Below are 287595 nucleotides of genomic sequence, written 5' to 3'. Positions count from 1 at the left end.
TTCTCCAGGAGGGAGAAAGAAGAAACTTTGCTCCGGTTTCTCTTCTACCCGCATAAGATGCTTTCAATATAAATCCAGTGTATCGCTCTTCTGGCTCTGGCAAACAGCATGGATCTTTGTCCATCTCAGTGGGTTCGGGCCAGACATCTTCTGAGTTTCGTTTTTTGTGGAAATTCACACTGCGATTTGCAACAAGCAGGCAGACAGGAAGGCAGATCTCTCTCTTTCAGGCCGTGCTGGAGAAGCGTCTCTGGTGTAGTAGCCATGGAGAAGGGCAGGTTTCTAAAATCCAGACTCAAAAACGCAGATGTTAAACTCAAATCCCATATATGTGTGTATTTGTGTGTGAGAGAGGCAGAAGAAAAAGTTTAGTATAGGTTCAGATTTTGCACAAAGAAATATTATCAGTCAGTCAGTCAGTCAGTCGTCCCCCTGCCTGTCACTTCCTTTCACAACATGCATTATACTCCTTTCTAAAACAACTTTCTTTTCGACTCTCCAATGTCCCTTTTCACTTTTTTACCTTCTTTTCCGACTGATCGCAATATTTAAGACAAACGAAACTTCCTTCAGGAAAGTTTTAACTTTTCTTTTTTACTCATTTATACTCAAACTTCCACACTGTGAAAAACCAAACTTATCTTCCAAATTAAAGCACAATTAACACAATCGTCCCCACTTTGATGTTTAGGAGATGATGGTTAATGTGTAATAAAAATAGGAAGAACAATAATATAGCACTCACACAGTTAATATTTTAACATATTTATGTCCCTTCAGCAATATGTATGGTCGACCTAGCTCAGTTTATGAGATCTCTTTATTATTTAACACTTAATTTAATTCCCTTCCAACGGAATGTTACCAACCAAATTATCCAGTTCACTTTATGGCGCCTAGTCGTCTCTGATCTCCTTGCGGCGAGATCCTACCTAAATTTATCACTATTTCCTTGTGGCGAAATAACACCTTTCCAATGCAGTGTACTTACGGCGAGACACTACCAAACGACTTTTAAGTACTTTTCTTCTTTCATTTCTATAGCGCTTAATCTTATCTCACGTACTGTATTTTAAAACTGTCTCACCTCTGAGTTGACTTTCAGGTGACTCTGTCAGATCTCCCGGACCCGCCCGGCATCGAGCAAGACAATAATCCACCGGCCAGATGCGAACGTCACACACCGGGACTTTCAGCCACCAGGCCTAGATGCGGCTGTGCGGCAGCGCTTAACTCGACGTCAGGCTGTCTCCGGAGATCCACCAGTCACTGCAAAGAAAGATAAAATCAGTTTAGTTCTTATACTCTCCGGCTCGAAGGACCAAATTAATGATAGGTATTATTTAATCAACTCAGAGGTAAGGAAAGACACAGAGTCAGTTTTACTTGCAAGGGTAGCTGTGCACTACAGACTACGAAGTATTAGCCCCCTCTCTCTTTATTTATACATGCTTGGTCACACACAGTTCAAACATCATTCAGAGTGGGTGTGTGTGTGTGTGTGTGTGTGTGTGTGGGGTCAGAAAGGTTAGGGTTCATGTGTCTTGATTTTAGAGAAAGGAGTGAGGATTGGTGCCAGTCCCTAGATGTTGCTGATAATAGCATAACTCACCCTTCTCTCTTATCTCTTTGTCTATGACATGTGGGGGAAGAAAGCACTTAGAGCAGACACAAGTGATAAACAATATAAAAAGTCATAAAAACCCTAACAGTTTCTCAATAAATCACTTAAAAAAATGGTTGAGCATGTCTGTAACTGATGCTTGCACCAGAACCGAAGCCAACATAAGTATGACAGAACAATCTGGCCAGCAGGACGGCTCTGCAGCACATTTACAGCATGCCTTATGTCAGCAGGGAATTTTGTTGGGGCATCACAACTTAATCTTTCAGTCACTTGTCCAACAGCAGTCAGGTGTCCTCCAGTCCCTGGATTAGGTCTAGAGGTATTTTAAAAGAACGTACCCCTTCCACGTTCGACTAACCCTGTACATGTTCCTTCCTCAGCTCAACCTTCCATTGTCCCCATGTCAGACCTGGATTCGTTCCGGAGTGTGGCATGTCAGTCTCCTGTGCTATTCTCTGGAAGATTGAAAATTGCCAGGGCTTCATCCTACAATGCTCCCTGGTTTTTGTTGGTCTCCCTGCTCCTTTCCTGATGATCCAAGTAAGATCTCCTTATATAATCGGGTTATTCAAAGGTACAAAGCATTCTGCTGGACAAAGGCCACCATAGATGAAACCTCAGTTCATTTCTACTCTTTTAAAGAGTTCATTTAAATGTTTAAATGGACATTTTCTTTCAGGCCAAGTGATGAGAAAACAGGTAAGAGATTGTGGAACTTAAAGAAGGGAACAGAGCTGTGCCTGAGTTGACAATAAAATTCTGCACCCTAGCGTCAGAATCAGGCTGCTCAAAAAGGAGCCTTCCTCAGTTCATTAAATTACAGACTTTAGAAAGAGTTAGCTAGCCGAGATGAGCCTAAGACAATTGTTGAACTTATTCATCTTTCCATGCATATTGATAATGGTCTTAGAGAAATAGCAAGGGAGAAGAGATGTCATCATCCCCTTGATTCATTGCTTGTCGACAGTTAACCTCTTGTGACATCAGAGAAAAAAAACATTCGTTCTCTTCCCCAACAGCTTACTCCTGAACCTATGTAGCTGGGCCACATCCGATTGACTCCTGATGAGAGATATAGATGACTTTATTCTGGTTTATGTCTCTATTGTGGCTCTTCCAGTCATCTCTGTCTCTCCTGTCCAGTTCGCCCAAAAGACTTAGCCTGCTGTGCATCACATTGATAATCCCCGGTTACAACTGGATATTACTTTGAACATCCGACAGTATTCCTTCCCATTAAAGCTCTGCTTGATTCAGGTTCTGAGCAGAATTAACCAGTCCCTCTCTAGTGCAGCAGCTAAAAACTCCTATTCAGCCCCTTCCTTCACCTGTCAAAGTATTTCCTTTGGACGGAAGTCCTCTTCGTACTATCATGCAGTGAATTGTTCCGCTTCACTTAATTGATTCAGTAAATCACCATGAACACCTTACCTTTGTTTTCTGCACCAGATAATTCCCGGTCGTATTAGGACATCCCTGGGTGCAGGAACACAATCCACACATTAATTGGGCCGAAGCACGAACTGAATCTTAGGGTTCTAGTTGCCGGTCAAATATTGATTGGATATTATGATAGAGATCTTTACTACCATATTTTCCAAACAATGAGATAGAGATAGAAAGAGTTAAAGATATAGATAGATTAGACTGAAAAATAAAAGTTTTTGTGGACACTACAAATTTATTTTTTTAATAAAGCATCTGTAATCAGTGTAGGATAATTCTGTCCAAACCAGACCAGCCTATACATTGTGCTTTTCATGCTCATCATCATTCAATATGGCCCTCATGCCAATAAAGCGTTAAAAATGTGTATTTTCTTAAAATAAAGGTGTATACATTCCAAACAGTATCTGTGTTCAGTGTTGAAATATCCAGAATAAGGTCTGAGCAGGCTAAATATTAAAGATTTTGATCTACAGATGGTAGTGGAGGAAGACTGTCCCCTAAACTCAGAGGTCCCTCACAAACTCAATTCTCAAAATCAAATATGCCTGCCACTAGCATAAATGGTGGTAATATTAAATTAAAACTAGAACAGTTGATACAATTCTCAAGTTGAGTTGTTTTTTAACATACATTGAGACTGGACTAGTGCTGTTGAAAAGCATATTTAGATTTAGGAATGAAGTCCTATCAAACTTAATTGTGTGCCAGTTGCAAGTCAGAAAACCAGAGAAATGTGTGATCTGGTTTGCCTAGTGATCAGACAATAAGCAATGCAAGATATCAAAGGGATTTTTCAGATTTTCTTGTGAAGTTCTGTGAACCTATAATAAGTAAGTTGCCTTACCTGTAGAAGATAACTATCATTCCTTAGTGAGCATTTTTAAAATGGGAGCAATCATTAGGCCATGTCCACACCAACGTTTCAAAGTGGAGATTTCTTTTTAATTTACACCTGCTTACTCTTGCTTTCTTTGCTACAAACCACAACATGAGTAAGTCAGTTTTTTATGTTTTCTTACCACGACTGTGAGGCAAAGCTTAACACTGTAAGGAAAAGCCTAGCACTGATTTAGTCGTGAACAGTATCTTCTTTTTATGAATTTTGACATGGGCAATGTCCATATTATCACCACTTGCTTGCACCGCATAAATATAAATATTTTTCATATGAATCCTACATATACTTTACTAAAAACTTTAATATCTACTTTAAAAACTATGGGATACATTGTTAAAGTAGTAATTATTGTATTTTACATTGGGAGTAGACCTATCCAGGGTGTACCCCGCCTCTCGCCCATAGACTGCTGGAGATAGGCACCAGCTTCCCCGCGACCCACTATGGAATAAGCGGTAGAAAATGACTGACTGACTGACATTGGGAGTAGCCACAAGTTGTTTTTTAATTAATGCATTTTTTGCAAACATTGTACTTTATATAAAAGTCATAGACCCAAATAAGGTAAGTTGTTTTAGTGTTGTTTTATTTTATGAATGTAAACAATACTGGAGTATTGAAAATTATGAATTATTGTCTTTTAGTGAACATCTGCCAAGGACCATTTTAAACTCACCATGTATCAATTTGTACCCGCTGATGTGTAGGCCTACCTATCAATGCACTGTACTTTGTATGAATAAAATAAAAAATTTTTGTGGATAGGGCACCAAAACTGACTCCAGCCCAGTGGTCCACATCCTTTTAAATTGGGCCCTGATTACACTTTCACAGCCATTGCTAATTTATCCACTCTCTGCCAAGTTTTTTTCATGTCACTATGAGAAAATGTTACGGCTTGTGAAATAGGACCCCAGAATGCAGACGAGCAGGCAGCTTGACGGTAGGTGAAAAAAGATTTAATAACAAAAAAACAAAAACTCACTCACGGAAGGAGGCAGGAACCAAAACAACAAACGGACAGGCAAGATAGGAAAAAACAGACATGGGCAGGTTGGCAAAACAGGCTTGGCGTGAATAACAGGACAAGAGCATGATCTGAAAACAAGACTTGAGCATGAAAACAATTCCACGAGGAATAAACAGAACAGGTGTGTATATATGGAGTGTGAACCAGGTGAAGCAAGACAGATTAACTAGAATCAGGTGAACCAAATAAAGTTGTTTAACAGACAGGAGAGAACAAAACATGACTGGAGCAAAATAGACTCTTGAATACAAACTAACAGAAACTAGAAAAACATGAAACTAAACATAACCAGATCCGGAAACCAAACTTGACAAAACATGTACAAGACTAAAACATGACCAGAAAAATAATAAACAGAAGCATGATTCAATAACTGAGAGAAATATAAGAAAAACCCAGAAACCAAAAACCAAAGAACCCCAAATCATAACAAGAAAAGGTGTTTGCTGAGGCTGCCAGCTGTATTAATCTGCCTGATCAGTCCACTGTATAAATCTAGGTCAACCAAAAGCGTTCTCTTCAACAGTGAATCGCTTAAGCAACAACATCAAAGATAGTAAGCTCCTGTGTCTTTCCCGATTGCACTGATAATGCAAAACCCTGGTCACCATTTAGATTCCATGGTATTCAGCTAATTTATAAGTCGTAACTGATTAAGCACATTGAGTTGTTTTGAATTGAAAATTCATGTGATGTTTGTTAAAACTCCTAGTGCACCAATTCAACCATTAATCTTTTATGTGCGGAAGCCCAGGGCCTATTCCAATGGCTTGGGGCACTCAGCAGGGCACCTTCTGTAAAGGTATCCCCACAAAGAAGAAAACAAGATTCCACCCAAAACAGTTGCTTGCTTGGGGTGTTATCATAAGACACTGTTTAGTATGAGCAGCAGGCGAGCCAGTGAGTTATCAAGCATGTTGCTGCTTGGCAGTTCTAGAAGACAGTGGAGAGGGAAAGTACAAGGTGCTACTGTGGTTACACAGTCTCCAAGCAAGAAATTACTTAAACTTTACTTACTAATTAAAAAGTTTTAGACCATCGATTCATTCTTAAATCATATGTTTAAGTCATGTCACTTTGGTTTGCTGAGTAGTCCAGTTATATGCCTACTGGAAGCAAAAAACACCAGCATGCAATTGAAACCAAGGCAGACATTTTTCGGCAGAGGTGTTAACTTGTTTGGTGCAAGTTCAGATGAGTTTTCGCACCTGCCAAAACAAAGTAGATTATCCGAGGAATCAGACTATGATCTATTTAAAACAGACCAAACACATCTGATCTGAATGCACTTACAACATCCAGGTTGGCACTACCAATAAACCTGATATGTCTTTAGATTTAGTGGCACAAAACTGTGCTAGGTCACTGCAACATCTTGCTACTGACGACATAAGTATGGTGTGTTACCTATACATGTAGGAGAGAGGGAGCAGATGGATTCGTGTGAAGGCGTTCGTAGAAAAGTGCTTGCCACTGACTCTATTGGCAGCACAGAAGATGACTTAGAGAGTCCCCTCTCAGACCATGAGGTTCGACTTAGACTCTGGCAAGCTGATATCTTCTCCAAAAGAATGACTTAGAAAAACTCTGTTCTACTCCAGGGTGTGCTTCGTCTATTAAGAACAAATTTGCTAAAATTGATAATGTGCACTCGAACACAAAATGAAGACATGGTTCTTGGGAAATCTGGGCTACTGTCCAAGTTGCTGTTGATTGCATTTGTTGTGTCCGCTACTGTTGCTATAGACTTCAGCAAATCCTCCTCTGGCATAAGGAACATAATAAGGCAATTCAAAAGACTTTTGAAGAACAATGGTTTAAGACTAAGTTGGTGCCATTTTGATCTTTGCTTTGGAAGAGCCATACACAAACCCTTAGATGTGTACAGGAAATTTGACATGTAAACTTGCTCATCAGACAAAGTTAGAAGAGTTGTCATATTGTGGGTATGGACTTGGACTGGACTGGGACTTAAGTGTTGAGTCTTTTCACCTTGCTGGACATAAGATCTTTGAGAACAACACCTCTCCTCGTGCGATGAATCTGAGCTTGATGAGCATGAAGTACAGTGGGAGCAATGGGAGGCATGGGTGAGGCAAGACAAAGCTGCATCATGGTCTTCTGCCACATCAGCTGGCACGTAGAGTCTTTGAAAGGTAAGGCCTTACTGTGGTCGAGAGATAGGGTTCTTATGGCGGTGGATGAGTCTGCAGAATCACTTAGGAGGCTGTCAATTAATTGGCTCTGCCATCACACCCTCTTGATGTTGTTCTTTAATCTGAGAGACTAAGCCAGAAGCACTCCAGAAGTTTAGGATCCTGGATTCTAAGGCCTTGCTTGCTGTCAACTACAGAAAGTCAGAAAAGTATTAGGACAGTAATTTTTAGTTTTAAGACATGAGCAGCGGTTTAAAATTATTTGCTTTGTGTCTTTGCATTAGGTCTTACAAATAAAGGACTATCTAAACCAGAAGACCCTGGAAGAGACAAGATGGGCCAGAGATTTCTGATTGGCCATGGTGGAGATCCTGCTCCACCAAGTGAGAAACGGAAGAGGGAGAAACTGGCATTTCTACTGAAACCTGGAAAAAAGAAACATGTAACTACAATTTTAACAAGAACTTCATGATTTATAATTTATTTGAATGTTAATGTGAATATAAACAGACTGATCCATCACTACATTAATTATTTGAAATTAGGACTCAATTCCATACCTCTCTGGGTTTTACTGAACAAGAAACAGAAGAAACACTGGAGAGGAAAAAACAGTAAGGTACAGACCCACAGCAGCGATCTATATGTTCATCAGTAAACTAGCAGACACATGTCCACTTGAGTAAAAAGGATACAAATACTTTCATCAAGTAGTTCCTTCAGTGTCCATAGACTGATTTTATCATTAATCAGTCAGAAGAAAAAAATGCCCATATCATGATGCTGCCACTAGGTTTCATGATGGGAATGGTGTTTTCAGTCTTCATGTGTTGGTTTTCTTCCACAGACTTTTTTGTTTTAGTCTCTTCAGACCAGAATGCCTTCTTCAATAATCTTTCAAGTTCACTAGCAAACAAATATCCTTTGTACTTTGGACATGGACCTCTGGACCTGAAGAGGACAAATTGAACAACTGAAAGGTATAACAAAAAAAGAAATTACACTCTCCAGCCACAAACGGCGTTACTTGAAAACAAAACAGCATGTCCCATAAGGGGTTTGTGGATCATAAAATTAAGGTATGTTAGCATAGCTTACATGTGGTTAGAACTTCCCTCTTCACAGTTCTGTTCTTCTGATTCTTGACAGAAAGCCAGTCATCCTGCTGGAAGAAGAACATATGATCTGTCCAAGAGTCCCATACCACCAAATTTTGAACTTACCACAGCGGGTCTAAACCTGTGTTTACATAACTGACATTCAGACTGTTGTATTGAATGAGACTGTGAGTTTGATCTTCATTGAAAAAGTATGAAATGGTCTCAGAGACTAGTTTGTTCCCTGAAAATGATGCCTTCCTTTTTGCAATTAAAGTAGTTTCCAGTCTGTCCTTTTAAGCACTGAGACGTTGCTGGACTCAGTTAATCCTTTCACAACATAATGATGTCCTTTAATATTTATAGTTTAAATTTAAGTCACTGTGTAATTAATGTAACTCTCAGGAGCTTAGTTACTAAAAAAAAAACAGAAACATAATCACCAAGCTTCACATAGCATCAGAGTTTTAGCTCAGAATTGAAACTTTCATGGAACTGCTGAGGTGGTATTAGTCTGAAGAAGCAAGCCCAATTAGATCATGCTAAAAAAAGTGCACCCTTTGCAAATTAGATGCATGTGTGGAGAAAGTAATGTAACAACATTATTGGTGAAATCTTTTAAATATGATATTTGCCTAGATCACAGATAAAAGATGTCTGTATCAGTCTAAAAGTCAGTTTTCGTCAGTTGAAATCTTTGCTTTGTGTTTATCACTTGAATGTTTACAATAAAACCTCTTAAGGCACCAAATTATGCTCTGCTGTCAGAGTTATTATTGTGTCCCACAGTTCTTTGCTTTTTCAGTTTTGTCTTATTCCACTTTGAATTCAGATTATTTTCCTGAAATTTGCCATGTCACTAGTGCTCAGGAAACCTTTCTTTTCTCAGCTTTTTTTCCCCTAATGTTGTCGGAGGATATAACAAACCACATGCTTGTGTACCTTTGTATTTCAGATAAATGTTTAAACAGCAAGCTCAGTATTATTGGTTTGTTATCCTAATCACACCCTCTACTAGTTTTAATATTGTGGCTCAGTGAGAAGAAGTTATTTTTGCCATTCCTGTTACAGGTGTTGCCTCAGGCTGTCCAAATGGTCCGCTTGTAGGCAATGAGCCCTGGGAAAAGGTGAAGCACAACCAGGAAAGCAAATATAATCCCTGCCATCACGTTCTGCACAGGCCTTTCTAACTGCAGACATAATGCACATTGATAAACATAGTTCCTTTCTAAACTTTGCACTGGGTAAAATTATTTTATGATTTGTGCACTAAACCAAGAAACATTGTTCTTTTAAGTAAAAATAGTAAATAGTTCCTACTAATTGTTTGTGTTCCACACACTGGCAGCACCAGAACAACGGCCACAGGATGAACAAACAGACTAGCCCCAAACTTGGTGAGGTGTTGGGTGAGACAGCATGCTTGTATGCAGTGTACTGCCCTCTAGTGACCGAAGACACATAAACTGGGCCGCTGTTGTTCAGATAAGACGTTAGCTTGACAGAGATAGGCTTATCTGTTTTATTGAAGCTGTTTTTGGGGTCAAGTACAACACATGTTTCTTTATCAACGTGAGCAAACGGTACAACAAGCTACAGCGAGAGGTTCAGTTACAGTGGGGACAGAAAGATGGTTTCCTCTGGGGAGCATAGAGCTCACAGCAGAGGCTACAGCCCATTCTCTCACAGGGAAATTCTGGAATGCATTTAGTCACCAGCCCTGCTGAGAACACTTCTGTCTTGACTCGATCGTCCCAAATTTACAAGAGTATTTCCTGAAGATGCATAATGCAACTGAAAAACTGTAAATTAATAAGTAAAGCAAAAACTTACAGATTTACACTAAGGTTAACAATTATTGTGTGCGGGGTGTATTACGAGCTCAATTGTCCTGGAATGTAGTTCTTTATGTAGGCCTTTACTTGCCTGTTATAATTTCATACAAATGTATGAATGAAATTCGGGACTCAGATAGTCATTGGCTATTGTTGTGACTGGATGCTTCGTAGTTTGTCACCATATGAGAAACAGAACTGGAAGCACTGGCTGAGTCAGACACGGCAGCCAGAGTTTTACCTGGAAAAACAGAGCACCTTTTAATTCTAACAGTCTGTACCAATTGACTGGTTGCTGCTGGAGACAATGAGTGGTCATCACCTATAATGTCAAGGATGTTTCTTCCTGTGTCCAAAGGTTGCAAGGTTGCAAGACTTATATGCCTATCAATAGCATAGATAATTTTCCCTTCAGCTTCTGACACTTTTCACACACCAGCTCACTTGGAACAGCCTGCAATACAGTGTAAAGATAGGTCGGCAAACATGTGTTCCCTTTTGTTATTGCAACAGTATTATTTTAACACCAAAAGTTGAAATTCTGATTGATATGGTATTTTCTTTAAAATATTCTCAAAATAATATTGAGGGCATGTGCATAAAGAAGTTGGATGAGGCGTGTTTGGCTTTCTCACAGTGGACTGTACAACCACTGAGCTGAGCTTGTCAACATCCTGTAAGGAGGTGACAGGGACTGATGGTAGAGGTTGGGTAACATTTTTGCATATCTACCTACTGTCTGCGAGTTCCTTAGTGGTCTCCCTGAACGTCATATTAAACATCATCATATTAAAACACCAGATGACAGGCACCAACTGTTACGGTTTACTTGATATAGGACCCCAGAATGCAGATCAGAAGGCAGTATGACTGTAAGTGCAAAAAGGTTTAATTACAAAAAACTCACTCACTACAGGAGGCAGGAACAAAACAAATGGGCAGGCAAGACAGGCATGGCATGATCAAAAAGACAAGACTTGGTTTGCAAACAAGACATGAACATGAGAATGAGAAATGTTTCCACGACGACTAACTGAACAGGTGTGTTTAAATGGAGCATGGTACAGGTGGAAAACAACACTGATTAACATGGTGCAGGTGAACCGAATAAACCTAATTGACAGACAAAACAAAATGTGGCTGCGGCAAAAACAGAGACTCTAATATACAAACAAAACTTGACAAAACATGAACAAGACTAAAACATGAACAGAAAAATAATAAACAAAAGCATGATTCAAAATCTAAGAAGAATAATAACAAAAGAACGAGTCAAAACCTTAACTGTGAAAAACATAAGAAAAAACCAGAAACCAAAAACCGAACAACCCTAAATCATAACACCAACTCAAACAGTCCATCTTATCAATTAAATACTAAACAGACACTTACCTGATTAAGTTTGCTGGTCAGGGCAAAAGAATTAGGGATGATCTCCTGAGGGTTGTCATGCTGGACCAAGTCCACAGTTCTGCCTCACTCTTGTTTCTGAGCAACTGTACGTCAGCTTCAACACTCGGAGGTCTTTTTACTATCAGCAGTCTGAAGAATGGAGGGATCAGGACAATATGAAAGCTTGACCTTGTCATGGACACTGTTCACTCTGACAAATCCTAAGGCATATTGTACAACTTAACTTTCATATTTTGTGTAAAACATAACTTTGATTGTTTAATTGTGAGAGGCAACATTTTTCCTTCATAAAAAGGATTTGTGCTTGTAATAGTTTTAATTTATAGGAAACCCATGTTCCAGCTGCTAGTCAGAAAAACAGCAGGTGCCTAATTGTTGTACACAGTGACCAGACATAACATTATTAACAATGATAGACAATAACATGAATGTGTTAACACTTGCAGCAAGACGGTCCTCAGTTCAAATGGCAGCCCGGGGTCTTCCTGCAAGTAGTTTGCATGTTCTCCATGCATAGGTTCTCTCTGGGTACTCTAGCTTCCTCCAACAGTCTAAAAACATGAATGTTAGGGTAACTGGTCTCTCTAAATTGTTCTAAGGTCTGAGTTTGCATGTGGATAGTTGTTTGTCCTCTGTATCTTTGTTGCTCTGTGATAGACTGGTGACCTGTCCAGGGTGTACCCCGCCTCTCGCCCATTGACCAGCAGAGCCCCCCAACGTGACCCTGCATGGATAATTGGGTATAGACAATTAACTGATAGTTGAAAAATAATAACTTTCCTTGTTTTTTAACATTCAAAGGCTGAAGGAACATGTTTACAGGAAAGTGTTGTACAGTGCTATGTGTGCAACTGATGTAAAGACACAAACTGTTAGAACTGCAAATAAACAATTACTGAAAATTAAATATTGAAACTAGCAGCCATGTTGCACTGGTACACAATCTCAAAGTTTCCCATTTCAAGTTCTAAATTCAAGGAACAATGCAGAAGATGTTTCTGATTTGTAACTTAGAAATTCTGACTTTAAATCACAAAAAGAACACACCACTTGGTTGATGCTGATGAGTGTGGTGGTCCTTACAGTAACCAAGTAGGTGGCTTTTAGAACCAGGACATGAACATGCTTTTTGTACTACGGATTCACACTTTTTTTTTTTAAAGTACAAATAGTAATGCACAATTGCTAAAATCATTTATACTTACACCCATAGGATAAAATTAAATATTTGTCGGACAAAATCTGTGTTTACCTGTGGAGTGTAAGCACACAGCAAACAGTGCTGGCACAAAGTCCTCTGAGAGGTATAGAACAGCTCAGAGTTGCTTTCGTCATCCTGCCATCCTGCCAAAATTCATTAGACAGACACAAAAACTGTTTTAAAACAATATCAAGTTCCGATCACTTTCCCAGTATTGTAAATAACAGCAGATTACTTTGAAGAAACAACGGTATTAATGATGAGTTGATATGTAGAAACATTTGGTGGGACGGCTGTTTTACCTGAACAGCTACCTGAACAGTCAAAAGTTTGGACGCATCTTTGTCATTCAATGGCTTTTCCTAATTGTTTAGTACTTTCTACATTGTAGATACATAATGAAGGCATCAAAACTATGAAGCAAAATAATATAGAATTATGTAGCAAACACAAAAAGTGGGAAATAACTCAAAACATCTTTTATATTTTATTCAAAATAGCCCTACTTTGCTTTCATTACTGCTTTGCACACTCTTGGCAGTTTCTTGATGAGTTTAATGAGGGAGTCACCAGAAATGGTTTTCCAACAGTGTTGAAGGAGTTCCTGGAAGTAATAATAAAAATAAAAACTAACCATTGAATGAGAAAGTGTGTCCAAACTTTAACTGGTAGTGTATTTACACAGAAGTTTCCTCTTTTAGGGTTACCATGCTTACCTGGACTTGATCAGCGCACAGACCACACTGTGATTCAGGTACACGAGGGCTGGTGGAACCAATGTGAAAAACAAAGGGAACGACAGAACAGGATACCCATTTCAAGGCAACAGGAAGCACTGCAGTTTCTGTCACAGTATCACAGTTACCTAAAATAGAAAAGATTGCAAAAATTTTCCAAATGGATTTTAGCATCATCGTGTTGCTCATGATAAATGGATAAAATTGAAATGGCCCTTTTTTGGTCATGCTGACCACTTGAGCTTTACACTAGAGCAACATACACTTGAGGAAGCTGGAATCGAACCCCAATCTCTGATTGCAAGAAGACTACCCTTTCCATTGAGACACAGTTGACCCCTCATCATCTATGGTTGAGGTTTGCAACCTGTGACTCTATGGGCCCTGAAAATGGGCTGTTAATACTGTTGTCTAAAATGACTTATAAAACTGAGCAGCACACACTGCTGGTGTGCAGGCTAACAAAGAGCCACTCTCTGCCTTACTGGCCTGGTTTAACCGTCCAATACCACTGCAGATCACTACCCTGATGAGTTTACCCATAAAAGAAAGTAAAGCACTTGCATTAGCAAAAAAAAAAAAATTATGTTCTTTTCTATTGATTTGAAAATCCACGTTTTTGACTTAGGCAAGAGCCAAAAACTTATTGGTGTCATTTCTTTGGCTGAGGACATTTTCAACAGTGACAAGGCTCTGGACCCAATTTTGAAAAGCATAGACTAAAAATGGCACTTTGGTCAGTAGACGTGAAGCATCAGTACTTCCATACCAACAGTATTGTAGGTTCCAACCTGTATCTGCAATCACAGACAGGTTGACTACTTCGCCAAGTGCCACGATATTTGATAGTTGCTATGTGCACATTTGTACACGTTCTACTGCTAGGACAGAAACACTGGTCACAGCTTCCCCCAGGATAGTTGAGGCTTTAAGCTCAATTATCCTCCAGCAGATGGCACCAGTACTGACCTGCACTGCAAGCCCTGCACAGTGGCACACATAAACAGCAGCTAAATGTATTGAGGAAACTGCAACCTGACCCGTAAGAAAGGGCTTAGGAACACACACAGAGCACCTGAGAAGAAAGGATAATCTGAAGGAAGATCTGCAGAGTACCTTGAAGTACCAGGTGGTGGTTGGGACTGCAGTAGGATTGGGGAATCTGAACAAGGGCCAATGAGGCTTTAGGGATAGGTTGGACCACCAGTTCCACTGATAACAACTGACCTACATGATTGAACCACAAGCCTGGGAAAGGCAGCATGTCTGTAGATCATAGTAACATTATTAGATACACAAGAATTCATTAAAACATTTTGAGAAAATATCATTAATCGTAACATTGATTTTTTTAAAACCCTTTTTTTTTAAATGCAGTCTTAATTAATAACTTTCAACTAAATTATTGTGTATTTTCTAGTTTTCTAGCATTTACTAAGGTTATTGACATTTTTCCTTCTTGGCTGCTATATTCAGTGTTGCCAACTCTGTGGATTTGTTGCTCCATTTAGTGCGTATTCAGGTCCCTCTAGTCACCCATTAAACAAAAAAAGGAACTAACGACATATCTAGCAACTTTCTTAAGTTTTATTGGAAAGTTTTGGAGGCTCTGACCTAAACACATATCATTTCTATGCTTCTGAACAAGCAGCCGGTGTTCCTTTGGGCTCCATTCTGACCCAGTGCTCGCACAACAGTTCACCTGAGTTGCATCTAGAGGAGATGTTCACCCCTCCATGCCCAGATGACAACTAAACCACACCTGTGCGAAGCCACAGATGGGCAGGTGTTTGTTGTTGTAAGTTCGACAAAAAAACGTTTGCTGGCCAGATAAAATCAAAACCTACATCTATGATGCCCACACAGTGCTTCAGATGGGAAATATGAAAATACAGATGGAGATTCAGATGAAATCGTGCTTCTGCATTTCTATCATCTCTATTTTTGTAGATAATAGTGCTACATTTAACATTTACTTTTTGTTAATGTCGCTTGAAAAAAATGTGTTCTTTGTTTCTGCTATTTATGTTAGTGTTAAATTTTTAACATCTTGTTAAACATCAGGAAAACATCAAGCTTCAGCTAACACTAACTTCCACTGTGCATTGTCCAGTGGCTGGTGCACTGGGTAGAGGCTGTGTATTGGTGTAAGCGTAGACACCAGTCATGTGCACCAATCTAGTCGGATAATTCTCTATGGCGGTCGAAGAGTCTGCATGAAGAGTAATGAAACAAAATCACTGAGGTGCAATTAGGAAGCCTTTCCCTTTGATTATTAACTGTGAAAAAAGTAAAATGGTACAGTTTCAGTCTCTAAAAATTCTGTCATTAATTTATTTTACCCAGATTGGATCAAAACCTGCCATTGTGCCAGATGGCCTAAGCTGATGAGTCTGTCCTACCCAGAAGCTTATCAAAGGTCTTCACCTCCGTTAAGTTTGAGTTTGTCTAATTTCTAATGGCTAACAGGATCTTTTGAGAAGAAAAATCCAGCTTTTGTTTTATTCTGGTCGATTTTTTGTTGACCTCTTGACTCTTTTGGATGTAGCTGTTTGCTTTCCAATGGGCGGTGTTCGTTTGACAGATGATACAAAGTATTTGTTTTATCTACTTAGTTTACTGTACTGTAAATGTGGTTATGTATCTTCAGTAAATATCTACAACAGCCGATGAAAATGTGGGTCAATATAAATCTTCAGGAAGAAACATGCAATTAAACAAAATTAAGCATATATATAACTATTCTACTGCATAATTAATCAGAATGCTTAATAAACTCATGCACCCTGATTAGGTTGCACATGGGTATGAATAGGTTTGCTGTTGAAGTAAGTTGGAATGTTAAGGCAACACATGGGCCCCAGGTGGAGGTACAAATTGGCAATAGGATGAATTGACCTGAAGAGACATTAATAAAACAAATACACTGCTACTTGGCCAATGTTTGCTCTCTTGGCCAAATCCTCTGTTTTCTGCTTTTCCAAATATGATATCATCCCCAAAGCCAGATTTTTAGGCCAGGAATTAGCTTGTCCAGGCCCCTGGGCTCGTCTGCCACCTGGCTCACACTGCACCTGACACTAACCCTTTTAGGTTGTGGTTAGCCGATGTGGGGGTTTCCTCCTCATGCTTCTTTGAATTGAGCACAGCCAATCCCTAGGACCCATAGTTCGACCACCTGGCGGTTACTAGCTGAAACCCCAACCTTCACCTTACTCTCCATCCTGGTTCTTGGACTTACCCCTTCCCTGGGTCCAGTAGGTTCAGGAGATGCTACCAGGAGCCAAAGCTCTGGACAACATAAAAACACATTATAGGTGGTGATTTGACAGAGTCAAAGTATGAAGCTATGGTACCCAACTAGAAAAAGGTAGATTGCTCCTTTTAGGTCGGCGGGGTGGAGGAGTTGAGTTTTCTTTGTGTTTTGTTCACAAGTGATAGTAGAATGTAGAATGACATGGTTAAACCCCTTGGGCCCTCATATGCAGTTACTGCAGACACTGCTCCGGTCTGCTTTGGTGAAGAAAAGGTTGAGCCAAAAAGTGAAGCATAGTTTTCATTACATTCAGCTTTAGAAAGATGATCTCACACTAGTTGATACATGAGCTCCCTTTTGTAGGACAGGTTATTGCCCTGATAAAGCACACACACTTAATCAGTGAGGTCTGAATACTTTTGCATGAAACAAGATTGCTAGCTATGTCTGTAGACATCTGAACCAAGGAAATGAAAGTGTACCCTGTGTTGCTTCTGTATAAGTTAAATGGTGGCAGTTTGTTAATTGTTTTCAATGTAATGAGGTCATAAGGTAGTCTGAAATCAAAGGAACAGTACTATAGTATAAACGTATTTAGTGGCAAACTATGTAGTTGTAATTTATTAAAACACTAGCAAAATCAAAAAGCATGATTTCATGGTGACTTTAAATATTGTGTAGCATAAGAAATAGTGTATCATTAACCCTGACACCTTTCCTGTAGGCAAATTTGCGGATGTTCCCAAAATGTTGTCTCCTCCCAAGTCCTCTTGAAATATTTTATTGTATGCAAAGTCATTGCTAAAGACCTTAAGTTTGGTAGTTTGCAAGATATGCTGGCTTTCTTGGAAACCATGATGAAACAAGACATTTTAAGAAATAAATTATCTTAAAGACAAAGGAAAGCTGATCAACACAGTCTTTAAAAATTGCTTGACAGACACCATCAGGACCTAACACCTTATTTTAATTCATGTAAACCACTGACACGCTGTCTCATTATTCATAACTACGAGTATGCCACATTTCTACAAAGCCCTCTGCTTAAGAGAGATGAGGATATAAAGCATTTATTTATTTATTTTATTTATTATTACTTTGATTCTAACAATTTTTTTTATTTAGAATTGCAAAGTAGAGGAGGTCTAAGAATCCAAGATTTTGTTTTTGCACATAATGAACACTAGACGGCAGCAAAGATACTCTAAATTAAAAACAACAAGGAAGCGGAAGAATGAAGAAGAGGAGGAGGAGGGATACACTGTGACACATCAAAGGTAGTATAAACATAAAACACCAACATATAGGCGCAAATAGAAAACAACGCATTTTAAGAAAGAGCAATTCAACGTTTTTAGATCTTTCTATAGGTTGTCTATCAAACCAGACGTGTTGGGCCGTTGTTTTAGCTGCATATGAGCTACAGGGTTTTTGTGACGAAACGACTATTTTTGCCGATACAGAGTAACACGTGACCGTATCAGCGTCTTTCTGAGCTTTAAAAGTGATTAATCAAGACTTAAAATAATGGAACATGGTTCGGCATACGAGCAGCTCACCAGAATCTGACCGAATGTTTCGTTTTTCAGCATTTTTCTTACGGCAGAACGGATTAATGAAAGAAGACAACCCCGAAATGAAAACTTTTATTTAAATGTGTGGTTTATTTTATATGCCGAAACATTTAGACGATCATGAACACTGATGTGGAGACATTGGTCGCTGTTTATCTGTAGCACCCACAAGCTGCTCTGATGTTACACAAAATATTTTGAATTTTTTCGCTAAAGGTTTGCTTAAACTATACAGTGCTGTGGAAAAGTATTCCCATCTTTTAAACTATTTCGCATTTTATCACGTTGAAGCCTCCAGCTTCAATGTATTTAACAGAGATTTTATGTGAATACAAAGTAGTGAGTAATTATTGATTAATGCTCTCCTTGCCTAGTCTTGGTAGGTTTGCTGTTGTGTCCCTAACATGTCCCTAACATGTCCCTAACATGTCCTTAACATGTCCCTAACATGTCCCTAACATGTCCCTAACATGTCCTTAACATGTCCCTAACATGTCCCTAACATGTCCCTAACATGTCCCTAACATGTCCTTAACATGTCCCTAACATGTCCCTAACCCTTTTCATGTTCAGATTGACTGACCAGAGCTCTTTGAGATCTTTAAAGCTTGGAGTATTGTTATATAACTTAACCTTGCTTTAAACTTCTCCATAACTTTACCCCATTTCTATGGTGTTCCTTGGTCTTTGTGATGCTGTTTGTTCTCTAATGTTCTCTAACAAACCTTTGAGGCGTGGACAGAACAGCTGGATTTATGCTGAAATTAAATCACACACAGGTGGATTCTGTTGACCAATTCAGTGACTTCTTAAGGCAACGACTTGGACTGGATTTGAATTAGATTGAACCAAAAGCATGCTAGTTTTTCTATTTTTATTTGTAAAAATTTTTTAAAGCCATGTATTGTTTTCTTTCCACCTTACAATTATGCACTATGTGGTGTTAATCTATCTCAAGTATTTCCAGTCGAATAAAGTGTAAAATAAGAGTTTGTTTTTGTAATGTAACAAGTTCAAGGGTTGTGAATACTTTTGCAAGCCGCTGGGGTTGATTTGCATATCCCCGTGTTTAACAGGTTGAATATCAATCCTGAATATTATTTCTGGTTTTCTTTTTTATATATTATGTTTTCCTAACTCGGACTCGAGTTGATTTAGAGGTATATTTTAGTCTGTTTGAATCACGTGGAACTTGTGGCATGAAAAGTTACACGTCACACATTATACTATGGTAAGTCCACCCAAAGTACACCCAAACTAGTGCTTAAGACAAGTTTGACTGCATGTAGGATGAACTGTGTTGTTAAACACTTGTTCTCTGCGCAAGTAATTGTGTTGTTTGTACAACCCCATCCACACCGTTTACCTTCTCTGTTAAAGAGTGTGAAATACCTCCAAATAAATCCACCAATTATTGAAAAAATGGTTTGATCCCCTTGATAAGTACATATGGTTGCATGGTTAGTATGCACCCCATGGTAGAATGTACCATTTCATAATGGTTCATAATGCCATGCACTCGAAAATATTTTCCTGGGAATTTGGTGCAAAAATAGACCTCACCGATCCCCCACCATGCTTAAGAGTGGACGTCAGACCACTGATTTTTGACATAATCATACTTTGTCTCACATCCAACCTACCTGGAGTGTTAGTTTCTAAGAGCGTTTGGTCTTCATGACATCTGACCAATAGGTTCAGGTTCAAGACCAAGTAGCATGTAGCACCTCCATGTTTGTATTTAACGTGGTTGTCTGGCCTAACTAACATGCCAGAAAACCATTGTCCTTCTCTGACTTTTATAATGTCTTTCAACAGGTTCTATGTACCGGCTGAGGACCGCTGAGGAAGGAGAGTACAGTAACGAAATCTCCCAGCTCAGGCAGGTGGTCTTACAAAACGATGACAGACTCCTTGACAAGATGCTCTGCCAGGAGATCTACAAGAAAGTCATCAACTGTAGAGGGGGCTGGGGCATCGCAGGCACGCCTCTTCATGCTGCTGTGTCTAAAGGCCACCTCAGCTGCCTGCAGGTTCTGCTAGCCCACGGTGCTTTAGTAGACTCTGTAGATGTCAAAGCCCAAACGCCTCTTTTCACAGCTGTTCGTGGGAAATACCTGGACTGCGTTCTTACCCTCCTTAGAGCCGGCGCCAACCCCAATGGGAGCAAGTCCAATAACAGCTCCCCGGTACTCACTGCTGCCAGGGAGGGCGACGTGGAGATCCTCAGGCAGCTGCTGGTTCACGGTGCTGATGCAAACTCTCGTTCTAAAGTCCTGGTGTGGCCCTCCTGCAACAGGATGAGCAACGGACCGCTCTACCTGGCTGCAGTTTACGGACATATGGAATGTTTTAGACTGCTGCTCCTCTATGGGGCAGACCCGGATTACAACTGCACGGATGCAAGGTTCCTGAGCTTAGTCAAGCAGCCCAAAACGGTGCTGGAGATGTGCCTCAGGCACGGCTGCGGTGTGGAGTACATCCAGCTGCTTATCGACTTCGGTGCGAATGTCTACCTCCCCACGCTGATCATCGAAAAGTCCACAAAGCAGAACGAAGCCGTGGAGCTGCTTCTGAGTGAAAGAGGTACAAAAAACCCATTCAGTGTCAAGATATTACAGTGCCTTGACAATGTAGTCATACCCCTTGAACCTGAATGTATTTTAACTGATAGACCAACACAAAGTTGTGCATTATTGTGAACTAGAAGGAAATGAAATATGGTTCTCAAATCGGTTTACAAATACAAATCAGGTGTGGTGGCGTGGTTTTGTTCTCAGCCTCCCTGAGTCAATACTTTGTGGAACCATCTCTCTCTGCAGTTAGAGATGCAAGTCTTTTGGATCTTCTCTGCTGGCTTTGAATGTCTAGATTAAAAATTGAGATGATCCAATCCTATTTCAGACCAGACACTGACATAATTCCACTAATCCATCCAACCTTCCATTCTCCATGGTCCTGTGTTGCTGTAGAGCTGAGTTTTGTCCCAGATGGGGCGACGATGGCGAGAGTGGTAGGGTTTTGTCCTTTAACTGGTGGGTTGCCGGTTCAAACCCCTGCTCTGGTCTGTCTGCCTCTGTTGTGGCCTTACGCAAGACACCTCACCCTACTTTCCATGTACTTAGCTCCTTCCATCTTCCTATCAACTCTCTCCAACTTCCCTATCCCTGCTTAAGAGAAGGATCTCCACAGCATGATGCTGCCACCCCCATGCTTCATGGTGAGGGATGGTGTTTACAGGGCGATGTGCAGTGTTTGTTTTTGTTCATACAAAACATCAATTTTAGGCTGATACCCTAAAGGATGTGAGTGGAGGACTGAAGTGTGAGTGGTTAGAAAAGCCTTAAAACTGGACCACAGGGGGATTGTATTAGTAGTTTAAATCAAATACATTCAGACAACACGAGGGCAGCATCCATACTGCTTACTTTTACACCCCCCTTAATGACTGTATACAATACAAATCAAAGCTTAGCTGGAGTTTTTCTATGTGTAAATGTACTACGGAAACGTAGATAGGCAAGACAATTCACAGAATGAATATGCAATCTGTTCTAATGGCAGATTTATTTAACAACACGTATTTCCCCCTGTTTTCAGGAAGCCCCAAAGCCTTGACTTCACAGTGCCGACTTGCTGTGCGGAGACACCTGAAAAGCATCAACAAGATCCACCGTATGGATGAGCTGGAAATGCCAACCAGTCTGAAATACTTCCTGCAGCATAAACCAGTCCCTGTCCATGTTCAATAAAAAAGGAAGCGTGTGTTATTTTATCATGTTTATATCTCAGCTTGACTGGTTGGTTTAACTGTTGGTCTTTGCATACATGTGTCTTAAAACTGCTTTTGTCTCTTCATGGGCTGCTCTGTTCATACTGTTCAATTAGAAGATTAAATATGTAAATATGTAGCATGTTCCTCTGTTTCATTTTTTCGTTTTACTTAACAGCAGTCTCCTAAAAGATGTGGCTCCTTAGAAGTTGCTAACTCTGCTGTGTACAGGTGCATCTCAATAAACATAATTAGAACATAGTTGAAAAGTACATTTATGTCAGAAATTTATTCCCAAAACTAAAGCTCATATATATTTTCAAGTACAGCACAAAAATGTGAATGTGGTGAAAAAGGTCAATATTTTTTGTCACTCATTTCAGAAAGTGAAACTCGTATAGATCAGCTGGCTTACAGATAATAAAAACACATTTCAGTGTCTCAAAAAATCTGAATATTGTAAAAACGTTATAGCAAACTCATAGAAAGTTAAGTGGAAGCAAACGGTGCAACAGGGATAACCACAGCCTTGAGAGGATTGTCAAGCAAAGTCCATTTAAGAATTTGTGGGAGCTTCAGAGAATGGACTGAGGATGATGTCAGCGGATCAAGAGCCACTACACACAGATGATTACTACACATGGTACGAATGTCGGGTTGCTCGTGTCAGTCCACTACAGACCCAGAGAAAAAGCCAGAAGCGTCAAACCTGTGCTGAGGAAAAAAAAACTGGGCCCATATTCACACAAAACGTAGCTCATAGTGATGTCATGCTAAGAAAAATCTTAGAATTTCTCATATTTTAAGTTTTTTTTTACAATTTTTCCTCAGTAAGATAAAAGTTATTTACACTACCGGCTTGATTGCACAGGGATCCACCCCCTTAATAGTCAAGGAAAGGAGCACATAAACTTCTATAACAATAATACAATTATTAATATAGATATGAGATTAACTTTATCAGCTCCCTGGAGCGAAGGTAAATAGTTTCAATGACAGGAAGGTGCACCTATAGTGAGGTAATATTAGGAAGGATATATAAATAATAGAAACAATAATAAATAACCACGAATAAAAAGTAAACAAAATTACAAACAATATAGTACAGAATTATTTAAATATTTACAGTCTGTAAATTGCTATCAAAAAACAAATTTGGAAAAACTCGAAAACATATATACATACATAAATACAAACTCGGATACAATAATCTAAGCACTATATACATTGAAGAAATATGTACATTATATCTTATAAACACAATTTGGCATTTGTGAAAGCTTTATTTGATATGTGAAAGTTTAAAAAAGGGCTATATTAGTGCTTTTTTGCATCTGGACCACAGTCCTCACAGATACTTGAAGAAGGTCACAAGCAGTGAAGAGTCTCTGTCTCACTTTTTACAGACACACTGCTTTTCCCAAACTGCTAATGGTGATTGTACCAGCCCACTACCTGCTACACATAATTATCATGAAAATAATACGTGGTTTTCAAAATTCTTGAAAAATAACAATCTAAAAAGAATTGAATGCACTAGCACTCAGCAATACAGATCCAGTATTTTGTAGAACCACATTTGGCTGCAACTGTAGCTGCAAGGTTTTGGTGTATGTCTTTCCCAGCTTAGCCAGTGACGGACTGACATTTTCCCCATTCATCTTTGCAAAAATAGCTAGTCAGTTTGGATGGAGATAATCTGTGAACATATATTTTGCCACGTGTTCAATTGGAGTTAGGTCTGGACTTCAACTGGACCATTCTAACAAATAAATGTGAACTGATCAAAAAACATTGTAACTCTAGTTGAATGTTTGGGGTCATTTGTCTGGTAGATATTGAACCTCCACCCCAGCCTCATGTCTTCTGCAACCGGGTTTAATTAGCTCCATCCATCTTCCCATCAACCATGATCAGCTTCCCTGTTCCTGCTGAATAAAATCATGTCAATCTCATGATGCAGTCATATTACCTTGGGGAAGGTGTTTTGAATGACAACCAGTGTTAAGTTTCTGTCATCGATAGTAATTTGCATGTAGGCCATAACGTAACATTTTGATGTCCCTTACATATCTTGTGGCAAACTGTCAACAGGGCTTCTTATGGCTTTGATTCAACAATGACTATCTTCTGCTACGCCAGGAAAAAGGCCAGATTTGTGGAATGCATGACTAATATTTGCCCTTACGATAGTTTCTCCCACCTTAGCTTTGGATTTGTGCAACTCCTCCAAAATTACCATGGGCCTCTTGGCTGCTTCTCTGATTAATGTTCTCCTTGCCTACCTGCTCAGTTTATGTGTAAAGCAATGTCTCAGTAGGTTTAGAGTCATGGGAGCGAGCATAAATTGTAGCTATAAAGGCAAGACTGAACTATTCATAAAACACATAATCTTAAAGCTGTCAGGGGGGGCATTTGACTGGACCTGAAATTACTTTGCAGCAGGATTTGATTCCACCTAAAACCGGATGTACAGCGGGGAGAACAAGTATTTGATACCGTGCCGATTTTGCAGGTTTTTCCACTTGAAAAGCATGTAGAGGTCTTTCATTTTATCATACGTACTATTCAACTGTGAGTGATGAAATCTAAAACAAAAATCCAGAAAATCCCATTGTGTGATTTTTAAGTAATTCATTTGTATTTTGCTGCATGATTAAATATCAAATATTTATATTTATCAAATGTTGATCAAATACTTGTTCTCCCCACTGTAACTAAGCTTTGTGTTTTCTAAGATGTTTGGAACAATACCTGCAGAGTTCACTCAAAGAGCTGTGTGGAAGTGCACCCCATACACCCCCCAACCACACTAGAAGGAATATATTCCATTCTGTGACGTGACTAGCTACATGTAACTGGCGAAATAACACCTTTCCAATGCAGTGTCCTTACGGCGAGACACTACCAAACGACTTTTAAGTACTTTTCTTCTTTCATTTCTATAGCGCTTAATCTTATCTCACGTACTGTATTTTAAAACTGTCTCACCTCTGAGTTGACTTTCAGGTGACTCTGTCAGATCTCCCGGACCCGCCCGGCATCGAGCAAGACAATAATCCACCGGCCAGATGCGAACGTCACACACCGGGACTTTCAGCCACCAGGCCTAGATGCGGCTGTGCGGCAGCGCTTAACTCGACGTCAGGCTGTCTCCGGAGATCCACCAGTCACTGCAAAGAAAGATAAAATCAGTTTAGTTCTTATACTCTCCAGCTCGAAGGACCAAATTAATGATAGGTATTATTTAATCAACTCAGAGGTAAGGAAAGACACCGAGTCAGTTTTACTTGCAAGGGTAGCTGTGCACTACAGACTACGAAGTATTAGCCCCCTCTCTCTTTATTTATACATGCTTGGTCACACACAGTTCAAACATCATTCAGAGTGGGGGTGTGTGTGTGTGTGTGTGTGTGTGTGGGGTCAGAAAGGTTAGGGTTCATGTGTCTTGATTTTAGAGAAAGGAGTGAGGATTGGTGCCAGTCCCTAGATGTTGCTGATAATAGCATAACTCACCCTTCTCTCTTATCTCTTTGTCTATGACATGTGGGGGAAGAAAGCACTTAGAGCAGACACAAGTGATAAACAATATAAAAAGTCATAAAAACCCTAACAGTTTCTCAATAAATCACTTAAAAAAATGGTTGAGCATGTCTGTAACTGTTGCTTGCACCAGAACCGAAGCCAACATAAGTATGACAGAACAATCTGGCCAGCAGGACGGCTCTGCAGCACATTTACAGCATGCCTTATGTCAGCAGGGAATTTTGTTGGGGCATCACAACTTAATCTTTCAGTCACTTGTCCAACAGCAGTCAGGTGTCCTCCAGTCCCTGGATTAGGTCTAGAGGTATTTTAAAAGAACGTACCCCTTCCACGTTCGACTAACCCTGTACATGTTCCTTCCTCAGCTCAACCTTCCATTGTCCCCATGTCAGACCTGGATTCGTTCCGGAGTGTGGCATGTCAGTCTCCTGTGCTATTCTCTGGAAGATTGAAAATTGCCAGGGCTTCATCCTACAATGCTCCCTGGTTTTTGTTGGTCTCCCTGCTCCTTTCCTGATGATCCAAGTAAGATCTCCTTATATAATCGGGTTATTCAAAGGTACAAAGCATTCTGCTGGACAAAGGCCACCATAGATGAAACCTCAGTTCATTTCTACTCTTTTAAAGAGTTCATTTAAATGTTTAAATGGACATTTTCTTTCAGGCCAAGTGATGAGAAAACAGGTAAGAGATTGTGGAACTTAAAGAAGGGAACAGAGCTGTGCCTGAGTTGACAATAAAATTCTGCACCCTAGCGTCAGAATCAGGCTGCTCAAAAAGGAGCCTTCCTCAGTTCATTAAATTACAGACTTTAGAAAGAGTTAGCTAGCCGAGATGAGCCTAAGACAATTGTTGAACTTATTCATCTTTCCATGCGTATTGATAATGGTCTTAGAGAAATAGCAAGGGAGAAGAGATGTCATCATCCCCTTGATTCATTGCTTGTCGACAGTTAACCTCTTGTGACATCAGAGAAAAAAAACATTCGTTCTCTTCCCCAACAGCTTACTCCTGAACCTATGTAGCTGGGCCACATCCGATTGACTCCTGATGAGAGATATAGATGACTTTATTCTGGTTTATGTCTCTATTGTGGCTCTTCCAGTCATCTCTGTCTCTCCTGTCCAGTTCGCCCAAAAGACTTAGCCTGCTGTGCATCACATTGATAATCCCCGGTTACAACTGGATATTACTTTGAACATCCGACAGTATTCCTTCCCATTAAAGCTCTGCTTGATTCAGGTTCTGAGCAGAATTAACCAGTCCCTCTCTAGTGCAGGAGCTAAAAACTCCTATTCAGCCCCTTCCTTCACCTGTCAAAGTATTTCCTTTGGACGGAAGTCCTCTTCGTACTATCATGCAGTGAATTGTTCCGCTTCACTTAATTGATTCAGTAAATCACCATGAACACCTTACCTTTGTTTTCTGCACCAGAGAATTCCCGGTCGTATTAGGACATCCCTGAGTGCAGGAACACAATCCACACATTAATTGGGCCGAAGCACGAACTGAATCTTAGGGTTCTAGTTGCCTGTCAAATATTGATTGGATATTATGATAGAGATCTTTACTACCATATTTTCCAAACAATGAGATAGAGATAGAAAGAGTTAAAGATATAGATAGATTAGACTGAAAAATAAAAGTTTTTGTGGACACTACAAATTTATTTTTTTAATAAAGCATCTGTAATCAGTGTAGGATAATTCTGTCCAAACCAGACCAGCCTATACATTGTGCTTTTCATGCTCATCATCATTCAATATGGCCCTCATGCCAATAAAGCGTTAAAAATGTGTATTTTCTTAAAATAAAGGTGTATACATTCCAAACAGTATCTGTGTTCAGTGTTGAAATATCCAGAATAAGGTCTGAGCAGGCTAAATATTAAAGATTTTGATCTACAGATGGTAGTGGAGGAAGACTGTCCCCTAAACTCAGAGGTCCCTCACAAACTCAATTCTCAAAATCAAATATGCCTGCCACTAGCATAAATGGTGGTAATATTAAATTAAAACTAGAACAGTTGATACAATTCTCAAGTTGAGTTGTTTTTTAACATACATTGAGACTGGACTAGTGCTGTTGAAAAGCATATTTAGATTTAGGAATGAAGTCCTATCAAACTTAATTGTGTGCCAGTTGCAAGTCAGAAAACCAGAGAAATGTGTGATCTGGTTTGCCTAGTGATCAGACAATAAGTAATGCAAGATATCAAAGGGATTTTTCAGATTTTCTTGTGAAGTTCTGTGAACCTATAATAAGTAAGTTGCCTTACCTGTAGAAGATAACTGTCATTCCTTAGTGAGCATTTTTAAAATGGGAGCAATCATTAGGCCATGTCCACACCAACGTTTCAAAGTGGAGATTTCTTTTTAATTTACACCTGCTTACTCTTGCTTTCTTTGCTACAAACCACAACATGAGTAAGTCAGTTTTTTACGTTTTCTTCCCACGACTGTGAGGCAAAGCTTAACACTGTAAGGAAAAGCCTAGCACTGATTTAGTCGTGAACAGTATCTTCTTTTTATGAATTTTGACATGGGTAATGTCCATATTATCACCACTTGCTTGCACCGCATAAATATAAATATTTTTCATATGAATTTAAATTGGGCCCTGATTACACATTCACAGCCATTGCTAATTTATCCACTCTCTGCCAAGTTTTTTTCATGTCACTATGAGAAAATGTTACGGCTTGTGAAATAGGACCCCAGAATGCAGACGAGCAGGCAGCTTGACGGTAGGTGAAAAAAGATTTAATAACAAAAAAACAAAAACTCACTCACAGAAGGAGGCAGGAACCAAAACAACAAACGGACAGGCAAGATAGGAAAAAACAGACATGGGCAGGTTGGCAAAACAGGCTTGGCGTGAATAACAGGACAAGAGCATGATCTGAAAACAAGACTTGAGCATGAAAACAATTCCACGAGGAATAAACAGAACAGGTGTGTATATATGGAGTGTGAACCAGGTGAAGCAAGACAGATTAACTAGAATCAGGTGAACCAAATAAAGTTGTTTAACAGACAGGAGAGAACAAAACATGACTGGAGCAAAATAGACTCTTGAATACAAACTAACAGAAACTAGAAAAACATGAAACTAAACATAACCAGATCCAGAAACCAAACTTGACAAAACATGTACAAGACTAAAACATGACCAGAAAAATAATAAACAGAAGCATGATTCAATAACTGAGAGAAATATAAGAAAAACCCAGAAACCAAAAACCAAACAACCCCAAATCATAACAAGAAAAGGTGTTTGCTGAGGCTGCCAGCTGTATTAATCTGCCTGATCAGTCCACTGTATAAATCTAGGTCAACCAAAAGTGTTTTCTTCAACAGTGAATCGCTTAAGCAACAACATCAAAGATAGTAAGCTCCTGTGTCTTTCCCGATTGCACTGATAATGCAAAACCCTGGTCACCATTTAGATTCCATGGTATTCAGCTAATTTATAAGTCGTAACTGATTAAGCACATTGAGTTGTTTTGAATTGAAAATTCATGTGATGTTTGTTAAAACACCTAGTGCACCAATTCAACCATTCATCTTTTATGTGCGGAAGCCCAGGGCCCATTCCAATGGCTTGGGGCACTCAGCAGGGCACCTTCTGTAAAGGTATCCCCACAAAGAAGAAAACAAGATTCCACCCAAAACAGTTGCTTGCTTGGGGTGTTATCATAAGACACTGTTTAGTATGAGCAGCAGGCGAGCCAGTGAGTTATCAAGCATGTTGCTGCTTGGCAGTTCTAGAAGACAGTGGAGAGGGAAAGTACAAGGTGCTACTGTGGTTACACAGTCTCCAAGCAAGAAATTACTTAAACTTTACTTACTAATTAAAAAGTTTTAGACCATCGATTCATTCTTAAATCATATGTTTAAGTCATGTCACTTTGGTTTGCTGAGTAGTCCAGTTATATGCCTACTGGAAGCAAAAAACACCAGCATGCAATTGAAACCAAGGCAGACATTTTTCGGCAGAGCAGTTAACTTGTTTGGTGCAAGTTCAGATGAGTTTTCGCACCTGCCAAAACAAAGTAGATTATCCGAGGAATCAGACTATGATCTATTTAAAACAGACCAAACACATCTGATCTGAATGCACTTACAACATCCAGGTTGGCACTACCAATAAACCTGATATGTCTTTAGATTTAGTGGCACAAAACTGTGCTAGGTCACTGCAACATCTTGCTACTGACGACATAAGTATGGTGTGTTACCTATACATGTAGGAGAGAGGGAGCAGATGGATTCGTGTGAAGGCGTTCGTAGAAAAGTGCTTGCCACTGACTCTATTGGCAGCACAGAAGATGACTTAGAGAGTCCCCTCTCAGACCATGAGGTTCGACTTAGACTCTGGCAAGCTGATATCTTCTCCAAAAGAATGACTTAGAAAAACTCTGTTCTACTCCAGGGTGTGCTTCGTCTATTAAGAACAAATTTGCTAAAATTGATAATGTGCACTCGAACACAAAATGAAGACATGGTTCTTGGGAAATCTGGGCTACTGTCCAAGTTGCTGTTGATTGCATTTGTTGTGTCCGCTACTGTTGCTATAGACTTCAGCAAATCCTCCTCTGGCATAAGGAACATAATAAGGCAATTCAAAAGACTTTTGAAGAACAATGGTTTAAGACTAAGTTGGTGCCATTTTGATCTTTGCTTTGGAAGAGCCATACACAAACCCTTAGATGTGTACAGGAAATTTGACATGTAAACTTGCTCATCAGACAAAGTTAGAAGAGTTGTCATATTGTGGGTATGGACTTGGACTGGACTGGGACTTAAGTGTTGAGTCTTTTCACCTTGCTGGACATAAGATCTTTGAGAACAACACCTCTCCTCGTGCGATGAATCTGAGCTTGATGAGCATGAAGTACAGTGGGAGCAATGGGAGGCATGGGTGAGGCAAGACAAAGCTGCATCATGGTCTTCTGCCACATCAGCTGGCACGTAGAGTCTTTGAAAGGTAAGGCCTTACTGTGGTCGAGAGATAGGGTTCTTATGGCGGTGGATGAGTCTGCAGAATCACTTAGGAGGCTGTCAATTAATTGGCTCTGCCATCACACCCTCTTGATGTTGTTCTTTAATCTGAGAGACTAAGCCAGAAGCACTCCAGAAGTTCAGGATCCTGGATTCTAAGGCCTTGCTTGCTGTCAACTACAGAAAGTCAGAAAAGTATTAGGACAGTAATTTTTAGTTTTAAGACATGAGCAGCGGTTTAAAATTATTTGCTTTGTGTCTTTGCATTAGGTCTTACAAATAAAGGACTATCTAAACCAGAAGACCCTGGAAGAGACAAGATGGGCCAGAGATTTCTGATTGGCCATGGTGGAGATCCTGCTCCACCAAGTGAGAAACGGAAGAGGGAGAAACTGGCATTTCTACTGAAACCTGGAAAAAAGAAACATGTAACTACAATTTTAACAAGAACTTCATGATTTATAATTTATTTGAATGTTAATGTGAATATAAACAGACTGATCCATCACTACATTAATTATTTGAAATTAGGACTCAATTCCATACCTCTCTGGGTTTTACTGAACAAGAAACAGAAGAAACACTGGAGAGGAAAAAACAGTAAGGTACAGACCCACAGCAGCGATCTATATGTTCATCAGTAAACTAGCAGACACATGTCCACTTGAGTAAAAAGGATACAAATACTTTCATCAAGTAGTTCCTTCAGTGTCCATAGACTGATTTTATCATTAATCAGTCAGAAGAAAAAAATGCCCATATCATGATGCTGCCACTAGGTTTCATGATGGGAATGGTGTTTTCAGTCTTCATGTGTTGGTTTTCTTCCACAGAATTTTTTGTTTTAGTCTCTTCAGACCAGAATGCCTTCTTCAATAATCTTTCAAGTTCACTAGCAAAAAAATATCCTTTGTACTTTGGACATGGACCTCTGGACCTGAAGAGGACAAATTGAACAACTGAAAGGTATAACAAAAAAAGAAATTACACTCTCCAGCCACAAATGGCATTACTTGAAAACAAAACAGCATGTCCCATAAGGGGTTTGTGGATCATAAAATTAAGGTATGTTAGCATAGCTTACATGTGGTTAGAACTTCCCTCTTCACAGTTCTGTTCTTCTGATTCTTGACAGAAAGCCAGTCATCCTGCTGGAAGAAGAACATATGATCTGTCCAAGAGTCCCATACCACCAAATTTTGAACTTACCACAGCGGGTCTAAACCTGTGTTTACATAACTGACATTCAGACTGTTGTATTGAATGAGACTGTGAGTTTGATCTTCATTGAAAAAGTATGAAATGGTCTCAGAGACTAGTTTGTTCCCTGAAAATGATGCCTTCCTTTTTGCAATTAAAGTAGTTTCCAGTCTGTCCTTTTAAGCACTGAGACGTTGCTGGACTCAGTTAATCCTTTCACAACATAATGATGTCCTTTAATATTTATAGTTTAAATTTAAGTCACTGTGTAATTAATGTAACTCTCAGGAGCTTAGTTACTAAAAAAAAACAGAAACATAATCACCAAGCTTCACATAGCATCAGAGTTTTAGCTCAGAATTGAAACTTTCATGGAACTGCTGAGGTGGTATTAGTCTGAAGAAGCAAGCCCAATTAGATCATGCTAAAAAAAGTGCACCCTTTGCAAATTAGATGCATGTGTGGAGAAAGTAATGTAACAACATTATTGGTGAAATCTTTTAAATATGATATTTGCCTAGATCACAGATAAAAGATGTCTGTATCAGTCTAAAAGTCAGTTTTCGTCAGTTGAAATCTTTGCTTTGTGTTTATCACTTGAATGTTTACAATAAAACCTCTTAAGGCACCAAATTATGCTCTGCTGTCAGAGTTATTATTGTGTCCCACAGTTCTTTGCTTTTTCAGTTTTGTCTTATTCCACTTTGAATTCAGATTATTTTTCTGAAATTTGCCATGTCACTAGTGCTCAGGAAACCTTTCTTTTCTCAGCTTTTTTTTCCCTAATGTTGTCAGAGGATATAACAAACCACATGCTTGTGTACCTTTGTATTTCAGATAAATGTTTAAACAGCAAGCTCAGTATTATTGGTTTGTTATCCTAATCACACCCTCTACTAATTTTAATATTGTGGCTCAGTGAGAAGAAGTTATTTTTGCCATTCCTGTTGCAGGTGTTGCCTCAGGCTGTCCAAATGGTCCGCTTGTGGGCAATGAGCCCTGGGAAAAGGTGAAGCACAACCAGGAAAGCAAATATAATCCCTGCCATCACGTTCTGCACAGGCCTTTCTAACTGCAGACATAATGCACATTGATAAACATAGTTCCTTTCTAAACTTTGCACTGGGTAAAATTATTTTATGATTTGTGCACTAAACCAAGAAACATTGTTCTTTTAAGTAAAAATAGTAAATAGTTCCTGCTAATTGTTTGTGTTCCACACACTGGCAGCACCAGAACAACGGCCACAGGATGAACAAACAGACTAGCCCCAAACTTGGTGAGGTGTTGGGTGAGACAGCATGCTTGTATGCAGTGTACTGCCCTCTAGTGACCGAAGACCCTCAGTGCTCCAGTGTCTGTCTCGCACGCTGTAAAACTGACACAGAGAGCTGAACACGCACACAGACACATAAACTGGGCCGCTGTTGTTCAGATAAGACGTTAGCTTGACAGAGATAGGCTTATCTGTTTTATTGAAGCTGTTTTTGGGGTCAAGTACAACACATGTTTCTTTATCAACGTGAGCAAACGGTACAACAAGCTACAGCGAGAGGTTCAGTTACAGTGGGGACAGAAAGATGGTTTCCTCTGGGGAGCATAGAGCTCACAGCAGAGGCTACAGCCCATTCTCTCACAGGGAAATTCTGGAATGCATTTAGTCACCAGCCCTGCTGAGAACACTTCTGTCTTGACTCGATCGTCCCAAATTTACAAGAGTATTTCCTGAAGATGCATAATGCAACTGAAAAACTGTAAATTAATAAGTAAAGCAAAAACTTACAGATTTACACTAAGGTTAACAATTATTGTGTGCGGGGTGTATTACGAGCTCAATTGTCCTGGAATGTAGGTCTTTATGTAGGCCTTTACTTGCCTGTTATAATTTCATACAAATGTATAAATGAAATTCGGGACTCAGATAGTCATTGGCTATTGTTGTGACTGGATGCTTCGTAGTTTGTCACCATATGAGAAACAGAACTGGAAGCACTGGCTGAGTCAGACACGGCAGCCAGAGTTTTACCTGGAAAAACAGAGCACCTTTTAATTCTAACAGTCTGTACCAATTGACTGGTTGCTGCTGGAGACAATGAGTGGTCATCACCTATAATGTCAAGGATGTTTCTTCCTGTGTCCAAAGGTTGCAAGGCTGCAAGACTTATATGCCTATCAATAGCATAGATAATTTTCCCTTCAGCTTCTGACACTTTTCACACACCAGCTCACTTGGAACAGCCTGCAATACAGTGTAAAGATAGGTCGGCAAACATGTGTTCCCTTTTGTTATTGCAACAGTATTATTTTAACACCAAAAGTTGAAATTCTGATTGATATGGTATTTTCTTTAAAATATTCTCAAAATAATACTGAGGGCATGTGCATAAAGAAGTTGGATGAGGCGTGTTTGGCTTTCTCACAGTGGACTGTACAACCACTGAGCTGAGCTTGTCAACATCCTGTAAGGAGGTGACAGGGACTGATGGTAGAGGTTGGGTAACATTTTTGCATATCTACCTACTGTCTGCGAGTTCCTTAGTGGTCTCCCTGAACGTCATATTAAACATCATCATATTAAAACACCAGATGACAGGCACCAACTGTTACGGTTTACTTGATATAGGACCCCAGAATGCAGATCAGAAGGCAGTATGACTGTAAGTGCAAAAAGGTTTAATTACAAAAAACTCACTCACTACAGGAGGCAGGAACAAAACAAATGGGCAGGCAAGACAGGCATGGCATGATCAAAAAGACAAGACTTGGTTTGCAAACAAGACATGAACATGAGAATGAGAAATGTTTCCACGACGACTAACTGAACAGGTGTGTTTAAATGGAGCATGGTACAGGTGGAAAACAACACTGATTAACATGGTGCAGGTGAACCGAATAAACCTAATTGACAGACAAAACAAAATGTGGCTGCGGCAAAAACAGAGACTCTAATATACAAACAAAACTTGACAAAACATGAACAGAAAAATAATAAACAAAAGCATGATTCAAAATCTAAGAAGAATAATAACAAAAGAACGAGTCAAAACCTTAACTGTGAAAAACATAAGAAAAAACCAGAAACCAAAAACCGAACAACCCTAAATCATAACACCAACTCAAACAGCCCATCTTATCAATTAAATACTAAACAGAGACACTTACCTGATTAAGTTTGCTGGTCAGGGCAAAAGAATTAGGGATGATCTCCTGAGGGTTGTCATGCTGGACCAAGTCCACAGTTCTGCCTCACTCTTGTTTCTGAGCAACTGTACGTCAGCTTCAACACTCGGAGGTCTTTTTACTATCAGCAGTCTGAAGAATGGAGGGATCAGGACAATATGAAAGCTTGACCTTGACATGGACACTGTTCACTCTGACAAATCCTAAGGCATATTGTACAACTTAACTTTCATATTTTGTGTAAAACATAACTTTGATTGTTTAATTGTGAGAGGCAACATTTTTCCTTCATAAAAAGGATTTGTGCTTGTAATAGTTTTAATTTATAGGAAACCCATGTTCCAGCTGCTAGTCAGAAAAACAGCAGGTGCCTAATTGTTGTACACAGTGACCAGACATAACATTATTAACAATGATAGACAATAACATGAATGTGTTAACACTTGCAGCAAGACGGTCCTCAGTTCAAATGGCAGCCCGGGGTCTTCCTGCAAGTAGTTTGCATGTTCTCCATGCATAGGTTCTCTCTGGGTACTCTAGCTTCCTCCAACAGTCTAAAAACATGAATGTTAGGGTAACTGGTCTCTCTAAATTGTTCTAAGGTCTGAGTTTGCATGTGGATAGTTGTTTGTCCTCTGTATCTTTGTTGCTCTGTGATAGACTGGTGACCTGTCCAGGGTGTACCCCGCCTCTCGCCCATTGACCAGCAGAGCCCCCCAACGTGACCCTGCATGGATAATTGGGTATAGACAATTAACTGATAGTTGAAAAATAATAACTTTCCTTGTTTTTTAACATTCAAAGGCTGAAGGAACATGTTTACAGGAAAGTGTTGTACAGTGCTATGTGTGCAACTGATGTAAAGACACAAACTGTTAGAACTGCAAATAAACAATTACTGAAAATTAAATATTGAAACTAGCAGCCATGTTGCACTGGTACACAATCTCAAAGTTTCCCATTTCAAGTTCTAAATTCAAGGAACAATGCAGAAGATGTTTCTGATTTGTAACTTAGAAATTCTGACTTTAAATCACAAAAAGAACACACCACTTGGTTGATGCTGATGAGTGTGGTGGTCCTTACAGTAACCAAGTAGGTGGCTTTTAGAACCAGGACATGAACATGCTTTTTGTACTACGGATTCACACTTTTTTTTTTTTAAAGTACAAATAGTAATGCACAATTGCTAAAATCATTTATACTTACACCCATAGGATAAAATTAAATATTTGTCGGACAAAATCTGTGTTTACCTGTGGAGTGTAAGCACACAGCAAACAGTGCTGGCACAAAGTCCTCTGAGAGGTATAGAACAGCTCAGAGTTGCTTTCGTCATCCTGCCATCCTGCCAAAATTCATTAGACAGACACAAAAACTGTTTTAAAACAATATCAAGTTCCGATCACTTTCCCAGTATTGTAAATAACAGCAGATTACTTTGAAGAAACAACGGTATTAATGATGAGTTGATATGTAGAAACATTTGGTGGGACGGCTGTTTTACCTGAACAGCTACCTGAACAGTCAAAAGTTTGGACGCATCTTTGTCATTCAATGGCTTTTCCTAATTGTTTAGTACTTTCTACATTGTAGATACATAATGAAGGCATCAAAACTATGAAGCAAAATAATATAGAATTATGTAGCAAACACAAAAAGTGGGAAATAACTCAAAACATCTTTTATATTTTATTCAAAATAGCCCTACTTTGCTTTCATTACTGCTTTGCACACTCTTGGCAGTTTCTTGATGAGTTTAATGAGGGAGTCACCAGAAATGGTTTTCCAACAGTGTTGAAGGAGTTCCTGGAAGTAATAATAAAAATAAAAACTAACCATTGAATGAGAAAGTGTGTCCAAACTTTAACTGGTAGTGTATTTACACAGACGTTTCCTCTTTTAGGGTTACCATGCTTACCTGGACTTGATCAGCGCACAGACCACACTGTGATTCAGGTACACGAGGGCTGGTGGAACCAATGTGAAAAACAAAGGGAACGACAGAACAGGATACCCATTTCAAGGCAACAGGAAGCACTGCAGTTTCTGTCACAGTATCACAGTTACCTAAAATAGAAAAGATTGCAAAAATTTTCCAAATGGATTTTAGCATCATCGTGTTGCTCATGATAAATGGATAAAATTTAAATGGCCCTTTTTTGGTCATGCTGACCACTTGAGCTTTACACTAGAGCAACATACACTTGAGGAAGCTGGAATCGAACCCCAATCTCTGATTGCAAGAAGACTACCCTTTCCATTGAGACACAGTTGACCCCTCATCATCTATGGTTGAGGTTTGCAACCTGTGACTCTATGGGCCCTGAAAATGGGCTGTTAATACTGTTGTCTAAAATGACTTATAAAACTGAGCAGCACACACTGCTGGTGTGCAGGCTAACAAAGAGCCACTCTCTGCCTTACTGGCCTGGTTTAACCGTCCAATACCACTGCAGATCACTACCCTGATGAGTTTACCCATAAAAGAAAGTAAAGCACTTGCATTAGCAAAAAAAAAAAAATTATGTTCTTTTCTATTGATTTGAAAATCCACGTTTTTGACTTAGGCAAGAGCCAAAAACTTATTGGTGTCATTTCTTTGGCTGAGGACATTTTCAACAGTGACAAGGCTCTGGACCCAATTTTGAAAAGCATAGACTAAAAATGGCACTTTGGTCAGCAGACGTGAAGCATCAGTACTTCCATACCAACAGTATTGTAGGTTCCAACCTGTATCTGCAATCACAGACAGGTTGACTACTTCGCCAAGTGCCACGATATTTGATAGTTGCTATGTGCACATTTGTACACGTTCTACTGCTAGGACAGAAACACTGGTCACAGCTTCCCCCAGGATAGTTGAGGCTTTAAGCTCAATTATCCTCCAGCAGATGGCACCAGTACTGACCTGCACTGCAAGCCCTGCACAGTGGCACACATAAACAGCAGCTAAATGTATTGAGGAAACTGCAACCTGACCCGTAAGAAAGGGCTTAGGAACACACACAGAGCACCTGAGAAGAAAGGATAATCTGAAGGAAGATCTGCAGAGTACCTTGAAGTACCAGGTGGTGGTTGGGACTGCAGTAGGATTGGGGAATCTGAACAAGGGCCAATGAGGCTTTAGGGATAGGTTGGACCACCAGTTCCACTGATAACAACTGACCTACATGATTGAACCACAAGCCTGGGAAAAGCAGCATGTCTGTAGATCATAGTAACATTATTAGATACACAAGAATTCATTAAAACATTTTGAGAAAATATCATTAATCGTAACATTGATTTTTTTAAAACCCTTTTTTTTTAAATGCAGTCTTAATTAATAACTTTCAACTAAATTATTGTGTATTTTCTAGTTTTCTAGCATTTACTAAGTTTATTGACATTTTTCCTTCTTGGCTGCTATATTCAGTGTTGCCAACTCTGTGGATTTGTTGCTCCATTTAGTGCGTATTCAGGTCCCTCTAGTCACCCATTAAACAAAAAAAGGAACTAATGACATATCTAGCAACTTTCTTAAGTTTTATTGGAAAGTTTTGGAGGCTCTGACCTAAACACATATCATTTCTATGCTTCTGAACAAGCAGCCGGTGTTCCTTTGGGCTCCATTCTGACCCAGTGCTCGCACAACAGTTCACCTGAGTTGCATCTAGAGGAGATGTTCACCCCTCCATGCCCAGATGACAACTAAACCACACCTGTGCGAAGCCACAGATGGGCAGGTGTTTGTTGTTGTAAGTTCGACAAAAAAACGTTTGCTGGCCAGATAAAATCAAAACCTACATCTATGATGCCCACACAGTGCTTCAGATGGGAAATATGAAAATACAGATGGAGATTCAGATGAAATCGTGCTTCTGCATTTCTATCATCTCTATTTTTGTAGATAATAGTGCTACATTTAACATTTACTTTTTGTTAATGTCGCTTGAAAAAAATGTGTTCTTTGTTTCTGCTATTTATGTTAGTGTTAAATTTTTAACATCTTGTTAAACATCAGGAAAACATCAAGCTTCAGCTAACACTAACTTCCACTGTGCATTGTCCAGTGGCTGGTGCACTGGGTAGAGGCTGTGTATTGGTGTAAGCGTAGACACCAGTCATGTGCACCAATCTAGTCGGATAATTCTCTATGGCGGTCGAAGAGTCTGCATGAAGAGTAATGAAACAAAATCACTGAGGTGCAATTAGGAAGCCTTTCCCTTTGATTATTAACTGTGAAAAAAGTAAAATGGTACAGTTTCAGTCTCTAAAAATTCTGTCATTAATTTATTTTACCCAGATTGGATCAAAACCTGCCATTGTGCCAGATGGCCTAAGCTGATGAGTCTGTCCTACCCAGAAGCTTATCAAAGGTCTTCACCTCCGTTAAGTTTGAGTTTGTCTAATTTCTAATGGCTAACAGGATCTTTTGAGAAGAAAAATCCAGCTTTTGTTTTATTCTGGTCGATTTTTTGTTGACCTCTTGACTCTTTTGGATGTAGCTGTTTGCTTTCCAATGGGCGGTGTTCGTTTGACAGATGATACAAAGTATTTGTTTTATCTACTTAGTTTACTGTACTGTAAATGTGGTTATGTATCTTCAGTAAATATCTACAACAGCCGATGAAAATGTGGGTCAATATAAATCTTCAGGAAGAAACATGCAATTAAACAAAATTAAGCATATATATAACTATTCTACTGCATAATTAATCAGAATGCTTAATAAACTCATGCACCATGATTAGGTTGCACATGGGTATGAATAGGTTTGCTGTTGAAGTAAGTTGGAATGTTAAGGCAACACATGGGCCCCAGGTGGAGGTACAAATTGGCAATAGGATGAATTGACCTGAAGAGACATTAATAAAACAAATACACTGCTACTTGGCCAATGTTTGCTCTCTTGGCCAAATCCTCTGTTTTCTGCTTTTCCAAATATGATATCATCCCCAAAGCCAGATTTTTAGGCCAGGAATTAGCTTGTCCAGGCCCCTGGGCTCGTCTGCCACCTGGCTCACACTGCACCTGACACTAACCCTTTTAGGTTGTGGTTAGCCGATGTGGGGGTTTCCTCCTCATGCTTCTTTGAATTGAGCACAGCCAATCCCTAGGACCCATAGTTCGACCACCTGGCGGTTACTAGCTGAAACCCCAACCTTCACCTTACTCTCCATCCTGGTTCTTGGACTTACCCCTTCCCTGGGTCCAGTAGGTTCAGGAGATGCTACCAGGAGCCAAAGCTCTGGACAACATAAAAACACATTATAGGTGGTGATTTGACAGAGTCAAAGTATGAAGCTATGGTACCCAACTAGAAAAAGGTAGATTGCTCCTTTTAGGTCGGCGGGGTGGAGGAGTTGAGTTTTCTTTGTGTTTTGTTCACAAGTGATAGTAGAATGTAGAATGACATGGTTAAACCCCTTGGGCCCTCATATGCAGTTACTGCAGACACTGCTCCGGTCTGCTTTGGTGAAGAACAGGTTGAGCCAAAAAGTGAAGCATAGTTTTCATTACATTCAGCTTTAGAAAGATGATCTCACACTAGTTGATACATGAGCTCCCTTTTGTAGGACAGGTTATTGCCCTGATAAAGCACACACACTTAATCAGTGAGGTCTGAATACTTTTGCATGAAACAAGATTGCTAGCTATGTCTGTAGACATCTGAACCAAGGAAATGAAAGTGTACCCTGTGTTGCTTCTGTATAAGTTAAATGGTGGCAGTTTGTTAATTGTTTTCAATGTAATGAGGTCATAAGGTAGTCTGAAATCAAAGGAACAGTACTATAGTATAAACGTATTTAGTGGCAAACTATGTAGTTGTAATTCATTAAAACACTAGCAAAATCAAAAAGCATGATTTCATGGTGACTTTAAATATTGTGTAGCATAAGAAATAGTGTATCATTAACCCTGACACCTTTCCTGTAGGCAAATTTGCGGATGTTCCCAAAATGTTGTCTCCTCCCAAGTCCTCTTGAAATATTTTATTGTATGCAAAGTCATTGCTAAAGACCTTAAGTTTGGTAGTTTGCAAGATATGCTGGCTTTCTTGGAAACCATGATGAAACAAGACATTTTAAGAAATAAATTATCTTAAAGACAAAGGAAAGCTGATCAACACAGTCTTTAAAAATTGCTTGACAGACACCATCAGGACCTAACACCTTATTTTAATTCATGTAAACCACTGACACGCTGTCTCATTATTCATAACTACGAGTATGCCACATTTCTACAAAGCCCTCTGCTTAAGAGAGATGAGGATATAAAGCATTTATTTATTTATTTTATTTATTATTACTTTGATTCTAACAATTTTTTTTATTTAGAATTGCAAAGTAGAGGAGGTCTAAGAATCCAAGATTTTGTTTTTGCACATAATGAACACTAGACGGCAGCAAAGATACTCTAAATTAAAAACAACAAGGAAGCGGAAGAATGAAGAAGAGGAGGAGGAGGGATACACTGTGACACATCAAAGGTAGTATAAACATAAAACACCAACATATAGGCGCAAATAGAAAACAACGCATTTTAAGAAAGAGCAATTCAACGTTTTTAGATCTTTCTATAGGTTGTCTATCAAACCAGACGTGTTGGGCCGTTGTTTTAGCTGCATATGAGCTACAGGGTTTTTGTGACGAAACGACTATTTTTGCCGATACAGAGTAACACGTGACCGTATCAGCGTCTTTCTGAGCTTTAAAAGTGATTAATCAAGACTTAAAATAATGGAACATGGTTCGGCATACGAGCAGCTCACCAGAATCTGACCGAATGTTTCGTTTTTCAGCATTTTTCTTACGGCAGAACGGATTAATGAAAGAAGACAACCCCGAAATGAAAACTTTTATTTAAATGTGTGGTTTATTTTATATGCCGAAACATTTAGACGATCATGAACACTGATGTGGAGACATTGGTCGCTGTTTATCTGTAGCACCCACAAGCTGCTCTGATGTTACACAAAATATTTTGAATTTTTTCGCTAAAGGTTTGCTTAAACTATACAGTGCTGTGGAAAAGTATTCCCATCTTTTAAACTATTTCGCATTTTATCACGTTGAAGCCTCCAGCTTCAATGTATTTAACAGAGATTTTATGTGAATACAAAGTAGTGAGTAATTATTGATTAATGCTCTCCTTGCCTAGTCTTGGTAGGTTTGCTGTTGTGTCCCTAACATGTCCCTAACATGTCCTTAACATGTCCCTAACATGTCCCTAACATGTCCCTAACCCTTTTCATGTTCAGATTGACTGACCAGAGCTCTTTGAGATCTTTAAAGCTTGGAGTATTGTTATATAACTTAACCTTGCTTTAAACTTCTCCATAACTTTACCCCATTTCTATGGTGTTCCTTGGTCTTTGTGATGCTGTTTGTTCTCTAATGTTCTCTAACAAACCTTTGAGGCGTGGACAGAACAGCTGGATTTATGCTGAAATTAAATCACACACAGGTGGATTCTGTTGACCAATTCAGTGACTTCTTAAGGCAACGACTTGGACTGGATTTGAATTAGATTGAACCAAAAGCATGCTAGTTTTTCTATTTTTATTTGTAAAAAATTTTTAAAGCCATGTATTGTTTTCTTTCCACCTTACAATTATGCACTATGTGGTGTTAATCTATCTCAAGTATTTCCAGTCGAATAAAGTGTAAAATAAGAGTTTGTTTTTGTAATGTAACAAGTTCAAGGGTTGTGAATACTTTTGCAAGCCGCTGGGGTTGATTTGCATATCCCCGTGTTTAACAGGTTGAATATCAATCCTGAATATTATTTCTGGTTTTCTTTTTTATATATTATGTTTTCCTGACTCGGACTCGAGTTGATTTAGAGGTATATTTTAGTCTGTTTGAATCACGTGGAACTTGTGGCATGAAAAGTTACACGTCACACATTATACTATGGTAAGTCCACCCAAAGTACACCCAAACTAGTGCTTAAGACAAGTTTGACTGCATGTAGGATGAACTGTGTTGTTAAACACTTGTTCTCTGCGCAAGTAATTGTGTTGTTTGTACAACCCCATCCACACCGTTTACCTTCTCTGTTAAAGAGTGTGAAATACCTCCAAATAAATCCACCAATTATTGAAAAAATGGTTTGATCCCCTTGATAAGTACATATGGTTGCATGGTTAGTATGCACCCCATGGTAGAATGTACCATTTCATAATGGTTCATAATGCCATGCACTCGAAAATATTTTCCTGGGAATTTGGTGCAAAAATAGACCTCACCGATCCCCCACCATGCTTAAGAGTGGACGTCAGACCACTGATTTTTGACATAATCATACTTTGTCTCACATCCAACCTACCTGGAGTGTTAGTTTCTAAGAGCGTTTGGTCTTCATGACATCTGACCAATAGGTTCAGGTTCAAGACCAAGTAGCATGTAGCACCTCCATGTTTGTATTTAACGTGGTTGTCTGGCCTAACTAACATGCCAGAAAACCATTGTCCTTCTCTGACTTTTATAATGTCTTTCAACAGGTTCTATGTACCGGCTGAGGACCGCTGAGGAAGGAGAGTACAGTAACGAAATCTCCCAGCTCAGGCAGGTGGTCTTACAAAACGATGACAGACTCCTTGACAAGATGCTCTGCCAGGAGATCTACAAGAAAGTCATCAACTGTAGAGGGGGCTGGGGCATCGCAGGCACGCCTCTTCATGCTGCTGTGTCTAAAGGCCACCTCAGCTGCCTGCAGGTTCTGCTAGCCCACGGTGCTTTAGTAGACTCTGTAGATGTCAAAGCCCAAACGCCTCTTTTCACAGCTGTTCGTGGGAAATACCTGGACTGCGTTCTTACCCTCCTTAGAGCCGGCGCCAACCCCAATGGGAGCAAGTCCAATAACAGCTCCCCGGTACTCACTGCTGCCAGGGAGGGCGACGTGGAGATCCTCAGGCAGCTGCTGGTTCACGGTGCTGATGCAAACTCTCGTTCTAAAGTCCTGGTGTGGCCCTCCTGCAACAGGATGAGCAACGGACCGCTCTACCTGGCTGCAGTTTACGGACATATGGAATGTTTTAGACTGCTGCTCCTCTATGGGGCAGACCCGGATTACAACTGCACGGATGCAAGGTTCCTGAGCTTAGTCAAGCAGCCCAAAACGGTGCTGGAGATGTGCCTCAGGCACGGCTGCGGTGTGGAGTACATCCAGCTGCTTATCGACTTCGGTGCGAATGTCTACCTCCCCACGCTGATCATCGAAAAGTCCACAAAGCAGAACGAAGCCGTGGAGCTGCTTCTGAGTGAAAGAGGTACAAAAAACCCATTCAGTGTCAAGATATTACAGTGCCTTGACAATGTAGTCATACCCCTTGAACCTGAATGTATTTTAACTGATAGACCAACACAAAGTTGTGCATTATTGTGAACTAGAAGGAAATGAAATATGGTTCTCAAATCGGTTTACAAATACAAATCAGGTGTGGTGGCGTGGTTTTGTTCTCAGCCTCCCTGAGTCAATACTTTGTGGAACCATCTCTCTCTGCAGTTAGAGATGCAAGTCTTTTGGATCTTCTCTGCTGGCTTTGAATGTCTAGATTAAAAATTGAGATGATCCAATCCTATTTCAGACCAGACACTGACATAATTCCACTAATCCATCCAACGTTCCATTCTCCATGGTCCTGTGTTGCTGTAGAGCTGAGTTTTGTCCCAGATGGGGCGACGATGGCGAGAGTGGTAGGGTTTTGTCCTTTAACCGGTGGGTTGCCGGTTCAAACCCCTGCTCTGGTCTGTCTGCCTCTGTTGTGGCCTTACGCAAGACACCTCACCCTACTTTCCATGTACTTAGCTCCTTCCATCTTCCTATCAACTCTCTCCAACTTCCCTATCCCTGCTTAAGAGAAGGATCTCCACAGCATGATGCTGCCACCCCCATGCTTCATGGTGAGGGATGGTGTTTACAGGGCGATGTGCAGTGTTTGTTTTTGTTCATACAAAACATCAATTTTAGGCTGATACCCTAAAGGATGTGAGTGGAGGACTGAAGTGTGAGTGGTTAGAAAAGCCTTAAAACTGGACCACAGGGGGATTGTATTAGTAGTTTAAATCAAATACATTCAGACAACACGAGGGCAGCATCCATACTGCTTACTTTTACACCCCCCTTAATGACTGTATACAATACAAATCAAAGCTTAGCTGGAGTTTTTCTATGTGTAAATGTACTACGGAAACGTAGATAGGCAAGACAATTCACAGAATGAATATGCAATCTGTTCTAATGGCAGATTTATTTAACAACACGTATTTCCCCCTGTTTTCAGGAAGCCCCAAAGCCTTGACTTCACAGTGCCGACTTGCTGTGCGGAGACACCTGAAAAGCATCAACAAGATCCACCGTATGGATGAGCTGGAAATGCCAACCAGTCTGAAATACTTCCTGCAGCATAAACCAGTCCCTGTCCATGTTCAATAAAAAAGGAAGCGTGTGTTATTTTATCATGTTTATATCTCAGCTTGACTGGTTGGTTTAACTGTTGGTCTTTGCATACATGTGTCTTAAAACTGCTTTTGTCTCTTCATGGGCTGCTCTGTTCACACTGTTCAATTAGAAGATTACATATGTAAATATGTAGCATGTTCCTCTGTTTCATTTTTTCGTTTTACTTAACAGCAGTCTCCTAAAAGATGTGGCTCCTTAGAAGTTGCTAACTCTGCTGTGTACAGGTGCATCTCAATAAACATAATTAGAACATAGTTGAAAAGTACATTTATGTCAGAAATTTATTCCCAAAACTAAAGCTCATATATATTTTCAAGTACAGCACAAAAATGTGAATGTGGTGAAAAAGGTCAATATTTTTTGTCACTCGTTTCAGAAAGTGAAACTCGTATAGATCAGCTGGCTTACAGATAATAAAAACACATTTCAGTGTCTCAAAAAATCTGAATATTGTAAAAACGTTATAGCAAACTCATAGAAAGTTAAGTGGAAGGAAACGGTGCAACAGGGATAACCACAGCCTTGAGAGGATTGTCAAGCAAAGTCCATTTAAGAATTTGTGGGAGCTTCAGAGAATGGACTGAGGATGATGTCAGCGGATCAAGAGCCACTACACACAGATGATTACTACACATGGTACGAATGTCGGGTTGCTCGTGTCAGTCCACTACAGACCCAGAGAAAAAGCCAGAAGCGTCAAACCTGTGCTGAGGAAAAAAAAACTGGGCCCATATTCACACAAAACGTAGCTCATAGTGATGTCATGCTAAGAAAAATCTTAGAATTTCTCATATTTTAAGTTTTTTTTTAAAATTTTTCCTCGGTAAGATAAAAGTTATTTATAAAGCTTCTTAGGCCTTAAGAGAGCTCCTAAGTTGAAAAAAGTTAAGAGTAGTAAGGAGGACCTTAAGTGAGCCTGAGAGTGTCTTAAGCAGAGAAGATGGCAGAAAGACAGGGAGAGAGGAGATATTCTCTGAAAAATGAACAATAACGAATTAATAAAACACTACCGGCTTGATTGCACAGGGATCCACCCCCTTAATAGTCAAGGAAAGGAGCACATAAACCTCTATAACAATAATACAATTATTAATATAGATATGAGATTAACTTTATCAGCTCCCTGGAGCGAAAGTAAATAGTTTCAATGACAGGAAGGTGCACCTATAGTGAGGTAATATTAGGAAGGATATATAAATAATAGAAACAATAATAAATAACCACGAATAAAAAGTAAACAAAATTACAAACAATATAGTACAGAATTATTTAAATATTTACAGTCTGTAAATTGCTTTCAAAAAACAAATTTGGAAAAACTCGAAAAAATATATACATACATAAATACAAACTCGGATACAATAATCTAAGCACTATATACATTGAAGAAATATGTACATTGGATGATCAAGTATTTGTGGTATTGTACATGATGATGTCAGCAGCCTAAGCGGTCATCTCCAACGCTCCCCGTCTGTGGAGAAGTTCTTTGGTGTGCTGCAATCTCCTCTAGCTTTTAAATGCAGCTGGAACCGGAGCTGCTCACATTCCAGGCTGGTGCTGAAAGCAGAGGGAATGACTCATTGCTCTGGAATGCCTGTTGGTTTCCACGGTGATCCAAGGATCAAATCTACCTTTTCACACTCCTCTGCACCAGCAGACTGCTCCTCTCCAGCAGTCTATGGGCAGGTGGCGGGGTCACCAGTCCATCGCAGGGCAACACACAAACAACCATGCGGTGGGAGGAAGCCGGAGTACCCGGAGAGAACCCACGCATGCACAGGGAGAACGGCCAGGAGTCAAACCTAGGACCTTCTTGCTGCAAGGCAACAGTGCTACCAACTGCACCACCGTACAGCCCAGTTAACAAAGTGCTGTACATATTCCAAATGACACGTACAGGAAACCGACAGGTTTTTAAAAACACAGAATACACATTCTAGAAATTCAGATTAAAATGGAAATAAAAAATAAAACTAAATAAAAGCCATCCTCTCAGGAAGTACAAAACGCTTGTGCAAATGAGAAGGTTTTGAAACTCGCAGAATGATGAGGCCTGTCTAACGTGATGGCATCTCATTCCATATTTCTGGAGCAGCTACAGAAAAAGCACAGCAACCTCTAAGTTTACACTTTGTTTTTGGCACTTTAAAGAGCTGCTGATCGGCAGATTTGGCAGACCTAAGGGAGTGGGAGGGTATAAGTAGCTGTAGAAGCTCAGAGAGGTTAATGGGGGCCAACCCATTAAAATATTTAAAAGCAAATCAAAGAACTTAAAAATGGATCCCCAAATTTACAGGTAACCAATGGAGTGACATTAAAACAGGAGTGATGTGCTCAAGCTGACTGAAACTGGACGGTGTATCTATAAAACTGGGTAAGACAAACTAAGATTATAAGATATGATATGCCCTTCATTTTTTGTGTTCATCAGTGAGTGAGTTTTTATTTTTTATTTTTAATAAGAACTAAACCAAGCATTATTTAAAGTAATAGCAACTACCAAAAATAGTGATCTCATTTTTAAATGTAATAAGGACTTACTTTATAAAAAAAAAAGATAAAATAAAGTCCCCAATAAAATAAAATATGATAAAAAAGAATAAGAATTCGGAAAAACAGAGGCTTTAAACCTCTGCAGGAACAGCACTGACACTGTCGAAAGTAGATCCTAATACAGGAATCTGGAAGCTCATTCTGGCGTGGATAGTCAAAGTCCATCCAAGGACACATTTAGATGAGGCAGAGGGACAAGTACAGGTCTTAGCTGAGAGCAAAGAGAGCAACATGCATCCTGCCCTATCTGTTGTCCCACCTGAACTGTGGTCCCAATCATCAACTGATGTAGGGCTTATAAAGGGGTTCCCACCATACAAGGTTAAACTAATATCTGAAAAAAGGCCATTAGTCCGCCAATACCCCTTCAAGCCAGAAGCTGAAGAAGGTACTAAGCCAGTAATATAAGATGTGTTGAAGTCAGGAATAATAAGAGAAGCTCCTGAAGCTCAGTGTAACACCTATTTTTCCAGTGCAGAAAGCCAGCACAGGAAAGTGGAGAATGGTCCAAGATCTCTGACAAATAAATAATATTGTACAGCATGCAGCTCCTGATGTTTCAAATCCACACACATTGCTGCATTCACTGACCCCAGATAAAAAGTATTTCTCAGTAGTAGATCTTAGCAATGCTTTCTTCACAGTACCATGAAGAGTCACAGCATTTGTTTGGTTTTCAGTTTAAAGGAAGAAATACACTAATACTAGGCTTCCACAAGGTTTCAGTGAAAGCCCACATGTATATACACAAGCATTAAGATACTCAATGAGCACATTGTACATGGCAGACCGTTCCCTCTGCCCTCTGACATGAATGAAATAGAGAAAGTACAACAGGAAACTTCATTAGCTGAATGGATGAATAAAATGTTGCAGACAAAAGAAGCACAAATGTCCAGTGGTCTGCCGATTACCTCTGCTCCTATCCAACAGAACGACCTGAGGCCTGGAGACCTGGTCCTGATTAGGGCCGTTTCAAGTACTCCTGACAACGCCCACAGGTCTGAAAATAGCAGAGGCCTTCCTGGATCCATAAAAGCCACTGTAAACCAGTTTTGCCATTACAGGAGCCAGATCAACCGACGGAGTAGCAGAGGAAGCCCGGCTACAAAGGGACTGGAGGACCCATAGGGCCCAGCGTCTCAAACCGGTGAAGAAAACAGCTGATCTGCGCCCACTCATACAATGGCTCTCTGTAACATGTGGACAGGACTGATAAGCCTGAGCTTTATACTGGCAGCAGTACTTATTCTTCTATCACTACAGGACCCAGGAGAGAGGACACCACAGAAAAGGTGGACAACAGACGGGACGCATCTCAGACCACTGACGGAAGGACATGACGCACATCCATTTCTGCAAAATTACTGGTACCGTTACGTGTTAGATACAGCTAAAACTCAAAATAAAACTGATTGTTATGTGTGTTCCATAATGCCTGTGCACTCCCAAGGCCCCACCATATATGTCAAAGCTATGAATTATTCACAGGCAAATTGCGCCTCCTCCTTTGGAGCACTAGGATATGCACGTCACGATCAATGTATCTTACCAGGTCAGTTTCCAGCAGCAAACCAGCGTTCGTTACCATGGCGAGTCCTCCCATTGCAGCACCAACCCTCTGCACAATGCTTGCTGTCTCGGTTAGTCCTCCACTGTGTAAGACCAGGTCTCTGTAATTATTCAGCTCAGCAACAGAGTTGTGTCCAGAAAGCTTCTGCAGGGAACTGCATAGAAAACAATCAAATATCTCAAGTAACAGTTTTCATTAGATGCAAGTTTTACAAGCTTGATAATTACACAAAATCACCTTCCTCATTAAAAGCACATCCCACACTATTGCTACTAACTCCTTGCTGTTGCCAAAGGATGGTTGTAAAATGTGCATAAAACTGCATTGAGTGAGTGTTTTTATCCAATACATCTTTACCTTTCAGCATTTGGCAGTTATTCACAATTATTGTGGGTCATTGAATGTGTTCTAAAAGTTTAGACACAACAGAAACAGAAAATCAAAAGGACTCCTGCTATATCCTGTCTATGCAGACTTGATAAGAAGTGGCAAAGGTTACAAACACAGAATAAATTGACCCTTTTCAGTCAAACTTTTTTTTCTGTTGATGAAACTATTAAAATGTGTAAATGAGTGCAGTTCTTTGGAAAGTCTGCCATTTTAAAATACAGTTCATATGTGCAAAGACAAAAATAAAGAATAAAATAGATGCAAGGCAATGCATAATCCATATGCTAATTAGTGAAGGAAGTCCTGATCTGTAAATCTTTTTATAAACTTTTTTTCAGAGAAATTATGATTAATGAATGAGAACTAATTCAACATGGAGCTGTAAACTTTGATGAAAATATTCAGGTGGATTGTGATGCCTCGGCATGATGCCATGACTTACTGTTATGATTAATTTCACTGATAGTTATCTGACCACTTGGGGGCACTCCTAGATTTAAATATCATTCCCATAGGTCAGTTGATCCCTAAATATCAAAATTAGATGAGACAATGACATTACAGCAAAGTAACATACCCTACTTTGAATTCTACAGCCTCGATCGCAATAAACGTACTCTATTCAAACAGGGAGTGCATTAAATGTGACACACGTACTTCAAAGACACCACAGACCTACTGAAAATCTTATTTTACCACGAGACATTTTGTAACGGAACTGAAGTGAATATCTAAAGTTCTGTATTTTCCTACTGTGCTCCACAAGAAAGTTGTTTTTCTGTGTTTGGTTAGCAGAGAAATTTGAAATGTTAGTCATGTTTAATATTCTGCCCAGTGGGTTGGATAAAGAACTGTTTCTGCATGCCATTAAGAAATAACACAAAGTAGAAAGCCAGAGAGAATTGTGGCCAGCGTTCTCACCTGTCAATTTCAAATCCTTTCCACTGTGGAGACTTGAAGAATTCATTAGCATACTGGTCCAGGTCTTGTTGTTTCTGCTCTTGAGAAACTTTGTGACCCATTTTCCGTTTTATGCTTTTTTATAGGAAAACGAGAACAAAGAGGTATGTTATTACAATAGTTTTATATTATATGTTCCAGGTAGAACCTTCAATGTTGTTCAGTGCAGTTAAAGGGACTAGATTAATAGAGGGACTTCCAGCCAACAAATTTAAAGACTGTATATGAATGATTAGTTCTGATTTACCAACTAGGAAAAGAAGAAATGGCCTCATTTGACAACACCTTAACTAAAGCTATACATCTAAATGCATGATCGATATTCATTGGGAGGCTCAATCAGTGACCTGTTCTAAAACATGTTTATTTGGAATCATTTAGTCAGAAACTTTCAACAAACATTTTTTTCTACCTCAGACAAATGTGATACTAAAAAAAGATGATGTGCTTATATTTTCAATGCAATCAAGGTCTTGTTAATAAAGTATTAGCTAACAAGATGTAAAAAGCAATAAAAGAAGAAATTCACTAAAAGATATCGCTTGTCTGTGGTTGACTGATAATCTGCTTAATTAAACAGAAGCTGAAAGGGGATTTACTCACCACGCAAGAACAGAATAAGGAGAGAAAATCAAGCAGCAGCTTTGGTCCTGGTTGGGTTTTCTCAACCCAAGAAAGGTCCGGTTGTATTTATGTACAGACAGTTTGGGCAAAGTTCATAGAGCTTTAATGTAGCTTTTTTTTATCACTGGGTAACGGATCAGAAAACAAACACAGACAGAAGATAAGCGAGAGCAGGAACATAGGGACATACATAAATGTTAGAATAACAAAGTTGTTTGATGGGGGACCTTTGTTAGAACCCCCAAACAGCCAGAAAGGAAGGAAGTACAAGCTTTATGTCGTACTCGTACTCGTACTCCGCTTATCCGGGACTGGGTCGCGGGGGCAGCAGACTCAGCAGAGACGCCCAGACATCCATCTCCCCAGACACCTCCTCCAGCTCCTCCGGGGGGAGCCCAAGGCGTTCCCAGGGCAGCCGAGAGACATAGTCCCTCCAGTGTGTCCTGGGCCGTCCCCTGGGCCTCCTCCCGGTGGGACGTGCCTGGAACACCTCCCGATTAAGGCGTCCAGGAGGCATCCGGTATAGATGCCCGAGCCACCTCAACTGGCTCCTCTCGATGTGGAGGAGCAGCGGTTCTACTCCGAGCCCCTCCCGGATGGCCGAGCTCCTCACCCTATCTCTAAGGGAGTGCCCGGCCACCCTACGGAGGAAGCTCATTTCAGCTGCTTGTATCTGGGATCTCGTTCTTTCGGTCATGATCCAAAGTTCATGGCCATAGGTGAGGGTAGGAACGTAGACCAACCGGTAAATTGAGAGCTTTGTTTTTCAGCTCAGCTCTCTCTTCACCACAACAGACCGGCACAGTGCCCCCATTACTGTGGCAGCCGCACCGATCCGTCTGTCGATCTCCCGCTCCATTTTTCCCTCACTCATGAACAAGACCCCGAGATACTTAAACTCCTCCACTTGAGGCAGGAACTCCCCTCCAACCTGAAGAGGACAAGCCACCCTTTTCCGGTCGAGTACCATGGCCTCGAACTTGGAGGAGCTGATCCTCATCCCAGCCGCTTCACACTCGGCTGCGAATCGCCACAGCGCATGCTGTAGGTCTTGGCTAGAGGGGGCCAGCAGGACCATGTCATCCGCAAAAATAAGAGACAAAATCCACTGGTCCCCAAACCAGACCCCCTCCAGCCCTTGGCTGCGTCTAGAAATCCTGTCCTGGGGACCACCACCCCAGTCTGCCAGTCCAGAGGCACTGTCCCCATCCGCCACGCAATGTTGAAGAGGCGTGTCAACCATGACAGCCCAATAACATCCAGAGGCTTGAGGTACTCAGGGCGGATCTCATCCACCCCCGAAGCCTTGCCACCGCGGAGCTTTTTAACCACCTCGGTGACTTCAGCCTGAGTGATGAAAGAGCCCAACCCCGAGTCCCCAGCCTCTGTTTCCACCACGGAATGCGTGATGGCAGGATTGAGGAGATCCTCGAAGTACTCCTTCCACCGCCCGATAATGTCCTCAGTCGAGGTCAGCAGCCTCCCACCCCCACTATAAACAGAGTTGGCGAAGCACTGCTTCCCCCTCCTGAGGCACCGGACAGTTTGCCAGAATCGCTTCGAGGCCAACCGGTAGTCCTTCTCCATGGCCTCACCAAACTCCTCCCAGGCCCGGGTTTTTGCTTCTGCCACAGCCCGGGCCGCAGCACGCTTGGCCTCACGGTGCCCGTCAGCCGCCTCGGGATTCCCACAAGCCAACCACAGCTGATAGTACTCCTTCTTCAGCTTGACAGCATCCCTTACTGCCGGTGTCCACCACCGGGTTCTGGGATTGCCGCCGTGACAGGCACCGCAGACCTTACGGCCGCAGCTACGGGCAGCAGCATCGACAATAGATGCGGAGAACATGGTCCATTCGGACTCTATGTCTCCAACATCCCCCGGGATCTGGTCAAAGCTCTCCCGGAGGTGGGAGTTGAATACATCCCTGGCCAAGGGCTCCGCCAGGCGTTCCCAGCAGACCCTCACTATGCGCTTGGGCCTGCCAAGTGTGTCCGGCTTTCTCCTCCTCCAGCGGATCCAACTCACCACCAGGTGGTGATCAGTGAACAGCTCAGCCCCTCTCTTCACCCGAGTGTCCAAAACATGCGGCCGAAGGTCTGATGATACGACAACAAAGTCGATCATTGACCTCCTGCCTAGGGTGTCCTCGTGCCAAGTGTACTGATGGTCACCCTTATGTTTGAACATGGTGTTCATTATGGACAATCCGTGACTAACACAGAAGTCCAATAACAAAACACCACTCGGATTCAGATCGGGGAGGCCATTCCTCCCGATCACGCCTCCCCAGGTGTCACTGTCATTCCCCACGTGGGCGTTGAAGTCCCCCAGCAGAATAATGGAGTCTCAGGGAGGGGCACTATCCAGCACCCCGACAGGGACGCCAAGAAGGCCGGGTACTCCGCACTACCGTTCGGCCCGTAGGCTGAGACGACAGTCAGAGACCTATCCCCAACCCGAAGGCGCGGGGATACGACCCTCTCATCCACTGGGGTAAACCCCAACACGAGACGGCTGAGCTGGGGGGCAACAAGCAAACCCACACCAGCCCGCCGCCTCTCCCCGTGGGCCACTCCAGAGTAGAAGAGAGTCCAACCCCTCTCAAGGAGATGGGTTCCAGAGCCCACACTGTGCGTGGAGGCGAGCCCGACTATTTCTAGTCGATATCTCTCGACCTCCCGCACAAGCTCAGGCTCCTTCCCCCCCAGCGAGGTGACATTCCACGTCCCTAGAGCCAGCCTAAGCATCCGGGGATCGGGCCGTTGAGGTCTCCACCTTTGTCCGCCATCCTATCCTCTTTGCACCGGTCCCTCACGGTTCCCCCTGCAGGTGGTGGGCCCACTGAGGGATGGCCTCGCGTCTCTCGTTCGGGCTTGGCCCGGCCGGGTCCCGCGAGGAGCAACCCAGCCACCAGGCGCTCTCCGGCGAGTCCCGACCCCAGGCCTGGCTCCAGGGTGGGACCCCGGCTCCGCCGTACCGACGTCACGTGCCTCAATATTTTCGTCCTCATGAGGGATTCTTGAATTCTTGGCAACTTCTCCCTCCAACCCACTGGAGAACTCTGAATCTGGAATTCTTTATGTCGTAAATGTTAAAATAGATTCAGGAATCAGTTAAAGGGCAATTCCACCTCATTTTTCATTACCTTGAGCATCTTTAATCTGCTCCAACTCAAAAACTACAGTACTTAGAGACTTCAAACCTGAATCTAGATTGTTCTACACTAATGGCAGTATCTTATAAACACAATTTGGCATTTGTGAAAGCTTTATTTGATATGTGAAAGTTTACAAAAGGGCTATATTAGTGCTTTTTTGCATCTGGACCACAGTCCTCACAGATACTTGAAGAAGGTCACAAGCAGTGAAGAGTCTCTGTCTCACTTTTTACAGACACACTGCTTTTCCCAAACTGCTAATGGTGATTGTACCAGCCCACTACCTGCTACACATAATTATCATGAAAATAATACGTGGTTTTCAAAATTCTTGAAAAATAACAATCTAAAAAGAATTGAATGCACTAGCACTCAGCAATACAGATCCAGTATTTTGTAGAACCACATTTGGCTGCAACTGTAGCTGCAAGGTTTTGGTGTATGTCTTTCCCAGCTTAGCCAGTGACGGACTGACATTTTCCCCATTCATCTTTGCAAAAATAGCTAGTCAGTTTGGATGGAGATAATCTGTGAACATATATTTTGCCACGTGTTCAATTGGAGTTAGGTCTGGACTTCAACTGGACCATTCTAACAAATAAATGTGAACTGATCAAAAAACATTGTAACTCTAGTTGAATGTTTGGGGTCATTTTTCTGGTAGATATTGAACCTCCACCCCAGCCTCATGTCTTCTGCAACCGGGTTTAATTAGCTCCATCCATCTTCCCATCAACCATGATCAGCTTCCCTGTTCCTGCTGAATAAAATCATGTCAATCTCATGATGCAGTCATATTACCTTGGGGAAGGTGTTTTGAATGACAACCAGTGTTAAGTTTCTGTCATCGATAGTAATTTGCATGTAGGCCATAACGTAACATTTTGATGTCCCTTACATATCTTGTGGCAAACTGTCAACAGGGCTTCTTATGGCTTTGATTCAACAATGACTATCTTCTGCTACGCCAGGAAAAAGGCCAGATTTGTGGAATGCATGACTAATATTTGCCCTTACGATAGTTTCTCCCACCTTAGCTTTGGATTTGTGCAACTCCTCCAAAATTACCATGGGCCTCTTGGCTGCTTCTCTGATTAATGTTCTCCTTGCCTACCTGCTCAGTTTTTGTGTAAAGCAATGTCTCAGTAGGTTTAGAGTCATGGGAGCGAGCATAAATTGTAGCTATAAAGGCAAGACTGAACTATTCATAAAACACATAATCTTAAAGCTGTCAGGGGGGGCATTTGACTGGACCTGAAATTACTTTGCAGCAGGATTTGATTCCACCTAAAACCGGATGTACAGCGGGGAGAACAAGTATTTGATACCGTGCCGATTTTGCAGGTTTTTCCACTTGAAAAGCATGTAGAGGTCTTTCATTTTTATCATACGTACTATTCAACTGTGAGTGATGAAATCTAAAACAAAAATCCAGAAAATCCCATTGTGTGATTTTTAAGTAATTCATTTGTATTTTGCTGCATGATTAAATATCAAATATTTATATTTATCAAATGTTGATCAAATACTTGTTCTCCCCACTGTAACTAAGCTTTGTGTTTTCTAAGATGTTTGGAACAATACCTGCAGAGTTCACTCAAAGAGCTGTGTGGAAGTGCACCCCATACACCCCCCAACCACACTAGAAGGAATATATTCCATTCTGTGACGTGACTAGCTACATGTAACTGGAGACCTTGTGAGCTTTAAATATTTGATTGTGGGATGAAGGTTGCAAGCAGTGCTGACCTCCATGTGTGAGTGTATGCGTCATACCATATTTGCTGCTGGGAAATGCTCCTCTCCCCTTCAGTGACAGGAAATCCAAGCAAAAGATGGCAAAACTCTTAGCCTTTTAGATTCCAGCAAAATTTTCCAGGCAAACAGATTTGCACACATGGTCAGAAATTTCTTGTAGTTCTCAGCTGAATCCGGATTATCTCCCAACTCAGAAGAAAATGAAATGCTAAATTCCAACCATATTGAGTTTTTCACACAAGTAATTGTCTAAGATACCTAGCTGTCTGATTCTCAGTGTGCGGCTGTATACTGCAAAAAATGTGTCCATTACATACTACATACATACATTGTTAACAGCCATGTGTCATAGGTAGAACAATGTTTTTCTGTTTCAAATCTTCAAATAGTTAAAAACTAAACAGCTGTACAGGGAAAAAAGTTCAATATCAGATTTGATAAAACAAATAATAGGCAATTAGAGCTGAACTGTTTTTTTTTTCTTTTCAATGCTGATTTGGAGTCCTTCTTGTAATCAGATTATGACAACGTTTTGGGTATGAACCTTTAACAGATGCTGTCAGACGTTTAGATGCACTCTTCATAAACATGGATGTCATATTGGTTTTTTACTAAAAATGGAACAGTGGGATTTGAAAATGTGTTTCTTCTGCCTGAACTTTTTTTTTTCTAATGACATTATTTATTTTTGCTCAGTTTTCATTTTATTGTTTAAAATACTAGAATTAGCACCTAATCTTAAATTTGTGTATGTCTAAATAAATCATTTTCACAAATTAAATCAATGTTATGACCAGTTACTTTGAGTAGCCTTTCAACCAAATAAATTTTAAGTCATAATTCATTTTGCTGACTACTTTTTACTTCTACTTGAGTTAAGATATACTGAAGTAGTGCTACTTTTACATAACACACACATTTTTTGCCTATTGTACCACCTCTTTTTAAATCTAAATCCGGTTAGAAATTCCAAATAGACAAGGTGTGATTTCCACGTCCGTCCACTAGATGGCAGCAGCAAAACTTCCTGAACCATTTCTCTCCATTTTGAAGAGAAGTCAAACATATGAATTAAAGAAACAACAGTTTCAGTAAAACTCACACAGCAACAGTGAGCACGTAATATTCACAGTGGGCCTTTTTGATTTATCACTGCCTGACACTTATGGAGGCAGTAAGATGTAATCATTTCTTGGAAGTCCCTACATGGCATATTAAATTTAACAAAAGACAAAAGAAACACATTTTTCAAGCTTTCATTTTAGAGTTTTGTATTCCTCAAAAAACATTAGCAGACTGAACAAAACCTTCACCAGTTCTTGAATCATAACATCCTTATCGTATCCTTATGTATTCCTGAATAACATGTTTTATTTATCTGCAAACATCTCTTAGAAAATTTATCAGTTCAAGTACAGGAAGCATTGCATTTAAAAAATTGCAAACCATTCAACTTCAAGTAGCATTAATTAGACTAAACTATGGTGTCTTAGAAAAAACACATTTGGTCCCTTTTTTCGAAATTGAGGTCAGCGGTGCTTCTGTGAGCCTCGGTTTTTCTCTGTCCCCATGGCATCCTCAGCCCAGCCCCACATCTAGTGACATCATCACGACAAATCCTAGAATGGAGGTCCAGGAAGCCAGCCTGCCGTTACCACTGGTGACACCAACACAAGGACAAGAAATATTAGCAAAAGACAGATAATTAGACAACTGATTAGAGCTTCACTCTTCTGTTTAATCAGCAGCCTTCTTTTTCCACTAACCTGACTTGAGCCTCAGGTATGATATCATCCACCACCACATAGACCATCGCTCCGGCAGCAAATGCCAAAGCATACGGCAGAAGAGGTTCTGCCAGAACAACAGCTACGGCGCCCAGCAGGCCAGCAATGGGTTCTACCATTCCACTGAGCTGACCATACCTGATGGGGAGAAAAGCTAATAGTCATGGTGGAGGTCCAAACAACAGAGAGTTGTTAAACCATTAGATGAGATGGATGACCTACCAGAAGGCCGTCCATGTTGAGACCCCTGAACCCCTCAGAGGCAAGCTCACTGCCAAGCCTTCTGGAAAATTCTGGATGCCAATGCCGATAGCCAAATTCCTGAAGCAATACAAAAGGAATACATCAATAGTCAGAGGAATGTTGACAACAAACGGAATCAAGTGAAATACTGGTGCTTAAGAACAGACTTATTTTCCTATGAACCTGAAAATGTAGGAAATTAGTAAAAAGCATAGGCACAGTAGTAGCTTCATGTAGTTGTAGGAGTGTGGTTCTCATCTGTAAATTTGTTGGCCAAGAACCACCATCTTGACATTTTAAAGCAGACGTACAACTGCACTTTACAGTTTTTGTGCTTTAGAAGCAAAGAATGAGGAAAAATCTTGAGGCACTGCAGTAATGGTTGATGGACGGCATTTAATAAAGTTTTATTTTCACTTATTTTCAAAAGTAAAAAAAAAAAAAACTATATAAATAACAGAAAAATCAAGTTTGAATTCCAAGTAGGAAAGTTTGGGTTTTCTCATGAACCCTAACTTCAAAATCAAATGTGGCTACCTTGTAAAAGTAAAAAAGACTTTACATTGCTGCAGAATCTTGCAAAAGTATTCAAACCCAATGAACCTTTTCAGATTGCAAAAAACCAAAAAGGATCAAGGTGTTACAGTGGCTTTACAAAGTAAAGTCCAGAACTCAATGAAATGTTTTGGTGAGATCTTACAGAGCAGAATATGTAAAGATCACTTCTTTCATGGTATTGCTGCTGCAAGCTACTGGATTATTAGATGTAACTGTTCTGCATTGTGCTGTGAATTTAGGAGAGAGCAGAGGTTTCTTTTAATTTAGTTCTTTAAGATTATTTTGACCAGATCTGTTAAGTGTTTAATAACTATATACCACGTCCACTGATATTACTATAATTATAATCCACACCAACTTGCACTGAGCTCCATGATATGACCTTTTGGCCTAAAATAAATGCCAAAAGGGGTTACCAGTGGTAAAGGAAATTTTTATCTCAAAGGACTTCATCACATGAACTCTCACCTCTTTTTCTTTGGGGTATTTTTTCTTATCACCCACGTAAGACAAAAGCAGAAGCTCTGCTCCTCTGGTGCAGCATCAGATTTGAAAAGAACTGTTCAAACTTGCTGTGATAAGATTTACAGATGCACTCATGAACCAACCACATCCACCGCTGCTGCGTGATTGTTCTTTTAGTTCTGTTATTGCATCCTTAACTAACGGTCCAACTCTTGCCTTCTGGTCAAAATCTATCCAGGGAGAGTTTATGCAAATTTTTAACAAAGGTAACACATTACACTGTACAGAGGTACTGTTTTTGTGTCCTTACCAAGCAGACAGTCAGTAAATTAGGCTAAATTAGCTTGAAAAAGAAGGAGGAAGTAATTTCTCTCTAAAAGTAATGAATGTGAACAAAAGGCATTTGCCATTTAACCACATTGCAACCACATCTTCAGTATGTTTTATTGTTTTTTTATGTGATAGACAAGCACAAAGTGGGGAAAAAATACCCATATGATGTTCAGAACATTTTGCAAATAAAAATCTGAAGACTGTGGAATGCATTTGTATTGAGCCTCCCTAGGTCAGTACTTTGTAGAACAATGTTGATGCTTCCACAACATAATTCACAGAGGAGATACTGTGTTCATGGCGATGTGCAGTGCTATCTTTTAGTATCTGTTGCTCCTACATAAATATCAGATGTGTGAAATGCATGGCTAGTAAATAACCTGAGAATAGATTCTCCCACCTGAGCTGTGGATATCTGCAGCTCCTCCACATTTACCATGGACCTCTTAGTTGCCTCTCCGATTAGAGATCTACTTACCCAGCCTGCAGGTTTAGGTGGACAGCCATGTCTTGCTAGGTTTGGGGTTGATGATGGATTGAACAGAGCTCAGTGAGATGTTCAGGATATTGTTTTATAACCTAACCCTACTTTGAACTTCTCCATGACTTTCTCCCTGACCAGACTGCTGTGTTCCTTGGCTTTCATGAAGCTGTTTGTTTACTAATGTTTTCGAAAAAAAACTCTGAGGCCTTTATAGATAAAATGCAATTACACTGAGAATAAATTACACACAACTGGACTCTTTTTATCATGTGTCTTCTAAGAACAAATGGCTTAGCCCAGTGGTGTCTAAACTGTTATTGTCACGTGGGCCAAAATTGGCAAGTCAAAATAATATAATAAGAAAGTATAATCACAAAAAACTATTGACATTTTCTTTACCTGTTCAACATTAAACAAAGCGTGCAATAATTAGAAGTAAACAGAGTAGTCAAATTTTGTGTAGTAAAGGAATGTGTCAATCATTTTAGATCCAAAACGTAAAAAGGGTTTTCCACATTTATCTTCTTTACAGAAAGGCATCCAGTTTGTAAATTGTTTGGGGCAGTAAGAACAGAATTTGACTTGCTCTTGAAAACGCTTGTAGCTGCCCCATGATAATGAATAGGAAGGATGAATCACACACATTATTTATTCATAGTGTAAACATATCTGTAGAACCATGTAGCTCTGCTGAAGAGCATGATTTGCTGCATGTTCATGAGATTAAATGTGCAGGAAAAAAGTCCAATTTTATTCACAGTGTAATTATGTAACCACCAGATGGCAACAGCAGGCCAGCCTGAGCATTTTGGAAAAGCAACCTTGACCACATACAAAAAAAAGTCCTTTTAAACTTTCACATATATAGAATTATTGTATTTTATATTTAAATATCATGGACGTGTCATACACACCCTAATTCTTCTGATATGTTTTAGCCAAACAGCATCAAAAACTAATATATATTATTTATTGTGTGTTGATAGAAGTCTTACCTGGCACTCTCAAAGGTAGCAGAAGGAGTCTTTCCTATGGCTCCAAAACCAACCCCTACAGCCAAGCCCTCTGCAGAGGCAGAAAGAAAAAACAGACAATTGATATCCATCAGTTTATGTAGTGCATTATAGGAAAGAGGAGGAAAAAGTTCAATATTGGAAAAGAGATAACAAGAGCAGAGAATGACTCAATATAGCAGGTGGAATGGTGGTGGTGGTGGTGGGGGGGTGTTAGAGAGGCAGTTGTGGGCAGAACACTCATTTGGGAAGACATGGTGGCAGTTGATCTGTAGGCTGGCAGGTATTGCAGGATCCCTTGTTCCACTACAGTTGGTTGTGGCGAGGTATTGCACTGTGTGGATGTCAGGCGCGGTGGGGGATGGTGGGGGTGGGTTCGCTCCTGTTTCTCATCTTTGTGTCTTCATAGTTGTAGTTACTTGTTCTCCTTAATGTCTAAACCATATGTTGTGCCATCAAATCATTTAATTCAACTAAGCAACAGGAAAACATCCCAACCCCCTCCCTTTATTGTTGATCAAATCAGAACCGACGGTAGGGGAACAAGACTCACTATACTGTTTACACAGTTAAAGTAATTATTTCACAGAATTAGCAATAGATCACCAAATAACCTTACAAACACAATATTACACAAGCCTCTCACCTGCTGTCTGGGTGGTGAGAGGCAGGGTGGTGCCCCCCAGCAACCCTGCAAGGATAAGTACAAACAATGGATGGATAGATGATTTGATGGTTACACATTTGAATTTCCACCCATTGATTTCACTGAGAAAAGATTCTATTTTAAGACATTTAACTGCTTAGATGATTAAAGCGGTGAAGCTGTATTTAGGAGGGATTTCTACAGTTGTGACCACTGTAACAAGGCTGCTGCTTTTCCATCTCTCTGTGGTCTGACCACCCTGTGCAGCATCTTCCTCCTCTGTCGTCCTATTTATCTCATTTGTTATGCCTGTCACATAGGCTTTAAGCACTCTTCATTCAAAGCAAAAGCGAAAAGGTCACAGCGAGCAATGTATCTATGAGCGCATTCGTGTTTGAGAAGTTTGATAATGTGTTTGTGTAACCTGTGAAGACAGATCTACTGGCTGTTTTGCATTTCACGCTGTCATGACACCTCTTCACACTGATTACAGGTTGTCGGGCTTGAGGACAGGTGTGGGCTGGTCAACCGCAGAGAGCCTTATGTGCTGGTAGATTCCCTGTCAGGGTGATATCTTTTTAGCCCTTGTCAGGCATTTACTAAACCTGAACATGAACGTATGGACATCATGCCTGATGCTTTTCTGTGACAGTTAAGAACAGCAACCCTGCTAGTGTCCAGTGGTGGATTGGCAACCCATGCCTTTACCACACCTGTCACCCACAGACAGCTGGTGATGGGCACAAGCCCCCAACTCCCCTGTAAGGATTAAGTGGGTATAGAAGCTTAATGAAATCTTAAATGTTCACCCCAGTGAAGATGCACATCTAATGTACAGATTTGCACTAACTTTAATAAAACACCTACTTTAAAAAAAAAAAAAACACACCTTATGCCACTTAAAAACAGACAGCCCTTTAAACTTCCCAGCATTTTGTGTCTTCAGTTGCAGTGCCTCTAATGTGTTTTTGTTTTTTTCAGTTCTTGCACCAAATGAATAGAAAAGGAAAAACATGAAATATTCCACCACATGTGGGGCTGAGAGCTGCAGCTGCATCCTCTATGGCATTTAATTAGTCCTCTAAGCTGTGCACATGAAACCAGGAGGATTGTAAACTACTCAATGCAGTTATAGTAGTGACAGATCACCACTGTGCACAACTGGGGGTTTTTGAGAAGTTCTGAGTACTTGTAATACAAACAATACTGTATAAACATTTTAAAAGTTGTTCTGGGTAAAATAAAGTTTACATTACCTATAATATACAACTAAGTAGAAAGTGGCCATCTGGTATCAGTAGTGGTAGAGGCAGTTGTAGAAATATTTTGGACAGTGACCCTTAACTACAGACGTGAAAAACCCAAGACACCCTACAGCAGCCTGTGTTTATTTAACATATTCAGATATATAAATATCTGTTATAAATATGAACAATAAAGAGAAATTCAAGTAATAGGAATATGCAATAGAAAATGAAGAAAATAAAATTTTCTGTAAAATGTAGTCAGAAGAACTGCAATCACATCAGGAGCACATGATGAGAACATTGCTGCTTTGCATATGAATAAAGTTTTCTCTGTCTAAACCTCAGATATTTAGATTGGTGTGTTACTGACTGCTTCAATGAGAGTGATCACCATAATGAGATCTAACTGTTTAAGGCCTTCAGAAAGAATACTGTAACAGGCTATGAGTCTGGTAAGGGATTTAAAGAGGTCTCAGTAAAATTTGAAATCAGCTGTTCCACTGTTCAGAAATAATCTACAATCCAAGGAAATTCAAAACAACTGCCAAAATGCCCAGGTCTGGCCTTCCGATCACGTTAAACCTGAAAGCAGACTGCTAGATGCTAAAAGCAGTCAGAAATATAATCACAGAACCTACAGCAGTATCTACAATACACTATTATAGTTTTAACTTGTTTTTTTTCCAGGGGTGTTTGTCTTTGTTGGTTAGTTTTGTGTTTTCAATTTATGTATGTATCTATAAACATGATATTGTATCGCAATGGGAAATTTCTAGTTAAATAAACTAAATCAGTCCAGCAAATTTACCAATAAATGGCTGAGAATTAGGAAATGGAAAGCAATGGGCACAGTGAAATCTTAGATCTCATGAGATGCTATGGGATGACTTGAAATGGAACTGTACATGCAAGAAACCCCTCAAACATCTTAGAACTAAAGATGAGGAGTAGATGTCCTTAATCAATAAGATTTGTTTCCAGTCAATGGGGGTAAGTTACAAAGTTAGTTAAAAAAACAATTTTTTGTAGATATATTTTGTTAAATGTGAATGTGAACATCTTTTCAAAGAACTAAATATAATAATGGGGTACCCTTAGTTCTCCCATGACTGAGTATTAGAAGCTGCATTGGTATTTCCAGTAGTTAGGTTATAATGCTTGGCCTGGCTAAAGCAAAATACTGGGGGCTTGGTGGTGGCGCTGGGTTAAGCACCCATATACAGAAGCTCCAGTCCTCTATGCAGTGGTCCCGGCCCCGATGACCTTTGCTGCATGTCTTCCCCTCTTTCTCTCCACTCTTTTCCTGTTGGTTAACTTACAACTTACCTTTATTTTATCATAATATTTACATGCTTAGAACTGAAAAAAATGTATCTATACTTTTGTACTCTATGTTGGGTAGTCGTTTTCTTCTCTATCAGAACAACCTGCCTGATGAAGCTTATTGAATGTTCTTCTATTGTTCTTTACTTTGACAGAATTCTTGTTATATGAATTGCTTAAATTAGTTGGTCTGAAAATAAGCAAGAGTGAAAATGGAAACAGAATAAATAGAAAGAAAGAAGATGAGACATCTGCAGGTTTGAAGGGCCTAGGAGACACTTCATCATAATCTAACATCTGTAATTACCTCTGACAACTGTGCTTTCTGCATCCAATCAACTTCCATCCGGCTCACTGAAGGCAGACATCCGACAGCTAAATTATGTGAATAAACAACCTTGGGTGCCTTTTCGATTCCCTTAACTATGTATTTTCAATCTTAGTATTGTCTGCAATGCTACTGAGTCAATAGAAACTATTTTATGTATACAAAATAATGTTCTACTGAGCCTGAATAAACCATGAGCTATGAGAGTTAGGGCTTTGGATCAGCTTGTACATGGTGTTGGTTACATTAGCAAATTCTGTAACTGCTAAACTGGCTCTTATTTGATTTTTTTCTAAACTGAAAGCTTATAAGGGACATATCCTGGAAAATCCACTTTTTTAGCTCTTAAATACATTTTGTTGTGTAGTTGGAGTCTGTAGGAGTGTAGAAAAGTTGAATTTAGTCTCTCCAGGTGTTGCGAATATAATGTTATGTTCTGTTTAGGTCGCATTTTTCAGTTCGTTCAGTTTTCTAAATCCGTTTTAATTTTTCCAACTGTTATGTCACAGTATTTGCTGCGGAACAGCAAAATAAGGTCATGGACTTACGGCTGACCAATTTTGCGTATCTGCCATATTTATTTCTCGCTGCGATTTTGTAGTCCAAGCTCAAAATATGCCTACACTGCAAGGGGATAAGTTCGGTTCGGTTGTTGCACTGTCCCCCAGCATCAGAACCTCTTTAATGTGCATGGTTAAATTTTGTTTTTCATGCAAATCTACCCACATCAGTGGGGAAATTCCTATTTACCCACTTCAAGGACGAGTGGCTTCAGCAACCTTAGCCAGTATCAAGAAAGATTAACCGAACGACTTCATCTGATTAAGGGGTATGTTTTTTCTCTCTATGGAAATGACCAACAAAGCAAAAGTGGTAAGCTGCAAATAATGCTAAAATGGCAACAAACTTTATTTGAGACATGAATTTATTGTGTGTTGATATGACTGGCTATTGTTTGATAGCAATAGCATCGTGCCTTCTGCTTATTTTAGAGTTGTGTGCTGCTTTTAGCTCCTTGATGACAGAACCATACTGCGTGTTTTGAATAGTATTAATACATAAACAGTTTTGCATTGTTTTTGTCTTGTTTCTGCGGTGCAAGATAATTGTTATCAAACTACAAAATGGCCAAGAGAGTAAAGTTCAGTGCTCTTTGACCTGAAGGGGGAACGGGGTGTGAAGCGCCTTAGTTTAATTTAAAAAGACCGCACCGAAACGAGTTGCTCTCAGATGCACCTCAGAACAGGGATAAAAGAGGCACCTGTGGAGCTACAATAACTAGAAATGCAAAGCATTATTGCAGTTTCACTATAAATAGACCACAATTGAATAATTTAAGGGTGAAAAGGAAGAATTTAAAAGCACATATGTCCCCTTTTAAAACAAAATAAAACTCAGAGAGATTCATCCTTCTATATAAGAGATCACCAATGATGCTGTCTGATGGAATGTCTGGAAAAGTGAAGAGCAAGAAAGAAAATTGGTTAAACAATTTGCTCTTTTGGTCTAGACTCAGGTTTTTCTGTCAACAACTGCTTAATGTTACGCAGCTGGAAATGCAAGGTGGAAGTTTTGGAAATATTTTTCATGACCCAAGACAGAAAGTTTTTTTTTAAACACAGAGCCCAATGTGAGCAGTACACACTGGCACATACACTTGTCAGGTTAATTTCGCAGCACTTGGATTTAAATGTCTTTTCATTATTCGGCTGTCAATACAATAAATGCTTTAGAAGTTGAAGATTCTGCCCCAAAAAGAAATCAAAGACAAAATGTAAAGGTTAGAACCTAAAGTTTCAATTGCAACAATTCAAGATAGGTTACAGGTAGTGGATTCATTAGCTTTAGTTTAGTTTAGTTCACCTCAGTTCAACAACTTATTCAGGAGGTCACAAAACAACTCAGTATCAGGATCTTACGCACTGCAGGCCTCACCTGCTTGAGCAAAGGTCAGTGTTCATAATTCAATGACAAGAAAGAGACTGGGCAGAGTTAGTATCAATGAGAGTTTGAAGGCACTAAACCACTGAGTACAAAAAATAACAGAAGGGCCTGTATTACATTTCCCCAAAAAACATCATAATCATCCTCACAACTTTTGGGAAACTTACATGTTGACTGACCAGGCAAAAAGAATGTCACATCAGGCATAAAACTACGCCAGCAATTAAAAATAAAAAAAAAGTACATTACACTGACAGTAAACATTGTGGTGGTAGTGTCATGGTCTGGGACTGCTTTGCTTCTTTAGGATCAGGATACTTGGCTACAGCTGATAGAACCATACCAGAAAATCTAGAAGGATAATGTCCAGTCATTAGTTTGCACCCTTAAGCTCAGGGGCACTTGGGTTATGAAGCAGAACATTGATCCAAATCCCACAACTACAATGACAGTTTGGGGTATCAAAAGAGAGTGGGCCAAATTGCCCCACAGCAATGTAAGACTCATTGCCAGTTATTGCAACTAGATGATAGCTGTTGCTGCCAAAAGTGGACTAACCAGTTATGAGGTTTATGGGCAATTACATTTTACAAATGGTCAGGTTGTTTTGGAAAGTTTTTTATTCCTTGATTAATGAATTCCTAATTTGAAATTGCCATGTATCTGCTCAGGTTATCTTTGGCTGATATTAGAATTTGTCAAATAATCTGAAATATTTAGGTGCGACAATGAAGCAAAAAAAAAAAAGAAGACATCTGTAAAGAGGGAAATACTTCTACTGGCACAGTACATTATTTGTATTTCCATTTTTTGTTAAGCAAAGAAAGGTTTAATGTTGGTTGCATAACTGTTACCTTAAATGTATTTAAAGAAACTGAAATATAGGATGATAAGTAAACATTTAAAAACTTGAATTGTTGATAATTGTAAAATGCTTGTAGTTTGTTTTACTTCGAATGTCAAATCTTTTGCATATCTTTTAATTTATGCATTGTGTATGAGAATCCATAAAAGTCATAAATAAAGAAATGGTTCCTAAAAGCTTAAATTTAGATAACCTTCCTGCTGAAACTGCCATTTGGTAACCAAAAATGACTAATTTTCAAAATAACTACTTCTTAAATTTAACCATTTTACTGAACATTTTTGCTGATGTAATGTTTAAGCCATTCCTAGAACAAAAAATATTTGTTTCACCTGCAAACAAAATAAACTTTTGTGTACTACACAACATAAATTATAGGAAGATCAGATGTACAAAAGGTTACATTTAGATTCCAATACTGAATATTGTGGGTGTCCAGATTCAATGTCTTTGAGATACTTCATCATTAAACTTCACAAATTATTTTCTGTTTATCAAATAAGCACTGAACTACTTATAAACAATGCATCCTATCCTTCAACCTGCAATTTTGAAGGCATCAGATTAGAACTTATAGTATCAAATGCCTCATTAGAGCTATACATAATTCCATTGTGTACTGCTGCTGCAATGTGTTTGATACACTCAAGCAAATCATAGAGATCAATTTATTGTAAATCCATAATGATTCTTACTAACAAAAAGAAAAAATGGATTAGATAAATAGATAGAGGGATTGATGGATAGATATATTTATGGATAGTAATAAAAGCAATGTTAACAAATGATAATAGTAATGATAGTACAGGTACTCTGAAAAAGGTGACAGGTAGTATTTAGTCAAACACTATAGTGGCTCTAACAGGGATGGATGATTTATAAAATTTGACTGCAGTTGGGAAGAAGGATTTTCTGTAACATTCTTCAGAGCAGCAAGGTTGAATGAGTCTATTGCTGAACCTCGTCTTTAATTTAACCAGTGTTTTGTAGCGGGGGTGATAGAAATTCTCCCTGCTTTCCCAGCATCCACCTCCTGCACGGTGACCAGTTTAGAGCCTACAATAGACTTTGCTTTCTTGATGAGTTTTTTCAGCCAATTGGCATCTTTTGCTTTGATGCCTCCACCCCAGGCCACTGCATTAAAGAGGATGGTACTCGTCATAGACCGATAGAAAAAACGCAGCATCTTGAAGCAAACATTGAAAGACATGAATCTCCACAGGAAGTAAAGCCAGCTTAGGACTTTCTTAAAGACAGCCTCTAAATTTATGGACCAGTCCATTCTGTTGTACAGTGTGACACCCAGGTACGATTATTAAGCTACAAGATTAACATCCGTCCCACCAATACTGACAAGAGAGGGCAGGGGCAAAGGTCAACCATCATCTCCTTCGTCTTTCCAAGTTCAGTTGTAGGTTGTTCTCCCCACACCACTTTACCAAACAGTCAAACATGTGCCTATACTCAGCCCCCCCAAAACACCCCACAGTGTCTGTGTCCTCAGAGAACTTCAGCATGACATGACTCCGTGCAGTACTAAAATTCAGCTGTGTATGTGGTGAAAAGGAAGGGGGACAGCACAGTTCCCTGGGGAGCACCAGTATTACTTATAAGGTGGTCAGACACACAGTCCCATAATCTCACGAACTGCGATCTGCCTATCAGATAGTCCCTGACCCAACTGACTAGGGGAGCACCCACACTGGGTCGCGGGGGCAGCAGACTCAGCAGAGACGCCCAGACGTCCCTCTGCCCAGACACCTCCTCCAGCTCCTCCGGGGGGAGCCCAAGGCATTCCCAGGCCAGCCAAGAGACATACAGTACAGACCAAAAGTTTGGACACACCTTCTCATTCAAAGAGTTTTCTTTATTTTCATGACTATGAATATTGTAGCTTCACAATGAAGGCATCAAAACTATGAATTAACACATGTGGAATTATATACTGAAAAAAAAACTGTGAAACAACTGAAAATATGTCTTATATTCTAGGTTCTTCAAAGTAGCCACCTTTTGCTTTGATTAATGCTCCACACACTCTTGGCGTTCTGTTGATGAGCTTCAAGAGGTAGTCACCTGAAATGGTTTTCACTTCACAGGTGTGCCCTGTCAGGTTTAATAAGTGGGATTTCAAGCCTTATAAATGGGGTTGGGACCATCAGTTGTGTTGTGCAGGAGGTGGATACAGTACACAGCGGATAGTCCTACTGAATAGACTGTTAGAATTTGTATTATGGCAAGAAAAAAGCAGCTAAGTAAAGAAAAATGAGTGGCCATCGTTACTTTAAGAAATGAAGGTCAGTCAGTCCGAACAATTGGGAAAACTCTGAAAGTGCAGTCGCAAAAACCATCAAGTGCTACAAAGAAACTGGCTCACATGAGGACCGCCCCAGGAAAGGACGACCAAGAGTCACCTCTGCTGCGGACGATAAGTTCATCCGAGTCACCAGCCTCAGAAATCGCAGGTTAACAGCAGCTCAGGTTATAGAACAAGTCAATGCCACACAGAGTTCTAGCAGCAGACACATCTCTAGAACAACTGTTAAGAGGAGACTGTGGCAATCAGGCCTTCATGGTAAAATAGCTGCTAGGAAACCACTGCTGAGGACAGGCAACAAGCAAAAGAGACTTGTTTGGGCTAAAGAACACAAGGAATGGACATTAGACCAGTGGAAATCTGTGCTTTGGTCTGATGAGTCCAAGTTTGAGATCTTTGGTTCGAACCACCGTGTCTTTGTGCGGCGCAGAAGAGGTGAACGGATGGACTCTACATGCCTGGCTCCCACCGTGAAGCATGGAGGAGGAGGTGTGATGGTGTGGGGGTGCTTTGCTGGTGACACTGTTGGGGATTTATTCAAAATTGAAGGAATACTGAACCAGCTTGGCTACCACAGCATCTTGCAGCGGCATGTTATTAAACCCGGTTTGCGTTTAGCTGGATCATCATTTATTTTTCAACAGGACAATGACCCCAAACACATCTCCAGGCTGTGTAAGGGCTATTTGACCAAGAAGGAGAGTGATGGGGTGCTGCGCCAGATGACCTGGCCTCCACAGTCACCGGACCTGAACCCAATCGAGATGGTTTGGGGTGAGCTGGACCGCAGAGCGAAGGCAAAAGGGCCAACAAGTCCCAAGCATCTCTGGGAACTCCTTCAAGACTGTTGGAAAACCATTTCAGGTGAAGCTCATCAACAGAATGCCAAGAGTGTGCGGAGCAGTAATCAAAGCAAAAGGTGGCTACTTTGAAGAACCTGGAATATAAGACATATTTTCAGTTGTTTCACAGTTTTTTGTTCAGTATATAATTCCACATGTGTTAATTCATAGTTTTGATGCCTTCAGTGTGAAGCTACAATATTCATAGTCATGAAAATAAAGAAAACTCTTTGAATGAGAAGGTGTGTCCAAACTTTTGGTGTGTACTGTAGTCCCTCCAGCTTGTCCTGGGCCGTCCCCTGGGCCTCCTCCCGGAGTGACGTGCCTGAAACACCTCCCGATTAAGGCGTCCAGGAGGCATCCGGTATAGATGCCCGAGCCACCTCAACTGGCTCCTCTCGATGTGGAGGAGCAGCGGCTCTACTCCGAGCCCCTCCCGGATGGCCGAGCTCCTCACCCTATCTCTAAGGGAGCGCCCGGCCACCCTACGGAGGAAGCTCATTTCAACCACTTGTATCCGGGATCTCGTTCTTTCGGTCATGACCCAAAGTTCATGGCCATAGGTGAAGGTAGGAATGTAGACCGACCGGTAAATCAAGAGCTTCGCTTTTTGGCTCAGCTCTCTCTTCACCACAACGGACTGGCACAGCGCCCCCATTACTGCGGCAGCCGCACCGATCCGTCTGTCGATCTCCCGCTCCATTTTTCCCCACTTGTGAACAGGACCCCGAGATACTTAAACTCCTCCACTTGAGGCAGGTACTCCCCTCCAACCTGAAGAGGACAAGCCACCCTTTTCCGGTCGAGAACCATGGCCTTGGAGGAGCTGATCCTCATCCCAGCCGCTTCACACTGGGCTGCGAACCGCCCCAGCACATGCTGTAGGTCTTGGCTAGAGGGGGCCAGGAGGACCACGTCATCTGCAAAAAGAAGAGACGAAATCCACTGGTCCCCAAACCAGATCCCCTCCGGCCCTTGGCTGCGCCTAGAAATCCTGTCCATGAAAGTTATGAACAAGAACAAAGGGCAGCCCAGCCGGAGTCGGACATGCACTGGGAACAGGTGTGACTTAGTGCCGGCAATGCGAACCAAACTCCTGCTCCACTTGTACAGAGACCGGATGGCCCATAGTAAAGGGCCCCCGATTCCATACTCCTGGAGCACCCCCCACAGGGCATCACAAGGGACACAGTCAAATGCTTTCTCCAGGTCCACAAAACACATGTGGACCGGTTGGGCAAACTCCCATGAACCCTCGAGTACCCTGTAGAGGGTATAGAGCTATTTTAATGATAATGGCATTAAAATAATGGCATTAAAATTTATCAGATATGTTAATGGATAAACGGACAATATAACACGCTAAAGAGCTCTTTACTTGACTTTTAGCTTTTTATGACAAAGTTTAATGGCCCTATAACACCACTGTGTATCTGTCTTGCATTTCAATGGCCAAGGAAGATGCTTAAAAATGCTTTAGTATTACATTTCTACACATTTTACCCTGTAGCATCTACAGTTTGATCTCATGTTAATCCAGGCAGCCACATATTGTTCGAACATTTTAAACGTTTTGCAGCATAAGACATTTCTGAGACGCCACATATACTGCCACATATACAGGGGTTGGACAATGAAACACCTGTCATTTTAGTGTGGGAGGTTTCAAGGCTAAATTGGACCAGCCTGGTAGCCAGTCTTCATTGATTGCACATTGCACCAGTAAGAGCAGAGTGTGAAGGTTCAATTAGCAGGGTAAGAGCACAGTTTTGCTCAAAATATTGAAATGCACACAACATTATGGGTGACGTACCAGAGTTCAAAAGAGGACAAATTGTTGGTGCACGTCTTGCTGGCGCATCTGTGACCAAGACAGCAAGTCTTTGTGATGTATCAAGAGCCACGGTATCCAGGGTAATGTCAGCTAACCACCAAGAAGGATGAACCACATCCAACAGGATTAACTGTGGACGCAAGAGGAAGCTGTCTGACAGGGATGTTCGGGTGATAACCCGGATTGTATCCGAAAAACATAAAACCACGGCTGCCCAAATCACGGCAGAATTAAATGTGCACCTCAACTCTCCTGTTTCCACCAGAACTGTCCATCGGGAGCTCTACAGGGTCAATATACACGGCCGGGCTGCTATAGCCAAACCTTTGGTCACTCATGCCAATGCCAAACGTCAGTTTCAATGGTGCAAGGAGCGCAAATCTTGGGCTGTGTACAATGTGAAACATGTATTGTTCTCTGATGAGTCCACCTTTACTGTTTTCCCCACATCCGGGAGAGTTACGGTGTGGAGAAGCCCCAAAGAAGCGTACCACCCAGACTGTTGCATGCCCAGAGTGAAGCATGGGGGTGGATCAGTGATGGTTTGGGCTGCCATATCATGGCAATCCCTTGGCCCAATACTTGTGTTAGATGGGCGCGTCACTGCCAAGGACTACCGAACCATTCTTGAGGACCATGTGCATCCAATGGTTCAAACATTGTATCCTGAAGGCGGTGCCATGTATCAGGATGACAATGCACCAATACACACAGCAAGACTGGTGAAAGATTGGTTTGATGAACATGAAAGTGAAGTTGAACATCTCCCATGGCCTGCACAGTCACCAGATCTAAATATTATTGAGCCATTTTGGGGTGTTTTGGAGGAGCGAGTCAGGAAACGTTTTCCTCCACCAGTATCACGTAGTGACCTGGCCACTATCCTGCAAGAAGAATGGCTTAAAATCCCTCTGACCACTGTGCAGGACTTGTATATGCCATTCCCAAGACGAATTGACGCTGTATTGGCCGCAAAAGGAGGCCCTACACCATACTAATAAATTATTGTGGTCTAAAACCAGGTGTTTCAGTTTCATTGTCCAACCCCTGTATATGTACTACTGTATGTAAGTGCTACTCAAATGTCACGGCAATCACCTACCAATAATGTTACTTAATCTCATGCTAGGCCATGCAGTCTGCACTGATGAAGATTTATCCCCTTGACAGCCTGAATGCTTCATGTGACTCCAATGTTTTTTCTGAAAACTTCAGATAATTATTTGACTTGTTGGGGGAACTCATAGAACATTGCACTTCCATGCCAAGATGGACAGTAGATCCATAAACTGGGGGAAAATGTTAGGCAAAATGAGATGCTGAAGTCACAGAAAAAGCATTATACTGCATCCTGACACAGTATGACATGGTTAATTGCACACTCTTCAACCCACTACATGTGTACTATACAAAATGGGGGTTCATCAGAAGCAACATGCACACTGCAGCGATGCAATAGACTTGAAGTTTGACAAAATGTTTTTAATTTCCTCAAGCTTAAACTCATGTTTTCATGCTTTGTTTTGTATTTTCACGAATTAAATTGGTGAAGTTGTTAAAGTGCTTTAGATTTTGAGCTATAGATGCCATCCACATTTCTTGAAAACTGTGAAGTAGCACTTTAAGAAGCCAATGAACAGTAGTGTTAGGTGTTACCAATTAAACAGTTGCTGTAATCTCACAGTGTTGACAAACCATCTATCTATCTGATTAGTCACTCTCTTTTTTCTACCATTTACCCAAAATTCTGCCACATAAACTATTTGAAAGTAGTAGTAGTAGTTTTTTAAATTCCAATCCGGCAAGCAGTCTTTAATATGAAGCTCCATCGAAACAACAGCGTGACTTTTTTGCTACTAGTCACAAATCTGAAACACATACCTCCATATCAAGGGGTTACAATATTAGCTTGCAATTAACTAGATAACGTCATGTGTGCACAGCGATAGTGCTTACCCAGACAGACTTTACTCTGACGAGAAATATTTTGCTGTTTTAACACTGTGAGATCTCATGGCCCTATTAACCTTTGTTCAATAATGAAGTTATCAGAAAAAGGCTGGTTTCTTAACATGCCACAGGGGGCATTCGTGGTTGATGGTCTTGTGGCTCAGCAGAGGGTTTCCTTTAACATCATCAGCTTACATAAAAATGCTGCATTAACAAATCTTTAAGTACAATAAGGTAATGTGTTACAGTGGAGCAAAAGAGACTATGCTTATGATTTTACGTTGAAATAAAAACATTTGAACGTAACCATGGTCTGAAGATCCAAGACTGACAGCATCTGCTGTGAAACTTTGTAAGAAATGTGACCTTTCAACACCAACAGATCTTTACACCCAAGTGGATTATCTGAATAAATACAACCAGAGATTTGCAACATTCAGGAACTGTATTATTTCAGCAGGACATGTCAAGAGCTCATGAACACCACAAAGAAACTCTGGAAATATAACCAGGCAGATAAATAATTATATTCTAAAAGTGTCTGAATTTTATAATATGGCTTTCAAAATGATGTTTTCCCATAATATCACAGAAAGGCTGGCAAGCGAAAACAGGTCTTTACAAATTACCGATGATTATTTACCTTTATTAATTAAGGCTTTGACACTGATGGATAATACACAGTACATGACAGTTGAAATTGCATGGTTCATCAGTCAGTTCAATTGATGGTAGACAGTCTTTCAGACACTATCTACGTGGCCTTCAGTTCAACCTGGACAGTGCAAATGACAGATTACTACAGTGTAGATTGGATATTAAATCATTCAAGTCAATCAATAGAATTTTATTTATTTATTTGCGATTTACTAAAAAATCAATGTCATAATTGATGGTTTACCTGCGCTACTATTAGAGTGCCTGTTATCAACTCAAAAAATGTCATATTTTACCTTACAGAATATCTTTACTGTCACAAAAACAGTGAAGCAGCATTAATGGTCAACAACACCTTGGTAGATGGAAGTAGAAGAAAAAGCCCTTACATTTAACTTAAAAAAAACAAACAAAAGCTTAGCTGCATCTCAAACACCTTTTAAGGGAACACATTACGTACTTTTTCACAATGAGGTATCCGTGGCATGTGATTCTCATGACACTTTGTGAACCTTTTGTCAAAATACTATTATTTCAGTGTTTACAATAAAAAACAAATATATTCACTTTTACTTGGAAAAGGGGAGCAACAAATATTCCCACTTATGCCAGTATAAATATAGCATTTATTATTATAGTTATTATAATTTGTTTATTGTCATTTTGATTTTGTTATAAAGATCTAAGCAAAAATAACAAATAAACAGTCAGTAAATTTAGTAGTAGTTTTCAAGTGCTTAATATTACCCTGTTTCCTTTACCCTACAGAATTTATTGCCAATACATTTAGTTCTACTCTGTATAGAATAACAAAAAAGCTTTAACAACCTGATGTAAACTGGAGAATTAGTTAGGCTATCTGCTCCAATAGTGCCAGCAGTTGGCTGCTTTATAGATATACTGATTATCGTTAGCCAGCTTTAGTTACAAAATACTTATCTTGGGTGGAAAAAACTTATAACCAATCAAATTTGTCTTTCCTGTAAGCAAGAAAACAGAAAGGTCGGCCTTTTTTTTCAGCCAGTTGACAGTGCTCAACAACAGGTAGAAGGCGGGTGGACAGGGAGCGGGTGCTGGTCACTCTGACACTGCTTTTGCTTCTATATGAAAAGGACTGCAGGAATGAAAAGAACCTTTGAGACGTTATGATGGAATATTTTATCAGTTTCAGGGCTCTTGAAATGTTTGTGACATGTTCTGGTTTTAATACAAGGTCAGAGTACAAAAGCTTTCATAAAATGAATGACTTCCCTTTAGAGATTTTAGATTTTTTTTGCAGATTTTGGGTCGCATGCCTAAAGACTTAACCTTTCTGTTCCCCCATAAACACAGGGTGACGGATAATGGTGAGAGTAAATTATTTTCAGTAACCCCTTAAGAAGGTTTATAGTACCTGTCAATAAAAGCACCCTCTGCGAACCAGTTGTATTGTCAGGGTTCTTTATACCCAAAAAGTCAAACACAGCAGCTACTCAATTAATTATAAAGGGTTCCTACAAAGACGTTTTAATTAAGGCCCTATGAAAAAAAAAAATATACATTTAAAACTTTTTTCAGCTTATCAAAGTTTAGCAATGTTATTAAGGATACATTTAGACAGCCTGTTAAGTGATCAAATATTAAGCAGGCCTACCACTGAAATTATGCATGTCAATTTAAATGAAAGCTGCAGTTTAATTGATGAATGAGATGGTGCGTATATTTTATAAGGTCTCTGCCAAAGCAGAATATATAAAAAAAAAAAGCTTCAGTGATCTATTAAAACTATCGCACTGACATGTTCAGGTCTTGGCTGTTTCCTTTCTATTCTGGTCCTCCAGGGCATGTATCTGGCATATTTTAGAGGTGCCTCTCCATAAAAGCAATCAGTCATTAGTAGGCCTCTACTAAATTTCCTGAAAGCAGGCTGAAAAGGCAATTAAACCATTTGTGTGTTTTTTTGGAAAGGAGAACATGTTTAAACTGTGTGGGACACTGGCCTATAAGGACTAGGATATGCATGTCAGAATGTATTGTTTTCACTTCAGAGCCAGCTGTCTGCACTCAGCTGTCCATCAGATTACCAGTAGCTCTTCATTTACCACCAAAACTCCCTAATAAACTCTGAGCTGCAATGATTCTGAAAACCAGCTTTGTTGTATATCAATTAGTCCATTAAAAAAGAAATATATAACTAAGTAGTTATTAATTACAACAGTCAATGCATTGTGCGTAAGATGAAGTTAAGTTATCCGTATCCCTACACTACAATAGAAATGGGACAGTAATTAGCAAGTCTCTTCAAAGGACCGACTGAAGAACACAGACAGATCTTCTTATACCTGCAAAATTTATTCTTTTTAGTAGGTACTCACACAGTCACCCTCTTTGGGCCTCATGCAAGCAGGCCTCATTTTGTCTTCATGAAAAGTCTCTTTGTACAGCAACATGTCTTGCATAATTAATGGACGGACCAATGTTTTCATCCTTTAATGAATATGCTTTTTGGTATCATGTTCCATAATGATATGCAATTGGGTTTCATAAGCAGCATGATTATTTAATATGCTTTTTATCTAAGGTTAACGGATCATTCCTAAGGTGCAGATAGAATATACCTGATCCTGATGGAAAAAATGAAAATCAATCAAGTCTGACGCAAAAAATTGTTTCAAACAAGTGAGACTGGGTATCCTCTATAATTTTGTGATTTGATTTAGGTAAATGGCTAATTGCCCATAGATCTGTGCCCACTCATGTGGTCTGGAATTCATATTTGAATAAAGTAATCAATGTAAATAATGTGTTAATTTTCTTACTAATAAAGGAAAGTAAAAAGGAAGGAATACTTAGCTCTTAGCAGTCATGACTTTATGGAATTCTTCTTAAAAAAAATTGATTCTATTAAAAAGAAAATATTTGACATACTCCCGAAGATGATTACTTCATCCTCAGCAAGTGAGACAACATTGGAAATAACTGCAGAACCTAATCTGTGTTTGGACTGTTTTGATCCTGTGAAGCTTCCTGATTTATCAGAAATATTAGCTTCATCTAAACCTTCAACTTGTATGTTAGACCCAATCCCAACCAAATTATTTAAGGAAGTGTTCCCTCTGATTACCAGCCCCATTTTAGATATGATTAATCTATCTTTAGTAAATGGATATGTACCACAGGCTTTTAAGTTAGCTGTAATTAAACCTTTACTTAAGAAACCTTCGCTTGATCGAGATGGCTTGAAAAATTACAGACCTATATCCAATCTTCCATTCTTATCTAAAATTCTTGAGAAAATAGTTGCCAATCAAATGTGTGAGCATTTATACAGCAATGACCTGTCAGGCTTCAGAGCTCATCGCACCGACTACGCCAAAACAAATTCCTTGTATGTCCAAAAATGTACTTGGCAATAAAGCTTTTCTGATTCTGATTCTGATTCTGATCATAGCACTGAAACAGCTCTGCTGAAAGTCACTAATGATATTCTTATGGTCTCAGATAATGGACTTGTGTCTGTACTGGTTCTGTTAGATCTCAGTGCTGCATTTGATACCGTCGACCATAATATTCTCTTAGAAAGGCTGGAATATGCTGTGGGGTTCAGGGGAACAGTGCTAGGCTGGTTTAAATCTTATCTGTCTGACAGATTCCAGTTTGTTCATGTAAATGATAAATCATCTTTAAACTCCAGGGTTAATTGTGGAGTCTGAGGTGTGCCAGGACCAGTCTCTCCATAACCTTCATGGCCTGTAGTCCTCCAGTGCAGCTGGACATCCGCTTTTGGACACTGGGACCAGAGAGGATGGTTTCCAGAGCACTGGTCAGACAGACTCCAGTTTGTTCATGTAAATGATAAATCCTCTTTAAACTCCAGGGTTAATTGTGGAGTACCATAGGGTTCAGTACTTGGGCAAATTCTCTTTACTATATATATGCTTCCAATAGGTGAAATTATCAACCAGCATAGGATACATTTCCACTGTTACGGTGATGATACTCAGCTTTACTTATCCATAAATCCTGATGAGCCCAACCAGTTAGATAGACCACAAGCATGTCTTGAAGATATAAAAACTTGGATGACTTTAAATTTTTTGCTTCTAAGTTCAGACAAGACAGAAGTTGTCATCTTTGGACCAGAGTCTTTAAAAAAAGAAACTGCTTAGTCAATCACTTAACCTGGATGGCATTAAATTGACCTCCGGTAATAAAGTGAAAAACCTTGGTGTTATTTTTGACCAGGACATGTCATTTAAATCCCATATTAAACAGGTTTCTAGGATTTTCTTCTTTCACCTCCGGAACATTGCCAAAATTAGAAATATCCTATCTAGGAGTGACGCTGAAAAACTAGTCCATGCATTTGTTACTTCAAGGCTGGACTATTGTAATTCTTTACTATCAGGATGTCCACAAAATGCAGTTAACAGCCTTCTGCTGATTCAAAATGCTGCAGCAAGAGTTCTGATGAAAATTAATAAGAGAGATCATATTTCTCCTATTTTAGCTTCCCTTCATTGGCTCCCTGTTAAATCCAGAATAGAATTTCAAATTCTCCTCCTCACATATAAAGCCCTTAATGATCTAGCTCCATCATACATCAGAGATCTGATTGTTCCATATGTTCCTAACAGAGCACTTCGTTCTCAGACTGCAGGTTTACTGGTGGTTCCTAGAGTCTCTAGAAGTAGAATGGGAGGCAGATCCTTTAGTTATCAGGCTCCTCTCCTGTGGAACCAGCTCCCGGTTTTAGTCCGTGAGGTAGACACCCTGTCTACTTTTAAGGCTAGGCTTAAAACTTTCCTGTTTAATAAAGCTTATAGTTAGAGTCGCTTAGGTTATCAGGGAGGGAGCTTTCTTCCCTTCCTGTTGGTTGGAGTAAGGGGGAGTCAGGTTTAGCCTAAACCGGCTCAGTTATGGTTGAGGTGCAAACACACCCTCCATTTCTGCTATCTATATGAACCCTTCTTTTCCAATGGTTATGATCAGTCTGACAGAGAGAGGTATCCCAATCATTGTGGTTTTTAGTATAACAATGACCATCAGTGGGACCTTTTGTGGGGTGCCTTGAGACGACATTGTTATAAATAAGCGCCGTTTAACTAAATAATCTGAACTGAAACTATCTGTGTAGTTATGCTACTATAGGCTTAGGCTGCTGGAGGACATGATGACCACTTTCACCCTCTTCGCTACATTCTCACACTACTCTCCAATTTTGCATTATTTGCTGTTATTTCAGTTTTGAACCTTGTTCTCTCTTTTCTCTTCCAAGAAGCTACACCTGGCCTGGCTCTGTGTCTACATGTGACACCTTTCTGGAGAGGGGAATCGTCCAAGCTTCTGCTGGCAACAACTTAATGCTCACCCTCTACCGATGATCCACATGGCCCTGTCTTTTAGTGTTTAACCCTTTCTCTCTCCTAGACATGGCGATTAACTGAGCTTAACTGTAACTAACTGTATGTGCTCTCTTTCAGACTCTGAAAACTGGCTCTGAGTTTATCTGTTCTTTCTAGGTGAAACGACTAAAGGAGCTACATGTATTAACATTTACATTTCCTTCCCATAGAAAGTACTCCTGGATCAGTGCTTCTTTGTTCTCTTTGTGTCTCTGCTGTGTTCTCTCTAACCCTCAGTCGGTCGTGGCAGATGGCCGCTCACACTGAGCCTGGTTCTGCTGGAGATTTCTTCCTGTTAAAAGGGAGTTTTTCCTCTCCACTGTCGCTACATGCATGCTCAGTATGAGGGATTTCTGCAAAGTCAACGCCAGTGACTGTCCACTGTCTCTACATACTCATCCAGGAGGAGTGAATGCTGCAAGTCACTGACTGGATGCAATCTGCTGGGTTTCCTTAGACAGAAAAACCTTTTATCCAATTTGAATAAATAACTAACTTTGACTGCACTGTTCAATGGTTAGGATTAATTGGAATGTATGTACCTGACTTTTGTGAAGTGCCTTGAGACAACATGTGTTGTGAATTGGCGCTATATAAATAAAACTGAATTGAATTGAATAAATCAAAAAAAATACCAAACAAACTCCAACTTGAATCTTTAAACAGTGCAAAATTATTCCTAAAAAGTGAAACAATTACCTTAAACATCTGATAAAGTAAACAATTAATACTGTGAAGAAAATATTTCTTATTAAATTTACAACGTGAAACTTGTATGGAGAGATTTCTTAGTAACCATATTATTAATTTTTGCATTATAGTTAAGATTACAAAAACTTTTAACCTCCATTAATAGCAAAGTTGCCTTTAAGTTTTTCATTAGTGTAGCACGTTTAAAGAAAAAGCAAACATGCTTTTAGGTAGTTTGGTTTTGTTGTCTGCACCACACTGAACATGGAACAAAAATGCAAAGGCAAGAGGAGTCTGAGGAACTCACAAAGAAGATTATAGGTATCCATGTCAAAGAGGAAGACTGCATAACCATCTGTTCCTGTTACTACAACTGCCAGTATTATAAAATGGGAATTTAGGTGACCTTTCAGGACATGGATATAGTTGATTGTGGAAATGGCCAAAAGAACAGTTTAAACCCATTTAAGTTGAACTCCCATGTTAAGGTGCATCATTTTGTGATTATACCATTCATGGCATTTTGAAACATAATGGGCTCCACAGAAGAAGACCCAGGAGGGTTTGACTACTGAAAAACCTGACTGTAATCTACCAAAATTCATGGTCACAAGCCCTTTTTTAGTCTGATGAGACAAAACTGGAGCTTTGTGACCAATTGAGTACGTTTATGGAAGGAAAAATAAAGCTTTTAAAAAAAAGAATACTTTGCCTACTCCAATACATTAATGCGGCTCCATTTGGCTGTGGGTCTTCTTCGCTGCATCTTGCACAGGGAACTCTGAATATGTGCAGGGCATAATAAAGAACTACCAAGGTATACTAGAGCAAAACATATTGCCCAGAGGTAGAAAGCTGCAGGGTAATGTGTCCTCCACAAGTAAAATGACTAAAAAATACAGCTAACAGCCCTAAAGACAGGCTATAAAATAACATGGGACTGTTCTTAAATGGCTGTCCATGAGCCCATACAGGGCTGAGACTGAGTTTGAGCAATTTTCTCAGTAGGAGAGGGCCAGACTACCTGTTGGCAAACACAAATATCTTCTTACATGACGCAGAGACAGCATGTTGGCAAAAGTTGCTGCAACACATTATTAATAAAAGTGTACCACCCATTTTGTCCAAGAGATATTGATTTGTTTCTTGTTTCTGCTAAAAAACACAAAAGAAATGATAAGTGATATGCATGTGTTTTGGATTTGCCTGTAAAAGCCTTTTATGTTGTTGTAGCAAACATAATGACAGAAGTTTAATAATTATGTACAGTACAGACCAAAGGTTTGGACACACCTTCTCATTCAAAGAGTTTTCTTTATTTTCATGATTATGAATATTTTAGCTTCACATTGAAGGCATCAAAACTATGAATTAACACACGTGGAATTATATACTGAACAAAAAAGTGTGAAACAACTGAAAATATGTCTTATATTCTAGGTTCTTCAAAGTAGCCACCTTTTGCTTTGATTACTGCTCCGCACACTCTTGGCATTCTGTTGATGAGCTTCAAGAGGTAGTCACCTGGAATCGTTTTCACTTCACAGGTGTACCCTGTCAGGTTTAATAAGTGGGATTTCAAGCCTTATAAATGGGGTTGGGACCATCAGTTGTGTTGTGCAGGAGGTGGATACAGTACACAGCTGATAGTCCTACTGAATAGACTGTTAGAATTTGTATTATGGCAAGAAATAAGCAGCTCAGTAAAGAAAAACGAGTGGCCATCATTACTTTAAGAAATGAAGGTCAGTCAGTCCGAACAACAAGCTCAGATTAGAGAACAGGTCAATGCCACACAGAGTTCTAGCAGCAGACACATCTCTAGAACAACTGTTAAGAGGAGACTGTGTGAATCAGGCCTTCATGGTAAAATAGCTGCTAGGAAACCACTGCTGAGGACAGGCAACAAACAGAAGAGACTTTTTTGGGATAAAGAACACAAGGAATGGACATTAGACCAGTGGAAATCTGTGCTTTGGTCTGATGAGTCCAAGTTTGAGATCTTTGGTTCGAACCACCGTGTCTTTGTGCGGCGCAGAAGAGGTGAACGGATGGACTCTACATGCCTGGTTCCCACTGTGAAGCATGGAGGAGGAGGTGTGATGGTGTGGGGGTGCTTTGCTGGTGACACTGTTGGGGATTTATTCAAAATTGAAGGCATACTGAACCAGCATGGCTACCACAGCATCTTGCAGCGACATGTTATTACATCCGGTTTGTGTTTAGTTGGACCATCATTTATTTTCCAACAAGACAATGACCCCAATCACACCTCCAGGCTGTGTAAGGGCTATTTGACCAAGAAGGAGAGTGATGGGGTGCTGCGCCAGATGACCTGGCCTCCACAGTCACCGGACCTGAACTCAATCGAGATGGTTTGGGTTGAGCTGGACCACAGAGTGAAGGCAAAAGGGCCAACAAGTGCTAAGCATCTCTGGGAACTCCTTCAAAACTGTTGGAAAACCATTCAGGTGACTACCTCTTGAAGCTCATCAACAGAATGCCAAGAGTGTGCGGAGCAGTAATCAAAGCAAAAGGTGGCTACTTTGAAGAACCTAGAATATGACATATTTTCAGTTGTTTCACACTTTTTTGTTCAGTATATAAATCCACATGTGTTAATTCATAGTTTTGATGCCTTCAGTGTGAAGCTACAATATTCATACTCATGAAAATAAAGAAAACTCTTTGAATGAGAAGGTGTGTCCAAACTTTTGGTCTGTACTGTATGAATATAATATCAATTTAATACAATAGCTTTAGTCTTTTTTTAATTGCAGAACATAGATGAAATACAAAAAATACATTTATATTATAAAGTCTTGGTACTATATGTATGCTCCTGACCCACTACAAAGACTTCAAATTCAGTCAAGACTTCCATCATCGCTATCAGGCACAGAGACTTTATATACTTAGAGCCACATCTGTGCTTTATAATTTTTGATCAAAATAAACTGAGTAACTTTATGGCAGCTGAAACATGAATAGTGAGGGGAACTGCGCAGCTCCAAAAAGTGACTCTATTGCAAAATGAGGGCTTGAAATAAATGCATGACTGTAGTATTAACTTTGGAGGTATTTAGGTATTGGGTTTTATTGGAATACATGGGAACAAAAGGTCTAAATTAAACCCAAAGGATTTCTAACAGGATTAGGCTTTCATATATTGATTTACATTTCATTGGTTCTTTTTGAAAAGCCCTCTTCAGTTCTCAAACTAATCATATATCTGACAGTCGTTTTACTGCAGTGCTGTCAGCCAAAACTCAATGCTGCCAAAATACCACAAAACACTTCTGACTCTGATTTCATCAACAGGCTGGTAACCCATTGTTATCTATGAAAAAAGAGGGAAAGAAAAAGAGCTCAATGAGCAGCTGTGATGTGGGGATGTGTGAATGATTTTCCATCAGCACTACGTGACCAAATGCCTCTGGCTTTTTCACCAAGAGATTTTTTTTTGTTTTTCTGGCAGAATTTCTTTTTTGTTTTTCTTTTTCTGGTGCTTATTTGAGACAATAATTACAGGCACAGTTACTGCTGCAGTTACAGAAAGTTTAATTGAATTTTTAACCTAATCTTTTAGTGTTATGAGGTAGGCATGTAGCAAATCAGCTCAGCTTTTTGTACATTGGAATTGAAGTAGGAAAACAGTGCAAAATGCTGAAATGCAAGAGATAAAATAGTGCTGTGCATAAAATGTTCATCCAATTTGAACCTTTTTTACATTTTTTAACACAAACTACCAAGCATTTTATTGGGATATCTTTGTGATTGACCAACATAAAGTAGTGCATGACTGGGAAAAAAAGAAAAATGATTGCAGGTTTTACTTTTTTTAAAACAAATACAAACTGAAAAGTCTGGTGTACTCATCCAAACTGGATCCATATGTGACAGAATAGATTAAATATAGTTACATTCCCCCTACCTGTTGGTTTGTTTTATTTTAATACAACAATTCTGTTTTATGTAAATAGTTAATCAGGCTCCATTTCTGTTATTGATACAAAGAGTTGGAAGAAGCATGTAGTGGTAGCAGTTCGCCAACAGAGGGCGTCTCAAATTCAGTGGGCTCTCCTACCGCAGCAAGCCAACGGCAATAATGCAGTGAACGGCTGCGGGAGGGAGCGTTCACTGATACTTTAACAGGTAAATATAAAACAGACAACTATACACAAGTACAGCAATATGTAAGAAAGTGGTGAGTCTAGCTGCTGAGGGGAAGTAGGCCGGTTATCCCCGAAATTGTAGTGTTGTTAGCAAATGTTAGTTAATTGTTTGAATGAACTAGCAGCTAAACTAACTGATCGGAGCAGCTAAACCAACGGTTACTAGGGAGATGAGAATTACAGTATAGTGCCGCTATAATTGTTGTGTATTTGGAGAAAGGAACTATGTTGAACTAATTCGTTAATTGTTGCAATTGTAATTTGTTTATTTAATTTGTTTGTTTGTTATTTGAGCCAAATTGTTAAAAGCCAACAGCAATAAGCGTTCACTGATACTTTGTATCTGTCTTTAACAGTTGTGAAGAATAAAAGAACTCGTAAAATCCACACGGAATGATTATTTAGTGTGCAACACATACTGTGTTAAATCACCTTTCCCTGCAATTACACCTGCAAGTCTTTTGGAGAACGTCCTTACTTGCTTTGCACATATAGACACTGCAGGGGCCTTTATTTCGTAAGTTGACCGACAGAAAATGGGGTGGAGAGAAAGAGAGGAAGACATGCACCAAAGGTCAACGGCTACGTCTTCTTATTGTTGGGTGAATTCCTTATACTATGACTGTACTGCAGGTGTTCAATGGTCTTTTAGCCAGATAAACAGGTTACATTACAGGCTTCTTTAATGGTGTTTCAAATATATTGTCAGCGTTGTGGATTTGGTGGCAGGACCAACATGCAGATCATGGCGAGGAGGCCACATGGTGAGAAGAAGACGTTTTTAATATTAAAGCAACGACTTACAGGCAAGTAATCCAGGCGTATAGTCAGGAGATAAACAAACCATAAGGAGAAACTCAGGAATACAACAAGGGTTGTCAACGTAGGGAATCAGCGAGGAACAATGAAAACTAGAGAGCTTATAAGCTGAGGGAAGTGGAGTATGGACCAATGAGACAGGGAGGCAGGTAATCAGAGGAAACATGAAACAGGTGTGGACCAGGCCAGGGAACTGAGGAAATATGTTACTATGGAAACGCGAGCTAGAGAACACAAAGAGAGAAGGGGAAAACTAAAGACAATTCTAGGGAACATAAATAGTAATTCTAGGAAGGACTAAACAGGGGCATGGGGGAAAGCTAAACTAATGGAAAACAGACCTAAGGAACCCTATATATATATAATATAAACCCTAACATAAAACACAAGGCTAAATCTGGAAGGAACACTAACTAGACAAAGTAGGGACATGAAGAACTATACTAAAGAGCTAGGCTGGGAAAGAACAACTAATCTTAAGGGGAACAAGCTACTGGGTAGATAACAAAAAGGGGTCTTAGGCCAAAGGGAAAAGGGCAACTAATAAACTAGAACAATGCAGCATGAACAAATAATCTAACAGTAAACAAGCACAGAAACACTAAGCAAAAAACTAAACTAGAAAACCCAAAGAAGCAAAGAGAACTGTTCTAATAATAATTATAATAATAACCAGAAGAGAAAACTATTCTAAGTAATAAATGAATGAGAAAGCAACCACCAAGGGAACTATGGGTGAGGGGAAAAATAACTACTAAAACTAGGGGGCAGGAGAGAGAACAAAACTAAGATTAGGGTAACAGAAGGAATAAACAAACATAACTACTAAACCCAAAGGAATAGAAACACCTAACTGAAAAGTAAACAAAACCAAAACAAAGTCCAAAATGGCAGATCCTGACATATATGTTTAAAGTTCCTGTTATTAGGGGCCTTTTTAAAAAAAAAAAAAAAGCTCTAAGAACTACCTGAGGGCAACTGGGGATAGGACAACTCCATACTCAGATGGTTCTGGTCAGTAGTAACAGTTTAGGGCTGGTAACTAAAATCTGGAGTTTTATTCAGAGTGAACAGAAATAAAATATTTCAGTAATTTAAAGGTACTGATTACAACATAGTTGGAGTGTGATACTAAACTTAGTTCAGAAGACGATACATAAAGTTGGGTTCTTGAGATACTTTGGGTTAATCTAAGAATCCCAATTTTTTGGTTTTCCAAAATATAGTAAAGATTTAACCGCCTAAAAAATCCATAAGGAGTGTACAATAACAAAGTCCAGATTTGACTGGATCACAAATGTAGTGCTGTGTACAGAAGAAAGGTTACACGAATCTCAAACTGTGGGTTAGAGAATCTCTGTTCAGAATTATCATCTTCAAGTTTAATAAGTCACAGCATTGACTTGACAAGCAAGCATCTAACATTAAGCCAGTGGTGGTAAAAAATAACTGTCATTGTCTTTTTTTTCCAAGTAACCTAAATTCTGCCAGAAAAGTAATTAAACACCAAATGGTGTTGTACCGACTTCTTTATTCACCAATTCCTTCAACACAAGTGGAAAAAAACTCAAGAACTACTTTCTTTCATAGTCAAAATATGAATATGACAGATAGATGCAAGGTGTGGAGCTTAATGGACTCACAGCCACCTCCAGGGCCAATAACAATTGCTTAAATTTTCTAAATGTACTTTATGACAGTAACTGGGTAGCACTTTGCAGGACAGACTTACATTTTTTTGACAAATATGCTGTTATAGCAAAATCTTGTTACACTCCTTATTCGCTTAAATTAAATGAATATAAAGGCACCAAAATCTAGGTGTGCGTCCCCAAGGAAATCTTAGCTTTTTGTAACACTTCTGGTATAATCTTGGTTGGACATTTGACTTCTCTTCAGGGCAGAATTGGTAATTAGTCAAAGTAGTTGGCCTCCTGGAATGGACGAGGCTTTTAAGGACAATCCACAGGTTTTCAACAGGGTTAAGGTCTGGGCTTCAGGAAGGTCATCCAATCTAATATTAGCCTCCTTAATCCATTCAAATACCCGTGAATGAGCATTCCTCTATGTACAAACACTTCCTTAAGAAAAAAACATTTGTTGTTCTAAACCAGTGTGTAATGATGTTTAAGGTTACACTTGTATCCTATAAATATTAAACCTTGTGTTGAATCAGCGCAGACAGTATAAATACATAAAATACCTCGTGGCTACTGTTTAGCACTTCCCTTTGCTGAAAATAATAAACTTAAGAGCTTTTAACTTTTGTTGTCTCACTTTTAGTTTTTCAAGTACACCTTGAACCCTCCATCAACCTTCTTGTCAGCCTGCCCCAGACAACCCTGAAGTGCTCTTGTCTCCCTGTCGAGCTGGTGCTCCATTTATTTACACTTAACCCTGTAGGTCGACTATAGCACTTCCTGTCCAGCTTTTTTTTGCCTCATACAGAAACAAAAGAGCAGACTTTCTTCAGTCTTGTTATATTTATAATTGCTTTTCTACCAATATCAGTAAAAACAGCTTTCAAACTTCCTCTTTTTTAAATGATCTCGAAGCATATTTCCGTTCAGAGTCTTTCTGTTCAGTATTAAAATGTACAGCAGGTGAAGCATAATAATATTGTACGTGACTTTGTTGCACTGTGATAGCTCTTTATGGAATACAGGAACTGTCACATCTGAGACTACACCAATCAGCTAACTCAAATCTGTTAATATTAAAAGACCTGTTGTGGATTTTACACTTGAACTGAAAAAGAAAGAAAAGGAGCAAAATGGGGTAAAAGGAGATTTGACAATAGCCATTTATCCACTCGGGGCATATGTTCCCAATTGGCTTCCTCTATGAAAAGAGAGTTTGTTTTTAAACTCATGTGCTACAATCCAGTTGTTTTTTTTTGTGTTTTTTTTTTGATGAGATGAAGATAACCTTGAATGATTTGTGGAAGAAAATAGACAACTTTTGTTGTGAACGTGAAGCTGCATGGCCAACTGCTGAGGAGGAAGCCAATTGACTGAGCTGACCAAGTGAGGAAGCACTGGTATACGGTGTGCTGGGACATGGAGGCTGGGGGTCGGAGCCGTTTGCCACGCACAGTTTAGAACTTACCTGCAGGAAAAAATCACACCATTGCTTTTTGCTACTTGTGTTGTTGCCATGTTGTTACCATGGATAAAAGGAGGGATTATTTGCAGAGAAAGCTGCTTTTTGCTTTTGATTGTCATTACAGCAACATCCAGCATTTCGTAAACTGCAAAAGTATTCAAATGCCCTACACTAAAAAATTTTTCTGCATTATACAACCACAAATTTCTGTATGTTTTATTTGAATTTTATGTGATAGACCAAATCAAAGTATTGCCCAATAGGGAAGTTGAAGGAAAGGAATGTTTGCTTTTCAAAATTTTTCACACTTAAATATCTGAAAAGTGTCATGTATACAGCAACTACTCTTTTAGTTGTAAACTTCAGCCAATCTATCCTTTATGGAAGGGTGGCAAGAAGAAAGCCATTTCTGAAAGAAAGCCACAAGACGTCGCATCTGCAGTTTGCCACAAGCCACGTGGCGGGCACAGTAAAAGACCAGCTCTGGTCAAATGAGACCTAAACCAAACCTTTTGACATGGAAATTGTTGTGTGTCAAAAATCTAACACTGCAGATCAGCTCGAACATACCATATCCACAGTGAAAAATAGCAGGGGCAGCATTATGATATGGGGTTTTCAGCAGGGACAGGAAAACTGGTCCGAGTTAATCGGAATATTGATGGAGTGAAGTACAGGGGTTGGACAATGAAACTGAAACACCTGGTTTTAGACCACAATAATTTATTAGTATGGTGTAGGGCCTCCTTTTGCGGCCAATACAGCATCAATTCGTCTTGGGAATGACAGATACAAGTCCTGCACAGTGGTCAGAGGGATTTTAAGCCATTCTTCTTGCAGGATAGTGGCCAGGTCACTACGTGATACTGGTGGAGGAAAACGTTTCCTGACTCGCTCCTCCAAAACACCCCAAAGTGGCTCAATAATATTTAGATCTGGTGACTGTGCAGGCCATGGGAGATCTTCAACTTCACTTTCATGTTCATCAAACCAATCTTTCACCAGTCTTGCTGTGTGTATTGGTGCATTGTCATCCTGATACATGGCACCACCTTCAGGATACAATATTTGAACCATAGGATGCACATGGTCCTCAAGAATGGTTCGGTAGTCCTTGGCAGTGACGCGCCCATCTAGCACAAGTATTGGGCCAAGGGAATGCCATGATATGGCAGCCCAAACCATCACTGTGGAGCTCCCGACGGACAGTTCTGGTGGAAACAGGAGAGTTGAGGTGCACATTTAATTCTGCCGTGATTTGGGCAGCCGTGGTTTTATGTTTTTTGGATACAATCCGGGTTAGCACCGAACATCCCTTTCAGACAGCTTCCTCTTGCGTCCACAGTTAATCCTGTTGGATGTGGTCCGTCCTTCTTGGTGGTATGCTGGAATTACCCTGGATACCGTGGCTCTTGATACATCACAAAGACTTGCTGTCTTGGTCACAGATGCGCCAGCAAGACGTGCACCAACAATTTGTCCTCTTTTGAACTCTGGTATGTCACCCATAATGTTGTGTGCATTTCAATATTTTGAGCAAAACTGTGCTCTTACCCTGCTAATTGAACCTTCACACTCTGCTCTTACTGGTGTAATGTGCAATCAATGAAGACTGGCTACCAGGCTGGTCCAATTTAGCCATGAAACATCCCACACTAAAATGACAGGTGTTTCAGTTTCATTGTCCAACCCCTGTATATGGCAATCTGTGAAGAAACCCTGTTGGAGACTGCAAAAACTTGAAACTGGGGCAGTCTCTAAATGTACAAACATTACTACACTGGAATGGCTTAGATCATAGCATATTCATGTGTTAGAATGGCCCAGTCAAACCTTTGACCTTGATCTAAATAATCTGTGGCAATACTTGAAAACTGATGTTTACAAACACTCTTCATCCAGCCTGGCTGACCTTAAGGTAGCTTGCAAAGAAAATAGGCCAAAAATTCAGTCCTTTGATGTACAAGGCTGGTAAACATACGCCCAAGTTTTTACATTATGCCTTTTTACAATTGCGCACTACTGTGTTGGTCTGAAATAAATTACATTCCAGTATGTGGTTGTAAAGTGAAAAATAAAGGGATTTGAGTACTTTTGTAAGGAAAGTTCTCCTGCTTCATCAAAACATTTGAGAGGTGCTGCTCATCATCCAAATGCTGTTAGATCTCCTACATCTACAAGAAGATTCACAACAAGGAAATTCACTGGTATGTTGTAGACCCAAGAAGGCCATTTTGCTCTCATATATTTTAACATGTATGAAATGACAAATGAATTACTTATAACTTGTAAGAATACTGAAGAAAATAAATAGGCTACACAGTAAATAAAATAATTCTGGTAAATTTCTTCAGATGCTGTCATAGGACACTCGTAATTTGGGAAACAGTTCTGTATCAAGTTAGTTCATCACAAAATGTTGTGTAAAGCAGAGCTGTAAATTACCCTAGTAATTCAGCTTCTCCTACTTTTAAAACCTTTATTTCTTGTAGCTTCGTGTTACCTGGGATGTTATGGATGGTGATGGCTAGGATAAGCAGCAGAATTCGGCGCCAACTGTTGCCTGTTTGACCAACTGCTTCTGGTGTTTTACTTCCTGATTCTTGCCCATCGGAGTGGCCCAAATTGGTCGCTCTTCTTCTTTGGTAGACATCACCATTGTCAATTTTGTCTGTATGGAAAAAAAGCATAAAAAAGATTAAGCAACATAAACATTAGGCAAAAGTCTGCACAAACATAAGATTACCTGACAATAGCCCAAATCAGACAAGCCGTTGTTGAACAAATGCACCTAAAACGTAAATTTACCAACTTTTCTTCCCCCAAAAACAAGTAAAACTGAGTGCATCTGTAACTCAGTTTTGAGCAGATAAGACCGAGCAGCTTCCAGGTGTGAAAATGTGCTACTGAAAGCTGAAAGCTCTCCTCGTAGTGAAGTGCCCCCAAATAAAGGTTAGAAAAACCCTAAAGGGCTTCAGCATGCCTCAAAATAACGCCTTCAGTTTACTCCCAACAGGAGTGCTTGTCAGCTGGTGGGACAATGCCTGAAAGCTGCACACTGCCAGCTGCCACCGACGATGTCTATTAGGCTCCAGAGTAGAAAATCAAATGAGCAGGCCCATTTCACACAGTGAATGGGCAGCTGTGTGGAGAGTCATCTGGGTTTGAGCTCCTTTCTCAAGGCCCCTCCTTTCTTTAAATACAAAAAGATTCTGGATGACTATCAGGGAAAAGACAAGGATATTTACGTATACCACCTCGACTTGTAAAAAATTTATTGAGGTCTTCACATAGCTATTGATGTTTGCGTTCTAATATGGTCGGATCACAAGTAAATATTAGCTCTTTGTGTGTAAAAGCTGCCATTCAGTGATCACTGGATTGTGTGACAGACCCAGAAAGCCCGTTTGTCAGTGGAAGTCCCAAGGGAGTAACAATTACATGGTGAAATATGCATTTCTAATCAGCAAACATCAAAATGGGCTTTACATGCATTTAGCAGATATGCATTGGCTTCTGTATTACTCGAAGCCTTGGTGGCTTTAAAATAAATTAACCTTTTACAATTATAGCACAACAGTGCACTGAACATTTTCAAATTGAGTTCAGTCATTTAATGGCAGCTGAATGGTTCTGTAGCAAGAAGGTTGACCTGTGGAGAAACAAAGGTTTATTTTGAAGAGTGGATGAGAGAAATGATTGTAGGTGTCTATATGTCTCCAGGAAAACAGAAATCATGGATTACCGATTGGATTAGTGACACTCTAATAAACGTAAAACAATAGTACTACAAAAGAGCGCTACTAATGTATGATATAGTGGTTGAGTTAATTTATTTTATATGAATTACATTTTGTAAAAGAATAGTAATCTCTTATTCATTTTACTGAGTTTATACTACTGCATTAAAGATGAATTTTATGTCTTTTTGCACATCTTTTCCAGACATGCCAAAAATTGTGGAGGGTGCTATGCTCATTCCATTCAGATTATGTAGAAGAAGTTCAATATTTTTACTCAAACCTGGTTCGGTCATTTGTATTTTATTTGCTTCAGTTGCTGAGAGCTCCACTTAAGCTACAAACTGCTCTGAGGGTGTGTGTTTATGCTGCAGTTTGCCAGGTGTTTGGAGGTGTTAAATCAGAGAGGCTTTCAAATTTGTTCCATTAATTTTCAACTTATTTCTCTTATGTTCAGATTTTTTTCAATGTTCTACATCATCACCTTGATGCAGCAAGAACCACAGTGAGAAGGGTGCATGCCATGAATCAGCGCAGGATGTGAGTTAACTTTCATGGCTATCTCTAGACGGTCAATTGTTTTAAAAAATCGGCAGTGCATCAAATACTTGTTCTCCCCACTGTATGTGAGTTCAGGGCACGTAAACAGTGGTTGGAAAGATGGATTTATCCGCTCCCTTCAAAAGCAGACTTTTTGTCTTAAGGTAATAAAATGATTGAATCCTGGAATGGCGGTGTAGGGGTTAAGTGCGTGACCACATATAGAGGCTATAGTCCTCGACGCACCCTCCTAAATAGTCCTGGACCCGGCGACCTTTGCCGAATGTGTCACCCTCTCTTTTTGCCCCTCTGTCCTGTCTGCCTACTGTCGAAAAATGAAAAATAAAGGCCTCTAGTGCCAAAAAAATATCTTTAAAAAAAGTAAATAAATAAATAGAGGGAAAACCCCAAAGGTGGGAGATTAGGGCACAACACAGTTAATGACACATTTCGAGTGTGGAGTAAACAGCCAGATCACTGAGCCACCATGTGTGTTGTTTGTGAGCATAAAGTTTATCTGGTATGAAAATGCTCTTTGGCAATTTATATAACTATTGTGTCCTACAAGCCTCAACAGAGTAAAAAGTCAAATTTATATCTTATCTTGGTTGATATGCCCTTTAAGTACTCTGTAACAAACACAGAACCTTTATATTGTTGGTAGACTAAAAATGAATTTGTCTCATTTGAAAATCAGGTAATTCACCTGATTTTCTATTAAACACTGAAGAGTTGCTGTCAGGCACTGGATTCAAATAAGAAAAATGTTGAGAAAACAATTTAAATAAACAGGATTTTAAAAGATTAGATCAAAATATACTGTCCAAACTAATTTGCAACAATGCCAAAAAATATTGATGTACAGCCAAAATACAGGCCAGCTACATTTTCCACAAAGGCAAATAGATTATAATTGAATACAAATACATTTACTGGTTCATAATCTGCATTACAAAAACTGTTAGTATCTTGAACACAATTTAATTTGCACCAAGCCTTTCCTGAGATTACATAAAGGAAAACAAATTACTACATCCATTGTGAGTGTCATGATAGACGGCTAATAACAGTAAAATGACAGAATATTTCCATATGTCATTCCAAATGAGATGACTCCATTATGTAAATGCAGAAGTCACAAATAGAGTTATTTACTCAGCGAGTCCTCCGCTGCACTCATGAAATGTAATGCCAATAAGCAGTTCATTATTCATTAGGCACTGCTTTTAAATAGCTAGGCTTGTTCCACTTTTATGTACATTCACCCCAAAAAAAAATTATATATATATGTTAGCTGTTTTCATGAAATTTGTGTTTATTGCATCTCCCTGTACACTTTTTGTTCCTTTGTTTAATTATGTCAGTCTCTGTCCTTGTGTGTAATTTAGTCTTTTGCTTCAAGTCTTCGTTTCCTTTTTCAGTCCTGCGGATTTGTTTGTATTACCCTTGGTGGTTCATGCCAGTATCGTGTGTCCTAATTAATGCTAAGTGTATTTATAGGCCTGATGCTCTCTTTTTCCAGTCAGTCTGTCCTGTGAACATTTCCCTGTATACCATCTTTTTATCTGTCCTCCCACAATCCTTGTATTTCACTGACCCGATACCTTCATTTGTCATTTATGTACATAAAATCCACATGCAGTTACAGCACCATACATAATAATTGGCAGCCCTGGTAATATAGTACACTACCGGTCAAAAGTTTTAAATACACTTTCCCACTTAATGGTTCTCTTTATTTTCATGACTATTTGCATTGTAGATTCTCACCAAAAGCAACAAAGCTATGAATGAACATACATAGAATTATGTAGTAAAAAAAAAGGTGTGAAATGAATATAAACATTTTTAGACTTTAGATTCTTCAAAATAGCCACATTTTGCTTTGATGACTGATTTGCTCTCTTAGCATTCTCTCCATGAGCTTCATGAGGTGGTCACCTGAAATGGTTTTCCAAAGAGTCTTGAAAGAACTTCCCAGAGGTTCATTGAGAGACGGCCAAAGGTTAATATTTCAGTCACAGTCACAGCAAAAGGCGGCTACTTTAAAGACTAAAATATAAAACACAAGTCCTTTTACAATTTTTTTGTTTACTACATAATTCCACGTGTTCATTTAATGTTTTGACGCCTTCAGTGAGAATCTATGTGAAATTTAAATAGTCATACACATAAAGAAGACCATAAAATGAGAAAGGTGTTCTAAAACGTTTGACCGGTAGTGAAAGTTAAGAATTAATCCGTTGCTGTTTGCCTCTAGCAGTTATTTAACACATGGCGATTTAACAATTATCTTTAAATGTTTTATTATTCAGCATGAATTATCTTTCAATCTTAACATTTAAATTAGCATGTAAAACATTGTTACAGGCTGCTTTATCTTATTTTAAAAACTGATATGATGTGATTTTTATAACATTGGAAATTATTATGTATACTTAGGTTCAAAGAAAAATAATTTAAACAGATTAAAACCTGTTTTATTTCTGATTAAAACAAAGCATTTTCTTTCTTTGCAATAACTTCTGTCTTCATATTTTCCGGTCTTTCACTATAAATTGCTTCATACAAGGTTTGGAGGCTTTCTCCGCCACACTGTGGAGAACATTTTGAATAATATTGGGAAACCATGTTCTAAATCTGAATGTTAAACCTTTGTTGTAAAATCTAAATAATACATACAGGTGTTAAAAAATGTTATAAAAGACAACACGACTGAGGCACAGCATAGGGACTAAATGAGAGGGCATGCTGAATGTCTGAATGAGCAGAACAGAACACCTCCTCGTAATGACGCAACTAGCTAAATAGCAAGATGGATGTTGGAGCGGAGTTATGTTTATTTTCTTCTGAAACAACCCAATGTCCTTCATTATAGTGTTCAGTTGGAGAGTCAGGCATGTGGTCATAATGACGAAACTACAGTTTAAACAGATTTTCCTTTTTTTTCAAAAATAACCCACGGTGTCAGGACATCGCTGGCTAAAAATGCAAGTGCATCTTTTTCCATATTAGTCTCACTCTTACATCCTGGCTTGTTTGCACTACTGATTACCCAGGATAAAGATGTTGATAAGATTCAAGTCTAAGTCATGTCATGTGCCTACAGGGCTCACATTTAAGGTGAGTGTGAAGTCTTTTTTGCAATTTAAGTGCAACTTGAGTCCGTGTCTCAAATAGCCGGCCACATCTCTGCCAGTGTCACATCTACTCTCGATACTTTACACAATCAAAGATCAGACTTTGGTCTTCCTTTATAACATTTCACAAGCTTGGAGCACACAGTGAGAGGGATCTTTAACTTTTTCTCTTTCCACAAACTCAATCCATGTGAATTTAAGATGTTTAATAGAACCATGCCAAAATATATATCAGATTAGTCTTTCCATCGTTTAATTCTTTTTTTAATTTATTATTTATTTCATTGGTACTTATATAAAGTACCTGACTTTTCACTAAACACTAAAAAAGCAACTGTGAATGCATTTTGTAAAAACGTAAGTGTTACAGGAGTCAAGTTGCTAATCATTGCCTGTGTGCCAATATATCACTGCTGAAAAAAGACAATATGACAATGTGTGTGCAGAACTACTGATATTCTTTATGTAATTTGCACAAAAGAATGCTTACTATTTTGGAAAAGGAAGCAAGAAACACAGTGGTAAATCAGTTCTTGCCTGAAGCCTTCTGAAAACTGTAGCTGCTTTAAATGCTTTAATCATTTCTTTTTACTTCACTGGCTGTAACAACATTAAACAACGATTCAGTGTTAACGTCCAAACAGTTAATCCTCCTATTTTGTTGCTTTTTCTCCTCTTCTCTACCCCTCTGCCCATCCCCATACATTCTCGAACGTGAGCAATTGATCTCGGCAAGAGCGTTCCAACTGTGTAAGCTGTGCAATGTAGGCGGCAGTAAAAAGGAATTATCTGGCCTGGAAATGTCAAATGATCTGCACTTTTGCTCGGGGTGCTCTGGTTACACCATCAATCAGACAATGCTTTCAAAGGTCAAAAACCCTTAGTCCATTTCTCTCGAATTGAACTTCCCAAACTATTAGGTCATAACAAATAACTGTGTGTATACACCCCCCCCGAACACATTGCTGTATCTCTCACTGCTAATGATAGCTGGAGGGATGTAGCTGAATTTGTGTTTCTGAGCAATGCTCTCTTTATGGCATGTGATTACCAAATCTTGAATTTGAATCCAAATCTTGTTGGTTGGCTGTTAGACTCTCTGTGGGTCACAACGTGTGAGAGTTAATGGTGTGCTGTCATCCAAGTCACTCTTGTCAAAAGGCGAGAAGAGCATTCAAAAAATGTTCTTAAAAGTGATACCGTACACCATTTGGCCAGGGTAGGATCTTTTACAAGAGGACACAGTGTTTGTGATCAACTGGAACCTTTTTTAAAACGTTGCAAGCTTGTAAAAACCATGTCCCACATAAAGAACACTAGGGATGTCCCGGGACAGTCCTGGAGTCCTGAAAAAAATTGGTACTGGAGTCTCTAAAAAAACACCTTCCACTACCTGTGGTTCATGTTCTGTCTCTAATTTTATGTCTGCCACATCTCTAGCGGTAGAGGTGTCATGTCCTGGAGGTTTACCTCCACAGATATCACTCTACTAGGTGACATTCTCCAGCTCATTTTAGGGAATCCCAATGCACTTCCAGGCCAGAATTAAGATATAGTCCCTACAGTAGATTCTGGATCTGAATAGAAGAGCAAATAAATAAATAATCAATAAAATAACTTATTTCATCAGCAAGTCAGTGAACAATAGTTAGATACGTATGGAAAAATTCACCTTGGAGGCATTGTCAGATGCTTGAACGACCTCAATAAATTTCCACTGTTATGCTGATGATACACAGCTTTATTTATCTATAAGTCCTGATGAATCAAACCAGTTAGATAGACTAAAGATGTAAAGACCTGGATGAGAAGATAGAAGTTGTCTTCTTTGGTTCAAAGTATTTGAAAAAGAAGCTAATTAGTCAAACAAACAACCTGGATAGCATTAAATTGGCCTCCGGTAATAAAGTAAAAAACTTTTTTCGTTATTTATGATGAGTACATGTCATTTAAATCCCACATTAAACAGGTCACATTTCTCTTATTTTAGCTTCCCTTCACTGGATCCCTGTTAATCACAAAATATTATTTAAAATTCTCCTCACATATAAAGCCCTTAATAATCAAGCTCAATCATATATATCTGATTGTTATATGTTCCTAACAGCATTTAGTTCTCAGACAGGTTTGCTGGTGGTTCCTAGAGTTTTAAAAGTAGAAAGAAAGGGAGATCTTTTAGTTATCAGGCTACTCTCCTGTGGAACCAGCTCCCAGTTTTAGTCCGTGAGGCAGACACCCTGTGTACTTTTAAGGCTAGGCTTAAAACTTTCCTTTATGAAAAAGGTTATAGTCAGAGTGATTTAGGTTATCATGAGCTATAGCTATAGTTCTGCTACTAGATGTTTAGGCTGCTGGAGGACATAATGACCACTTCTTGTCACTCTGCTACATTCTCCTACTACTCTCCAATTTTACATTATTTGCAGTTATTTCAGCTTTTAACTTTATGTTAAATGGGAGGCATTGGCTGAGCTACTGCTGCCAATAACTTAATGTTCTCTTTCTACAGCCGATACACTTGGCCCTTTCAGTGTTTAACCCTGTTTCTCGCCTAGGGGTAGCTATTGGCTATGCTTTTACTACTACTTTTACTTTTACTTATAATAAACATAATTGGACTGCATTGCTTGATAACTAGGACCAACTGGAATTTATGTAGTTGACTTAGAATCTGTATGATTCGATTGGATTGAATTCACTCTGTGAAGTGCCTTGAAACGACATGTTGTGAATTGGTGGTATACAAATAAACTGAAAAGGTCAGTCAAAATGCAACTTAGCTTTTTATTGTAACACAAACCAAACAGGCAGATGAACAAGCACCAATGATAAACTGCAGATAAAAAGCTAAATATATTATATTAGAAAGATACATTTTTGCCATAGTTACCTTTTGGAATAACTACTCTGGTTTCCTCAGACCAATAACACATTTTCCCAAAAGGTTTTGGGAGATGCCAACCAGGCCTGGATATTACAATTGGGAAGGCCTCTGTCTTGCAAACTTGTCACACTGTTCAGAAATTCAGCAGATTGATGTCACACATAGAACAAAAGAGATGATTTTTAATCTAAATTTGTGTTTCCTGTTTAAATAAATTTGAAATGAAATGAATATGTTTTGTAGTTACCCTTGTATAATGCGATCCTTCAGATCCCTTATAACCTCACTGCAAATCATGGCTCTAGCTAAAGGATGCACGATGTCAGGAAAATCCTACTATGGAAGCTAAACTTTATTTTAGGTTAATCTGATTCACTATAATTAATATGGGGGCTGAAGAAGACTGAATAGCAAAATTTAATTAACAGGTACTTCAAAAAGGTATCAGCTTAAGGGTGTAAACACTTATGCAACCAGATTATTGCACAGTTTTTTATTTGCTTTTTATATTTTCCCCCTAAAAAGATGTGTTTGTTGGTCAGTTGAACTGTGAAGGATACATGTCAAATTAAAGGGGAAAAGAGACTGGAAACTACCATAGTTCACATTTTTTACATCACAAAAATCTGCCAGCATAACAGGGACGTGTAAGCTTAGCAAAATAACTGTATTAAAGGGCCACAACTACCTGGTTTGTTTTTACTGTAGAAAAAAAGAAAAGGACTCAGATGTTTGGACACAGAACTAACAAACGGAATATGGTTAAATGAAATGCTGTTTGACAGCCAGTCAAACTAAGGTACTTTATGAGACATAAATAGGGTGCTGCTGACATGAAAATATGACAAGTTATAACAAAGTCAAATAAATGAGCCTTTCACACAAACAGTATATATTCATGTCTTTTTATAAAGAGTAAATGTATGACTTGGTATATTTGTTCTTTCAGTTCCTCTGTAACACATTGAAGATTCTTTTTTTGGATTTGAGGAGGGCTGCAGAGTGAACAGCTTGCAGGCCTCTCAGGAAAACAGATTTATCTAATCTGTGGTGTTAAATGTTCCAGAGAAATGTGACATTGGTGGCCTTATACATAGGTGAGCAAGAACGAAATAAAAATAAATGACAGAAATCTTTCAAACTTCTTGCAACGGATTTTAGGGGTTGTATCTGACAGAAAAGAAACTAAGACCACCTCTGTTAACTTTATAATTACCTGTCAAAGAGAAATATTTCTACTGGTGAGTAAAAGCACACATTCGTATTAATTTTGCAAGTGGAGCTGTATAATGTTTTCTATGATAGGATAATGAGGAAAGACAACAGGGTAACATCGGCCACGTCTTGATATCTATTTCGGGACAATGTCAGCACCGAGAAACAGTATATGCTTTATACAAGCAACTTATATCATGTTTGCTTCTTTCTTCTCAGGACTTTTGTACTTGTATTACTTTCAGAGAGATCTACAGGGGTTGGACACTGAAACTGAAACACCTGTCATTTTAGTGTGGGAGGTTTCATGGCTAAATTGGACCAGCCTGGTAGCCAGTCTTCATTGATTGCACATTGCACCAGTAAGAGCAGAGTGTGAAGGTTCAATTAGCAGGGTAAGAGCACAGTTTTGCTCAAAATATTGAAATGCACACAACATTATGGGTGACATTATGGGTGAGTTCAAAACAGGACAAATTGTTGGTGGGTCAGCATACCACCAAGAAGGACGAACCAGATCCAACAAGATTAACTGTGGACGCAAGAGGAAGCTGTCTGAAAGGGATGTTCGGGTGCTAACCCGGATTCTATCCATAAAACATAAAACCACGGCTGCCCAAATCACGGCAGAATTAAATGTGCACCTCAACTCTCCTGTTTCCACCAGAACTGTCCGTCGGGAGCTCCACAGGGTCAATATACACGGCTGGGTGCTATAGCCAAACCTTTGGTCACTCATGCCAATGCCAAACATCGGTTTCAATGGTGCAAGGAGCGCAAATATTGGGCTGTGTACAATGTGAAACATGTATTGTTCTCTGATGAGTCCACCTTTACTGTTTTCCCCACATCCGGGAGAGTTACGGTGTGGAGAAGCCCCAAAGAAGCGTACCACCCAGACTGTTGCATGCTCAGAGTGAAGCATGGGGGTGGATCAGTGATGCTTTGGGCTGCCATATCATGGCATTCTCTTGGCCCAATACTTGTGCTAGACGGGCGCGTCACTGCCAAGGACTACCGAACCATTCTTGAGGACCATGTGCATCCAATGGTTCAAACATTGTATCCTGAAGGCGGTGCCGTGTATCAGGATGACAATGCACCAATACACACGAAAGATTGGTTTGATGAACATCAAAGTGAAGTTGAACATCTCCCATAGCCTGCACAGTCACCAGATCTAAATATTATTGAGCCACTTTGGGGTGTTTTGGAGGAGCGAGTCAGGAAACGTTTTCTTCCACCAGTATCACATAGTGACCTGGCCACTATCCTGCAAGAAGAATGGCTTAAAATCCCTCTGACCACTGTGCAGGACTTGTATATGTCATTCCCAAGACGAATTGACGCTGTATTGTCCGCAAAAGGAGGCCTTAAACCATACTAATAAATTATTGTGGTCTAAAACCAGGTGTTTCAGTTTCATTGTCCAACCCCTGTACATGAAAGGGAAAAATAATCACACTGCACATAGTCAGAAGGTTTACTGGACATTCACCCTGACTTTGTTATGGTTTGCCAGAGGGCTAAATGCCCACATCTTTTATTTTTTTTATGTCAGCTGGAGGCCTTGCATTAATATTTATGGTGTTTTAAACCTTTTATGTTCAAACACGAAAACAACAAAAAAACACTGGACAGACTCTCAAGACACAAGGCATTGTGGCATTGGTGCAGTTTCTGTTGCTTTTTGACATCACTTGGAAGTTTTATTTATTAAATATCTGTGAATGTTGCAAACTTCCTCTGACTTTGAAGTGATTACAATACAGTTTCACAGTGTAAACGCTGTGAAATGAACGTAGGTTTAAAGCTAAAACACTAGGTTTTCATCACTGATCTTTTACCCCTGCTATCACTCCGAGAGCCATGGAATGTGGAAGTCTGCCATGGCAAAACCCTTTTAAAATCTGTTACAGTTGCATCTTTTCATGGACTTTGTTGTGAATCTAAGTGGAATCCCTACCAGCTGGAGCAGCTTAAGGAACACTGTCCTTTTGGTCAGCGGCGGACAAATAAATATGGTTTGTGTGATGCTGGTCCATTATTGTGGAAGCAAATACTCAAGGTCATTTTACTTGAAGGGGTTAGTAAATTTATTTTAAACAACATATTTAACCTCCTGCTGATGACTGAGTGGCTTTTTACTAGAATTTCTTGTCTAGATCCTGTGTGACTTACTGTGTTTTAGGGCCTGTATTTACTGGTTACTCTGAGTTTTTTTGCTGTTAAAAGACCAGACAGATGTTTGATCTCTAGAGAGGTGTTACATTTATACCTGTATGTCAGACTGACCAATTGCTGAACTTAGGAAGAAGATATTTAAGAATTTGCCATCAACTGAATGCCTATAACTAAATGTCAAGTCAGGGTTAACTAGAAGTCTCGGGCTAAGTATAAAGAAAGCAAGTTTACACCCAAATTATAATTCTATTATTTATTTTAACAACAGAGGAGAAGGAAAAGATTTGATCAGCTAGCTTTCAGCACTGGAACCACTAGAAAAGCTTGCTCTACTGGGTCCAAAATTGGGCTTTTGTTTTACTCCCTGAAATGACTAGACTTCTGCAGATATGTGGTCCTGGTTCCTTGTCTATCTGCTAGGCTGACAGAGAAATTGCAGCACAAGCAGCTATTTTTTGGCTCAGACAGACAGGTTGTCAGTTCTGGCCAAGGTTGTCGAAGGGCTGAGTTGGATAGAAAGGGAAAAGTTCTTAAAGATAATAATTAAATGATGCTAAAAACTGGAATCATGCAAAACCGTATACAAAAATATACAAATGTAGTGTGAATAATACAATGTAAAGCATTTTAAAAACACAATTTGAAAGGATGTTTAGTGCTCTCTCAGGAGTGGCCGATCAACCAATCAAAGTTGGATAAGTGGTAGCGTAAGATTTACGTCAGCTTAGACGGACAATAAAAAATAAATTGAATTATTTTTGGAATAAACGTATTCTTTTGACTGAACGAGACCAAAAATATCCATATAGTACTATAGACATAATCATTATCCAATGACTTAAGTTGCTTTCTTACTACTTGTTTTCTAGAACAGGTAATTGTTTCAATGCATAAAAGGTTTTCATTTCAGGTTTAACAAATTCATAATCAATATTTAGGGTTATTTCTAATTATAGATTACTCAAAGCCTTCTAAGTTTTTAAGTAAGCAGACAACTCGGAGTGTGTTACACAATACCATACAGAGTCATCTGCTAAAGTATTAAAAGAACTTAAAACTCTACAGTTTTCTGAAAGTAGAATTTCTTCCTAAGTTTCTTCAGCTATGTCAACGGTTATGAGCGGAAGCAGGCTTGGCAGCAAAGAAAATAGCCAAGGAGGATTTTACAAAGCTATAGAAAATTCAAAAATGTTAATATGCCAACAGGCTTTCGGACAGAAAACTGTTTTTGAGCATAACAGCTGATGAGCATAACAACTGACCTGGTCAAAAGCGCTAAATTGTTTCAAGATCCAAAGTTATGGTAAATCCATTAAAAAAAGGCAGTTCTTGTAGGTGGACGGTTAAATCTGAGGTGTTCGTGTCCACTTCAGAAATGTATGAATTTAAAAGGTTTTAACAGAAATTTAACTGATTTCTTTATTCACTCAAAAGCAAAATTAGCACAGATTCCTGTTTGGAAATATTTATCAAACATTTCAAAGTAGCTTTCAAAGTCTTTTACACATGAAACTCTGACTGCACCAATTTGACCAAAGACTGGACACTGTGGAGATATATTATGTGTGTGCATCATTATTATTTTGTTCATAACCAGTGTGGGAAATAAAATGTATAACCTGTGTTAGTATAAGACATTGTGTGGCCTGCAGAATTGTTATTGCACAAACTTGGCCTTGAGTGTGATGAAGCAGAAAAATACTGAGAACTGTAGGGATGTGAAAAGATTAACTGGCAGAGTACTCCCTTCTCATATTAGTAGAAAACATGGTGCAGGTGCAGGACAATGACTGTCTAAATATGGTAAGCCGGAAAAGTGTGTACGTGACTACATGTGAGAAAATATTGTAATCAAGGGCGCTGCCCATTTTCGTGTGTGTTTTAATAAAAGACATGAGCCCAGTGAGAAGCTCAGAAGACATCTCGGTGTGAGCTCTTCCCCTGGGCCCAGGTATTTTTGAATGACATACAGCTGTCTCCGTGTGATTTATGCTAATGTGTTGTGAATTCCTCCAGGTTACGGTGAATAAACGAATGCGAAGAAGGCCCCTTTAAAGGGGAACTTCAACAACAGGAATGAATGGTATGCATGTCTGAAAAGAACTTTAGTGATGTGTCACTGCTGACCAATGTCTGTATCAGCTTAAAAAAACAAAAAACACATTTGAATTGGCTTTCCTGAAAAATAATGACTATTCCTTTTTACAGGCAATAGCTCCTTGGAACAGGAGGTAAATACAGCTATCATTTAGATTTTGATTGAACCGGACAGTGTTGTACTGTGGTTAGTTTATCACTGCTATTTGTTAGTCCAAGTGTCTGCCTTAGATGACATAAACATGGGGAAGTAAGCCATGCATCGCACACACATTTCATTATGTCTCTGCCAAACAGCGAATACAGCGGCCTTTTAGTCAAATTGACAGCTTGGTTGAAGCCTTCATTGAGATGATTAGTGTTCTCCCACTGGTCTCTCTGACCTTGGAAATCTCAGGCACAGACATTGGATCCTTATGTATCAAATGTGAGTATGGCCGAAAAATGGATGTAATTTTTCCCCTTACTTTTGGATTTGTCTATTTTGACATGGATGTTTGATACGCAAAAATCCCACAAAAGGTCTTAGATCATACATGCAAGTTCATGTCGGTTTGACTTGTAATGTAGAAGTAGAAATGGACCCAGTTATTGGCTAATACGCAACAGAAATTTGTCTGAAGAAAAATCTGCCTTCAAATCTACAGTAGATTGTGTTTATGTGGCTCACTGACCAAAACTTGTTCTTCAAAACTAAAACATTTTATGCAACGTGTTAGCATCTTTGAATTTCAGTTAAATCTGACTGTAGTTACTCCTTGTGTCATAATTGTTTCTACAGTATTTTGCAACTAAACAGCTGCCCTCTGTTTTCCACACACACAGAGGACTGAGTGTCCTGACCTCCGTCTCTCATTTTCACCCTGCAGTAAGGCCCAGTAGATACAGATCAGCCCCGTCCACCAATTGTCCATGCCGATTATGTTTTCTCCATTTAAATGTTGCAAGTCTAACTCATTTCTCTCTTTGGCACTGGCCCTGCTGACCCTAAATCATTCTTTTTCCCCACTCCGGCGCACAGCAGTAATCACCTTTATCCTTATCCTCCTCTGAGTCCCCATGCTTTACCAAGTCACGCTTCACCTGCACAGCTGAGCTGTACTTCTCTTAGGCAGCAACACAAATGCAATGTACAACAATTCCGATTTATTTATCATTTGTCTCATAACAGAACATGTCACTTTTACATATTCTTCTATGAGTAAAACCCTAAAACAAATACTTATGTTTCCTCCTTCAGGCTTGATACAAACAGGCAGGTATGAAAAACAGAAACAAAAACTCTTAGGTATCAGGTTTAATGTATCAGGACAAAATAATTATCTAGTCTTTGCAAGGTTCTAAAAGAAGTCTACAGAATCTACATGCAACATGTTAAATATTCAGAAGAAAAACTGCATTTAAAAAAGAATGAACAAGTAAGGCTTCTCGACAAGGTTCCCAAGGGCAACCATAACCTTCTTCCCCCTAAAAGGAATATGACAGAACAGCTTACAGTTGCAAAGTTGTATTTGAACAAACCACAACAGTTCTGGAACAATGAACAAATGAGTCCAGAGTAGAGATGAACATAATAGACAGCTTAATGTTTAGTGAAGTCCAAAACTATCAGCACAAACACCTCATACCAACTGTAATGCATGTTGGGTTATCCCAACATTTTTTAAGTCAAATGTGAGGCAATCTGTGTAAAGCTAAGGCTTGTCTTAAACAAGGTAGATCAACCAGTAATTCAAAGAAGAGCAGACAAACTGCAACACAATAGTTTAAAACAGAGCAATGTTGCAAAGGACGCATCAAATTTTAGACTTTAGCTTGAGTGGAATGAAGAGGGCTCTTAAGATAACAGTTAAATGCAATATTTAGAAATAATAGTAAAAAATATTTAGATTTTGATTTCTATAGGAGGTAAAGATCTTAAAGAAAGAAAAACTTGCCAACGTGCCATATTTCAACTTGGGGCTTGTCGACTGGGTTTTTATTGTTATGCAAATTATATTTTGCGAGTATTGATCTGAAAAGCGTGTGATGTTTCATTTAAACAACAAGATTAAAAATCCTTTTGCAATGACAAAGCTGACAGGAATGATTGATTGCATCCGTTCTGGTTGTGAGACACAGATGTGGCTCAACACAGAAACAGAGAATTAACCAAAATAGTGAGCAATACTTTAAAAATAATCTTCTAATCTTTAATTCATTTTAATAGAAAAGGTGAAGGACCCTTGTAAAATCGCTAAAGCCCTTAAAATCACACTAGCAACTACATTATTAGAAAATTTGAGGTACCCTCTATACCAATTCCTACTTTTGTGTTGCATTTTTGTCCAAATAAATGAATGCAAAGAACAAGTTGTTAGTTTCCAGGTCATCTGCCATGCTTCAGTGTGTACGTGCTCTGTTACACAACCACGTGTCTACTAAAACATGCCAGAACAAGCACACGTCTCAGACACATCCTCCATTCCCACCTGTCATCTGTCATCAGCTGTGTTGTCATTAGCAAAAGCCTCCCAGAGCAACCTTCCCAACGTCATTCTACTAATTAACAATAAACAGTGTGACACCTAGTGATTTATTACCACTGTCCCACATTTCCAAATTTGTCCAGCGCTGACAGACTGCAGTAATCCTCACATCAACACAGACTGAGAAGTAGGAAAGAACTTCATCGTTTTCACTGCAAACTGGCTGTCCAAACAATACTTTACATTTATCTTTTCAGATCTAATTCAAATAAATTATCATAGGGTGTAAATTAACTCTCTAGCAGGCCTCATTGTATTTCCTAAGCCAATTTGGCTCTTTCAGTGTTTACCTGCTTGTCTAGTCTGTAAAAGTGTTCATGCCAGTTGAAAGTGTTCACTATTTGAAGTTGTTTGTCGTAATGTGACAATGTATTTAAAAATAGGGAAACGTTCTGAAGTAGAAGTGAAAGGAAAAGAATGCATGGTTTAGCCAATTCTTAGCAAAAAAGAAAACATCTAAGAGGTGTGGTGTCCATTTGTATTCAGTCCTGACTGAATAAATACTTTGCAGAATTGATTCTTGGGGTTTGTCTTTACCAAACCAAGAGACTTAAATTGTTGAACATTTTTCTTTCCAAAACAGCTCAAGCTCAGTCAGACTGGATGCAGAGCGTTTGGCACCAGTAACTTTTAAGCCTTGCCACAAATTCTTAAATTGATTTGACTGGGACATTCTAACATACAAAGATGTCTTATATAAACAATCCCATTTGAGCTCTTGCTGTATGTTTAGGGTTGTTATCCTGCTAGAAGTTGAACCTCCATCCAGTCAAGTGTTCTGCAGCTTTTAACAGGTTTTCTTCTAGAATTGCCTTGTTTTAAGCTCCATGAGAACTACCATGGGACCCTACCATCATAGAAATTGTGACATAACAACTCTTAGTCGTGCACTCAACAAATCCAGCCTATAGGAAGTTTCCATTGCATTTTGCCACAAGCCATGTAGGAGACACAGCGGACACATGGTAGAAGTTGCTCTGGTCAGATGAGACCAAAATTTTACTTTCTCACCATATATGAAATAGAACCTGTTAAGAAAAAATAATGCTGTACATCACCCTGAGCACACTATCTCCATAGTAAGACATGGTGGTGCTGCTGAGATGTGTGTATTTAGCAGGGATAGGGAAGCTGGTCAGAATTGATGCAAAGATAGATGAAAATAAATGCAGTGCAATCCTGAAAGAATACCTGTTTGAGGCTGTTGAATACTGGGATGAAAGTGCACCTTTCTGCCCAAAAAACAACGTAAAACATACAGCCAGAGCTACAACAAAATTCTTTACATCAAAGCATATTCATGAGTTAAAATGCCTGGAAGAGTCCAGACCCAAATTATTTTAAGAATCTGTGGCAAGAATTTGTTCATAGACACTGACTGAGCTTCTACTGTGACTATGTGCTTTCTTTCAGACTCTAACCTTGAAAACTGGCTCAGAGTTTATCTGTTCTTTCTTTCTAGATGAAACGACTAAAGGAGCTACATCCATTAACATTTACTTTTCCTTCCCATAGAAAGTACTCCTGGATCAGTGCTTCTTTGTTCTCTTTGTGTCTCTGCTCTGTTCTCTCAAATCCCCAGTCGGTCGTGGCAGATGGCCGCTCACACTGAGCCTGGTTCTGGTTCTGCTGGAGGTTTCTTCCTGTTAAAAGGGAGTTTTTCCTCTCCACTGTCGCTACATGCATGCTCAGTATGAGGGATTGCTGCAAAGTCAACACCAGTGACTGTCCACTGTCTCTACATGCTCATCCAGGAGGAGTGAATGCTGCAAGTCTCTGACTGGATGCAATCTGCTGGGTTTCCTTAGATAGAAAAACGTTTTATCCAATTTGAATAAATAACTGAATCTGACTGCACTCTTCAATGGTTAGGATTAACTGGAATGTATGTACCTGACTTAAAATCTATATGATTCGATTAAATTGACTTAGCCCATTTTAAAGTTACCCACCTTTCACACAATGCAACAGGAAACAACACTCTCCTATTATTTCTACCTCTACCTTCCTCCCTCCATGTTGGATGGAGTAATGGGGAGTCAGGTTTAACCTAAACCGGCACAGTTATGGTTGAGGTGCAAACACACCCTCCATTTCTGCTACCTGTATGACCCCCTCTCTTTTCCAATGGTTATAATCAGTCTGACAGAGAGAGGTATCCCCAATCCTTGTGGTTTTTAGTATAACAATGGCCATCAGTGGGCTCTAGTTGGACAAACTTTATCAGTTTATTATTTTACTTAGTACCCCTACACATAGCCTATTCTAAAATGGCCAAACGAACACTCAGTAGTTCATTCTTACCTCCCCAGCAACCCTACACCATTCCAAACCCTTTGTGAAGTGCCTTGAGACGACTTGTGTTGTGACGTGGCGCTATATAACTAAAACTGAATTGAATTGAACTTTTCAAATTCATATTTGTAGAACATTTTGAAAACCATGTATGGATGTCAACTGAGTAAAGCTAAAATCATACTCTTGATCTCTTTCACCTGCAGTCTTAACTCTTCCCTTAACTACAAACAACACCAACTCCCCATGATTCGCACCTTAACATTAGCCTAGTGAACAGCTCAATGTGCAGCAGAAATGTTTAAAGTAATTTCTCATCTTGCCTTCTGAAAACCAGCAAGGTGTTCCCATTACTCATTCTCAGGTTCATATTGGGTCCAAGGCCTGATTCTCTGAAAACAAAAAGGTGATTAAAACTACAGAAGCTGTTTAGTGAATAAGTGAGAAAATGTTCAAACATTTGAGGCTATGCCTCAAATTAATCACTACAGGAGTTTTTCTGGACAGCCTCCATTTATTATGGTTGTTCAGCTGCCAGACGCACTGATTGCTCGCATTATGAGCAGTAGAGAAACTAATGGTCCTTTACATTATGTGAATGATGCCAGTGCAGACTTTATCAGTACCGTTGGAGAGACAGGTCAGATAGATGTAAAACATGGATGAAATTAAAATAAAATGTAGGAAAGAGAGAAAGAACGTTGAGGTGGAAAAATAGATTTATGGAAGTCCTAAAACAGGGAAAGTGAGGTTAAGAGAAGAGGTTGTGGGATTAGATATAGCGCGATTTAACGAAGGAAGAAATAAGGAATTAAGGATAGTAAGGATTTAATAATGTAAAAAAAAGTCCTGTATCAGAATTTGATTAGATCTGAATGACAGAGCCCTCAGAGTAAATACAAGTCATAATTGAAAGAGGACTGTTTGTGTGTGCAACAAGTCACTTGAATATTATAAGAATGTGAAGACGGAAATACTAAAGATGGAGCCGCACAGATAGGTGCAAATGAAAAACGGCCTCGGACAAAGTCACTCATTGTGCTTATTAACTGCCTGACAGAGCAGCCAAAATACCAGTGCCACACATTATTTCAGGCAGGAATGAATATCAAGTAATTACTGACTGCAAGGACAAAGCAGTACATTTATCAGCTGAAAGGAACAGCAGCTGGACAAAGACTTGCCCACTGCTGTTTCTGAAGGGCCATTTATCCCATTTGGGGTCATGTTTTGTCCTGAGAAAAAACTTTTTTCCAGCCTTTATTGTTCCATTTCCTCCATTTTGTGTCCAAAGTAAACATTTTTTTTACAACAAAGGCTTGAGAACCTTGGGTTTTGTTAACTACTGGTTTAATTAATCATGGTAAATATTAGTACTGGTACTCAGCAACCACTGAGGATAACATGCATACACCATGGGGTGTGTGTGTGTGGTGGGGGGGGGCAAATAGCAAATGTCAAGTCAAGGTACCTTGGTTATGTTTAGAAAGGGGAAAAAGCTATCAAAACCAATCTGGTCTTATGTGATGAAGTTAGCACCAAATGTTTTTGTTAATTAAAAATTGTAATTATGTGAGCTAATCAAATAAGTTAAAGTCTAGGCAGAACAAGCTGAGAGTAATGCAATTAAAGTACTTTTCATCCATGAAGAAAAGGGACATGCCTAGTTTTTGAAAACAGTAAAAAGTATGGAAATCTTGGTTAGGGGGTGGAATGCTAGACTGCTTCTCCACAGTGGCTAATCAGATAATATACATGTTTGCTTAGCAGATGAAGGTGTAGCAAATGACAGAGTTGCACTTGGGATCATGAATGCTGACACAGTGACTATGAACCCTTTCACTACTTAAATACTACCATCCTAAGTGAAACTGATTTAATGAGATTCAAAAGCATCAGCCAATTTCACAGAACAGGTTCTATATAAAGCAGCTAAGACAAGCCCTTCTCTAGGCTGCTTCTGGTTGTTCATAAAACACCCAACACGCTTTCAGGAATTAAGATGGCACAGCAGAACCAAAAAGGTGTATAACTCAGCATGGACATCATAGAGGACAGTGGATAAAAAGAGGGAAATCTTATCCTTAAGGTTTAAACACATTGGCGGGTGTACTGCCTTATCTTGTTTGTCACAGCTACTGAACAGAATACTCTTGGAGTTACCTGAAGTTCGGTAAATGGTTTTGTCTTGGCACACTTCATTGCAACTTGTCCAGTTTGTGTTAATGACAAAATGGATCCATGTAATAAACCTTGTGGCAGTCCCCATGTATTTTTGCTATGAATCCACCAGCCAGCTGGTGGCATACACTGTCTGTAGTTCTTACTGGACTTTTACAGCTCTGCTTGGTGGCCGAGACAGTGTTTAAAGTTAACAAAGCAGTAGGTTGACTTCAACCACCTTTGTAGTCTCAGTCTTTTCAGAACACACTCATGGACAGTGAGAATGCATCTAAGTTTTGGCTAGAAGTGTTTTGTGAAAGAAATTACAAAAGAAAGAACTGTTTCTTATAGCAGCTATACTTTCCAAGTTGACATTATAAATTTGCCGGCATTTAGGCAATTTCTCGAAAGCAACTAGGGGATTTTATTCAAAATTCCTAGTTTCTAGGAGGGTTAGTTCCACTTTGAGGGACCAAGAGGATCAAAACTGACTTAACATTTTAAGGTACTGCAAATTGTAAAATATAGTTAATGAAAAGGATCTGGAAAAACATATTTGTTTAATGCTGAAATATCCAGGAATTCAACTTTAGTGTTCACTTCATAAACTCCATTAATAAATTATATAAACATTGAAATCATTTATTTTACCTTTATTTAACCAGGTAACATCCTGTTGAAATTAACTAAGTATTTTTATATGAATATAGCCAATGCATAAAAAATAGTCAATTAATGAATTTGAATAGATGGGAAATCCTGGGTGGATTTCGGCTTTTCTTTACAAAGGTGGTAAAGAAAGCAGTGTCAGTACAGTGAGCAGCACTAGTGCTGCAAGTGCGAGATAGAGAAAGAAAGAGAGAGGGATATGGGGAAAGAAAAGAACAGCGATGGTCATGAAAGTCAAGAGAAGCCATTTCATTATTTTTCTCACCCTCACTCCAAGGATTTGGAAGTCAAAAAGTAATTCCAAATCATTTGTTGTATACTGTGACTAATTATCATATTAATATGTTTAAAAGGGTTTATACATAGCCTAATGTAGGTGAAAATAATTTCAGTTTATGTGATTTGAGTTCATAATATTGCATCACATCAATGTTACATGTATTTTGTAGGTATTCAGTAGATGACGTCATGCATTCAAAGTGTGCTCAATTTAACTCTGTCTTGGTAGATTGCCTTAGTTTGCTGGTGGTGGCCTGCTGGGATTGTATCAAATTCCTGGCCTGGATTATCGTACCAGTCCGCCCCTGGCATAAGATGTACGCTGCTGTGCACTTCAGATGAAACTACACTTTAAAACTCCATGCTAACCCACTTTAAAAGAAAGGAGGAATATATTTAGGAAATTAGTTATGAGATAATGTTTTGACTATCTGACTAAATGCCAAAATGGGTGAGGTTGTGATAACATTAAGACTGAGGTAGCATGACACCTTGTCAAGATCAAGACAACAAAACATCAGACAAGATTTTAATGTCATGATTTCTGAGAGTCTCAAATGCTCCTGATTAGCAGGATTCTGACACAGTGGAAGAACAGGTTGCATCATTCTGATGTTGGCAACATAATACATTCAAATATGCATAATCATAACATTATCATGACACACAGCTGCAATATTTGACTTAGGGTTTTTATACATCATTTAAATTTCCGCCTGCTATAAAGCCGGCTACATCAAACACCATCTCTTATCAGTGCTTTAAATAAACACAATTGATTTGTCCTGCAAAAATTGAAATATTGACTTAATCAGACCAAAAATTGAGAAAATACAGCCTTGACAATTTTTATTGAGTGATATTCTCACAACAGTTTTAACTACAGATAGTCTTTGCCAATGTGGTTCATATAAAGCAGTAAAATATGCAGTTAGCAATTAAAACCTGGCATATCCTCTGATTTGATTTGGGTGACAACCAACAGAATGTGTCAGACACAGAAGACTGATGATGAGGAGAAGGAGATGAGTGAGAACAGAGTGTAATGGTGATCGACAGAGAAAGAAAACAGGCACAGCTCCATTCTCATATGTTCATTGGCCATTGTTGCCTGGCAACAGTTTGACCCTGATGTGGATATTATGTAAGAGCGAACCAATGAGAAAGTGATCACACGTCCACAAAGCAGTAAAATTAACTACAGCACATTGATAAGGCCATCTACACCTCCGTTAGGTAAGAAATGTCTGGTCTCATTAGAAGTGAATGTGTAAAAAGTGAGAGGTAGAAAGATGGAGACGGCGTGTGACAGAAAACCATTTCTCAGCAGAGACTATTGATCCAATTAAGTTTAAAATGGCATTCCCTACTTGGAGACTTCTCAGCCATCAATAGCACTCTGTCTTACAGTCTCTGTTCTCTTAGGGAAAAAAAAACACATACACTATAATTTTTTTTCTGAGCAACTAGTATGGTAATTGCAAGCCAACTCCAAAGCTGAAAAATTAACCTGACCCAACAGTTCTGACTATTTGGGTACTGGTCAGGGATGATCCAACTAAAAATGGGCTGATTTTTTGGACATGTCAAAACTCCATTTTTGTTTGGATATAATACATTATATATTATACTATATAATCGGTCCAACTGAATTGTAATGATTGGTTTGCAAAGGAATTTATGTAAACAGATTTCAATCTGAATCTGAATTCTAATTGGATTAATTGGAACTCACTGTTAAAATAGGCCTGCTTTGTTGTAAACCGTCACCTTATAATGAAACTAAACAATAAAGAAATAGTTTGAACCACAATTAAATTGCATGAAAACAAACAACAAATATATTTTACTATTGTTTGCAGGAAAATGCGTATAGGATTTAATTGTGTGTATACTGTCTAAGCATCTGGTCCTTGAAAAAGGGAAAAAAACAAAAACTACCTTTTGGTTTTGTCGCATAGAAACCCAGACAGGTCTGAGAAACAATTTTTGAGGTACTGCTTTCAAAATCCTTTCAGAATACATCGTGGTAGGAAAAGTGGCCATGTTCCTACAGGTGAGTAAGAATTGTTCTTTTGCCGGTCTGTGATAACAAAATGGCTATGGGCATTTCTTAGAAATTGTCAGGCAGACCAAGGTGGGTGCAGTTTGGTCACGAACATCAAGGTGTGAAGCGTAGAAGGCACAACAAAAATGCTCAAACTACTCAATCTCCTGGCTGCCTTGTGACTGTTTGACTAAACCAGATCTACACAACCTATTTGGAGTGGCTCTTTGGACATTCAACAATGGCTTAACAAATGTTAAGAAACAACTAGCCAAAATGCCATTTTCTTGTGGTTAGGTGCTTTTGTTATGTGCTTTTTTTAACATAACTTTCCACAATCAGTATAAGTAAATGATTTGTTTTTCTTTATTTAAAACCCTGAAAAAAAAAAGAAATAGAAATCAAACACATTCCCTATCATAGATATTTATACAAAATTATCTTTTCTTTTTTCAGGTAACATTGGTTAACTGAGCTTTTATCTCCCTAGATTAAGGGCAAAAACCATCTCTTTGTATTGTAAAGGTTGCAGACCCCTGATTAGGCCCTTTAACCCATGGTCACAATCTAACCAGTGTCTTCAGTTTGACTTCCCTGCCATTCCCTTGCATCCATTTTCTTCCTGCAGTCCCTCTCATTTCCATATTGCGGTTGAGGAAAATTAAATGAGTCTTCTGTGGTTGAACACATAAATATAGCAAACTGCCCATCAACATGCACAACATAACCTGCGATTGCTGCACACAGTTCCTAACGCCTGCAGTAAACATGAACACCAGATTCCCTCTGCACATTTCAGTGGGTCATTACAGGAGAGTTATCTTCCAGCAGGGCCAGATGAGTGCTCATTTTCCTACCTGCCTGTCCATCTGCCTCTGTTTTTTCCCCCGGACTAACACCATAACTCTAAGATGTAGCAGAGAGAAAACAACACGTTTAATCGAAGGAAAACTGCGTTTTTAATATTTGTTTGCTGTCAGGTAATGTTTTGTATGCACTTATCTCCTTTTTCCACATGTAACAGGAATAAATAACTGTCAGACTATGAATTATAATGCCATGCAAAAGTATTCACACAAAAAAGTATTCAACTTCATTTTCATCAGTCAGTCAGTCATTTTCTATACCGCTTCTTCCATAGTGGGTTGCATGGAAGCTGTTGCCTATCTACAGCAGTCTATGGGTGGGAGGCGGGGTACACCCTGGACAGGTTGCCAGTCCATCACTGGTCACACAAACAACCACGCACACACACATTCACACACCTAAGGGCAATTTAGAGAGGCGAATCAACCTAACAGGCATGTCTTTGGACTGTGAGAGGAAGCCGGAGTACCGGGGGAGAACACAGGGAGAACATGCAGAAGACCCCCTGCTGGGAGTCAAACCCAGGACCTTCTTGCTGCAAGGCAACAGTGCTACCAACTGCACCACCATTTTCTTCAGATTGTATGTTATACATCAGAACAAAGTAGCACATAACTGTAAAGTGGAAGGAAAATGATACATGGTTTTCACAATTGAAAATCTCAAAAGTGTGGTGTGCATTTGTACTTACCCTCCTGGAGTCAATGCTTTGTACAACAACTTTTTCTGGAATTACAGATACAAGTCTTTTGTGGTATGCCAGTATCAGCCTTGCACACCTAGAGATTAATGCTTTTGCCCATTCTGTTTTGAAAATGGATGAAGACCACCTATAAAGAACAGTTTTAAAGTATTGCTACAGATTATTAGTTGGATTTAGATCTGAGCTTTAAGCTGACCCTTCCAAAAAGCTCAGTAGCTCAGCGTTGCCCTACTGGAAGTGAACCTCTGCCTCAGTACCGTATCTTCTGCAGCCTCTAACAGGTTTTATCCCAGGATTACCTTCCATTTAATTTGAACCCTTATCTCATCAACTCTGACAGGCTTCCAGCTCCCTGCTTAAAAAAAGCATCCCTACATTATGATACAGCCACCACCATGTTTCCTTTTGGGGATGGTGCTCCCATAGTAATATGTTTTGTTAGTGTTTTGAATTGAGGCCAGAGAGTTCAGTTTAGGTCTACAGAACACCTGTTTCTAAATGTTTGCTGTTTTTCCTATATTACTTGTTACCAACTGCAAACAAGACGGGCAAGGCTAGATTTATGGAGTGCACAAGTAAAACTTGTCAATACATGTATTCTATTCCTTCCTCCTCACAATTAAGCAGTACTTTGTGCTGGTGTATCACATAGATTCCTTGAAAAGTCATTGAGACGTGTGGCTGTAACGTGCCAAAATGTAAACATGTTGTAGGGGTATGAATACATGGTCAATGCACTGCACCTCCAAACTGCTAATATGCTAATATTGACAATTCTGGTATATGGATAAATTATTGTGAATTGTGACTGCCTCACCAAATGTATTAATTTTCAAATTAGTGCAAAATGCAAGTATATCCAAGATTGTGTATGTGCAACAACTTTGGTTTTGCAGATATTAGGAAATAAAAAAGAATATATATTAAAAAGTTGTAACCGTGACCAGATGGTGCAAGAGAAGGCAGACAAAATAGCTTGTCCCATGCTGTGAACATGTCATCTTTTACAGTTTAAGCTAAGAACTCTAAACACTAGTATAGTACACTGCGAAGAACCAATACATCTATGTTAGATTCAAACCATGAACATAATACATTTCATTGTTATTGCTTTATGTCCTTTGAGGCCCTGGAACTTAACCAACAAAAAAATGGCGCTGCTCCCTACTGGTCAGAGGGAAGAAGACACCTTGAACACCATGGGTCTATGGGGTGGGTGGATGGATGGACAGATGGATGGATGGATGGATAAATGGATGTTTTAAGAACATCTCTCGGTTAAAATCAAAGCGAAATACATCTTTAAGAAGTACTAGCAGAACACATTCTGTTTATAAAAAAAAAAAACTGTTTCTGACACTTACACCCACTCACTAACACCACACTTGGAAATTAGATTAATAACAGTCACTGTTTTCTAAACTGAATATGTTTCCAAAAAACACTGGGACAAGAGAACCAGTTAGCAACATATCCAACTCATGCTTCCAAGTCAGTTAAGTTAGCTGAGGAATAACAAGCTATATTTAGAATGAAGACAACACATTTTATCTGTGAAAGGTCTTTGAAAATGGCTGCACTCACTTATTCTGATTTAGTTCGCTACGCAAACTGTATCTAATATTTCATAACAATAAACCTTGGGTAAGTTAAATTACAAAAATACACCCAAGACCCATATTAGATAAATTCATTTGCAATTATGATAATCAAGTAAATCAGCTTAGAAACCATACACATGGTAAAACTGAAAGATATTTGCATCAGATTTGAGTAGCTCTAGTGTGAAAAAAGAAGAAATGATTGTAACAATTGCCCTCTTGGTGAGAGAACAGTTATGGACTTACAGTGTTTTATGTTGGATAGCCTGCTGATTCAGTGGCTGTCAAACAACCCACTAACTGAGCCGAGAAACTTTGAAGACACAATTTCACAGCGATTTCTCCATCTAATTAAATGCTCCAGTTTACATTTCTGAAAAACTTCAAACGGACACAAACCTGTTAAGATAGGGTGGAAAATAACAAACAGCTGAATTTCTTGCCTCTCTTTAAAATCATTTGCCAAGCAGAGCTACAGAGGGCTAAAAAGAAAGAAAGAAGGAAATGAAAAAAAGATGACTTATAACAGAAGAACAGGAGAGAGTGGCACACGTGGCAGAGCATTACAGTAAGATCAGAGTGTTGACTGTTTTATTCCCCTTTGGTCTAACTCTACAGTTTCTCTAGGGCCCTCATAAAACCTTCCTTCTCCTTTCCTCAAAGGCTTAACAGAAGTTGAGAAAGCATTAGTGTCCCTCATCATGGAGCAACAGGACCGGGTGAAACACACCAGTAGGAAATTCAATGATAGGACAGAAATGACAGGAGCGGGCAACATGTCAGAAACTTGTTTAACTCAGACATGAACCAAAAAGCCCAGAAGCTAATCATTGCCCTCATTTTCTGAATGGTTTACTGTGTAGATTTATTTTCTGTGCAATCAAATAGGCCTCATGAGCGAATGTTTGAAGCGATGGTAAAGCTAAAATCTGATTTCAGCTACATTTCAGTAGGTATTAAGAAGGGATGTCCCAACCCAATCCCAAACCTTTCATATTACGCAGCAGAATGAGATAAATACAAGTTAGTAGTGATGGAAACCCCTGATGAAACTACAATGGGCAGCACCTTCTGCAGTGTGGACACTCTAAAAAGGACGAGCAGTTTCCAAATGCCTACAAAAACATACAAAACAGTTCCTAACATCTGAAAGGACCTGGTGACTTCAAGATACCTTCATCAAAAAGGTTCAGTTTGAGTAGGAAAGCTGTCACAGTACCAAAGTCCAAAAAAACTTAAATTTTAACAGGAATCTTAATACCATAAAATGTAATAAATATGTAAATACACAAATTAAACACAGGTACGTTTAACAAGTTTTAAGTAATGACTTTAAACTGTAATCTCAGATGCGTTTCAGCTATGTTGATATCTGAATAATATTGTAACATAAATGACTGAATGTATCTGTAATTCAATGCCAGGTAGGAACTGACTTTGTAAAGCTTGTTCACTGACATCTGTATGGTTGGTAATGCCATGTGTGGACAGGGTCTATGTTTTAATATAACTGAGAATAAATACATTTCATAATGTGGATGTGAATGCTGAGAAGAAACCAGCTACAAACTGCAAGCTAACAAAATATGTGAAATAAACCTTTTTATACAATCTGATAATGAGCCATTCAAACAAACTATTCCAGCTAAAATAAATACAACACTGAACCTTTTCAGGCAAATCAGTTTAAAACATTAAAGCTAGTAACATGGAGATATTTTAACATATTTGGGCATGAAAAAGTGACCTATTTAAGCATCATCACTGATTTAGCATTTCTTTTACCTGTAATTTTCAAGTATTTTTTAGAAGAAATAGGAAGCAGAAGTAAATTACCCCCAAAAACATGACCATCCGTGATAGTTTTCAGGCAAGAAATATAAACCTATGAGACACATAAAAATATGAGACACAGCGTCACCTTCTAGGTATCTAATCTGATCTAATTAGTTAGTGGGAAAGCATAGGTAACTTTCCTCACTGAAACACCTGGTTTTAGATCACAATAATTTATTAGTATGGTGTAGGGCTTCCTTTTGCGGCCAATATGCCGTCAATTCGTCTTGGGAATGACATATACAAGTCCTGCACAGTGGTCAGAGGGATTTTAAGCCATTCTTCTTGCAGGATAGAGGCCAGGTCACTACGTGATACTGGTGGAGGAAAACGTTTCCTGACTCGCTCCTCCAAAACACCCCAAAGTGGCTCAATAATATTTAGATCTGGTGACTGTGCAGACCATGGGAGATGTTCAACTTCACTTTCATGTTCATCAAACCAATCTTTCACCAGTCTTGCTGTGTGTATTGGTGCATTGTCATCCTGATACACAGCACCGCCTTCAGGATACAATGTTTGAACCTTTGGATGCACATGGTCCTCAAGAATGGTTCGGTAGTCCTTGGCAGTGACGCGCCCATCTAGCACAAGTATTGGGCCAAGGGAATGCCATGATATGGCAGACCAAAGCATCACTGATCCACCCCCATGCTTCACTCTGGGCATGCAACAGTCTGGGTGGTACGCTTCTTTGGGGCTTCTCCACACCGTAACTCTCCCGGATGTGGGGAAAACAGTAAAGGTGGACTCATCAGAGAACAATACATGTTTCACATTGTCCACCGCCCAAAATTTGCACTCCTTGTACCATTGAAACCGACGTTTGGCATTGGCATGAGTGACCAAAGGTTTGGCTATAGCAGCCTGGCCGTGTATATTGACCCTGTGGAGCTCTCGACAGACAGTTCTGGTGGAAACAGGAGAGTTGAGGTGCACATTTAATTCTGCCGTGATTTGGGCAGCCGTGGTTTTATGTTTTTTGGATACAATCCGGGTTAGCACCCAAACATCCCTTTCAGACAGCTTCCTCTTGCGTCCACAGTTAATCCTGTTAGATGTGGTTCATCCTTCTTGGTGGTATGCTGACATTACCCTGGATACCGTGGCTCTTGATACATCACAAAGACTTGCTGTCTTGGTCACAGATGTGCCAGCAAGACGTGCACCAACAATTTGTCCTCTTTTGAACTCTGGTATGTCACCCATAATGTTGTGTCCATTTCAATATTTTGAGCAAAACTGTGCTCTTACCCTGCTAATTGAACCTTCACACTCTGCTCTTACTGGTGCAATGTGCAATCAATGAAGACTGGCTACCAGGCTGGTCCAATTTAGCCATGAAACCTGACACACTAAAATGACACATGTTTCAGTTTCATTGTCCAACCCCTGTAGATCTAAAGCCAAATGTCCAATTAACTGGACTGTTTGAACTGTACAAAGAGCTCCAAGTAGCAGACTTGCCTGACTGTTTTCTGCAAAAAAACTGCTAAGAACAAGAGAAACATAGCATAAATGACTGGATTAGAGTTTTCTAGATATTCAAGTTAAGTCATTGTTACCTTCTAAGATGATTAGATGAATAAAACCTTTCTATTTGTTATCACAGTTTTTTACTGATTTTCTGCTTTACCATGGCAATCTACTGTGAATATTTATACACTGCTCAAAAAAATAAAGGGAACACTTAAACAACACAATATAACTCCAAGTAAATCAAACTTCTGTGAAATCAAACTGTCCACATAGGAAGCAACACTGATTGACAATCAATTTCACATGCTGTTGTGCAAATGGAATAGACAACAGGGGGAAATCTTTGGTGATTAGCAAGAAACACTCAATAAAGGAGTGGTTCTGCAGGTGGGGACCACAGACCACTTCTCAGTACCTATGCTTTCTGGCTGATGTTTTGGTCACTTTTGAATGTTGGTGGTGCTTTCACACAAGTGGGTTAGAAACCGACTCTATGAGGATGGTATGAGGGCCCGACGTCCACAAATGGGGGTTGTGCTCACAGCCCAACACTGTGCAGGACGCTTGGCATTTGCCAGAGAACACCAGGATTGGCAAATTCGCCACCGGGGCCCTGTGCTCTTCCCAGATGAAAGCAGGTTCACACTGAGCACATGTGACACACGTAACAGAGTCTGGAGACAAAATGGAGAGCGATCTGCTGCCTGCAACATCCTTCAGCATGACCAGTTTGGCAGTGGGTCAGTAATGGTGTGGGGTGGGGTGGCATTTCTTTGGAGGGTCCCATGGCCCTCCATGTGCTCGCCAGAGGTAGCCTGACTGCCATTAGGTACTGAGATGAGATCCTCAGACCCCTTGTGAGACCATATGCTGGTGCGATTGGCCCTGGGTTCCTCATAATGCAGGACAATGCTAGACCTCATGTGGCTGGAGTGTCTCAGCAGTTCTTGCAAGATGAAGACAGTGAAGCTATGGACTGGCCCGCACATTCCCCAGACCTGAAACCGATTGAGCACATCTGGGACATCATGTCTCGCTCCATCCACCACAGACTGTCCAGGAGTTGGCGGATGCTTTAGTCCAGGTCTGGGAGGAGATCCCTCAGGAGACCATCTGCCGTCTCATCAGGAGCATGCCCAGGCGTTGTAAGGAGGTCATAAAGGCACATGGAGGCCACACACAATACTGAGCCTCATTTTGACTTGTTTTAAGGACATTACATCAAAGTTGGATCAGCCTGTAGTGTGTTTTTCCACTTTAATTTTGTGTGTGACTCCAAATCCAGGCCTCCCTTGGTTAATAAATTTGATGTCCATTGATGATTTTTGTGTGATTTTGTTGTCAGCACATTTAGCTTTGTACAGAATACAGTATTCAATGAGAATATTTCATTCATTCAGATCTAGGATGTGTTATTTGAGTGTTCCCTTTATTTTTTTGAGCAGTGTATTAACATGATTTTTTGTTTTGTTTTCAACATGTTTTCTCAAGTAACACTTTAGCTTTAACAGGTATTTGTGTATTGTGTGAGAGTCATATGTACTTCATCATACATTTCTTGTACAAATCAGATGTCCTGTTGTGAATAATATTCTCAATAAGAACACATTAAGCTTTAATCATAGCTTTAGGTATTTTGAGAGCAAAACAAGTAATCTGAAAGGCATGTTTTATGTAGTTGTGTCAAAACATTTTCACTAAATCTAATAAACATAATCAGACATGCTTGGTAATGTGTACTAAGACATCCCTCTGATCTCAATTATGGCATCTCCACCTCCTCACTTGTGAAGACAGGTCATGTTGACAGCATCTTGTTCCTGGGGGTGCATGAAAATGCATGTATATGTAGGGCATGTGCATTTACCTCCTGGATGTTTTCTCATTCTACTTAGCTGGATTTCTCAGAACCTGTCTGATCCTGTTGGAGGTAATTGTCTGTGCTTGACCTCCTTGAATTCTTGTTGAGTACCACAGGGGTGTCCCACAGTTTGTCTTCCCAACCTTCCTATTGGGTGATGATCGCACCACTTCTGAATTTCTATCTGTATCAGTTACTTGTGTTGATGTGATTGTACAAGCCAAGCACCACAGAAGCAACAACAGTATACACTTGTAATCAGTCCACTTAATGGTGAAATGTTGGAGTTTGCTTCTAGTCTGAGCAATGCTGGCACCATCGTGTGCTTAAGATTGTTCTGCCTTCTTTTAATCTGTGCAAGGGCCTGTTTTAAGGAGTTTAATTGTTTGTGCCAGGCAGTCACGTAGCTTCTTCAACTAGTTTTCGTACTTGGTAGACCGGGAGTAGTGTTTGTATTTGGCCATTTTAAATTTGACTGAGCAGAGATCCAATGTGGAGGTCTTCAAGGCTCCATTCCCAGGTCACTTTTATTCAATGTCTACATAGTACCCCTTGTTAGGATTAAAGGGTACTATGACAATTCTCACCTAGGCTGACATACAACTTTATTTTTTTCTGTCACCATAGACTCATAGTCCTTTACAATTACTGAGTGTGTCTACAATATCAATAAGTGGGTGGTTCAAAATTTCATCCATCCATCAACAAAAAACAGAAGTCTGCATTTTTGTTTCCAAAAACAGGTTAGAGAACAAAAATTGATTGGACTCAAAGATGCTGCATCAAAATGCTGGAAACTTAAGTTAGGTACCCACACATGATATCTATTTTGAATATGCCTTATCTAATCCGAAAACATTCAAAAATGTTATAGATACCTGTTAAATCAGGTCACTGAAAAACTGGTCCCAGCTTAATTTTCATTAGGTAATTCATTTTAATGAAGTTTTTCATAATCTCAAGGTACAGATGTCAATTGGAAAGCTCATCCAAAAGATAGCATTACGTTTATATGCTTCTTATCACTGCAGCGTTTTCTGTACTCCTCTGGTTTTGAGTGAGCTCCAATGATGCTCGTCATTAGAGCAAAGTGAAAATGTGCAGTTTAAAAACATTTAGTTTTTTTTTTTAAACGGGAGCAAAAGCATTATAATTTAATATGGGTTTCACATAAAGAAAAAAGCTTCTTTCATCATTAATTTTTCTCAGTTCTTAGTTTGATTAAAATTTGCATTTCATTGCTTCTGCTCTTTGAACTGACGAAATTTTAATTACTCTTACATATTTCATTTTTTTTATATAACTTTTAGTCTAAGACGATTCTTTACTTTTGAAAAGCACTATTTCTCTGTGTTTAAATGGTGCATCAGTAAACATGCCTCGGTCTTACATGAACCTTGATCCCTTGTCTCACATATAAACATGGAGGAGGCAAAGGTCAACAGGCCAAGCACTGCAGAGTCCAAGACATTTTTTTAGCAAAAGCATAATATATTTTTGTATGTCTACTATTTTATATATTTGTGCTTATATGTGTTCACAATCTATGTCTGCGTATATAGTGTGTTTTTCATAGTATTATTAAAATAAGATGAACTTAGCAGAGAACATATTACAAGCATGCGGAGGGTAAAACTTTGCACGCTTCTTGGTGCTTGGCATACACAGTAAATTTTAGATCTATTCTCATTTGCTATTTTATATTACATTCTAAGATTTAATCAGAAGAGCTAAATAAACAGAAGATCATACGACACAGTTTGAATCACCCCAGTGCGGTCTGAAATATTTAGGGCACCGTGCATACAGTATGAGAAGGAACTGGAATGGTTTTATGTGTGTCCAAGAGATTACTTGCATCCTTAAGTGGGTACTTGCTTACAAGGGATTTCTTAAAAATTCAGATGCAAGAAGATGAAACTATATGATATATTAAACATGTTTTCACCCCTTCTAGAGAAGGAGAAGTGGCCTGGAAACTTACTAAAGCTAGCACAGCGGAATATTATTATAAAACCTGCACATAAATTTGTGATCATTGTTCAACCTACTGCAATTTAATTCTCAGTGATTTTTACAAGGTCCTTAACACACAACATACGGATTTAAATTATTCCAAAACAATAGCTACAATGTTAAATTGGACTGAAATGCCATATGAGCTTTTTACATACTTGTAACCTTAAACAACCAAGATCTGTATGCTAATTGTGTTCAGTCAGTGTACATACAACAGTGCAGATGGTTTAGGGTGTAAAGTTTCAGTCGGTATCTAAAACTTCATCACCTAGCTGCAATTCCACAGAAATCATGTGGGGCTGCAAAGGAAAATGTTAATGAGAACAGTGTGCAAAAGTATAAAAACATGTGGTTCCCTTTTGTTGCTTACAGAATGACAATAATTAGTTTCCAGGTAATTGATGAAGGAAAAAAAAAGCACTAAAATACATAAATTTAAGGAACAAGTAATACACTTAAATAAAACCTGAGAGATGGAATTGAAAGTCCTTGTCTGTTAAGAGTAAAGAATCTGGAAACAATGTTTTAGACTGACTGAGCAGAAAAGAAGCCATATTGCTGGGGTTCAAACTTTACTAGAGTTTGAAAACCATCCTTTTGTGGCAAAACAAGCAAATAATATATTTTGCAATGTCAAAAATTAATCCTATTAATATGCAAAGCTAAGCAGAAACTAAATTAGATGCTCAGTCATTTTTAGGTCTTGCAACAGATTTTTCAATATTATTTAGGACTGGACTTTGACTGGGCTACATTAACAGTTAAACTTGCTCTGAACCAAACCTTTCTATTTTAGCTCTGGCTGTAAGTATGTTTATTTTTTATATACTGGAAGTTGAACCTTTTCTACCAGGGTTTTTTCCAAGATTGCCCTCCACCTATTTCTTCATTAACTCTGACCAGCTTTACAGTTCCTGCTATCCACCACTGTATTTCACCATGATGATGGTGTGCACAGGGTGAATTGCACTGTTGGTTTTTCACTAAAAGAGCATTTTGTTATGTAGGCCTAAACATTTTTTCTCATCTGACCAGAGCAGTTTTTCCTACATGGCTTGTGGCAACCTGCAAACATGGCTTGTTATGGTATATTTCTGACACTCTTTCAAAAAGGTCAGATTGTGGATTGTACAACTAACAGTTATAAAGTGGACAGATTCTCTCACCTGAGATTAACCTTTTGGCAAAACACCGGGAGTTATAATAGTCTGGCTGTCTACTTAAGTAATGCACTCTTGTTAGTTTGGATAAATGGCCGTTTCTTGGTAGGTTTGCAGCTGTGCCATACTCTGAGCTGAACAGCACTCAGTGAGATGTTCAAAGACTTGGGTATTATTTTATTACCTAACCCTGCTTTGGACTTTTCTACAACTTTCTCCCTGTCTTGTCTGTCATGTTCGTTGGTCTCCATAAGGCTGTTGATTCACTAATGTTCTGTAACAAAACCTCTGAGGTCTTCACAGAACAGCTTGACTTACTGAAATGAATACCGAGTTTAAAATGGACATTTCATGCAAAATCCATCATTTAGCCCATAAATACATTTCAGTGTGTACTTAGAGTCCGTCGGAGTGCTGAAAAGTTTAATTTAGTCTCACCAGGTGTTGCAGAGATATCTTTTATTCGGTTTGGGTCATATTTTTCAGTTCATTCAGTTTTCTCTATTCTCTGTTACATTTTTTCAACTGTTATGTCACAGTATTTGCTGTGGAACAGCTAAATAAAGTCATGGATTTCCAGCTGACAAATTTCACCTGTGATTGTATAGTCCAAGCTCAAGAGGATCCAAGAGGATAAGTTCGGTTCGGTTGTTGGGTGTAATAACCAACACAATTCATTACACCGTCCCCAGGATCAGAACTTCTTCAAAGTGCCTGGTTACATTTTATTTTTCATGGAAATGTTCCCACATCAGTGGGGAAACTCCTATTTCCCCCCACTTCAAGGATGAGTGCCTTCAGCAACTTCCGAAGGATTTGCTGCAGGACTTCATCTGATTAAGGGGTCAGTTCTTTCTGTCTGTGGAAACGACGGACACAGCAAAGCAGTAAGCTGCAAATAGTGCTAAACTGATAAACATTATTTTAGACATAAATCTATTGTGTGTTGATATGACCTCCTGGCCATTGTTCTGATTACAGTAGCATTGTGCCTTCTGCTTATGTTAGTGCTGTTTTTAGCTCCTTGAGGACAGAACCATACTGCCTGTTTTGAATATTATTATTACATAAAAAGTTTTGCATTGTTTTTGCTGATTTTGTCTTGTTTCTGCCCTGCTAGATATTTGTAATCACAATTCAAAAATGGCCGAACGGGTTAACGTGCAGCACTCTTTGACCTCTAGGGGGTGGGTTCTGAAGTGCCCCAATAGGGTTTAAAGAGACCGCACCAAAAGGAGTTGTTCTCAGACGCACCTCAGAACTGGAGTAAAAGAGGAACCTGTAGAGCTACAATAACAAGGAATTCAGATCAAAGCTTTGCAGTTCCACTTTATACAGACCACAACTGAATGGTTTTGGTGTGAAAAGGAAGAATTTAAAAGCATGACATGTCCCCTTTAAATTACACACCGGTAGAATATACTAAGTAGTTGATTTCCACAGGCAATAAGTTGCACTGGAATTGATATTGGTTAAAACCATGTATCCTTTTCCTGTTGCATTACAATTATGCAGTCTTTCCTGTCATGAATTTTGTGGTGGCAATGTGAAAAAATGTACAAAAGTTAGTGTGAATGTTTTTTCAAGGCACTGTATTTCATGATTACTTCTACAACTGTTGCCCTTACAAAAGGTGAAACTACCATAGAGAAAACGATCCAGTTACTGTAGCCATCATTGCTATATTTGGGAAAAAATGTGATGTAGGTTCTCACATTATGAGAAAAAGCTTTAATTAAAGGATCCTATGAAGACATCAAAATTGGCTTCTTTCACCCTTTTTTTTGTTTTTAATTTTCATCGGCTGTTGTTTAACCCCTTCACCAACCTACCTCCATATCACTCCCTGATTAGTCCTTTCCATATTTATTTCAACAGGTTTAAAATAACATCTCAGCTCCATTTAGTTTGTACTTCAGTTCTCTTTGGTCTATCTGAACTCCATGAGCTTTTTAGAGTTTATAACATGACTGTCACAGGCAAAAAAAACAAAACAATTCAGTACTTATTGAGCTTAGAGAAGCAGAGAAATATGTCAAAAAGGCAAAAGTATACCATCCACATTCATATACCACACATCTGAACAACTTGATCCAGTCTTGAGTTTATCTTCTGTGATGGCTAAAAAAAATCATTGACTGCTGGTTCATAAAAAGAGTCAGAAATCAAGAGAATGTGTGAAAAATGATATAGAGATTTCAAGCAAGATGAAGCCCAAAAGCAGATAAAATAGCCACAGAATTAATTAGACTTTAAAGTGAGAAAAGATTTCAATCACCAATTATTCAGAATAATTAAAACAAAAGATGTCTGAAACAAAATTACTTAAGGAATCTGAAAGATAAAGCAAGTCCGATGCTAATGTCCAAGTTTTAATTTTAGATCAGGGAACATTTTTAATTCTGAAAACTAGTTCTTGAACGTCCACATTCAGTCTTGCAAATACTGTCAAGGACTACTTGAGTCCTCATCAGTGAGCTGAACACAGCATAGTGTTGTTTTTTCTCTGTTGTCATATCTGTCATCTCACCCAGCAGGTGCAATGTTCTAACTCGCTCCTAAGGTTTAAACCAATATCATCAGCAGAAGCAACCAGGCTGCAATCCAGTCCTCCTCTGTGGGTGCTTCAGTGAAGCCAAGGAACTGCAAATCTGACACTGATGAGCTTTGACTAAAATGCATTTACTATTTTGACACTTGAATCAGATTTTGTTGCAGTAGCTTATTTAAGGATGACTGGATTAGATATCGGAGATCGCCACTCGGTGAGGTTTAACTGACAGTAGGGTGAAACCCTGTGAGACGTCGTTAGTTTAACCGTGGCTTATTTGTAAACTCGCCAGTCCTGTTCTGGATACCTCCAAGCTCAGCATGTTGTTGGAGTAGAACAGAAACTTTGTATATAGACTCTTGATAAAAGTTAACTTTAAAAAAAAAAAAAAAAAGCAGAATCAAAGTGGAGATCAGTTTGCTGGAGTTCAGCTGGTTTTAATTTGTGCGACCACACATCAAACAGTGAAACCCTGTAATTGGTCTTTCAATGTCAGCCTTTTTGTGAGAGAATGAAAAGCTTAATCTCTATTGGTCTTACATGCTGATGTGAGCCTTTGGATGTTTTCGTTTGTGTCTTATCAAAATAGGCTAAAGGACAATTTCAAAGGGGTTTAAATCAAATTAGGATGTGTTACTAATAGACCATGTCGTCATTTCCTCCATCATGAATGTTAGCCATCCAGCTGACATCCTGCAACTTGATCCAATCTACCATTATTTCTGAGGCCATGACCATTATTTCTGCTGGTTTTAGAATACTATTGTCAAGTTCATTCACAGCAGAACATTCTTTTGGTATTATTTCTCCACTCCAGGAAAGGTGGTCACATGGTTTAATAAGTAACTAAATATATAACAGTATGAGGGTCCATTTATCCGAAATAAGGCATATTCTTCAAGCTGACCATGTTACAGGAAGGGAGATGGTCACAAGAATGAGTTATGCTTTTATTATTTTATTAGCAGCATCTGGGGGCTATTCACCAGGTCCCCACTTCCCACTTCCTCTGTTTGTTTATAATCAAGACAAATGAACCGTAACCTTTCTGACCCCACACACACCCACCCTAAATGATGTTTGAACCATCAAGGACAATGGCCTCTGTGACAGTGCTTCATGGACTTACTTGCACACACTCACAAGCACACACACACATGCTCAAGATAAACATATGCACCCCTCACACCACCTTCACCGTTCCCGGCATGATGTTGTTTTGTCAACTGTTGCTTCTTTGTGCTGAGGTTTTTTTGCAATCTCAAACTGTATCCTGCTAAGGATAAAGTGTGAAATATGATTTTTTTTCCCTCTACTTACCTAATGTGGCCTCTTTTCTCATCTAGCAAGGACAGTGCCTGTGAGTGGGCAGCAAAGCCTCAGTGACCCGTCCCCCCTTGTCTTGTGTCATGATGTATGTTTAGATGGGTTGTACTGGAATTCTAATTTCCCCTCGGGGATCAATAAAGTATCTTTGAATTTGAATTGAATTGAATTTGGAACTGTGTGTGACCAAGCATGTATAAATAAAGAGGGAGGAGTGTTAATACTTCGTAGTTTGTATTGCACAGCTACCCTTGCCGCAAGTATAACTGACTCTGTCGTTCCTTACCTCTGAGTTGACTAAATAATACCTAACAAGAACCCTGAACATCCTCTTCATGAGACTGTCCTACAACAACAGAGTGTCTTCAGTCAGATGCTTCTTCAGATCTGCTGTAAGACGGAGCGCTACAGGAGATCCTTCCTGCCCACAGCCATCAACATCTACAACGGCTCTTTGAAGCAACCTGCATTTTATGAGCTACATCATTTAATTTCCCTTTGGAATTAATAAAGTTTCTTTGAACTGAATTGAATTTATTTTTTTACAAGTTGCTGTAGTATTTCCACACTTTTTTCTCAGCATAGCATCAATTTTGTAAACTGCACCAATCTATCCTGCAGCCAAACACTCACACAACATGATTCCCCCCACCCTTTCCTCTAAATGTAAAGTTTTAACTTTTCAGATGCCAACAGATAATAACTGCATATGACCTCACTTCAAAACCGTCACTTTAAAGCTCTTCAGCGATGAAATATTTTCTTTCTTTTTAGGCTCATTTGTGTTGGGTCCTCTAAATTTACATCACAGCAAATGAATACTTCTGTGATATCAAAAAACAGCAGCTGTTCCTAACAATTTACAAAACCTCCCTATCTTCATCATTATGAAATCTCTTTCCAATTATACAGACACTAAAAGCGGAACTAAAGTGGTGGAAACAAGTCGCATAAAAAGGTCTCTGAAGTGCTTATACGCTCACAAAAATAACTCAAATCTGCAGCCATTTGGAATAATTAGCAATGTTTAGGTTGCCAGCAAACAACCCATATCTGTGTGGGTTAATTAAATGAGACACCCTTTTTTCTTATTAGGCTAATCTGTGTGTCAACAGAAAATAAATGGATATAATTAGAAACGTCTGTAATGTCTGTGTTCCGTCTAGATGGAATTTTTAAGGCCCTGCCTTTAGAAAGGATTTCTTCATGCAGGGTCTTAGTCAACAATGGACTGAAAAGAATAAATAATTTCAAATGAGCTCCACCAAAACCTTATCTGCTTGTAAAGGTGAGTCAGCTACGTTTTACATAATTAAAATGTAAGAATGTTCAAAAATGTAAAAACCACCATCAACTTCTGCGTTCTTCTCATTTACAAATAAAACCTCAATAAACAAGACTACTGTGATTTGACCTTAAATGTCTCAGACAGAATTCAATGCCTGCTAGCAGTGATATTTTTCCTCTTCTCTTTTCTCCCATTGTTAATTAAGCACTGATGGGATACTCCAGGGGAGATGCTAATTGACACAGATTGTGAGTTATACTGACAAGCAAGTCAGATAAGGTGTTACTTTTGTCCCATTGGGGAAAATTATCTTCTTCTGTTTTTTTCCTGTCTGACTCAAACATTATTAAATCTATGCGGAAAAGAAAACCCTTTAACAGCATCTAAGGTTTAAAGGGAGATGCCCAAAGATAAAAGCACCCTTTAAATGAGCTATAGTTATGGGAGGTTTATTATTATCAACCTCTTTATAAACTTAATTTTGTTAAAGATTATAATCCTTTGAGTCTGTTGCCTTTTCTAAATTGTTTTTTATGTGCAGCCTACTGAATTTCTTACAATCACTGGCAACTTCATTAGATACAAGAGGACTTCCTCATGGTACAGATTCAACAAGGTACATGATCCGTATCTCCAGTTTCTATGCATCCAAAAGAGGATCTGGCGAAACAATACTTAGGAAGGCTATGGGATTTAAAGGATGCTGGTTGGCACTAAGGGGCCCAAAGTGTACCATGACAATTATCCGTGCCCTATTACACCACCATTGGCAACCGGAGCGTTTGCTAAAAGGCAGGTTGTACTTATCTGAAAATTGCAGACGACATTGAGAGAAATTAGACCAGTTTTTCTTCCCCCAATCTGTAATTGTCCAATGTTCTCTGGAGCTATGAAGCATACATCTCTGTCTGGAACCTAATTGATGACACAAAGCCTGCAGGCTTTGTGTCATTAAATGCAATGTTTGGTGCAGAGTGGATTAGGGTTTTATGAATGTCTATCAGGAGCTGGACTTGGCTCCTTAGTTGCAGTGGAAGTAAATCTAAATGCAAGGATACCAAGACATTTTGGCTAATTTCATGCTGCCACCTTTTGTGGGAACAATTTGGGGATGGCCCCTTCCTGTTGCATGACTGCCTACAAGTGCACAAAGAAAGGTCCATAAAGACATAGATGAGTCAGTTTGGTGTGGCAGAACTTAAAGGGCCTGCACAAAATATTGACCCCAACCCAAGAGAACCCCTTTGGGATGGATTACAGCAGAGACGATGAGTCAGGGCTTGTTGTCCAACATTAATATCATAAATATACTTCAAAATAAATGGTAATAGCAATGCCATAACCATACACCTAAAACTTGTGTAAAGCTTCCCCAACAGAGATGAAGCTGCTATAGTTGTAAAGGCTGGGAAACATTATATTAAACTCCACAGATTAACAATGGGATGTCCACCAAGTTCATATGTGTGTGAAGGCTGACTAGCAAATACTTTTGGCAATATAGTGTTTTCAGGGTGAAAGTTTTTACTATCTAAAACCAAACTCTTTGTGGTCCCAGTTTTTGCTGTTTAAATGTTTTTTTTACAAGTTTTTTAATCATGTTAATTCACTGGAAAGAGCTCAAAAGATTTATTTTATAGGAAATGGCCATATTTAATTTGCATTTGTCTTGCACAATTGGATAAGCCAACTTCAGTTTATTATAGTCTGTATATCAACAGCACAGGTAAAGCTGTGAAAGATTTTGGTTGAAATCACAATCAATCTAATTACCAGAATAATTGCTTTAAAAGAGGAACAGCAGTGATTGAATGTGTTGTCGACTTGCTTTAGCAACTCTATAGGAAAGCAGGCAGCTGCCAACACTTTGCACCAACGCTGCCTTTTATTGCTGCTAGTAACACTGGAGCTGAAGGAATAGTTTGCTGGATCTTAAATAACTTTAATAGAAGAGATTTAGTTGTACCTCAGAAGGCTCTAGAACATCTGACTTTGTCTATTAGGCTATTTGGTAGAGAAGAGAGAACAAAATAATCATGTTGCTACTAGTGCAGAGATTGCACATCTCCGGCTCCTTGTAAGTATGAGTGTATCTACTGTATATCAAAAGATTTTTCGACAACAGCCTTGTGACAAGAAAAGTAAAGAGGTCAAGAACATACTGAAATTTGTTCTTGAGAGATTTGCCCTTGAATTTGAGAAACATTCATGAGCACATGATGCTCCCGTTGCCATGTTTCTCAAAGGGGATGGTGTGTTCAAGATGAAGCATAGTGTTTGTTTTGTGCCACACATGGTGTTTTGCATGTATGCCAAAATGTTGGAGTGGCACGCCATGCTTTTCTGAGTATTAGCTGTGAAACAAATTTGAAAAGTTTATAATTTCCTTCCACCTTAAAATCATGTTCTCCTTTGGGTTGGTGTATTTATGTATTAACTGATTAGTTCACTAGTTCATTCATTTCTTTGATCTTTTTGTTACATATGTTTAGTACCTTTTCCCCTTTAGTGGAAAACAGCAAAAAATGAGACTTCGATTGTCTCAGACACAATAGAATGTGATTTGAGCTTATAAAGTCATCAATGTTTTTAGTGTCAGAGAGATAACATGCATCCATGAAATGATTACTTGCAGGGCGATAATTGTTACAGGGGCAGGATAATTTCCCAGGAGATCTTCTAGAACTAAACATCGTTCAAAGGAGACAACATGTTTAGAGCGAAGTCAAAGTAGCAAACAGAAAATTGTTAAGAAACTGTTTTATTCTCATATCTTTTCTCTGCTCCTCCTTTACAAACAGGGGACCGTTTACACTGACATTACTACACTGCTCCACAACTTCAAAACTTCCAGTAGAACTTGGCCAGCTTAATCCGATTGCGCTCTTTCCATCACAATTTAGATCTGTGATTGATAACATCGGACTCCTTTGTGTTTTTAGAGCCTGAACTGTTGGCTATCACAATTTAATATATATATATATATATATATATATATATATATATATATATATATATATATATATATATATATATGTATATATATATATATATATATATATATATATATATATGTATTATATATGTATATCTTTTTACTTTCATTTCAGCATTTAGGCCTAACTTTATCCCTATGCAGAAGGGCAAACTAAAAAAAAACAAAATATATCAAGCACAGAAAGATAGATTTTTGTTTACATAGTATTTCCCCAATAAAAGTATGAAATCAACCAAACCAGTTGCTAGGAGAAGAAAGGTGAGACAAAGAAACAAGAAAGGCACCACAGAGAGATCTGGTAAGTAGCCATCAGAGAAGGTTAAATAAGGTTTCTCAGCCAATGCGGTCACTCTTTGTGCCATTATTGTGGTTGTCAGAGCAAAATCATTAATTTCCCTCATAGAGGCAAAAAAGTGTGACCCCAATAGTTGCAGGCGTAAACTCTTACATTTCCATGCAATACATATGGACTTCTGAAATTGAGCACAAAATAGCTGATGTGGGTATATGAAGGGGGGGGGCTTGCCTGTGAAAGGTCCAGCTCTACCTATCCTGATAGTCATCTCATCCGAGCCTGGGAGCTGGAACAATGGATCCTCTGCTTTTTCCTTTGCCAGCTTGGAGTCAGGGGGCAGAGCCAAGGCAGTGTGGGGGTTGGCGCCGACACCCTGATGATGGCAAAAGAATACAGAAACACAGAGGTTGGTTAAATCAATTTTACACTCAGCAGATTGATAAAGAACAGAATTTTCTAAATATTTTATTCAAATGTGTCATTTTGTCTTTTCAGGGGTTTACAGAAAAATGTAAGCGACTTACTGTACAGCACCTTGCAAATGTATTTAGGCAAAAGTTTTTTCTTTGTCCAATATAAAAAAGGGCTATGTGTGCAGCAAAACTAATACTGTACATCACCTTTAACACTGCACCCCACTGGGAAAATTGGAAGTGGCAACATTATGCTGATCTTAAATAAAACATATTCTGTGTGGAAACTGCTTATATGACAATTAATAAAATACACATTTAGATGTGTATGACGCTGTGATAGAAGCGGCTCATGCGCCCTGAATCGTATGGACCACATTCTGCAGGAGGCTGAGCCTCTCTGAGCGCTAGGTATCTCCTGATTGCCCCTCCCGCCTGGAGGAGCGCATCCTCCCACGCCAGCTGCCACGGGCAGGACCGCTCCTCTTCAGAACGCCGGAGATGTACACTGTTCTGATGGAGGCTAGTTGTGCACTCCCAGCACAACTGAATAAATATGGAAAATAAATATACAAAATAAATGATTCCAAATCTGTATGTCAGCAACAGAAGAATTTTAATGAACCGTTATTTACTCATCTCCCAACCCAATTCGAGTGTGTTGTTTCTGAACCTTGTTATACTCCACAATTTCTCTGTATATCTCAGGGACTGTAGCTGATCACAGTTAACCCATACATCTCAGTTTCCTGTCACTGCATTCAACTTCAATTTGAACAACAGACACACTGACACATGAATCAACAATCAGATTTGTCTATATAGTTGTAAAAACATATAATGAATTCAACCTCCTTATATAAACTCAAGCAATATTACCTTCTATCTACAGGGCTTTGCAAAAGTATTTATAATCACTGTACTTGTACAAATCAACAACGAATGTCAATGTGCTTAATTGGGAATTTATCTGAAAACCCAACACAAAGTAGCACAATGCAGTGAAGTGGAAAGAAAATTATGTGAAGTTTTTATGAATATTTACAATACTTTAGAAAACTTTGGTGTGCGATTGTCTTTAGACCCCTTTATTCTGATTCTCTTGAATAGAAACATGGAATATGGTGGTGGCAGCATCTGGTGTGGGTATGCTTTCTTCAGCTGGTAAACGTTTCAGGTTGCAGGTTTATTTATTCTAAAAAAGGGCAATTGCAAATTAGGGAACAAATACACAGTATTTCTAAATATACCCAGAATGTAGCCCAATAATGATTTATATCTGCATGTCCCTTAGCAGGTTGATGGTAACACATAACACATATAGTAAGCATCAGAGTTAATAGGAAGATGGGAGGAGCTAAATACAGGGCAATCCAGAAAGAAAACCTGTTAACGGACTGGGGATGAATACTTAATTACAAAGACAAAGGCAATGCTTGTGGTTGCCTGGATTAGCGAGGAATAATTTCCGAGTCAGCACTATTCTCTGCCTGATTCAGAACAGATCAATTCAGATCAGCCTAGCCTCTGCTAATATTATATTGTTTTAGGCTTACAGCTTTAATGGAAAAAAACAAGTTGTTTGTTAGAGTGTACACAGCATCTGAGTCTAAGAATATTGATAATTCTGATGTAAGATGTCAAGGTTTTAATGTTTACAATGAGTGATTGAACTTAAACCAATTAAGAGTAAAGAGTTCAACAATCGAATTAGCTTCAGTTCTTCATATATCTAAGAAAAAGGTCTTCACTTCGCTATGCTAACATCAGGTTGGCTGTAAAGGTTAGATTCTCTTGCAATACCAAGTAATTCACAATGGCATATGTTTGGTAAGGGATTGAAATGTGCATCATATTTCTTCTTTGGCATCCAACACCGATCAAGACCATGAATAAATTTTAGCGTCTATTTCTAAAAGGAACTGTATTCATCTGGTGGTTGCTTTTGACATCCCTTCGGACAACTGTATTATTCTGCAGTTTCAGCACTAAATTTTTGTTCTGGCAATATATTATTTCCGGTGTTTAGAGAAATAAATGCATCCACAAATTAATGAATCAGAAACATTACATTTCTAAAGTTAATAAGTCTGGTTTCACAGAAAATCAATTAATGTTCAACCACAAATGTCTGTTTTGAGTTTCACAAGATTGAAATGTCATGTCGTTTCTACTTTCTACCTCATGTATTGTTGCACTCAATGCAACAGAATCATGTAGCATAAAAGAAAAAGAGCTAAAGACTGCAATTATGATCAGAAACTGTGTGACATTTTCAGACAGTGCTTCTTCTTAATGACCGTTTGGATATCTTGGTATGTTTTTGGTGCTAAAGTACTAAATGTCAATCATAGCTGTTCACTGAGACCAACATCAGTGTTTTAACATGTTGATATACAGTGGTGCTCAAAATTTTGCATATCCTGGCAGATTATATTCTAGTTACTAATATTGCATATTATCCTCTTTAAGTCTTTTTGTGGTAGTTGTGGATGATGCTCTTTATTTTCTTAGATGGTAAAGCTGTCCGCTGTTCTTGGCAAAAAGCCACCAGCTCCTGTAAATTCTCGGGCCATCTTGCATGAACTCAATATTTGAAATCTCTCCAAAGTGGTTCAATGATATTAAAGTCAGGAGACTGAGGTTGCCACTTCTGTAACAAATGGTGATCTAGGCCTTGAGTTTTGGATCATTGTCATGTTGCAGCATACAAATACTACCTGAAATTCAACCTCAGCTCCCAGGTTAATGAGTGCAAACAATATTTTTGGATAACAAGCTGCATTCATCTCGCTATCAACTTTGACCAAGCTGGTGCCTTAGTAGCTTACACATTCTAAAATCATCAGTGAGCCACCTCTGATGGACTGCAGTTATGGATTAGCTAAAAACTATAATGGTCTTTAATTCACATACATAGTGACATTTATAATTGAGTTGTACATTGTCCCTTTTTTGAATAAGGTCATAGTCTATGTTTCCCAGTAGGAATGATATACTTTTAATCATAGGCTTCGTTGAATCCTCTCGAAATATAATGTTGATTGACGTTTAATTATAGTCTAATCAAGTTTTAAGGCTTGTGTCTAGGTTGTTTGGGGTATTGTATGAGAACTGCTTGGTGGTAGTTATGACGTGATGTTTTTTTCTATGGTGAAACAACCGTACAGCCATTTCTCTTAAAGGATAAATGGCCTCTATGGTCTGTAATAGTTTCTTCCAGGGTATATATACATTTGATCAAAGTCATTTTGGCAGTTTCTGTTGTCAAAAGGATGTCAAACACAATCATCAAACACAATTGTTTGATGATAAATGGCTTATCCAATCACTAACCATGAGCAACAGAAATGTTGTTGTATCTTCATTGCTATTCTCTGAAGATATGTACACTTATGAGCACATTGCCAGTCATATGAAAACTAAAGTTTCTAAGACTGTGTAGAACTATACCGTTTCCATTAGATTTGAGAGCGAAAGTGCAGCCAGGTTTTGCTAATCAAATGCACTTGATTAGGTGATCATGAGCATGTGTGAGAACATCTATAAGAGCAGGAGTTTTGGCAATTTGCTGGTAAGAACCATAAAGGTGTGTGCTCAGAAAATGGCAAAGAGCAAGAACATCTGATAAGTACCGAAGCCCTGAAAGGCAAGTGAGAAAAGAAAATCTAGAATAAAATATTTCTAAGCGGTTGCTTTTGTTCTGAATGGCAATTGAAAAAAAAGACCAAATAAATATATATTTTTTTCACTTGCCTTTCCAGGCTTGACACAAGACAAAAAAAAAAGACTTAGGAAATAAACCAAGATTTTTTTTTCCCACTTCTAAAACACTGTTATTTTTCCCAAGGAGTTTTTTTTAATTCAGATGGTGTCACCAAAATATAAATACAGTGCTTTGCGAAAGTACTCGGCCCCCTTGAACTGGTCAACCTCTTGCCACATTTCAGGTTTCAAACATAAAGATATAAAATTCAAATTTTTTGTGAAGAATCAACAACAAGTGGGACACAATCGTGAAGTGGAATGAATTTTATTGGATGTGTCAATTTGTTTTAACAAATAAAAAACTGAAAAGTGGGGCGTGCAATATTATTTGGCCCCTTTAGTTTCAGTGCAGCAAACTCACTCCAGACGTTAAGTGAGGATCTCTGAATGATCCAATGTTGTCCCAAATGACTGATGATGATAAATAGAATCCACCTGTGTGTAATCAAGTCTCCGTATAAATGCACCTGCTCTGTGATAGTCTGAGGGTTCTGTTCAAAGCGCAGAGAGCATCATGAAGACCAAGGAACACACCAGGCAGGTCAGAGATACTGTTGTGGAGAAGTTTAAAGCGGATTTGGATACAAAAAGATTTCCCAAGCTTTAAACATCACAAGGAGCACTGTGCAAGCAATCATATTGAAATGGAAGGAGTATCAGACCACTGGAAATCTACTAAGACCCGGCCGTCCCTCTAAACTTTCATCTCGAACAAGGAGAAGACTGATCAGAGATGCAGCCAAGAGGCCCATGATCACTCTGGATGAACTGCAGAGATCTACAGCTGAGGTGGGAGAGTCTGTCCATAGGACAACAATCAGTCGTACACTGCACCAATCTGGCCTTTATGGAAGAGTGGCAAGAAGAAAGCCATTTCTCAAAGATATCCATAAAAAGTCTCGTTTAAAGTTTGCCACAAGCCACCTGGGAGACACACCAAACATATGGAAGAAGGTGCTCTGGTCAGATGAAACCAAATCGAACTGTTTGGCCACAATGCAAAACGATATGTTTGGTGTAAAAGCAACACAGCTCATCACCCTGAACACACCATCCCCACTGTCAAACATGGTGATGGCAGCATCGTGGTTTGGGCCTGCTTTTCGTCAGCAGGGACAGGGAAGACGGTCAAAATTGATGGGAAGATGGATGAGGCCAAATACAGGACCATTCTGGAAGAAAACCTGTTGGAGTCTGCAAGAGACCTGAGACTGGGACAGAGATTTATCTTCCAACAAGACAATGGTCCAAAACATAAAGCCAAATCTACAATGGAATGGTTCACAAATAAACGTATCCAGGTGTTGGAGTGGCCAAGTCAAAGTCCAGACCTGAATCCAATTGAGAATCTGTGGAAAGAGCTGAAGACTGCTGTTCACGAACGCTCTCCATCCAACCTCACTGAGCTCCAGCTGTTTTGCAAGGAAGAATGGGCAAGAATTTCAGTCTCTCGATGTGCAAAACTGATAGAGACATACCCCAAGCAACTTGCAGCTGTAATTGCAGCAAAGGGTGGCGCTACAAAGTATTAACGCAAGGGGGCCGAATAATATTGCAATTTTCAGTTTTTTATTTTTTTGAAAGTTTGACATCCAATAAATTTCATTCCACTTCATGATTGTGTCCCACTGTTGTTGATTCTGCACAAAAAATTAGAATTTTATATCTTTATGTTTGAAGCCTGAAATGTGGCAAGAGGTTGACCAGTTCAAGGGGGCCGAGTACTTCCACAAGGCACTGTACATAAACAAATAAATACATATATAAATCATCCAAGGGATCATATTTAATTTTTGCCTGGTGATTAATCATACCCCTTTCAAATTTATTGTGAAAAGTTACAATAAGCATGTACTGACAGCATGTTGTAAGGCCATTTGCAAGAGTCTTGGTCCCAAGAAAGAGCAGTTATGATGGGCAATGGTCATTTGTCCTACAGATATCCTTGACCAATACTGTAGTTAATTCTATTTCTCACATGAATAGACAAGCTTGGTATGATAACAACAGAGGATGGCCAACAAATACACTATATGTGTGCGTTTACTGTATTTTATTTTGCTTTACAAAAATCTCATTTAGGAAATGGGACATTGGTTCTTGGAAACCATCAATTTGAACAATACAGCTGTTAGTGAAGGCTAGTGGTGGCTGGTTATATTCCAGCCTCTCAAAAATATTTTTTCTCACTTGCTTTTTTGGGCAGAACAGAAAAAAAAACAACTTAGAAATACTATAATCTAGTTTTTTTTTCTCACTTTTTTTCCGTAGATAGGCAACCCTCAAATACGAAAAAACAAAACAATTTGACAAATTTAATTTAGAAAACTAATCGCTAATATTGCTAAGAAATAAATACTAGACCAAACAACACATTAACCACATAGACAGATGTGGGACTAATTAAGGGATTTTTGAAAACTGGTGAATTTAATGAACACAGAGGCAACATAATTATTAAGCCATTAGCTGAGTAAGGTCCAAAAGTGTGGATTAAAAAAGATGGAATAACACTTGCAGGCATTTTTCCTCTCCTATGTTTAGAGTATTTCTCCAACCTGCTTCATGCTGCAGTGTTCACGTCACAGCTGGTCTAAAAGCAGGTAGAGTGATTAAGAGGCGTCAGTGTGCACAGATTGTACTGTGTACTGAAATGTCAATGAAATGAAAGTGAAATATTGGGTAGGGACATCTAAGAGATTTGTTTGTTCATTAACAAATCCCACCAAACTAGAAAGTAATGAAGTAAACTAAGGCAAAATTCCTCTGCAGTGCCGTGACAAACCGATCATGCAGCAAAGAACTGTAGTTTGGATCCTTAGGTAGGGGTGGGTGAGATGATGATCTCAGGTCCTGAAAGATTAGAAAAAGTTCATGAGCCTCCAAAGCACAGATTATAAAATCTTTTTTTCCTTGAACCCTAAAAAACTAATTTATGTAGCTGGGATGAAATGGTAACTGCTTTAATGACTAGTGGGGTACTAGTATAGTATGAGTATAATTAAATGAATATAAAGTTACCATAACAACTATATTTTGTGGTTGCCCTTTTAAAAAAATATGGGTTTTTTGATTATCCAACAAGTGCAGCACATGACAAACTGCCATACACAGATTACCGGGCTCACACTCCTCACCGCGATATGCATGTTTCTGGGCTGGTGGTTCACATGCTGATAATTTCAATAGACAGCACAGTGGTTCATTACACTACAAGTATGAACAAGTAAAATAAAACATAATATAAGCAGGGCAAACTCTAACCCACATTTGATGTTGCATTTACTGGTAAGAAAAGGCAAGGTGCATTTGCTGAAGTGTGGATAACTAAGCTTCAGTCATCTAAGGGGATTACCACATCTGTGGGGGGCACTGGGGTGGCCAATGTTATTACCCAGGAAGGACCACAGCCCCCCCTGCCCCAACTCAGAGACACAGTGTACTTGATGTCTTACGGATTTAAAGATATCTCCTAATTATTTAATGTGCTTGGCACAAGTTGGCTAAATTGTGCAAACTGATTAGAATATGTTTAAAAATGTTCTTTGCCCTAAGTTATGGTGTGTACCTCCTCTTTCCTTATCCAGCGACATGTTTCATAAAAATTTTATCTGGTAGACAAACACAAAGTAGTGCAAGTAGTGCAAAGAAAAGAAGGTATGGTATGTATCTGTATTTATTCACCATCAATCAGATACCCCTACAATGTCCGTCAGTAAACTTTTCCTTCCATTGTACAATTATGTGATACTAAGTGACGGTCTGTCACAAAAAATCCCAATAGAATAGAATGACTCTTGTGGCTGTAATTTAATAAGCTATGAAACAATATCCATACGTTTACAGGACACTGGTAATGATGTTGTTCATCTGAGGTTGTATTAATTTATTTTAAAACCTATTTAAAGTAATCTGGGCGGGTGTTACTTATCGTTCTTTCTTTCCATTCTTTTCCTTAGATCGTGGAAAAAAGGGAAAGATAAAACTGGACATTCGGAATGTGGCCTGATCACCAGTCAACAAATGGCGGCTGTGTATGAATTCATCAGTTCACTCATTTATTACTTTTAAACATTTTAAACCAAATTGTTGCTACCTTTTTAATGAAAGCAAACCCTGCTAAATGCTTGTTGTTTGTGTTAATTGTCACTTCATGCAGTGTGCGGCTATGTGAGTGGGCAAGAATGATTAAGAGGGTGTTCATCTGAAAATAGGGCTGTGTATGTGTGTGTTCTGTATGTGCGTCACATCATAGATTAGCTCACATACCCTCTCTAAGAATGTTATTAACCTACAGTTGCCTTTGGTGACAGCCTACGATACAATTTCATCAGCAGGTCTTGGCTCTCCATTTACAAACCTCCAGCAGCAGCAGTTCAACTCAGTTTATCACTAAAAAGTCCCTACCACTAATTTATTTATTTCTTTCTTTCTTTCTTTCTTTCTTTCTTTCTTTCTTTCTTTCTTTCTTTCTTTCTTTCTTTCTTTCTCTCTTTCTTTCAAAGGGTTACCTAAAACATTGGAAAAGTACACCTAAACTTATGGACCATAATTCCAAAAGGTAGGTTTGACACAAGCAATGCTGTATATCAACTAAAGAATTGCATTCCCACAGTGAAACAAGGCATTGGTTGCATCATGATCTGGAGTTACCTTTATGCAGTATCACTGTGAGTCTAAGCATACACTCAAATCAACAGTTTTCTGCTGAAAAACTTGAATGTTTTTGCATTTTCTAGCCAGAATCCGGAACTAAATCGGACATTAACTCTATGAGCTCACCTGAACAGGGGTGTGGACAACAGATGTCCTCACAATCTGACTGATTTGGAAAATCTTTGCAAGATAGGGTGAAGTGAAGACTTGATGCTGGAACTCAATCAAAAGAGCCTTCAACAAGGTATTAGTTCAGGGTGTCATTAAGCCACTATGTTATTGCAGAATCTTATTTTATTTTATTAAAAAAATATATATATATATATTTCTTTTTATGTTTATCTTAAACAAAATCATTACATTTACATTTTGAACTGATTTATCAAGTTCTCCTTTTTTAAATAACGAAAAACTGGCATTCTAACAGGAGTGTGTGCACTGCTGCTTGACTACTTCCTCCTCTTCTCGTCAAGTTGAATGCACTGTAACAGGTCTCTGTAATAAAAAAAAGTCCACTATCTGATGTTTACATGATTTGTTGTGTGTGAAATCCGGAGAACGGTCCCTGAAGACTTGTCATACACTTGGATGAAGGTGAGAAAGTGAAGGAGACAAAGTGTAGAAACTGTTCTGTTTCCATCAAAGACATACCAACATCCTGTCACGTATTTACACTCACTGAAACCCACAGGAATACACTCACCCTCTCTTGATGACTACTGGTGCTCTTGTGCTATCGCTTCCTCAGACTGGCTGTGCTCAGTCTATTCAATCAAGGTTTCTCAAGCAGAGCTAAATCTAACTGACGCTCAAACATAAACAGAAAAAAACTCCAGTCTCCAAGAAAAACAGAATTACTGTGTGCCTCAGGGATTTCAATAAAAAACACAGAAGAACCTCCAGGGTCCCATTATCCCCACATGGATGACTGCATATAGCAGATTGCATGAGTCTGATGTGCTGCCATTTGTCAGTGAGATCCATAATAATCGTTGACACCAGTGAACAGACATAAGCTGAAATTATTTCCTCTGGGAAAAAACAACTTTCAAGTTAAACCTACAATAATCTGAAATAGTAAAATGGATCAACAGGTCAATGAGGACGTCACAAAAGAACCCAGAACAACTTCTGAACTAGGGATGCTGAAAAAAATCAATTTAAAGGATCGCGATTCCTAGTCATGGAGATTCTCAATCAATTAAAAATGCCTAAAAATCAATTTTAAAGTCATTTAAGTTCTACTCCAGAGCATACTGCACATTACACGTCCACTCGGGCATCACAGAAGAAGGCCATCTAGGCCACCGTACAGCAAGCTAGTTGGCAAGCTCAGTCTTTCTGTATGGAGTCTGCTAGCAAGGAACAGAGGGAGAACATATTTCAACCTGCTCCGTTGTCGTTTAAAGCCAGTGTCAGGGCACACGTTGAAATCTATAATGCTCCAGGAGGGAGACAGCTCGACATGAGTACAATTGATTGCAAGCAGTGTAAAATTAAATTGAAGTACTGTAAAAATACGACAACTGACAGCGCCCATTGGCGAGCTAAAAAAAGTTACAAAGAGGCCAAAACCAGCAGACCAGCGTACTTTTGAGCAATGCAACAAACTTTAAGCTAATTCCCCAGGGGCTGTGAAGATTTCTCACTCCATCGCCTGCTATATCACAAAGGATTTACAACCAACACGCTCAGTCGAAGGCGAGGGGTTTGGGTTTATGGTTAATACGCTGGACCGAAGGTACAGTAAGTTATACCTTCACGTAGCTTTTTTAGCGATAAAGCAGTGCCACAACTTTACAATGAAACAAAGAATAAAGTGGAAGAAGCTCCAATTATTGCTACTGGAGTTGCACTAACGTGTGACTGCTGAACTTCAAGAGCCACCGAGTTGTTTATGACATTTACGGCAAACTTCATTACAAATGACTGGCACATGAAGTAGTGTTTGTGGCAGACATGAGTAATGAGCGAGAGACAAACTGCAGTAAATCAGAAAGCCGTGTTTCACTCTGTAGCAGAAGAATGAGGGCCAAGCATCACTGACATCGTCATTGTCACTGATAATGCAGCAAATATGCCTGCTGCTGCGCAGCTGGAGAAACTGACACATATCACGTGATTTGTCCATTCGTTAAACCTTGTTGCTCAGCGAGTTCTGAAAGTAAACACTGTGGCATGACTTCTTGGCAGGATCAGGAGAATCAGTTCATTTTTCCACCGCAGCCCACTTACAAGTCATGTGCTGCAGGAAAAACAAAAACCTTTGGAATTGCCACCATACAAGCTAAAATCTGATGTTGGCACAAGATGGAACAGCTGTTATAGATGCTTGAAAGATTTCTGGAGCAGCAGCCTGCAATCTGTGCCAACCTACTTTCACCCCAGGTGACAAAATGTGGACATGTAGATGACATTTGCACTCTCAATGAGGCTGACATCAAGCATACTGAAAAAAAATTGTTATAACCCTCAAGCCTATGGAAGATGCCACCAACATCATGTCAGAGGACTCCACACCAACTCTGTCAGTAATCGCTCCATTGCAGGCTCAGCTACTTTTTGTCACACAGGCAGACTTCCGTGATACAGTTGTCCGTAAAGTTAAAAAAAAGAAATCAACGAAGTTCTGGCAAAGAGATACACAAGTGAGCAGAGTAAAACACTTCTGTATATTGCTTCTACCTTGAATCCGAGATTCAAAACATTACCATTTCACAGTTAAGAAACGTCAGGAGATCCACGGGAAAGTAACAGATGAAGCTGCACCTCAAGAAGTAACTGTTTTTTTTTTTTCTCACATTTATTTATTACACTTTTATCCAAAAAGATTTATATGATTTGTCTTTCTAACAGGTTGTGGAGAGGCCAGATGAGACACCTAGGCAAGAGATGGCAACAAGCCAAGATGAAGGTCCTTCTCAAAAAAGAAAATCAGCACTGGTTAATCTGTTAGGAAAGACATTTACCAAGGTCAATGTCCTCCCTAAATCATCCAGAAACACAACTGAAGATGAACTGGAGAAGTACCTGGAAGTCCTCCCACTGCCTCTCTCAGAAGGCCCTCTCCATTGGTGGAGATTTCATTAAGGACAGTTTCCTCTACTCTCTAGAATAGCTAAACATCACCTATGCATCCCTGGAACCAGCATTGCCGCTGAACGAGTTTTCTCTACAGCAGGGTACATTGTGCCAGCACAACGTAGCACTCTTACTTCTGACCATGTTGATCAGCTCCTTTTTTCAGCAAAATAATCTTGCCATTACTGATTAACGCAAGTTTTAGACAATATAATTTAGGTTATTCCTAAATTACATACAGTTTGAAGTGTTCTGTGCAGACATGCACATGGTTTTCATTTTTTTTTTCAATATTTACATGAATATGGATGCACTGTGGTTAAGACTGTGAATACATTTTTTTAAGCAAAGTTTTGAACATTTACCAAATGCAATATGGTTAAAAACACCATTAAGTCTGTATCTTATTTCTAAGGTTAAGTTTTAAAGATTTACAAGACATAAATGCACTATGACTGTAAAGTCTGTGTTTTATTCTCAGTTAAAGGTAAAGGCACAATGGTAGACTGAAGTCTGTTTACTTTTTGTATTTATTTATTTTGAATTATTGCTTATTGATACTATTTTATTTAAGTATATGCAGGCAGCTAAGCTAACCCAGTAGTGGCAATTTAAGTTACAGAATTTTATGCAAAACCCTAATTTTGTGTAAATATTAAATGATGCAAAAAGATTTGGTACAGTAAGGAACCTAAAAGAATTGTTTTAAATAAATGTTCCATTTGTGTACATTGTCTTTTCATCTTGTGAATCACATAATTTAAACATTTTTAGACCAGAATAGAAAAATCATTTCTGAATCGTGACCCCAAAAATCGAAAGACTCAGAGATTTGCATCCCTATTCTGAACTACTGCAGGCTTCACTGGCCTCAATTAAGGTCAGTGTTGATTAACTAACAATAAGAGACTGACTACGTTTCTGGCCCTCGAGTACTTTCAACTTTTGCTCACCTCTGATCTAAACCAATCTGACCCTATGTGAAAAACTAATTCCCCCCACCCCCATTGTTAAATCATTAAATTATTATTTCCACACCTTTTTCAGAAGCATTTCCATTTTAAAACCAGGCCTGATTACTGTTGGACCTACAGTAGGCTACTCAAAATCTCAAAAACCGGCTCCATCATGCCCTTATCTAAAGAAACTGTTACAGGAGTAAACCTTTCCAAGGGGTTACCCTCGTAACAAAACACAGTGAGAGGCATTATCCACAAATTGAGAAAAACATGGAACAATAGTGAACCTTCCCAAGAGTGTCAGACATACTTCAAGTCTACTCCAAGACTGCACCAATGACTCATGTAGGAGGTCACAAAACACCCCAGAGCATCTAAAGCACTGCAGGCTTTAGTTAAATCCTCATTAGAAAACTGCTTTTTTCTTCTACTCAGGTTACCTTCATTTGATCACCTCGTCAAAATGCACATTCCAATATACTTTTGTCATACCTGTAAGTATGACAAAAATGCATTAACACAAGAAATCTGTAAGGGTTTAAATACTTTTTTGCAGCACTCTAATTTGCTAGGTAGTAAATTTCGGAATGTGAGCACCTGATTTAGGTGAGAGAAACATACAAGTAACAAAAGTGCCAAAACCTTTCCTTTTCAAACTTTCCAGACCTTCATGTTCAATTTTTATAGAATATTTAGCAGGCATTTGAAAACTTGTCTTCTGGGGAGTCTGATAATTTACAAGCTTGAAAGTGGCACCAGGGTAGCCTTCTATTCAAGCTAAAGGAAGTTCAGCAGTAATTTTAGTAATTTTTCTAGCAGTAGCCCTCTCTCAGCTTGATCTTTCTAACTTCCACTTTGATTCTGAATGAGTCCGTGTATAAACAGTTCCTGTGGTCCAAATGTTCCCCTTTCAGCAGACAGACAGAACAGCAGGGCTGTTATTAAAGAGCCCCCAGTCACTGTCATCATAAAAATTTTACTCATTATGCACACAGCTGTTAAAATAACAGCTCCCTGTGTCACACATATGGTAAGACCAGAGAGCTGTAATGCACCGACTGCTATCATTTTCCTTTTAATAAGTTCATTTGTATCTAAATAAATGTAAACCAAAGCTTTGTTTTCAGCAATTACTGCTTACTCTGTCATCGTCCTCACAGATGAGCACTTTACCCACTGATGCTGTTCGTTCAATGGCCTTTTCTACCCACACTGACATTTAAAATAATCAGCAGTGGGGCAAAATGAAGCAGAACAGCTTTTACCATTGCTGTGTGTCACATAAACTCACGTCAGACATTTGTTCAATCAAAATGCAAAAAGAATATCATCTTAAAACATGTTTGGTCACTTATTTATCTGTATTACTCCAGCAAGAGTTGATCAAAGCTAAAACATTATGTAAAATTATAAAAACATTATTATAAAATAATATTATTACAAAAGAAGCTTTGACAAGGAGGGTAAATGACTCTCTGCTGGATGCTAATGCTTGAATGGTATAGTGTGGCTCTCTGGGAATCTGTGGAGCACTGAAAGATAACCCACCCCCAACAAACACCATAAGTGGTCCTCCATGGATCATCCATCGCTACTTCTGTGTGGCCAGCGTATCATCAGCCAATGTCTCACAGCGATGGTAGTACCAAGTACTGCACACTGAAGTTTGCAAATAAGGGATAAAACATTATAGAATGTGCTAAGGCTTATTTCTCACTATGATTTGATGTTGAGGCTAACAATGATCAAAAACAGTCAAAATAATGCAGTCACACTATTTGCTTTTCAATTTATTGGTATGGGAAGCATCAACACAATAGGAAAATGATGCTCTGGCATCACCTTACCATGCATTGGACTCTGTAGCATACAGTGTCTCACAAGATTCTCTCTCTCAATATTTTGTAAATATTACATTATATATTTTCAATGGACAAAAATTACGATATGAAACTTTGATACAATGTAAATCATTCTGTGTGCAGCTTGTCCCCTCAAAATAAATCAACACACAGAAACTTATGTAAAAACTGCATATATTTTAAAGGGGATCTATTATGCAAAATTCCCTTTTTGATCGTTTTTATACTTCCATTTGGATCTCTAACGCTTCTACAACAGTCCAAATGCAAATAAAAACAAACATTCAGCCGTTTATTGGCTATAAATGAATGTGTTAGTTTTTCTAGAAAACGCACGGTTTCAAAAGCTGTGTAATTGTGATGTCACAATTACACTGGCACCTAGCACCGTTACCGGAGTCCCGCCCCTGAGTAGCAACTGAAGCAGAGCTACACCTACTTGATTTTCAGTAGATATCATGTCTCGGTGGCTGGTTTTATCTTACATGTGCTTTACAATGGCTACCCTCAAAGGCAGATGTTCTGTTGTTGGCTGCAAAGACCCACATGTGTCCATGCACATTTTCCCGCTGTCGGATAACAGAGATTCGTGGCTTCGTTATATTTTTGAGGGTAATGTTTCAGTCACATTGCTGAAGACAGTGCTAGTTTGCTTCACCATGGACTGCTTTGAGAACTCCCATCGGTACACATCAGGATCTGAAGAAAGACTTAGGCTACGTTCACACTGCAGGTCTTAATGCCCAATTCCGATTTTTTTGTGAAATTTGATTTTTTTGCGTGGTTGTTTACATTTACAAATATATGACTTCTAGTGATCTCCTGTGAGAACTGCATTCATACAACTTAAGTGTCCCGCATGCGCAGTTGGCGACGCAATGACGTCACATGTAGCGAGCGTGCTTAGTGCTTGCGGAAGTAAATATGGATGGAAATATTGGACAGTATCTTGTGATTTTTATATCGGGTAAGAACGCTGTCAAAAACAATGTGTATGTAAAGACGGAAATGTGTGCATATTAGTCAATAGTTGTGCATAAGTAAAATCCAAAAGAGGTATTGTATATTTTCTCTATAAGAATACAAAATAAAATGTTACAACTTCAAGAAATTACAAACACAAAGTTCAAGTTAACAGCTGTGGTTTATTCTTTATGAATACAATATGCTATAACAATTTGTGAATACGATTTCTTTTCTATGAGAATACGAATTTACATAAGCGACTTGGTGTCACGTGATCTCAGGCTCAGAATATAGTGGGTGGAGTTATACAATGATGTACAGTAGGTGGCAGTATGCACCTCTGAATTTGTTGCGAACCGCCAGCAGAAGAAGAGAAGAAGAAGAAGAAGAAGCACTAGCGCCAAGATGACGGACCAAGAGCATATATTAACGACATTAAGAGATATGTAAACTTTTAAACATTACCTGGCTTTGTACCGTAGTTTATTGGTCCGTTCTTTTGGCGCTAGTGCTGCTGCTTCTTCTTCTTCTTCTTCTCTTCTGCTGGCGGTTCGCAACAAATTCAGAGGTGCATACTGCCACCTACTGTACATCATTGTATAACTCCACCCACTATATGCTGAGCCTGAGATCGCGTGACACCAAGTCGCTGATGTAAATTTGTATTCTCAAAGAAAATAAATCGTATTCATAAACTGTTATAGCATATTGTATTCATAAAGAATAAACCACAACTGTAAACTTGAACTTTGTGTTTGTAATTTCTTGAAGTTGTAACATTTTATTTTGTATTTTTACTGAGAAAATATATAATACATCTTTTGGATTTTACTTATGCACAACTATTGACTAATATGCACACATTTCCGTCTTTACATACACGTTGTTTTTGACAGCGTTCTTACCCCATATTTTTATGCCAACTGCAGCCAGCACATTAAAAATGCAATATTTTTTAGAAGATCGAAAAGAAAGTGAGCCACGTCCGCCATGGTTGTTTTTCTTCCAGCTTCCGCGTAGCAGGACCCAGAATAGTGACGTTTTTTCGAGTATCAATGACGTACAGGTTGGATGAATGGGACCTGGCCATACAGACACAGGTCGCATTTGAAAAGATCAGATACGTATCGGATTTAGGACCACATATCCCAGTGGCCTGGGTGGCATTTGAAAAAATTGTGCCTGTGTCGTTCAGACTGTCATGAAAAGTTTTGATAAGTGCAACAAAAATCATATTTGGGTCACTTCAAGCTACAGTGTGAACGTAGCCTTAGACTGAAGAAAAACTTAGTCTCTACTGTTCTTGGCAAATCCGCAGATGACAGAACTGTAAATACTTATTGCTGTGTCTCATAAGTTTCGTTTTTTGTTTTCACGTTTACGAAGTGGTGGTTGGGTCCGCAGCTAGATAATTTGTAAGAAAAGCTAATTGGCATGTAAGTGACAGAGCTCTAAAACAGCTCATTCTGAAAGGAGATAAAAAAGGGGAAACTGAGGAGGTGAAATCTCATTATTTGAGAATGATTTTGTGCGAAAAATGTTCTGTATAGCATAATATCATGTATATTATGTATTGCGAAGTCGTTTTAGCAATTGTTAAGTATATAGGTAAAATATTGCTTAGTTAAATGCATGTAAACCAAATTTACCAGTATGTGAAGGGACAATAAGACTTAAAACTGGAAAACATAATACTTATAACTTACCAAGTTCCAAAGATCTGCTTTAATGTAATATGTGGACAAAGTCCATTTGTTTTTAATAAAAAGTAATTTTACAAAGGCATTGATTTGTGTTTTCAACAACTACCAAATGTAATTCAAATGAGAATGCTGAAAATGTATGAAATAAAGTGCTGTAAAAATGTACAAATACATATTGTACACAACATTTTAGCCAAGTTCAACAATCATCTTTACTTCACATGTTCCTGAGTCTATGATAGCCCTTCTGTAGATGAACACACACACACACACACACACACACACACAGTTTCATGGTAACTTAACATCAGCATGTGTAAATGTGCAAATGGGCTGACATCCTGTCAAGTCTGGTATCCTGCTCTTAATTGATGAGCTATTAGTCCAGCAGAGAGGACAGTACTGTTCTGACATCAATGAGCACATATACAACTCCAGCACACACACATTAGCTTGGGTAACAAGGTGTGCATCCTGTTGATGTCTGAGTGTGAATTTTAGTTAGGACGATTATAATGTCAAATTGACATTCTGTAACACAAAAACATAAACATTACCAGAACATGTCTTCTTACATCAATTATTTTAAAATCGGAGATAATTAGGATTAAAAGGCTAAGTTTGCAGAACCAAGTCCATGAATAGCATTCCCTTAAGAATCTGAAAGTAGTACTTATTAAAGAAAGTACAAAATTAGCAAATATTTGTAAAAATCACTTTTGAGTATATTTAGCAACTAACCACAGTGGGAAATAGGTTCCGTTTATTCATTACTTGCATTAGGCCACTCGCTTTTGTGTAAAAACACTTACGCTGACCACAAACTAGAGTATCCAAAAGATCTGCTTAAGTGTGTTTTGCTAAATGTGATGCATCACTTTTTGATTAGATGATTGTGTTATAACTCATGTGAAACGCCATACTCCTTGAGCTCTAAAGCATATCAGATGAGAATTTAAAAGCTTATGGTCATGGAGTTCATAGTCATACAGTCTCTGCCTAGAGGTGCCTATAGCATAGAAGTATTGTGCACACACACAAAAAAAGACAAAAGGAGCTAAGTGAAAAATTAAAAATACCAGCCTGAGAGAGAAAGTTAACAACGTCTGTCCACTCTTAAAATGCGCCACCCCACAAGTCACTGCTTGCACTAGGTGTGATAATAAAAGCTTCAAATTCAACACCCACACCACCTGCACTAGCTAACATAAAATAGAATAAATATTGTTTTAGACCTGGCACATGGGTATATAGAGGTATATGTCTACAATGGTTAAACTTGCTACACAGTGAACGATTTTGGTTATATAAAAGAACAGTTCAGGACTTTTTGAGGAAGGTTCTGTGAAAGATTATAAGCAGTTACCTGCAATAAATAACACTCAGTCTCCTGAGGCTGAAGCTAAAAGCTAGTATGAAAGGTGGCAACACCAAAGCAGACTTCTTCAATCTCAAAAGAACTCTAATCTCAAATGTAGAAGCAGTTTGTACAAACGCTTCTTTAGGATCCTTAAAATAGTTGTCAATTTGACCGTGAGCAGATATTTTCACAGAAGCTGCTGATTACTTATATGGGAAATGAATGTAGGAGGCAGTGCACCACTGGTGCTATTCCTGTGTAAAACAAGTACTAGAAAAGAGCATACAAAGGTTTTTCAGTCAGATATAAATTTAATGTGGTGTACAGAGCAAAGACATTACAAGGATCAGTGACCATTGTACCGTAAATGCTGCCCACACAATTTTGTATTAAATAATTTCCATTTGTTTATTTTTCAAAACAAATAGGATTCACAAATGCAAACAAAGACCTAGTGAAATGACAAAAAAGGTTGCCAATTTCACCCTTGTCTCAGTTTAAGGTGGTGTTAATTAAGATTCCATAAATGTCAGGCTTTTTTTAAGCACTTGTGCCAATCTCTGACACAATGGCACTCTGGGCGGTGAATTATATCACCCAGAACAAAAAACAATACAGAAAACTGTTTAAGAGAATTACTTTTTATTGTTATTTTCTATGTGGAAGTAACCAGAAAGACTTTACATGATCCATTCTCAGTTCGTTTTCTAAAAGATCAGTGGTGGCATGTCTCCTTCCAGCATTTTCACTGTAAATAATCAATGGGGGAAATTTACTGTCAAAAATCAAGAGCACATATTTTCAATTTCAGAGCAGGATTTCATTCTGCTTGCACTCAAACTTAGTAATGCTTGCACTCAAAACTTCTGCTTTCTTTCAAATATACTCTGTTCAAATCTTTGTTTCTGCGTTCTGATCTAATGCTTCTTGCATAGATAATTTCTCCTGCTTGCTTCATCCACCATGTAAACAACCGCATCCCAACCAAGCCTGTGACCTAGCAGTTACACACTGTCATTCTATTGGCTGATATGGTTGCTAGGAGATGATACAACTTTAATCTGAGAGAGAGCAAAAAGAATTTGCGAGCAGGGAATAAACTTGAGAGCGCAGTGTTGATCCGAGCAGACAGCAAGTTTGCGCGCATGAAGGATGAAGCAAGCAGGAGGAGAAATTATCCTCCTCTCAAATTGAAAATATGTGCTCTTGATTTTTGGCAGTAAATTTGCCCCATAATAATGACTGGATTCTGTCAATTTAACTACAAAATGCAAACGGGATGATGGTATAAACAATAAAACAGCGGCTGCATGAACTACTATAACATTTTTAAGGTCAGACTTGTTTTAAGACAGTAGTAGTTTGATTTTGGTTTTAGCCCTTCTTGGATTAGCCACTATCTTCAGCTTCCCAGAAGACCTAATCCAGATTTATACTAAGGAACTAAGTTATCAACTGCAGGTAAGATATTAACTGCTTATAACCTCTTAACAGAACCTCAATTAAAAGAAAATCCAGAACTATCCATTTGAACAATACAAACAACATTTTATGCATCCTTAAAAGAAACTATCCACACAACATTTTGGTGATAACACTATGTGTAAATAAATGCTGATTAGTTTACATTTAATTTAAGCCTGTAGGGCACCTAATATAATTACAGAAATGTAAAGAAAAATAAAGAGAAAAAAACAAATAACGTTATTATTTTTAACACTTTGGTTCCCTTTATTTTAAAGCTTGTTTGGACTTATTTAAAGGCTTATAGTCACTCCACAGCCAAGCACTTCTCCACAAGTTAATCCCTGGCCTGTGTTAACTTTATTTATCCACTAACATTCTCTAACAAACTCCTAATACCTTCACAGAACAGCTAAAGCTAAATTTACACTACGATGGCCACCACTGCATTGGATTTTATTTAAGAGCATTAGAGTAATTTAATTTCACGCCACACTGTTTTTTATTCAAGAAATAAAAATATTTCATGTTTACTTTTCCCTACATTTTACAACTATGAGGTACTTTGTGTTGATTTTGCAATTAAAATCCTAAACAAAATTCATAGACGTTTGTCATGTATGATTTTTTCAAATTAGTAAAAGCAAATGTTTGGGGGAAACACCCACAAAAAGATTGAGCAGAAGGATAAAATAATTTTTTGAAAAGGAGTGGCTGTACATCAGTTGACTTTGAAGCCTTTGCACCAAATGCTACAAAGAGATACAGCCTTAGAGCTTTAAAGATAAGGCTTTAAAGGCCCCTAGAGACAGCATCAACTAGGGTGCATTTTTTAAACAAGGTTGTCTGATGGAAACACATACTGGGAAGTAGCCCAGCAAGACTAATAGCAGAATGCCAACTGGAATATATCATCAGCTTAATGAAAGTGAAGTTTGGACAGTCTGTAAACACAAGTCTTGGAGGTCCAGTATCCAACCCACACAGCTTTCTGGCTTTTCCCTGTAAACACTGACATTATCACATCATCTGCACACGTATTCCAAACTGGGATAAACATGGAAGTGTGTGTGACTTTTCCACCCATTAGAGACAGTTTGTTCACTGTTACGGCTGTTTATGCTCAGGAATGTGACTCGTTATTTGGCTCAGGGTCATGCATTTAATTTCTCATGTGGTAATCCATAAACAAGCGGTATAAATATTATCTTAGTGTCCTCGGCTTTTCTCACCATAATGAGGGAAAGATAGTACAGGAAACAGATGAATCCCATTTCGAAATACTGACTAGACAACTTTTCTATAAAATAAACCTGTAAAGTAAATCATTTTAGTCCTGGTGGATTCTGATTATACAATTACAGGATTTTAGCATGTGGAATAATCATATTCTTACAAAGACATGTGTAAAATGTTTTATGACACAATATAAAATGTATTAGTGATCAGCCAACATCTGATCAGGTTTTTACAGTCACTGATTTCTGGGCAGCTAACGACTGCAGAGCACACACACCCTGGACACAAATTGTTTAGACTTTTACTGCCTTTATTTTCTTCCTTTTGTTTACATAAAAAAATGTCTGTACATACTCATACATGTACGTCCTATTCCTTTTTATCCATTATTTTATTATCTCTAAAAGTTATGTATATATGCTTAACATCTGTATATTCTGAGAGCTTGAAACCAACGTAAAATTCTTTGTTTGTGCTCTCAGTCTTGGCCGAATAAGCTGTTTCAGGATCTCTGTTATTTGAAGAAAGCTTTGAATGACAGCTGTGGTAATCTTAAGGCAATTAGCATGTGCTAATTTACATAACAGCACAGACCAAAGCTAAACTGAGGCAATTTCTAAACCACAGTAGCTATATTCATAGCTTGCTGATTGCATACACAGAGCACATACTTCATTTGCATGAATAAAACATTTTTAGCTTGCTGAAAACCCAGAATCAGTGCCTTATTGAGGGAGACAGCTACACAGCAGCACTTTGCAGCTTCTTCTGGGCTGCATGCAACAAAATTACAGATGTGTGGTTTATTTCGATTAAAGAACAATTACAGTATTTGAAAAAGCAGTTTTAATTCAAGTTTCTATTTTACACAATTTTGTGCCAGTTATACTTCTTCAATGTTATGCTAATTTTACAAAAACTGACAAGAAAATATTTCCTAAATCTTTAAAAACTTCACATCTTGTAGCTATATATACCCAGTTCGAACCTGGCATTGAATTTCATCATGTAGAAAGAAAGTCAGGTATGTGTCAGGTATTTTACTGCACTGGAGTAGTATGAGTTAAAGATCCACAGAGTCTTTGCTCTGACAATGAGTTATGTGAAGTCATAAATATCTCATTCTTCTTTTCTTTCTCTCATAGGTTTAAGGACAAAGCCTGGCAGTGAATAGTTTACTGAATATAACTGAATAACTAGCTGAAAAGCAGAAAAGTGAGCTCATTATCTAGTCTAGGCTGGATTCAAACAAAAGAAAAAATGAAATAAAAATGCAGAAGTCCACATCGTCTTCAGAACCCCCTCCATTTATGTCACATTTTTTGCTTAAACCTTCATTGTCATGTAGTCTATTACCATATTGACTTTAAAGTTCTTTAAACTTCTAACCCTCACAACCTCGGTGCTCCATATCTCACTAAACTTAAACCTTACTCACCCACCCCTAGGCCAAGGTCCACCTCTGAATCCCCCCAATCCACTTTGGCTCATTTGTCCACCACGGGAGCCAGATCTTTCCCCAACTCTGGAATCCCCTCCTCTTGGACTTTTGTACAATTTCATCGTTCAAGACTTGTGTTGAAGTCCCACTGTTTAAAATTCCTCTAAATGACTCCTATTTTCACACTAATAGCAAAACAACTTCCACCCATTTTTTGTGTTTACTTTTTATGTAGTGTGATTGTTACTTTGTGGCTTTTGTGTTGTGTATTTATATTTGCAATGTAGCTTTAATTGTCGCCCAGAATGTATGGTGACTTTGAGATTTTTTACAGGCACAAATATGTATGATGACGATAATGATGATTATTATTGAATAAATTAAAACTCTGTATAAATTCAAGCAGATCTAAAACAAATTTTGGTGAAGTCTCAAAATTTCAGATGAAGGACATGATTTATTAATATAAAGGGATGAAAATAAATCATTAAATATTAAATAACAATGCAGCAACAAAGCAAAGTTCAACTCAAAGAAAGTTTCACATTATAGGCCATTTATTTTGAATAGTAAAAGATGCCCCAAAGAGGCTCAAATAATTGGGGAGAAGCACAGTAAAGCATTGCCACTCATGCTTTAGGCAACTTCCAAACACACTTTGAATGCATCACTCCATTCATGAACAAAGACGTTGTTTAAATTCATGTGGGTGAAGTGCATTTATTCAGACAAACCTAGCAGTGGCTCTTCCTAAACGAAGAGTTTGCTGTAAGATCTGAACAAACAAAAGTCAATGCGGGACAATTAAAATAAGACAACCAATTCCCTCTTACTCTGATGGAAAGCACAGAGGGAAGCCAGTCAGTCACTTACATTGTTTATTTTGCCAGAGAGAAAATTAAAAGCGATTGCAGTGGAGTTAGCTGGTTTTTCATTTAATGAGTGCTGTCTCTAGGCAGGTAAAGAAAAAAAAACAAGTAATAGCAAAAACAGAATAAATCAAAATAATTATTAAAATCAAGACACCATCGGTAAAGGTGAAACGCTTGTCTAGAGGTTAGTTTAGCCTCATCAAAAGGCCTGTTTTAAATACCCTTAAAGTTGTCTGGATCTCTAATTTGCAGGATATAAAATTCTTTACCTAAGAAAACAGACCCGAATGTAATGGAGTCCTACTAGGAATGTGACAGTACATCCAGCTGATGCGACAAGGCGATACACAATATTGTGTTACCAATAGGAAGACATAATGGGGAAAACCTGGAAAAAAAGTTTTTTGTTTTTTTTATTTACACACAGTTGAGCTTAAAGAAACATCAGACAAAATAATTCTAGTTAATTTTTGAATAGTCCACGTTTTGCCGATTTGCTGTCTTTTAAACAAGCTTGGTTTAGTGTGAAAATATCAAGTTAAGGTTTCATCAGGTAGTTCATTCTTTAAACTAAAGATAATCAAATGTAGTCTACATTTATGAATAAAACTGTGAAAGAGGCCAGTACTCTACTGTCCAGATGTTAATTTTAGCTTAATTAGCAGTGGACTGTTAGCTAGTCGCAGTATTCTCTAAAAGCTTAGAAATCATTCATTTTTCATCTGTCACCGGTTCCTTTTTCCTACACAAAACCCAAAATGCTGCCAGAAAAATTATTACAAAGTGGTGGAGGCTTCTTCAAGTGCTATATTAACCGAGTGTTGTTGATCCGCCTGACAACTTCATTAGCAAACTGTCTGTCCGCCCTGTTGTCAACACAACAGTGCATTCTTATAAAGAAATCAGTGTAAAACATAGTTTTTTTTTTGTATGTTTTTTTACGTGTCCTCTCGTGGCGTTTCAGGTATATAATATGGAGCAGATGCTTGTCTACAAGTGCCAGGGGAGTTTTGCTCTACAGGAAGAGTATCTCAAGACAGAATCCACATTGCACGACTAACAATATTAATTAATCAAAGTAGGGAGGCCACATTGATGTTATCGTAACATGACCTTCCAACATTTGAAGTAATTGTGGTTTTGTGTATGTGTGTGATGGTGAGTTGGCATAGGTGTATAAATAAGTATCTTTGTGTTGAGTGGGTGTGTGAGTGAACGTTTGTCAACTAATATTCACCTAACTACCTGAATATTTGACGTTTTTGATCGTTTTTATTTTTTTATTTTAACGGTGACGGAAGAATCTGAATGCCGTGTCATTTAGACAGATTGTAATTCACAACCCTGATCACTTGGCAGCGAGATAGCATATTAATTAGCTGTTTTCCCACTTGATGCTTCACTAAGAAGAAAGTCACAGCAGCCGAGTGTCAGACGTTTCTTCAAAAAGCCCAAAAACAACAATGGTGTTGATAAAAGAGGTGAAAAAAGAGGGACTGATGCAGTGGAACAAACAAGTAATAAGCCCTCGGCAGCTACGGAGCAAGCAAGCGGCAGCAAGGAGGTTAGGCCACTTGAAACATTTGATTACGCACAAGTTGCTGCACAATTCAGGTTCATGCAGACCAAGAGGAAGTTGTGAGACTGTGGGTGCAGGCCACAGCAGATGATCTGTTCATATTTTAAGTGCAATAGTTTAATTTCATTGTTTATATGTAGTTAAAGGGACCACAGTCAGTGTTTTTGTCACTGCAGAGAGAAAGTTAAATGTGTTCATCTGGTTGATATGGATTCTCTGTTCAGCTTGTTTGGACCGAAAATTGTTTAAAATGAATGAAAATAAATGCTATTGATGTTTAATTATTAGAATTTAAAACAACAAAGTGACAGGTAAAAACTGTGACAGGATTTTTTTTGACCTGTTAGTCAAAATGACAGACAATGAAAAAGTCTAGTGCAACCTCTGCCTGGAAGTGCACATATGTAAGTGTGGTGAAAACAGTAGAAGGTCTCCAATCTACAGCACCTAAGAGCAGCAAATGGCAGGTAGACCCAGCTCCAAGATCTCGCTACTCCCATAGTTGTTGCTACCTCAAGGAGGCAGTAGTATCCATGTTATTTGCCAGTTGCAATCACACTCCCATATCTGATGTTGCTGGTGATACCACAAGGTGGCAGAATTTCACAAAGTTGTTTGTATAGCAACTGAATTAAAGATGCATGTACAATTAGGCATAGCTGCAAGGCATGGATTCTCATACCAACTGGTGAAAGCTCAGGTGTTAATGAGCTCAATTATCTTTGCTTTACTCACACAAATGAGCTATTCCTGTGTTGTAAAGAAGCCCATCTTTAAAATTCCAAGGTTTATCCAGTACCATCTCGAGTCACCTAAAGTGAAGCAAACCATGCTAATGTCTATGGATTGGTACGTTGCAGGCTATTCATAGGTGTGTTTTCATTTCATTATTTTGGCAGTAGGACTGTGCATATTCTTTGTCTTGACTATGTGAAGAAAGCAAAACACAGAATAGCCTCTGTTTACCACTACATAATAGGGCTGAACATTAAGAGAGATTAAGAACCGAAAATACAATGTAAAGTCCAAATATATCAAGATTAAATTTTTAGGTCATAGCATCAAATTCTAAAGGTACTCAAGTTTAAAATCACCATGAGCAACATGAGTACATATGGTCCAAAATCAAAATGGCACATCCTTAAAATAGCAAACAACCAAAACCAACAACCTAAATCAAACTTGCCATCCCAGATCAATTTATCTGGATTAAAAATGGGAACTGAGATGGTGAAAAGTGTAATGTCAGCTGCAGTTTCATTTGTTTATATCTGGCTCAATGGTGAATTTGTTATTAAGTTTGCATTGTAATGAATCAGGTCTACCATATTGAAAGAGAATTATTTCACGAGATGAGTAGAAAATAAGGAAATCTGAACTGATATTCACTGAACGTGACAAAATTTGCTCAGGAAATGCCAAATTATGTTTTTTAATGTAGGAAAGGTTTCCAAATTATTTACATGCGACCTCCTACTTATAATTTGTGCCCAGCTCTTCCTTATCTGAAGCCAAACATGTCTTTTTCTGAATGTTTTTGTCAGTTCCATTTTTGCAGCATTCTGTTAAAGAGTCGTGATGCCTGTCTGGTGTCTTTATGTCCTTTGATTCAAAGCAACACGAGAAACGGCCTGCTTGAGAGGGCTCCAAATACATCACACTCTCATATCCTGGAAAGAGACAGCTCCTATTGTTAGAGAAAAAATATCGACAGGGAAAAAATAGCAAGACTGTAGCTCAATGTATCAACAATAATCCTACTCTAATGTGCTTATAACTGTTTTGCTGATCCCAAATCCCTTTTTCATTTTACAACATTTCCTCCACTCTCCTAGTCATACCAATTTATCCTATCTAGCATATTATAATCATTTATTTGTTATGCATACAAATCCTGCCAACAATTGGCAGTCATTGGCTTTCGCAATGAAAGAGGCAGAGCAGTAATAACGGAGGGAACCGTCTACATACAAAATAAGCACCATAGAAGAGAAGGAAGTCATTTAAATGTCCATTAGGATGTGGAGGAGTTTCATTTGCATGGATAATTGACCTGGCACAAATAAAAAAAATTAAAAACAACAAAGAAGGGCTCACATAAAATATTACATTAGGGCCCAGGAGGCACAAGCCAAGAGGCAGGCATTTGTTTCTGACATGCTAGATGTTTAATTATCAAAGGGAGCTGATAATGTAATCAGAGATCTCAATTCTGTCAGGTAATCGGTTCTAAGTTGATTAGCGTCTCTCATAACCCTTTCCTTTTCTATCATCATTAACACCTCCTGTTTTGTTGTCCTAGTGCAAAAGACTAACATCCAAAAAATGTGGAATACAACTGAACGCAACAGAAAGTTGAGCAGAATTTTAAAGATGATCTGACAGTTGAAAATTTACCTCAACACTTTCTTCTGAGCAGTCCTAGCCATGGCTCACACATCGTGTAATGTGCTCTATTATTACGTTTTTTTTGAAAACACCCAGGTGTTGGTGATGTTAAAAATTTGATCATTATAAATCATTTCAAATGTTTTTACGTGTTCTGTACAGATAAACTAAAACAAGGGGAGGGAATGTAAACACAAAATGTCCCGTAACCTTGTTAAGTCTAAAAAAAACCTAAATCAGTTTCAGTTCACTCTGCCATAGTTCACAGAAAGGTTACATGGGATAAGAATGAGATGATTGTACAAAGGTAGCAGACAGGAAAAGAGTATTTACTATGGCACAAGGAAGATAGTCATTAACAGGTAAATAAAATGTGGGACAAAATGATGTTATAAAAAGTGGCAATATCTCTAAAATTATTGAAAAGCCAAGATAGAAACTGGAAGGGGAGGATGCCAAGAGGCCGACAGAAACCATAAAGGAGTTTCGGGAACTTCCAACAATAATTGCATGTGTTCTACATGTGACAACAATCTCCATTATGTTCCATATTCTTAGACTAAGGACGAAGATTATGAGAAGCATGGTCTTTTAGAAGTCCAGGCCTGTCTGAAATCACCTAGGACAGTGTGTTAAGGTTGGATGTAACATAACCTGAATGTTACAATTCCAGAAAGTAAATTTGACACAAGAACACCATATGCACTGGAAAACATGGCGGTCGTAGCATCTGGAGTTCCTTTTGTCAAGGGGGATAAAAAGAGATATGAAATTATTAATATAGCCAGACACCAGTTAATTTTGACCCAAAACCATCAGCTATCTGGTAGAAAATAGAAGATGAAGGCAGGTTTAACTTTCAGCATTACATTAAGTCCTAGCATACATCCAGATTAACAAAACAATGGTTTCACGATAGGAAAGCAAATGTTTTTGAGCTCAGAGCAAAATCTGACACAAAATCTCAGGGGTCACCTGAAGAGGACTGCAGACAAGAGATGTCCTCACGACCTAAAAGGACACAATTTAGGCCCCCCTCTAATTAATCCCCCTGCACGCAACAATAACACTACACGCAAATGTCAAGACTTTGTCATAATTCCATCTTCTTCCAGATTCAAATTTTTGATACTTTTTATCCAATTTGTAAAGTATGCAAATAAAGTTCTCTACCTATTTATGGCAGAAATATCAGGCTTATGGAACCTATGGACAGACGGACGGACAGATAAACGGATTCTAAGTTTTAGACAATGAGAAAAGGAATGCAGTCTGGAAATGCCAGTATTTAAAAAAAAAAATCGAGACTGCGTAGGAAACCTGGCAGAGATGCCTTGTGGTAAATACAGTGGCAGTAAAAAAAGCACAAAGGGCAAAACAGTAGCCGTGAGAAGGTCAGGTAACTTAGTTTTTCTTCGGCTAAAAACATTCTGTACATTAACAAAATGTGTTTGCAGCTGAAGAAACTCTTTCATGAGTAAAACAAGAATAATTCTTTTTTGTTTAGACATAAATAAAAAAAGAAGATTGGACATCAACCTATAAATCATTATTAATAAAGAACTGAATATTTAATAGGGTGTCCTAATATTTTTACCTATGAGAAGACATAAAGGTAAATTTCAATGAAGAATAAATCTTGTGTATAAGATTTACTGTCATGGATGAGTTGCGTCAGAGTGCAAAAACAACTTTTTAAGCAGCTCAGACACAAGAGTTGTTTGGCAGCCTCTTATTTATATCAGCTCTGCTGGTGCTTGGCTAAAAAGAATCAGCAGAGCTGGTTAATACTATTTGTAGTCATACAGTTGGCTTGTTTTAGTGAAAGAATTAGAGAGCAGGAGTCACTGGGGAAAAGTATAACTAAATGAAAATGTTGAAATTGTGCCTGCATCTATACCTGTACAGAACACTTATCAGGACCAGCACACAGCCTTATAAACCTGCCCTCTCATTCCTTACTTAACACACAGCAACCTGTTGACCAATATAATCTACCAAAGATAATGTGCCACTGAAGAGAGAGAAAGTATTCCCTAAACAGCAAGGCATTTGACTACACCTTTGATCTGATGATCCCTTTTCAATACAGATCTGCCTGGAACATCTGCTGCAAACTCTGATGTGATTGTAAGGGCTGAAAAGTTGAAAATGTGATGATTTTTTAAAAATAAATAAATAGCAAGCAAAGACTCTGCTTGCTTTGGGCAAGGAAAAACAATCCTGTCCAAGAGTCAATGTGCCTAAATCTTTTCATCTTTAAAGACTTTCTGCTCATCTGCTCACTTTAGTTGACCGCTAGTTTTTAATGTATAAACCAAATAATGCCTTACATCAGACAAAACTAAGTGTCTTTCTCAAAGCAATAAGCTAGTCTCTTAAAATAGGGATGTTTGTTTGATATTCTAGGGTATTTTTGTATTGTTTTGTTTATATGAAAACCACCAGGAGCTGCTTCAGAGTTTTTTAAAAGAGAAAATACAAGATCATAAAAGGTTAGCCATGTTGTTTCCTTTTAATTAAAAAAATATCTACAATTATTTTTGGAAGGTTTAATGCTGAATGTATATTAGGTCAGAATTGTGACAGTAAACTGCATTTATTCAGTAGAGTGACCGCATGCATTGAATTGATTGAATATGCCAAAGACACAGTTTGTTTCAGCTAATATGAAATGTTGTGGGAGGATGTGACTTCTGTAAAGTGTCATTACAGAAAAAAAAACCTTCACTCACTGGCTATAGGATGTCACATAAGTCTCATGATACGTCATAAGTCCTTTCATGTCCTTGAAATGTGTGCTGTCCCATCCTGAATAGTGCATGCACAAATGGATCAGTGGAGTAGAATTCACAGGGTTCTGCTGCATCATGACCAGGTATGTCACTTTTCTTTTCTGTGGTCCCGTGAGCTAAAGAGAATTAGACTAATTAGACCATCAAAGTTGCCTGCCTTTTGACATTGGAGAGTTAAACATATTTGAGAACTTTTAGGTTTTAATGACCTTCATTCTAATTGGAAAAAATAGCTCTGTTCCATTTTAACTCTTAATCAGCAAGTAGTGTGTAGTTTACAGTTGTTTGTCTTATTTATTGCTTGCTTTGTTTTATTAGTTATTTCAGTTGCCTAGTTCTATTTTCTTTGGTTGTAGCTGAAACTAACTCAGATTTAATGTTTTTTTCTATGACCTTTAATACAGTTTTGCCACATGTTCCATTTGGATTTAGGTTTTTACTTTGTACTAATATGCATTGCTGTTAGATGTTCTATGTTTGTTCTTTCAATTAACAACAAATCTAAAGATTATAGAAAATCTACAGTTTTTTTAGCGCTGCCTAAAACTCCACGGAAAGGTGTTATTTATTTGTCATCTGAAATATATATTGCTGATTAGTGATGACATTGATTTGATTTAAATAACCACTGAGACTGTTCAACTTGTGACATTACAATTAAAGTGGCTAAAGTCACTAGAATGGGTAAGCTTTTTTTATTCATTTATGCAATACTGCAGTGCTTTAGACGTCCTAAAAGTTCAAACTTTTAATGGGCTGTTCAGTTGGGAGGATGTATTGTTTCTTTAATGGGAGCAGGTACTAAAGGGCATTCATTGTGCACCAACAGTCGGATTTAAAATTACGTTTCCATGGCAACAATGCCCCTCTTAAACACGAGTGTGGAGACAGAAGCTGAAACAAGGGCTGTAGAGCCGCTATCACCTTGTTTCCACACACATATTCTTAAGATGGAAGACTCATTTGTATATCTCCAGTGTATCAGCTGAGACTCAGAACCTGGCTTTCTCACTCTTTAATACAGCCACAAATTCAACACATACACACACACACACTTACACACACACAGCAAAACCCTACACTCTGATCAGCCTGGGGCCACTGAGTTTGGAAGGTGACATTTCAAAGGGAAATGATTATTCATAGGTAAGCCGGAGAGTAGCCAGAAAGTAGGAAAAACACCACCCACACACATGCACACACAGCATCTTGCGTGTGTTTCGTCATGTGATATTCAGCATGGACAATGAGCTGTGTGTCCATTTGGTGAATAAATAAGGTGGAGAACTGCTGTTGGCTGCATGAATCATGGGGCTCTGTTGGACCTTTGCTACCTGCAGAGCATCCCAGGCTGTTACCGCCAGGAAAGAACTCCTGCTTCAGTACACATACACAACGGGAGATAAACATGTCCACTGTAGCTACGAGGCATCACATTCATTTTCTACTGGGTAAGAAAAATCTACAACCTCTGCATTCAGTCAAGGCTGCTGATGATACAAGGTTGAGCACGATTATTGAGAAATCTACATGAAGAACGCTAAGGCAATCAGAAATTTCCCTAGAACAATTAAAATACTTTTATTCATGGTCAGATGAGCAGTTGGGCTCACATTAACAATTTCAAACTATTAAGAACTACACAAAGTTGGTGTTTAAAATAAATAAATCAGTTTATATACAATGTGCTAAGACCTTTTCACAAGACAGTTCCAGGATATTGATCTTAACATGCCACCAATGCTATATAAATCATAAATTTAGGCAGATGTAAATGTCAAGATCTACGCAGATGACGCTGTGATGTAAATCCATGCAAAATCTAAACAACTTGCTTCAACCAAACCAAGCTGCAAAGAAAACAGGGCGGCATAGACAAGCCTATTTTAACCTGATAATTAGTAGGACTGATCTTAATAATTATTTTATTGAAACCAAAAGTACTGAAACAGAACCAGAAATCTGATCTAGCAGCCTTTCACACAAGAAAGTGCCCATTGGCCATTTACAACTTAACTTGAGCTGGCCATGTCCAATGACAATGTGTGCTTACATAACTGAAGGTGACATCTGGGACGCTTGCTCAATTTATCCAGTACTTCACACCCACTCTCCAGCTTGGCTCTGTGCCAACTCAGAAGTGTAAAAGCAGTGGGTCAACTTCAACACTTCATTTTATTTTGGGTTTTACACTTACCACCCATTTTATTTGGTACAGCTGTTCTATTGTTTTCTTACACAAATGGCAAGTCCACTATTTACATGTCAATGTAAGTAGTGGATTTGTAGCAGAATACCACATCAGGTGTCACTTCTGTCAGCTAAGAACAGCAAACTGAGGTTATAATGAGAAGAATGTTCGTTGATCTGATGATTCTCCAAACCAGCTCTAAAATTCAGATGGAAGCTTTAGAATTTGGCTTAAACAACATAAAAGCATGGATCCATCATAACTTGTATCAGTGATTCAAAAGGGTGCTATGGGTATAATGGTGATATTTACTTGGTACACTTTGGGCCCTTTAGCACCATTTGATTATGGTTTAAATGTCATTACCTTCCCAATTACTGTTGCTGACCAGAACCATTCCTTCAAGACCACAGGGTCCCCATCTCCTGATAACTACTTCCAGCAAGGTAATGCAGCATGTCACAAAGCTCAAATCATCATCATAAACTTATTTCTTGAACATGACAATGAGTTCACTGCACCGCATTGGGCTCTGCAGTTATCAGATTTTGATCCAATACAGCAGCTTTGGGATGTGGTGGAATGGGAGATTTGCATCAATGATGTGCAGCTGACAAATCTGTTGTTAAGTCTATGACTAGGCACTTCTGAAGATAAAAAGGACATCAACGTTTTTACCAGCAATTTATTCCTAAAAAGTGGCCCAAAAGTCTGGTTAGGACATGCTTAGATCCAGGCGTGAAAGGTTCTTTAAAGAGGCTACTGACACAAATAGGTCACAAGAAACAGGTTCGGCAGTATGGGAAATGTACAAGAGTACAACACAACATTGCCAGTTTGTGGGCTCAGGTAGAGTACCTATGCTTAATGGAAAATTGATTTCTTCAGTAGTGAGAATACCCAAGCCTTTCATATGAAAAAGAGAGCTGACCCAATATCAGTCCTTAGAGAATTGCCAAACTTAGATTAGGTTGCTTTAAAAACCTCCAAACCCAGTTAAACTGAAACTGATCCAAACAGTTGTATATGATCCCTTTCTTGTGCAGTGCAGTAAAAATGTTTCGAACTCTTAATATGATTATATCTGTAGTCTGACAATCAATCTGACAATCATTAATCATTTCAAAGCTTCAACATTAAAAGAAAATCAACACATCTAATCCACCTCATCCCAACCTACAGACAGAGACTAAGAACTTCCAAACCCAAGGTTCACACTGTTAAGAAGTGGACTGAGGAATCAAAGCAGATGCTACAGGCCTGCTTTGAATGCACAGACTGGACTGTTTTTGAAACTTCAGCCACTGACTTAAACCAACTAACTGATGTGGTGACATCATACATCAGTTTCTGTGAGGACATGTGTGTGCAGACCAAAACCTTCTGCACCTTTGGGAACAATAAGCCATGGTTTACTCCACACCTCAGGAATCTGCGCAGGGAAAAGGAAGAAGCTCACAGCAGTGGAGATTGGGTGCGGTACAAGCAGGCCAGGAACAAACTAACAAAAGATATCAAAGCAGCTAAGAGAAGCTACAGTGAGAAGCTTAAGAACAGCCTTTCTACTGGTGACACTTCAGCTGTATGGACTGGTCTGAGAAACCTGACTGCCTACAAGAGCCCCTCCACCCATCCTGAACAGAGTCGTCTCCTGGCCAACTGTCTGAATGGCTTCCACTGCAGACATGACAAGAAGCCATTCACACCTCAAATCATCCCCTCTACATCCCATTCAGGAACAAATTCCTCCCATAAAGCAACATCAGATCCTCTGCTTGCACTAAAGATGTCCGAGGAAGAGGTAAACAGGCTCTTTGAGCGCATGAAAACAAAGAAAGCTGGAGGACCTGATAACGTCTCCCCATCATGCCTGAAAGCCTGCGCACATCAACTCGCTCCGATCTTCACAAGGATCTTCAACAAGTCACTGGAGAAATGTGAGTTCCCCTCCTGCCTCAAACGATCCACCATCATCCCGGTTCCCAAGAAACCCACCATCGTAGGATTAAATGACTACAGGCCTGTAGCCCTGATGTCTGTGGTCATGAAATCCTTTGAGCGGCTGGTGTTGAAGCACCTGAAAGACATTACAGGCCCCCTGCTGGACCCCCTGCAATTTGCTTACCGAGCAAACAGGTCGGCAGATGATGCTGTTAACTTAGGTCTACACTTCATCCTGCAACACCTCGACCATCCAGGGACGTACGCCAGGATCCTGTTTGTAGACTTCAGCTCGACCTTCAACACCATCATACCAGACATCCTCCACCAGAAGCTCACACAGCTCAACGTCCCAGCCTCCACCTGTCAGTCAATCAACAGCTTCCTGACAGACCGACAGCAGCAGGTGAGACTGGGGAGCATCTTCTCCCGATCCAGATCAATAAGTACTGGTGCCCCCCAGGGGTGTGTTCTATCCTCACTTCTCTTCTCTCTGTACACAAATGACTGCACCTCATCGGACTCATCCGTGAAACTCCTTAAGTTTGCAGACGACACCACTGTCATTGGACTGATCCAGGACGGTGATGAGTCTGCATACAGACAGCAGGTGGATCGGCTGGTACACTGGTGCGGTCAGAACTACCTTGAACTGAACCCACTCAAGACTGTGGAAATGGTGGTGGACTTTCGGAGAACACCACCCCCATACACCCCCCTCACCATCCTCAACAACACTGTATCGGCTGTGGACCACTTCAGGTTCTTAGGAACCACCATCTCTGAGGACCTGAGATGGTCTTCACACATAGACATTGTTCGAAAGAAGGCCCAGCAGAGACAGTACTTCCTGAGGCAACTCAAGAAGTTCAACATTCCACAGGAGCAGTTGGTCATCTTCTACACTGTCATCATTCAATCTGTCCTGTCTTCATCCATCTCAGTGTGGTTTGGCTCATCCACAAAACAGGACAGGTCCAGACTGCAACGAATAATCAGGACTGCAGAGAGAATAATCTGGGCTGACCTTCCCTCCATCCAGGACTTATACAGGTCTAGGGTCAGGAAAAGAGCTGCTAAAATCTCTGCCGACCCCACACACCCTGCACATAAACTGTTCAGAGCTTTACCTTCAGGCCGCCGCTACAGAGCACTGTTCGCTAAAACCAGCCGCCACAGAGACAGTTTCTTCCCCAAGGCTGTTTCTCTGTTGAACATTCAATAGAGTACAAAACAACAGCATACAGATGTTGCAAATGCACCTTTTTATTATATACGTGTAAATTGTAAATTTGTATATTCTGTAATGCAGAATATTGCATTGTACAGGTCCTTCTCAAAATATTAGCATATTGTGATAAAGTTCATTATTTTCCATAATGTCATGATGAAAATTTAACATTCATATTTTTTAGATTCATTGCACACTAACTGAGATATTTCAGGTCTTTTATTGTCTTAATACGGATTATTTTGGCATACAGCTCATGAAAACCCAAAATTCCTATCTCACAAAATTAGCATATCATTAAAAGGGTCTCCAAATGAGCTATGAACCTAATCATCTGAATCAACGAGTTTACTCTAAACACCTGCAAAAGATTCCTGAGGCCTTTAAAACTCCCAGCCTGGTTCATCATTCAAAACCCCAATCATGGGTAAGACTGCCGACCTGACTGCTGTCCAGAAGGTCACTATTGACACCCTCAAGCAAGAGGGTAAGACACAGAAAGAAATTTCTGAACGAATAGGCTGTTCCCAGAGTGCTGTATCAAGGCACCTCAGTGGGAAGTCTGTGGGAAGGAAAAAGTGTGACAGAAAACGCTGCACAACGAGAAGAGGTGACCGGACCCTGAGGAAGATTGTGGAGAAGGGCCGATTCCAGACTTTGGGGGACCTGCGGAAGCAGTGGACTGAGTCTGGAGTAGAAACATCCAGAGCCATCGTGCTCAGGCGTGTGCAGGAAATGGGCTACAGGTGCTGCATTCCCCAGGTAAGGCCACTTTTGAACCAGAAACAGCGGCAGAAGCGCCTGACCTGGGCTACAGAGAAGCAGCACTGGACTGTTGCTCAGTGGTCCAAAGTACTTTTTTTGGATGAAAGCAAATTCTGCATGTCATTCGGAAATCAAGGTTCCAGAGTCTGGAAGAAGACTGGGGAGAAGGAAATGCCAAAATGCCAGAAGTCCAGTGTCAAGTACCCACAGTCAGTGATGGTCTGGGGTGCCGTGTCAGCTGCTGGTGTTGGTCCACTGTGTTTTATCAAGGGCAGGGTCAATGCAGCTAGCTATCAGGAGATTTTGGAGCACTTCATGCTTCCATCTGCTGAAAAGCTTTATGGAGATGAAGATTTCATTTTCAGCACAACCTGGCACCTGCTCACAGTGCCAAAACCACTGGTAAATGGTTTACTGACCATGGTATCACTGTGCTCAATTGGCCTGCCAACTCTCCTGACCCGAACCCCATAGAGAATCTGTGGGATATTGTGAAGAGAACGTTGAGAGACTCAAGACCCAACACTCTGGATGAGCTAAAGGCCGCTATCGAAGCATCCTGGGTCTCCATAAGACCTCAGCAGTGCCACAGGCTGATTGCCTCCATGCCACGCCGCATTGAAGCCGTCATTTCTGCAAAAGGATTCCCGACCAAGTATTGAGTGCATAACTGTACATGATTATTTGAAGGTTGACGTTTTTTGTATTAAAAACACTTATTTTATTGGTCGGATGAAATATGCTAATTTTGTGAGATAGGAATTTTGGGTTTTCATGAGCTGTATGCCAAAATCATCCGTATTAAGACAATAAAAGACCTGAAATATTTCAGTTAGTGTGCAATGAATCTAAAATATATGAATGTTAAATTTTCATCATGACATTATGGAAAATAATGAACTTTATCACAATATGCTAATATTTTGAGAAGGACCTGTATTGTACATTGTAAATTGTAAATTTGTATATTAGGTATTGCAAAAACAGAACAAAAGAGCAAAGTGTACCGGAGGCAAATTCCTTGTTTGTATGTACGAACTTGGCAATAAAGCTGATTCTGATTGTGATTCTGATTCCGACACATACAGCTCCAACTCCTACTAGTCATATTCAATCAAGTGTTTGCATGAGGAATTTTTTTGAAAACCATATGTTTAAGTGCATTGTTTAAATTATACTAGGCCAAAGGTAAAATAGATGAGAAACACTAAAAGAAATCATGTTCTGACTCTGTTGAAAAGAAAAGACAACTTCCTGGTCTTCTTCATTTAATAAAAACTTACTATTGGATGTAGCTTCAAGTTTTAACTTATTCATATCTGGTGAATGAATTGTTTAGGATCACTGCAAACGCAGAATATTGAAGTAATAGCATCTTTATGGTGGGACCCCAGCCATGGGTTACAGCATTAAAGGCCAGTAAGAACTTTTCTGGTACTTTCAAAATAAATCACATTAACCTACTCCAGGAACAGGAACAAGAAGGGAGTAACAGCGGACTTCCCTTGACGTCACTGTTTGAATAAAGACTCCACGTTCCAATAAAACAGACCTCTTCTATGCAGGTCCAAAGCGGAACTGGAAGGAGGGACAAAGCACGCTAATGTCTCCTTGCTGGCAAGCAGACATAACTATTCAAACTGGATCTAAGTGTCCTATGATCACGCGATCATATGCACTAGTTAAGAAGGAATGAATTGCTGTTTGTGTATCCGGTATTCATTCATGAAAGGGGTAATTAAGGTACAAGTGTGGCTTGACTTTTCTTTCTGACGTCTACAGAAGCAAACTGTGTTCCAGAGAGTTACCAGCACAGACCCTGTCTCTACAATGCAAGTGGAGCGGTTTTAAACACAGATCGGCCATAACATGCTATCCACGCTTATGCATTTCAGCCCTTTTATTATTCAATTCAATTCAATTCAAAGATACTTTATTGATCCCCGAGGGGAAATTAGAAGTTAGTGTTAGTGTTATTTTGAAGGTATGTGTTTGTTTCTGATGACAAGCTATAAGTTTATTTTGTTAGCTCCAACCGCTAATGGCAAAGAACACGTGCTCGCCTACTTTATGAGTCAGCTGGAGATCATTTACCCAGAAAGGTTGTTGTTCCAATCAAGGAAGTAATATTTCCTTAAATACTATTTTACTAAACGTGATAACTAATTAAACACCATTAAGACCCATCCATCCAAATGGTTTGTTTCTTATTCAAAATAATATTTCTTTAAATATTATTTTAATGTTTACTTAATAATGTTTCTATAAATATTTTAATAAATAAACGCAGCTAATTAAACACCATTAAGACCCATTTATCTAAAAGGTTTGGTTCTTATTCCAAATAATATTTCCTTAAATATTATTTTTAAAAATAAAGGCAGCTAAGTAAACACCCGTTGAGAATTGGTCATCCAGAAGGTTGATTTTATTCAGCAAATAATGTTTTATCTGATCTTGCATTGTGAATGGTTGCTTGAAGGTATACCAATTATTGGTTGGTTAAAAAACTAACTCAACTTCATCTCCAGATTCTTCAAGATAATCTTTAGTTCTTAAATATAAATATTGCATGGTAATATTGCATCACTCTTTCAGTCATGGTTTCAACCATCTTTGATCAACTTGTTTATATTGTACATAGCCCATTAGCCTTCCTTATTCTTTCATTTTGTTTGGTAGTTTAGTTGGGTTGTTTTAGCATAGTAAAGAGTTTGTTGATTGAAATATGTTTGACTCTGAGTTGACTTATTTTTCTTAATAAATTCTTGTATTTTAAGAAATTATGTGAATTCATTCCATGTGTGTACAGAGTTTATGCTGTTCAATAATGTCAGAGCTTGGCTCAACCCTTTCAATTTTTTCCTAATACCACCGCCTTATTGGGCTGGTATTCACAGGACAACCCTTAACAGACCAAAATATTATTTAATAAAATATTAAAGTATTAATATTAAATAATATATTCATATTCATTATCACATTTAGAAGGCTTTAAAACTGCACGAAAGAAGACAATAAAGAATAGATTGTCCCTGACAGTCAGCCATGGTGGTCCTTCGTTTATCTTAAATGGCTCCCATAAAATAGAAGGAACACTTAAAGCTATAGTAATACAGAAATGAGGGTGAAAATACTGGTGGGAAAAATTTTGCTACAGACAATGAGATTAAAAATAAAGAACATGAGAACAAATGGAGTAAAGACGAAAATTCAATCTGGGGGACTCACCCCTCCTCCAGCTTCATCTAATGGCTTCTCCGTGCATCTCCACGCCAACCAATCAGCTTCAAGTCTGCAATAATTCTCAGCCAATGATCCTTCAAGGCTCCGCATTTAAAGTCTCCCATTCATGGATCTCTCTGCTGTCAGTCGAGCTTCGATTCTCCTTCTATGCATCAACGAGATACTCCTGCCTGTAACCCAGCTCCTGCTACCACTTCACCTGGTCGTCCCCGGCAGCAGCTTCTCTTTCGAGCGATCATCCGGCACCCCAGGCTTCCTCGTCTTCTTCTACTCCGGTTCTCCCTCAATCCTCCCTGCTTCGTTCATTCCGTTCATGGATTCTCTCCAGCGCTCAAACTGTCATCCATTACTCAGCTTCTTCAGAAGTTCGCTTCCATCTCTGCCACGTCAGCACTTCCTTGTCTCCGCTCTGCCGACGCTCAACCCATTCCTTGGCTCCTCCCACTGTCATTACCATCGCAACGCTTATCCTAGCTAGTCTCTAAAAGTGAGATGTATCACTCCATTCTCTTTTCTCAACTATTCCTCATTCATCTGCAATTCAGGTCGCTGGGGTCCACTCCTCTTTCACATTCAGGTAGATCATATACTCCCACGCATTCTATCATCTCATTTAGGCTCTGCTCCAAATCTTTCAAGAGCAGCTCATTAATCTGTTTTTTCTCATTGTTACCATCTCCTGAGGTGTACTACTGTGTCACTTCCCCTGATGGCTGTACGGCTAAGTTTGGATCATCTCATCTCCGCTTCTAACAATCTCCCTTTCGGCGAGCTCGTGGCGCCTTTAAGCATTTCAGACGTCTTCTGCTCTTAACCCTAAATAAGCTCGATCTCATCAGTCCCTCATCATCGACATTCATTTCAAATATGGCTTCCCGATTTTTCTATTATATCACATTCCTTCTCTGTCAAGCGGCATCCTCTTTCACGCAATCAGGAGTGTGCTAAACCGTTCATTCTCGTCAATAAAAGTTATATCATGACGCAAACCACATCTGATTCTAGCGGCTCGTTAGCCATCAGAGCGTTCTTTGTTCTCGTCTTCCTTTCTCCCAGCACTCCTGCCCAGCAACTCAAACTGCTGGCTTCCCGCCCCAGTTTCCTCTCGATCTGGATGGTATTTTTTTCTTTTACGGTGATGTCGTTCTCCCGGCTGACTCGCTCCAGTTTTCGGTCTCTAGTCCCGGTCTAAAAACCAGCCTCTCGAACGGATGATTCACAATCCTTTGTTTGTCAAAACTTACATGTGAACTCATCATTATAGCTAAGAATATACAGAACCTATTACCTTTGTATTTCTAACAATATGCTGCTTTAACTTTTTGCCTTTTTCCTTCGAGTTCTTTTACCTTATTTACCACGCATATTAAACTTGTAAATTCTGCCTTCTTTATTTTCTCTGTAGCATTAAGTCAATGCTATATATAATATTTCTATTGTCTGCGACTTTACTTCGCTTTTAAAAAATATTTAAACTTCCATTCTGTGCTCTGCTTGACGATCTATCAGCTCTTAGTAGAGCTTTTGCTTTAACAAGTGATGGTTGGCATTTTTAGTTTTAACTTATCCTTGTTTCCTCTACTTGTTCGTCAGGCACGACCAAGTCCTTCTCTCTGCTCGCATAGTTTGGTTTACCGTTTCCATCCTTCTGCTCGTCAGCTATCACTTATTTTCTCCCTTCGCCTGTTGGGCTCGCCCACATTTGCATCCACCAGGCTTAGTCAGGTTTATCATGTCCCATCCACGCCGTAGCAATTTATTTCATTCCCTCTCCAGCCAGTCTGCTTCATCTTTCTCCTTCACTCGTTAGGCTCAGCTTAGCTCTCACTCAATAATTTGTTATGTTTCCTTTCCCTTGACTTTGGCCAGATTCATGTCCTTCCCCTTCTTTGCCTGCTAGGCTCTTATCATTTTCCCCCCACCCTCGTCCTCCATCCATATCACTTTTGCTCAGTCTTGGCCTCGGTTTTGGGGGTTGAAATATCTAATCCTATCTCCAGGACATTCAAGCCCCCTACGGGTTTCAGGTTTAGTGCCTTTATTTCCTTTATCAACTTTCGTTCCATCTAAATATTTAGTCTTCTCAGACTTTAGTTCTACCCTGATATTTCAAACCTCATCTCTACATGTCAACGCAAGTCCACGTTTCATCTTTAGTTTTCGCTCCGATGACCCATTCAACTAATTTCAAGCCATGATCAAATTCGCACTCAAACATTTCCCATCATTCTTCTCTTTCACACGTCTGCCTCCTGTTTTCTCACATTTTAGACAGACTCTAATTCAATGCTACCTGGCCCAGTCAATTTTCTAGCCATTCACTTAAAATTGGGGCTGCAATTACTGCATCTACCCAAGGAATCTCTACAGATTCCTTTCAACACCATGCCTCTGATCTTCATATGCATCATATGTTCAGACTTCCTTTTCGTTTTCAGCTCAACAGTCTCTCAGTTCCTATAGGGTTTCATGTAATAACTGGTGATGGATGGCCTATTAAATCGTTTTTATCATCTCAGGTATGATTCATCTCATTCATTATCAGTTTTCCAAGGTTTTTGTCAACATCCTCAATCCCTTTCATTCATTCTCTTACATCCTCGTCATCTCTTCATTCTCCTCCCAAGCAGGTAGAACCTCCATCGAATGGTTATATTCAACTTCATGCAGCTCGCTCATCATTCGCATGTTTGTCAAACACTCACGCACCACTGCAAGCTTTCGAAAGCTCACACCACTCGCAAGCCTACGCAAGAGAAAGCATACGAAGGCGCACGCTCCAGCATTCATTCATCGTTTTCATGTTTCTTTCATTTATTTTGGGGCTCTCTCCTACTCACCTATTGGGCTCATGTTCCATTCCTATGCCTAACGTGGGCTCACCACGTGCATCCATTCATCATTTTCATGCCTTCGTGGCTCCTTACATTCATGCCTACGCTGTTCTTACATTATCTAACTCGTTTCTCTCGCTCATCATTCTATATCAACTTCACAGCCCGGTATTTCCGGCATTTTACTTTTCCTCTCCTGCTGTCATCTTTTACATTCTATTATATTTCAGCCTTGGTTTGCCCTCGGCCTTTTGGAGGAAGACAATTCTAATTCTAATCCTAAGACGTTCATCAGTTCATGCATTATCAGCATTCATGTCTTCCTCTGGGGTCTGAGCGCCAAACAAATAAACGTCCATTGTGTAACTTCTCTAATCGCATTTTGAGTTTCTTATTGTGAGTCTCTACAGGATTGAAATACAGTATAGATAATGGGATATTATCTGCATTTGTCTGGTTCATAAGGTTCAGTAGAGCACTTAAAACCATAGTTAGGAAATAATTTAATTTCATACATGTCTTTTGGATAACACAAACAAATGTTAAATAAATAAATCATACTATCAGACTAAACTTATTACAATCAGGAGTTCCTGATGCATTTTTTAATTCCAAAACATTAGTTGTGCTGATAAATGCCTACTATTATCTAATTAAAGAAGATTTGGGATGTTATTAAAATCTTTCTCAAGTGTTTCACAAAAAGCCTGTATGACTCATTCAGGAAGATTTGAGCAAATATCCAAGCAACTGTATGACGGTAAAGGTCAGTTTTCATGACTACACACCCACAAAGACATAAGGTAAAAACAGACGTCAAGGACAATGGCAAAATAAGGAACTGCCAATCAGAAACAGTTGTAACAGGTCTGGTTTTTGCTGATGACATCATTCAGCTAAACAAAACTATTTGAAAGAAAGTCATCTGGCTAACTAGAGCATTTATTAAATGCAATTTAGAAAAAGAAAACTGAATTATGTCAAGAATAGTGGTTTTAATTCCCATGCTTCAAGAAGAAAAATAAACATTGTTATAGTAAGCACTGCCAGGTCAAGTTTTATTCAATAATGTTTACTGTGGAAGACGTTGCTAAGTTAAGATGACTCCATGTTAATTATTTTTGTATTAGTAGGGGGAGCGTGGGGTGATTTGTGTCAATGGGGAAGTTGTGCCACCCCCTGTTTCTAGGTAACCATAGAGGAAATTGGTCATTTGACCACGTTTTTAAAGAGTTAGCCATCTTCACTTATCCTGCAAGGAAGAGGGCCTCATTGCAGGAGAAGCAAGCACATTTAAGTTAAAAAAAATGTTTTTTGCCCTTCAAAGTAAAATTTCTATGATCAAGGTTTTTTGATTGTAGTGTCTGAACAGTTATAGACTGTTTGGAAAACATTTCACATAAGTTGTTGCGCTTTGTTAAGCCACACTATGAGTCTGTATAGCTAGCATAATGTTAGCTCAAAACTGCTGGATAATGCATGTTTTTCCAAAATGGTGGGGTTTGGGTGCATAGGTTAAGTTGTGCCAGTGTTAAACCAAAAATAGAAATTGGCCATCATGCCACAGAGGAAGACAGGCAGGGCTTCCACTCCTCTAGAGGACATGGGCAGAGCAGTGAAAGAGCTGGAGAAGGGGACTTCTGTTAGTCAGGGGGCAAGACAAATAAACATATGCAGCATGACATTAAAAAGTTACATGGAAAAGAAAAAGATTGATGGAAATGAAATAAGGCCAGAATATAAAAGAATTATATCTGACTTAACGCATAAAGGAAATTGTTGTGTACAGTAGCCCAGAAGAAAGTGACAATGCTATTCCACTTGACAACACTAATTTTGAGAGTTCAGATGTTCAGAATGATGATGATAATGATTATGGTGACAAGGATCTGTCTACTGGGGACTTTGTCATTGTGAACTTTGCTGGCAAAACCAAATCCAACAACTATGTTGGACTGATTGAGAAGGTTAACGGTTCCAACATCTGTGCAAGGTTTCTTAAGCAAAGTAGTTAGAGGTCTGTGGAAGGAAAGCACAGCTTCACTTTCCAAAAAAATAATGGAATTATCCCTAGAGAAGATGTGCATAAGAAACTACCCACATCGCAAAAACTTGGTGGTACAGCCAGAGGGGAGCAACAATTTATATTCCCCTGTAAGCATTGTTCTGTGAACTCAATTTGGTCTTTATAAATTTTATTTTGTTCTGAAAATGTGTTCATGTGGGGTTAGCCCTTGTTTAGGAAAACTGACCTTTGAGGTGCTCTTGTGGTGCAATAGGCTTGTAGAAAATTGTCTTTTGATGTAATAAAACTTAAATGGGCCTTAAATGAGTAATTCTGGAGTGAATTTGTCTAAAGTTTATATGGTATTACAGTCACTGGGAAAATTTTTTATTTTTTATGTTGATAATCAATGGCACAATTTAATCCAACGTATTCTCTCCAAAGGCACAACTTATCTCGCACTGGGGGCAAGTTGTGCCACGAAACCATTTTTGTTTCTGACACCAATATTTCTAAAAAAGACTGTATTTGAAATCCAGAGTGATTGTTCCCAGGGATGAACCACATCCCTATGCACATATATGTGCATATTTTATTTGAAGGCATTATTGTCATAGCCTCACTTTAAAGTGAGTTTAAGTAAAAACTGGCACCATTCACCCCAGTTGCCCCTATGGTATAAAATAAAGTCAGGGAAAGCATGGGGATGTAATAAGCTATTTAAAAGGCCAATGACAGTGGGGTCATCTGCAAACAGCAGGGGTTTCACGGACGTTTCGCAGTCGTTTGTGCACAGGGAGAAGAGGAGTGGGGAGATAACACACCCCAGGGGGGCACCGGTGTTGATGGTTAATCTCTGACCAGGGCACCTTCTTTCACATGTTTAGCTGTCTCTTTCATTACTGCACCTAGAAGACTGCAAACAAGACTGGGTTTCTTCTTGCCTACAGACTTGACAAATTCTCCCACCTTAGCTGTGGATCTCGGCAGCCCTTCCAGAGTTCCCAAGGCCCTCTTAGCTGCTCCTCTGATCATTACTCTCATTAATTGGCTTGTCAGCTGTATATACTGAGGTTAAGTTACACATTCATGAACTCTATACACTAATTCGGTGACTCCTTAAATATTAGACTAAAGGGGGCTGAATACAAAGACATATCCCACTTATCAGATCAAAAATGAAAGTCATGTATCTTTTTCCTTCCACCACACAGTTATGCACAACATTGTGATGGTATATCACATAAAATCACGTAAAATCCTAATAGAATAAATAAGTTTGTGGTTGCAGCTTGCAAAATTCTAAGGTACTATAAATGATAAATGATAGTGTTACATGCACTTATTCAATTCAATTCAATTCAAAAACACTTTATTAATCCCAAAGGGAAATTAAATGTTGTTATAGCTCATATTATGAAGGTTTCCTCAAAGGGCCGTTGTAGATGCTGATGGCTGTGGGCAGGAAGGATCTCCTGTAGCGCTCCGTCTTACAGCAGATCTGAAGAAGCCTCTGACTGAAGACACTCTGTTGTTGTAGGACAGTCTCATGAAGAGGATGCTCAGGGTTCTCCATAATGTTCTTCATTTTATGAAGAATCCGTCTTTCCACAATGATCTCCAGAGGTTCCAGAGGAGTCCCCAGAACAGAGCAAGCCTTTTTTATCAGCTTGTTGAGCTTTTTTAAGTCCCTGGCTCTGATGCTGCTTCCCCAGCAGATGATGATAGAAGAGATCACACTTTCCACAACAGACTTATAGAAGATATGCAGCATCTTGACAAGCTTTCCCCTTGAATTCCAGTCTGTTCTGTCACCTCTGATTTTCTTGTTTTAGTATGCCTTCCCTTCCACATGCAACTCCATTCATTCTCCCAGCCAGCAGCCCAGGTAGGCACAAGTAGTTTTCCCCTCAACATCAATAAGCAAAGTTTTGTCTTCAAAAACCACTTTAATTAGTCAAGCTGGGATATTCCAACCCAATAAATAAATAAATAATGCAAACAGAAAAAATGGTTTTATGAAATGATGGGTGTTCCTTTCTTGTTTTCTTCACACAAGCAATGTGACAGCAATTTGTCAATTCAAATTTTTACCAATAATCTACATCTAATTATCACATTAAACTGAAGTTACTGCAATTGAAGAGAATGGTTTATATTGTTTTAAATAATCTTCTGGGTGCATTGTTTATATTGATAATCATTATTAATAAACAGAAGGACCTGCAAACAGCAAGATTAACTCTTGTAAAATTCTCTCCTTCTTTGCTTGCACTTAGACACACACACATTCAGCGATAGGAAATGCTGTCCAGTGACGTGAGAAAGCCAAGAGGTGGTCTCAATGTGGGGCAAAGGGTCATTAATAAAGCACGATTCAAAGCATCATCTTCACCCTGACTGAAAGATACAAATCACACAAAGAGCAGTACAGAGTGTGGGATTTTAACCTTTCCTTGGCCTTCTGTTTTCAGGCATAAATCCTGCACTCAACACACAATGAGTGAGACCTGAGCTACACTGAAAAGCAGAAATGTGCAATGAAAGTGTCAGGCATGACACAGAACTGAGTCAGACATGATTCATAAATCTTATGAGTTCAGACTATGAATGAAACTAACAACATCAGTCGTCCTTAGTCTCCCTTCTGCAAAAGAAAACGATCTTATTTCATCAGTGCAAAGATTCAACCAAATCAAGCATGACTAAAAGTATTCCATCTATTACTGTCATCTGAAAATCTATAACTACAAAAAGTACAGTAGCTGTCCTAGGATGACTAAAGGATTACAAAACACATGTAAAAAGAAAAATGCAATTTATAAAAAAATTCATAAAACTAAAAACTAAAGAAGCCAAAACTAAATATAAGAGATACAGGAACAAATTAACAAATATTTTAAGAATATGTAAATAATTACTTTTATAAGGAAATAATAGCCAAAAATAAACATAATATGTAACAAATATGAAATATCCTAAATAATTATATAAAACAATGTCACAAATAAATTAGAATACCCAAATTACTTTAGTGATGAACTGAAAATTATAACATGAAATAGTTGAAAGATTTAATAAATTATTTGTAAATCTTGGATCACATTTGTCTGAAAACCTCCCTGAAACATCAAACACTGCACAAGAGTGTGATAAATTAGTAGAAAGAAATCCAAACTCAATCTGTCTTAGGGCAGTAAAAGGAAAATAAATAACTGATACTGCTAAAAATGTAAGTATAAAGGATCCACTGTTTTACATGACATTGATATGTCCTTGGTAAAAAAAAAATATATTTTGTGGAGATTTTGAAAATGCTACAATATATTAATAACCTATCATTTCAAACTGATTCATTTTCTAATTAAAGAAAAATATCAAAAGTAATTCCAATATTAAAAAAATGGAGATAAACATCAGTTTTCCAACTATAGACCTGTATCTCTGTTACCACAAGTCTCACAAGTTTCAGAAAAACTCTTTAATAGCAAACTGGAAACATTATTAGAAAAACACTGGAAGCCAATATGGTTTCAGATCAAAATGATCAACCAAACCAGACATATTGCCACATTGCTGTTAATAATAGCAAAATTGATGTCGATATGTCTGTTGATATTAAAAAAGCTTTTGACACTATAAATCATGATTTACTGTTAAAAAGCTATAGGATCACGGAGCTTGTGCTTTTTGTGATTTATAATTGACGTAAATAACAAAAGCAAAAAATCTAAAGTTATGACATTTTTATTATTTGCTGATGACATGAACATTTTCTGTGTTGGACATACCCTTGAGCAGTCGTTAAACTATGTCACTGAAAAAAAATGCAAAAGCTAAAAATATGATTTGATTGTAAAAACTGACTTTAAATGTGAGCAAATCCATAGTAAAGTTGTTTGGGAACTGTAAATCGGACAAGGAACTGAAAATAAAGATGAATGAAGTGAATGTTGAAATAGTGCATGCAGTCAAATTTCCTGATGTTATTGTTGATGATACACTGAACTGTAAACCTTACATCAGATATGTCCAAAATCAAATATCCAAGAGTATTTCTGTATTTTACAAAGCCAAAGACATTATAGATAACAAACAGAGAACTGCAAAACAGTATGGCACTCATTAATCATGCTTCAAGAAAGAGCATTAAGAGTAAAACTGGATCAAGCAAAATTATTAAAATGTACTGACATAGTTAATCTACAAACAGCTCTAATTATGTGTAAAGCTAAAAATGACAATCTGCAAGAAAATATTAAAACATCATCCAGAGAAAGAAATTAGTTTATCAGTTAAGAGGTCAATGTTAAACACACATGATAAGAACAAGACAAACTTTTTGCATTTCTGTCTTTGTGGCTTTGGAATGGTCTTAATGTCAGAATTAGGATTATTCAATAGGTATGGGCACACAAACAAGGAATCTGACTTTGGTTCCACTTGCTCTCCATGAAGACATTTGAAAAGAAAATATATAACACTTTTATAATAGTTGTTTTGGATTATAATTTTGTGTGAAATTAGACATGTCTTTCTTGATTAATAAAAAGTGATAAATATAATGTTGCAGGAAATGGGGTGGCTTAATATAAGCTGATACTTCGGCAAACTTCTTTGATTGTGTAGATATTGTAGAATAGTAAATATTGCTGTTACTGTCTGCTGTTACGTTCAATAACATTTGACTGAATGAAAACCTTCACCTTGATGAAGGGACCAAGAGGAAACCACAAATGTTGCCCGAAAGAAATAACTTAATACTTGCCAACTGGATCTCTTTGAATGTCATTTTAACAAGACGGCTTGGTATTCAAAATCATGGCATTACTTAGACGTAAATGGACCAAATTCAATACTTGTGTCATAAAATAGGAATTCAGTGTTGGGAATTTAGCAAACCAGAGCTAAAACAGGATAAAATGTTTTGACACCCAGGGCACAGCGCTGGTGCAGGGGTAAAGCACGCATCACGGGTTTGAGTCCCAGTCTGTTGACCTTTGCTGCATTTCTTCGCCTCCTCATTTGCAATTTTTTCAGCTTTAATTTGAGCCATAAAGCATTCCGTTAAAGCAACACTCAAGTGGTTTACAGGGAAACATTTACATGTGTTACAATGGCCTAGTCAAAGTCCAGACCCCGATCCAGTTTCCAATTTCTGGTTAGAGTTAAAGATTGCTGTTCACAAGCAAAAACCAACCAACATGAAGGAGCTAGAGCAGTTTTCCTTAAGGAATGAGTAAATATCACAGTAGCAAGATGTGGCTAGCTCATAGAGACATATCCAAAGTGACGTGCAGCTTTATTTGCCACAAAAGGTGGCATTACAAAGTATTGACTTTAGGATGTTGAACAGTTACATACTGTTAATGAGTACAAATATGCCAGAATGGTTTTAGATAACAGACTGCAGTGGGACAAATAAGCAGTACTTAAAAGGGCACAGTAAAGGTTTTATTTTCTGAAAAAGCTTGATTTGATGTTAACTCTAAAATACTGACAACGTTTTATAGAACTTTTGTTTTAACTAGTTCTATGACATTCTGGTTTGATGGCATAACTGAAGAAAAATGGTGAGCACTGCCAGTAAGTTGCTGAGCAATAGTCTGGATAACTTGGAACACATTTATAAAAAGAGATCTTTTAACAAGGTCAAAAGATTTTTGCTGATCAGATGCATCCACTTATTACTGCTTTTAAACTGTTATCCTCAGGTAGAAGTACTGCTACTCAGTCCTTTAGAAAAAAAAGAAACAGTCCTTCGTACAGAAAGCAATTAATTTTTTTAAACACATGTTGAAGCAATAGGTTTTGAAAAATAATGTATTTCATGGTCAGCAGGTCTATAACTTTTATGTTTCTTTTATGAGAACATTATGCATTTATTGTATTTTTAGAAATTGGATAAAACTGGTGCATAATTAAGTAGTATGCATAGAAGCCATGTGCTGCAGAGGATGTTGTTGGTAATTTTGTCTTTACATGGTGTGCTATTGAGTGTGTTTTGATGGAGATTGTGCCTCTACTTATTTTGTTTGTTTGTTTTCCTATAAGTTGATGTAAATGCCTATTCTCATGCGTTCACTCACTGAGCAAAATTTCACTATTGTCCCAATTGGGACAATAAACCATTTCTATTCTGATTCTATTCTGTTATTTTGTCCTATTTGTTATTTGTTTCGCAATAAAACAAATGATACATCTTCAAGGTTGTAGACATTTTCTCTTAATGAAATCCCTCATGAGGACCAAAATATCGAGGCACGTGACGTCGCCCAGTACGGCGGAGCCGGGGTCCCACCCTGGAGCCAGGCCTGGGGTCGGGACTCGTCGGAGAGTGCCTGGTGGCCGGGTTGCTCCTCGCGGGATCCGGCCGGGCCAAGCCCGAACGAGAGATGCAAGGCCATCCCCCAGTGGGCCCACCACCTGTAGGGGGAACCGTGAGGGACCGGTGCAAAGAGGATTGGGTGGCGGACGAAGGTGGAGACCTCAGCGGCCCGATCCCCGGATGCTTAGGCTGGCTCTAGGGACGTGGAATGTCACCTCGCTGGGGGGGAAGGAGCCTGAGCTTGTGCGGAAGGTCGAGAGATATCGACTAGAAATAGTCGGGCTCGCCTCCACGCATAACGTGGGCTCTGGAACCCATCTCCTTGAGAGGGGTTGGACTCTCTTCTACTCTGGAGTGGCCCACGGGGAGAGGTGGCGGGCTGGTGTGGGTTTGCTTGTTGCCCCCCAGCTCAGCCGTCTCGTGTTGGGGTTTACCCCAGTGGATGAGAGGGTCGTATCCCTGCGCCTTCGGGTTGGGGAGAGGTCTCTGACTATCATTTCAGCCTACGGGCCGAGTGGTAGTGCGGAGTACCCGGCCTTCTTGGCGTCCCTGTCGGGGGTGCTGGATAGTGCCCCTCCCGGGGACTCCATTATTCTGCTGGGAGACTTCAACGCCCACGTGGGGAACGACAGTGACACCTGGAGAGGCGTGATCGGGAGGAATTGTCTCCCCGATCTGAATCCGAGTGGTGTTTTGTTATTGGACTTCTGTGCTAGTCACGGATTGTCCATAACGTACACCATGTTCAAACATAAGGGTGTCCATCAGTGCACTTGGCACCAGGACACCCTAGGCAGGAGGTCGATGATCGACTTTGTTGTCGTATCATCAGACCTTCGGCCGCATGTTTTGGACACTCGGGTGAAGAGAGGGGCTGAGCTGTCCACTGATCACCACCTGGTGGTAAGTTAGATCCGCTGGAGGAGGAGAAAGCTGGACAGACTTGGCAGGCCAAAGCGCATAGTGAGGGTCTGCTGGGAACGCCTGGCGGAGCCCTCGGCCATAGATGTATTCAACTCCCACCTCCGGGAGAGCTTCGACCAGATCTCGGGGGATGTTGGAGACATAGAGTCCGAGTGGACCATGTTCTCTGCATCTATTGTCGATGCTGCTGCCCGTAGCTGCGGCCGTAAGGTCTGCGGTGCCTGTCGCGGCAGCAATCCCAGAACCCGGTGGTGGACACCGGCAGTAAGGGATGCTGTCAAGCTGAAGAAGGAGTCCTATCAGCTGTGGTAGGCTTGTGGGACTCCTGAGGTGGCTGAGGCCAAGCGTGCTGCGGCCCGGGCTGTGGCAGAGGCAAAAACACGGGCCTGGGAGGAGTTCGGTGAGGCCATGGAGAAGGACTACCGCTTGGCCTCGAAGCGATTCTGGCAAACCGTCCGGCGCCTCAGGAGGGGGAAGCAGTGCTTTGCCAACACTGTTTATAGTGGGGGTGGGAGACTGCTGACTTCGACTGAGGTCATTATTGGGCGGTGGAAGGAGTACTTCGAGGATCTCCTCAATCCTGCCATCACGCATTCCGTGGTGGAAACAGAGGCTGGGGACTCGGGGTTGGACTCTTTCATCACCCGGGCTGAAGTCACCGAGGTGGTTAAAAATCTCCGCGGTGGCAAGGCTTCGGGGGTGGATGAGATCCGCCGTGAGTACCTCAAGCCTCTGGATGTTGTAGGGCTGTCATGGTTGACACACCTCTTCAACATTGCGTGGCGGTCGGGGACAGTGCCTCTGAACAGGCAGACTGGGGTGGTGGTCCCCCTTCCTAAGAAGGGTGACCGGAGGGTGTGTTCCAACTACAGGGGGATCACACTCCTCAGCCTCCCTGGTAAGGCCTACGCCAGGGTATTGGAGAGGAGAGTCCGACCGATAGTCGAACCTCGGCTTCAGGAGGAGCAGTGTGGTTTTCGTCCCGGCCATGGAACACTGGACCAGCTCTATACCCTCTACAGGGTGCTCGAGGGTTCATGGGAGTTTGCCCAACCGGTTCACATGTGTTTTGTGGACCTGGAGAAGGCATTCGACTGTGTCCTCGTGATGCCCTGTGGGGGGTGCTCCAGGACTATGGAATTGGGGGCCCTTTACTAGGGGCCATCCGGTCCCTGTACGAGCGGAGCAGGAGTTTGGTCCACATTGCCGGCACTAAGTCGGACCTGTTCCCGGTGCATGTTGGACTCCGGCAGGGCTGCCCTTTGTCACTGGTCCTGTTCATAACTTTTATGGACAGGATTTCTAGATGCAGCCAAGGGCCGGAGGGGGTCTGGTTTGGGGACCAGTGGATTTTATCTCTTCTTTTTGCGGATGACGTGGTCCTGCTGGCCCCCTCTAGCCAAGACCTACAGCATGCGCTGTGGCGGTTCGCAGCCGAGTGTGAAGCGGCTGGGATGAAGATCAGCTCCTCCAAGTCCGAGGCCATGGTACTCAACCGGAAAAGGGTGGCTTGTCCTCTTCAGGTTGGAGGGGAGTTCCTGCCTCAAGTGGAGGAGTTTAAGTATCTCGGGGTCTTGTTCACGAGTGAGGGAAGAATGGAGCGGGAGATCGACAGACGGATCGGTGCGGCTGCCACAGTAATGGGGGCGCTGTGCCGGTCCATTGTGGTGAAGAGAGAGCTGAGCCGAAAAGCGAAGCTCTCGATTTACCGGTCGGTCTACGTTCCTACCCTCACCTACGGCCATGAACTTTGGGTCATGACCGAAAGAACGAGATCCCGGATACAAGTGGCTGAAATGAGCTTCCTCCGTAGGGTGGCCGGGCACTCCCTTAGAGATAGGGTGAGGAGCTCGGCCATCCGGGAGGGGCTCGGAGTAGAGCCGCTGCTCCTCCACATTGAGAGGAGCCAGTTGAGGTGGCTCGGGCATCTATACCGGATGCCTCCTGGACGCCTTCCTCGGGAGGTGTTCCAGGCTCGTCCCACCAGGAGGAGGCCCAGGGGATGGCCCAGGACACGCTGGAGGGACTATGTCTCTCGGCTGGCCTGGGAACGCTTTGGGCAGTCTGCAGTATAAACACACCAGCTTCTCCTAGACATCCCAACATTATTGATTTGTACAATAAATCTTACCTTAACCTTACTTGACTGCCCACATGTGCTTGGGGATGTTTCTACTGCTTTACAAGCATGTATAATGGGAAAAAAGCACTTTGAGTTGTACCTGCAGTAAAAAGGGGATGTACAAAAACTTTTATCTACATGAAATCAGCCAATTCAAATTCACTACAGCAACTACTTCCTGACATCTAAAGAGGTGCAGCATTTAAAATCAAGAAGACATTAATAACAAACATAAGTACACAGAGTTTTAGCATGAAATGAGCACTTCATATTATCATTACAGGGAGGTTGTATTTGCATCCATTATGCAAAATGTTGCCTTGCACAAACAGAAGTAATTGTAAGCAGGCTGATAACTGTGACTAAACTGCAGTTTTTAGACTAGGAACACCACAGGCAATTCCAGGTGCTGATTGCATAATAATGTCAATTACATGCAGACTGACTCTAAACTCAATGGACGGTGGTGTCATTTCCTATACTTCTATCCGGATTGTTAATACATTTGTGTACCTGCGTTCACAAATGTGAATTAAGGAATTAAGGCCAGAAGATCTAAAGGACTGCAAACAGCAATTGCCCGAGTTAGGATCAGTGTTCATAACTCAGGGGAAAAAAAAAAAAAAGACTGGGAAGAAATTTTATCCATATGAACGTTTTAAGGCAAAAATCACTGCTGACCAAAACAAACATTAAGGACCATTTCCCATTTACAATAAAGGATGTAGATGATCGCTATTACTTTTGATAAAATATTCCATTGGCTCACCAGACAAAAGTGGAACCTTTCTGAAGCTGTGTTTTCCATTATGTCTGGCATAAAACTCACACAGAATTTCAGAAAAGAAACATCAATCAAACATGTCTACTGACAGTCAAAAATGGTGGTGGATGGGTGACGGTCTGGGCCTGTTTTGCTGCTTGAAGACCTGAAAGTCTTGCAGTAATTAATAGGATCAGGAATTCCACTCTCTACCATGAACATCTTGATGAAGAATATTTCAACATCAGTTTGTGACTCTTAAGATTAAATGCTTTGGGTTATGAGTCAGGACAACACATCCAAAGCATACAACCAAGTACTGTATGGCTAAAACAAAACTGAAGGTTTAGGAGTGGCCTAATCCAAGTCTGGACTTAAATCCAATTGAAATGCTGTTGCATGAACTTAAACAGGCTGTTCATGCTGAAAAGAAACTCTTCAATGAGGCTGAATGAACACAATTATTTGCATTTGTGGCAGAACAGAACGAGATTCCACCACAGCTATTTAAAAGACTGGCAGTTAGTACAAACACTTTTTGTTGCCGTCAAGGGTGGCACGACCAGATATTAGGCTTAGGGAGAACTTACTGTTTCACACATGGGCAGGCTAGACTAGATTGCTTTTAAATAAATAAAGTCATCATTTTAAAACTATCTTCTCTGGCAATCTGTGTCTATTATTAAAAATTGTTTGAAGACCTGAAACATTTAGGTTGGTCTGTACAGCAAAAATAGAAGAAATCTGAAAAGCAGCAAATCATAAGCAAATGTTACAGCATTTTTTAACCTCTAAAAAGGGCTTTAACTGCAAGTTAAAGGTAAATTGTTCTCTTATTAAACATTTAAAGCCAGGCATACATTTTTTATGAAGCTGTATTGTGTAAGCTTTTTCCATTTCCCTTCATACCAACCAAAGAAAAAGGCAATGCTTAAAAAAAAAAAGAAATCTGCATAACGCTAGAACTAAAACTTCCAACTATAATAAGAATAATCTTTTAAGCTAATTTTAGGAAGACAAGCTCTTTCCAAAGAAAGCTCTCCCTCTAAGGTACAGTTAGAGTTTATGAAGATCACTAATCATTGGCATTGAGTCATTTAAGCAAGTTTTAGGAACAAATAAGTGACTTACATCAAACACTTTTCATCTGTCTACATAAAATTTTAACCTTGTGTTCTAGAATCTTATGTTAATGCACTAGTAAAGTAAAAATATAAATGGTTCCTTGAGGGTACGGGAAAACTGATGAGGACTGGAGTGTGTGTGCCCATGTGAAAGACCAAAATAGAGAATTTCGCAAAGATGTTGACAAAACAAAATAACTGCAGGCGTTTGTAGCAGAGCAGCAAGTGACCTGGAAAGTTAATTTTCACATTTGCTAAACTTAAGGCTTAATCATACCTTAGTGAGGTTTGAAAGAGTTTGTTGTTTACTTAGATTGTTAAATTCATATTTTATGTAATTCTCAGAAGGCTGGTTTGGCTACTTTTTGTAATGAGTGGTCCTTAGGTATGGGTAGGTGATCATTTACATGACATGACATAGGGGCAAAGCAGGCTAGCACTAAACACCCTGATTGAGTCTCTTCCTAAACAATGCCATGCTCATTTCTGACCTGTCAAGACTTCCATGAATCAGACAGCCCCCAATGGTTTTACTTTGCAAAATAACAAAGTATTTTCCCAAATGCTCTGCTAGTTTTATATAAGATGTAGGAGGATGCACATCTTCTAAACAGTTCCACTTCCGTCTAATCAGTCCAAATAATTTTTTTGTAAAATATCTTTGGACATGTTCTTGCCAAATGTGAGGCAGGCCTTTGTGTTCTTTTTAATCATCTGTAGTTTTGGCTTTGAACTCTCCCATGGAGGCCATTTTTGCCCAGTCTATTTCACGGACCTTAACTGAAGCAAGTGAGAGCCAGAGTATCTGAGATGTTGTTCCAGGTTATTTGGTAACCTCCTGGATGAGTTGTCAGTGTGCTCTTGGAGTAAATATGGTAGGACAGCCACTCCTGGGAAGGTTCCCCACTGTTTCATGTTTGCTCTATTTATGAATGACTCTCAATGCTGGAGTCCCAAAGCCTTAGAAAAGGCTTTAAAGACGAATAAATGCCAATGACTTTGCTTTTCATATGCTCTCGATTTCTTTAAATCAGAGCATGATGTATATATTTCTGATATGTTTAACCTACTTCAAGTTGTCAGACAGGTTCTATTAAAGTGACCGCATGATTCTACAGACCTTGCAGGGATTAGGCCTGGGTTTGAGGTAAAACTGAACCAATTACATTTTCACTTAGGGTCAGGATGGATAGCTTAAATGGAATTATCATTTTGAAGCAGATGCTTGCATTTACTATGTTATAACTGTCTGGCATCAAAATTTGTTCGTTGATCGAAAAGATTTAAGTGACCACAAAGCAGAAATATAAGAAATCCTTATGGAGGCGAGTGAGTTTTTACTGCATTGGTCACCTAATAAGTCTCTGTATGGCCAAACAAGTAAGCAAGAGATGCCAGTAAGTCCAGGAACTGTCAGTATACACTAGTATACACTAAAATGTTACAACACAACGTATCTTTTTAAACAATATCTGGACTTACTATACCCAAAGACTAACTGGGATGGTCAGTTTATGGAGACCAGATTGCTGTTTATAAGCATTACAACTTGACTTAGCATTGCAAGACTAAACTCACAATAAAACGGATGGAAAAGGGATCTTTCTTTATGTAAATTTAGTATTTCTTATTTGGGCTTTTGGGAAAATGAAATGCGCATCCTTTGTTTTCTTTGCTACTTTTTAATTATCTGCTGTTGCAGGAAATGGTGCGTTGAGAACAAATGAGAAAAGCAAATCAATGAGCAAGAAAACATCACAGCACTCTGCAAAGCAGAAGGGAACGGCAAAGGGTTTTAATGCTATTCTTTTATAGCTCTTCCAAAATGAGGCACTTCTTCAAATCACCTGAGAAATTGGATCTGTACTAATATTGGTAAAAGGGAATTGAATACAGCATAAAAATCTATAATAGTTACGGTCTTAGTGATGTGGATGGCTTTTTTTTAATCAAAATTATAACTCCTAACTTCATCTCAAACTCTCATAGCCCTAAGTAAAATCCAGTGCAACCTTCAGATATGATCCCAGTATAAATTTGGATGTTATGTGAAGGCATCAGAGGTTTGTTAGAGAACATTAATGAAAAAAACAGCATCATGAAGACCAGGGAAGGCAGCAGACAGGTGAGCGAGAATATTAAGGAAAAGTTTAAAGCAGGGCAAGGTTCTTAGGATCTAACAAGAGTTCTGCTTAATCTGAAAATGTAAAGTGTGGCACAACTGCAAACCTACCAAGACATAGTCATCCATCTAAACTGACAGTGCAGTTAAGAAAAAAACTGCGGAGGGGTCGTAGGGATCCACAACTCATTTGGGTGAATCTGGTGACTTGACAGTTGTTAGCCATGTGTACTCCAAAATCTGGCCTGTAAGCAGTTGTAGAAAGAAAGTAACTGTTGATAAAAAAGCCAAAAAAGGCATAAAAAAGATGTCTTATTGCAGTTTTCCACAAGCCATTTAGGAAACATGATAACTATTTGGAACAAGAGCCTCTGGTCCGAAGGAACCAGACTTGAACCTTTTGGCCAACATGCAAATCACTATAAATGGTGGTAAACTGACAGGGCACATCACCCTGAACATATCATTCACCCGCTAAAACATGGTGGCAGACTCATGCTGTGAGGATACATTCTTCTGTAGAGACAAGGAAGCTGGTCCAAGCTGTTGCGAAGATGGAGGGAGCTCAATACAGGGAAGTCCTGGAAGAAAATCTGCAGACTAGGGTTGAGGTTTTTCACAAATGCACCCCATCCAATTCTACAGGTCCTTCTCAAAATATTAGCATATTGTGATAAAGTTCACTATTTTCCATAATGTCATGATGAAAATTTAACATTCATATATTTTAGATTCATTGCACACTAACTGAAATATTTCAGGTCTTTTATTGTCTTAATACGGATGATTTTGGCATACAGCTCATGAAAACCCAAAATTCCTATCTCACAAAATAAGCATATTTCATCCGACCAATAAAAGAAAAGTGTTTTTAATACAAAAAACGTCAACCTTCAAATAATCATGTACAGTTATGCACTCAATACTTGGTCGGGAATCCTTTTGCAGAAATGACTGCTTCAATGCGGCGTGGCATGGAGGCAATCAGCCTGTGGCACTGCTGAGGTCTTATGGAGGCCCAGGATGCTTCGATAGCGGCCTTTAGCTCATCCAGAGTGTTGGGTCTTGAGTCTCTCAACGTTCTCTTCACAATATCCCACAGATTCTCTATGGGGTTCAGGTCAGGAGAGTTGGCAGGCCAATTGAGCCCAGTGATACCATGGTCAGTAAACCATTTACCAGTGGTTTTGGCACTGTGAGCAGGTGCCAGGTCGTGCTGAACAATGATATCTTCATCTCCATAAAGCTTTTCAGCAGATGGAAGCATGAAGTGCTCCAAAATATCCTGATAGCTAGCTACATTGACCCTGCCCTTGATAAAACACAGTGGACCAACACCAGCAGCTGACACGGCACCCCAGACCATTACTGACTGTGGGTACTTGACACTGGACTTCTGGCATTTCCTTCTCCCCAGTCTTCCTCCAGACTCTGGCACCTTGATTTCCGAATGACATGCAGAATTTGCTTTCATCCGAAAAAAGTACTTTGGACCACTGAGCAACAGTCCAGTGCTGCTTCTCTGTAGCCCAGGTCAGGCGCTTCTGCCGCTGTTTCTGGTTCAAAAGTGGCTTGACCTGGGGAATGCGGCACCTGTAGCCCATTTCCTGCACACGCCTGTGCACGGTGGCTCTGGGTGTTTCTACTCCAGACTCAGTCCACTGCTTCCGCAGGTCCCCCAAAGTCTGGAATCGGCCTTCTCCACAATCTTCCTCATGGTCCGGTCACCTCTTCTCGTTGTGCAGCGTTTTCTGCCACACTTTTTCCTTCCCACAGACTTCCCACTGAGGTGCCTTGATACAGCACTCTGGGAACAGCCTATTCGTTCAGAAATTTGTTTCTGTGTCTTACCCTCTTGCTTGAGGGTGTCAATAGTGACCTTCTGGACAGCAGTCAGGTCGGCAGTCTTACCCATGATTGGGGTTTTGAGTGATGAACCAGGCTGGGAGTTTTAAAGGCCTCAGGAATCTTTTGCAGGTGTTTAGAGTTAACTCGTTGATTCAAATGATTAGGTTCATAGCTCGTTTAGAGACCCTTTTAATGATATGCTAATTTTGTGAGATAGGAATTTTGGGTTTTCATGAGCTGTATGCCAAAATCATCCGTATTAAGACAATAAAAGACCTGAAATATTTCAGTTAGTGTGCAATGAATCTAAAATATATGAATGTTAAATTTTCATCATTACATTATGGAAAATAATGAACTTTATCACAATATGCTAATATTTTGAGAAGGACCTGTACTGTGTTTTAGCTGTTTTGCAAAGAAAATCAGGCAGAATGTCAGTACCTGGATGTGAAAAGCTGATAGAAACATAACCCTGAAGACTTTTAAAAGTTTAAATATGCAAGATGACTGAAAAGGTTGCTAAAGCTAACCACAGGGATCATGTTGAGTCATTACCTCTGAGATTGCTTCAGTGTGACAGACAACAGATTGATTTTTAAATGTTCTTCTTTGAGGCATACACATATTTTTCTCTCAGGCCTGCAGTGCACACAGCAGCCATCCCTCTTTAGATACAAAAACAACAATCAGTTGCAATCAATGTTGCTGTAGGACATGTAGCCCGTGCAGGACATCTTTTAAAGTTAAAGTGATTTCATATGCTATAAAATGCATCAGATAAACATGCGGTACACCGGTTTCCTCCAACCACTGACAAGATAGCATATCAGTGTTTCACCAGCATCATTCACTAAACATACGCTCAGAGAAAGATGCTCCACAAACCAGGCCGACACCTCAGATAAGGAACGCATCACTTATTCACAGGGTATCATAAACACAAAAGAGGGGAGATCACAAACAAATTGGAAGGAGCGCGCTGAGACGACGCACACTCATTAAACGGTTGTCGTGATACACTGTGCAGAAGCAGGGCTGATGATATATTGAGGGACAACAGAGAGCAATGATATTCAGACATGCAATTATACGGGTCTGACATCAAAAAGGCAGGTGTAGGAGCGAGTCAAAGAGCAAGAGCCAGACAGGGCCTTGTAGAGTGGAGCAGTGTAAACAGATGAAAGCCTCTGTGACTAATTTAAAAAAATAAATTATAAAAATGTGGCCTACAGTACAGAAGAACTAACTAACACGGTAATAAATGAGCAGAGAAAAGACATGGGGCTCCCAAAGTGTTTCCGTTTGGCTGTATTTCTCCCTGACTGTGTGTCACTACCTTGGCTGCGTTTCAAAAAAGCCCAAACACAAGGCGATTAATTGGAATATTAGTGGTAGCAGATTAGTGACAGGAGCACCCAGTTGTTTACAGATGCTGCAATTCTTCTTGCTTAGAAACTGTCCACAGAAAGTAATTTGACTAATGGGGTTGGGCAAATGACATCATGCCTGAATTAGCATAATACATTTTTTGTAACAAATAATTATAAAAGGTAAAAGCTGTTGTATTTTGCTATTGATCATATGGATATTTTTAAAACAAACTAGAAACTCAACCTTATACACCTGCAGTGCCTTTCAAAAGTTTTCATACCCCATTAACCTTTGCACATTTTATCACATTACACAAGGCCATTAAGAACTATCGTCAGCATAAAGAGGAACAAGAAGTGATCGCGTGTGTCTGGGATTACACGAGGGGACAGAAGGATTTGAGGAAGCCTATATCCACAGGAGATTTGTGTTTACTTCTGCAAAATATTTGGAAAACCTACCAGCTTAATTCTGTTATGTCTCCTTCCATTCAGTCACTTCATTTTCTTAACTGATGAAAATAAACTATTCATACTTCCACTCTTCAAGGCATTCTTAGTTTACAGCATTTAGCATACCTGTCTTGAAAGCTGGAGCAAAACATGAATGTTTCCTATAATTCATTTAAAAGTTTTGTGTTGGGGCACGGCACTGATGGTGTAGGGGTTAAGCGCGCGACCATATACGGAGGCTACAGTCCTCGAAGCGGCCGTCCCGGGTTCGAGTCCCGGATCCGGTGACATTTGCTGAATGTCTCCCCCTCTCTCTACCCCTCTTTCCTGTCTGCCTACTGTCAAAAAAAATAAATAAAGGGCACTAGTGCCAAAAAAATATCTTTAAAAGTTTGGTGTTGTTCTTTTTTCATTTCACTGTAATAACCCTACAAATGAGTTGTAAGGACAACTAATAAAAAAACTATAAATGGCTGCTGTAATGTCACCCTAACACTTGCAAGTGTTCCATATTAACTGCATATACTATAGCAGCTATTGGCCTATTTATGTGGCCATCACTAGTAATTGATCATCAAAATAATTTTCATGAAATAAATAAAACATTAATCAAGCATTACTGAACTATTTAATATAATTTCTATTATTGACAACTTAAACAGAAACACTATTTCAATGTTTGTCCACAAACATTAAATCCATAAAATCAAACCGTTTCCTAAGTATCATAGGGAGACATCTAATTTCAATATAGGTCTATTTAACAATAGAGAAGAATAAAATAACAAAGAAATGGTTTTGGAAGGTACTGGGACATCGGATGAACAAGCCAAAACTTCAGGATTGGAAAAGTGATAAGGAGTACCACTTGGGTCAGAAAAAGCTATTTAAACTCTTCTACCCAGCTCAGTGGTACGGCCACCCTAACCCCTATCTGGCTGAAGGGATAGGTGCTTCAGCTCCCATAGCGAATACGTCCACACTAAGTCACTCGAAGGGAAGCTGGCCTAAAATCTCCAAGTATTGGCTTTTGAGATGTCCAGAGACTCCCTCACTTTGGATTAGGAGCCAAGTCCAGTTCCGAAGAATGTCAGTCTAGGCTGATCATAGGCAGACTTTTAGGCAATGAGGGAGTTGCAACATATTATCCAGCCAATGAGATAAAGGGTCTCTTACACTAGCCAATCACAAAAGATCTCTGTGATATTGAAAATCCCCTCTGCACCAAACCTTGCACAATGCAAGTGCCATTCCCTTTACAACTGCCAAACCCAAACTCAGACAGAGAGGCATTATTTATCACAACAGAGAACATGTCTCCGCTGCTCGAGTGTTTATTGGTTCAGAGCTCAGCTTCAGCGTCTCACGTGCTTTATACCACTGCATCCGACACTTTATGTTACCCTTGGTGATCTAAGGCTTGTTTATGGTTAGGTTTAAGCATTTGGATGACACTTTTACCCAAAGTTACTTACAAATGAGGATGTAACACTGCAGTTAATATCAAAATCAACAATAAGCTTTTTGACTATGATTAACCTTGGAAACCAATGAAGCTCTCTACGTATTATTCTTAATCTAATCTAAAGGCCAGATGAAAATTGGATGTCTGTAGATACAGATTCTGCAGGAAGTTGCTGACATCCACTGACCTTTCCATGCGCATGCGACCTACCAATTTGTGGTTGAGTTACTGTCATTCCTAATCATTTCCTATATTTTAGAAGACTGCTTGTAATAGACTATGAAATATTTAGTAGTGAGGAAGTTTCATGACAGGACATAATGCACAGGTGGCATTCTAATACAGTACCATGCTGGAATTCACTGAGCTCCTAATGGCGTCCAGTCTTTCCTAAATGTTTGTAGAAGCAGTCTGCATGTATAGGTGCTGGATTTTATACACCCACAGCCACCAAAGTGACAAATACCTGAATTAAATTATTTAGATGGCTGAGCAAATATTTCTGGCAATATGTATATAAGTCACTAAACGGAAGCAGGTAGAAGATAAAAAGAGCAGGTGAAAATATACCACCTCGTTAGACCCCTTTACATACCCAATAATGGTGCAACTACAGTATTTCTACACATTATTAAATTTGCAAAGTCAAATGTGATTATCAATAATAGAAATTCTTAGCAGATATGAAGGAACATTACAGTTTAAAACCCAACCATTCATTAAGGATTATCTTTTGTGATAAAATGCATGAAAAATTATCAAATACAGGTTTATCTTCACCAACTGATTGCGTCTAATTCTCACACTGTAAAATGTTTATTTTTCAAAGACTTAGAAAAAAAAATACATTTATGGCAAAGGCCAGAATGTCACATTGTTGAGCAACTCGTAATGCAACAAAATAAGAAGAAACCTGAACTACACTTCACAAAAAAAAAAAACAGCAATAAAGTTGAGTTCTGTTGACATGTAAGGTTCTTAGTCCCCATTCCTTACAGTAAAAGTTAAATGTAGTTTTAAATACATTCAAATTTTTTGTGAAATTCTGTTGTGTTTTGTGAAATGTTTGTTTTGTCATCTTTAGTGGTTTTGTCTGAAATGTTAGTTGCATTTCTGTACCCAAGAGTCGCTGCAGAAAATTGTCCACAGAATTGATCAGTGAGAATGGACCAAACCAAAGCCAGAGGGAATGTTAAGGAACAATAAGTAAGGTTAGGGTTGGTTTACATGATGCTTCCATGATATGGTCCTAAAAAGAAACATACTGAGTTACATCTATGATGGTTTGTCCTGATGGTGGCAAAACATCAGGAGACAGCTAATAAATGCCAAGATTTAGTTTCTCAAGCTGATGGAAGTGGTTTCAAACTACCTGCTGTACATTAAGCTAAATGAGGCTCCAACATTATCACAAGGTTACTGCAACTGAAATAAAAAGACAAAACTGCTATGGGTTTTAGAGATAATCCAAGTTAAGTTAGCTTTCCAAAGCAACAAACAAACCTCATAAGGAAAGCAAGGGTAATGTTCAACAATTCTCTTCTTCAGCAGCCAGCAAATTTCACAGCTGAAGACTTCTATCCAAGGCATGTACTTGGAGGTGTCACTCGCCACCTCTGTAGTATTTAGTTTTTGTTTCCCTGTTTTTTTTTTTTTTGTTCTATCTTCAAAGGCTTGCAAAGGTAAAAAAAAAAAAAAGCAGTGATATGTTGTGTCTTATAAGGTTCCATTTCTGTCATTTACAAAAGTTCTGTCTAAAAATGTACTTTTAAATATTTTATCTACAGTAACTATGAAATCAACATAATGAAAAAATTAAAAACAGGTAACTAAATAAACAATATCGATAAAAGACTTTTTTAACTGTAGCATTTCAGTTCCTTCTATTCTGCCAATCCAAATAAAATGCCACATACATACAGGGGTTGGACAATGAAACTGAAACACCTGGTTTTAGACCACAATAATTTATTAGTATGGTGTAGCGCCTCCTTTTGCGGCCAATACAGTGTCAATTTGTCTTGGGAATGACATATACAAGTCCTGCACAGTGGTCAGAGGGATTTTAAGCCATTCTTCTTGCAGGATAGTGGCCAGGTCACTATGTGATACTGGTGGAGGAAAACGTTTCCTGACTCGCTCCTCCAAAACACCCCAAAGTGGCTCAATAATATTTAGATCTGGTGACTGTGCAGACCATTGGAGATGTTCAACTTCACTTTCATGTTCATCAAACCAATCTTTCACCAGTCTTGGTGTGTGTATTGGTGATTTGTCATCCTGATACATGGCACCGCCTTCAGGATACAATGTTTGGACCATTGGATGCACATGGTCCTCAAGAATGGTTCGGTAGTCCTTGGCAGTGACGCGCCCATTTAGCACAAGTATTGGGAATGCCATGATATGGCAGACCAAACCATCACTGATCCACGCCCATGCTTCACTCTGGGCATGCAACAGTCTGGGTGGTACGCTTCTTTGGGGCTTCTCCACACCGTAACTCTCCCGGATGTGGGGAAAACAGTACAGGTGGACTCATCAGAAAACAATGCATGTTTCAAATTGTCCACAGCCCAAGATTTGCACTCCTTGCACCATTGAAACCGACGTTTGGCATTGGCATGAGTGACCAAAGGTTTGGCTATAGCAGCCCAGCCGTGTATATTGACCCTGTGGAGCTCCTGACGGACAGTTCTGGTGGAAACAGGAGAGTTGAGGTGCACATTTAATTCTGCCGTGATTTGGGCAGCCGTAGTTTTACGTTTTTTGGATACAATCCGGGTTAGCACCCTTTTAGACAGCTTCCTCTTGCATCCACAGTTAATCCTGTTGGATGTGGTTCGTCCTTCTTGGTGGTATGCTGACATTACCCTAGATACCGTGGCTCTTGATACATCACAAAGACTTGCTGTCTTGGTCACAGATGCACCAGCAAGACGTGCACCAACAATTTGTCCTCTTTTGAACTCTGGTATGTCACCCATAATGTTGTGTGTATTTCAATATTTTGAGCAAAACTGTGCTCTTACCCTGCTAATTGAACCTTCACACTCTGCTCTTACTGGTGCAATGTGCAATCAGTGAAGACTGGCTACCAGGCTGGTCCAATTTAGCCATGAAACCTCCCACACTAAAATGACAGGTGTTTCAGTTTCATTGTCCAACCCCTGTATATTTTGAAGTGGACCGCTTTTGCTTTGTTTAATGCAGCTACTCGCCATGGCATTGTTTCAATAAGCTTCTACAATGTCACATTTATTTCCATTTAGAGATGCATTCAATTTTCATCAAGCTCTTGTAGAGATGATAAGAAAGTCGAACTGCTGTGCTAACTGTTTTTGAACATATCCCACTGAGGATCAATGGGTTTACGTTCTGGACTCTGCGGTGGCAAATCCACATGTGAACATGATGCCACATGCTTCTTATACAACTCTTGAACAACCTCAGCCCAATAAATTGTTGCATCCTGTTGTGGAATTTTCTTAACAAGTGGAGAGAAGTTGACTCACAAGAAGAGAAAATCCGGACTTTGTCTTTATAAGTTTTATTCAAAGGCATTCAGCATTTGAAGACCCTGACACTGAGGTTAGTCAGTGAAACAGAGCCCCGATCAACAGTTACACACAGTATTTATACCAAACATGACAGTGTTATCTCAACTTCAAAGAGTCTGTGTTTTATGGCCCAGACCCTCCTTGGGTTCAGAGGTGACAAAGTTATCTAAGAACAGACCTAACTGCTCTTTCAAAGGCATCACCCTAAATGATGGGTGTTAACCACTAAACTTCTGATAATGGCTTTTACAGCTTCCTCCTCTAACACAGATGTTCTGAGGAGTGAGGTAACCTAAAGGTCATACACTTTGGAACATTTAATAAAATAATTTCCATTACAATCCACATCTTTGCTTGTGCCTATGCCATCATTGAAGAAGAAATTCCCTGATTAAATGATCTCATCAGTCAGTATATTCAGGCAGTCAGCTGACTCCATTCTTTGGGCACATGACCTGAACAACTGCAGCAACCCCGGATTATAGCACTGTCCCAACGGGCATATACAGTAGGTACTAAGGGATGATGTGTGCATGACTTCATTTACTTCTTTTCATACCGTAATGTGACCATAACTCTAGAACAGGATAAATCTGAACTCTACAGACCGCATGGCCTTCTTACAATGCTCCAGAGTCCAACCTTTAAGTTCGCTGGCAAATTGGAGTGCTTTTTTTTTATTTGCCTCGTTGATCAGTGGTTTTTCTTAAAGCTACACAGAAGTTCAGCCTGAATCTTACTGTTCCTTTCACTAAATAACATAGCAGCGAAACATTTGAGATTTTCCGTCCGCATTTCTTACACAAAGACGGTGCTTCCTCAATATCCTTTCAGTTTTCATAAATGTGATAGATGAGAAGCTATGCACTGTTAGGATGGAATTACTCATTCTGTAACTATCTAGTGGGACGCTCTTATATATTTGCTTTGTTAATCCAGGCAGTGACTGTTCTTTTTTGGACAGGCAGTGTTTTTGTAGTTGAAAGTTTCCCAGTTCGAAGTTAAAACATTACCTGAATGCCTCCTAAATCAATATTCCAACTAGGGAAGTTGGCAGTCTGCGAGGAACCTCAAGCATAAAACCAATATGGCAGCTGAATATATAGATTGTAATAAAAGTTGCATGAAATGCAGAGAAATACATTAATACTGGCTTGTGTTGCTGAAACTGGACCATGGTTAAGTTCAGTGCAATGCCATTCCCAAAACTGATTTAAACAGTACACAGTTCTACACTTGCTGCAGTGATTCTTCTAGACAATAAATGTCACTGCTGAGAAAATAACACTGCTACAGAGATGAAGTGGTAGTAGAAGTTTGCATTAAGCACATTATTCATGAACAGCAAAGGCATCACACCAAGAGCAGTACTTTGTGAATCTTGTTAACAACCTCAGAAACAAGCTATCTAAAAACAAAGGTAGAAAACCAAAATGTTTTAAGCTTCAAGGAGAAGTTGACAATAGATTGCTAAAATGCTTTGGACCTACTGAACCTAAAGAAAAAACATAATTATATTTACCCGGAACATCTCAAACTATCTTAAGTAACACCTACTATTCAGTGTAACTGGAAAAGTTAAAGAAACTTTGGTAAAGACGAAAACAGCCTTGTTGTGTAATGATGAAAAGTTTTAAGCATCTTTTGAAAATCATGGACCCCACATCACTGAATGCTCTCTAGTCATTAGAGCACATTTTGAAAGCCTGAATCATGATGTTTAATGTGTGCATTAGTGCACATGACAAAGGTAATTTTCTCCTGTGTGAAGGCACCATTAAAGCTGCACCATTTACACAGGTCACATCCGCAGCCATTCAATCAAGCATGGCAAACCACATTCTGCCTGCAATACTTCTTGCATTTACGCCGTGTGATTGTAAAGAGATATTCCAATTACAAATAACACACAACATGAATGCATGATTTATTTATGCTTTCATGTTGTATGATTGTAAATATGTATTCTAATTACAAATAACAACCAGCATAACCAATTACCCTGCTCCCTGTTGCTTGACTGGTGGCTGACCCAAGCCAGAGTCCTGCAGCTCTTCACCTACCTCACTCTGTCTAATTTGTTTTAACATCTGTTTTGTCGTCGTTAGATTTGCTTGATTGGTTTAACTTTACAACCTCAAAATAAAAATGCACAGCATTGATTTTAGCATAAATGGTGCATAACCTCCCATTTCTGAATATGTAGGATGTACTCTAATGATTTCTAGTATTTCTCAAACACTCTCAAATTCCTTCAAAGATGGCCACTCACACTGAGCCTGGTCCTGCTGGAGGTTTCTTCCTGTTAAAAGGGAGTTTTTCCTCTCCACTGTTGCTACATGCATGCTCAGTATGAGGGATTGATGCAAAGTCAACGCCAGTGACTGTCCACTATCGCTACATGCTCATCCAGGAGGAGTGACTGCTATAAATCTCTGACTCGATGCAATCTGCTGGGTTTCCTTAGATTGAAAAACTTTTGATCCAATTTGAATAAATAACTGAATCTGACTGCACTGTTCAATGGTTAGGATAAATAAATAAACTGAAATAAATAAACTGAACTAGTATGTGACCGGTTAGAGATGATGGCCCATTTACTTGTGTATTTAGGAAAATTTTGTATGACTAAAATGTGGCCATTTTCTTCAGAGGTATAGCTTACACAACCAAGCTCAAGTGTTTTATTATATATGCTAAATGTGACACTGCAAGTCCAGTCATGTAGCTTCATTGAAAATTCAGGAGTAAATCCTATTTCACCCACCAAAATATAACTTAAGGTCTATTGGGACCTCCATTTTTCCCCAAAGTACTGCCATTTTCCACTCCTTGTGTCTACTGGGGATATACATTTGTATCAGGTGGATAAGTATTGGGATACATAATTATTAGCACCTTCAACGTAAAAAATTGTATGCTAAATAGGAGAAGCTGTTGCTGTTGGCTCACCTCTTCCTGGTGTTAACACTATTGGTATCTTATGTTGCTCCTTTCTGAGCCGTTGCCAGCTCTTTAATTGCCCTATGAAGCGATGTCCTGGTCACAGCGAGTGCTCTAAGCAGTTGGCAAGTGTCCCCTGACCTAACAAAAGCTATGAGCTGGTGATCATGCCCTGAGGCATTGTTTGCTGCAGCCCTTCAATCCTCCAGCAGCTCTATAAATGTCTGCAACACCTGGTGGTACAGGCATCTGAACTGGCCCTGGGCCAGTGCGACCTTGCACCCTGACAGGATGGCACAGGGATGAGTTAACCCTGCTGTACAATGGACATTAGTCCTCAATCCTGAACAATCTGAAAAGGTTGTGGGTTTACTGCATTGTATTGTATACTGCATTTAAAAGCACAAAAATCTTGTTTTTCTCCATATAAATGAAAAATGAATACATGCAAAGAGCAATATTGTCTTGCGAACTGGAATGTTTTGCTGGCTCAAAAAGCAACTGACGTATTTGGTCAAATGATACACGCTGGGTTTTTACTCGACTGGACATCGTAAAACATCTCAAAAAGGGCTACCTCTGGATTCCTCCTGTCTCGAAAACAAGCAGGGTAAACAAACAGGAAACCAGTGGGATGAATCATTTTGTCAAGTGACTCTGTAAAAAAGCATATATATCATATTTGCTGTTGGGCCATGCTGTCAAAATATATTAAATAAATGATAGTACAGCTCTGTTTTCATTCTTTCATTTCATGCTTTCACATAACAGTGTCCTGATTCACATTTCATCTTCATGTGCGTGCATGGACCCACCCAAAAATATGTAAACAAATACATGTAAAGGAAAATATGCTTATTCTGTTAAAACTTTAAGACTATTTGGAGAGCAGAGCAGATCAAACTGCATATGTCACATTGGGAAAGCTGAGTTAGATCTAATAGACACGTCAGACATACAGCTATTAGACCAGCTGCAATGCCTCTTTTCATTATTATTTGTCACGGCTGATGACTCCCTGCATAAGCCATTTAATGTAATGGGAAACGAGAGACTGTTAGAACAGCAAGAGCTTCTAAAGAAGTCAATCAGAATATCTGCAGCATTTGTTTTATTATGCTCTTACCTGGGTTTTTAAATTATCGAAATTTTATGTTAGTCATTTTATTATTATTTTACTGTTGCAAGCAAATTGCTTTTACAAGTTCTCTTATTCTTTCAACCATTTAAACATGTCTTTCATTTCCTTTCCTATGTTCTGCTTTCATTGTTTTAAGAATTCTGAAATGGATCGAGGCTTGAAAACAGTTACATATACAGCTGAGGTGAGTTGCGTTTGCAGCAGAAAAGAAGTGTAGAAAAAACCCTTGCTGTGATATCAAACCATTTCCTTTTCAGCAGGTGTATTTGGAGCCACTTCTGTTTTTCCAAAAGTTGTTTTATTATTTCTAGTCTAGTGATAGAATGTATTAAGAAAAACTGGTTGTCATACATTAACTTTTGCTAAAATTATAATTTGTCTAAAAGTATGCTCATTTGCCCACAATTATGAATGACTCCAACAGTGTTTTTGCACCAAACCTTTGGAACACTTTGTACCATAACAGAATCTGGCTTCTTGAACAGTACCAGTGTAAACCCGTTGAGCATTACACACCTTCAAACTACTCCAGACCAGAAAAAACTGGTCTGGAATGTACATAAATAAGATCTAGGCCATGAATAGTTAGGACAACAAATATCTGCATTCCTTCCATCCAATACAAAATATGATTTGGAGTTAGAGGGATTACATTTATTGTACATTTCACTTCAATGCCTCATCTGCATCTGGACAAATTAAATTAGCAATGAATAAAACATTTATTTAAATAAGAAAGTTTACATGACTCCTTTTTGTCAGGATTTTACAGTTCCAGCAGTGCTCTGTTACACAATCTCAGTGGGTGAAATTGTGTACCCAGTCATAGCACAGACACTGCATTGAAGATGTCATGTGTTTGCTTTGGTCAGGAAAGGAAGCATAAATCAGAAGATTTACCACATCCCACGATCCAATACTCTAGTCTGTCAAGACTTCCATTGCCTCCCTTGACTCTATGATGTTATAGTGATATGCCATAGGGTGGGAGACAGGGGGTTATAGGTGAGCAGACACATTTGTTCCTCTGCAAATGAATTCAACAAAATCTTCGCACATTTTAGAGCACAAAAGAAGTTTCAAAACAATAGGTGTCAAAGGAACATTGGGTCTGTCTGTGCCATCATTCATTACTTTTTTCTGTAGATTCTCCTGGCCTTTAAACTAAATCTTTTCTTCCAGTGTGTAGAATCCTCCTTATAAAACCACTTTATCTTGCAACAGCTTGCTCCCAAATTATTTGTCCTGTATAAGTTTGAATAAAAGACAACTGAAAGTCAAAATAACTAAGGTTCATACAATGCTGTATTCAGGAATCCTTGCACATTTTTCTGCACTGTTCTAAATATATATAAATAAACACCAGACACTTGGGGAAAAAAACAAAAAGCAGAAAGTGCAACTAGTTAGTGTCTTACTGATGTCAGCCACTGAAGTTTTAACCCAATGTCAAAATACCTTGACAATGGTAAATCATATGAAACAATAGATTTGAAACAAAAAAATAAGAACCGACGTTTACATGAGTGTGTTTTCTCTGGGTACTCTGGCTTCCTTCACAGTTCAACAACTTTCTATTTAAAAAAAAACTGCCCTTAGGTGTGAGTGCTTGTAAATAAGGATGTTTTTGCTGTATGTTGCCTTGTGATGGTCTGGTGACTTGTCAAGGGTTGACCCCACCTCTCACCCAACGACCACTGGAGAAAGGCAACAGCCAACTACACCAGCATGCACCTGTTCCTCTGTTATCCACCCCAATAAAAGGATAGATGGATGCATCACATGCCTACTTTTCTATAGACTCGGAAGAAGAAAAATAAAATCCTAAGGAAAACCTTACACACTTCAGTGATGCAAAAAACACTGAAGAAGTCAATACTATAGAATGCAGTTCATGTCTACTCGTACTCGTCGTCATCCGCTTTATCCGGAACAAGGTCGCGGGGCCAGCAAACTCAGTAGAGACTCCCAGACTTCCCTCTCCCCAGACACCTCCTCTAGGTCCAAGGTCCTCTGTGGAAAGCCCAGGCGTAGTCCCTCTAGTGTGTCCTGGGGCATCCTCTTGGCCAATTCCCAATGGGATGATATGGGATCTCCCAGCGGGACATGCCTGGAGCACCTCCCGAGGGAGGCGTCCAGGAGAAATCCGGTACAGATGCCCTAGCCACCTCAACTGGCTCCTCTCGATGTGGAGGAGCAGCGGCTCTACTCCGAGTCCCTCCCGGATGGCGGAGCTCCTCACCCTATCTCTAAGTGAGTGCCCGGCCACCCTACAGAGGAAGCTCATTTCAGCCGCTTGTATCCGGGATCTCGTTCTTACGGTCATGACCCAAAGTTCATGGCCATAGGTGAGGGTAGGAACATAGACCAAGCGGCCCAGTTTTAACTGTGTTTGGTGTTTGTAGAAATAGTTTCTATTAGATTTTAGCCAACATTCTAACATTTCTGTGGATACCACACATGTCTATGTTTATCTAAGGAAAATTACATTAATGAAAGTAGAAAAAAGTTAAATTCCTGCTCCAGTACAGGAGGCTAAGACTTGAGGATGATCATTAAATTTGTCAAGAATGTAAATTGAGATAATGAAATCAAAGCAAATCATATCCTGTTCTGACACTATTAAGCACCGTGAAATATGTACCCTTCACCCTAATTACTATGCACTATGCAAAATTCAAAAACTCTTTTCTTCTTAACTCAATTTAAATAATATTTGCTGCTTTTTCCTCGTACTTTCACCGTTTCTTTTTTGCAGTAAGTCTACCTTGGCATGTAGCCAAAAGTCCGACTTAGAACATAATAACTGATAAAAAAAACCCATCTGATCTACATTTTACTGCGCAACATTAAACATCAAAAACAATCTGTGTTCTGTCCTTTGCTTACAGATAGGACAGCATGGTTAGAGCTCTCTCTCTTTCAGTATTATGGAAACCTAATAACTCAACATTTACTTTGCTACCACAGATATTCATGTTTTCATTCATTCCTTCATTATTCCTAATCAGACTTTGGATTCACTCACAGGCTTTTAACCCCTTATTTACCCATATTTCAATTTTGTACCTTTAAATGATCTTTTCAGGAAAGGTAGAACACTAAAAGCTGCAGGAAATACTAGAGAAACAATAAAATGGATTACTAGAAGAGTTCGACAGCATTCTGGTTACCTGGTTTCATCACCACATTAAAAGCCCTTTTGTGACCCTTCCTGCTCTCTACCAAACTTGCTTGCCTACTTACATCCTCCCCCCAATTCCCACTGTTAACTTACTGCTCTCATTCTTCTACCCCGTCTACCTCCTCTGTGTTCATCTTGCGCTTCCTTTATCATTCTTCTCATTCAGCCCTGGAGTTTGCTTAAGAGCCCATAAAAGTGAAACCAGCAGCTGTTCAAACACTGATTGCCCCCCACGGTGTTTGTGGGGGGCCATCTTGCCCAACACTTACCACCATTTTTCCCGGCTGATTTTCTGCTGTTATAACAGCTCAATGTATATACTAATGTTACCATGACACACCACCTAGACAGGAGACGGCAAAAGCAAAGGAAAATCGAAGGAGCTGTGGAATATGTGGTAAAATTGAAAGGGTAAGAAGGATTAAATGACATAAATGATTGCAAGAAAACATAAGTCAATTGGTAAATATCATTTTAATTGTCTAGACACTCTTTCAGGTGTCAACTGTGACAATTTTAAGAAAACGTATATCCCTACATACATGCTCTATGTTTACTCTCACTCACTTAAAACTGTGCACATATATTTATATTATATTGTAGATATGTTTATACTGTTTAATTTGTACTATATTGCACCGACTACGCCAAAACAAATTCCTTGTATGTCCAAAAACGTACTTGGCAATAAAGCTTTTCTGATTCTGATTCTGAAATATGGAAACGCTAAAATTTTAACCTAAACTTCTGGGTGTCAATATTTTAGCAAAAATTAAAAATTATAAACTTTTACAGCTATGCAAGTTTGACAACAACCAATGCCTTCTGTTGATGTAAAATCCTACCCATCCCATACCTTTAAAATAACATGGAATCTATTAATTTAGCAGAAACTTACCTAAAAATATTGCTGATAAGGGTGTACCAGAGGTAAACTCTCATCAAATAAAAAAAATTCATAAGATATGCAATATGTCTGTTCTAATAGTGTTTTCTTTACCTAAAAAATATATGATATACACTTCTGACTTCAGTCATTTTATTTTTAGAGCAGAGGGTAAATTTTTCCCTGTTTAAGTACTTTAGTAACCTTCTTAAAAACATGAGAAAACTATGACAAAACAATCTATAACTATCCGGCTTATCTAAAAGTTTACAGGTGTTGACAATTTATTCTGCATCATACAGTATCATCTGTCGCCTATTTATCACCCTTTCTTTCACCTGGTTGCATTGCATAAAGACTGTCTTAGTCAAGTCTGAAGTCCTTGCTTCTGAAATCTTAGGTCTAGGACTCCAGCCACCATCTTTGAAATCCTCTAACCTATATCTAATAAAACTGATTGAGTACTGGTATAACAAAGGTGGTACAGAAACAATTTCTGTTTATTTAGCTGCTGGCTGAAATGACAAGAGAGACATATCTACATGACATAAGAGAGATCTTAACAACTACAAGCAAGACTGCACCTCATAGGGTGGTGCTATTAGAGTTGTATTTGTGCTTCAAAGCAAAAAAGAAACCAGAAGATTGTTTCATTTGCATCTAATGGGTGACAAACATTTAATCATTTAGCTAGTTACACTGACAAGTACAAGTGTGCGTTAAGGCATGAAATATGTAGTAAGAGATGCACCAATTCTTGGCTTTTGGCCAATATCCCATCTCTAAAGCAATAATCTGCAAATACTAATTTTAGCTCATTTCAAATTCTCCTTAGTAGCTTTTCTTAAAACCCTTTGATATTTTTTTCAACTTTCTCGTTGAATTGAAAAAATTACAGAAATGCCTCATAAGACCTGAGAGCCACCTTGCATGATCTGTGTAGTATACTGTATTAGCATGTGAAAGACTGTGTCCTCTTCTGCTTTCAATCCCCATTGTTGCCACTGGACTCCATGTGGATGTCATGTTTGTTAGAGTGTGTGTGGCATTGTCCAAGCAGTCATGGCGTTGCCTGCTCCCTCATATGTAATTTGTGTCACTGCTGCTGTCCTGGTGTGACTACAGGAGCTTAAGGCAACATCTGTTCTCTGCTGCTCAAATTCGAGCAGCAGAGACGCATCTCTGCCCCTCTCAGTTTGCATATTTGCCTCTTTCTGTTGTGCTCAAGTCAAATAAAGGCACAAAAATGTTTTGATAAAAATGGTCAGATCCCCTTAGCCAAAAACGTAAAGTTATTTATAGGGAAGTAATGATACATCAATAAGTACAAAATATTAGGTTGATGAGATTTCAGCAAGAAAACTAACAATCCCCACTTTTTCTCAATAGTCAGATCAGATCAAAGGTGTCAAAAATCACAAACTGTTTTATATAATCTGTAATAATGGAAAAGAGTTCATGTATTGCAGTTGTTATGCTCCTCTAATTGTACAGAGATCCTAATAAAATGGATAGAGTTTCCAGCTTTCTTAAATAAAGCAAAGATTATTTAAATCTCAAAATATGTTTTAAAAAATCTGTGTTAAAAATAGAATATTTCCGATATAATGTAGATATATTCTAGATTTTAAACTAGAGATCGACACATTTTGTGAAAAAATAGCGCTAATAAGAAGTGTCGGGGGAGGACTGAGGGTCGGACCAAAGCGCAGACAACAGCTCGGTAGCCGCATCATAATTTATTCCACACTCCAGGTAGTATGGCAAAACGTAGCAAAACGAAGCATGAACAAAACATAGTCATGGTACACGTAGCATAAACGAAGCATAGACAAAGCATAGACATAGAAGCATAGACATCACCGACATAGAAACAAGGAACCAGCGAGGAACTAAACAAACAGAACAACTAATATACACAGAGCACAGAGAGGGGAACAAAAGGCAGGTAATCAAAGAAACAGGGAACAGGTGTGACAAGGAACAGGTGAAACAAATACAAAGGCTGAGGATGGGTGAAACGACTAAAACAGAAAACACAAACTAAGCAAGAGAATAAATCAGAGGAGGAAATAAAGAACTAGAATAACTATGAACTAAAGAAAACAGAGAAACTAGAGGGGAACATAGAAACAATAACTTAAGAAATAAACAAAGAGCCATAAGTAGAATCAATATTACAAAATAAACCAACAAGTCCAAAATGTCACTCCATGACAAGAAGATCCAAAGCAGATGCTAACTGAGCTGTTAACAGTCAGCCACTTGGAGTATTTTTACTGTCACCATTTTGTTTTTCTTCTGAGTACCTAAATGCCACCAGATAAATGATTTTAAAAATGCGTTTGTAACCGACAGTTGTCGGCCAACTCAACAAGGACTCTTTTATAGTCAACTCTCAACACAACAGTGCAATTCAATAACTATTTTCAAGTTTTACTTTAAAGTAAAAGCATTAAATACACAGTAAATGCCACAGCATGTCAAGTTTTAATTACTTAATTGTGTATCTTCGACTCAAAATAGGTTAAACTTGCCTTACCAGTGGAAGTCATATAATGACGATTTGTGTACTTCCTGGCTGTAAATTATTGCAAAATCTTGCAGCACCTTTTACACTCCTAGCCACTTCCCACCACAGCTTCTTCACCTTCTTCAACAGGCTACTGGAGCACCATCTAGACGTTTTTACTTGGTGAAGACAACGGGACAAAATTATTTACAAAATCCTATCCAAACCTAACCAAACTTTTATTTTTATTTTTATCCATAAAACTTAAAGACTGAATTTAAGACAAAACTGTTCGCTACTTACTTCTGCCAATGCAAAATCAAGATCTAACTACTAAAAAAGCACTGGCAGGCTGTTAGCAGGGGACCTGACAAACAACATGCCATGTCAGGTAAATATTATTTACTATTTCCATTTACTATTTTCAGTACTATTGAATGTTTTTGTTGTATTGTAGGTAGAAAAACCAGATGGATTTGGAGTATGGTTAACACTTTATCAAACTTCTACAGGCCCACATATAGGTTCTGTCCCAATACTCACACTTTCACCTTGTGTCCCTCACTTGCACATTCTTGTTGACGGGTTCGAGTGCGTAGTGTGTCATAATTTTCCAGAGTGGTCTCTCGCCCCGCCCCCCTTTGCGTCCTAGTTCTACACTTTGACTAAGCGCACATCTAAGTGGACTTCGCCAAAGAATATTACCCACAATTTATTGCTGCATGTGACGTCTTGAGCAAAAAACAATCACAACCAACAATGTAATCATCCATCAAATCAGAATATTAAGAGCTGCCTAAACTTAAGACAGCAAGCCGACAATGTATAATTTTTTTAAAATGGTTTTAGATTCTGGGTATCCCTGCATTCTGTAGCCCATAAAACTGAAATTAGCTTTCGAAAAAACACTGGTGCCACGGCTTATACATCCCCCCCGCAACGTAAAAAAATCACTTGCCTCTCCAGTAACAACTTCTGCAACATTAACTAAGCAGGAGAATAGAAAATATTCTCATAACTTTTATCAAGCTATAAAGCACAATCACCTAACTGAAGACATTCACTACCCTTTGGTGTACTGTCTACTGTACAATTCAGCTTGGACAATGGTGGCTTGTAAACAGTCTTTAAGTACACAGTTAAAATGCACCATTAGACGCTGGATGGTAGACAGATGTTTTACCATGCACAATGTTAAGCTCTTTTAAAAAGGCTGAAAATGCAGCACAAGTCAGCTGAGGACCATTGTTAGTCACAACATATTCAGGGTTGGCATAGCTAAAGGTAGTGTTGAAAAAGTCTATCAAAACCTTAGTGGTAACATATGCTGTAAATACAACCTTTGGCAATTTGGAATAGTAGTCAGTGAAAGCAGTAGCATACCTACAGTTCCATGGTGCAATCTGAGAAGGTCCCACTAAGTCTAGGCCCACCTTAGTGCACAGTACAACCACCTTGGGCTCTGGCTCTTGTACATGCACAACAGGCGTAGGTAGTGACAATTTGGACAAACTGTCTGCCAATTGGTACAGTATGCCAGCCCGATAACTTCCTAGTTGAAGCACAATAATAGTGTTGACCACCTGGGGATGCATAGTCCTGCTCAATCAGCACCTTTTGTGAACAGGAGCATTGTGAGGCCCTGGTGGTCAATGCGCAGAGGCTCAGCCGTCCACTTGTACTCAGAGTCACTGCGAAAAGCTGCAGGTACAGATGCTAGCCGTAGGGTACACAGCAGAAATGGAAAAGACGTTCAAGAGTTATGTATGCAGTCAAATCCCTACTATCAGGGTAAAGCGGAAGTTGATGGTAAGCACTCTTCAAGTCAATTTTGGAAAAGAGTGTCGATCCACCTAGTGCAGCAAGCAGTTCATCCATTTGTAGTAGTGGATGACAATCCACCACGATGTCTTTGTTTGGTCCGTGTAGATCTAAACACATTGTTTTGCACCCATTCTCTTTTAAGTCACTACATTGGATGAAACCCAGGGCCATGCATCAATCCGTTTGTTCATCCCAGCAGACAGTAATCTGTTTAGTTCATCAGACACATCTGCACAGACAGCTAAATTTCTGTCAGAGAGGCACAGCAGATTTAGAGGTTTTGACTTGGTGCATGAGCCCTTTAACACAACCCACCGCTAGTGGTCCTTTACTTGCTGTGGAGAGCTGTATGACTGAGTTGGAAGCAGGTAGATTGGAGGCAGGTGAAGCAGAAAGCACTGTAATTACTTCAATGCGCAGATTAAGTGCAGTAATTAGATCCAACCCCATTAATGTGCTTTCCATCTCTGTCACAAAAAAAGTTCATTTTACAACTGTCATAGTGTCTTAACACAGTATCAGGCATGCATCCCAGCACTTTGATTGGAGCTTGGGAGAAGGTCCCAAAGTACGGGTGTGTTTGCCAGATGTTTGCCGGATACACAGAGCAAACAAAAATGAGAGTATGCAGCTGGAGTGAGAGTGACTGGACTGACACGTCATTGACCCTGATCGAGCGTTCTTCAGAGAGTGTTTACATTTCATTTTGTTTTGCACTTGGACTGCTTGTACTGGTAAGCTATTTTGAAGCATGCACTTTGGCTGTTCCCCCGCCAACTCTATCAGATTATCAATAGTAACAGCATCATCCAATGTTTTAGCAACAGTCTTTTCCTTATGTGTGGATTTACAACTTGTTCCACTAATTGGTCACGTATCATGTTATCACAGTTAGCAAACTCACAGGTAGCAGCTAGCTGTCGAAAAGCTGTGTGCCAACATAGGGCCTGGGCCCCCTGGCTCTGTCTGACTTTACTGGGGGGTGGTGTGCCCTTGGGTCTTGGGTCTCTGTGTCCATGGCCGGATCTGCTCCGGCATAGCCAGCTGCTTGGGGGGCCTGTGGGATCGTTGCTGCAGCTCCCTGGAGCTGCTGCACTGTGGCTGCTGCGTGGTGCAGTTATCTTAGTGGTGGTCGTCCCGGGGCTCCTGGGCTCTGGGGGCCTTTGGATTCTGTGCCTCCAATCTCCTCTGTGTCTGTGGCTCCTCACACTCGCTATTGAATTTTCCCATGAAGATACCTTAAATACACAAGCCCGCTCACACAAACACCCACAGCTGTTTTGATTTAGGTGTTTACAGACACAGATATACTCTGTACTGAGCTGCGGTTGCTACTAAATACATCCTGTATTAATTAGTACCATGTACCTTTCTGTAATGTTGTTGTTATATATGCGTTTGTCCCTGTGATTGTTTTTCTTCTTTCTCCTCTCTTTCTGCAGGTGTAGAAGCAGGGTTCTAGGCTAGTATCTTATATTCTTTTAGTCCTTTTTTCTCTCCTCTATTCTTATCTCTTCTCCTTTTTAACTTTGTGTCCCTTTCTTTGTTTTTTCTTTCACTTTCGTTTCCGTCTCCGTGTGCGTTGCATTTGAAATAATGGCAATGCAATTTCTAAACGTTTTTTCTTAATACATATCAAGCAGAGCATTATAGCAATCATCTGCTCCTCTGTGCCTAAACAGTGAAATAAAAGAGCATATGTTGTCTTGCCTCCATCCATTTTTGTCCTTCTACATCAATTACCAAGCAATAGTCTTTGAAAATCATCTCCCATGCATTAAATGGAATGGCAGGCTACTCCGGGCGCATATAAAAGTAAATCTGGGAATAGGGCATTGGCAGCCATTATTTTATAAATAATACAAGTGGATTGTAGAAGTCAGCAGGTAACCGTTGTTGCTGTCATCACCAAATTGTTGTACCGTAGGTAGAAAATCCAAACTGAGTCAGAGTATGCTTACCTTTTGTTTGAAACGTGTTGCAAGCATCAAATTTAAAATGAGTGAATATTTGCAAGAAAAGGGTTTGAACATTAAATATCTTGTCTTTGGGGCGTTTTCAATCGCATTTAGGTTGCAATTCATTGTATTCTGTATTTATTTGCATTTTACACAACATTCCAACTTCATTGGAATCGGCGTTAACAGATATTGTTAACTTTTGCCATCTGGCATGTCTAACAACTTGCTGTGTAGATAGAGGAACTTTCATTCTTCGTACATAGTGTGTCAATTTTTAAGGTGCTTTGCCAAATTCATAAAGGTAATAAACTTTCTAGCTACCGCTCGTAGAAACACTTTACAAAAGAGCTTATCAACATCCTTCGGCTTGTACGTTCTGATTCCCCAATAGTGAAATTACTCTGAACAATGTGTTTGTTTTTGACTTATAAACTAGAGGGTTCCCCCAAATGAACATGCCATTTTGTTTATACTTAAAGCACTGCCTTCTTTGAATCTCAGCCTTAATTTGAGCTGCTAAAAGGAAGGAGAGAGGAAAAGTGTCTGTGTGTTCAAAACACAGGGGACACAGAGTTGTGTGCCAGCTTAGGAGGATGATGGCTCAGTTTATATGAGAAAAAGTGATTTGTGTAGTACTGATTATACATTACTCACAAAAAGTTAGGGATTTTTGGCTTTTATGTGAAATTTCAGGATGAACCTAAAATGCCCTATATTCTTTACAGGTGGACTTAATGTGACCTTCTCTAAACATTTGAATGCACATTTCTAACTGTTCAATATTGTTTAATGCTGTTCACAGCTTGGTGTTCTCTAATAAGGAGCTTAATGGCAAAATTCACAACAGGTGTTTCATCTATGAACTGACCAATAAATTCCCTGGTTCTATCAGAATTGGTATTTAAACAGTCTTGCTAAACATAGATTAAAGAATTTGACATGATGAGACCTGGATGACATCTAACAATTGATTAACAGTATCCATTGCAAGGCTTCAAAAGAGAATGTCCTCAGACGGAAGAGGACATCAGCTGGTTGCAACAGAGATGCAGAGAGACTAGAAGAATCACAGAAAGGCACAGAAAGCCATTTCTTCATAGTGAAACCTGATGAAAAATGCTACTCAACTCCAGGCATACTTAAGACCATTCGAAACCATTTACATCAGCGTGGTCTGCATGCTGGATGACTTACAAGGACACCAGACCACACCACCAGGTGCAGACATTGTCTTACATGGGCCAGGAAGCGTTTACGCTGAACAAGGGACCAGTGGGCCTCCGTGCTGTTCTCTGATGAAAGTCAATTCACACTGAGCAGAAATGATGGCCGCTAACGATGTCGGAGACGTAAAGGGGAGCACGATGCATTAGCCACTGTTGGCTTTTGTTTACTAAATTGAGGATATAATCATTGCATGCTTCTACTTTCATGAAATAATATCACTGTAGCTTGAACTTTTTACATGTTTCATAAATTTCACCTGAAAACCAAATATCCCTAACTTGTGAGTAGTGTAAAGCAAAATGAGTTTGATTTGTAGAGCCCTAGTCCCTTAACATGTTGCTTCAGGCTGTTTTTAATGTTAGTGTTTACTCATTTGTTATGTTCATTTAGGGCAGGGGTCTGAAACTCAAAATCCTGTAGGGCTGGTGTTTTGTAACTTTTACATGTAACCCTGATAAAATGAAGTCTTGTTCTACAGAGTCCTGCTAATTGTTTAATTATTTGACTCAGGTGTTTTGAAGCTGAGACTCGTCTAACAGCTGCAGGACACTGTCCCTGTAGGTCAGGAGTTTAAGACCCCTGTTGTAGGGGTAACGTCTCTGATTACAAAAACGTCAACATATAAACAGCTTTTAATGTCATTATGTCTTGATCCTGTGATCTTTAATCTAATCTGATCCATACACAAGAGTTGTGTGGTACCTAGGGGCGTTAAAAGCAAACTTTAACGCACGTCAGCAAACCTTTAACTATTCCTAGAAACTTCTCAGAGAATATGGACTGCTGGAGAATATGTGACCAAAGCATAGGGTAATTTACAGTATATATGTACAGTACTTTCAGACAATTTGATGGAAAATGTGATCTCTGTACATGTCAACAGCACAGTGCTCTTCATGTCCTTTTAGACATAAACATGATGCTCTTACCAGCAAAGGCAAAACCAGGTCAGCAAAGTAAACAAAAGCTGCTCCAAGTGTGAATCCCACAGCCACCGGTAGGAAGGCAAATGAACCGTACTTCCCAGAATCCTCTGCCATGTCGATTGCTGGTGCCAGTAATGACCAGTAGGAAGCAGCCAACATTACCTGAGACATGCAAGAAAAGAAAATAGAAAATATTATTTATAGCTCTGTACTGGTGTTGTTAGACGACACATACTATAAACTCATAATTAGTGCACAAATATTTTTCTATCTTTTTAAAGCCGCTACACAGAGAATTTGAAAAATTTAATTGTTTTATAAAGAGCTACAAACAAAACATGTTCTAAAGGAAAGATGCCAAATTTAGGTGTAACCATTTATTAAAACAAAATAAATAATGGAGTGACTTTCCCAAAGACTTCCATCTACATAGGAAAAGTGGTGACGTTCAGGGAGGCAAAAAGAGTGCACCTCTCCTGACTCCCAAAGGACTTTTGGAATTTTTTTTTTGTTACAGTATTAAGAAACAAGTCTTGTGCAGAACCTGGGTTCCCATTCCCCCAAACAGCGCTGGGAGAGGGGAAGGCACAACAGTTTGTGTGTTGTGACTGCACCAGTCTTTTAACGTCTCCCATTTGCCGCAAGTGTAGAGAACACTTCTCTGCAGAACATTTTGACCTTCACATTTCTTTAGTGCAGTTAATATACAGACTAATATGTAAAAAAGGACAGACTTACAGGTACTTTTATTTAATGCTAGTATGTTTTGAATATGACTTGCAAATATAATGTGTTTCATCTTTCGTCTTTCATTCATTACTGAGAAGCAAAACTTCAGCATGCATATCTGTGATCTGGACTTTGACTAGGCCTTTACAACACCTTTTAATGTTTCCCTTAAACCACTCAAGTCTTGCTTTAGCAGTGTGCTTCAGGTCCTTGTCCTGCTGGAAAGTGAAACCTCCGACCTGGTCTCAGGTCACAGGCAGACTGACATGGGTTTTGCTTAAGATTATTCCTGCATTTATCATTATCCATCTTTCCCTTGACTCTCATCAGTTTCACAGTCTCTGCTGCTGAAAAACATCCCCATAGCATGATACTGCCACCAAGATGTTTTAATGTGGGGATGGTGTTTTTGGGGTGATGGGGTTCATTGGGTTTGCGCCAGACATTTCACGTTCCTTGTTGGGGGAAAAGTCTAATTTCAGTCTCCTCTAACCAGAGTACCTTCCTTCAAACATTTGGGGAGTCACCCACATGCCTTTTGAGAAACTCAAAACATGCCTTCTTATTTTTAACAATAAGAAATTGCTTTTTTCTGGCCACTCTTACATAAAGGCCAGCTCTACGAAGTGTATGTCTTATTGTGGTCCAAAGGATAGATACTCCAGTCGCTGCTGTGGAACTTTGAAACCCCTTCAGGATTACCTTTGTTCTCTGTGCTGCCTCTCTGATTAATGCCCTCCTTGCCTGGTCTGTGAGTTTTGGTGGCTGCTTTCTTTCAGCAGGTTTGTTGTGGTACCATGTGCTTTCCATTCAAAGATGATGAATTTGATGGTGCTCCACGGGTAGATCAAAGATACGGGTATTTTTTTTATAACACCACCCTGACATGTACTCAACAACCTTGTCCCTGACTTGTTTGGAAAGCTCCATGTTCTTCATTGTGTGATGACTCTTGCTTAGTGGTGTTGCAGCTTCTAGGGCCTATTAGAAATGGCGTGTTTATACTGACAGAACATGTGACACTTAGACTCCACACAAGTGCACACAAATGTGACTTTTGAAGGTAACTGGTTGCACCAAAAACTTTTTATGGGCTTCATAGGAAAGGGGGTGGAGACATATACACAAGAACCTATAGTTTTTGCTTTTTATTTGTTCATTTTTATATATTTCTTTCTCATTTCTCTTTACCAGCGTGAATAACTTTGTGCAGGTCATCACATAAAACAAGATAAAAAAATATATTTAAATTACAGGTGTAACTGTAATAAAATAGGTAAAACGCGAACGGGGGTGAATACTTTTGCAAGGCACTGTAAGCAGCCAATCAAAAGCAATTTCAGCATATTGTTAGATCGCAACCAACCTGGCGCTCAAACATAATGCAACATCGCAGCCTCAGGCATTCACTTTTGCATAATAATTTCCAAGTTGATTTTACATGGTTTAGTATAATTCTGGGTGCAGAAAACCCGTTTTATTCCAATCTGATTTGTGTCAAAGTGTCAAAAGTGAACACCAATCAAATTCTGTTTATAAGAAAAAGACACCTCACTTTCCCGGGGACTGCCAGCTGGTTTCTCATGAACCTGTCAGGGCTTCCATTTTTTAAAGCTACGATATTTGTTATAGAAATATAAGACAGAGTAAGGACTTTACTCAAAGTTTGATTCTGTTTTGTATGCAGGCATGTATCTGATAAGCTTTGTGACTATGTTAAAATTATTATGTGTTTTATGCTGGTTTTATTAAGTTGTTTAAAAGGGGGATTTTATCATACTAAATTAGGATCCCGTAAAACCCTGTAAAATCTATCTATTTGGTTTATATACAATTGTCTACTGTTACTATAAGGGAGTCTCCTATTTAAGTAAAATAGTCAAGAAACATCTGGATTACATTTATTCAGAAGAGAAGAAAATTTAGTGAATAAAGTCATAGGATTTCACAAGTGCAACAATCAGTGACTAGGATTCTCTACCTGTATATGTCTGGAGGTCCACAATAGCTAGCTTTCACGTGAGGTCACATAACTATGCCGCGAGAGCGCGGAATGCAGATGGAGGGCAGGAAGTGAAGTAGCCAAGGATTTGCCATCTGTAAACACGCCCATGTTTTGTGCCGTTTACGGCTGCTCCAATCGCTCCAGCAGAAAAAAGGAAAAGCATTATTATCGAGTGCCAGTTGTCATTCATAATGGTGAAAGATGTAAAAAAACTAACCGAAAAACAACGTAAAAAGTGGATTACAAATCTACATCTGCGGTCGGGAGGAGCAGAGTCTGCTAATGCGAGTGTCTGTAGCGACCACTTGGTCAGCAGTAAGTAGCAGTCCAACTGTTTTTTTGTGGTTCTGTTTACCATTAGTTTGTCATGAAATGCCTATTTATGTAGTAATGATTGTTAAGCTAATGTAGCCGTAGAGAGGCGTTGTATGTTTGTTTTAGCCACTACTCCTAACCGCTAACATGTCCACTAATATATGAATATATGAACTAACACTCACCTTGACAAAGACCAAAACGATAATTATCGCGGAGCCGTTTGGTGCCAAGGTTCTGGATCCACCCGCTGACAAAAAAGTTTTATGCCTCCAGACTTTTGTAGGCTTTCATCTGCTGTTTAGTGTAGTAAGACGTTTGAAGTGCCAGATAGTTCGTGATATCAACAGCCTCGATTAACGGCGAATCTTGAGGTTCTCTCGAAAACTCACTCATCTTGATGAGATACGGGACACATCCAACATATCTGTGAATTAACTGTTTGTATCTTCGCCTGGAAAGTAGATCTAAATCCCTACAATACGGACTCTCCACAACTGTTGCCTCCATTGACATTTTACTTCATGCCCTCCATCTGAAATCGCGCCCTCTTCGCGCGTCATCAAAATCACGTGACTGAAACCCGGCTATGGACTGTCAGTGGAATTTTGTCACTATATGTTTTTAGGTCAATCAAACTTTCAAGGAACCTTTATTTGTTATTCCGTGACTTCCTGTTTCCTTCGGGTATAAATGAAAAGATAAAGAGGGTAATTTTTTAAGCCACTCTTCAAAATGGGAAAGATAAGAGAGTATGACATTCAAAAACGGATATCTGAGTTTTCCACTCATTTCACTACTCACTATCTGAGTAGTGAAACTCAAACTTTTTTGGACTTTTTACAATAATCTACCGCAGTAATGAGCACGAGCCACTGTAAATTTACTCGTACACGTACTCGTCGTCTTCCGCTTATCCGGGACCGGGTCGCGGGGCCAGCAGACTCAGCAGAGACGCCCAGACGTCCCTCTCTCCAGACACCTCCTCCAGCTCCTCTGGGTGGAGCCCCAGGCGCTCCCAGGCCAGCCGAGAGACATAGTCCCTGCAGCGTGTCCTGGGCCGTCCCCTGGGCCTCCTCCTGGTGGGACGTGCCTGGAACACCTCCCTAGGAAGGCGTCCAGGAGGCATCCGGTATAGATGTCCGAGCCACCTCAACTGGCTCCTCTAGATGTGGAGGAGCAGCAGCTCTACTCCGAGCCCCTCCCGGATGGCCGAGCTCCTCACCCTATCTCTAAGGGAGTGCCCGGCCACCCTACGGAGGAAGCTCATTTCAGCCGCTTGTATCCGCGATCTCGTTCTTTCGGTTATGACCCAAAGTTCATGGCCATAGGTGAGGGTAGGAACGTAGAACAACCGGTAAATCGAGAGCTTTGCTTTTCGGCTCAGCTCTCTCTTCACCACAACGGACCAGCACAGTGCCCCCATTACAGCGGCAGCCGCACCGATCCGTCTGTCGATCTCCCGCTCCATTTTTCCCCCACTTGTGAACAAGACCCCGAGATACTTAAACTCCTCCACTTGAGGCAGGAACTCCCCTCCAACCTGAAGAGGACAAGCCACCCTTTTCCGGTCGAGTACCATGGCCTCGGACTTGGAGGAGCTGATCTTGATCCCAGCCGCTTCACACTCGGCTGCAAACCGCCCTAGCGCATGCTGTAGGTCTTGGCTAGAGGGGGCCAGCAGGACCACGTCATCTGCAAAAAGAAGAGACGAAATCCACTGGTCCCCAAACGGATCGCCCCTAATAAAGGGCCCCCGATTCCATACTCCTGGAGCACCCCCCACAGGACATCACGAGGGACACAGTCGAATGCCTTCTCCAGGTCCACAAAATACCTGTGAACTGGTTGGGCAAAGTCCCATGAACCCTCGAGCACCCTGTAGAGGGTATAGAGCTGGTCCAGTGTTCCACGGCCGGGACGAAAACCACACTGCTCCTCCTGAAGCAAGCTTGGCCTCACGGTACCCGTCAGCCGCCTTAGGAGTCCCACAAGCCAACCACAGCCGATAGGACTCCTTCTTCAGGTTGACAGCATCCCTTACTGCCGGTGTCCACTACTAGGTTCCGGGATTTCCACCGCTGAGGTCTCCATCTTCGTCCGCCACCCAATCCTCTTTGCACCGGTCCCTCACGGTTCCCCCTGCAGGTGGTGGGCCCACTGGGGAATGGCCTCGCGTCTCTCGTTCGGGCTTGGCCCAGCCGGGTCCCGCGAGGAGCAACCCGACCACCAGGCGCTCTCCAGCGAGTCCCGACCCCAGGCCTGGCTCCAGGGTGGGACCCCGGCTCCGCCGTACCGGGCGACGTCACGTGCCTCGATGTTTTTGTCCTCATGAGGGATTCTTGAACCGCTCTTTGTCTTACCCATCACCTAGAGCCTGTTTGCCATGGGAGACCCTACCAGGGGCATTTAGGCTCCAGACAACGTAGCCTCTAGGATCATTTGAGCACTCAAACCCCTCCACCACGTTAAGGTGGCGGTTCAAGGAGGAACATGTTTAAACTGTAAGTTTAAACATGTTATAATGGGTCATTTTTCAAATAACTGCGGTGTCAGAGCTACAATCCAATATATCCTTGTGGCCTGGCAGTTGCATTTCCTACCACCTCACGGTATTTTAAAATAGAAGCTATTTTATTATATAGCTGATAATCATGTCAACACAAGCATCAGTTTTTACCTAAATTTCAGAGGTTTTCACAACTTGACCTCATAACACAGTCGATGAACCTATAATCAAGGATTCATTTTATCATGCACTTGAGCCTTTGTCATAATTACTTTCATTCGCCAGCGAATCAGCGACACTGTTCTCCAATCTGAGGCATATTATGCACTCCTTATCCAATTGAGTCAAGGTATGAAGACCTACATTTAATGAAAGTGCAGTGTGTGTCTGTGTGTATTGTTTTTTTATGTTATAAATGTATTGTGTTATAATGCAGAATGATATGATTCATAATATACCATTTTCAAAATACAATAATTCTAACTTCCTGGTCTTGTTTATGGACTGCATGGTGAACTAGTTGGTAGCACTGTTGCCTTGCAGCAAGAAGGTCCTGGGTTCGAATCTTAGTCTGGGCTCTTTCTGCATGTATTGTGTATGTTCTCTAAACTGTCCTTAGGTATATGTACTCGGACATTACAAAAAAATGGATTCAATCCAATGATAGAGTCAATTTCAAAGTCAATCACATTCATTCCAATTTGAACCTAGAGATCAAACGATGCAGCCAAGTTCAGTTTATCAAAGAAAGCTACATCAGGTAATATACTAAAGAAACAAAAACTCCCACCAAAACCTCACTTAGAAAATCTGAACAACACCTTTAATAGCCAATACTTGCATAAATCTGGTAAAAATCAAAGTTTCTGGTATTTAAGCTACTTTACGGCTGGATGTCATACATTTAGATGGGCATAACTCAGAGTCACTGCCTATTATAGGCCTGCTGCTGTGTTGGGATGAAAACATTCCATTATCTTGCTTTGCAAAGAGTAACACATAAAGAATCATGATATAACACAACTAAATATATATTTTTATCTAACTAACTGGATCAGTGATGGTGTCTTTAGTATCTGTCCTGTTTCATCTATTGCAATTGCATTAGATGTTCTATTAGGCCTTTTTTTCCTACTCACCTTCCTTAAAAAGAAAACTAAAACATAGATTGATCTCTGAAAAAGCAAAAGATGTAGATGAAAGATGTGGTGTGGATTAAATTTCTTATATGTGAGAGAAATAGAGGTGAAAGATTACTTCAACACTTCAGCATTTACTAATGACACAAAATATAAAATATCCAAGTTAAATGTCAATTATGTGACATCACTTAACCTCATGGAGAACACTGAATTGACCTTGGATGACCTAAGATATGAAAAAGACAAGATATCAAATTTTACAGAACCTAATATCAGTGGAAAATCTGCAATACTTAGAAAAAACATATGTACCAGTGTCTATATAGTAGGATCTGATTGAAGCTTTGAATGTCAATTTATTTTTTTAACCTTTTATTCAACCAGGTAAGTCCATTGAGAACCAATTTATATTTGCAAAGAGAACCTGGCCAAGAGGCATAAGAAAAAGTGAAACTGTCCAAACAATCATAATATAGCACTCAGAAAACAGCAACAATCCTAAAAAAACATTGACACAAAATATGAGCAATACAATTCATGGAGATCTTGTGAACTATCAGAAGCATGTGCACTGATCAGACACCGTTGCTCATAATGAAACAGTAAAGGTAGATTAACGGAATGTAGGTACAGAGGATCTAATAAAGGTTTGAGTGTTGACTGATTTATTTTTTTTAAGTTTATAATTTATTATCAATGCTTATAATTATTCCTACCAAATGGTAAGCAAATGATAACCAAAATCATTTTTGTTCAAATTCTAAATGGCAGAACACTAAAATAAACCATTTTCAGACCTCGTTCACTTTCTGGATTTGGTCTGACTTTTGCTTCATTATTTCCACACAGGGGTTTATTCCTCACTATATCATCTATTTAGTGAAGTGTATTAGCCCTCTCTGCAGCAAACACCCATACAACATGATGCTGCCATCCCTGTACTTCACATTTGGAATTGTGTCCTCACACTTGCAAGCCTTCCTCTTTTTCCTCAAAATGTAAAATGGTTCATTATGGCCAAACACTTCAATTGTACTTTCGCAAGACCACAGAACGTCTCCAAAATTTCCCCCCTGAGTGCATTAGCAACATTTAATCTGTCTTTCGTGTACTTTTGGAGTAATAGCTTTTTCCTCACTGAGTGGCTTTTCAGATGATTTTGGTTTCATGGATAATGACACTGCTTACCAGCTTCATCCAGCATCTTCACAAAGTCTTTTACTCTTGTTCTGGGATTGATATGCACATTTTGCACCAAAATACATTATTCTCTGAGACACAGATGTTTACACTTGCATATAACTGTTTGAACAGATGAACTAGCACCTTAAGGCATCTGGAAATTGTGTCAAAGGATGAGCCAGACTTGTGAAAGTGCACAGCTCTCTTCCTGAAATCTCGGCAGATTTGATTTTTCCATGATGTCACTAATGAAGCAATGTGTCTGAGGTGTAGCCTCAAAATACACAGTTGTCCCTTTGTTTCCCTCAAAGGTTGTGAATTAAACCAAGTGCACAGAAACAAGACATCTTCACCTGGCCTTTCAAAGATAGTTCAAAGGTATAGTAACTTCTAACTTTGAAGAAAGCGTTAAAAACATCTAAACAAATTTTTATTATTCAGCTTTTAGCAAATAGAGAAATTGTGGTAATCTGCACTGACCTAAAACAAGAAATGTTTAGTCTGATTTTAATGTCAGCATTGAGCAAAATGGTTACGTCTTTTTATACAGTTTATTCAACTCTATCTGACAAATGAAACAATAGTCAAATACCTACTGTGTTTTTTGTGCAACTGTATAACCAAAATTTCTTTCTCTTTTTCATTATGTTTCTATCCAAGAACCTTTGTTCCATTTTCTTAGCAGCTGCCACACCGCAGGCCCATTTCACAATATCCACTTTCACTCATTAAACTTGAATTGAACAGTCTCTCAAGGCAACCGGAACTCCTGTTCCAACATCTAGTTCAACTTTTCTTTTTTAGTTCTTAGCAATGGCCAAATATTGGGGTTCTTGCTTTTATGAATGATAATACCTTTTTGCTAATGCATATTTTAATGTCTTTGGGTATAGCATTATATGTTTAAATGTATTACAAAGAATACTTTGCTAAATCCTGCTCTTGAAATGAAATGAGAATGTAGCTGCTTCTATTATATTTGGATATGCTGACATTTTCCAGTCAAGGGATGTAATAAGCACTCCCTCACTTTCTGTGCCTTAAATTTGCATTAGTATTCAAAAACACATCTAAGACAAAGGCAATGTGAAACAGAGGAATGTAAAGCCATTCAGGTCTGAGAGAATTTATCCAAGATGATGCCTGATGCATTGGTAACTGGCTTCAACATGGCAGCAGACAAAACTCTTGTTTTCAGAAACTTACTTTTTATTTTAATGGTGACAATTTCCATTAAGAATATGTTGCTATGAGAAGTTATCAGATAAAATGTAAGTAATTACAAAGTTAATAAAAGGTAATATAAATGTACCTTTATCACAGAAGATCATTCTATTTTATTGTGTTTTTAGATGTGTCATATATTTACCTGCTGCAATGATTTTAGCATGGGAAAAAAGGGAAAGGATATTATGTTGGTCTGATTGAATTAAAAGAACAGAAAGTTTGGTTTAAAAGAGAGTGATGTTTGAATTCAGACTTTTTTGTGTGTAAACCTCCCAGAAAATATGCTATTCTGATTGCACCCAAATCAACCACTTATCAAATCATCCAAATGTCCAAGGAGAGAGGTTGAGGGGCTGTAAAGCAATCTTTAGGGACACCCAAATAAAGCCCAGCAAGTACCAGGGCTGTCTCCTAAAAAGAATTCAAATGAGGAATTGGGTTGCCACCAGGGCAGATCTTCCTCAGGTATGACAGTAAGCAGATCACAGTGTGTTTCCACCTGCAGTGATGCAAATAATGCTGGATGCTGCTGCAGTTGGCACAGAAGATTGGGGTAACATAAAAACAGTGTCCAGATGGTAAGTTCAGGTTGAAAGGGGTTTATTTACAAGGTTCTGAACATAAAGAGACTAGATTTACAAAATCAAAACCTTCCAAAAACAAACTCTCCACAAGCTATAGACCAATATTAGCCAAATCACAAGAGACCAAATTTACACAGCACAGGCAAACAGGAGGCACAAGGGGGCAAACAGTGTGCACAGTTCAAGGCTGCCCCACCGAAGGAGTCTTCCTCAGAGCTTCTTAAAGGATCAGATGGTGGATTGGCAGACGTGATTGGTCCAGTGTCCCAAGGCCAGTCCAATGGGAGATCTGCAGGAAGGAGGCGGGCCCAGAGTCAGAATCAACCAATCCTATCAATGTGCTGCCACAGTCAAATCTGCATGTTGAAGGCTGCACCACTGCATTGCAGGTCAAAGGCCGTAAGACAAGGGCAGATCGTGCTCAGTTATGACAGTAAGCAGGTTCACACTGTTTCTTCTCCTGCAGTGGTGCAAATACTTCAGGATGCTGGCCTGGTATGAAGAAATGCATCAAAGAATCCACTTCTCTCCAAGAAAAAGAGCAAAGACAGACTGATAATCTGCAGGATAGGGTTGTCACATACTGTGTAAAATGCTCGATACTCAATACCATTTTCAATATCCCTGCAACCTTTTTTGAGGGCACATCTTTCTAATACAGATTACAATAAAAAAATGACAACATGTTGTGTCAATTTGTTGCTGATAAACTTACATCTTCAGTTAACATTTACTACAATGGAGACCCAATGATGACGTTTGCTGTAGGACATGTTCCTGCTTTAATTCACACCCACAGTTGAATGGAACCACTGCATAGTATAAACACCGCACCGGGGAAATACATCTTGATGGGGGAACTATGGCCAGCTTAACGCCATAATGGTCCGTCCACAAATAGCTAACATTTACGCAAATAAAGTTTGCTTGTGCCGTCTGGCATGTTTACTCCTTTAATGTTGCAGGTACAGGCACGTTGCTGATTTTTTCAAATTGTTATATAGTTATATATTGCTAGCACACCTAGCATCAGGGCTTCAAACCTTTTGCGTTTTCCTTTTCATCTGCCTTATAAGAAAATACTTCCAAACAATGCTTTTGCATTTGCCCTGTCAGCCAAAGAGGGTCCTAAACGCTCATCTCTGGAAGTCTATGCTATATTAGCGGAGTTTAAAACTTCGAGCAGCAGTTCTTTTTATTTTTATTTTATTTAGCCATGCTCAGCTTAACTGTAGCTCCTTTTTAAAGAGAGTTTTCTTGTAGATGTAGTATGATTGTATGTAAGTATTTTGACTTTCCTTCCTTTTTGTCAGGGTCCTTAGGGGCCAAGCTACTGCTCTCAGACATTTCGTCTGACTCCTTCTTTGTGTTAATAATTGTCCTGATCTCCTCCTCCTTACTGTACGAATCACTATACAAGTCTTCACTTATTTCACTTGGAGACTGCAGCCATTGTATTGGTTTCTGGATTAAAATGATTCAATACCAAATCTATTTTAAAACCACAGTTCAAGATTTGTGAAACCTTTATTATACTGATGAAAACACACAAAAAGAGTATTTCAAATGCTTATTTTGGAGTTATTGTTTGGTAACATTCATGCAAGATTAGTCTATGGAGTTTAAGAACTGTTCAATGCAATGAATGCAATTGTTCAATACCTCTAACAGTTGGTGAAATCCAAAGAAAAATAAGTAAAAAACTCCCAGAAGTGTTTAGTAACAATGATAATAGAATTTCCACAGGTAACGTGAAGACCACTCTAGGCACTGGACTCAAGGTATTTGTGTCCTTGGTTTCCTTTCAATATATTTTCTCCTTTCAGTGCTAATGGTCTCCATCTGTGTTGATTTGTGACACCAGGCGTTTTTGATAAAACAGAGGTACGTGACTCTGCTGGAGGGAGAGTAGGCTGGACCACGTAGGTGAAACAGACAAAATGAGGTTCACTTAAAGTGAAACACAAACACACTTTAAGACTGCTTCAATAAATCAGGTACACCTTGTTATCTCTGAGGTGCAGTAAGAGTTGCACATTTGAAATGGAACCAAAGAAAGAAAAAAAGTGGGAGGACTAAATGTATGTCCTGCTACCAAAATCAGTGTCTGTGTATAGCAATTAGTAAGCAAAGATTTTACACAGCAGTAGGTTTTCTACTACAACCCGAATTGCTGAATGGTTACCCACTGACTGTACTTTGTCTCACTTTTTGCATAAGTTTAAATTTTAAACGTACCAAAAGCATTTCAGATCAACAGCAACTAATGATTACCATTTTGAAATAAATAAATTAGGTCAACCAAAACTATAAAATAAAGGACATCCCCAGTGATCATGAACATTCCAAGTGTATTTTGGAAGCATTCTTTCAGTGTTTTGAAAATGTCAACGGAATGATCAGCAGGGTATTTCCCAATAAGTGCCATGCCAGGACACTTACAGAATAAAAAAAAAAAAAGACTAGATGACAGAAAGCATAAATTAGCTAAATCAATATTGCCACCATTAACGCCACTCTTTCAAACACCATGGGGTGCTCTGGTCCTACAAAACTTGTAAGCAATCATCTGGGTGCAGCATGATCAATTTTGTAATCAGCAAACTCCAAGCTGAACAGCAGGTTCCATCTAAGTGATAGGAGTCGATTTTAGAAAATAGGAGCAAGCTTTACATAGAATGTTAAGTGCAAGTGTGGTCGATGGTTCTTGCAGTAAAACAAGAAGTTATCATAGGATGTATGAAGAAATGTAATTTCGACTGAATTATTTTATGGGCTCACCCGTTCTTACGTACCGAAATATAATCGTAGCAAAAATGTAAACTTCTGTACCAAACCCGGACTCACAGTGACTCTTTCTTGTCTTATAGTGCTAGTGATTGGAGAATAAACTACACACAGTTTTACCTTCAGATGCTGTGCAATAGGCAGAAAATTCAAAGAGGTGGAAATTCTTCAGGAAGGACAAATTGCTTAACACAGGATATCTACTTCACTAAATGAACTTCAAAAACACATTGAGGCAAATATGACCCTGATATAGAAAGGGCAAATCAGATGGTATTGCAGGTTTCCATCCCACAATCAATAAAGTTTTGCTTTCTACAGCAGTGACCAAATGCAAATTAATCTATACTGAAGGTGAGAGGAGGCCAGCTTGGGCAGAGCCACACTGTGAGTATGTTCTTTTTTAATAACCTGAAATTCCACTTCAATGCTCTCTTATCAGCAGATATGCATGTTTATCTTTGTCTATTTTATTTTAATCTCTCAAAGTACCCTGATTTTGGCCAACCTGATATGTCTCATCCTGGCCTCCTTAGTTTTTGTATCTCAGTGCCCTTCTTCTCACAGAAAATATTGGTCCTTCTAGACGTCCACCATCATTAGGTACAGTTCCTGACAGTACTAGTGATGGTATTTTGTCTCTAATGCCAGGTGGCCAAAAATGTGGTTAAATGAACAGTTGTGGTCATTTAGCAGCATTTCAGATAATTACACAGTATAGTATAGCACGTTTCCTGTAATTGCTTTCTGTAAATGCCTATAGAGTGGCAAAAGTGATGTACAAAGCACTCTTTAGCTACTTTAAAGTGTACACTTTAATCCATGTAATCAATGAGTGGAATGAAAAGGCTATAGTTAAAATAAAACAAATTTAAAGCGATGCTGGCTAAGTCCATAAGATGTACCAGAATGTGTTTCTATTTTCTCAAGAAGCTCTTCCAGTGTGATTCTGAGGCATTTCATCAGACTTAAAAACAGCTTTTAGCAAACTAGATCTAGGGCAGAGACAATTTATTTATGGTCTGAAAGCTGCAAGATTTTGGGGAGTGGGACTTTAGTAATCATCTAGACTAGGGGTCTGCAGACTGCAGCTCCGGAGCCACATATGTATATTTAATGCTACAGAATTGAGCACTGAGATGTTTTAAAATGTATAACAAATAGTGTCACAAATAGTGTAAGAAATATTGTTTTTTATCAAGCAATTGTTTTGTCAATAGGATGTCATTAATTATAAAAAATTAAATGTCCCGTTAAGGAAAATGTGTTGAACTTAAAAACAAAAGTAAAATTGTTCTTCTTTAAATTAAAAATCTACATACATTTGCCATAGTGGGTAACTAAAACTTTGCGCCCACCACATTTAAATAAATCAAGCCAGTAGTGATACCGCTATGACACCTACATCAATGGTGCAGGACAATGTGTATCTTTACAACAAAGAACACTTCAGCATTGTCTTCCTACTTACAGTATTTGACACAATTTTTAGGCATGTGGAAGAATTTCACAGGATGAATGCCAAAACTTAAGAATGCCTTGTCTGCCACACGCACTGCACCGCTGCAACAGGATTTACTCAAATGACCCAGCAATGACCCAATAACAATGTTACTCAAACCGCTATACTCTGCTGACTCTTTGTGTGTACTGATAAAGATGTGTTCATCTTGGTATGCTGAATGCTCAAACTAGCTTTATTCAGCTAATATTTATTTGACCAATTGAGGACATTTAACAGAGTAAAAATAAAATCATTCAAATTTTGTTTTCAGATATTTTATAAATGGAAACTGAATTAAACACAACAGTGTTGTCACGGATAAAATGACTTATTCTAACATAGTTAAACAATTTGAATTCTAAACTTTATATCCCACATCAAAAACTTTACAAATACTTTACAGATGTGACAGGAACTAATGTCCCCCAAAATGTGCTTTATTTCTTAACATATTGACCCACAAAAAACATGTTTAGATAAATTGACAAACATGCTAATATAGGAAACTGTGTGACAGCAACTTAACATTTAGTTTGCCTGTGCTAAATAATTACCATTTAAAAGAAAAAAAAAACATCAACCATAAAGATCAACAACATAGCAATAGTGTAGGTCCCAAATTTCATTGTTCCTCTCACTTTAAAAATTAAAAAATGTAATTTTTGCAAAAGAGGAAGAATAGACAGAAAAATCGACAATCAGTGTGTGCTCAAAAAATGTGGCCGGTCACATAACAGATCAAAAGACAAAAAGATCAAAAGAAAACCAGTGGCTTACCAAATATTGCAAAGCTCTTACATTAGTGGGAACCTGTAGCACTCATGATGAACCTTTTGTAGCACTAATGAGAGCTAGGAGAAGACGCTCGTTTGTATTTTTCAGACATTGTATTTAAGTTCTGTCATTGTTGTCCTTGCTTTGTTTCTTTTATTTCTGCCCAAAAACTGATTGGCTTTAACTTGAACCAAACTCAATATTGACCTGTAAAGTTAGTAAAAAAGCATCACATAACATAACTTGGACATTTTGGGGAAATTAAATGTGGGTTACCGGACATATGATCTCTTTCATCAAAGACTTTGTTAGTTAATGACTTTGTGATAATCATATATATTTTTTCTCTCACAGAAAACCACCTCTATTTTGTATTTTGTTTTGTATCATCCTCCAGGCCCTTACTCTCAGTTTTTTTTATCAGTTCTCAGACTTTGTATCTGATTTATTGTTAAATACTGAAAAAGTCATTATAGTGGGGGATTTTATCATTCATGTTGACAGTGATAGCCTAAATATAACCTTTAATGCTAAATTGGACTCAATTGGCTTTGCTAAAACCATCTGTAGACCAATCCACTTTTATATTCATACTGTGGACCTTAGGCTGGCATATGGCACTGAGTATGAAGAAATAACAGTATTTCTTCATAACCCCGTCCCATCTGACCATTTTAAGTAACATTTGAAGTTTAATGTAACTGAGTACTCCACCCCGAAAGAAAATTTCATTATAGTAGATCATTTTCAGACAATGCTGTAACAACTTGTATTTTTATTTCCTCTTCGTCGCAGATGGCAGAAATATTATTTCTTTGCTTTTACAAATAATGTTCTTGTTCATTGGCAATTTAGCCCCATTGAAAAGCACGCTCTCTGGTTTGGTTCAGAACTGTGTATTTTAAAGTACAATGTTATAAAATTGGAGAGAAAAGGCTGCTCTACCCACCTAGAGGAGTCTTAATTAATCTAGAAAAATAGTCTACTGTTAAAAGGATGCTTTGCCAGGCTAGAACAGCTTGTATCTCATCATTAATAGTGGAGAATAAGAATAATTCTAAATTTCCTTTTGGTACAGTTGCAAAACTGACAGAATCATAGCTCTGTTGAGCCATCTATTCCCTTAGTCCTCAGCAGTATTGACTTAATGGGATTTTTTATAAATGAAAGTAATTCTATTAAAAATAAAATCATTGGCATCCTCCTGAAAATTATTACTTCATCCTCAGTAAGTGAGAAAACATTGGAGGTAACAGTAGAACCCAAACTGCGTTTGGACTGTTTTGATCCAGTTGAATTTTTTGAGTTATCAAAAACATTCATCATAATCATTCTTCATTTGAACTTTCAACTTGTATGTTAGAAGCAATCCCAAACAAAATACTTAAGGAAGTGTTCCCTTTAATAGCCACTCCCTTTTTAGATATGATTAACCCTTCCTTAGTAAGTGGAAATATCCCGCAGACTTTACTTAAGAAAACTTTCGCTTGATCAAGATGACTTTATAAATTGCAGACCTATATCCAATTTTTATCTAAAATTCTTGAGAAAATAGTTGCTAATCAAATGTATGAGCATTTACACAATAATGATCAATTTGAAGAGTTTCAGTCAGGTTTCAGAGCTCATCATAGCACTGAAACAGCACTGGTGAAAGTCACTAATAATATTCTCATGGTCTCAGATAATGGACCTGTGTCTGTACTAGTTCTGTTAGATCTTAGTGCTGCATTTGATAAAGTTGATCACAATATTCTCTTTGAAAGGGTGCTGAAGGGCTCAGTGGAACTGCTCTAGGCTAGTTTAAATCTTATTTGTCTAACATTACGTAAATAATGAATCTTCTTCAAACTCTAGAGTTACTTGTGGTGGAATACCACAGGGTTCAATAATTGGGCTATTTCTCTTTACTAGAAATACCAGGAGTCCCCAACAAAAATAGCAGGAAGTCCATTACCTCCATCAACCAAACACATTAGGGTACGAACATCAACTGACAAAAATATTTTATTTCATTTTTATTTAACATTTAATTAACAATAGAGTTGTTGCTTTTTTAAGCTACTGATTTATTACTCATATGCCTATGAAATCATCTGCTCAACAGAAAAGTGCAATCCAATTTAAGTACCAATATTAAAAGCACTTTGAATGGCACAGTCAAGCTGGGTCTGAACATCTTGGTAAAACAATTCTGCTCTCCTTGTGCTTGTGGCAGGCAGAGCAATTTGCTTAACCTTTTCCTTAAGTTGTTGTCCTTTCAATTTAAACTTTTTTTCTGCCACCGCTTCTATGCACTCTTTGATTATTTCCCAGTCAGGGAAAGACTTTTTGTGCTTTCCTAAAATCCAAGTCAAGTCAAGTCAAGTTTATTTATATAGCGCTTTTCAGCAACAAGGCACTCAAGGCGCTTTACATAAGGACAAACATTACAATGATACAGAAAATCAAACAACAGAGGTAATTTAAAAAAAATAAATAAATAAAATAAAGAGAATAGAATGATGGATAAGAAAACGAAAGGAAAATTGGACTGAAAACTTTACTAATAATGTTTAGATAACACAGTCAAAGGCCACTCTAAACAAATAAGTTTTTAATCTTGATTTAAACCAACTTAGAGTTTCAGCGCTTTTACAGTTTTCTGGGAGTTTATTCCAGATTAGTGGAGCATGAGAACTAAAAGCTGCTTCTCCATGTTTGGTTCTGGTTCTGGTTCTGCAGAGTAGATTTGAGCCAGAAGACCTGAGAGGTCTGGGTGGTTGATACACTGACAACAAGTCTGTGATGTATTTTGGTGTTAAGGCATTCAGTTATTTATAGACTAACAGAAGTATTTTAAAGTCAATTCTCTGAGATACAGGGAGCCAGTGTAGAGACTTTAGAACCAGGGTGATGTGCTCCACTTTCTTAGTTCTAGTGAGGACGCGGTCAGCAGCGTTCTGGATCAATGCAGCTGTCTGATTGACTTTTTAGGCAGACCTGTGAAGACACCGTTGCAGTAATCAATTTTACTAAAGATGAACGCATGAATTAGTTTTTCATGATTCTGCTGAGACATTAGTCCTTTAATCCTGGAGATGTTCTTTAGGTGATAGAAGGCCGACCTTGTTACTGTTTTTATGTGACTCTGAAGGTTCAGGTCTGAGTCCATCACTACACCCAGCTTTCGAGCCTGACTGGTGGTTTCTAGCTGTATTAACTGAAGCTGTGCCTGAAGCTGTGCGCTAACTTTTAAACGCTCTTCCTTTGGTCCAAAGATTATTACTTGAGTTTTGTTTTGATTCAGCTGAAGAAAATCCATGCATTGATTTCTTCTAAGCATTTACCCAGCACTTGGATGGGTTCATAGTCACCTGGTGACATCGTAACGTATAGCTGTGTCGTCTGCATAGTTATGATAACTTACATTGTTGTTTATTAAAATCTGAGTTAGGGGGAGCATGTAGATAATGAATAGAAGGGGACCTAAGATGGACCCTTGGGGAACGCCACATGTGATTGTTGTGGTCTCAGATGTAAAGTTACTTACTGATACAAAAACGTCCCTGTCCTTCAAGTAGGATTTAAACCAGTTGAGTGCTGTACCAGAGAGGCCGACCCAGTTTTCCAGGCGCTCTAATAAAATGGAGGGATCAACAGTGTTGAATGCTGCACTAAGGTCCAATAATACCAGCACTGTGGTTCTTCCACAGTCTGCATTTATACAGATGTCATTGAACACCTTGACAAGAGCAGTCTCTGTACTGTGGTGAGCACGGAAGTCTGACTGGAAGACATCGAAGCGGTTGGTCATTGTTAGGAAGTTGTTTAACTGCTGAAACACAGCTTTTTCAATAATCTTGCTGATGAAAGGGAGGTTTAATATAGGCCTGTAGTTCTGTAGTAGCAGCTTGTCCAAGTTTTTTTCAATAGAGGTTTGATAATTGCTGTTTTCAGGGCCTGGGGGAAAACACTTGACAAAAGTGACGCGTTTATTATTTGTGTTAAATCAGATGTTATTAAAGGTAAAGCTTTCTTAAGGAAAAATCCACTCACAATGAACACTTATATGCTCGCAGTTGTGCTGAAAGAGACTGTGAAATCAGCCATGTGGCTCGTTCATATTGTTCCTCAGTTCATTTATTCTCCTTGGCCTACTGTCAGACCCAGGCGGATGGCTTTGGTTGAAGTTCTTACGCTTGGTTTCATCTCTTTATCAACTTTCCACTCTTTGTAAGTCCAACTGATTCAAAACTTAAAAGGCAGACTGGCGTTACTCCCTATGGAAGTTAAAAGGAAAGAATATGATTCTGTCTATTCATTTTTAAATGTGCAATTTTCCTAGTCCACTTAAAACTTTTTTTGACAAAGCCATCTTCTTTTACTCACTCATCTGTGCACCACCAAGTCATTGTACTGACAGCAAGCGTGAGCTCCCTTGCTAGTAATTTAGCTTTTACGCTGATAAAACTCAGCTATATTTACCCATAAATCCTAAAAAGATTTAAATCGGTTAGACCGACCACAGATAGATGTCTTTGGACGACAACTTCATCTCTGTTCATTCAATTAATCTGGACGGCATTAAATTGACCTCCGGTAATAAAGAAAAAAACCTTAGTGTTATTTCTGACTAGGACATGTCATTTAAAATCCCATATCAAACAGGTTCCTGAGATTTCATTCTTTCACCTCTGAAATACTGCCAAAATGAGAAATATCCTGTCCAGAAGTGATGCTGAAAAACTGGTCCATACATTTGCTCTCCTTCTCACAAATAAAGCCCTTAGTAATCAAGTTCCATCCCACATACTGTAGGAGATCTGATTGTTCCATATATTCCAACAGATCACTTCAGGTTTACTGATGGTTCCTTAAGTTTCTAAATGTAGAATTGGAGGTGGATCTTTCAGTTATCAGGCTTCTCTCTTTATACTCTAGACTTGAAAACTGGCTAAGAACCTAGCTGCTTAGCAGTCTTTCTCTCCCAGATAAAGCCACTAAAGGAGATACTACTGTCCTTTAAAGTTTTACTTTGCATTCACACAGAAAGTCCAGAATCAGTGCTCCTGTGCTCTTTTGTGTGTATGCTCTGCCCTCTCAAACCCAAGTCGATCATGGCAGCTGTCTGTTCACACTGAACCTGGTCCCACTGGAGGTTTCTTCCTGTTAAAGGGGAGTTTTCCTTTCCACTTTCGCTACATGCATATGCTCTGCATGAGGGATTGCTGCAAAATCAACAGCACAATTCAAGTGACTGTGCACTGTTGCTGCATGCTCATCCAGGAGGAGTGAATGCCGCAAGTCGATGACTCGATGCGATCTCCTGGGTTTCCTTAGATAGAAAACATTTTAACCAAAATAATTGAATTGAATAATAAACTGAATTTGCATTGTTTGATAACGAGGATCAACTGGAAGTATGTACTTGGAATCTTTGAGGAGACATGTATTATGAATTGGTGCTATATAAATAAACTGAATTGAAAATGAAATTGAATGACGAAACTACTTCCACAATGTTCAGTAAGAAGAAACTCATATTAAAGTTTATGAATGTGAGCACATTCTTTCAGTAATGGTCCAAATCTTATTAACATAAGTGTGGTTGGTATGTTGATTTTAATATTTTACCAAAACAGCTCTGAATACTTAATGCACTTTGCCTACAGTTCATTTCAAACATATTGGAATGAAATGCAATCAAACGAAATAGAAAAAGCCAACAGCTCAGCATGCAAGACCATTAAAACAAATGCTTTACACAGATTGATTCTTCAAACCTGTGAGGAGGCAGCAACCAGCTGCTATGTTCTGAGGTATGATCAAACAGAAATGCTTGGTAATTTAGAGAGTCAGGGTGTGAACTGATTCTCATTTATAGAGAAACCTGAATTGATATTCTATGCTGCAATGCAGATGATCATTAAAGCACACACAATATTTCTTGAGAAGTGGGATTTTCTGTGCCATTATAAGCACTTACAATTTCAAAAGTTTTCATATCCCCAAAATGCTTTTATATTTTGTCAAACAACAGCCACAAATGTCAGTGTATTTCATTGGGATTGGGATTGGTAATGGACCAAGACAAGTAGTCAGAAATTTTTAAGTTGAAGTAACATCACACATAATTTTCAGTTTTTTTTTTACAATTATAAATCCTGATACATTTACAAAGAGCACAGCTCCAGGAGTTTTATAAAGGTTTAGAGCAGTGTTTGGTTATAAAGCAATACCCAAACCGTGTGAACACTTTTCAAATTGCATTACCACAACCCCCCAGGGCAAGGTCACCAAATGAACCAACGGGTTTGGACCCTACAATTAAATTACTCAGAGAAGCAGCCAAGAAGCCCATTGTAACTATAGTGGGGCTGCAAAAGCAAACATGAGGAAGAAGCTCTGATCAGATGAGCAGAAACTGTTAATGTCTGGACTACCATACCCAAGAAAAGGACTAGAAGTTGTAATTGCACAGAAACGTGCCTCTACCAAGTATCGACTTAGGGAGGCAGAAGAGAAATTCCCTCTCCACCTTTTACATTTTTATTTCTAAACAATTATGAAAACCATCATTTCCATTCTGATTCAGAACCATGCAGTACTTTTTGTTGGTCTATCGCATAAAATCATGAAAAAAACATACAAGGTCATTGTAACTTCACAAAACTTAAACAGTTTAAGGGGAATGAATGCAATTGGAAAATACTTTGTTATGTAAAACACTGACCATTCTGAAGCCTTCATTAGTGGCAAAATTGTTCATTCATCTAAGCCTGATTTTACAATAATTTCATATATCCCTTCAAAATTGTACAGCCCCGCTGGGTATTAAAACTGTGGTTGTACAACAAAGAACCAGAGTTCTGAAGGAGCACTTTTAAGGTGTGCATTAGTGAGGGAAAATGGTAAAAGATGATAAACTAGAATACAGATGACCGAATAAATGTGATGGGGAGTGGAGAACAGATCAAACAGCCCCAGCAGTTTCTGGAAGCCACATGATACTGCTATTCACAGACAGGGCTCTTAGTCGAATATAAATTAAAGCAAAGCATGAAGTTCCTATCTTTGAATACTAAGCTGATGTGAAACATTCTGCCACTCCAGTTGCGCTGAGGCAGCATGGATGTGCCCTACAGAAAATAATCTCTCTGCTTCAATACTGAATGGAGTGCAGAACATACTTCAGTGAGACACTGGCATGCAGTTTATGTTGTCAGTTTTTTATATACTGTCTTCATTAGTATTTATGCTAAAGATCCAATGACTGACTCAAGTACATAAAGTCTTTCTTTTGGTTAAACTATGCTAGGTGCTTTATGTTGTTTTTCCTGCTCAGGGTCTTTAAGAAAGGTCTCACTTGTTTGTTTTCACTCTTGGACAATCTGGATGCCAACATGAAAATAAGTCAGTTCTTAACATTTATATTTTGATCAGTGGGGCCCTGTGAGATGTACTTTATTATAAACATCTGTAATAGACTTTAAGGAAGTATTTTTGGATTTTAAGTTAAAGATATTTTTTAAACAAAAATACTAAAAAACTTGGAATTCTAATCATTACAATTTATAAGTAGTGAACTGGACTGTCTGTAACTGAATTTGAATTTACATGGCACAAAAAGCAAAGAAAATTGTGTTTGGTTAATATTTACTTTGTTGTGAGAATGCTTTTGACAATCAATTTTAAACTGTTAGTAGGCCTGTTCTTTCCCCATAAATGGTGCCACAATTTAAAGGAAAATTAATTTGCGGGTTAAGCACAGAGCTGGATGATTGAAGTTTGGAGAAACCAGAAATATTACAATTTGACCCTAACAAACAGCGGCCTCAGTAGTGCATAGGAGAACCCTGAAAAACAACAACATCCTGGGGCCTTCTCCTCATGCTAGTCACCAGCTTGGGCACACACTGCTGCCGGGTTGCCTCCTATTCGTCAACCAGCACTTCCCACAAGTCAGCCAGTCTGTGTAGAGCACTGTGGCATAAACAACACGCCAAGATGAACTGCTAAAGCCAAGAAACATTATTATAAGAAAATAAAAGTCAACCAAACAACCTTACTTTTTGTGCTAACTTTATATTTCTATACGACTGGATATGAAGTGATTGGATATCTCATGTAAAGTGCCTTGAAATGACATTTGTTGTGCTTTAGCCTGATATTAAAAAGCTGAATTAAACTGAATTAATCATCTGGTTTAGATGATCGGTCACCATGGTAACTACCACTCAGAGCCCAACCTGTTCTGCAGCAGGTTACATTTCCAAATTAAAGATTAACATAAACCTTAAAATTTCATGACAAATGCATGTCTCAAGATATTCAAATGATTTAAATGAAAGAGCATAAACAGTCATCTGACTTCTTTTCCTACTCCCCAGGCAACACTGTTGAATTTGACTTTCATGAAAGAAAGCTTTATGAGAAGTTTGTTTGTGAAGTTACCATTTATGTACCCTAAAACATACTGATAGCTGTAAAGGTTTTGCTTGTTTGGCTCTAAATTTTCAAAATATTACTAACTACATTTATTTTAATGACCAGTCTTAATCTTAAAGATTTCCATACCATTTATAATTTTAATTGATTCCTAGGGTGATTGTTTTTTAAAGAAGCTCAGAAACCCTCGGTTTACATACCAAGTTGATAAAAAGCTTTTGTAGTAGCATGAAGCACAAGGGTGGGAAATTACTTTATCAAAAGGGGTCACAAAGACAATTGTGACTGTTGTCGAGAGTCAGCCCATTGGCTGAAGACAATTTTTAAGGCTTCATATTTAATAATAAAATTTGAATATTTTGTTTTATTTGTTGTTACTTTGCCTTCCTCTGCCAACAAAAGACATTGCAACTGAATACAAAAATTAAACTTGATTATGTACCATCCACAATCATCTTTCACCAAAGTAATTGTCAAATATTGTCTTATATTCACCAAAGCTGTAGCTATGGTGGATCTGGGGGGTGGCATCCGGTGGCTGCATGCAAAGCTTTTGGGGGGGCTGTACTTGGGGACAAAGGTTACTCGGGGTTCCTTCTCTCATTTCTCTCTTGTATTCTTTTCTCCTTCAAGTGCCTTGATGTCTATTTTAAAAGACCACATGATGTAGCTTAAGTATGGAGTTGAACCCGATGACATGATCCTATACACAACTACATGCACTGCTCCAAAAATAGGTTACAGCAACAAATATTCTGTAAGTAATTTAGTTTGCAGGATCTTACATGATCTTTGCATCATTAAGCTTCAAAGTAAAATAAAGCCTTTGGTTGTTTTTCTCATTTCAAGCAGATCTGTTACCTTCTGAGGCTATTGTTCAGTCCACAGGCAAATGTCCAATAGAAAAAAGGCACAACGTTAATGCCAAATTTGCTGCATAAGTTGTATTTACAAGTCAAAAAGTCAATCTTAACCACACACAACATCCATCTGGATTTTAAGAGGTAGCAGACCCTTCTCATAGCTTCTTCAACTGTCAACATGTGTGTACTATATCAATTTAATAACATTACTTTTCAAAAGTGTCAAGAAGTGACTTAAAAATAACAAGAAAATCTGGAATGGTAAGAAATTAAAAACGAGGAAATTCCACTTCTCACGAGCTCAAAAACCCATTCAAAGTTTCAAAGTGTTTTAGCAGATGAAACACAGCTAACAGAATGTTAAAGTCATCCATATGTGAGGGCATTCGCCAGAAGATGACATACATCATAAGCCCTCATGGAGTACCATGTTCAGCTTTCCTTCTCCACGCTGCTACTTCTATGGTCCAAGCTAAATTTATTGTATTTTTACTGGCAGCCTCAGTAGACAGAGCAGAACTGTGAAAGGAATTGCTTTGCTACAAGCCGAGGGAACGCTTTTTCACTTGCTGTGTTATTTTCAGGCTATTTTTAGGAACTACTGGCTGCCCAAGTCTACTGTGAATATAAGGGATTGCAATTCTGTAGATATATTAAGTTTTATATTGTATCAAGTAAGGTCATCATCCAGAGGCTTTCAAAAGTATTCAGATCACCTGAACTTTTCACATTGTGCCGCATGACAACCCAAAACGTTCAAGTATTTTATTTGGATTCTAAATGTGCAGGTGAAAGAAAAGAAGAAAAGTGATACAATGCTTAAGAAAACAAGTATTAAAGGTGTTACATGCATGTGTATTCAGCTCCCCTTACTCTGTCATCCCTAAACTAAAAACAGAGCAGCAAGCTGTCTTCAGACGTCAAATAATTGGTTAATCAGGTCAACCCATGTGTAATTTTCTCTTAGTTTAAATAAAGGCGTCAGACATTTGTTTGGAGAACAGCAGAGAAGAAACACCATGGTGAAGAGCAAATAACACAGGGGACAGGTTAGTGATACAGTTGTAGAAAGGTTTACAGCATGCTTAGGTTATAAAACAATGTCCCCAAGGTCTGAATATCTAACAAAGCTCTGTTCAATCCATCATCTCAATATGGAAAGAGTATGGAATAACCACAAACCTATCAAGACCTGGCCATTTACTAAACTGACTGGCCAGGTAAGACATGCATTAACTGGAGAAGCAGCAAGGAAGGACCATGGTAACTGGAGGAGCTGTAGAGTATGTATTCTGTTTTTATTTCCGTCCCAACTTCAATGGAATTGGGGTTGTATGATGGAGTCGGCTAACAAAGACTTGTGACTTGTGACCAGTGGAAAAATTTTCTGAGATGGCAAATAAGCACCAAACTTTCCAGATGGACCCATGTTTCTGTAAAGAACAGTCAACGGTATGTTTCTTTTCTAATCCAGTGTCTCAGAAATGGAAAGACAGATGTGGTTGCTGCAACTTTGCAATGCTGCCTCTTGGAATCACTTTATGTAAATCATAGATTAAACAATATCACAGTACTTGACATGGGTGGATAAGTTAAACACCACAGTTTTGCCAAATTGATGTCAGTGGTTCAACTACACAGTGTCCGCTGTGATTTCACACACAGTAACATAGCAGGGGTCCTTTCAAATAAGGCACATGGCAGCTTTCAGTGTCACTTCCAATCACAGCCTTGCACGGCCAGCTGCCTATGGCTTCAGCTTTTGTGACTATTATGTGGTTTGTTTACATGAATTCAATTTATCTTTAGTTAGTCCTCGGTGTTACATTTGTCAAATAAAATGGACTGCAGATCCAGAATTACAATTATATTTCCCCCTCCACTGCTGGAGATAAACCTTTTTTTAACAGTACTAAAAATTGGGTTTTTACCCATTTCTGTTTTAATAATTCAGTACAGTAGCATGTAGCATTCAAAAAATCTTGAAACAACACAATGCTGAAGTTGCCTTTGATTCTGCATTGTGATAAAAGACTTTCACTGATATTTTACCATCTAGACCAGCTTACATGAAATCTATTTTAATCTGCAAGACTTAAACTTGTCAAATCAGAGCTAGATTACCATGTACCAAGTACAAATTTCCAAATGAAAACATTGTGATCTTTGATACTTTTGTTATTTGAAAACTAAAATAAAAATAAAAATAAGAGACGTTTGGATGCTATCTAAATCAGAACAAGACAAGGCAAGAAGAGTTTATTTGTCTATCACCATTCATATAAAAAATAATTCAAACTGGAAAACAACCAACAGAGATAAAGGACATAATTCAAAAACATTAATGAAGCATCATAGAGCATAACAACATGAGACCTAATAAAATAAAATAAGGAAACATTAAAATGTCTAAACTGAAGCAAATAAAAAGCTAAAACATAATAAAAATGATAAAGCGATTGTTGACCACATCTGAGGTTTTCAGGCACTTGGGTCCAGGCCTGGGAGCATAGGAATTAAATATTACCTTCTCTTGTTTAGTTCTCGCCTTTGGAATGCAGAGTGAAGAGGTCTCAGATAACCTGAGGATTTAACCTTTGCAAGCCGTGAATTTATATGAATTTTGAATAAGCGTCTACTGTTGAACCAAATACCCAGATATTTATAGGTCTTGATGTAATCAATCACAGAGTCATTTAAAGAGAACATTTTAGGGAGATGAGCAGGTTGTGGTAAGCTTCTTTAAAATAATTAATCATACATTTAGCTTGGCTTGTATTTAAATCTACTAAGTGAAGGCTAGAGAAGGCACGTCGGATGCTATGGAAAATGGTCTGCAGTAAGGATAAAACAGTGGTCAGGGAAGTATTAGAAGTGTAGCTAATGGTGCCATCAGCATATACATACATGTGGACTATCTGTGACAGGGCCAATCTCATTGATATATATTGAAAAGTGTAGGACTCAATATGCTTCCTTGAGGGACGCCTTCGGTTGTAGTTAAGGGATCAGAAAGAAGACTGTCAACTGTAGACGATCAGAGCAAAGATATCTGAACCAGTCCAGACACGACTTTGTGAAGCCTATATCCCATAGTCTGTTCAACATTATTCTGTGGTCCACAGAGTCAAAAGCCTTTCACAGATCAATACATGCAGCCACAGTATTCTTTGTTGTCAATGGCACAAATGATCAATGGTATCGTTAAGTGTTTTCAGTGCAGTAGTAATGCAACTGTGACGGGACCTAGAGCCAGACTGAACCAGATTAAGAATATCGTAAGACTACAGATCGTGTATGAGATTCTGGAAAGACAGGGCCAAATGGAGATGGGTCTGCAGCAATTGAGATGTAAGCTATCCCCCTCCCTCTCCGCCCCCCAAAAAGTGGGATGACAGATGTTGATTTTCAATCCTGGAAGATCACAACAGTTTGAAGAAAAAGAATAAAAATATAGTAGAAAGGTGCTGCAGTGATCTTAGGTGAAGTATTTGAAAACAGTGGGTCTAAAGCATCTAGTCCAGCAGATTTATCACTAACCAGTCTAAGTAGCTCTTCAAGTACATCAGTCTTGGCTACTGGTTGAAATAAAAAGGGAGGAAAAACAGAGGCTGATGACTTAGTGACAGTTGGAAGATTGTTAGAAGAGCAAATAGAGCTGTTGTTGTCCTCTAAAACACAGCCAACTTTCATAAAGTGTCTGTTAAAGTGATCCTTCATTTTAGGTTTGTCTGTGACAATAACACCGTTGTATTTAATAACAATGGCCAGGTGAGAAGGAAGATTCTTGGATTCCATTGTTTCGACAGTGTCCCAAAACCTTCGTGAGTTTGGACCAATAGCAGTTAGTTGCTGCTTAAGGTAGTCTGATTTTGCCTGTCTAATAAACTGGGTACATTTATTTTTTAAAGCTCTGTATGACAGCCAGTCAGATGTGTTACCTTGTATCTTCACTCTGCACCATCGGGTGTGCTTTTGATTAATTAGCTCAGACAGATCGGGACTGAAAAGACATTCATCAGTAAGTGCAGATTTAGGTAGTTCTAAAGTATTAAAGTATTAACCCTAATGCATGCAACACCTTTCAGATCTTCATTTGTAAAACTTTTTTTATAACAAGGTATCATTTTCCTCCTACTCCACAATTATGAACTACTGTGTATTGGTCTATCACATAAAATCCCACAAACATACTTTGAAGTTTGCAGGTATGATGTGGAAACGTTTAGGGGTCATCGCAGGCAACCTCACAGTCTGTTAAGGATTGATGGATGTCTTACTTTTGAGTGAGGTAGTGTTCTGTAAAAGTTCACCAAAACAAATTGTGAAGATTCTCTGAAGAGAAGGATGAGACCATGCCGTGGTTTGCTCCAACTATCACCTCTCAGCTAAGAGATTCTTGTATTGGATAAAAATAAAAAAAGTTAATAAAATACAAGTCAAATGTATAGTAAATAAAAATGTGGAATTTAGAAGTATGGAAAAAAACCAGAAAAAGAAGGAAGCAAGCACAGTAGGTATAGGGAGCAGAGGAGCTCATAGCCGACTCCTCAGCAGACAGAACCATTGGTCTAGTTTAACACATTACAGAGGCTCTGGTGGTCCTGTGTATGTTTTAGTCTTAAATATCGAAGTATATTTCTTTCAATTTTGTTTTTTTAATCACAATATGATTATAATTACATAGTTGATAGTTTGTATTATGCCCAGTACTGTTATGCAATTATGTTCATAATGTTGCATAGTTAAAATCTAAGTTTTAAACAAAAGTTGACTCGCAGCCGATGCTTTGTCTCAGCCTCTATTTTCTGTGGTTGGTCAGTTCCTCGCACACACTTGCTGACTCCTGTCTTCACCTTACCTCACACTAATTAACACTAACAGATTTTTGTTCTGACTCACCCTGCCGACTTGACTGCAACTGTTGCACACTAATGAAGACTTTCTCAGATTGGAAATTGGGGGTAAATCCAGGCAAAAAAATCAAGGTGGTCCCAGCTTTAAAGACATTGAACAATGGTAGTTGATTAACATCAAAGACAGATGCTGCTCTGTCACCTCTTTCCAACAATAGATTTTGTCAGGAGCTTAACATCCATACAAATGTAAATAAACCAAAAGGGAGGAGTAAAGATAGAGAAGAAGCTATGTATGCACACATTAATTATAGGTTATTTGGCTTCTTCCTCAACAATCACAGCTGAGGGACACTGGGCTCTGACACTGCATGACGCAATAATCTGCAGTGACAAAGGCTGTTTTTTTTTCTTTTTCTTAGGTCTGTGCGCATGAGTGTCCATCTGCATCCAAATCTGTTTCTATGTTTGTAACTGTGTATGTAGGCCTGTATGCTTGTATGTCATGGATTCAGGGTATGCAAGTTGGAGAAGGATCTGAATCATAAGATGCTGACAGAATGATGCATGCAGATCATCGAACACTCACGGACATGAACTATACTTACTGTCTTTTTATAATTCTTTATACATTTCATAGTTATTTAGATTGCTACATTGAACATTGTTTTCAATTTTGTAGTGACCTAGTTTGAACCTGACTTGTTTTCTTGAAAAACGTATTACATAAAATATTAATATTTATGCTATTGTTTTTTGCATGATATATTTTATACTTTCTTTATTATATTTTATTTATATTAATTATTTATTATATTAATTAATTATTATTAATAATTAAACTTTACCCTTAGTTTCAGTAGTGTGAATACTTTTGTAAAGGTACTGTATATACAGGAGCTTGTAAATGGAGGTAAGTCTGAAATGAGCTTTCAGAACTGAACAAACACTGCATTAAGATTATGTGTTATGTTAATCTTCTACTATTCGCTAAGAAGTTTTCATAAGTAAACACTTGTGTTTTTGGACACAGATTCCTAACCTCCTGAGTGCATATTTCCTTAATTATTATTTTGCATTATCCATTTGCTTCAGGAAAAACATGTACATAATAAATTACTGACCATAACAAACTGATTGAAAACAGCATGTCATAGCATCCACAAATGAAAGCTCAAATTTTAAGAAGAAAATGTACACTATATATAGTGTAAATGTACTGTAAACTAGATAAAACAACTCAGCTTTCTGACTTTTGTGAGTGCAAGAATATAAATAATGGGAAGCAGTGAGCTAAGAACCTGACCTATGGTGGAGTAAAGCTTTAAATTCATTTATAAATCATTTTGTTGTGTGCAGTCACAATGTCACAAAGGAGTAATGGGTAATAGAAAGGATTTTGGTTTTAATATGCTTCTCATCAGTTAGGTTTAGCATTTAAAACAAAAACATAAGTTCAAGAAAGTTAATTACCTATACAGAGTTGGAGACAGGTTAACCAAGCATGGCATGTTACCTTGAGTGTGTAGATACCAAAGAGTGTGGTCGGGGGCATGGATTTCTTTAAAGAACATCAAATGTACATGTACCAAATTATTATCTGTATGTACCAAATAGGGTCTGCAAGCAGCAGATGTCCATGTGCAGCTCAAATAATCATGACCGAACTGGGTGTGCACACTGAGATTGATAAAATCAAATCCTGTGAAAGGGTGGCACGCCCAACACATGAAAAAATAGGACCAGTGAGAGCAGAAGAAAAAACGAAGCGTGTTTTATAGGAAACACAAGGTCACAAAACAGTTTCAGTTTCCTCGAGGGAAATCACTTTTTCTGATTTGTTCTTTTCTTCTAAGCCACTAACTACTTTTTTTTCCACGCAGGTAAGTGCGTAATGGGTCAGTGCTGCGTGCCGCTGCTGCTCAGTCACTCAGTCTGTAGAAAATATGGCAGAGAATAAACTGAGTCGTGTGTGGAGCTATTTCGGCATAAAAGCTCAGGGGTATTTAACAACAGTTGAAAGTGGCAGAGCACAAGCTAATCCAGTCAGTAGACTCCTGCTGGAATTTAGTTTTTTACATGCTGGACAGGCTCGGCGAGCAAATTGAAGTTGTGACGACAGCCCCTGCCTTTTAGGGAGGAATGCATTTTGTTTAAATAAGAGCGAATTATCCCTTAGCAAGCAAACAGTCGATGCATTACAGTCATTTGAAGAACTGACACAGGAAGTTTCAACTAAAACGTATGTTTCAGTCTCTATAGTGATGCCACTCGTGTCACTCATTCACAAGGCTTTAACAGCCTGTGAACGTCAAGGCAGCTCTATTGCCACACAACTGGCACAGCAATGCCAGGGCACATTCAGGGGTGTTGAGAGCATTCACTGTCTAGCTGCCAGTACAGTTCTGGATGTTAGGTTTAAACACTTCAGAACCTTCTGGCTCAAGGCCAGACCAGAGTCCTGCCCCCTCAGATTCAGCTGTATCGAAAGGAGAGATATAAAATGATTTTAACATTCAGGTTTTGTCAGGACAACGTCACCGGCCAGCTGCCAGTGATGTGTTTATTGAAGTTTGTTGTACTCTTCCAAGCCCTGAGCAAACTAGCAGTGAGATACCTGGGAATTATTGCCACTTCTGTACCGGCAGGAAATGTTCTGAGCAAAAAACAGAACAGACTAAAGGAGAAAACAGTAAATATGCTCCTGTTCCTTAACAAAAAAGTGTGAATAAGGGAAGATTTCGAATTTGGATGCTTTTGTTGTGTTATTAACATGTTGGGTATTTTTTATATTAATACATTCATTTAATGTGAATTAAGATGCAAGTTTTCATTTTATGTATGTAGTTCATAATAAATAAATAATAATTGTTTTTGGTTTTATTATTATACCACATTTTTCACATATTTTGTATGATTGTGCCTTCTTTACAGGTTTGCTGTTGTTGTATTAGCTTGGCTAAATTTCACATACTGCTGCTACATCAATTCACGTCTGGGTTTAAAATAAGTAAACACGCAGATGTCTTGTATTCTTATGAAGCTATGATTTAAAATACACAATTTTCCCATAGGGCAGGCATTAGTGGTGGACTCCAGAAATCTGGCAAAAATAAAGGCATGTTGTAAATTAAAAAGTCATAAAAAGTCTAGCATATAGTTTGCCACGAGCCACGTAGTCGAACAGCAAACATATGGAAGGAGGTGCTCTGATCAGATGAGACCAGAGACTTTTTGGCGTTCACACATCACCATCTGTGCTGCCAGTCACTCTGAACACACCATCCCCAGCATGAAATACAGTGGAGGCAGCATCATTCTGTGGCAATAGGAACATTGCTCAGAGTTAATGGGAAAATAGAAAGAGCTAAATATAAGAAAATCTTAGAAGAAATTTATAATAGAGGCAGCAAAAAATGTGAGAATGGGGCAGAGGTTCCCCTAAATCCATAAATATCGCACCTCACATGCTTTTGCCTTCCTCTAAGATTGGTTACGGCAGAGACAAAAAAAAACCTTCTAACAGGACAACAGAATTCTTACCATGTATGAAACTACCCAGATCCAGCACACCAACCGCTGCTCTTGCTACAGTGCTACTAAACTATAACAATCAGAAAGTTAGGGCCTGTGCAATATGTTTGATTTCAACATGAATTATTTCGTATTGAATTCTTGTTAACCACCGACTTGTTCTCTGTGATGCATTGTTTTTCAAAGTACATCAGTACGATCACAGGCTACCCCAATGGGCCAGTCAGCAGCTGTTGCTCTCATAGTACACTGCTCAAAAAAATAAAGGGAACACTTAAACAACACAATATAACTCCCAGTAAATCAAACTTCTGTGAAATCAAACTGTCCACTTAGGAAGCAACACTGATTGACAATCAATTTCACATGTTGTGCAAATGAATTAGACAACAGGGGGAAATCTTTGGCGATTAGCAAGACACACTCAATAAAGGAGTGGTTCTGCAGGTGGGAACCACAGACCACTTCTCAGTACCTATGCTTTCTGGCTGATGTTTTGGTCACTTTTGAATGTTGGTGGTGCTTTCACACTCGTGGCAGCATGAGACGGACTCTACAACCCACACAAGTGGCTCAGGTAGTGCAGCTCATCCAGGATGGCACATCAATGCGAGCTGTGGCAGGAAGGTTTGCTGTCTGTCAGCGTAGCGTCCAGAGCGCTACCAGGAGACAGGCCAGTACACCAGGAGATGTGTAGGAGGCCGTAGGAGGGCAACAACCCAGCAGCAGGACCGCTACCTCCACCTTTGTGCAAGGAGGAACAGGAGGAGCACTGCCAGAGCCCGGCAAAATGACCTCCAGCAGGCCACAAATGTGCATGTGTCTGCACAAACGGTTAGAAACCGACTCCATGAGGATGGTATGAGGGCCCGACGTCTACAAATGGGGGTTGTGCTCACAGCCCAACACCGTGCAGGATGCTTGGCATTTGCCACAGAACACCAGGATTGGCAAATTCGCCACTGGCGCCCTGTGCTCTTCACAGATGAAAGCAAGTTCACACTGAGCAGACGTGACAGAGTCTGGAGACACCGTGGAAAGCGATCTGCTGCCTGCAACATCCTTCAGCATGACCAGTTTGGCAGTGGGTCAGTAATGGTGTGGGGTGGCATCTCTTCCCTCCATGTGCTTGCCAGAGGTAGCCTGACAGCCATTAGGTACCGAGATGAGATCCTCAGACCCCTTGTGAGACCATATGCTGGTGCGGTTGGTCCTGGGTTCCTCCTAATGCAGGACAATGCTAGACCTCATGTGACTGGAGTGTGTCAGCAGTTCCTGCAAGATGAAGACATTGAAGCTATGGAAAGGCCCGCCTGTTCCCCAGACCTGAATCCGATTGAGCACATCTGGGACATCATGTCTCGCTCCATCCACCAACGTCACGTTGCTCCACAGACTGTCCAGGAGTTGGAGGATGCTTTAGTCCAGGTCTGGGAGGAGATCCCTCAGGAGACCATCCGCCGTCTCATCAGGAGCATGCCCAGGCGTTGTAGGGCGGTCATACAGACACGTGGAGGCCACACACAATACTGAGCCTCATTTTGACTTGTTTTAAGGACATTATATCAAAGTTGGATCAGCCTGTAGTGTGTTTTTCCATTTTAATTTTGTGTGTGACTCCAAATCCAGGCCTCCATTGGTTAATAAATTTGATTTCCATTGATGATTTTTGTGGGATTTTGTTGTCAGCACATTCAACTTTGTACAGAACAAAGTATTCAATGAGAATATTTCATTCATTCAAATCTAGGATGTGTTATTTGAGTGTTCCCTTTATTTTTTTGAGCAGTGTATATATTATCCTAAACACAAAGGAATAGCAACTCGTGAAACTTGGATTTAAATGTTCATCAGTTAGATCTTAGCGTGTGCTAAATCAGTAGCCATGGTGTTGGGGGTGTTTAGTTCTGCAGGTGAAGCCCTAAACCTAAACTGTGAGTGCACTGATTAACTGATGAGTAAGGTAATAGACTGTAATTGATTAGCAGCACCTGGCTGCTGTTCGTACTTTTCATTCCAGCACAAACCCTTTTCTGCACAAACAGGATGGCTAATTAGAGTTTCAGTGCTGGAATTAAAATGGCCTGTCCTCAGTGCCAAAGCTGCTCAACCATTCAGGCAGAGAAGGCAGTGCTGAAAAATCAAAGGAAAAATAAACCACCAGATTAAATATAGAATTTACAAGCAATAAAATAACTACACAACTTTGGAGGTATCATACTACACCTTACAATGTTTCGAACAATATATTAAATTTTACTAGGTATAAATATAATTTGTTGTTTCCCTAGTTCAGCGCACCTGATTTAAATGACTGAATCGTTAGCCTTCAGGTCCTGATGGCAAGATGAGGATCTATGATCCCATCTGAATTAGCTGTGTTGGACGAGAAAAACATTGAAAACATCCAGGATATCGACTCTTGAGGACTGGAGTTGGACGCTGCTGCTGTAAATTGTTTTTGGTTTCCTGCTTGCTGGTGAGCAAGTTAAAGCCTTATCTGGCTCCACAAACTTTCAGAAGTATTGAGGTCTAAAGACTGGCTACACCACTCCGTGATCTTATTGTGCTTCATCTTTAGCAACTCCTAAAGATTGAGGTCATTGCCATGCTTAAAGAGCCATCTGCAACCCAACTACAGTGTTATGGCTGACATAGAGGTTCTCGTCCAAGAGGTTACGGTACATGACCCCATCCATTGGGTCCTCCAAGTGGTGATGTCATCAGGGACCCTTAGCAAAAAAGAAGAAAAACCACCCTAAGACCTAATACATTGCACAAAAAATTAAAAGATCACTTTAAGGTCATTTGAACTGTGGCCTCCATCTGCAAAACCATTCCTGTCTTAGGGGTCAACCTATTGTTGCTCTTTTAATAAACCTGTTGTTGATTTTATTAACACCAAAACAGCTGACACTGCTTAACAACCCCCTCTACTACTTATCTGACCAGATTAATATCCCAGAAGTCTTACTGACTTGATATTATACTCTTTTAGCAGTGTATTTCCACCACCATACTTAGGGTGTCTACTGTGGGATGTCTGAAGCAATCGTGCATGAATTCGTAACTGCCAGGAGGCTGTATTCTACCCACTTTGGCAACCGATAATCCAAGAAATACTCTATATTCTACGTTTTCTCTACTTTAAGTCAATTTAAATTAATAATCAATAAATAGCAATCAGCAAGGGACCATGTACATTTATAATAGTTATTTCAGGGGTCATAATCTGTCATTTTACGAGTCACCTAGCCCAAATCCACAGGAATGCTGCCCGAGTTTGGTATTCGGACTTGGAGGGTTCACATATACCCTCTACAAAAATTAATGTACAAAAAAACGAATACCAGCCAGGATGTTTGAAAATTAAACAGAAAAAGTTCTAAATTATAGTTTTACTGGAGGTTGATGGCAACTTAAACTACATGTAAAATTACAAACTGGAAACGGTTACAAACACAAAATATTCAAACTAACAAAAGATAAATTCATTAAAAATACAATATAGAAAATAAACAAATTTTTCAGGATGGAAATAAATCTGTTTGTTTAGGAGATCTGTCTGAGCGACTGTGCATATTTGTCATTTATTTGGAATATAAAGGAGCTCCAGCAAAGCAGTGGAAATAATTGATTCATCATAAAGATCAAGTCAGAGATTATGGAAGTAAAAGCTGAGATTAAATCCTTCTCTGGTAATATCAGTCTAAAGGAAATAGGGCTATCATCTTTTAGGTTTAGCTTTATCCCATCACCTATCTGAGCCTGCAATTACCAAAAAGCCTATTACAGCACCTAGGACTGGCATTTCAGTTTTACTAGAACAGGAAAAAATGTAAGTGTCATTAAATAAATCTGTGATTCTTAAAGGTCTACTACCATATCATTTATTTTGAGGGAGGGGTTGATAAAACTGAGGCAAGCACAAAGGTTCCAGAGGGTGAAAAAATTAAAATAAACCTTTTGTTGACAGCAATCAAATGGTGTTAGCATGTATTTTGCTTGTTTTCCATAAAGCCATAAGAACTAAAAAGACTTATAAAACCTAAAAGTGTTTTAGAAAATTGTAATCTGTTGCCAACATGATTTATAGATGTTGGAAACACAAGCGGGTCTGCAGATTTTGTCTCATGCTTTTCGTTTTTTTTAGTTAGAATTCATTCACCTTAAAAATGATATATTGATGCAATGAGTGCTGGCTGAAAAGTAAAACAATGTATAACACATGCATCATTAGGTATCAATTAGTTAAAAACAACACAAAAAATACATATACTGTACATCTACCGAGATAAAAAAAAAAATCTATAAACTTTTTATGTTGAATAAAAAGTATGTGTACCTAAAGCTTGCAGCTGGAGACAAATTTAGAAAAATTGTCAATTCCAAATGCGGATAACCACGTTTTTCTATTTAAACAATTCCAGTGTTGGACAATGGCTGGTGCAAGAGTCAGTTCTAAACTGGTTCAATAAAACAAAAGGTTCTGAACACCTACATATCAAGCTCGAAACTTCATTATACATTTCTGATCTCTGATCAGCATTTATTAACACCACTAAAGGCATGAGTTACACACACAGTTTCAAGTAGGATTTAGAGGTATGAGCTGGTGATATTGAAACACCTGACAGTCCTTTTATAAGGCTCTGCAAACCATATTTATTTATGTTGAAAACAACAATTGTAAGTTAACTCTATTTGATGCATTGACTGACATGGATCCATACCAGCACTTATGTGATGCTAGCACTTGCTTTAGCACTCTTTTGTTCTGCTTCAACCACTGAAATGAAATGAAAAGTGGTTTCACTGTCAATGAAAGAATCCCTTTTATCAAAAGCAGTAACAATGCTGTAAGTGCCTTGTCAAAACATCATTTTATTTTTAATTTAAGGGAAAAACTATAAAAATTGCATATTTGGACTAGTAATGCCTAAATGAGAAATCATCAGGTGACCAGAACCAGCTGCTTTTCAGTTTGACTGGGGCTGACAAATGATCGCCCAGCCAGAAAAACCTCATCTTTTTCCAGTCACTGAAAGCACCGAACTTAAACGCTAGCGGGTTGTGCTAACAAGAACACTCTTTAGAGTTGTTACTGTAGGAATAAGATTCAAAGCTCAAAGTTAGCTGTTCTCAGTATCAGTGAGGTTTTTAAAATGCAGTCAGAGTCAGCACAGAGATGTTAGAAGCTATTTGAAAATAAACTATTTTCTATGAGATCACGAGACATTTCTTTAGCTAATTAACGGCTGTGGAACAGGGAGCGAGAGCGACATATTTAGCGGAAAACAACCAGGCGAAATAGAATGCAGAAATGTTGGTAATCCTTTTTGAGTTTTCAACCTCAGACAATGCTGTGTTAGTAACGCTAGCTGCACTAACCGGTAGTATAGCTAATCACTACTAGCAGAGGCTCAAGACAGTTTAAAATCTCAACTCTGAAACCCTTTCATCTTTATTTTAAAATGCAGGTACTTCTCAGTAAATTGGAATATGAGTTTGATGGTCCGATATATACCTATTTTCTTCTTTCCTCTCCTCCTTATCTTAGCTTCCTACACTTAGTAAACTTTAGCACTATTAGCGATGTCATTTGTGTCTCATTTGAGCATCTGTTGCCATAAGACTCTGTCCAACTGGCTAAATATTACATTAGCATAAAAATTTCATAAGACTTGTCATATATTAGGCAACAATTATTGCAGTCTAGATAGCCCTTTGCGATATTAATATTGTACACAATGACATTGCAATGATAATTTAGTTGCAATATATTGTGCAGCCTTAATTAAAATGTTATTTTATTGGCCTAATGTAATATTCTAATCTTCAAAGAAATTAAATGCTGCCTGTTTATTAGCTGTAAGTGGAAAATCATCATAATTTTCAAACATAAAGGCTTGAAAACATCAGTCTGTTTATAAATCTATTTGATGTGTTTCATTTAGTGAACTGAGTAACTGAAGTTAATGAACTTTTCCTTAACATTCGAATTTAATGAGCTACACATGTATTAGTAAACCCCCATTTTAAAAGAGTTACTCTTAGACACAGAGTCCTGCTGCCCCTTCTCCTGATATAAAAATGTATTTACTGCTTATAGCAAAAGTATATGAGGAAAATGAAACAAATAGAGTGATTTGTACAAATACAATGTGTGTCTCCGCAGCAAACACTCAACAGCAAGATCATAAAACATTTACTGAAAGACATTTTAAAGTGAAATAATGGCATGGGTACCAGGCTGTTAATCTGGCTGTGGTTCTTTGTTGTTTTAATACAAGTAAAAAAAAAAACCTATAGCATCAGCCCTGGGTTACCATTGGAACAGTGTAGGTGGTAAAACCTATAAAAGAGCCTTCATGGATTTATAAGCCCAAACAAGCTTTTACATTATTTTGTATTGCTTGAATATTATTTAGACATTAATCTAAAACATCAGAATTCGACGCCAGCTTAGATTTGTCACGGACAAGACACTTAAAAATGATTGTCAATGAAAATTTTTCCATGCAGGAACTCAAACAAATTTAATTAAATGAATACGATTGATGGGGATTAGATGATGTTTTTTCATTGGCAGCATTAAACCTCTTTACATATTATAAGGCTAAGTCCTGCTTTTGGGGAACACTTATGCCACATTTAATATTATTAAATGTGGCATAAGCTCGTGTCAGAGTTTATCTGGGATTTAAAGAAACTCAGGGTGCAGTGGTGAAACACACTAAGCACCATCACAGTGCACGATCTGCCTACCTGCACTGTATGCATGTGTGTGCGTGTGAGCTACTGTCAAGTTCAGAAGAAATCAAACTCACCCCGGCAGCAAAACCCAAACTTCCATCCAAGATCTGCTTCTGAATAGGGCAGGCAAAAAAAAGGAAAAGCACGCAGGTCAAAAAAATCAATGTGTTGAATCGCTGACAGCTTAAAAGCAACCGTTCAGTTAACCTCTTTGTGATACTCCCTGGCAAAGATTGCTGAATGTCTAAAGAGTCACATGTAAGACTAAAAACGCAACAATTTAGTAGCAGAACCACTCAGTCTACAGATTGATTTCCCGTGTGGTGCTGCAACACAATCTCAACAAATCCAAAAAGATGGCAACAGTAGCTTAAAACGTGTAATTTGAGCTCAAAGGAAGCCCAGACTCTGAATGTAAAGGAAAGTTAAAATTCCATCTAACAAAAATGATGCTACACATTTTGGTAGCATCGTAAAACCACTTCTTATTGATGAAAGTAAGATTGTTCCTTTTGGTCTCAAGGGTCACATAGAGTTTGTCAGACGACCCCAAAAACTGAAATGCAGCCACAGTAGACTCTGAAAACAAGCATTAAAGCATCATGATATGGGGTGGTTTCTCTTACTATGGTGCCGGGCCTATTTCTATACATGGCATCATTGTTCAGTTTGGATATATTAAAATTCTTCTGTAGAATTAATATCTGATGACCCTAAACACAACAGTTAGCAAGCAGCATCTTGACCAACAAAATCTCAAGTTAATCAAGAAGTTACGGAGGGGCCACCCCAATCAAAACTGCTGTTTCTGAGGCAAAACAAAGAATTGCAGAGGAACTCATGTTGTTCACAGGTGAAGCAGTTCTCAGAAACAGTGGTTATACAACTAAATATTATTTTAGTGATTCACAGGAATGATACATCCTAGAGATGTTTCAGTTTATACAGTAAATAGTTTATGAAGAAAAATGCAGACTCTGATAATTTGTTGAACAGCCCAAAGTTCATTTCTCTAATGTGATTAAGAGATTGATACATTTTCTTCATGGATTGATTAATGGAAATAAATACTTAGCAAAGAGTTTCGAGATTTACTCACATTGCTATGATTTTGAACACAACTGTACATGTTCACGGTACATATAATACATATGACGATGAGGGCCCTCTGATTCAAGTTTACCATATTAAGCATCGATGCGGAGGATTTCCACAGGATTCAGATTCTATTAGTTAGCTCACATCAGTACATTTACATTATCCTGAAACCCCTCCTGGTTGGATTTTTGAGATTTAAAGTTTGGCCCCCATCATAGTTATATTCACCACTGACCTGATTTTTTGCCTCCTACGCTGACTATGCTGCTGTCACCATGTTAGACTGGAGGTAAGGTATCAAGCTACACCCTGTGATACTCTTGTATTTTTTCTTCTTCACTCACATTTAAAAAGCTGCAAAGCATCTTACAAACACGTGCACTTTTGATTTGATTTTAAAAGCCTCTAATATGTCAAACATGTTATCAACAAAATTGAACAAAAAATAGTTTTTGTTAGGTGCCACTGGGACACTTCTATGCAGGGTGTCATCTTAGCCTGTTTGGTAAATGAGCACTGACATGTAGCTATTAAAAAGGTTGGCTCATTTTTTTCCAAATGACGGGATCAATCAGACTGTTTTGGGACAGTCTTAAAATTTTTAATAAACAAGACAGGAAAAGAAATCAGTGGGAGATCTTAATTAGAAAATAGGACAGTGTGCCCAAAAAATAATTTCTCATAAAGTTTGCACAGCACAGAAAGGAATGTGGTGAATGGAAGACTGCTGCGCTCTGAGTGGCTCATTAATTGTTAGAAACAGACAAAAAACTAGCACCTCAACTCAAACACAAACTTTAAATATGAAAAAAACTGGAAAGCATAGCAAAAGCATGAAACACCATTTACATAGAAGACAGATTGAACTGTAGCATTTGCAGTGGAGGCTTAAAGGGCCTAATTGTAAAGATACTCATACCACTGACTTGCTCACTAATTTCTGTGCTGTGTAAAAGTATGCATACCCCTTGAACCTTTATAAAATAACTCAAACTCAGTCAGATTGGATATAGAGCATGTGGGAACATCAGTTTTCAAGTCTTGCCAGAGATTGTGAGTTTGATATAGGTCTAGATTTTAATTGGTCCATTCAAACACATGAAAATGCTTTAATCTAAACCAATCAATTGCAGTTCTGACTGGATGTTTATGTCTGTTGTCCTGATGGAATGTGAACCTCTCCCCTAGTCTAAAGTCTTTTGCTGCTTCTAACAGGTTTTCCAGGATTATCCTGTATTTAGCTCCATCTATTTTCCAGTCAACTCTGACTAGCTTCACTGTCGCCATTGAGGAACAGCATTCCAACAGCATGATGCTGCCACCACTATGTTTTACCATGGGGTTGTGGAGTGTTTAGGGTGATATGCAGTATTAGTTTTCACTACACCTAGTGTTTTGCACAGAGGCAAAATATTTATGGAGGGTATTCTGGTCCATTCACTCCACAGGTCGGTGCTACTTTGTGTTTGCTTCTCACATAAAATCCCCAAAAAATATGTTGCGGTTTTAAGAGGTAATACTTGTTGAAGACATTGCTTATCCTTTTTTCTTCCACCTTTCACTGTAGTACTGATGCATGCTTTGGTAATAAACAAATAATTTCAACAAACAAGTGTTTCGTATTTCATATGAACAGCACATTATTAACTATAAACAGCCCGAGGGCTCCATGGACACTGCGTTGGAAGCAGGTCGAAAAAGGTAAAAACCCTCGACTGATCAGATTAGAGAATTTAGCTTGTTATCATAGGCTTGCTAAGGTGCCTTTGGTCAAATTTCCAGTGTTATGTGTCAGTTGGTAACAGAGGGCTTCTATCTGACCAATCGGTCATAACAGACTGATTGAAAGATAGCCCTATCAATGGTTCTGAGGATCTCCAATAGAAACGCCCAAAAGGAACTCTACGTTTTGATCACTGGCTTGTTGCTGCCTGTCTGACCAAGGTCCTTTATCATCCCGTAAATTAACAGAAAAACATGAGAAAGTAGCATGCAAACAGATTCGGGTGAGTGTCTACGTGATTTATTTTTGGCTTTTCTAGTAAACCCAAACAAAACTCTCCAAAACCCGGTTTTGCTTTGTTATTGTACTTAGAAAGCTCAGAAAAGTTAAATGGGATTAAAAGCAACCCAATTTAGGTGGAGTAAACAAAAAGAACAATAGTAAAATAGCTCAGAAACTGTCTTTTGGCTGTATATTTCAGAGTTTATGTGTGAAGCTGGACTGGAACATCTAAACAATGCAAATTTAGTTGAAAAGTCTAAAGACCCGATGTGGACTCTGATCATTTTAAAACAATAGCATAGCTTAGATCCAACATGCCAATCAGGGAGCTTTGGAGCTGTTAGCTGAAGGATTTTGTCTTGCATCCTTTTTTTACGTTAAGCCACACATTGCTTGCTCCGACCCCCAGTTTTGTGTTTATGCATGTCTAATGGATAGCACTAAATATTTTCAAACTCATTCAACGGAATGGAGAATCTCTAAAGCCAACAATGCGTACCTGTCGGCTGGAAAAGACGAACACTAGGGCAGCTCCAGCAGCAGTCAGACCCCAGGTAAACAGAGTGCCCAATAGGGCCTGGGTCACAGGGCTGTAGCCTTCCAGCATGGTGCCAGACCTGGAAAGCAACACTCAAAGTCAATCTCTACACAAACTAGCATTTTACTACAAAAGGTGCCAAACATTAATCTTTCATATACTATCACTTTATTGATAGGGCAGGTTACAGTGTTTGTAAGTGGTCCTTCAAGGCTAAAAACATATAGGGCCTTGCTAAAGTATTCATTCTCATTAAACTTTTACACATTTTGAGACAATACAACTTTAAACATAAGTGTATTTTATTGGAATTTTCTGTGGAAAGAAAATGATACATTGTTCAAATGCTTACAAATAACAACTCGGAAAAAGTATGGCATGCATTTATTTTTACCCAAGCAAATACCTTTTAGAACCACCTTTGACTACAGTTACAGCTGCAAGTTCTTACAAATGTACAGACTTACCACTATTCTTTGAAAAACAGCTTAACCAGGGCTGCCATGTAGCTCAATGGTAGAGCAGGTGCACCATATACAGAGGCTATAGTATTACTAATGAATAAAAGCTACGAGATCCACAAAATAACAATCAAACATAGCTCCATCTCAGTCAGATTAGTTGGAAAGAGTCTAGAAAAATGTATTTTTCCTAGTCTTGCTAGAGATTCTTAATTTGATTTTGGTGTGGGCTTTGACTGGGCCATCCTGACAAAGGAATTTGCTTTGATCTGAACCAATTCATTGCAGCTGTGGCTCTATATTTTGGATCATGGTCCTGCTTGAAGGGAAACCTCCTCCCCAGTCTCATGTGTTTTGACATCTCCAATAGGGTTTCTCCCAGGACTGTCCTTTATTCAGCTTCATTCATATTCCCAGTCCCTGATAAAAAAAATGTTTCAGAATCATGATGCTGCCACCACCATGCTTCTCCATCATGGTGGTGTATTCCAGGTAATCTTCAGGGTTATTTTGTTTCACATAGTGTTGGCACATAGGCCACTAAACTCAGTTTTGGTCTCACCTAACCCAAGCACCTTCTTCCACATGTTTTCTGGATCCCATACGGGTCCCATATGATATTTTCAGTGGCTTTCTTTCAAAAATGCCCTTCTTCCAAAAACCCAGATTTCTGAAGTTCATCACTAATAGTTTTGCTGTTTAAAGAGTCTGCCAACTGAGCTGTGGATCTCTGCAGCTCCTCCAGAGTAATTATGGGCTTTTTGGCATTTTCTCAGATTAATGATCTCCTTCAGCAGCAAGACGGTTTATGCAGATGGTGATGTCTTAATAAATTTGCAATTGTACCTACTCTCTCCATTTTGCTATAGTTTGAGCAGTGTTCTGTGAGATGTTCAACTTCTGTCTGACCTGATGCTGTTTGTTCACTAATGTTCTCCAGCAACCATCTGAGGCCAGAAGCAGAACAGCTGGATAAGGTTTAATAAGTGAACGGATTTACTAATTAGGTGACTTCTGAAGGTAACTGGATTATATTTCGCAGTAGATGTGACCTATTGCAAATAACCATTAAATTTTTTTGCAAAGTATTTTGAAAATTATATATCCCTTTTCTTTAACGTCACAATTAGGTGCTACTTTGCTTTTGTTTATCACATATAGTCATATTAACAACATTAACAAGTAATAATAGTTTTATTGTTCAAAAGCTTGTGTCTTTAATAACCAAGGACCATGAAACCCGACAAAGAAACAGACCAAAAATTAGAAAACAAGACTAATGGCACCAGGCTGACACCTTTTAAATCAACATGTGTCCTGAAGCCATCCGATTACTGACCCAGGATCCACCCTTCATGATTTTTTCGTCCAATTACGAAGCAAAGAGGCATCAAATCCTGTTTGCTCTGGATTAAAATATCCTGGCCTTCTTTGTTTGCATGTCTGTGACCACACCCACAGTAGACAGACTCCTTTCTTTGTAGACATCCACTAACACTGTCACAAGAGGGCTACAATCATGGCCTAATCATTTGCAAACTTTGCATCTGCATAATCTGTTGTGACAGTTCAGACTGTTCCTAGATTATGGTGCAGAGTGATCAGATCCATTTTAAATTCCCTGCAAAAGGTTTTATTATTTTAAGATTATTTTATATGTAAAAAAGAAAAAAAAAAAAATTTATTGTGGTTTTTCTCTAGTGCACAATGATTAGCCAACTTCATATTAATGTAGGAATAGCATTAGTGCAGGTGTTTAGAACTTAATTTGAATGGCTTAACTGCAGTGATGAAGGTCTTCAGGATCTCCAAGGGAGCAGTGGGCTAAGGAAGCCAGTTGCCACCAGTGCAGAGTTTAGTCAACAACAGCAGCAGTTTGCATTTGCTCACAGGAAAAACAAGACTTCAGGAAAAACAATCAATGAACAGCAATTCCTATTCTCCAAGGTAGTGTGCGTGATTATGCTGTGGACTGTCCATCATAATGGAGCACCATGTCAGCAGAGTTTAGTGATAAAGCAGTAGCTCAAAGATACAAACACTAAACTTTTTGTACTTTGGCAAGAAAACTGCCGATCTTAACTGTACTGAGAACTTGTGGTCAATTATCAAGAAGCAACAGACGTTAGGACAAGGTTGAGTCACCATCAGTGGAAATTTGTCCCAAAGGGTTACAGTAAAATCATGGAAGAAAGGTCAAAGCTTTATATACTGAGTCTTCGCATTAATGTAATCTAGTGTAATTCATGTGCTAGCCTAGAAATGCTAAAGCGACAAAACACAACAATGGTCATTGCAAAACATTTGTGATTTACTTTTTTTTTTTCTCTTCACAATCTGTTTTCCAGACCATTTTAAGTGGTCTGTGCATCAGACTAAATCTGTTTTAAATTTAATTTGAGTAACCTAACTTATCAAACAAACTATTACCTGTAAAGGTAAAACACTAAATGGTAAAACAGATAAGGCTGAAACAATTAATCGGATTAATCATGATTAATTAATTAACTGTCAATTAATTTAGTATACAAACAGTCGCTAACTGGAGTATACAGACTCTAAAACATGCAATTTGCTGAAAGAACAACCCGCTCAGAGCCGTAACAACAAATATATACATTTAAGATTAAAAGCCTTCTTTGTCTGTAAATATGCTCTATGCAGAAGTCTTCAAGTGGCATAGTTTTATCTTCACCTGGTTCAAATTCTGTTAAAAGAATCTCCTATTAAGCAAGTTTTCCTATCCAATTATTAAACGGTTAACAGAAACAAGTTGTCAAGTTTAACTGATAAGTAAAATAATCATTAGTTGCAGCCCTATAATTAACCCATGAGATCAGGAGACATTAGATTATTTTGAATAAAGCACTTTTATCTCATTTTAATTGCAGATAAATAGACTTTTAAATGTATAAAGAGTCTTAGTCTCAGAGAAAAATGTAAAATACACATTGCAGATAAAGGTTCGTAGACAGATTTTGGTTAGTTTTTTAGAGTCTGATGATGGTTTGAAGAGCCCTAATTAGAAGGATGATCAGACTGATGGATGTCTGGACAGAGCCAATGAACTGAACACATTCTTCAATAGGTTCAGTTCAGAAACAAGCTTCGCATCCTCCTCTCCTGCTCACAGCCAAACATCCCACCCTACTTTGACCCACAGGACCCACAGCTGTCCTGTAACACCTCACAAGCTCAGCATCCTCCTCTCCTACTCACAGCCAAACAGACATCTCACCCTCCTTTGAACCATAGGACCCACAGCTGTCCAGTAACACCTCAAATGTTTTATCTTCCACCTCAGCCCTAGACCCTTCTGCTTCTACATGTTTGCCTTCAACCATATCAGAACATGCTGATGCTTCCTTTGCTTCCCCCCTCCACCTGTGTGTCTCTAGAAGTCAGGTGAAGAGACAACTGGAGAGACTGAACCAGAATAAGGCTGCAGGTCCAGATCATGTCAGCACTAGAGTCCTGAAGGGCTGTGCAGAGCAGCTCTGAGGGATTCTGCAGCACCTCTTCAACCTTAGCCTGGCCCAGAAGAAGGTTCCGGTGTTGTGGAAGACCTCCTGTCTTGTTCCGGTACCAAAGAAAACTCACCCATCAGTCCTCAATGACTATAGACCTGTTGCCCTGACATCCCATATCATGAAGGTCCTAGAGAGACTCCTGTTGGCCCACCTGAGTAAGCAAACAGTAAACCATCGGGACCCCCTTCAGTTTGCTTATTGCTGTGGAGTTGGAGTTGAAGATGCCATCACACACCTGCTTCAACAAATCCACTGTCATCTGGACAAAGCCAGCAGCACTGTGAGGATCATGTTCTTTGATTTCTCCAGTGCATTTAATACAATCCAACCTGATTTGCTTTGTCAGAAACTCCAGAAGACTCAGGTGGAGGCATCAACAATCTCCTGGATCAAAGACTACCTGACAAACAGACCAGTTTGTGAGACTGAAGGGTTGTGAGTCTAACCAGGTAGTCAGCAGCACAGGAGCACCACAGGGGACTGTACTCTCACCATTCATTTTCACTCTGTACACCTCAAACTTCCAGTACAAGACAGACTCCTGTCATCTGCAGAAATACTCGGATGATTCTGCAGTCGTGGGGTGGATCAGAGATGGACAAGAAGCTGAGTACAGGAAGGTGGTGGACCGCTTTGTGGCATGGTGTGGAAACAATCATCTCATTTTGAATGTGACTAAAACAAAGGAGATGATTGTAGATTTTAAGAGAAACAGGAATAAGTCAAAAACTATTTCTATCATGGGAGAAGAAGTGGAGGTGGTGGAGGAGTATAAATACCTCGGTGTTCACCTGGACAACAGACTAGAGTGGAGATGCAACTGTGAAGCCATCTACAAGAAGGGACAGAGCAGACTGTACTTCTTGAGGAAGCTTAGGTCCTTTGGTGTTTGCAGCAAGATGCTGCATATCTTCTATAAGTCTGTTGTGGAAAGTGTGATCTCTTCTGCCATCATCTGCTGGGGAAGCAGCATCAGAGCCAGGGACTTAAAAAAGCTCAACAAGCTGATAAAAAAGGCTGGTTCTGTTCTGGAGACTCCTCTAGAACCTCTGGAGATCATTGTGGAAAGACAGATTCTTCATAAAATGAAGAACATTATGGAGAACCCTGAGCATCCTCTTTATGAGACTGTCCTACAACAACAGAGTGTCTTCAGTCAGAGGCTTCTTCAGATCTGCTGTAAGACGGAGCGCTACAGGAGATCCTTCCTGCCCACAGCCATCAGCATCTACAACGGCTCTTTGAGGAAACCTTCATAATATGAGCTATAACAACATTTAATTTATCTTTGGGATTAATAAAGTATTTTTGAATTGAATTGAATTGAATTAATACATACACGAATTAATCAAATCAAATAATGATATTATAATACAACACTGATTCAAATATGAAGTAAGAGGAAACCACCGCACAGGCTGGAAATGCAAGCTAAAAGCTACAAATTTGGTCAAGAAGTTCCTAATTTTAATTTTATAGCTCAAGAACGTTGAAGAATTATTGTTCTTTTTCTGTGTCCATTTTTCTCAAAGACTGAGAGAAAATAGTTTCGAACAGACTGATGAAACATCTTCAAGAATGGAACACATTGCATAAACATCAATATAGATTTCAAACACTAATCCACACATACATAAACCCATATTCCCCCTGCAGTAAGATAGTACTGCTATATATTTGAATTTTTCTGTACATTTATTTTTCTGGCCTTGAAATGTATTTAAAATGGTAAACATCTCAGTTGATGCTAATTCGTTTTAGTTTGCGAGCTTGCAAACGTGTTTATGTTAGACATGCTTGTTTCCTAAATAAAAGGAGCATTTCTTAGCTTTCAGTAGCATCTGTGACACCACTGCGCACCCACATGCGAAATACGTTTAAACACTCAATATGCAAAAGAATAAAGTTCGCATTAATCACTTTAACATATCAAAGCCACATTCTTTATCCCACAGTTTCAGAAGATGAACTATAAAAATGTCCGCTTTGCAGTAGCTGTCAAAGCTGCTTTCATAATGAAAACAACTGTATTTAGTTACTAACATTCACCGAGGATACGGTCATACAGTGTAGAGAGCGTCGGCCTTAATGACACCTGTCATTTCCACTTTAACTGCTTAAAGGCGCTTTTATTCATTCATTACTGTTAATGTTGGCAGCTGTTATGTGGCTAAAAGGACTCAACCAACTCCTATAAACAACGACGGGGTTAACTTTGTTTACTTCGAATCCTAAATGGGAATACATAGAGGCAGCTGGCTTCAGTTTATTATCCAGGCTGGATAAATGAGGAGAAATCGGACAAATTAAAATTCTAACTCTAACATGACAATCCTGGGGGCATATTTTACACAAACACTATTTTTAATAACAGGAAATTATGCGTTTTAATTCGGCCTAGTTTATTTTCTGAGACCATTAACGTAATTGGTAGTTTTTGATCAATAAAGTCGGCTATACTCACTTTAGACCTGTGGCTCTGTTGATTCCTCTGTATTTACTTCCTATTTCCTAGTACACGTGTCTATGACAGCTGAAGTCCCGCCCCCTCTGGTAGCCTATTGGCCATTCTCTTTGACAGAAGAATAAAAAAATAGAGTAGAATAGAATGGAAAAAATCCTTTATTGTCCCTTAGTGGGGAATTTCACGTGTACCTGCAGCAAAGTGAAAGGCAGATTTACAGAAAGGTAAAACATATAAAAACAATTAATGCGCCTTTGTGCACCTGGGATCAGAAACATTCCTCAGAGATTTTGGTCAACATTGACATGAGAGCATTATGTAGTTCCTGCAGATTTGTAATTGGAGGGCAAAAAAGAGGGTACACAGTATGGCACAGAAATCACATAAGTAGTAATCAAAATAAGTAGATTCAACATCACACAAATCAAATTTAGGGCATCCAGGCAGGTCAGTGAAAGTCCCATGCGTCCTTGACATTAAAACTTTCATGTTGTTTACACCAGTTTATCACCCTACCATATGAATGTTGCAACTGAAATTGAGATTCATCAGACCAGGCAATGTTTTTTCCCAATCCGTTATTTTGCAATTTCGTGAACTATAGCCTAAGTTTCCTTTTTTTAGCTTAAAGGAGTGGCACCCAGCAAGCCCTTTTATTCCACTTGCTCAATTTTAACATCAGCAAGTCGTTTTCTTCCTCTCCAGATTCTTTAAGGCACTGAGTTGCCAACTTGTGTTTGGCTGATTTGCCTTTTGTGTTTACAAATAACCAAACAGGTATACCTAATAAATTGGCCAGGGACTGTATATAGATGCTTTGTTGAAGCCAAATCCATCAAATAAAGAACTACTAAATTACACAAAAATACATTTATGATTCTACTGACAAAGCATTTAACACATTCACATATGTAATGCATTTACTATTCACATTGCAGGGTAAAGTACACATTCTTGTCAAGCACCTGACTTTCTGGCTCCAGTCAAGGCTGTTTATATGGATGGACATCTGATTTAAAATGAAATCTTTATACATTAAAATGAACTTATCTGTAATAAACCAAACAGTACCTACCTTTTTTTTATTGTTTCAGCATTGTTTAACCACTACAGCATTCGGAATTTGTTTAAATTGTATTAAATTGAAATTTTACATACATGCCTTAAGACGGTTAAATTAAAATTGTGAGCCTAATTTGCAGTGCCTTCCTCTCGAATGTACCAATGCTTTTTTTAAACCTCTGAGTGTATAAAGAAGTTACACAAAGGAAAACATAGCAAAGAAGGCAATTGATCCTGGCAATGATGGAAGGCTCCGTGGTACAGTATGAAAGTATAAATATTAGATCGCATTGCAACCAAAAACTTTAGTGTATTTTATCTGGATTTTATGCGGTAGACCAACACAAAGTGGTGCATAATCATGAAGAGGATGAAAAAAAATACATGATTTAATTTTCTTTTACACACAAAGCCAGGAAAGAGTGGAATCCCTTTGTTTTTACTCTGATACCCCTAAACTAAATCCGGGGCAACCAGTTCTCTTCAGAAGTCACCCATTTAGTAAATAAAGTTTACTATTTGGTTTTTTCATCGCAGAAATAAATCCAGCTCTTCTGCGAAGGCCTCAGGTTGACATTGGTGTAGAGAATTTAATGGATAAACAGCATCATGAAGGTCAAGGAACATAGCAGACAGAATGTTGTGGATCGGGTTTAAAGCTGGGTTGGGTTGTAAAGAAACACCCTAAGCTTTAAATAACTCACAGAGCTCTGTTCAATATAACATCTAAAAAAAAAAAAAAACAAGAAGAGTATGGCCTAACTGCAAACCATAGCAAAAGTTATCATGCTATATTATAGAGTTAGATCCGAAAACAGGTTGGAGAACAGTAATCTAATGTAGGAGATCAAGATTTATTAGATTAAAGGCACTGTCAAATGGAGAGGCCAAGAGAAGAACATGATTAACTCTGGCGATGACAAAAATATCAAGGCAACTGTGAACAGTAGAGGCAAACTGGCATGACTGGTAATAATTACAGAAGGAAGTGATGAGGACTAAAGGAAACACCACAGGGTGGTGATACATGAGAACCAGGTGAGTATAGTTAACAGAATGCAGTGCATGCAAGTGGAGACTTGAACTGAGAAGAGGAAAATCACTTATTACACACAACAGAATAAACACAGACCTTACTGGATAATAAAAAAGGATCTTACTAGGTGGTAAACTTTGGCTTACAAAAGCCAAAATGTACTACTAAAATAGGAATTCAAACCAGTACAAAAAAAAAAAAAACAGGATACAAGAAAGAACTAAAGGGTCTCAAAACAACCATACATGGAAGTTAAAATACAATTCAGAATTATTGGAATACAAAGTCAAAGTGACAAACAAAACCTAAAGAGCAATAGTAAAAAACTAACAATCTCTAACAAATCTCATGCAACACACTATGAAACATGCTGTGAGGATACTTTTCTTCAACATGAAAAGTGAAGCTTGTCTGAGCTGATGGCAAGATGGATGGAGCTAAATACAGGGCAGTCCTGAAGGAAAATCTGTTAGAGACTGTAAAAGACAGTTTAGATTAAAGTATACCCATGTGTTAGAATGGTCCAGTCAAAGTGCAGACAAAAATCCAATCAAGAATTTGTGGCAAGACTTTGATGTTACCAGGTGCTCTTCATCCAGTCTAACTGAGCATGAGCTATTTTGCACGAGGTGAAACTCTTGATGTGCAATGCTGGTGGGGACATAAGCAAAAGAGTAGCAGACTCTTCGCACCTTTTATTTGAAAGAAATATTGAAACCGCATCTACTTTCCTTCCACTTTGTAAGAATCACGATAAAATCACAATAAAATGCATTAAGGTTCATGGTGGTGACGTAACAGAGGGGTGTAAAAAGGTTTTAAGGCCCAGCAGAAGAGATTTATTGATATTTTTTCCCCTAACATCTCAAAAACTACTGATATGAGAAAGATTTTACTAAGAAAATTGGATTTTATTGTAGGTTGAACAAATTTCCAAGTCAGTTCTCAAAATGTCACAAAAATGTCAAAGAGCATTAAATCAGTGATCAGCGATCACTTATTTAGATTTTCTGCTAAAGAAGTAGATGAATTAAGCATTTTTTAATCAATCCTGTGTTAAAGAACCAGATCGAAGTTCTTTAACTCCTATTTAGGCATATATGTTTAGTTTTGGACTTCTGGTAAAGCAATAATCCGAACCAGATTTCAAAGATGCAGCTGCTTTTTTCTTTTTAACTTGAAGTTTCCAAAAATGCCTTTGCCATTTATCGCACAGGGAAATTCTGGCGATTTTGAAATATGACCTGCAGACTGATCCGACACATTTTTAGGCTTCCTTTCTCATTCAAAATTTCCTGTTTCTCAACTTGGAATATCCTCCAAGCGCCAAAGTTCAGATCTTACTCCACATCTGATTTAAATCACTCTAATGGTTCACTCGCTGTCTGGTTGTTTAATGCAAGAAAGCCCACATACCAGCCTTTTAACATGATAATGTTTGGAGCCGTTTGTTTTCTTTTCATATAAAAGCCAAGATGGATTTTAAAAAGGCCTCAAATATTAGAATCTAGTGTGTTGTTTCTAACGAAAAATGACTCAAGTTTTTTGGGAAAAAGTTTTTTTTTAACAAACATTCCTAAAATGCTCCACGGTTGTCATTTTCTAGTCGTCAATGTTGCTAGGGGTCTACAGAGCTGTTTCTGTTCAGCCAAAATGTTCACGGTGCTTGACAAATAAAAAGTCAAGTACCATGTTAAGCACTCAGAGACAATCTTCCTCTTTGATCATAATATGGGACACATGCAGAGTAGTGAAGGGTATGCATGATTTCATTTGAAAAGATTCTTCCCACTTCTTAGATTAATGGAAAAAGAAATGCCTTAAATATTTTGAACATTATCTAGATTTTACTTATAAAATGGTTGAGTCGATATTAGAATTTTGTTACTTCTGTGTTTGGTGTTTATATTTTGGGGTTTCCTTAAATGGATCTTTTTGTGTTCTGTTTAGTTAGTTTCCCCATGTTTTGCCTCTGTTTTCACCCTAGTAATTTTCCCCCTGGTTTTTGCACATCTATCTATCTTTAGATGGATAGATAGATGTGCTAAGAGTGAGAGTTATGAAATTTACTCACTAATCAATATTCCAAAGTCTGCAGTTACTGTTAATATAACAAAGTGGCAGCGAGTGGGAACAGCAACAGATCAGCCATAAAATGGGTCACAGCGAGGTCAGCGAATACCTAACACCTAACGTGCTCCAAAATTCATGTATTGTTCAGACTAGCTCAAGAACAGTGCTCAAGGGAGCTTCATGGCTGAGAAGCTACAGCTAAGCCTTCAATCCCCAACCGCAATGCAAAACGTTGAAATTAATTATATGGGAGACTATATTTATACTTTTGAATCATAAGTTCCCCATTCTGCTTTGAGTCTGTGGAGCTGGTATCAAATCCACAGTTAAATTTGATTGGATGTTGTGGCATTATCTTAAACAGGCAAGTTGTTAAGCTCTGTGCAATGGAAGAACCCAGAATGCAGACTAGCAGGCAGCATGACGGTAAGTGACAAATGATTTAATTAACAAAAAACTCACTACAGAAGAGGCAGGAACAAAACTATAAATGAGCAGGCAAGACAGGCATGGCCCAAAAACCCAGACATGAGCATGATCCAGAAAATGTTTCCGCGCCGAATGACAGAACAGGTGTGTATTTATGGAGTGTGACTAGGTGAAACAAGAAGACAGATTAACTAGGTGCAGGTGAACCGCATAAAGTTGATTTACAGGGCAAAACGTGGCTTGAGCAGAACGGAAATCCAAGGATAAAAACTAATAGAAATACAACTAGAAAAACATGAAACTAAAGCATAAGCATGAAAATAATAAACAGAAGAATGATTCAAAACCTTACCTGTGAAACAGACCAACAAAACCCAAAAATACCCACACATCATAACACAAGTCATACTTGGAAAAAAACAAATGAAAACAGTTCTGTAAAGACGACTGGACCAAAATTACTCTGCACCAATGTTAAAGACCCTTGATGGCAGCTGTTTCTGCCAAAAGTTGCGCAACCAGTTATGAGGTTGAGGGGGCAATTACTTTTCCATGTATGGCCAGATTGGTTTGAATAAAATTTTTGCCTTAAGAAAAGAAATCATCATTTAAAAAATGCTTTTGGTATTTTCTCTGATTGTTTGTGTGATATTAAAATTTGTTTCTCATTCCCCCTGGCGACCTGACCACCATAACCCAGTAAGCCGATCTCAGATTCATGATATTTATTTGTTCTTAGTTTCGTCTTACCTTCCGTTACCCGTACTCATCCATTCTCATCACTTCTCTCCCTACAGTGAGATTTTCTTCCGTTTCGTTCCTGATTACATCACCAATAAAACAGTCTTTATTTTACTTCCTCCTCCTGAGTGTTCTCTGTATGTGGGTCAGAGCTATTTCGAACATAATGACAGAACACTCTCGCCAACAAGACTCAGCAGAAGCACTCAGGAGGATTCCCTCTGAACATGCTAACCAGATTCAAGCCCATGATTCTTCTCACCGTTCCCTTACAGAACAGCAACATCTAAAAAATCAACAGCTAGAACAGATCACCACCATGTTACAACAAACGCTAGGTACTTCATCCACCACTCCATCAGATGGCGCAACCGCATTTCCAGAATCCTTACCGTCACCCCAATTTCATGACGTCACATCCCATAACCCGGAAAAATTCTCTGGTGAGGTAGGGAATTGCGGGGGGTTTTTGCTTCAGTGTTCTTTAGTGTTTAATCAATCCCCCCACTCTTTCCCCCATGATAATGTAAAAATTTTATATATTATTGGATTACTGACCGGCAAAGCTTTGGAGTGGGCTGAAGCCCGGTTCCCTGATTGCAGGGAGTTTGGTTGTACTTTTGATGACTTTGTTAAAGAATTTAGAAAAACGTTTTCGCCTGTACTAGACAAATCCAGTGCTGGCCGACAGTTGAGGGCCTTAAAGCAACGTCACAGACCCAATACAGAGTTTTCAATTGAATTCCATACATTGGCAGCTACATCTGGCTGGAATAATGAAGCTCTAAAAACTACCTTTTTGCATGCCTTAGACGATCCACTGAAGGATGAATTAACTATGGTCGAGGAGCCTCCTACTTTAGATGAGGTTATTTCATTAGCAACCAGGATAGACAACAGAATAAGAGAAAGAAGGAGAGCCCAAGCAGAAAGGACTTATTACCATCGCCAGTTAAGGAGTAATCCTCCACCTGTTGTAAAGGCCTCACCCCAGCAATCAGTTACGGAACCCGAGCCCATGCTGTTAGGAGGTACTCGTTTATCTTTTGAGGAGAGACAGAAGCGCAGAGTATCAAAGCAGTGTTTTTACTGTGGGTCCTTAGATCATTTTGTAGCAACCTGTCCTGCCTGTCCCGGGCCGTTAAAAGACAGGGTCCACCGGCTTTGAAGGGGGGTTTGGCGGACCAAGCCCAAAATTGTAAAGCCCCCAGATTCAGCTTGCCTGCTACTCTTTTAGTTGGTCAGTGTACATTGACTGTTTCTGTACTTATAGACTCTGGCGTGAACAGAATCTTATGGATTTAGATTTGATAAACCAGGCAGGTATAGAAGTGGAAAGTCTTGAATCACCAGGTTCAGTTCTAGCTCTAGACGAAAAGAGACTACAACAGATAACTCAACGAACTAAACCAGTGGAACTATTGTTATCCGGCAATCATAGAGAAAAGACATCCTTTTTTGTATTTCCAGTAGTTCAAGGTTCTCTAGTTTTAGGTTTTCCCTGGTTGCGGCAACATAACCCACATTTGGACTGGTCTAAGTGTCACATAGAGTCTTGGTCTACTGATTGTCATTCATCCTGTCTTAGATCAGCTTTTTCCCCTAATCTGCCTCCACAAGCTTGCAGTGAGAACGAGAGGAGCGACCTAACTCGGGTACAACTAGAATACCATGATCTTAAGGGAGTGTTTAGCAAGAATAAGGCTCTATCCTTACCTCCTTACAGGCCCTATGATTGCGCAATTAATCTTCTTCCCGGCGCACCTCTGCCCTCCAGCAGGCTCTACAACATTTCACGTCCTGAGCAGAAGTCAATGGAGGACTATATAAATGATTCCTTATCAGCAGGTATTATTCGGCCTTCCTCATCACCACTAGGGGCGGATTTCTTTTTTGTAGGGAAGAAGGATGGTTCTTTGCGTTCCTGTATAGACTATAGGGGCCTAAACCAGATCACTATTAAGAAGAAGTACCCACTTCCCCTCATCACCTCTGCCTTTAAACACGTTTATGGTGCCACAGTCTTTTCTAAGTTAGATCTTTGTAACGCTTAGCACTTGTTCAGGATCCGCCAGGGGTATGAGTGGAAGACGGCATTTAAGACACCGTTGGGTCACTTGAGTATTTAGTCATGCCTTTTGGACTATGTAATGCTCCTGTGGTTTTTCAAGCCTTGGTCAACGATGTTCTCAGGGATTTTTTGAACATTTTTGCCCACATATACTTAGATGACATTTTGATTTACTCTAAGAATATGCAGGAGCATCGCAAACACGTTCGCCAAGTTCTTCAACGCCTTCTGGAGAACCGCCTGTTCGTAAAAGCCGAGATGTGTGAGGTTCACCAATCGTCAGTCACCTTCCTGGGCTACATCCTTGAGGGTGGACAGGTACGTTCCGATCCAGAAAAAATAAGAGCTGTACTAGAATGGCCGGTGCCAGACTCACGCAAGTCTTTGCAGCGTTTTTTAGGATTTGCCAACTTTTACAGATGTTTCATCAAGGACTATAGCCTCATTGCTGCACCTCTAACTGCTCTGACTTCTTCTAAGATCTCTTTTTCCTGGACATCCGAAGCCAAAGCAGCTTTTTGTACTCTCAAGGAGAAGTTCTCATGTGTCCCCATCTTGGTCCATCCGGACTCCTCAAGATAGTTTATGCTGGAAGTCAACGCCTCAGATATTGGGGTCAGAGCGGTGCTGTCACAAAACTCTGAAGATGGGAGACTTCATCCTTGTGCTTTCTTTTCTCGCAGGTTCAGCAGTACTGAAAGAAATTATGACGTGGGTGACAGAGAACTGCTGGGAATAAAATTGGCCCTTGAAGAATGGCGCCACTGGCTTGAGGGGGCCAAACATCCCATCCAAGTCAGGACTGATCACAAGAACTTGGCTTACCTACAGTCGGCCAAAAGGCTAAACCCACGTCAATCTCGCTGGTCCTCTCGTTTCGACTTGTGTATTTCTTTCAGGCCCGGACCAAAGAATATAAAGCCTGATGCCCTCTCCAGACAATTTGCCACAGACGATTCAGTGAGGGAACTTGCACACATCATACCGCCCAGTTGGACAGTCGGGGCACTCAGATGGGAGATTGAGGACACGGTGTTAAGGGCTCAACAACAGGAACCTGATCCTGGCAATGGGCCACCTAACCGTGTTTACGTCCCATCAACAGTACGAGCTCGGTTAATTAATTGGCTACACACAGCTAGGTTTTTGGCTCATCCAGGTGTTAGGAGAACCATTGCATTGATCCAAAGGAGGTTTTGGTGGTCTACATTACATAAAGATGTGAAGGAATTTGTTCAGTCTTGTGCTACTTGTGCTAGAAATAAGTCTTGCAACCAGCCTCCTGCGGGTCTTCTCCAACCTCTGAGCATCCCAAGTCATCCCTTGTCTCACATAGCTCTGGATTTTGTTACTGGTCTTCCCCTCTCCTCGGGTATGACAACTATTCTCACTATTGTGGACTGTTTTTCTAAAGCTTGCCATCTCATCCCTCTCAGAAAACTTCCTTCAGCGCTTCAAACCGCCAAACTCCTCACTAAACACGTTTTTTGTCTCCATGGAATCCCACATGACATCTTGTCTGACCGAGGTCCACAGTTTATTTCGCAGGTTTGGAAACAGTTTTGTTTAGCGCTCGGAGCCAGAGTTTCATTGACTTCAGGTTACCACCCACAGTCTAATGGTCCGACCAAAAGGCTAAATCAGCAGCTAGAATCAACCCTACGTTGTCTCACGTCCACTAACCCTTCTGACTGGTGTGCATATCTACCCTGGGTAGAATATGCTCTAAATTCACACATCTCCTCTGCCACTGGACGTTCACCTTTGGAGGCCTCACTAGGCTATCAGCCACCCCTGTTTGCTGCTGATGAGAAAGAAATCACTGTGTCTTCTATCCACCAGCATGTCCGCCGCTGTAAGGCCATTTGGAACTCGACCGTACAGAGCCTCAATCGAACTGCAGATCAAAACAAGCATTTTGATGATCGCAAACGCAGACCTGCACCGAGTATCAGCCTGGACAAAAGGTTTGACCAACTAATCCAGATTAGTTGGTCCCAGAAGATTTTGCTAACAGATAGTCAAAGATGGGCAAAGTCCACAGGGAACGTCTACCATCTTGAAATAACTATGGTCTCAAAAACATCTGCAATTTATTCTAATGCTTATTTATCAACCTTTAAATTATCTCTATATTTTATTTTAGCGGTTATTTACACAGAAAGTCAAATTAGAATACAATTTTACAGTTGCTTAAGTGAATGCCATTTTATAGATTTTTGCACAGCCTTACATTTTTGTTGGTAGTTACTGAAATCAAGTTATGTGTTTACATGTGTTTTACAGAGGATCACCTCAAAGACCAATGACTACTATCTAACTAATCATTGTTTTCTTTAAAATAACCACCCAATACCAATATGGTGATGATTGAAGGGTTCATCATCATCAAGGTGCTCACATGAAGTGCTTTGCCTTTTTTTAGACCAATTTTGGATGTGGCCAAATAACTTACATGCCCTAATGTGATTCTCCCAGTCTGTTTGTATCTCTGTTGCAACCTACTGATGATACTCTGTGATGCTCTGAGCTCAATGGCCACTTCCATATGAAAATGGCAGGGCACTGTTGATCAATTGTTAGGTGTCATCTCAAGATGTCAAAATGTGAACAGCAAGATGATACATTTAAAATAAAACCAGAAACTCAAGATAAATTTAACCGGCTCTTATCTAATCGTATCTTTATTGGTTGTCTTGTCTCAGTGCAAACCATTTTTTCTTTGTTTTTAAAGTAATCTGATGAACAAAATGATCTTAATGTCAAATTAAAATGTAACTAATTTACTTAAATAAATACATTATAAAATTGTTTGGAATTTCACAAACTTTTATTTTAGAAATATATATAAAAAATGTACATATTAAAATTGAAACTGTTTTTTCTACCATTGTCCGGAAGCTTTTATTCACCTCTTTCTTGGCTTCTTCAACTTATCTCTTGTTCTTTATAACTTTTAAAGCCACTGAGTCATTGGACGTCAGTTTCTTGCACTGGTTGACAGCTCCATAGGTGCCACTGCCAAGGTAATGCTGCACCTCATAGTCTGAGGATGGAGATGAAATACAGCTTCCCATCTTCAAGGGTGGTAGATCAGCGAAAAAGAAGGATATGATTACCAAAAGTTCATGTGCATTTAAAAATAGGTTGACAGTGATAAAATTAATCAAGTAATAGACTAAATGACTTTTTATCACACTTTCTTTTCAACTCAAAAGAATACATATTCATACTCATTACTTTTAAACCTGTCAACTATTCTTGGAAAACATAAAACAATTTATTTCAATTCATTATTGAACCCATTTATTTAATCTGATAGAAACGCTTAGCAGTTAGATATCAATAAATATACCTGGAAGGAAACATACAACATTGTTCAGACTGTCAATCTGTTCCATTGATCATTAATGCAGAGGTTTTGACATACACATTTACACACAAGAAGCATCCAGTTTAGTACACAGACCCTGATAAAATGATTCAATCAATAAAAATGTTTAACATTAACAAACCTTTCTATAATAAATACCTTCTCAACTGCTGACACCTACATATGTGCACTTAGAGTAACATGGATTAGGTCAACCAGCTTGTTATGGGGATTACATGTCAGAAATGTCCCCTGACAAAGCCCATTCTAAAAATAAGAATGACCCTTTAGAAATATTAAGAACTTAAAACCATCTATCAGCCTTGACAGAGAAAGAGGTGGCTTGTGTGACCCCCAGGCCTTGGTACTCTGAATACCCATATCAGAAATGGCCAGTCCTACTCAATCATGTCAGGCTGGTATGAAATCTACCAAAAATGGAGTACAAGAAAGGAATATGAACCTAAAGGATTTGTTTTAATGTCCTAAGTATACTTTCCTTCCACAGCTACATGAAAAACTACTTCACTGATCCCTGACAATGTCCCTTTAACTCTGAACTGTGTGATCAGCATTGCTGCTTTGGATGAGAGTTTTTTCATGATTTAATTACTTTGCTGATGACTCTTTTTAAACTTTTACCTCTTTTAACTATTTTACTGGGCATGCTTTTTTAAAGACATCATATGTAAAATAAAATTGTTGATTAAAATATGCATTTCAGTCTAAAACTCAAATATTTTTTAAAAGGTAAAAGTAATATGCTAAAAAAAAGCCCAGCTTTTGTTAAATCCTTGCTGATGACATTGAAGAGATGATGACTTTGTCAAATTTCTTAAATGTTTTTAAAGTTTTCAGGGAGCTGAGTGAGAAAAAGATCAGTGATTAACGTTGGCTGCAGTAACCCAGATTGTTTAAGCACAGCCCTTTAATGTGAAGCACTGAAAACTTTAGTCCACACCCACACAGTGAATAGGCTTCGCTTCAGTTTCACTATAGGTATACGAAACCTGTGAAACTTACATAACACTGTTTTGTAAAAGTTTCACCCCTCAATGATGCGGTAGATGGTCCATTGGATCAATGCATCACCCAACATTTGCTTTTGATAACTGGAAAACATTTGATTTGAGTCACTTCATCATATATAAGGATGCAATAGACAGTACTTATGAGCCTGAACTGCATTTAGCATCAGTGTGGAAACACAAACTGTCCATCAGGACGAAGGCTGGAAATGGGTTCTGCTGCTCTGATATATGAGGGTGATGGTTTCAAACTGTAACGGTTCATCAATTAGCAGAGCTGGTGAAAATTTATTTGTCAAATATCAGCTGGGATCACAAAAGAGATGTTAAAAATGTTCATTTGTCTGTCATGCCGAAACAGTAATATGACAACAAACTTGTAATAGTGGGTTTTTTATTTAAAGTCATGCAAAACAAATACGCAAGAAATATTTGTATAATTTATAAAACAGTTTTGCAGAGTGTGATGTGCCCTCTGTTCATAGACTTGATAAATAATGAGAATATCCACAGAGTCACAACTCCAAAGATATCCTTGACAGGTGGTGCTTTCATAGCTTTGATCATTAATAGGGAAACCATACCCAAGTCGGTTAAATTTCCAGCTTACTTACCATAGTGACAGACCCAAGTTAAAAGTTAACCAGTGTTATTAGAAGGTAAAGTAGTAATTGAAACCCAGGGTCAAAGAGTGGGACCTGAAAAAACAATTGTGGAAAAATTGTATGTTTCGCCAGTTAGATAGAGGAAATGACTGATTTAGAGAAATCTTAACAATGGGTAGAGCAAACTGGACTGAAGGACAGTCCAAAGGGACCAATCATGACAGCACCCCAGGAGGCACTCAGCCAAAGAGCAGTAGAGACTGAGGTCCACCACAGTTGACAGAATCTATAATGCAAGCAGTCCAATGATGCCCCTTAAACAGTGGAAGGGGTTGGCAGGCAAATTGTACACTGAAAAGCATAATAAAGTGGCCAAAATAATGTACAAGAACATGTTCTAAGTATAGACTGCAAGAACCACATTCAAAGGGGGAGGCTCCACCAAGGTATAATGAAAAGACTACAACCCTATGGGAGTCATTGGTCATTGGATGGATGGATGGATGGATGGATGGATGGATGATGTCTCAAGTTTATCTCATGTTTAGTATTTTGTAGTTAGCTTTATATTGAGTTGATCCTTTTTTGCTCTGTTTAGTTAGTTTCCCAGACTTTACAATCTTTTTACTCTAGACCTGTTTTTTCTGATGTACCTTACTTCCCGTTATCTCTAAGCTGCAACACATTCAGTTAGTTAGACACAAGTGATCCTAGTCAATTCAATTCAATTAGGTTTATCTATATAGTGCCACACATGTTGTCTCAAGACACTTTACAGAACATTAAGTTGTTGGCGGCAGTAGCTCAGCCAATGCCCCTCTCCAGGAACACGTCACAACGAAACAGAACACTCAGCCAGATGTGCTTTGTGTGAAGAGAAAAAAATAGAGAGAACATAAAGTAAAAAGCTGAAAAAACAACAAATAATGCAAAATTAGAGAGTATAGTAGGAGAATACAGCAGAGTGAGGAAACGTGGTCATTTTTTCCTCCAGCACTCCAAGCCTATAGTCCCAACAATTAACCTCCCCACCCTACAAATCTCTGTTTCTCCTTCTCACAGCTTGTCAGATCCTTGCAATGCAATGCCTGTTGTTCAATGGAATTAGGCAGCTTTCTCTATCTGTAGACACGTTCAAGACGCCTTCATGAGGACTACACAATCGAGGCACTTGACGTCGCTTGGTACGGCGAGCCGGGGTCCCACCCTGAAGCCAGAACTGGGGTCTGGACTCGTCGGAGTGGCTGGGTTGCTCCTTGAGGGATCTGTCCGGGCCAAGTTCGAATGAGAGACGCAAGGCCATCGCCCAGTGGGCCCACCACCTGCAAGGGGGACCATGAGGGACTTGTGCAAAGAGAATCGGGCAGCGGACGAAGGTGGAGACCTCAACCACCTAATTTCCGGATGCTTAGGCTGGCTCTAGGGACATGGTATGTCACCTTGCTGGGGGGAAGGAGCCGCAGCTTGTGCGGGAGATTGAGAGATATTGACTAGAAATAGTCGGGCTCGCCTCCACACACAGCATGGGCTCTGGAACCCTGCTCCTCGAGAGAGGCTGGATTCTCTTCTACTCTGGGGTGGCCCGCGAGGAGAGGCGGCGAGCTGGGTTGGGTTTGCTTGTTGCATTCCCTGGTGGAAGCAGAGGCTTAGGACTCGGGGTTGAACTCTCACATATAATTTTCTTTTTACTTTACAATTGTACATTACTTTTCATTGGTCTATTACAGAAAATCATACCTTGAAGTTTGTAGTTATCGTGTAACAAAATGTGAAAAGGGATGTGAATACCCTTGGAAGGGACTGCACTTGTTTCTAAAAGAAAAGTATTTATTATTAAGCTTTTGTCTCTTTTGTATAATTATTAAATGTAACATTGAAATATCAATGAAATAATGAAAGTGTTAGAGATACGGAACCACTCATGCAAACATGAAATTGAAACAAACTCTCCTTTAAATATTTCTGATTTCTAACTGAAAATGTGTACTTCAGTCACCAATAAGTCCCCCTGATTTCATTGTTTCATTGTTGCTGGGAAACAAAAAGGATGATGATTCCCACAAACAATAAATCATATCATAAGAAAGGGGAATTGTCAAATTTTTCAATGTTGGAAAAATGCAGTTTATGATTAACATCTTTTACTGACGAAACGATCTGATGAAGCAGTTTTGTAAGAGCTTTAAAAACAGTACGTGACTCAGGCTTTGCTCCAATAATTATATTACTACATGCAAGCTGCAGATGACCTCTGTTTTCCATTTAAGCTCTTTCTTTAGAAACCAGAGGCAGAGAGAATTTAAGTACACCCTTTCATCAAACTTTTTGACAGGTGGGTGGGACTTCCGGTGAGGGCGGGATTTCCGGTGGGCGCCATATGGGCGCCATGTGGTTGCCATGTGGGCAGGAGGTCACGTGGTCAAGCAGGTGGTGTGTCCAAGGGGGGCGTAACAGTGGATGCTGATTGGTTGTCGTCATTAGGGGCAATATCTTAAATGAGTCAATTAAAACACAGGGGTGTGTTTGTTATAAATAGAACAAGACAAATATGGTATTATCGGAAACTGTTTGGCATCAGCACCAATTAAAAATAGAGGGGGTGTGTTTGTAAGCATCGTTAAACCTTGAATAACCCAATGAAAACAATAGGGCGTGCCTTAGTGTTTACTTTAAATACAGAGATAAAACTCTGCACTTTACATGCAGCATTCGTTGGAAAAAAAGAACACCCGTTCAACAATGGCTAGAGTTAAGAGAGTTTATCGTCAAGCGGAGGAGAAACGCAACGCGTGCCAAGATGATGATGATGAACAAGCAACTGCATCATATACTTCCTCAACGGAGATACCTATTGGAATTCCCGTCGTGACATACTCTACCGATGATGAGGATCCAACATCAACTTCAACAACCATGGTTGAAAATCAGACCTCGGTTCGGCCAAGAGGTATGTCAGTTCTGTGCGAAACCCCAGTGACCGTCTACCAGTATTCATCCCGTGAATTGAATGCTCCTAAGAAATCAACATACTACATCTGCAGGGTACAAAGACCCCCGTTCAACACTCTGCAGGAAGAATGGTCTTTGGAGCCATATGGCCTGGTTGGCAGCTGGGGTTATATTTTCATGTATGAAATAGGAGAGCTTTGCCTGTATCAATTGGATCAAGATGAGGTATTTAATGGATCACTGGCTCTGTGTACACTCACCCACAGTGACTGGGCTGTGTTAAAGCTTGCAATCCCGCACCTTAATGATAGCCCTGAAACAGTCTCAAGGCAGGAGAGGGAGGAAGAAGAAGAAGAAGAAAATGAACTGTCTCCTCGACCTGTAAAACGGGCGAGAATGTTTCATATACCATCCGATGTTGAAATAGCTGAGAGAGAACCTCTCTTTAGCGCAGTGTGGGGGTCAAAAACCACAGCAAATGGCCGCTGGTCTTTTCGGGCAAGCAGACGCAGGAACAACCGGACGAGTCCCTCAGATCTGTTTGTGTTGGAGGCTTTCAATCAAGACTGCGGCGTATTCAAGACAATGCTGGCTCTGCCGTTTGAAGCTTGGGCAGAGAAGATGAGTGAAATTGGACATCGTCTTTCCGACCTTTTCCAAAAGTCACAAAGTTGGATCGATGTCATGTCAGTGAAAAAAACGCTGACGTTTCCTGTTTTACGTTTAGAACGAACCCTCTTCTGAGGACACGCCCCTTCCTATGATATATATATGGGGAGATAACTGCAAGCTCACAGACACTGAGAATCGTATCATGAGAATGAGTGGACCGACACCATACAGGGATCTCTACAACCACCGAGCAGAGATCCACTTCTCTCCTGAGCACGATGAAAGCTTCAACATTGGACCATATCATCCGCCTTCCCCTGACCTCTTCTCACCATCCACCTCAACATCCTCATTCTCAGAGAACCACTTCAGTCCTGCATCACCTACAGGATACAACATGAAATATCTACCGCTTTCTCCAGACCTCTGCTCACCATCACCGCTATTCATGGCTGAGTCTGTAGACGCGAATGTCCTGCCTGAAGACATGAAGGTGGTCGTGGAGGAGGAGGTAGCCACCGGCTACTCACCCTCTACCGAAGCCCCTACACAAACCCTGGGACCGATGAAGGACCCTCAGCCTTCAGCAGAGGATGAGAGTAACCAGGAGGACGAAATTGACGGTTGGTTCTCAACCACCCTCATCAATACGGTGAAAACAGCGATACTTCATTTATTCAACATAACCTCTTTGAACTATCTCAGAGAAACCTGCTATGGATGTATAACGAACCACCCAAGCCAGCGTCAACACCATTGCCTGGAGGTACTGGGGGAGGATTATTACCAAGTCAACTTTCAACGCATCGTACGACGACTCGTAACCCCCAAACTCATTCCTGCTATTCAGAATCTTCTGGTACTTCGAAGCATACAAGCGGATGACTTCAGAGTGAAGACGATTGCCAAGACGGTTTTATATGAACTGAAATCGGTACAAGGCATCCACAGTGCAATAGCGCACGTTTATGATCGCATGGTCGATGAGAAACATCTCAAACAACTTAACTCTGTTTCAGAGTGCTATGGACTGACAAACTGATCTCACATGTTTGATGACTTGTTGTATCATTTTTTTTTTAGTATTCCAGTACTTTAGTTAATCTGCATTATATGATTTTTCTTCTTTTTTCTTTTTACTATTAAATACAATTAAAGTAGGAACATAGTAACCTTTCCCAAAAGTGTTGTTTAAAAGCTAGTAGTGTTTGAATTCATCTGCATTTTATCTGATTTTGTTTTCTGGTTGTTTTTTGTTTATATTAAATACAAAAAAAAAAATAAATAAATAAGGATAAATCTACCCTCCTGTGTGTTTTTTCTCATTATTTAACAAGTAATCGGCAGAGTGAGCATAAGGCAGAGATGGCAGGAAGACGGCTGATGAAGAAAGTATATTATAGCCCTTCAAATCCGGGAAGTTTTGGGGGTGTAGATAGGCTGAGGAGGGTTATGCAAGATGAAACGGGAAAGAAGGTTGCGGTTGAAAAAGTTAAAGATTTTTTATCAGGAGAAGATACCTATACTCTACATAAACCTGCAAGAATAAAGTTCCCAAGAAACAGAGTTTTTGTCACCAGACCATTGAGGCAGTTCCAGGCTGATCTCTGTGACATGCAAGCTCTGGCCATGGAAAATGATGGTTATAATTATTTATTAACAGTCATTGACATCTTTTCAAAAAGGGCGTATGTACGAGTTTTGAAGAGGAAAACAGCCGCTGAGGTGGTAAAGGCATTTGAATCAGTTTTTACAGAAAGTCAGATCCCCAAAAAACTTCAGACTGATGCCGGTAAAGAATTTTTTAACAAGAAATTTAAGGTTTTAATGGAGAAACACGGTATTGAACATTTTGCCACAGCGAGTGAAGCAAAAGCTTCAGTGGTCGAGAGATTTAACCGCACATTAAAAACAAGGATGTGGAGATATTTTACAGCTAACAATACCCAGCGGTACGTCGATGTACTGCAAAACCTAGCTAGAAGCTACAACCATTCCTACCACTCCAGCATTAAAATGAGCCCTATGGAAGTGACCCCAGAAAATGCCTTTCAAGTGTTTCAGAATCTGTATGATGTCAAGTCCAACAGATATTGCAAGGACTCAGTGACAATGTTTAAACAAGGGGATCTTGTCAGAATATCCAAGGTCCGTGGAGTGTTTGACAAAAAATACGAACAGAGTTTTACGGATGAAGTGTTTACAGTGTATGACCGGATACCCCGTTCTCCTCCTGTATACAAACTCAAAGATTTGGATGGAGAACCTATCGAGGGTTCCTTTTACGCTGAGGAACTTCAAAAAGTAAAAATATTTAACGACAAGATGTATCAAGTGGAAAAAATATTAAAACGACGTACGGTCAAGGGAGTCAAACAGGTTTTTGTAAGCTGGAAAAACTGGCCTGAGAAATTCAACAGTTGGATCAAGTTTGATGAACTTCGAAACGTATAAAAAAGGTTTGCACTAAACCTCACAGTTGACACAGCATCATGAACCGTCAGGTAGAGGATGATGGCTTTTACGTTACTCTTCCATCTAATGCTAGCATGGAAGTGTTTAAAAATAATACCAGTTCAAGTTTCCGTGTAAATTTAGCTCAACATATTGATTTAGAAGGCCAATGGATGGTTGCATTAGCCGAGATTTCATATCCTCATACATGGCATAATTTACCGGATTATGATGCCTACTTTGAATGGAGGAAGGTTGGTGATGTGGAGATCAATACGCAAAGGATCAGAAGTGGCTACTATAACAGCGTTATTCAACTCGAGACAGAGATGGAAATGTTTTTCAAAAAATTGAAATCGGGTTTACGCATTAAATTCAGCAAAGTTCAAAAGAGATTTGCATTTCAAGCAAACAGTCCGTATGAAATACGCTTCTTCAGCACTCTAGCTTATATGATGGGCGTGAAACCAGGGGAATGGATTCATGTTTCTGAATCAAAACTGGCTCCTTTTCCGGCGGATATAAAGGCTGGTTTCTATCACCTATACTGTTACAGCGACGTGGTCAGCCCTCAAATAGTAGGCGACACTTTTGCACCTTTACTGCGGACCGTCAAAGTACAAGGCACATTCAGTGATATGATTACTCAGACGTTTAACCCCGCCCACTACCTTCCAGTCTCCAGAAGACATATTGAAAATATCAATATAGAAATTAAATCGGACCAAAACGTTCCTGTAAATTTCGTCTATGGAAAGACCGTCATAAGACTACACTTCAGACCGGTGATATCACAACGTAGCCTGAGATAAATTTTATTTGTATAAACTATTCCAGAGATATGTATATAACCTCTAAGATTGATTGGTTATCATTCATATTACGCTGGTCATTCAACACTGCATCAAGCAGGCAAGAGAGAACATGGCACAGCTAAGTCTGAGACGTGATCCAAATCGCTTTGTAAATTACTATGTAAGTCAATCAGGCGGTAATCTGCCAGGGTTTTATGGGGCCCCGGTCATGTACGGACGCGGAATTGGATCATTATTTTCAAAATTATTCCGCTTCGTATCCCCTCTGGTTAAAAAAGGATTTGCAATTGCAAAACCCCATCTTAAAACGGCTGCATCAAATATCGCTTCGGATGTCATCGGTAGAGCCGTGAGTAAAATGAGTGGTTCTACACGCACCGAAGGTCAA

The 287595-nt window shown here is 39.2% G+C and overlaps 2 protein-coding genes and 2 long non-coding RNA genes across 9 annotated transcripts; 1 reads left to right on the top strand and 3 right to left on the bottom strand.

The window, feature by feature from the left end:
* Positions 1–5365: 5365 nt before the first annotated feature.
* On the bottom strand, positions 5366–11611 carry LOC124875601. 2 transcript variants are annotated; one of them, XR_007040076.1, is made up of 5 exons: positions 11485–11611; positions 8259–8325; positions 7721–8111; positions 7452–7585; positions 5366–7351 (listed from the first exon to the last, which is right to left on the bottom strand). It is a non-coding gene; the product is annotated as an uncharacterized LOC124875601 (long non-coding RNA). The 2 variants fall into 2 exon arrangements; XR_007040075.1 differs by having other exon boundaries at positions 7452–8111.
* A 6297-nt stretch (positions 11612–17908) lies between these two features.
* Positions 17909–45680, top strand: LOC124875440 (ankyrin repeat, PH and SEC7 domain containing protein secG-like). The gene is made up of 6 exons (XM_047377611.1): positions 17909–17976; positions 20092–20859; positions 21874–22016; positions 41440–41449; positions 43466–44233; positions 45248–45680. Exons 2-6 carry the CDS (start codon positions 20097–20099, stop codon positions 45397–45399), a joined length of 1836 nt encoding a protein of 611 aa, XP_047233567.1. The 5' UTR covers positions 17909–17976; positions 20092–20096; the 3' UTR covers positions 45400–45680.
* LOC124875733 lies at positions 30738–35083 on the bottom strand. Of its 2 annotated transcripts, XR_007040111.1 has the most exons (5): positions 34957–35083; positions 31679–31745; positions 31141–31531; positions 30872–31005; positions 30738–30771 (listed from the first exon to the last, which is right to left on the bottom strand). It is a non-coding gene; the product is annotated as an uncharacterized LOC124875733 (long non-coding RNA). The 2 variants fall into 2 exon arrangements; XR_007040110.1 differs by having other exon boundaries at positions 30872–31531.
* Positions 45681–57701: 12021 nt separating the features above from the next.
* LOC124875723 (zinc transporter ZIP11-like) lies at positions 57702–268039 on the bottom strand. 4 transcript variants are annotated; one of them, XM_047378067.1, is made up of 11 exons: positions 267960–268039; positions 261466–261583; positions 257938–257976; positions 218670–218828; positions 135453–135594; positions 91960–92127; positions 61977–62021; positions 61313–61382; positions 58457–58555; positions 58214–58372; positions 57702–58104 (listed from the first exon to the last, which is right to left on the bottom strand). In XM_047378067.1, the coding sequence occupies exons 2-11, from the start codon at positions 261571–261573 to the stop codon at positions 58026–58028; spliced, it is 1068 nt and encodes a 355-aa protein (XP_047234023.1). In that variant the 5' UTR covers positions 261574–261583; positions 267960–268039; the 3' UTR covers positions 57702–58025. The 4 variants fall into 4 exon arrangements, with proteins under 4 accessions (XP_047234023.1, XP_047234024.1, XP_047234025.1 ...); XM_047378068.1 differs by having other exon boundaries at positions 135474–135594; XM_047378069.1 differs by lacking the exon at positions 61977–62021.
* Between the last annotated feature and the right edge of the window lie 19556 nt (positions 268040–287595).

Source organism: Girardinichthys multiradiatus, chromosome 10 (assembly GCF_021462225.1).
Source record: "Girardinichthys multiradiatus isolate DD_20200921_A chromosome 10, DD_fGirMul_XY1, whole genome shotgun sequence".
NCBI classification, from domain to species: domain Eukaryota; kingdom Metazoa; phylum Chordata; class Actinopteri; order Cyprinodontiformes; family Goodeidae; genus Girardinichthys; species Girardinichthys multiradiatus.
The sequence above is the reverse complement of the archived record's forward strand: the minus strand, read 5'-3'. Positions and strand labels throughout refer to the sequence as shown.

Bases quoted from the DNA above. Each gene is read 5' to 3' on its own strand.
- LOC124875440 (XM_047377611.1), top strand. From the start codon at position 20,097: ATGTACCGGCTGAGGACCGCTGAGGAAGGAGAGTACAGTAACGAAATC. The intron at 20,860-21,873 runs GTACAAAAAACC...CCCTGTTTTCAG, and splicing joins GCTGCTTCTGAGTGAAAGAG to GAAGCCCCAAAGCCTTGACT. The intron at 44,234-45,247 runs GTACAAAAAACC...CCCTGTTTTCAG, and splicing joins GCTGCTTCTGAGTGAAAGAG to GAAGCCCCAAAGCCTTGACT.
- LOC124875723 (XM_047378067.1), bottom strand. From the start codon at position 261,573: ATGCTGGAAGGCTACAGCCCTGTGACCCAGGCCCTATTGGGCACTCTG. The intron at 257,977-261,465 runs GTACGCATTGTT...TGCCCTATTCAG, and splicing joins TCGTCTTTTCCAGCCGACAG to AAGCAGATCTTGGATGGAAG. The intron at 92,128-135,452 runs GCAAGCCCCCCC...TTTTCCATACAG, and splicing joins TAGAGCTGGACCTTTCACAG to ACAAAATTGACAATGGTGAT.